At 35.7% G+C, this 262,163-nt stretch overlaps 2 long non-coding RNA genes and 1 pseudogene across 3 annotated transcripts, besides 1 other annotated feature; all 3 read right to left on the reverse strand.

Annotated features, from left to right (window-relative positions):
- Window positions 6,635-7,213: an enhancer, noted in NCBI's record as "OCT4-NANOG hESC enhancer chr3:77844088-77844666 (GRCh37/hg19 assembly coordinates)". NCBI's record gives its function as "activates a minimal SCP1, AML or CMV promoter by ChIP-STARR-seq in naive H9 embryonic stem cells {active_cell/tissue: H9 hESC(naive)}" and the evidence as "EXISTENCE:reporter gene assay evidence [ECO:0000049][PMID:30033119]".
- Window positions 23,439-23,542, reverse strand: RNU6-217P (RNA, U6 small nuclear 217, pseudogene; annotated as a pseudogene).
- Window positions 58,324-241,564, reverse strand: LOC105377171 (uncharacterized). Of its 2 annotated transcripts, XR_940977.4 has the most exons (7): window positions 241,449-241,564; window positions 234,499-234,597; window positions 77,702-77,786; window positions 71,384-71,487; window positions 62,491-62,607; window positions 61,084-61,169; window positions 58,324-59,013 (listed from the first exon to the last, which is right to left on the reverse strand). It is a non-coding gene; the product is annotated as an uncharacterized LOC105377171 (long non-coding RNA). The 2 variants fall into 2 exon arrangements; XR_940978.4 differs by lacking the exon at window positions 71,384-71,487.
- An 8,838-nt stretch (window positions 241,565-250,402) lies between these two features.
- On the reverse strand, window positions 250,403-260,661 carry LINC02077 (long intergenic non-protein coding RNA 2077). Its single transcript, NR_146636.1, has 4 exons — window positions 260,468-260,661; window positions 258,391-258,493; window positions 253,840-253,940; window positions 250,403-250,608 (listed from the first exon to the last, which is right to left on the reverse strand). It is a non-coding gene; the product is annotated as a long intergenic non-protein coding RNA 2077 (long non-coding RNA).
- Window positions 260,662-262,163: the final 1,502 nt, after the last annotated feature.

Consider the following 262,163-nt stretch of genomic DNA (forward strand, 5'->3'; position numbering starts at 1 on the left):
TTTCTTGGACTTCTTGGATCTCATAAATGATAACTCTACTTTTAGTGTTGCCTTCTCCAAAGGAATCTAAATACCAGCATTACCTTCATTATCCTGAAGCATGACTCTCTGCCTTAGAAAACCCCTATAGTTTACATTTACATTTACTTTATACCTCTCTTAATTTTTGAGGAATGCCTCTCTATCTATTCTGCATGGTAAAGTTCTAATTTATTACAACTATGAAACAGATATTTCCTTCTTTTCTTATTTTTTATATATTGAATTACTTTATTATTGCCAATCACAATCTGCTTTGCCAAATTATTCAATATAAGCTTGCCTCTTCAATTAGACTTTGGAATTCCTGAGATAAGAAATTATGTTTCATTCTGAAGGTGTGCTTAAATCAGTGGAAAGATGGTTTGTCCAAACAGGATATAGAGGAATAGAGTTATTCTGTACACAGCCACCTGTAGTTGCAACAGTGGCTAGAAATAGGTGTTATACTACTTTTTTAAAGACATGACCTCATCAGGCAAATTCTAAAAACTCGTCTACCCTTTGTGGTTAAAAAGTGAATTGCCAGTAATTTTATAAAATGTAATATAAAAATACGTTTTTAAAAAACAATTTAATGATTTTGAATACTTTCAGCCAAAATCATAATGTTCCCTAATTCTTGTGAAATAGGGCTAAATACGAAGACTTTGAAGAATATCTCATGCTGTCATCTCTTCTTTGCTGTAGTGTTTAAAATGTCTCTCTGAGAAATGAATGGACAAACCCAAGCCATGCCATCACATACTTTCCTAGAACAGTGGATCAAATCCCATTTTTCTCAATATGAACGAAGTTTCATCACATGGCAATGACCAAAGCTGCTCTTTAAACTGTAAGGCAGCAAAGTTCAAGCATTACCTTGTACAATCAACCATTTATAGTGCCATTCTCTCACTTTTATTATAGAAGTTACTGAAATGAGAGAATCTAAATCTTATAACTGAGATGGGCTAGGGATAAAGGGTGGAGATTAGGTTTGGTCATGGTGGGCACAGGGACGGGAGCAAAGAGGAACCCAAAAACAATTATTCTTTCTTTCTATATTAAATTTAAAATAAGTCGTTTTAATTGTACAATTGAGGTTGGATTTTCACTGAAAATGAAATATTTCAGTTATGAGTTCAATTTATTAAGAAAAAATACTTTTAAAAACCTAGTGGCCATCTTTTTCCATTCTATATCTATCTATCTATCTATCTATCTATCTATCTATCTATCTATCTATCTATCTATCTATCATCTATCTATCTATCTACCTTTGTCTATCATCTATCTATCTATCTATCATCTATCTAGAGGTCATGTCTATTTTTACTTTAAAAAGGAAAAAGAAAATAGGGACACTGATATTCATTCCTTAAACTCTGCTGACTTAGTGGAGACACTGCAATATATAGTCTATGAACTGAGAGCCCTTTCAGAAGCCAACGAGCTTTATAGGCGCTGACATTGACACTCCACTCTGCAATTCTGCACTTCACTATGTGGGCATTCTGTGCTGGTTACATATATACATATACATATATGTATATATAATATATCTTAAATGTATATATATATTCTGTTATTTTTATTTCTAAATGTTCAGTTTCTTTTCTAGAAGAAGATATGTGCTGCCTCAAATTTATTAATTTATGGTCTGAAAATTGTCCCTGACCTTCCTCTGGATGTTCTGAATGCAGTATACATAATGTTTAAAAACACATGGGCTCAAGCATGGCAAATGAAACCATGCAGTAATTTGTTAATTACAGGTGAAACTGGCCACTCACCTCTTTTACTAAAAGAACAAATGATAGTGACTAATTGCACTTCTGAGAACTCTAAAAGAACAAATTGTTACCAAGTTATGGAGTATATATCCACGTTTGTTGGATATGCAGAGTCTCGTGTGGAAAGAAAAGTCACGGTAACATGGATTTTGTATATATCCACATATCCACATATTACCTAGTTCTGCCTGCTGAGAGAAACTGGAAACAGTGACATCCCAATGGAAATGATAGACATGATACCAGGGCTGGGACAGGGAACATACAAGATGAGCCTGGCATAGCCTATTATGCCAGAAAGCAATGACATGCTCAAAGGATTATGGAAACACCAAAACTGTACAACGGCCAACCTGAAGCGTTCTCATTGAAGAAATATGCAACACAGTAGGTATCAAAACAAATAATGTTACTAATAGATTATAGCCCAATGACTATATGAGTAAACTACAAATCCATACTGATACATTAAATAAATGAACTAATTGAAAACTTTGATAAAGAATATGAATATAAGATATTTGCATAGTTTCACAATAACCCTCTCCCAAAACTCTTACCAATGACACAGAAAAAGGATGTGCAGTTTTATAGTGGAGAAGCTGGCAGATGTCATCTTAAACAAGTGAACAAAGTTTATCTTTAGCAACAAGGGGGAAAATTGAAATCAGATGACATCTGATGGAATGTAATGAAAAGAAAATAGCATCATTTCTATGATATTGCTGCACATAACATGATTTTTGAAAATGAAAATTACACTAGACACACCCAAAAGAGGAACATTGTGCAAAATAACTGGTCTGTAAACTTCAAAGGTATCAAAGTAAGAAATTAAATAAAAATAAATAGGTTGTTCCAGGCCGAAGGAAGCAGCATAAGACAACCAAATGCAGTGCCTGACTCTGAAATAGATATGTTGCCTGCAAAGACATTTTTAGGGCCATAGATCAGAAAATAAAGTGATTTTTACTGTACTTTTAGTTTTTCTATAAGTTTGAGATCATATAAGTCTCTTCTCATTTAACTGCCTTCCTTTTCTTTCTTTCTTTCTTCTTTCTTTTTCTTTCTTCTTTCTTTCCTTTCTTCTTTCTTTCTTCTTTCTGTCTTTCCTTTCTTCTTTCTTTCTTTCTCTTTCTTTCTTCTTTTTTTCTTCTTTCTCTTTCTTTTCTTTCTTCTTTCTTTCTCTTTCTTTCTCTCTCTCTCTCTCTGTCTCTCTCTCTCTCTCTTTCTTTCTTTGTTTTTTTCTTTCTTTCTTACAGGATCTTGCTCTGATGCCCAGGCTGGAAGTAGCACAATTATGATTTACTGCATCCTCGACCTCCCTGGGCTCAGGTGAACCTCCCACCTCAGCCTCCTGAGTAGCTGGGACTACAGGAATGCGCTATCATGCCTAGCTAATACACGTATTTTTTATAGAGACAGAGCTTCCTCCTGTTGCCCAAGCTGGTCTTGAACACCTGGGCCCAAGCTATCTGCCCACCTTAGCCTCCCAAAGTGCTGAGATTTCAAGCATGAGCCACCATGCTTAGCTTCTTTCCCTATTTCTTGACATTTAAAATGAGTGAGCAAATGTTAAAGTATTGATTATCTTGTCACTTGAACACATTAAATGTTTTAAGATATAATAAAATAATGCAGTATTATTTTATTTTACTTGAGGAAATGGAAATGTAAGTCTAGTTAGAAGATATAGAGCCTTTTTGGCTTAACTCTTACAATTTTATTTTTCAGTTTTAGAAATGGCATTATTCTAAAATTTAAAAATTATTAGTTTTGACTAAGTCAAGTAAGTAATGCAGTTTTTAATTTATTAAGGCTTTGTTATATTTGCATATAAGCTGAAGATTAATATTTTATTCATTAAAGAAATACTGACTGAGGGCTCGTTTGGTTCCAGGCAATGGGTCATAACATTTAGCAAAACGGATCCAAATATCTAACCTCATGAAGCTCTCACATTCTAGTGGGGAAGAAAGAAAATAAATAAGTTAGTTACATGTTTCAAATATATGCACAATGGAGGAAATTTAAACAAAGAAGGAGAAAGAGAGTGGGAGCCTCTGCACCTTTCAATAAAGTAGTGAGGAAAGATATTGCTGAAAGGGGGACATTCAGCAAAGACCTGTGGAAGGTGGCAAACTGTGCCATACACGTTCTTAAAGCCCAAGAGGAAGTACTGTTCGGTTTTAGTTAACATGATATGGTTTAACATGTTTCTGATTCAGGTGAATTTTCCAATGTGGAAGAGACTGTTGATTGGATTGTTCCATATATATAATAAGGAAACAAATGTCTGCTTCGGGGTTGAGCAACATTTTGAAAAATCACAGACAAAGACTTCATTTGGGTATAATAGATGTAAAAACCCTGCATAGGACAAAAGCATATGCAAAAGTCAGGGGAAAAGTTGGGGAGCAGCTTGTTACCATAGAAAAGGGAAAGCCTGAGAGAAACAACAGGAAGAAATGAAGAAAGAAAGGAAAACAGGGAAAGAGAGAAAGAGAAATTGCAAAAGAGAGAAAAGAAAGAAAGGGCAGGGAAGGAGAGAATCAATAGATCAAAAGAAAGAAAAGCCTAGAGCAGAGTTAGGGAAACTTTTCTCCAAATGACCAGATAGTAAATATTTTATGCTTTATGAACCAAAAGGGAGCTCTGTCAAACTGCTCAGCTCTGCCTTTGTAGTGTGAAAGCAGCCACAAGAAATACATAAATTAGTGTGACAATGTTCCCATAAAACTTTATTCATAAGCATTAACATTTAAGTTTTGTATGTCACAAAACATGTCACAAAATACTTTTTTCTTTTTACTTTTTTTAGCTATTGAAAATGAGAAAAACAAACATCCTCAGATGACAACTCTACAAAACGGGCCATAGTGTGCCACTCCCAGATGTAGGGACACAGAGACAAGTCGCATGAGTCAGTTTGATGCAGTGAGAGGTAGAAAGGAATCAGGTCAAGTATCTTGGCTTGACAATTGGTGGGTTCTTCCACTTCTCAAAGCTTCACTGTTTTAACCAATGAAGTGAGAATGTTACAATAAATGAACATCAAATTCTCTTCTTACATCAAATTCTCTTCTTACAGTCACTTTTATTTACTTTATTACTGTTCACTGTTTTAGTTCAATTATTTGCAATAATCTTAGACAAAATATGTTTCTCCCTGTGGGTGCTGAAGTTACTTATTTTAGGCCCTTTAGGACATTAGTGCCACTGTGATTTCAGTGATACTGTCCCAGAAAGACCCTGAAAAGAGTGAGCTCAAGTGCAATGAGGTAAGGTCGCAATATGGCCTGGCAAGATGCCAGCAGTTTGTTTCTAAGTAAGAGCCATTCCTAAGTGGTGGGTGAAAATTCTCACCCATAACAGTTTATCTCATTCATTCTAGTTTAGACATCTTTAAGGGGCCAGGTGCACTGAGGTCTGGCTTTGAAATGGTGAACACGTGTTCCCTGTTGAAACAGCCCTTGCCGCACTGCTTCAGGGCAATGGGGGTATAGACTCTGACTTCCTATTTAACTATTTTTGGTATGGTTTCAAATTTATATATTTAATAAGGAAATATCTGGGATATTTCCTATGTTTCAGGATTTAATGTTTGTGAGGTCTAATATAATTATTAATGCTAATTCTAGGAAAGATATGGCATCTTCTGGTAGCAAACAAAAAATATATTCAACTTATTTAGATTGTGTTTCTAAAGATGGCCACAATAATATCTCTCATTCCACTCCCACATCAAGCTTTAGGATCTATTATCCCACTCCTCTTGAATCTGGGCTTACTAGTGACTGGCTTTCACCAGTAGAATGCGGCGGAAATGACACTGTGTAACCCCTGAGGCCAAGTCTTATCTGCAGCTTGCAATTCAGTTTTCTTGGAGTTCTCTACCATCTTCTACTGGAGAGGCATAGAGAGTAAGAGGCCCAGCTAGCCCTGAGCTGTTCTAGCCATTCAAGCTGAGAAACCACAGAGGTGGCTGAATTCATTCACCAGTCAGCCCTGTATTCCAACTGAACCTGACGTCCAGCTGGTAACCCAGCCGAATGCAGCCAAATAAGTAAGGAAATACGACAAGGAATGGAGGAAATGCTCAGGCAAGCACACCCACCCCCTAAATTCCTGACCCACAGAATCTTAAGCAAACGAAATGGTTCTGGTTTAAAGCCATCAAATGGTAGGTTAGTCTGTTGAGCCACAATAGATAACAAAAACAAACATGACACTAATTAAATTCAGAATGATCAATTATACCACATGTACTTTAGGTAATCTATGCATGGCTTATCATCAACTAGCTGCGCTATGGTAAACCGTGCTGAAATCTGTAATGTTCACACTATATGCCTTCCTTATTTTTAACATTCATTGTTCTTTAGATCACCTTTCTTGCAGGCTAATCTAATTTATTCAAAGTAAAATGTAATTAATAATGAAGTAGCATATATAAAATTTAAAATTATCTACAATAAATTTAACATGAATTAATTCTGGTATATAATTATTAGAATTAGCCATTTGATCATAATGCCAATAAAAATTCAATTCTGTTGTTCTGTGGAATGTAGTGTTCACTTCTCTAAATAAATATTTTTTAAAATAACTAGTGCATTAGGGAAAGATGAAAAATTAATTCATATGCTGTTAATATTAAAATATTTTTCTTCTTAATGTGGAAGTGAAGTTGCACTACATAAAACTACTTGTAATGGCATGATACATCTGATATTTATTTTAATCATAGGTTATTTGAGGTTGGCCTAATGTTTTCTTGATGCTCCTTTTTTAAGACAAAATGAGAGTGTAACTACTTAAATGGTAACACAAATTGATGTTAATAAATTAGTACATTCATAAAAGAACTCCCAATTTTACTGTGTAAAGCAAAGCAATGTATGCAGCATTATGTAGTTTAAAAGGCACACTGATAAGTGCCTATATTCAAATCCTTTTCGGTGCCCTTTGTGTTCTTATCTTCCCCAGGCCAGCAGACAATCCTGCTTTTCACTAACCTTTGGCACGCCACCATCAGCAGTAACCTGTGTGCTCCTTCAGAGTCCCTGAGCTTCCTTAATTAGCATAACCTGTGGTTTTCCATTTGGAGCAGCCCCATCAGCCGCACACACCTGCTTTAGAGCCTGCAGGTAGAACAAGACTCAGTGTCGCAGGGCTCCCGGGAGTCCATCTGCATACCCTAAAGCAGCAAGTAAATACCTATCATCTCCAACAAGCTTACTGCAGCCCCTAACCCTGGTCATTGTGCCTCTGTAAGGTGGAAGTGAAATGCTACACCAGAAACTAAACAGAGCCACCATATAGTGACCCAAAAAATTAAGCAAAAACGTTTCTTTCATTTTCAAAATAAAAATATTTGATTTTGCTCAACAAATTATCTTTCTACCCTTTCAAGATAAAATATACTTATTTTTATATTGAGGTTTGTACTAAACCTTTTCACAAGCCACAGAAGTGGTAAACATTTTAATTTTTTGTCATAGTATATTTTAAGCACAAATTTTGAAGTACATCTTCAAACTCTACAAGGTGATGTTTTCTCTTAAAATGCTGTAATGGTAAAAAGCATTTCATGTGCAAGTTAGGAGGGTAAAATTGACACACATTTAAAATTAAAAAAATTTATAGCAATGAATCATACAAAGGTATAATGAATGTCTGTTACTGAACGATGGATGAAACATCGGTAGTTAAACCAAAGGAATTTTAAAAAGCTTAATTTGAGTTCTTCTCATGAACTCACACTTTTCTTTTTTATGCCTTTTTTCTTTGCCAAGAAGAATTTAGCTGTGACACATAATGGGTATATTTTGTTAAAGCTAAGTTCTTTCAATGTCAAGCTATTATATCTTCTACATACAGAGAAGAGTTGGTGCCAAGATTTCTAACAAGTAGGTACACATTCGTCTTCAAACAGAAAGGCACTAAAAAGCTTTGTGCTGGTAGATTGATGTGTTGAAAGATATGCAATGAAATTCTGACTCTATTAGACTAACGGCTGTTTTTAATTGGAAAAAAGCCTATAGATTAACACTCATGCTAAAAACAAAAGGCTTTGATCTCCTTGCCCATTTTGTAGTAAGCAGCACGTATATTTAACATATAATAATTTCAAAACAGGGCAAGAACATTGCCTTAATTATTCTAGGTGTCGCCAAACAGACTAATTATATATGTTGTTTATATATTTTAAGTAAAATTTTAGAAAAAAGGAAATAAAATTTTACTGTTAAATGACTTCCATTTGCAATAAGAATGTCTTATATATGTAAGAAAGGACTAGCCACCATAATTTAATTCTTATTAAGTTTCGATTTCCCATTTCATGCTCCAAATGCATGAATCATACACTTTTCATCTTACATATGAGCAACTGAGGACCTGGATGTATCTTTCTTGGGTTGTACTGTTATTAATGATTAAACCTTAGTTCCCTGATTCTCAGTCTAATACTGTTTCCACTACATAGGTCACCTTCCTTCACTGACTTTGAGTCTCTGAATGTAAAATGACAAGATGTATTTTAATAACTAACGGTCTAAATTAAAACTCAAGAACTCCTTATGCTTTTTTTTTTTTGAGATGAAGTTTCGCCCTTGTTACCCAGGCTGGAGTGCAATGGCGCGATCTTGGCTCACTGCATGCTCTGCCCCCCGAATTTAAGTGATTCTCCTGCCTCAGCCTTCCAAATAGCTGGGATTACAGGCGTGTGCCGCCACGCCTGGTTAATGTTGTATTTTTAGTAGAGACAGGGTTTCACCATGTTGGTCAGGCTGGTCTCGAACTCCTGACTTCGAATGATCTACCTGCTTAGGCCTCCCAAAGTGATGAGATGATAGGCGTGAGCCATTGCGCCCGGCCTACTTTTACAATTTGTAATGAGATGCATTTCTTTTAGAAAGTGGTCTGAAAACAACCCAGAGTTCTGGATTACAGAGCGGAGCCTATGCTCTTGTAGTTGTAAGGGAGTCAGAATACATTCGACATACGTCTTAGTCGCCAGGAGTCACCAACCGATTTAGAAGTTTTTCAGATAAAGAAAGGGACAACTCAGACAAAATGCTAATTCTATAAATCAGCAGAAGGGAAAGGACATAAAATATATAAACAGAAGCTTGTTCAGGTCATGGCATTGCATTGTAGCAAAACACTGACAATAATGCTTAAAATATAAGATCAAAGATGCTTAGTTATACGTATGAATGCAACATTAAGGTAGCATTTTTCAAAATACACTATGCAGAATGTAAGTTCCTCATTATATTAAAAGATTTTCAGTGAAAACAAAAGTGCCCAGTTCAAATATACAAAATGATAAGACTGGATTAAAAAAAAAGGTGGTACGTGCACACCCTGGAATGCTATGTCGCCATAAAAAAGAATGAGATCATGTCCTTTGCAGGCACTTGAAAGGAGCTGGAGGTCACCTTTAGCAAACGAATGCAGGAACAAAAACACAAATACCAAATGTTCTCACTTGTAAGTGGCAGCTAAATGATGAGAACACTTTGACACATGAAAGGGAACGACACACACTCAGGGCTATTGGAGGCTGGAGGGTGGGAAGAGGTAGAGAATCAGAAAAAAAAACTAATGGGTTGTAGGCTTAATACCTAGATGATGAAATAGTTGGTGCAACAAATCCCCATGACACAAGTTTATCTATGTTACAAACCTGCACATGTGCTCCTGAAATTAAAGTTAAAAAACAAAAAACAGAAACAAAAACAAACATGAAAAAATGGCAATATCCCTTCTTGATATTTGCAATGCCTGTGATCATATGAAAGGTTCTGTGAAGTTGTACAGTTAAGATATTTAACTCTGTTTCACAAGTGTTTCCCAAACTTGCTTGACAGCAAAACCCCATTTTCAAATATTAGCATTTCATAAAACACAATTGGAAATATTGAGTTAGTGTGTAGCTTGTGTTCTGAGAGCTAAGCGGAGTTCTATTATCCATTCTCAAGCAGAAGTTTCAAATCTCTTCTCCGAGAATAAAAAACGTACAAAGTATCATTTATGATTGCCAGTTCATCTTTAGTTTCATTTTTTTTTTTTACTGAGCCAAAAAATAAAAACAAATAAACAACAGGCAAATGATTTAAAAAATATCGAATGTAGCTACTTCAATATGTGAAAGATGAAACTCACATCTTGGTTTCATTCACTTTTAAAGGTCATCTGTCATGAGAACCAATCACTTTATGTAAGATTATAGATTATCTCCCATCCCTAATACACACACCACACACACACTGATAGTCTGTTGTGTGTCTATACAGTATAAATTAAGTATCAGGGCTGTATGCAGTGCCTGAACTGTATGGGCACCTGGAATGTCATTAGACTACTTTTTATGAGTTTTACTTTATTTTCTGTCTCTGCCTCTGTTAGTACGGAAGAGAAAGAGAAGGTTTCTTGCATAAAAGTTAAAAGAAAAAACCATACCAACTAACCAAACACAAACAAAAAATCCCCAGGGCTCCCTGTAGAACACAAATTTTTCATACAAGACAGATAAAGAAGAACCTGGCAAAAAGGATCTGTCAATTTGTTGTAAGAGCTGGCTGAGAAGTTTTTCTTGCTGGTGGCTAGTAATTCAGAGGAATTGCTAACAACTAGTGTTATCCCTTGCTGCTGCGAGGCCTTAGCTACTAAAGTCCTATTAGGACATAAGTGTTAAACCTTATTCTGTGCAGGGCATATTTCTATTAGACCATGTGCGAAAGTGTAAAGCATGGGTAGTTTGCATTTTTCTCTTCTGTACAAGCTGCAGAGGACAGGGGTGGGAGTGAGTATATAGCCCTGCATAGTCTGGAAATTCCAGGCTTCTTTTGTTAACAGATGGTGGAATGGACAGAAGAGCTAAAATTTGCTAGTTATTTTTTAACATACTAATTTAGTCAGTTCAAATTTAATATTGACTTGTGACAAGATATGTGGTGATCTCAGAAATGTGATTTAAGAAATTATCACCAAACAATTTAGCATTACCTCAGTATCGAATTACAAGCTTCAGAGTAAACCAAATCTCAATGATGAAACCATTAATGGTTTCCCTCTGTCCTCAAATATATATACTTACATTCTCAACAATTCACTGGCCATCGAGCTAGGGCTTTGTTTAATGCAAAATCTGGCCATGTGAGAAATACGGGCACTGAAGTGGAAAATATTTTTGCATTCTTCTGTGCCAGCGTTGCCCTTTTCTGTCAAGTTGCACACGCACGTGTCCACAATGGAAGCAATATTTACAAGCTGCAGTTTACATAATTCCAGGGAATGACTGTCTACTCTTCCACTGAAGAGAATTCCCTTGGCACCCCTGCTTGCCATTCAGTCCTGCTGGTTCGTTGGTTCTATTGTGTATCCTGCAGAGTGATACATTGCAGCATCTTTGCCTGTTGTAGCTGAAGTGGAGTCATCCATCATTGCAATCACAGGAACTGAGGACCTTATGGACTGGGAGTAAATTATGAAGCTATGAGGAAGGTGATCATTTTTGCAGAAACAGCTATTTTATGTTCCTGTTTTCTATACTATCCTTTCTTTCTTGTCTGGGATAATGAAAGAGTAAAAGCCTTAGGACCAGTTTTTTCCTTTGGATTCATGCTGAAGGAAGAAAATACAATCAATAAAAATGCACTTAATGAGCCTAAGATTGACTGGTCTTTTTCTGTTTATTTTGAATTTCAGGTGTAATTCTCTGTTGACCTGCTGTTAATGCTATGTAGCTGCGGATTTCCCAGATTTAAGTGTGTTATAAATGGATAAACTTCACCACGTGGGATGATTTAAAGTAACTGATTTGAGATCCAGGCTGGGCATGACAAAGGAAAAGTTGTCAATTACCTTTAGTGAATTTCAGTCATATAGAGTCAAACTAGATAACTCATTCTTTTCTTACCCTTTCATCTCTCCCCTTCTCCTGCAGTGAAAGCATCAATTAATGCCTGAAAATACAATCTGAATTCATAAGTTACTCCAAAATTTGTAATTTTTGCTTTATGTAATTTACGTAAGTCTTTATTGTATCCTAGTGAATTTAGAATCAGTTTAACATTCATAATATGGTAAAATATGGTTAGGTAATTTAAAGAAAAGTGACTTCCCAATACAATTTTAAAAATTAAAATGAAGATTAAATAATACAATTTATATAATGCCAATACATAACCAAGTGGACTGAATAGTTTTTCTTCCGTCAGTGATTCTACAGTTACACAGTTTGTTCTTGTAAAATCTATCAGTACTGATCTGCTTTGTCATTATTATACACTCAATGGCTATGTTCTAATAGATGAGTGTTACACTGTTACGAACACTTACTACTTCTTTCATACAATTTTTATATCTAAGAAGTGATTATTTGCTTTATTAGAGAAGGCTAAATAGCTTCACTTTGAAGACTGACTTTCTTTAACATAAATAATATGATGACTCTTCCATATAGTTACTTTGACATGGCTCTAATAGCAAAATTATGTCACGTATAAATCAACACCTAGTTAATGGAATCTAAATTAATATTTTAAATTCAGAAGGTACATTGTTTTTTACTGACAGTAAGATTTTAAGGCAACATTCTGATTAAATACTGCACACTGGAAAGAGACTAAACCTAGGTTACATCTGGTTGCTGTATATGAAAGATAAATATTTAATGCAAATGAAACTAGCATTTTTGAAACAAATATTTACCTTTTATTTAGATTGACTGCACACATACGTTTTTTGTAGCATAGCTAATGAATGTTTATACAAAGTGCCAACATACACAGTGGTAATAAACTATAATGAAAATAAATGTTGGAAAAGAAATTAAACTTTCTTTGTATGGGGAAAAGTGTTTTTTATATGAAGCATAGCAAAGCAAGCTAATCCTACCATGTTTAAATGCAAATTTTATTGAGATGAATCAAAGGCAATGAAAGGCAGGCATAGTAGTTTTATTCTATTTTAAACTACTTTATTGTCTACAGCTGCTGTTTTTGAAGGACGCCAGTCTCTTATGCTTCATTGGCAGCAGACTGTATCCAGTCAATCTTTTACTAAGGAACAGAAAGTTCACTACCCTGAAGAATCCTTCCATCACTTTGCTTTAACCACTTAGCAAAATAACAAAAGGGTAACTGTGTTAAAAAATTGTATTTCTATATTTTTAGTTAAAAGCTTAAAATTGGGGTGTTTAGAAATGTAGGACTTACAGGAGCACTAACTAAACAAAGATAGTTCTTGAAACTCTCTTACATGTTGCATTTGTCATTTTCAGTTGTGTGAAGGCGACACATCCAAGAGTAGTCTAGATGGAATACTTTTAAAAATTTCTAGAATGAGCCTAAATCAGACGCTAGATAGACCAAGATTCTAGGATTTCACATGTCCTTGCAATGAAATATTGAGACTCCTATTTCAAAGATAGATTTATAGGCGTGTATGTAACCTAGGTTCCTCAAATTTCACACGAATATCCAAAACCAGATTAAATTCATATGGCTTTCTATATGAGACAGAGAAAAGCTTTGGATGTCCCACCTTTGTATGTCTGCTTTTACTAAAAGCTAAGTCACATAATCCAAAGTTTGTGGCCTCTGATGCTTAGCAAGTGTCTTTACTGTTTTTCTGTAAGATAGTTTCCAGATCTACAGCATAATTTAAAAGCAATTTATGTAATTGACAGAGCGAGAGATTCACATGTCATATCTTAAACAGTCATCTGGCTGACACGCACCCTAACATGACTAAACTCTTCCAGTAGTGCATTAATTTGCTGCATGAAGAATTAATAAAATTCATTGTTGAACTAGTTGCAACTAGGGAGGAATGTTAGTTTAATCCTTGGCATATATACATTTCAAATACGTGGACTACAGAGTACTTCACCTTACTTAAATATAGTATAATTAAGTCACTGTTTTTGAGCCTTATCATTCACTTGGAAAATAATTTCCACATATAAACTAACATAGCTAATCAAAATTTATACAAATTTGAGAGAAAATACACATAATGTCCACATCAGAAGCAAACAAAAAAGTACTCAGCATTGTCTGACTCTACTATTTCCTCTTCAGAATTTGGAAGTTTCACTCGGTATGTTTCTATGCTCAGTATCTTTATATCAAAGCACAACTGTTCTGATATAAATGACAGGACCATGCATTGCTCTTCTTCCATCAACTCACTTGAAATTTTCTCACAAAATAGCCTTTAACTGTTACAAAACTTGATTTTTATGTTCCCAAGAGGAATCCCATTTTCTATTTGACGAACATTGGGATTATTGTTTCATAGGAAGGCAATCATTGTGGTGCCTTTCGCACCTGTGACTGATTTTCTCCATTTACATGTTCCTACATATTGTTAATCCTTCCCTTGTGTACTGAAAAGGCATCTGGCATTAGTCAGTAGTGAAGTAAAGATCTTCTGTTTGCTTCAAAGATATGTTTAAGGCCCCATATCTCTGATGTAGAAAATGCATGGTTATTCATTTTTAAAGCCAGTTGTGTAATTTAAGATTGTTTTCTAAAATCGAAACATTAAAATGCAGAAAACCAAAGCTTGAAAAGGGAAATTAACTTTTAGATAGCTGTATAATAGCAAAGGATTTCCACTTTCTGCAAGTTGAAATGATGCTTAATAAAACATAATTTTTGCAAGAATTGGTGTATTTTATCAGATATATACTCTATCCAGCTTGTTTTTGTATTTTATATAATCACCAAAAATATAATTACAAAACCCTTGTCAGAATGGGATTTTTACTGGGATCCTGGACAACAATGACATAAAAATACAATGTCAGAAGTGTAGGAATATCTCTAGGACATCTACAAATGATAAGGAAATTTCCAAATACCCTGTGTCCAGAGGTATGCCCAGAAAAGTCCTCCTTTTGATCTAAGTAACTGACAGTCTTTAGAATCCCAGGTTAAACTTCCCCCTGAATATTTCTTGGACTTTTCATGTAGTCTACTACCTCTAGTACTTTTTATCTGCTTCAACCCTAGTGAAATATTGAATAAACTTGTCTCAAGAATCAGACAAATGATCACCCAGCACTGCCTTAGTTTTAATTTCTGTGCAGTGATTTTTGCAACTTATGGAATTGGAACCAATGTCAAGACTTGGTCAACTGTGGTCATTTATTTACACCAGACAGGGCTAGAAGGCACAGTGAGAACAGCCAATGGATACCCTGAATTTAAAAGCTCAACTAAGAAAATCAGATCTGCAGCCATGAAGAAATCAAGAGTCTTGTTATGATTCAAGATATGGATGGAGTGTCCACAAAATTTAAGCTCTATGAGGGCGGTTCTATGAGTTCATAGAATTTAAGTTCTATGAGAGCAGGTATTTTTGTCTGCTTTATTCACTGCCGTAATTACAGTAGAACATAGTTGGTGCCCGATAGACATTTGTTCAATGAATGGGTGAATCAATATTATATACAACATGAGAACAAAAAACAGAGCAGATAGTAAAACAGAAGATGATAGCCAAGAAGAAAGATCAGGAACTAGAAGTCAAACTAGTTGGTAAAATATAAATCAAGCAAGCAGTCACACAGACAAGAATAAGAAAACCCCAAAATATGAGAGCAAGACAGTCAATGAAGTACTTGAGCATAATAAAGATGACCTTTTTGGGAGTACTTGCTATGTGTAGGTATTGCTCTAAGTATTTTACACATGCTACTTCTTTTTGCCCCTCACATTATCCTACTATCATCATGTTACAGAGAGGAATGTAAGTCACGAGAAGACTCCATCTTGTTTAAGGTCTCTATTTTAGAAAGTGGTAAAAATTGCATTTGAGTCAGAGCTTCTGCCCCTGCTATACTGCCTCCCTTTGGACTCCCTGAATATAATGAATATTAAATGGAGGCTGGCATAGGAAGCAGAGAAATGGATGCACAACAGTAGGAAAAGAACTTGATTTCTAGCCAAACATTGAGGCCAGCCAGGAAAATTAATAAATCGGATTACTGTTTGGGCAGACACGAAACCTAAGGCTTAATAGACCCAGGAATTCTTATTGGAACAACACATTGGAAGCACATGGTAAGATATGGACAGATTATGATAGCAGGTTGTTTTTGTCTTTTATGTCATACTTCAACCACTTTAATTTTCTTAGTCCAGTAAATTCCATTTTGTGACCATGAAACAATTTGTGGATTACCAAAAATCAGTATTTACATTTTAGTTCCTGATCTGTTGGTTGATTAAATATATAAGATAAAACACTCCTAAAAAGAGAGTAATTGTTTTTCTATTCACTTGCATTTTGTACTTTCTAGGAGAATGTGTATAATTTGAAAAAGTAAAACAAACAAACAAAAAACCCATACATTTAAGACATATTATTTACTTGATTAATTGGTCCACTGTTGTGAATTTGGATTGTTGAACCATTGGATGAAATCAGATGGCCACAGAAATGTAATATAAAGAGTTGACTTTAAGCTGTATTAGGATAACTACCACTCATTAAGTTGTCATTTGTTATCTGCTTGTATATTAATTAGCGCAGGTTTTCTCAACCTTGGCACAGTTGATATTCTGGGTAAGGTAATTCTTTGCTGTGGGGGACTGCATTTTAGGATGTTTAGCAGCATCCTGGTTTCTACTCACTAGATGCCAGTAGCAAGCCCTTATAATTATGAGTGAGGTGCTTAGGGCACAGAATTTAATGTTGTCTCGGATTGTACCTTACCTCACTGTGGTCCCATATGTGACAAAAAATGTCAAATGTTCCTTTAAGGGAAAGAAAAATTCTACTCACTGAACCACTAAGTTAGAGGAATACTAATAGTCTTATCAACTACATTACAAAATGTGTAAATGGGATCTATAATATAAAAGCTTATTTCTCATTCATATAATAGTCCAAATATGTATCACTTGCCATGAGAGACTTTTTCAACGTGAACATTCAGAGACCCCGGTTATTTGCACATTGTGCCTCCAATATATATTCTGAGCCTCTTATTTTCTGCTGGTAGAGGGGGAAAGAGATAAATGAAAGACATGATGTTCTGCTGGTCATTGAAAGGGCAAACACATGACTTGAAAGCTGTATCTCAGATGTATCAGACTTTGACTCAAAGTCATTGGCTACAACACAGTCACATGGCTATTCCAAGGAGATCTGCAAAATGTAGTCTAGCTGTGAGCCCAGTATAAAGAAGAAACACATATTTTAATGAACAGTGTGTTCATACACCCTAGAGAGCATAGAAGCAATGTTTGTGTGAATAAAGAGAGACAGAAGGGGAGCGGGAAGAAATATGCCTCCTAAAACTGGAAATGATTCAAAAGCACATTGATAGACAAATGAATAAATAAGTTGGAATGCATTCACCCAATGGAATATATGCAGCCGTAAAAAAAATGACCTATAGCTAAACATGACATCAGGGATGAACCTTTGGAAGCATCAAGACAAACTAGCAAGTCCTGGAAGATCACACTATTATATCTAACTATAAAATTTAAAAACAATCCCAAAATTCTTCAATATACTCTTTAGGCACATGATAAAACTAGAGCAAGAAATTGGTAAACACAGAATGCAGAATAGCAGTTATCTTTTAAAAAAGACACAAGGTGGGGTGGGATAGGACAATGGCACAATGGGAGATGCAAGTTATTGGAAATGGTCTTGTTTGAAGGCTGAGTGATGGGCTTAATGTTATGCTTCATATTATTTTCTTAGTAACTTAAGTGTATTATTGTTTATGCATAAATAATGCATTACAATAGAAAATATTAATACCAAAAGATCAAAACAGAACACATTAGTATTTATTTAGTATGGAGCATCATATATTTTCTGAGAATTTGCCAATGGCAAATTTAACCCAATTGTTAAAGCATTAGAACTTGTACTGCTAGTTATTGTTAAAACCTTCTTAAGACAGGACAAAGCAGTTAATTTCCAGTATGAATTTCTGGTATTATATTTCAGTTTAGCTTTAATCACTGTTATTTTGTGATTTATTTTGATTATGGCGCATTAGTTTTAATATTAAGATTTGTTATCACACTGTTTTGAATAACATGGAGGAAATTGTTTTTCACTCTGTTATGTGCTTGAAAACGTGATTTTATTATTTCAGAGAAGAGTTTTTACCTCGAATATTTTAAAATTTTAATGCTGTCTAAGGCAAGAGAAAAATACAGAAGTATGCTTTATGTTAAACTCTACTAGTATAATATACTTAACTTGATGAGGAACATAAAAAGAAAAAAAACTTTATTGAGTATGCTGTTGAAAATAGCCGATCTATGCACTGAAGAGTTAATTCATATTGGAATGAAAAACCAAGAAATAATCTTTTGGAACGCAAATATAGAGAAATTGCATCAATTTACCAAGATCAATGTTGTTTGTCTGTGGGCCAATTAGTTGACAAACCCTTATTATATTCAAATACCTTCAATTTAGTTACCAAATTAGAATGTGGGCTTGGATGCTGTCTAAGCTGAGGACTTCCTTTCACCTTCTCAGATCCCAGTTTGATGTATTCTTTCATTTTCAATTTGGAATCTATTGCTGATCATAAGTACTGATCACATTCTAGGGCCTCGTGGAAAGAAAAAAAAAGGTGCAAGAAATTCACTTAATCCTTCTTTTTCCTTTTCTCCTCTAATATCATAGGATACAGAATCAGAGAAATGTCTCATAATTTAATTAGCAATTTTATAAGACTGTATTAATGACGTAATATATGAGAGTATTTTAAAAGAGATTTCACATGAAGTAAAAAATACCCACTACATACCCATAAAAATTTAAAACACAGACTTCTATTCCCAGTAACATTTAGTTATCATTTAGGTTTGAGCATTCAAAGACATGCATATTGTTCAAGCATCCTTTTTTTTTTGGTAAAAGTACACACAAAATCTCAAGCAAATAAATTTGCATAGGGATGGTCATGATATTTTGACAAGTTTAGGATGGATAAATATAAAACTGATGCAGAAACTGTGATGCCTGACAGACGTTGGTGTTTGCTTCATTATTGTCATGGAAATTGTGTATAAAAATAAATTTGACAAGCTTTGTTATGTTTGGTGCAATTGAAAAAGTTGTTTGTGTAATTCCTTTGATGATTAACTGACTAGAGTTTTAATGATGCCATTGAAGAGAAAAACAATGAAGCATCATTCCTAGCAACTGGTACCCAGTAGCATAGAAAATGATCCACATTTGGCAAATTTACCTTGAATACAGCTATTGGATGAACATAAAATTTGAAGAGTTGGAAGAAAAATGAGATATGGAGTCTAGCATTTATAATGAATTATCAAATGTGAGTAATTGCACTCAGTTTAACCAAAACACTTAGATTTTTGAAGCTGACTCATCATTTTAATAATTTCCTTTTAAAAGCTGTTTTACGCCTAAAAAAATCCATATAACATCAAAGTGCTTTGAGACACAATCTCTGCTATTTCTTTCGTTAGATACGGAAAAAGTGAAATTTCAAGTAAAATATTCCCTGAAAAAAAAAATCTATTTTTGCATGATATAGTGATTACCACACTATTTATTCTGACTGTCTGAGTTTATGATCTGGCTCTACCTAGTAGCAATTGTGTATTCATAAAGCAGTTTTTGGAGAAAAATTTGGTTCACAGAAGCAACATTTGCCAAAGAGAAAGAGCATGAGATTATAAGCAGGATGGAGGTTAGACAGAAAAGGAAAAATCTTGATTTCACCCTTGCTAATATGCTAGTTGTTCAGGGCTATGACCCGGAGCCCATGACCTGTGAACTTAAACTCAACTGGCATAATTCTCCCTATCAGGGATAACCATGGTATCTGATTTTATCACTTCTACAGGGGAACAATATTACCAATACACACTATTGCTCTCTCTCAAAGAATAGATGGCATTCATAAAACAATTGCCTTTTCCTAGATTTATAAGAAAAGAGAGTACAATAAGGCACTTGTTTGATGTGACTCTCCTTTTTGATTTGCGTCTTCTAAACTTAATTTTGATTTCCCCTCTATGCCTAGTGTTTATTGGAACAACTATGTTCCATTAGGTAGAAAGAAAGATTTTTATATACTGGGATTTACAAACCCTTATATCTTGTTTTATTTATTTTTATTTGTTTAATTAATTAATTTAATTAACCAGAAACACTAAGAGATAGATAACAGCTGGGCATTAAAAAATAAAGTAATACATAAAAATTTCAACTGCACTGGGTGAATTTAAGACTTGGGCAATAGTAAACCAAGCTGTGAGGCATTTTGAATTTTCAGGATCACATTACGCAGTTGTGTCAGGAGACTATTTACTGGTGAGCAGAGACACCAAAAATGTAGGCCTTTTTAGCCTTCTAAAATTTGTGTTTATCATTCTATAGAATTTCAAAATTTTTACTGCATGTGTTTCTATTCTTAAATGTTTTGTTCAGTTTTGCATGTTTTTGAATGCATATAAATGAAATCATACTATAAATATTCTTCAAATACAGGCTTTTTAAATTAATTGTCTCTAAGATTTGACCATATTGTTCCATTTAGCCATTATTCACTGGTTCTCCTTCTAACTCGTATTCAATTTTCTGGATATAACACAATTTATTTATCATTCTTTGTTTATAGATATTTGAATGTGTTCATTTTTTCTTAATGCAAACAGTGTTACTTAAACATTGTCATAGTTTTCTCCTGGTTATATACAGGTAGCTGTTTCTAGTTATATACAGTTACTATGGTCTAATATTTGACCCCAACGCAAAACAAGAAATTCGTTTTACTTGGCAGTCAAATAAACCAAAATTTTCACAAACATCACAAGTAATCCTCATTCAATGCAGTCTCATATTTTTATTCTATTGTATTATATTTATACTCTATACCACGTTATTTTAGGTCGCTAACTTTCTGGTCACTCTCCAAAGGCCACAACCACAAAGCCAAGAGCGTAAAAGTTCTAGTATATTTAACCTGACAAATGAATTCAGTTGAAGGCTGGTTGACTTTTACACCCATCTATTTGAGAGTCCTCTTTTACTGAACATTACTGGACACTAGATTTCCTGCCAGATGGGCATCTTGTAAGTATGCTGCATATATACAAATGTATAGACACATTTTTACACATACACACACAGGATTACTTGTCAATTTCAGCAGGAGTGTAGTATCTAGTCTGCAGTGTGGCTAGAAATGGAAGTCCTCACTTTTTGGAATCTTAGGCAGTGAGACACACATTGGAATTTTGTATTTCCGGAAGTACTAGATGACCTTGTTTTGGAAAAATTTCCCATTAAAAACAAACAGAAAATAGACAAAATATAAAAACATAAAATTGTAGCTATTGGTAGAGATTAGAGATTTACCAAGGCAGCAAGAAATTAGAACACAATCCCACAGAGTAGCAAAGTCCAAGTTCTCAAGGAGAAACTATCTGTAGACATTTGCTACTACTTCCCCTGCCCCTAGTCATTTGCTTACTTAAAAGCAGCAGCTGAAAGGCTGAGAGCAATTCAAATGTAAACATAGGGGTAAATGGAAATGTTTATTGGATGTATAAGGCAATGATAAAAGAAGCATTTTGGCAATACACACATCACATAGTAATAATAGCACAAAAGATGGGAGGAAAAAATGAAATCAAAGTAATACAGTCCTTATGTTTTCTCAGAAGTGGTAATAGCATTAATAATATTAGATTTTAACAGGGCAAAAAACACATTGAAATCATGGGGACAATCCCAAATGGAGATTTAAAGAATATATAGCTTACACGCTAAGTAGGAGAATGGGATTAAGCAATAAAGGGCAGCTACCAAAAAACTACATCAATTATTACAGTTACTGGGAAAATAATAAATTTTTTTTTCCCTGAGAGCTTGGAAATGAATGAGAATATCTTCTATTACTATTTATTTTCCACATCATATTCAACACTATATTAGAAGTTCTAGCCAGTGCAATAAAGAAACAAAAGGTATAAAAATGAAAAGGAAGTAGAGAGCTCATTATCTGTAAGTGACACAACTGTGTAGGTAAAATATGTAAATGAATCTACATATGAACTTAAAATTAATAAGTATATTTAGCAAGGTCAGCGAACTCAAGATCAATATTAATTATACTTCTATATGCCAGCAATAAATAACTAAAATTATGTTTAAAATTTATACCACTTATAAAAGCATAAAAGTTATACATAATACAAGAAACTTAATGAATATCCACCAAAATGACTAAAATTTAAAATACTGGCCAGGCATGGTGGCACACACCTGCAGTCCCAACTACTTGGGAGCCTGAAGTAGGACTGTCACTTCAGCCTGGGAGGTCGAGGCTGCAGTGAACCATGATCGCACCACTGCACTCCAGCCTGGGTGACAGAGCAAGACCTTGTCTCTAAAAAAATAATAAAATAAAATAGGCTGGGAGGGGTGGCTCACGCTTGTAATCCTAGCACTTTGGGAGGCTGAGGCAGGCAGATCACCTGAGGTCAGGAGTTCGAGACCAGCCTAGCCAACCCCGTCTCTACTAAAAATACAAAAATCAGCCAGGCATGGTGGTGCTTGCCTGTAATCCCAGCTACTTGGGAGGCTGAGGCAGGAGAATTGCTTGAACCAGGAGGCGGAGATTGCAGTGAGCGGAGATCGTGCCACTGCACTCCAGCCTGGGTGACAGAGCAAGACTCCGTCTAAAAGAAAAAAAGTAACTAAAATAAAATAAAATAAAATAAAATAAAATAAATACTAACAATTGTAAGTGTTAGAGAGAATGTGGAGCAATCAGAAGTCTTTTAGCCTGTAGCAAACCCACTGTTAGTATACAGGCAAAAGAGAAGCTTATAGTTGCTTGCCAAGGGTTTGCAGCAGCATTATTTGTAATATCCCCAAATTGAAAATAGCCTAAATATCCATCAATAGTAGATGACTGATAATAAACAAATTGTGGCATATTCTAAAATACAACACCAAATAGCAATGAAAATTAACTTACTAGGGCTACCTATGACAATATGTGTGAATCTCACAAAATGTTATTAAAATAACGAGTCCTAACACAGATATAAATTTTTTGATTCCATTTTATAAAAGTTAGCAAAACTTATCTATGTAGATAGGAGTCAAGATAACTGTTAACATGGAGGAGGAAGGCTAGAGATAATAACTGAGTGAGGACATCAGAGTGACTTCTAAGGTCCTAGTAATATTCTATTTCTTAATCTAGGTGGATATGGGAAAGGCTAGAAATGAATTTTTATTAATAATCCTTATTTTTCACCCCTCTCTCTAACTGAGCCCTTTGTCATATGACTTTAGAGTTTCTCTGATAAAGGCAGAATGTAGCTCCTTATATGATGTGTTTTGGTTAACAGAACGAGGCAGAAATTAAGGTATGTCTGTTCAAAGCCTAGGCTTCAAAGGCCCTCATACACTTTTTAAAAATATTTCATTTTAAATTTTTGTGGGTATATAATAGATGTTTAAATATCTCATGAGGTACGTGAGATACATTGATAGAGGCAGGCAATGTATAATAATCACATCATGGGAAACGGGGTATCCATTTCCTTAAGCATTTATCCTTTGTGTTAGAGAAATCTGCAATGCTTCACGAATTTGTGTGTCATCCTTGCGCAGAGGCTATGCTAATCTCCATATCATTTCAATTTTAGTGTATGTGCTGCTGAAGTCAGCACCCTCATGCATTTCTATTTGCTTTTTAGCATTTCTCCAATCACTATGAGTAGAACATGTCTGTGTTAGCCTCCCAAAAGGAAGATGGATGGGCTGTAGAGGAGAGACGTACCAGATGTCTTACTTTGTGTTGTTATAACAAAATACTTTAGGTAATTTATAGAGAACAGAAATGTACTTTTAGTGGAGGCTGGAACCCATGATCAAGGCACCAGCAGGTTCAGCTCTAGTAAGGGCCTAATCTCTGCTTCCAAGTTTGTGCCTTGTTCCTGCATCCTCTGAAGAAGAGGAATGCTGTATCCTCGGCAAGTAAAAGAGGTAGAAGGCATGGAAGGGCAAAAGAGAGAGGGGCAAACTCCCTCCATTGAGTCCTTTCATAATGACATTAATCCATTCATGAGGACAGAACTCTCATGACCTAAATACCTCCCCAAAGACCCATCCTCCCAACATTTGCATTGGGGATTATGTTTCCAACACACGAAGTTTAGGGAATACATTCAGACCATAATACCAGGTAAGCTGCCCCAGCCAAATGCAGCCTAAAGTGAGTCCCTGTTGGTATTTGCAAATGCACAAGCAGCTAACTGCAAACACAGGAGTAATGCCAGACATGTGGGCTCTGCTGTTGGTTGGATTTGGCAGGTTTCATTTACATGGGAAAGTTCTGTTTCATGTGTTTTTCATTCTCTTCCACAGACTAATAGGCTAGACTAGGTGTGTCTTTCTCATGATGATGGCATCAGCTCATGTAGAACTGCATTTTACACAAAGTCTCTTAGATTCTTGACTTGGAACTAGCTCTCTGTAAGTTCCATTTTATTCCATTGGTCAAAGCAAGTTAGTTAGATGACCAAACCCCAAATCAGGGGACAGAGAAGTGTCCTCTTTTGTGGAAGAAAATGCAAAGTCTCAAGGCAATAGCTTTAATCAGAGTGATTGTGAAGTATTGGAGCCATTAACACAATCTATGACTCCTAGAAAGATGTCACACAGTTAAGTAATTACAGCATAATTCATTCATTAAACTTGTATTAAGTATTATGAAGAAGAAATACTGCATGGTAAGCTCTACATGGAAAACAACAGAGAAAACAAATATATTGTTAAGCATTTCTATTTCAAGATTACAATCCTGGATAATTATAATATTGACTATCACATTTCCATAGTAGGAGCTATTTAATAATGCACATGATATCTAGTCTGCATTTTGTTAAATGCATAAAATTGACATTAAGCAACAAAACTAATATCCTGGTTACGTAAAAATCTCTGATTATTTTTCTATTTAATTTTGAGAGCTAAGCAAGCCAGGCTATTTCCTTCTATCTCCAATGATTTCGCACAAAACTTTTACACCATTTGGGATTACATACTATGTGGTTTTATATCTTTAGGTTTGAGAAACATATATATTGCTTAGAGATTATGAGAGAGTGAGGCAGGGAATTACTAGGGAAAAAAATTGTCCTCAATGTGTTACCTTTGCAGAGAAAGAAAAATGCACCACCATTTATACTTTCTTGGGTATCTTGTTCAGGACCCTTCTCATTATTCTACCGTCCACTCCCTGACTCACTACTCTGCAGGAGGAGGAAGGAGTATCTAATTTGTCCACATAATCAGTTGGTGTTTCAAAGCTCTCTTTTCTCCCTTGACTGCCTTCATGCAGAGTAAATTCTTCTCTTTTTCCTCTTCCATGTAATAAATATTTTCCTCTTCCAAAATAAAATAATTTCCTCTTCCAATGTAATAAATATTTTGGGATCTATCCTCTCTTACAACAGGGTGGAAAAATGAGGAAGAAACTGCTGTTTTGAAATTTTATCTGCATCTAGGTAGGCAAACTCAAATAAGAGTGGGATAAGCAAAATATCCCTGCTGTATTTTCCAATCTAGTTTTACCAATAATGTATACTTAGATTCTGATTTGGCTTCTTCTGTCAGCTGTTAGTTGATTGGATTTAAGATGGCTGCAAATTCTATGACATTCCTTCCGTTGAGAATGGGGTCTATATCCCCTGCTCTATAAATTCAGTGAGGAAGTGATGCTATTTAACTTCCAAGGCTGGGACACAAAATTTCCATGCAGCTTTTACCTTGTTCTCCTAGAACAATCACTTTCTAGGTGCTGCCTCTTGGGTATCTCAGAATCCAGCTGCCATGCTAAGAGAAACCTAAACTACCTAGGGAGGCCCTGTGTGGGTATCCGGCTTGCAGTCCCAGCTGAGGCAGATTAAGTCAGGCACCAGACAAGGAAGTGAAAGAGGCTCCAAAATTATAGACCAGAGACCAGCTATTTTTGTTGGACACTGTCTGAATTCCTGATCCACAGGAGCAATTAACATAATCAAATAGTGGGTTTTTTTTTCAGGCCACCAAATTAGGGCACATTTGTTATATAGCGATAATGACTGGTACATTCGAGAAAAGAGCGTGGATGAGGGACAACCATGCATCCATGCAACAGATGAATCATACAAAAGAAAAGGACAATTCTTGGGAAAGAGAACTCTGAGAAATGTAAATCTGTTTCAGGAGTTCTTCAAGCCTCATCAGGATCTAACTGGCCAGAATTGGTTGCTTCCAATTAAGCCCCTAATATTCAAAGCCAACTATTAGCACAAGTCTGAAATGGCTTTAGGAATGTGATTTTAGAATGACTGAGGCCAGATTGTAATCACTGGAAACACAAGTATCACCCACCTGGTCAGCTCCATGCCAGCACCCTGGAATGATGGGAATATATATGTACGCGACCTTAATTACAGCAAATTTAAAAATACTTGTGTGTGCCTGTGTGTGTGTGTGGGTGGGTGGGTGTACTACCTTAGAGAAAAAGACAAATGACAAGAAAACAAATTTATATCAGAGTTTGAGTTTAGTCATAATACACTCATCTTCAGATATTCTTTAGATACACACACATACACATACACACACATACACATACACATACACACACACATACATATCTCCTGGATTTACAGCAAACCTTCATCACCTCTTCTCTTGTCTTCATTTTTATCTATATTTCTAACTATGAAATTACTATTTATTTGAATTGAAGATCCTAAGATAATTGAATATTTATTTTCTCTACCACATGTCAAGTATGTTAAGAATTTAAAATTTCAATAATAAGGATGAGACAAACAAATAAAAACCTTTAAAATAATTTAATAGCTGAGGTCATCAAAACTGTACTATTCCCAGAATTTAATGATCCAAGTTTTTTTGTCCCTCTTTCAATACTGCAGAATGGTTACAAAATTTATTTTGGAATTTTAGTATAAAACTTATACTATTTTAGTGCCTAATTCACATCCTTGGGAGAAAAAAATTAGCTTACCTTTGTACTGGTTATTTAGACTCAGTTTCAAATTACAGGTACTCACAGGCACTAGCTTAAGCAATATGGAATATTTATTACAATGATGCTAGAATATCTCATAGAATTGAAGGGTAGGCATAAATTTAGTTCTCTGGAATTGCCTGGAGACAGGAACTAGGAGGTTTTATGCCTCTCTTTGTGTCTGTTTCAATTTTCTCATTCTCAAGGATCAGCTGATTCCAATTTTCCTGACCACATAGCAAAACAACAACAACAACAACAAAACATGGCTGCTGATGAATCCCGAGTTGACATGTTGCTCCCTGGAGCAGACTTTTGTTTTTTCAGTCTCAACTTCAAATTCCTAGGGATTGAACCATGAATAGCTTAGGCTAAGTCACTGTCTTTGGGGAGTGGACTCTGATGGCCCTTCCCTGTCAGGCCTGGTGAGGGGACAGGGTTGTGTTGTACAAAACAGCTTCCCAGACAGACTATTGCCCTCCTGTGGTGAAATGGGGAAAGCAGCTCCCCAAAAAGGGTGGTATGAAAAGTGAGTTGAAATCGGTCACCTTAACATTAGAGTCAGTGCAGGTGCAGCAGGTTCTGCAGTAGTAGCTGGACATCAAATAGGTAGAACTATTTCCACAGAGCCCAGGCAATACCTGTTTTAGCAGAAGTGACTAGTAGAGATACTTCTGATTCAGCACATCCAGACCAATAGAGTTGGGGTTGTATGAGGTCCTGTAAGAAATGGACATTTCAGGCCCCAAGTGGCTTCTAAGGCCTGCTCTTGTATTTCCTTATTTACCAATATATTGTTAAAATATGTTCCCATCACCTGAGAAAACTGAATGTGATTCTGTGCTATGCAACTTAAACGAACCTATTTCATACACTTCTCAGGATGCAAACAATTGACACTGTTAGTGAGACTGAAAGGATGCTCAGATTAACAGTTAATAATTTTGAAAAGTGTTTTTTTGAAAAGTGTTAGTTTTATTGGTATTAAAATGAAAAATACTAGTGATAATAAGTGACAACAGTGCTAACTACTTTATATTGAGTGCTTACTGTGTTCCACTGAAAATACTTCACAGGCATTGTCTTAACCTAAACACCACATTGGTCCTATGAGGTTGTTTTAATGTTATCATTCTCGTTTTACAAATGAGGAATCTGAGGCTCAGAAAAGTTAAGTTTTCTGAGGTCCCATAGCCGGGAAATAATGAAGCCAAAAATATGACACAGAACCTCAGCTCTTAACCACTTTGCTGAACTGCTTCCGCGGGACTTTTAAAACATATAGAGTATTGAGAACGGATCGCGATTTCATTTTGAGAAACCAAGTAAAGTGCAATCTAAAGACACATACATAGAGGACTCCCAGTAGCAAATATGTGGTTTACCTTTCCACATATTTTCTGAAATATTTGCCCTTGGATACTAATCCTAAAGTATTTCAACATCTGGTTCAAATTACACATTTTGCTTTATCTATAAAACTGCAAAACGTTGTATCATTAGCACCAAGCAAACATGTGTTCCTCATTATGTTTTATTCTATTCATATTGAAATAATTATTAAATGACATCAGTTTCTCTATTTTCCTTATTTACTTGTACTATTTTAGTAGCAAATAAAGTGTTTTATTGTTAGTATAAAAAGCCATATTGAAATTTTTGGAAATTTTATTATTTTATCTTGTTTTTGCAAGTCATCAGTTGTGATAAAGTTTAAAAAAGTTATAACCCAGTTTATTAAAAATAACTCCCACTCTAATAAACCTACACTTCCAAATGTCACCAGTTATTGTTTAAGAGAAATTGAAAAGCCTTTTAAAAATGGCTTGTCTCTATTCAACATCCTAGGATTCTTAACACTGTGGACCACCTCCTTTTTCTAAACTACCACGAGTTTTAAGAGTGGGAATAGAAATGTGAAATGGGAAGACGAAAATACTATTTGGAACATTGATGTGAAGGAGAACAGTGATGCAGCTGTAGAAGGTTGCAGGTATGTAAAGATTAAATAAAAATTGTTATGTGTCTTCATTTGTTTTCTGAGCTCATAGAAATGTAGAGATGTTTATTTTGGACAGGAAAGACATAGAGTGGGAAATTTGGAGTCCCAGATAAGGTAGTGGATGACCTGTGAAGCAAAATCCATGATAATGAAAGAGATGGCAAAAGATGCCTCCCCATTGTTCCCTGTGAAAGGCTGAATATAAGATTTGGGAAAAATGTGACACATCCCTGAAAATGAAAGAGGGTAGAAGATAAAGATCAATACAAATCCAGATAGATGTACAGATTGAGACTGGGAGAAAGGGAGAAGTGAAGACCTCCCTTCTGATTTACCACTGATAGGACAACTACTATCCTCCTTCTGTCCCTTTATGGCCTTTTTCTTGTTCTTGTTTTTCTTCTCCTTTAATTGTTCTTTTAAACAAGCCTAAAATATTTGGTATTGAAGCACAGTTCATTTCTGAGAACACAAAGTTATAATTGGATTTTGGATTTCCATGAGGCAAAAAAAAATAATTTTTTATTATTTTTGAGATATCAAGAGAGAAAATGTTATAATGAATCAAAGACTAGGCTGAAGAAATCTTTGGCAGAAAGAAATCGAAAGCATGTATTTTCTTGGATATATAATATTTTCTTCAATTATATAAAAGTCAAAAAATAAATTAAAAAGACAGAACCCAATACCTATTGGCTGCATTTGGCCATAGCCGGGTTTATACTATATGGCCTAACTCCCTTCACCTGGGAATCTGACACCTGCACTCTGATTGAAATGATTATCTGTAGCATCCTCATTCTTTATTTTTGGAGGTGATTATGAATATTCATTTTTTTAGTAAAAACTTGCAACTGTCATTTGTTTTAATAATTGAGCAATTATTTCAATCATTTGTTAGAACTTTGCTGTTTTGAGGGTTGATTCTGAAAATAAAATGACCTGGAATGTTTTCATTTTAGTTTGGATAGGAAAAAACAAAGTGAATACCATGGTACATATGTTCACTGAAATTTTAAATTACTTAATTTTCATCCCATGTGTCCTGAGGAGAGTAAAAGTACCAATGAAAAACAATTGTAAGACATTTTACACACCATTAAAAAATAAATAAATTACTTTAGGGCCCATGTAATACTCTTTTGGAATTCAGTTTTATCTGAATAAGTTTCAGACCAAGTCTCTTTAGTTAACTTCATTATCTTTAATCCTGCATTAAAGATAATTACACTGATATTTTTTACATTTGTGGTCTTTGTTATCCACTCTTTGTGAATGCTATTTTTAACTTTTGCTACTTCTACACCCTCAAAGTCCAGAAAGAGCATAACTTTGCATGAAGGCAAACAAACTTTACGCATCTTCTGGGACCCCTCTCCCAGAAGGGTGATTTAGTAAATTCATCCCTTGCACCAAATGTTAAACCGCTATTTAGGCAACTGTTAGCAGAAAAATGAAATGTATTTTATTATTCCATATAATGCTAGATTTTAACAAACTATATTATGTTTGTAAAACTATCTAAAGGCAGCTAATGTATGTATAAAATGTGTTCAATATTACCTAGGGCTACTAAATGATATCATGATTCATCAAATTATTTGGTTATTTTTGCTATTGGAAACTCTTTAAATATGTATTCACACAATTTTTTCAAAGATTTTTCAGGATTAAATAATCACTTCAAATTAGAATGAGATGTTTTGAGAGTACTATAAATTGAGTCAATATTCATTTCAACCACTTTCTAATACAATTTTCTTTAAAAAAATCTGGTAAACTAAAAAGAAATGAACAAATTATTAATAGATACATAGATGAGCACATACATACATACATAGATAATTACCATTTTCAGATTCCTTTGCAGACGGACTCCCACACAGCTGTGGTTCCTCTAAGTAGTTATAACTACATCAAATCAGAGGAAGGAAGCAAGCAATGAATGAGAGGAAGCAACTATATCGAGGGATGTTGGCTTCTTATAAAGCATGTAGCACAGGTTCAGTGGGTTTGATGCCTTGTATTCTGGTCTAGTGGAAGTCCTAGCATGTAACTCTTAAAATCCTTAGTGCCTAGCACAATAAAAAATAGTGTTGGGGCTTTCACTTGAAGGTAATTAAATATGATTGAGCTTTTTCTTAGCTTCTGTTGTTACTGTCCTTGGAGATTCTTTCAGCTCTCTAAGACTCTAATAAATCTCTTTCTATTTAAGCAAATCACACAGATTAATAACGGACACTGATTTAGGTTAAAAACTACACTTGTAAAAATAGAGTATCCCAATTTGGTACCTAGTGATACGGGGGTGAAGCAGAGGAAGGCCAGCTCCTAGAAGGAAAGGAAGAATTAAGTAGGTGGGGAGAGAGAAAGAGAGAGAACCTGAAAGAAAGACTGGGGGCAAGCTGTGGGGAATGAATGTAATAGCAACAGTCCCAGAAATGTCAATGAATCTTTCCAAATACTTAACATTAATGGTGCTGTTCGTAAAAGTAGGCTGCCTTGAAATGCAATTTATCCCATGCTATTAGATCTTACTGTAGCAGCCACAGATACCAGCCAGATCACTTCTTTTGTCCATTACCACCTATGAAGATTAATATTGAGTGTCAATTTGATTGGATTGAAGGATGTGAAGTATTGTTCCTGGGTGTGTCTGTGAGGGTGTTGCTAGAGGAGATTAACATTTTAGTCAGTGGACTGGGGCAGGCAAACACACCCTCAATCTGGGTTGGCACCACCTAATCAGTTGCCAGTGTGGCCAGAATAAAAGCAGACAGAAGAAACTGGAGAGACTAGACTGGCTTAGTTTCTCAGCCTCCATCTTTCTCCCTGTTGGATGCTTCCTGCCCTTGAACATAGGACTCCAAGTTAGTCAGCTTTGGGACTCTTGGACTCTCAACCACAGACTGAAGGCTGCACTGTGGGCTTCCGTACTTTCGAGGTTTTGGGACTCAGATGGGCTTCCTTTCTCCTCAACTTGCAGATGGCCTATTGTGAGACCTCACCTTGTGATTGCATGAGTCAAAACTCCTTAATAAACTCCTCTATCCTATTAGTTCTGTCCCACTAGACAACCCTGACTAATACACCACCTGTTGTGTCAAATGTGTAGGCTACTTACCCAGCTCACTACTATCCTCCCTCAGGGTCCCAGAACTCCCCAAGAATTCGTACTCTTGATTGAAAAACAGCAGTTCCGGTGTAGACACATGTTCATCTAGGATAGTGTATACCTTAAATTGAGCAATTTTGTATTTATTTTCTGGACACAGGCATATTTGAGACTAATACATAGGTCCATATCTTACTATGCTTCTTTTTTTCATGAGTGAAAAATCTTGCCTTCCTGATCTACTTCATCCTATACCAGTGCTATTGTATCTGTTTGGTAGGCCTTTTCCTCTTCTCCTTTAGCTATTTCCTTTAGCTTTAAATGTCTATCCTTCACTGCAGTACCTCTTAAGATTCATCTCCTTCACAAAGACTTTCAAGATTGCTACAGCAGGGAATCTCCACATTTACTGAATAATCCTGTAACACCTATTGCTATATAAAGATAAGCTACTTTTTATTTTTTGACTGTTTTATTTAATTATGCTACTTTTAATTTTTTGACTGTTTTATTTAATTATTTGTTAAATTCCAACTTTTATATTAGACTCAGTGGGTACAAGTGCAGATTTGTTACAGGGGTATATTACATGATGCTGAGGTTTGGGATACACTGATTCCCTTACCCAGGTAGTGAGCATAGTACCTAACAGTTAGCTTTTCAACACGTATCTCCTTCCCTCTCCCCCGACTCTAGTAGTCCCAGTGTCTATTATTACCATCTTTATGTCCATGTGTACCCAATGCTTAGCTCCCACTTAAAAGAGAGAACATGTGGCATTTGGTTTTCTGTTCCTGTGTTAATTTACTTAGGATAATTGCCTCCAGTCACATTATATTGCTGCAGAGGACATTATTTCATTATTTTTATGACCGTACAATATTCCATGGTGGATATATACCACATTTTCTTTATCCATTCCACCGCTGGTAGCATTTTGGTTGATTCCAGGTCTTTGCTATTGTGAATAGTGCTTCAATGAACATACAAGTGCATGTATCTTTTTGGTCAAATGATTTATTTTCTTTGGGATATATACACAGTAATTAAATTCTGGGTTGAATGGCAGTCATGTTTTAAGTTGAGAAGTCTCCAGACTGCTCTCCACAGTGACTGGACTAATTTACATTCTTACCAACAGCATATTTACATTCTTACCAACAGCGTTCTGATTTCTCCTCAGCCTCACCAGCATCTGTTGTTTTTTGATCTTTTAATAGTATCCATTTTGACTGCTGTTAGATGGTATATCATTGTGGTTTTGATTTGCATTCTCTGATGATTAGTAATGTTTATCATTTTCCCAAATGTTTGTTGGCTGCCTGTATGTCATTTGAAAAGTGTCTTTTTATGACTTTTGCCCAGTTTTTAATAAGGTTATTTGATTTTAGCTTCTTGAATTGGTTAAATTATGTATAGATTCCAGTTATTAAACCTTAGATGCATAGCTTGTGAACATTTTCTTTCATTCTGTAGGCTGTTTACTCTGATGATGGTTTCTTTTGCTGTGCAGAAACACTTTAGTATAATTAGATCCCACTTGTATATTTTGTTTTTATTGCAATTGCTTTTGGGGATTTAGCCAAAATTTTTTTGTCAAAGTCAATGTCAAGCAGAAAAATTCCTAGGTTGTCTTCTAGGAGTTTTATAGTTTGAGGTCTTACATTTAAATCTTTCATCCACTTTGAGTTAATTTTTGTATATAGTATGGTGAAAGGTAGGGGTCCAGCTTTGATCTTCTTCATATAGCTAGCCAGTTACCATTTATTGAATAGGGAGTTCTCTTCCCATTGCTTGTTTTTCTTGGTCTTGTTGAAGATCAGATGGTCATAGGTGTGCAGCCTTATTCCTGAGTTTTCTATTCTGTTCCATTGGCTATGTGTCTGTTTTCTATTCTGTTCCATTGGCTATGTGTCTGTTTTTGTACCATTACCATGCTGTTTTGGTTCCTGTAGCTTTATAGTATAATTTAAAGTTAGGTAGTGTGATGCCTCCAGCTTTGTTCTTTTTGCTTAGGATTGCTTTGGCTATTCAGGCTCTTTTCAGTTTCACATGAATTTTAGAATAGTTTTTTCCTAATTCTGTGAAGAATGACACTGGCAATCTGATAAGCGTAGCACTGAATTTGTAAATTGCTTTGGGAAGTATGGGCATTCTAACAATATTGATTCTTTCAATCCATGAACATGGAATGTTTTTCCACTTTTTTGTGTCATGTCTGATTTGTTTCAGCAGTGTTTTGTAGTCTTCCTTTGAGAAATCTTTCACTTCTTTGATTAGCTATATTCCTAGGTATTTCATTTTCCTTTTGGCTACTCTAAGTGGGATTATGTTCTTGATTTCACTCTCAGCCTTGATGTTGTTGGTATAGAAATGCTACTGATTTTTGTACATTGATTTATTTCCTTTATTAAAGTCGTTTGTCAGTTCTAGGAGCCTTTTGGCAGGGTCTTCAGGGTTTTCAAGGTATAAAATCATATTATTTCTTTATTTCGCCTGATTGCTTTGGCTGTGACTTCCAGTCCTATGTTAAGTAGGAGTGGTGAGAGTGGGCATCCTTGTCTTTTTCCAATTTCAAGGGGAATGCTTCCAGCTTTTGCCCATTCAGTATGATGTTGGCCGTAGTTTTGTTGTAGATTATTCCTATTATTTTTAGGTATGTTAATTCAATGCCTAGCCTGTTGTGAGTTTCTATTTTGCAGGGATATTGGATTTTATAGAAATATTTTTGTGCATCTACTGATATTATCATAGGTTTTTTGCTTTAAATTTTGCTTAAGTGGTGAATCACATTTATTGATTTGTGTATTTTGAACCAGCCGTGCATCCCAGAAATAAAGCCTACTCGACTGCGTTGTATTAACTCTTTGACGTGCTGCTGGATGCAGTTTGATACTATTTTGTTGAGGATTTTTCTGTCTATGTTCATCAAAGATATTGGCCTGAAGTTTTCTTTTTTGGTTGTGTCTCTGTCACGAAATATGACAGAACGCATGTTTTCTGGTTGTTGTGTGAAGTGTTCTGTGAATGTCTACTAGATCCATCTGGTCAGGTGTTATGTTTAAGTCCAGAGTTTCTTTGTTAGTTTTCTGCCTCACTAATCTTTAATGCTGTCAGTGGGGTGCTGAAGTCTTCCACTATCATTGTGTGGCTAAGTCTTTTTGTAGATCAAGAAGAAGCTGTTTTATGAAATTGCGTAGTCCAATGTTGGGTGCATGTGTATTTAGGATAGTTAAGTTTTCTTGTTGGATTGTACCCTTTATCATTATGTAATGCCCTTCTTTGTTTTCTTAATTGTTAGAGGTTTAAAGTCTGTTTTATCTAACGTAAGAATAGTGACTCCTGCTCTTTTTGTTTTTTTTTTTTTTAGAGGATAGATCTTTTTTTTCAACATTTACTTTGAGCCTCTGAGATCATTACATGTGAGATGGATCTTTTGAAGATAGCAGATAGTTGGGTCTTGTCTTTTATCCAGCTTGCCACTCTATGTCTTTTACACGAAGCCACTTGTCCATTTAAATTCAAACTTAGTTTTAATAAATGAGATATTGATCCTGTCATCATGTTTTTAGCTGGTTGTTATGCAGACTTGGTTGTGTAGTTTCTCAATAGTGTCTGTGAACTATGTGCTTACGTGAGTATTTGTGGCAGCAGGTTTCAAATTTCTTTTGATTCCATGTTTAACAGTCCCTTGAGGACCTCTAGTAAGCCTGGTCTAGTGGAAACAAATTCCCTTAACATTTGCTTGCCTGGAAGGATTTTATTTCTCTTTCACTTATGAAGCTTAGTTTGGCAGGGTATGAAATTCTTCTTTGGGATTTCTTTTCTTTAAGGATGCTGAAAATAGGTCCCCAGTGTCTTCTGGCTTGTAAAGTTTCTGCTGAAAGGTTCACTGCCAGTCTGATGAGGTTCCCTTTGTACATCACCTGATCCTTCTCTAGCTGCCTTTAAGAGTTTTTCTTTGCATTGATCTCGGTGAATCTGATGACTATGTGTTTTGGGGATGGTCATCTTCTACAGTATCTAGGAGGGGTTCTCTATATTTCTTGAATTTACCCCTCAATCTCTCCTATGAGATTAGGGAGATTTTTTTTTGGGTGGACTGTATCCTAAAATATATTTTCCAAGTTATTCTCTCTCCTTCTTTTTCAGGGATGCTAGTGAGTCACAAAATTGGTATCTTAATATAATCCCATATTTATTGGAGATTTTGTTCATTTTGTAAAAAAAATTTATCTTTGTCTGCTTGAGTTGATTTGAGCTTCTGGTTGGTCTTTGAGCTTTAAGATTCTTTCCTTGGATTGGTCTATTCTGCTGTTAATACTTCTGATTTTATTCTGAAATTCTTGTAGTGAGTATTTCAGCTCAAGAAGTTTAGTTTGGGTCTTTCTTAAAACGACTATTTTGTTTTTCAACTCTTGAATTGTTTTATTGGATTGCTTGCCTTCCTTGGATTGGGTTTCAACTTTCTTCTAGATCTTGTTGAGCTTCCTTGCCATCCAGATTCTGAATTCCATGTCTGCCATTTCAGTAATTTCAGACTAAGAACCCACTGCTGCGGAGCTAGTGGGCTCATTTTTGAGGTAAGGGGATACTCTGGCATTTTGAATTGCCAGAGTTCTTGTGCTGATTTTTTCTCTTCTGTAGGGGGTGGGGGGGATTGTTTCCTTTAACTGTGGCACAAACTGAGTATAGTCAGCTAGTTTCATTCTGGAAGTTTTCAAAGAAATATTGTTTCTTTGCATGCTGTTACATTCTTGCTTTTGGTTTTGCAGGAGAGTGAATTAGCAATTTTTTTTTTATGCCATAGGTTGGGCTGTGATCCACTAGATGATGCCTGAGAGCAATGGACAGTAAATAGGCTCTTACTCAGCCATGTGGCTCCTTTGTGTATCCTCATCTTTGCAGCTGTGCTTTGTGGTGTGAAGTGGAGAGAGGTGACTCCTCCATTACTTCCACTCCTGGGCCTTGGGGGAGCTACCTCTGATCACTAACATTGTGCCCATGTTTTGTTGTTTTTGTTGTTAGGTGTTTTAGGCCATGCGACTCCCTCAGACAGTGGTTCAGCTGGGAGAGATTGGCCACACGCTTACCAGAACAGCCCTGTGGAGAGAGGCATGCCCAGTTCCCACACCAGCCCATGAACCTGTGTGACTCACTCCTCTCAGTTTTCTGAGAATGTGAGTTTCTCCACTCAAGTGCTGGGAACAGATCCTGGTTTGGCACTCCAGAGATATGAGTCACAGCCTTGGGGCACCAGGATCTGCTCATGGCTTCCTCCTCTGAACTCTCAGAGTTGGGTTCCAGGTGCATGGGAGATCTGAGGGGCTTCCAGGCTGCTGGAATGCACTGAGGTGGAGCCAAACACCCAGGCTGGGCAGCAGAGGCTGCACTGTGTACACACACCTGTGAGGCAGCCAGCCAGGAGCACTGGGAGGGGCTGGCAGGCAGGCCTGCAAGACAGATGTGCCCTAGTCCTGTGGGTAATTTGGCCCTGCTTTCTCCTGTTCTGGTGGTGAGCTAGGGCCAGAGCCTCTCAGAGGGAGATGGGCAGCCATGGAGGTTGGGCGTCTATGGCCAGGCTCCATCAGAGCTATCCTGTGCACAAAAGTCCCTGGCTCCATGCCTACTCAAGCCCATCTCCGTGTAATCTCTGGGGAGATCCTCCTTCAAGCTCAAACGTTTTTTGAGGGAGTGGCATCCCCTGTAGCTAAGATCCCAGAGGTTTATATCAAGAGTCAGTTACCTGGTCCCTACACTCATTCTTTCCCCAGGGGCTGTTCAGGGCTGGGAGCAAGCCCTAGTGTTCAGGCACCTCACACAGAGTTACCAGCTTCCTCTCTCTTCAGCTTCAGCATCTGCATCTCCATCCACGTTTGGTGTTTTCTCTCTGAAGATCTGTTCAAATTACATTGGTTTAGTTGAAATCCTGGTTTGTCTAAGTGGGAGTGGCACTTCCCAGCTGTGTCTGGTTGCCTATCTTGAAACTCCCCCATATGAATTTTAGAATAGTTTTATTTAATTCTTTGAAAAATGATGTTGGCAGTTTGACAGAAATAGCATCGAATCTGTCGGTTACATTGGGCAGTATGGCTATTTTAATAATATTGGTTCTTCCAATCCATGAGCATGGAATGTTTTTCCATTTGTTTGTGTCATGTCTTATTTCTTTCAGTAGTGTTTTGCAGTTCTCTTTGGAAAGATCTTTTACCTCTTGGGTTAGATGTATTCCTATGTATTTTACTTTTTTCCTGGTTATTTTAAGTGGGATTGTTTCTTTGATTTGGCTTACAGCCTGAACATTATTGGTGAATAGAAATGCTACAGATTTTGTATATTGATTTTGTATTTGAAACTTTACTGAAGTCTTCTTTATCAGCTCACAGAGCCTTTTGGTGGAGCCTTTAGCGTTTTCTAGGTATAAATCATATTGTCGGCAAACAGAGATAGTTTCAGTTCTTTTTCTATTAGGATGCCTTTTTTTTCCCTTACCTGATTGCTCTGGGTAGGACTCTGTAATTTATTTTTGATGTATTATCTCATCACAGATTGTAATCTTCTAAAGGGCAGGGATAGAAAATATTTTTTCTTTTCTTGATATACCAGCTTCATAAGGAACTGAAGAAATGTAGTAACATTGACAGAAATAACCCATTCACACGGCCTCTTATCATAATGATTAAAAACAAATATACCAGAAACTTCTATGTTTCATGCAACCATATTGTCAAAGAAATCACAATCCTTTGCCTCAACGAGGTATGACACTTAAATTTACAAAGGAATCTCTGGGCCTTTGAAATTGCAATGGTAAGAAGTGAGCCATGCATACAGGACAGCCCCCAAGAAAGTCACACTGTTCAGTGCTCATCTCAGATATGGCAAGAGATCTTAGGCAAGCAGAATTCTCCCAGGATCTCCTGGATCCTGAGAGCCAGGCCCTCTGAGGAAAATGAATAGGGGATTGCCTATCCAAGAAATCACTCAGGGACCCTCAGACTGGCTAATGAAGGAACATATTCCACTGCTGGAGCCAGACCTCAGGCGATTTCTATTAGGTGACATTTGACTACTATGTTTTTCTTATTCTCCTCTGAAAGCATTGAGTCTATAGGTCCCAGAAGCCACACCTAGACATGATATTCACCTACCTGCATGTAATGCAGAGATCCTGGGCCTTGAGCTCTAAGCAGAAACTGTATGAGACCTTGTGATTGCTTCCTTTAAGGGAAGGTTATCTTTCTTCTATATGTAGGTGGGAAAAAATGTGTATATTGTTTTTTGGGTGGGCAAAAAAGACAGTTGTTTGTCTACCCAATATTTATTCTCCTTTTCTTACCAATATAACCCTGTGCATTGTGCACAGATGAAGGTAAAGGCGGAACAAATTGACACTTAAACAGATGTTGTGTGGGTATTCGAGGTAAATATTTCACCCCCCTCCCTGCATTTTCCTTTATACTGTTTAAAGTGTGAATATGGTAGTATGTTGGCAGGCCCCAAACCACCCTCAGATTATTCGATTTGCTAGAACGACTCACAGAATTTAGAAGTTCATATTTTCATGCTTATGATTTATTACAGCAAAATGATACTATGCAAAATCAGCAAAAGGAAAAGGTGTGTGGGACTAAGTCTGAAAACAACCAGTCTCAAGGTTCCAATATTTCTCTCTGGGTGGAGTTGCACAAGATGTGCTTAATTTCTCTAGAAAAAAAAATGTGTAAAGTGTTTTCTATCAGAGAAACTCACCTGTGCCTGAACCTAAGAGTCCAGAGTTTTCATTAGGGGTTGAGCATGTACGCATTCAATGCCTCTAGGACTTCCATAGTCTCTCCAGATCCCCCAAAGAAAAGCAGGTGTTTAGCATAAATTACTTGGTTTGTACAGTTTATCTAGAAAAACTGGTACAGTGTAGTTAAAGGCAAAAAAACCCCAGCAGAAACAGTCATTAGTTAGAACAAGGAGCTCAATTTCCAGGAGAAGCCAATGGGGCCAGTCCAATCATAAAGACAGGTTTAGTATAGGGATGTGCACAGTTTGAGCAACGCAGAACAACCAGGTTAACTCTTCCCTGGAAGATGGCTGATGCATTAGCAGCCACTTTGTGATTTGGGGAATGGAAACTGAGGGTAACTGAGATGTCTTTCTGGATCCACCCATCCAGTCTGAGCCTGGCTAACTTTTCAAATTGTGTGTCTGCATGTGTGTGTCTGTGTGTGTGTGTGTGTGTGTGTGTGTGTGAGATAGGACAGAGAGAGAGAGACAGAGGGAAAGAGAGAGTCCTACCTGTACACCAAAGCTGCTAGTAATACTAGTCTCTGTTACCATTGACTAGATCCAATTATTAACTGACACTGAAGTGAGTGCTTATGCTATCTCATTTCCTCAGTTTAAAAATAACAAGAATAAAATATTATTTGAGTAAGGTTTTAGTCATTGATAATTATGACATAATTACAATTAAAGACATATTTGAATCTTCTAGGAGGCATTCCAGCAGGATGATCTCTAGGGCTCACTACCACTTGCTTTAAGTTGTGATAGTTCAACAAAGAGGTCAGGAGTTATTTTGTAAGGAATCTTGAAGAGCTCTAAATTTCAATTTTCTTTATGGACCAAGGTTAGCTAATGACAATTTCAGGTAAAGAGAAATAAAAAATTATGTTTATATGATTCTGAATGCCAGCTTTGCCAGTGTTCTCTTCTCTTCTCCCTTCTCTTTTCTTTTTTTCCTCTGTCCCGTGTCCTTCTTCATTACATCCCTCAAGTGCTTAGATTTTTCTTTCTTCAGAGAGCTCTGATGACCACAGCAATGACTTGTCTGTACCACTGTCTCTTTAATACTGCTGGAATTTAAGGCAAATATAAAATGCACTGTCCAATGGACCATTCATATCTTACTTCTTGTTTCTTAGACTGTGCTGTAAGAGTTGGATCATTATGAGTATCAACTCAAATGACATCGGGAGTAAATTGAGAGACAAAAGAGTAATGAAGTTAGAACCTCTTTGGGAGCTGTCTTGACAGGATAGTCAGAGGTTGCAAGCTACGTTACACAATTTTTGAAAGGAAGTCTATAAATATATTATTTTAAAAAATAAACTGAATTATTACACATGATAACAGCAATCTACATCATGCATCAATGTAAATATATTATATTCTATTTTAGTGATGCTTCTAATTTTAACTTCCATGAAAATTATTTCTAAGGTTTATGGAGTTTTCCTTTTTGAAAAACTCTTCTGATTTTGATTATTTTTTCTAACTTTTTTTGCTTCAAGTGTGTGTTCTTGAATATCACCAAGTTTGATTTTGGGGGAGAGGGTGGAAAATTTCCTCCTAAATTACGGAAAAGTAAAAAGAATAGCCTTACATTTTCCATTAGTTGAATATTATGTACAAAGTACCGTTACCATACAATATCTTTTATGTTAAAGCTCTACTGTGATATAATGGATAGATTTTCATCTGTAAGTCTCAGAAATATTTCACTATTGCGTCTAATATCTAAAACAACAACAACAACAACAACAAAACCTTCTTGTATCTAAACAATAGATATTCCAAAGATATAAACTAATAGTAATAAAAAAAAAACAGAGCTTAGCAAATGAAGGTACTTAATAAATGTGTTTAAATGAATGAAGAACCAGGTGGTTGAGACACTGTACCTCCAAGCAGAGTGCATTGTAGGTGGGTACTTCCTAGCTAATTAATACCCATGGCTAATATGGTCATTCAGAACATACTTTACTGATCTGCAGACATGCATTCTCAGTTTTCTACATTGCTTCATGACACTGGACATTGAACTTCTAGAAAATTCTACATAAAACCTACCTCAACATCTCTCTGTATTGGTAGCAAATAATTACTTTATGTTTCAGGTACCTTCCTGAATTTTTATTCAACTTACAATAGTTTTTTTCCTTTTCCTCATTTTTTTCTATGAACAAATGTCCTTAGTTTAACCACACTCTAAAAGATACTTTAGCCATGATCAAATAATATAAAGTATGTATTTGAACTACCTGTGTTCAATGACAACATTCAAAGAAAGTTCTATGCAAAATGCATGCCTCACCTTGTGTAGAGCTCAATAAAAGTCAAACATGAATGAGAAAAATGAAGTACAAAATATGGCTTTCAGCCCTGAAATGGCCCAGCTCCTCAGAAGAAAGGTCAAATTGTAAAGGCAAGCCAATATATTTTGCAAAGTATACTGAGGCTACCGCATTTAGAAAGCTAATTTGCCTGACTAAAATTGTGACAAGAACAGAGGTTGGCACAAAAGTCAATACGTTTCATGTGGCAGACACTGCAATAAATAATAGAAATGAAGAAGTGAGTGAATTTAGTCCAATTTTATTATATATTAAAGTCAGACTAATATCCTATGTTATTGACTAAGTGTATCATGCCTATGAAAATGCAGAAAATTACAAGCTGGATGTCAGATAATTTTAGTACTTAATCATTCTCAAAAATAAAAATTGAAAAATGTTTCTGACTTTCACTTTCATATGTGAGATTCGATACCTGTGCATATCTACAAATGGGCTGTTTTTTTCATAACATGAGCATAATTGGGCCGTAATGTGCATAATGAGGATTCACTCAGATGATACTTCATCATGGAAACCTAATGACAGCTCTGCCGCATGGGACGGGCTTTATTTTCACAGTACATTTCACAAATAAGGAAAGTGAGGCATAAAACAACCTATTTGGAGTAGATCACAAGGAAAACCTGTGGTAGCTATCAAATTATGATTCTAGCTACTAGAAGCTGAGAAGGATTCAAAGCCACTCAGTCTTTTCACCTCCTGGATTTTTATTTCTTGGCCATGTCACCATGGATATAAATGGCTGATGTACATAGGCCAAAAGATTTTCTTTCAGGACAATTTAACCAATAACTCAAGAGAATTGAGGCTATGAAAACCTAGCTTCGGTTCTTAGAATAGCATTTCAAAGGCCTGAGGACATGGGTATGTACGCAAATGTACACCTGTGCATTTTTCAAAGCTAAGGGAAGTCAAGTGCGTGAAAGAGAAAGCCCACATAGGGCAGTGGACGTTCCTTAGTGGATATGCAGTCACTTTGGCCTCATCATCAAAATCACCTATTTGTGCGCGTTCCAATATTCACATATTAACTTGCCTTTTAAATGTTCCCTTTGAAATGCTTGCTATTTTGAGAATAAAAACAATTCTACATCCAAAGTGCCTAGCAAAGAGACTAGCAGAGTGTAGGCATTTAATCAATAAGTACATGCTGTAGGGTTTTATTCTTAGACTTTTCCTTGAATATTACTTTTGTTTTTGCCTTTCCCCAAAACACTATATCTGGCTGATAATGTGCTCCCCAGGAATCCCCAGCAACAGAAAGCATTTGCACATTCTTTGCTCACTGCAAGTGGCCAGATGCAGTAATTTCATCCTCTTCCTCAGTTTTTCTTGACAGAATTTGCTTTCTGTCCTTTAATACAGTCATTTACTGAGCTACCCAGACATTCCTCCTCTTTCCTCAGTGATTTCAGCACCTGGTCTACATTTTCACCCTCTGCCTGTCTCCTGCAAAGTTTATGACTATAGGGTATAATTCAATCGCTTCACAGTTTTTGCACCTCCTTGACTCCAGTAACTTAATTTCTACCAGCCACAAGCATAACCATATAAACCCTCCAAGTTCACGAACACTGAAATGTTATATTTTTCTCACATGTAACATGCTCTTACTTTGCATCTAACCATGCCCATCTAAGTATTACTACATTTAGAAAGTAGTTTTGGAGATACCGTTAACATGAAGAGTGTTCAAAAGGGCTTCAATGATCATCTTACAATCAGACAAGCTGCAGTGGGAAGAAGATTTGACTGGAAGGACCTTTACGACAGTTCCAATGCCAGTGAGAGCTTTAAAACTGCCTTCAGATAGTGTTGTTTGACTTGTCATTTAACTCCCATCCTAATCTCTACACCCAGTGACTGCAAACTTATTTCCCTGAAACTTAATTCAATCCCACACATATTTATTGAGCATCTTTTATTCACGAGATACAGTTCTAGGAACTTGGTATAAATCAGGGAGCAAACAGATAAAGCTGCCTGCCATTTTGGCAATTACATCCTTTGCTTGAATTCTCTTGCAGAATGTATCATATATTGTCTTGTATATATTGTTGATAATTTCATGGAGTTTCTGTGTTCAACAGAATCTTAGAACCAGACAATTTATTTTGTTTTCTAGTTTATGCAAAGATTTAAATATCAGTTTCCTGTTTGTGGACTGGTTAAACAAGAAAATGTTTGGAGTGCCTTGGATGATGCCTAACATGTAGTAAGCATCATGTCTGTAATCCCAGCACTTTGGAAGGCTGAGGTGGGAGGACTGCTTGAGGCTAAGAGTTTGAGACCAGCATGGCCAACATAACGAGACTGCGTTTCTACATTAAAAAAAAGAAAAATTTTCCTTACCATGATTAGTGTTGGTATTTTAGAGATCGTAGTAAAAGTACTGCATTTAAAATTGTAAGTGCCCAATAAATTGCAAATGTTTGTTTTACCAATACTTTAGCATGGTACCTCCTTACTGAATAATAAGCTCCCTGAAGTCAGATTGTCTCTCTCATTCAATCTCTCTTTTTTTGCGTGATTTCCTATGTAAATAACACATCACTGACATTCAAAATGTTATTTGCTGCATTAAATTTAGTAAAAATACTATAATTTCATCTTAATTAACTTCCAGGTATTTATTTATTCTCAAAGTTTTCTCAAAATATTTTTAACACCTATCATTTTCAGAAAAAAAAAAAAACCCAAGGAACTAAATGATAAGATATTCTGGATCTAAATACGACTAGGTTTAAAAAATGTCAAATTTCACTCTTCTATTAAGAAAGTTGTATTTGATTTTCTAATTATAATTGAGATTTACTTGGGGGATAGACAAATTATGATACATATGAAAGTTTTAGCTCTGCTTATTGAACTGAAATGTAGAACATCTTATTGTCTAAAACTGGATTTTAATTGAAGGAGAGGCAAATCTGAGAAATGTACACATAAGAGGTCATGATGAGTAGGTTTTTTTAAAAAAGATACAAATAATCTAGTTTGAGGACAGTGAAATTCAGTTTCCAACATTTCCATAGCCCAGGTTTTCTATATTTGGTATGCTAATGACTAATCAAATCACAATCAGTATGCATTTTAAGCCACAATGCAAATACTCAACTTCATTTGGTGATGTAAATACATGATCGTAATTATGGAAATTTTATTGGGTGAAGGGCAGCAAATATTAGTACAACTACTGTGGTCCTTATTTGTGAGGTTCTAACTGCCTCAATCTGCCACAAGCTGCTAAGAAAGCTGCCACACCGTCTCTATTTTTTCATTGTCATTGCTAAAAAACTGGAAAAGAACACTCTTTGTAAATGAGCTAACCTACTTTTACAAAGTCCTTTGCTATGCTTTTCTAGATAACTTTATGATAACTTTATAATGAAGTGGCTCAGTCTATCTTGCTTCTGGGACATCAACATGAATATTTAGAAGTGTCTTACATATGAATAATAAATCATTTCAATAAAAAAGAATCAGATGGCCATTGTTGCATGGGATTATTCTTTAGATTTGCTGCGACATGGTAATTGAGCTTTTCTTTTGAAAGTGTGAGATTTATTTTTCAACACTGACTGATGACAATAGCCTGTCTCTGAAGGAGTTAAACCTAGCTGCTAAGGAAGGCAGTGTTTTATCTCTGTAAGAGCCATTTACTGCACTGTCTTCCACCTTGAATTAGAGGTGTGCAAGATAATCTTATCAATAGTTCAAAGCAAATCCATTTTTGGATTTCGAATTATGAGATAGCACTATATATTACAAAGTGGTCTCTCTTGCATTATTTCAAGTTATTTCCACAATTCTATAAAGTAGATTAGATGTTTGTTAGATGAGAAAACTGAGAGATATATAGTTAAATCACCTTGGTTATTTGCCTTAATAGACAAGCTCTCAAATTATTTTCTTCATTTTTAGTCAGAAGGTTATATTTTTTGCATAGGATGATATTAACATATACTATAACATACAATGTATTACAAAGTTTAAGCATTAGAGAAATACATAATACAGGAAGAGAAAGACCCACATAATAACCTTCTTCCAATAACTGTTTTCAGTTCTCTTTCTTCCTTTTTCTACACATAAGAGCTGTATATATTTTCATTCTTTTTACTATTTACAAAAACTTAACAATAATGGATTCTATTCTCCACATACTACAAAAAATTTGTTAGAAATTTTTTCTCCCCTTAGTAATAAGGGGAAAAATAATATTATTTCTGTGTGATTGTGTTTTTGTATATGTATTTGGATTATTTTAAGTTTTTTACTACTAATAAAAATGTTACAGTAAGAATTCTTGTTTACAGTTTTTTACTCTCAGGTAAACTTTTGTTTAATTTACAAAATGTAGTATGTATCAATAAGTAATATGTAGTTGAATAATTACATATGTATTTCATTCAATGCACTATGTGAAATAAATATATTATTTCATTCAATTCCTGACAATACACAGGAATTATTGACTAAATGTCAGATGATTTAAAAAAATAAGATCACATTTTTCTAAATTTAATCTGTGAAAATACCTTTACAGCTTTTTTGAAGTAAATTGGTCGATTTGTGTGTATTTAACTGTTTAGTAAACCAAGTAAAAACATATTTATCAAGTATTCACAATGGAAAACGTGTAAGCTACTCACTTGTGGAGGAAGGGAAGAAAAGGAGAAATAAGACTTATTTAATCTCTGCTATGCTCCAATCATTGTGTGAGACATTTTTTACTGCCATTCTAAAACCTACAGACCATTATGTACATTATGAATTACTATTAATTTTATTGTAGTATAATTTGATGCTTAAATGGTAAAATAAATGAATAAGCAGATAAATAAAACCCAAGTTTACAAAGTTTGTAAGTGGTAAAGTTGAGATTTGAATCAAATATCTGATCCTAAGATTAAAACTATTCTTATTTCACTATACTGCATGTGATATGAGGCAAAGATATGAAATGTTTTGTGAGTAAACAGTCTATTATCTACTTTGCTTCTAAGTGGCATATCTATACAGAGAGATATAGATATGATATATGGTTTCTTATAACGGTGTGGTTTCATGAATTTAATTATACGTTTTTTTTTTCCTGTAAAAAGAAACTTAATTCAGCTGATTGATTTTTTTCCATGGGGTACATTAGGGTAAAGGTGTCAATGTTGCAAACTTGGACAGAGACATCATTTTAGAATCCAAATATTAAGTTTCTATAAAAAGCTAAAAGTAAAAATGTAATCTCTTTAATAAGTCTAGGTTACTACTAACGTTGTGGAGAATGTTAACATGAACATTAATAAAACACTTTGCAGAGCAAAACAATCAAGAAGGATTTGCCAGGAACTAGAGCAACACGATGAAGCATAACAGACAAAAAAATGCTCGAGTTTATTTATTACAAAGAGCTCAGAGCGGTTAATGAGGACTCCTATCATATTCTGATACATTTTAAATCATCAGTTCAGCTCCTGCATATTCAGTACAACCCCCTCTTTATTGTAAGTGCATCTACCCTTACAATCACCGTGGCTGCTTTTTCTCCCACACTTTGAAATAGCCAGTAAATATTGAGAATTCATATTTACACAGAGAGATCTTCTGTGAAATCTTATATGTATTTATTTTGTCTTAAGAAATAGTGAAACAGTTGATCACATGTTGCATAAACTCCTCCACGACAGTAAACTGCACATTCCTATTAAGTGAAATAAACTATCCCAGATGCCAGAATCCCACTGAGGGAAGTTTTCTGTGAAAGCGTGCATTCGTTGCAAAGACATGGACAGCTTATTCCCCGGGAAATATTCATTTACTATAACCTCATGGTTTTTATTGTACCACCTGCAAATTTATTAGAATAAAATACTGTGTTTAAGGAAAGTTAACCCTAGCGATCATAAGGCAGAAGCAGTTAATGACAGGTGTCTTTTAAAAGAAAAGCATTGAATGTCATTAAACTGAAGCAAATCACATGCCTCTGATTGTGACTAAATGGTGTAACCATCAGTAATCATTTTCTTCCACCGTTTTGGGGAAGGGCTATCATACATTGAAAGCAAAGGGGTCAATGCCTGGGTAAAGTTTGCCTGCATCTTCGTTTCTTAGTCTTGCCTTTTTGAATGGTATAAAACATTAGCCCAGAATGTATACATTTTAGAAATGAGCTCATCCTGGTCACTGGTACGCATCTTGAGTGTTTTGCCAAGCCTATCACCAAAGGGACTCATTCGTATTTCAACAGGAACTGTTCTCACCCACGAAATCCTCTCGATTCTGGAAGATCTCACAATGTGATTGAGATACAGGGACCGTCTAACACAGACCAGCACTTTCCAATTGGTCGTGTAGTAGAAACTGATTGAAGAAGGAGGACACTGTTTGCATGGAAATAATCTTGTTTGCCTTTCTTTCACTCTTCACATTTTTTCAATTGAAAAATATACCAACTATAAAGCTTGACACTTATGTAAGGATGAGAAACAATGGGAAAGGTAAAGAGAAGAGATTTTATAGCAAAATACCTGGGTTCTGCCTCTGACCAGCTGTATAACCTTGAGCAATTCCTTAACCTTTGGAACTATAGTTGAGCACCAGTATGGGAATTAACAAGCTAATGTACAGAAAGTGTCTTGCACACATTTACAGATTCAAGTAGATTCTTAATCTTAAGAGGTTACAAACAGTTTCCAAGGAACTGATTTTTCATTACACTGTAGTGGATGAGGCCACTATGAACTTAGACAGTATAATACTCAAGTATGTGTTGGAAAATATCTTGAATGACAAACTTGTCCTTGGCAAAAAAAAAAAAAAAAAAAAAGAGCCCTGTGTGCTTTCTAGGAGGTCATTTTGTTAGGTCTGGGGATTGTAAAACAAGTTGCTTGAAATTAGGGCATAAATTATGTAGCAGAAAATTTGAATATTTCAGTGCTATTAAATTAATTGATGACACGAGCGCTTCTTCAGTTTATAACTCTCTGTTATTGCTCCTGGAATAACTCTCTGTTATTGCTCTGTTCTGCTCCTGGAAAATAACGTCAGCCAGAAGGATTTTGAATACACGAAGTAGATAGAAAGAGTTGCTAAGGACAGCATTAAAATTAAGGGACAGTGATCAGGTTTCTCTGTAGCTGTTGGTCTGGCATCAGGCCCCCTCTGAGAACATGCAGTTAAAGCCCTCAGGTGTCCACTACGAAGTGCCTAGGTCCAAAACAATTGTTAGGGTCACTTTGATGGCACTTTTGCATTAAGGTTTTGGATCTTTTCCTACTATGCTTTCTCTTTGAGCATACAATGATCACCCAGTGCATGAGATCTCAAGAGGCCAGAACAATCTCGCTAGATAATTTTTTGGCTCTGTGCCAAAAATCTTCATTTCTGGACCTGGGAGTTATGGGTGGTGGGTGGCAGTGAAGCAAGTGCATATGTTTAAAAATTGGCAGAGTTCATTGCACTCAGTACCCTACCATGCCATGGCGTGCAGGAGCAAAGGCAGAGTTGAACAGCCAGAAAACCTCTCTCTTCACTTGTCCCTTGGAAGACTCCCCATATAAGTGTGTAACAATACTATACGGCAAGAAACAAGTGGTCTGAGCTGAAGGAGAATCCTCTGAGGATTCAACATTGAAATACTTCTAACAATTGCTAAATAGAGTGCATCTTTAAACCAAATGTAATATTATGGTTTATGTTTACAAATGCATGTAAGCAACACAAACCTGACCTTCTCTGTGCCCCGCCTTAATGAGGAGAAACTGTATGTTTTTATTCGGTTCTATGCATTTTAAAAAATTGTTTTAAATATTATGTATGCATTACTTTGGTAATATGAAAAATAAAATAATATATAATTTATTATAAATCCACTGGAACTCAATTTGTCTCTAAGAATGTTTCACCCAATCTCCTCAAGTTGTGATTAAAGAAGAGTTTGGTAATATCATCAGCAGCACAGGATAAAATGGATGTTCATTTTAAATATTACTTAGCAATACAAGCAGTTGCTTTCCTGTCTGTCTATCTATCTATCTGTCTATCTACCATCTATCATTTATGGAGTGACTAAGATGAAAATAGGGCTTTTGTTAAAATGTAGCCCATCAAAGAGTGGGCATCACACTGCTGTATGAAAATGGCTGATGGGACAGGTGATGGGGTTCACTGGGTAATATGGTTTGGCTCTGTGTCCCCCACCCAAATCTCACTGAGAATTCTAATCCCCGTATTCTGGGGAAGGGGCCTCCTGGGAGCTGACTAGATCATAGCAAATTTCCCCCTGGTTGTTCTTGTGATAGTGAGTGAGTTCCCACAAGATCTGGTTGTTGGCAAGTGTGTGGCACTTGCCCCCTTGCTCTCTCTCGCCTGCCACATGTAAGATGTGCCTTGCTTCTCCTTTGCCTTCTGCCATGATTGTTAAGTTTCCTGAGTCCTCCTCAGGCATGCAAACTGTGAGTCAACTGTTTTCTGTATAAGTTACCCAGTCTCAGGTAGTATTTTTATAGCACTGTGAGAAAAAAGTAATACACTGGTCATGTCTTTTAGCCAACAGTTGTGCCCATACCCACTAAAATGTATTTGTGTAAGAGCTAAACAGTTCTTTTTTTCCCTTTTTATATTGCAGTAATTTTTTGACATAAGTGTTTGGAAACTAGTGGAGAACATTCTCATATACCATCACCAGGCTTTCCCTAATGTTAAAAACTTATAGAATCATTGTAAAATTATCAAAACTATGAAATTGACATTGGTACAATATTATTACACTACAAGTTATATCTGTTTCACTTTTTTACTACTATTTTTTTTATATTTCTGAAAACAATCCAGTGTTCTACACTGCATTTAGTTGCACATCTCTTTAGTCTCCTCCAAGCTTAGCCTCAGACTTTCCTGTCTTTCAAGACACTTTGAATAAGTACTGCCCAGTTATTCTGTAGATTGTCCCTTAATTTTGGGGTGTCTGATATGTACTCATGATTAGACTGAAGTTATACATTTTTTTAAATTATATTTTAAGTTCTGGTATACATGTGCAGAACACGCAGGTTTGTTAGGTAAGTATACACGTGCCATGGTGGTTTGCTGCACCCATCAACTACATCTACATTAGGTATTTCTCCTAATGCTATCCCACCCCTCACCCCCCCAACCCCCTGACAGACACCAGTGTGTGATGTTCCCCTCCCTGTGTCCATGTGTTCTCATTGTTCAACTCCCAATTATGAGTGAGAACTTACGGTGTTTGGTTTTCTGTTCCTGTGTTAGTTTGCTGAGAAGTTTCCAGCTTCATTCATGTCCCTGCAAAGGACATGAACGCATCCTTTTTTATGGCTGCATAGTATTCCATGGTGTATATGTGCCACATTTTCTTTACCCAGTCTATCATTGATGGGCATTTGGGTTGGTTACAAGTCTTTGCTTTTGTGAATAGTACTGCAATAAACATACATGTGCATGTGTCTTTATAGTATAATGAATTATAATCCTTTGGTATATATCCAGTAATGGGATTGCTGGGTCAAATGATATTTCTGGTTCTAGATCCTTGAGGAATTGCCACACTGTCTTCCACAATGGTTGAACTAATTTACACTCCCACTAACAATGTAAGAGTGTTTCTATTTCTCCACATCCTGTCAGGCATCTGTTGTTTCCTGACTTTTTAATGATCGCCATTCTAATTGGCATGAAATGGTATCTCATTGTGGTTTTGATTTGCATTTCTCCAATTACCAGTGATGATGAGATTTTTCATACGTTTGTTGGCCACATAAATGTCTTCTTTTGAGAAGTGTCTGTTCATATCCTTTGCCCACTTTTTGATGGGCTTGTTTTTTTCTTGTAAACTTAAGTTCTTTGTTGATTCTGGATACTAGCCCTTTGTCAGATGGATAGATTGCAAAAATTTTCTTCCATTCTGTAGGTTGCCTGTTCACTCTGCTGATAGTTTATTTTGCTGTGCAGAAGCTATTTAGTTTCATTAGATCCCATTTGTCAATTTTGGTTTTGTTGCCATTGCTTTTGGTGTTTTAGTCATGAAGTCTTTGCCCATGCCTATGTCCTGAATGCTATTGCCTAGATTTTCTTCTAGAGTTTTTATAGTTTTAGATCTTATGTTTAAGTCTTTAATCCACCTTGAGTTAATATTTGTATAAGGTGAAGGAAGGGGTCGAGTTTCCATTTTCTGCATATGGCTAGCCAGTTTTCCCAACACCATTTATTAAATAGGGATTCCTTTCCCCATTGCTTGTTTTTATCAGGTTTGTCAAAGATCAGAAGGTTGTAGATGTGTGACATTATTTCTGAGGCCTCTGTTGTGTCCCATTGGTCTCTCTATCAGTTTTGGTACAAGTACCATGCTGTTTTGGTTATTATAGCCTTGTAGTATAGTTTGAAGTCTGGTAGCATGATGACTCTAGCTTTGTTCTTTTTGCTTAGGATTGTCTTGGCTATATGAGCTCTTTTTTAGGCTCTATATGAAATTTAAAGTAGTTTTTTCTAATTCTATGAAGAAACTCAATGATAGCTTGATAGGGATAGCATTGAATCTATAAATTACTTTGGGCAGTATGGCCATTTTCATGATATTGATTCTTCCTATCCATGAGCATGGAATGCTTTTCCATTTGTTTGTGTCCTCTCTGATTTCCTTGAGCAGTGGTTTGTAGTTCTCCTTGAAGAGGTCCTTCACATTCCTTGTAAGTTGTATTCCTAGGGTTTTATTCTCTTTGTAGCAATTGTGAATGGGAGTTATTATTGGTGCATAGGAATGCTTGTGATTTTTGCATGTTGATTTTGTATCCTGAGATTTTGCTGAAGTTGCTTATCAGCTTAAGGAGATTTTGGGCTGAGATGATGGGGTTTTCTAAATGTACAATCATGTCATCTGCAAACAGAGACAATTTGACTTCCTCTCTTCCTACTCAAATACCTTTATTCCTTTCTCTTGCCTGATTGCCCTGGTCAGAACTTCCAATACAATGTTAAATAGGAGTAGTGAGAGAGGGCATCTTGTTTTTTGCCAGTTTCCAAAAGGAATACTTCCAGCTTTTGCCCATTCAGTTTGATATTGGCTGTGGGTTTGTCATAAATAGCTCTTATTATTTTGAGATATGTTCCATCAATACATAGTTTATTGAGAGTTTTTAGCATGAAGGGGTGTTGAATTTTATCAAAGGTATTTTCTGCATCTATTGAGATAATCATGTGGTTTTTGTCTTTGGTTCTGTTTATGTGATGGATTACATTGATTGATTTGCATATGTTGAACCAGCCTTGAATCCTGGGGATGAAGCCGACTTGATCATGGCGGATAAGCTTTTTAATGTGCTGCTGGATTCAGTTTGCCAGTATTTTATTGAGGATTTCCACATCAATGTTCATCAGGGATATTGGCCTGAAATTTTCTTTTTTTTGTTGTATCTCTGCCACGTTTTGGTAACAGGATCATACTGGCCTCATAACATGAGTTAGGAAGGAGTCCCTCTTTTTCTATTGTTTGGAATAGTTTTAGAAGGAATGGCACAGCTCCCTTTTGTACCTCTGGTAGAATTCGGCTGTGAATCTGTCTGGTCCTTGGCTTTTTTTTGGTTGGTAGGCTATTAACTACTGTCTCAATTTCAGAACTTGTTATTGGTCTACTCAGAGATTTGATTTCTTCCTGGTTTAGTCTTTGGAGGGTATGTGTCCAGGAATTTATCCATTTCTTCTAGATTTTCTAGTTCATTTGTGTAGAGGTGTTTATAATATTCTCTGGTGGTGGTTTATATTTCTGTGGGATCAGTGGTGATATCCCCTTTATCATTTTTTATTGTGTCAATTTGATTCTTTCTTTTCTTCTTTATTATTCTGGCTAGTGGTCTATTTTGTTAATCTTATCAAAAAACCAGCCCCTGGATTCATTGAGTTTTTGAAGGTTTTTTGTGTCTCTATTTCCTTCAGTTCTGCTCTGATCTTAGTTATTTCTTGTCTTTTGCTAGCTTTTGAATTTGTTTGCTCTTGCTTCTCTAGTTCTTTTAATTTCAATGTTAGTGCATTGATTTTAGATCTTTCCCACTGTCTCCTGTGGGCATTTAATGTGCTATAAATTTCCGTCTAAACACTTATTTAGCTGTGTCCCAGAGATTCTGGTACATTGAGTTTTTGTTCTCATTGGTTTCAAATAACTTATTTATTTCTGCCTTAATTTCGTCACTCAGTAGTCATTCAGGGGCAGGTTGTTCAGTTTCCATGTAGTTGTGTGGTTTTGAGTGAGTTTCTTAAACCCGACTTCTAATTTGATTGCATTGTGGTCTGAGAGACTGTTTGTTATGATTTCCGTTCTTTTGCATTTGCTGAGGAGTGTTTTACTTCCAATTATGTGGTCAATTTTACAATAAGTGTGATGTGGTGCTGAGAAGAATGTATATTCTGTTGATTTGGATTGGAGAGTTCTGTAGCTGTCTATTAGGTCCACTTGGTCCAGAGCTGAGTTCAAGTCCTGAATATCCTTGCTAATTTTCTGTCTTGTTAATCTGTCTAACATTGACAGTGGGGTGTTAAAGTTTCCCACTATTATTGTGTGGGAGTCTAAGTCTCTTTGTAGGTCTCTAAGAACTTGCTTTATGAATCTGGGTGCTCCTGTATTGGGTGCATATATATTTAGGATAGTTAGCTCTTCTTGTTGCATTGATCCCTTTACCATTATAATGCCCTTCTTTGTCTTTTCTGATCTTTGGTGGTTTAAAGACTAGGATTGCAACCCCTGCTTTTTTTTTTCTCTTTCTATTTGCTTGGTACATCCTCCTCCATCCCTTTATTTTGAGCTATTTGTGTCTTTTCACGTGAGATGGGTCTCCTGAATTCAGCACACTGATGGTTCTTGACTCATTATCTAATTTGCCAGTCTGTGTCTTTTAACTGTGGGATTTTGCCCATTTACATTTAACATTAATTTTTTTTATGTGTGAATCTGATTCTGTCATCATGATTCTAGCTGGTTATTTTGCCCATTAGTTCATGTGGTTTTGTCATAGTGTTGATGGTCTTTACAATTTGATATGCTTTTGCAGTGGCTGGTATGGGTTTTTCCTTTCCATGTTTAGTGCTTCCTTCATGAGCTCTTGTAAGTCAGGCCTGGTGGTGACAAAAATCTCTCAGCATTTGCTTGTCTGTAGAGAATTTTATTTCTCCTTCACTTATGAAGCTTAGTTTGGCTGGATATGAAATTCTGGGTTGAAAATTCTTTTCCTTAAGAATGTTGAATATTGACCCCCAATCTCTTCTGGCTTGTAGGGTTTCTGCTGAGAGATCTGCTGTTAGGTTGATGGGCTTCCCTTTGTGGGTAACCCGACCTTTCTCTCTGGCTACCCTTAACATTTTTTCCTTCATTTCAACCTGGGTGAGTCTGACAATTATCTGTTTTGGGGTTGCACTTCTCAAGGAGAATCTTTGTGGTGTTCTCTATATTTCCTGAATTTGAATGTTGGCCTGTCTTCCTAGGTTGGGGAAGTTCTCCTGGGTAACGTCCCTAAGTGTTTTCCAACTTGGTTCCATTTTCCCCATCACTTTCAGGTACACCAATCAAACATAGGTTTGGTCTTTTCATATAGTCCCATATTTCTTGGATGCTTTGTTAGTTCATTTTAATTCTTTTTTCTCTAATCTTGTCTTCATGCTTTATTTCATTAAGTTGATCTTCAATCTCTGATACCTTTCTTCCACATGATCGATTTGGCTATTGATATTTGTCTATGCTTCACGAAATTCTGATGATGTTTTCTTAGCTCTATTAGGTCATTTATGTTCTCCTCTAAACTGGTTATTATAGTTAGCAATCCCTCCAACCTTTTTTCAAGGTTCTTAGGTTCCTTGCATTGAGTTGGAACATGCTCCTTTAGCTTGGAGGAGTTTGTTATTACCCACCTTCTGAAACCTACCTCTGTCAATTTGCCAAACTCATTCTCCAACCAGTTTTGCTCCCTTTCTAGTGAGAAGCTGTGATCCTTTGGAGGAGAACAGGCATTATGGTTTTAGTAATTTTCAGTCTTTCTGTGCTGTTTTTTTTTCTTTCTCATTTTCATGGATTTATCTACCTTTGATTTTGATGGGGGAACCTTCGAATGGGGTTTCTATGTGGACGTCCTTTTTGTTTATGTTGACGCTATTCCTTTCTGTTTGTTAGTTTTCCTTCTAACAGTCAAGCTCATTTGCTGCAGGTCTGTTGGAGTTTGCTGGAGGTCCACTCCAGGCCCTGTTTGCCTGGGTTTCACCAGCGGAGGCTGCGGAACAGCAAAGATTGCTGCCTGTTCCTCCGGAAGCTTCATCCCAGAGGGGCACCTGCCATATGCCATCTGGAGCTCTACTGTATGAGGTGTCTGTTGATTCCTGCTGGAGGTGTCTCTCAGTCAGGAGGCATGGGAGTCAGGGACCCACTTGAGGATGCAGTCTGTCCCTTAGCAGAGCTCGAGCACTGTGCTGGGAGATCTGCTTTTCTCTTCAGACCTGGCAGGCAGGAACGTTTAAGTCTGCTGAAGCTGCACCCACAACCACCCTTTCTCCCAGATGCTCTGTCCAGGGAGATGGGAGTTTTATCTATAAGCCCCTGACTAGGGCTGCTGCCTTTCTTTCAGAGATGCACTGCCCAGAGGGAAGGAATCTAGAGAGGCAGTCTGGCTACAGCAGCTTTGTGGAGCTGTGGTGGGCTCTGCCCAGTTTGAACTTCAGGAGGCTTTTTGAGTTACTGTGAGGGGAAACCACCTACTCAAGCCTCAGTAATGGTGGATGCCCCTCCCCCCACCAAGCTTGAGCATCCCAGGTCAACTGCAGCCTGCTGTGCTGGAAGCATGAATTTCAAGCCACTGTATCTTAGCTTGCTGGACTCCATGGGGGTGGGATCTGCTGAGCTAGACCACTTGGCTCCCTGGCTTCAGCCTTCTTTCCAGGGGAGTGAATGGTTCTGTCTCTCTGGCATTCCAGGCACCACTGGGGTATGAAAAAAAACTCCTGCAGCTAGCTCGGTGTCTGTCCAAATGGCTGCCCAGTTTTGTGCTTGAAACCCAGGGCCCTGGTGGTATAGGCACTTGAGGGAATCTCCTGGTCTGTGGGTTGCAAAGACCATGGGAAAAGTGTAGTATCTGGGCTGGAGTGCACCGTTCCTCACAGCACAGTCCCTCATGGCTTCCCATGGCTAGGGGAGGGAGTCCCCTGACCCCTTGTGCTTCCCAGGTGAGGCAACGCCTCACCTTGCTTCTTCTTGCCCTCCGTGGGCTGCACTCACTGTCTAACCAGTCCCAATCAGATGAGCCTGGTACCTTAGTTGGAAATGCAGAAATCACCAGCCTTCTGCATTGGTCTAGCCGGGAGCTGCAAACCAGGGCTGTTCTTATTCGGCCTCTCTTACCAGCCCTGTCTAATATTCATTTTTTAAATTCCTTTTGTAGTACATTGGATAATGGTCATACACAGATATCTAGTCCTAATCCCTGGAATTTGTAAATGTGACCTAAATGGAAAAAGAGTCATTGCAAATATAATTAAGAATTTTGATGCGATATGAGGTGATTCCCTTGTATTAGCCAGATGGGACCTAAATACAACCAAATGTAATGGCAAAAACCATAATCACTTTTGCAGCAAACTACTAGCTTCCAGGAACTGTGAAAAAATAAATTTTCCTTATTTTAAGGCACTGGGTTTGTGTCAATTTTTTATAGTGGCCTCAGGAAATTAACACATCCTTCCTGGTCTTTCCTGTCTTGCTGGCTATTAATTTGAAATTGGGGATATTTTGAAGGACAGTCTTGTTTGGGAGAGAAGACATGCCTTTTCATGCCAATTCTCAATGTTAACTCACCCCTGGGTAACTAGTAATTAATCTATTAATCTTCAATGTACTTAGAAAAGCTTGGGTTGCCACATCATTTTATAAGGGTGGGTAAATATTTTGGCATGGTGAATTTTTCTTATATTACAGATAATATTTGATGACATGATGAACTAAAGAAATGCTGGGATTTAAAAAAAATACCATAACACACCGAGGAAAAGCAAATATTTGGCAAGGATGCTTTTCTCAGTAACCTGACATGCCTGTTCATCTACAACCCACACCATTTTACTGAATTATTCCTAATAGGTTAAAATATTTCTATTAGATTAAAATATTTCCATTAGGTTTACCAGGAGAATCTAGATAGTGGAATACACATTTTTATTTTTATTATCTAGTTTAATTCAACAACACATAATGAAGCACATAAGTGCACACACACACATGTGTATACATATATACATATATGTATGTATGCATGAGTAGCCAAAGTGGTTGGGATACAGATCAGGGAGATCCAGCACCTAATTTTAAATTGTTTCTATTCAACAGTAAAATAGATTTGAGTTAAATAATTTTTATGGCTAGAGATACATATCAAATAATTTTACACATGAAAAAACAGTATCAAATATGATTAACAATAATACAAATATTTTAAGTGCACTTTAGTATTCCTATTGTGATTTGGATCCAGAATTTTTAAAGAGCTTAAATCTGCTCAAACTTGAAAAACACATTTGTATACACAAGCAAAACACCAAACGCCCCTCACATCTCTTAATGTCTATGTCCCTTCATCACTAGGCTCCTGGAAATTTTATTTGTCATCATGCAATACTCTCATTTCTCTCCCCCCATGCACAAGAGGAAGTTGAAATCAGTCTTCTCACCTCACCATTTCAATGATACTGTCAGGCAAACGTCATCAATGACTGACTTGCCAAATTATTTCAGTTGTCTTTAAAGTTTTCTTTCACTGTTCCTCTGTTGCATCTGACACTGTTGACTCTTTTCGGCTTGAAACATTCTTCCCTTGTCTTCAATGAAACCACTGAGGTTAGAATGATATACTAGTTTATTACTTGCCCAAAATATAAACTCAGTAATGTTTGTATAAAAAATTTGATAAATTACTTGTCTAATTTTATTATCTCATAATTTTGTTATATAATCTGACATGTTTTTAAATGTAAGAGTATAATAAAATTTTTGCACATATTAATATATAGAAGAGGTCAAGTTGTATAATTTCAAGTTGTTTTATGTTACTTCTCTACTAACTAATGCAATATTTTTATAAGCCAATAGTATCTCTATTATTTACAACAAAATATTTCCCACATTTTCTCTTAAGAATATGTTGGAGATGAGGTTTATTAAACTTACATTATAAATTAATACCTTTTTGAGAGATTACTATTAATATGCTAAAGAAATTGGCAACACATCATCTTTAAACACTTATTATTTGTAAAACTATATATTTTTTAAAATCATGGAGTTTTATTCCAGTTGCAATTTTATGGTGTACTTTAGTACTTTTCATTTTATTACATTAGTATAAGGTGGTATTCATATGCTTTTAAATTCAGTTCTACTCTAAATGGTTTACATATTCCAAAAATATTGCTTCAGTTTCCTTTTCATTCTATTTATATTCCCAAACTAAGTTACCTTTAAAATATAAATATTTAGCTCTTTGTAACTCAAAGATAGAAGTATTTTTAAAATCTTGATCTTCATACTGTTTCTTCCATCATTCAATACTTTAATTTTTCAAATCTTAAGTGGAAAAATAATTATATTTTATTTTTAAAACTTGTATGAATACGTAATAGTTATACATACTTAAGGGGTACATATGATATTTTGATACAAGTACACAATGTGTAATGATCAAATTAGGGTAATCAGGAAATCCATCATCTAAAATATTTATCACTTCTTTGTGTTAGGAATATTCCAATTCCACTCCTTTAATTTTAAAAATACAGTAAAGTATTATTAGCTGTAGTCATCCTATTGTGATACCAAACACTAGATCTTATTTTTTCTAATTGTATTTTTCTACCCATTAATCAACCCCTTTTAATTCCCCCAGCCCCACCACTCTTCCCAGGCATTGGTAACCATAATTCTACTCTCTGTCTTCAGGAGATTGATGTTTTAGCATTCACTTATAAGTGTGAACATGTAATATTTGTCTTTCACTTTCCACTGCTTCATCTGACAGTGCTTCTTGGCTTATTTCACTTAACAAAATGGCCTTCAGTTCTATCTGTGTTGTTGCAAATAATGAAATTCCATTCATTTTTTATGAGTAAATAACATTCCATTGTATATATGTGCCACATTTTCTTTATCCATTCGTCTGATGATGGACACTTTGATTGATTCTATATCTCGGCTATTGTGAATAGTGCTGTAATGACCATGGAGTGCGGATATATCTTTGATACACTGATTTCCCTTTTTAAAAATGTATACTCAGTGGTAGAATTGCTGGATCATACAGCAGTTTTGTTTTTGGCTTTCTGAGGAACTTCCATACTGATTTTTAGAGTGGCTGCACTAATTTACATTGCCCCCAACAGTGTATGAATGTTCTGCTTTCTCCATGTCTTCATCAGCATTCATTATTTTTAGTACTTTTGATAAAAGCTATTTTAACTGTGGTGAAATTATATCTTAATGTGATATTTTTAAGGTAAATAACTTTATGTCAAGAATTTTTAAAAATGTAAGACTATCTCCCCAAAGTAGTCTGGGCAAATTTCCAAAATAAATGGGCTCTAAATGCAGGGTCAGGCCTTCAGGATCAATTTCATCTCTTCATTTCTAATTAAAAAAAAAAAAAGATTACCTAAATTCCTATATTTTAAGTTTTCTAGCATAAGCTGGATCAAATTCTTTGGGATTTTTGTTTAAAATTGTGAAATATATTGAACTTTTAAAAGGTGAATTAAATATATGTGTGTGTGTGTGTGTGTGTGTGTGTGTGTGTGTGTGTGTGTGTAATTTAACAATAATTAAAAGATCTTCAAATTTTTACCAATCAGATTAATAGAATATTACTAGCATGTTAAATTGCCACTGTGTGTCCTTCCATTTTTGCACCTACTTTTCTATCTTCCAGACTAAATATCATGCAGAATTTGGATTCCTGGCTCATTTGTTTTTCCATCATACTCCTGTTGGATTTTTCTCCTAAGAAACAGAAAGACATGAGATTGAAGAAGTTAATTGTTCAACCCAGGTTATACATGAATGGTATTCCCAAGAAATTAGAGAAAATATCAACAAACTCCTATAGCATGCCAGGAAATCAACCAATCCAAATTGAGGCAGAAGGCTGGCAATTCAAGGAAAGAGATCTCAAAAAAAAAAAAAAAAAAAGTGGATAGATTCCTTGGGATATATATTGCATGTTAGGGGAGTTTAAACTTCTGACAAAGATTTGAGGATGAATGAAAAGACTAAGTAAATAAGAATTAATTTAGTTACCAACTCCAACATGATAATGATAAAAGAAGGGAAATGTGATGAGGTTACATGTTACAGAGTATCTGTAAATAAAACTTACAAAGATGAAATAACATAAATCTCAATTATTATTTAAAAATAATAATGCAATAAATCTGGTAAGCTGTGGGACTCAGAGGATTTTGTGTGTTTATGTGTATTTGCGTGTTTGTGAATTTATTTTTGTGTACAAAATGTGGAGCATGAATAAGAGCTAAAGATTCTTCCTATATTTAGTAAGTCAACAAATTAGAACTCAGAAAGTAAGGAAAAACAATAAAAACATGACAGTTAATATCTATACAAATATAAAAAAACAGCTAAAGTGTTAAAAATAATTTGCTTCTCTAAGAGAGGCATTAAGGATGAATATTTGACTTTAATCCTTTGTCTAAGGATTCCAGAAAAAAATCAACATCTAAAATGATATACAATAAATATCCTATCCATAAATATTCTCATCTATATTCCATGTGCTTATTCTTGCTTTTTTCTTTTTCTTTTTTTGAGACAGAGTCTCACCCTGCTGCCCAGCCTGGAGTGCAGTGGCACAGTCTTGGATCACTGCAACCTCCACCTCCACCTAGGTTCAAGCGATTCTTGTGTCTCACCCTCACGAGCAGCTAGGCTTACAGGCATGCAACACCATGCCCAGTTAATTTTTGTAGTTTTAGTAAAGACGGGATTTTACCATGCTGCCAGGCTTGTCTCAAACCCCTCTCCTCAAGATTTGCTATCTTGAGTGAGAAATGATTTGTTTGCCTAAACTAGATTCTGTTAATTTATGTAATAATTAAATTGGTGTAATTTGGATCTTTTAACCTGATTTATTTTTTTTGACAGAATGGTCAGTAAAGACAACCATCATATGATATATATTTAGCCTTTACATCATTTTATGAAAATATTTGCATTTACAGTAACCTTACTGGCACTAAACTATAGACATAGAAATATTTGCATTAGTATCTCCCATTTATTTTTATTCTTAATAATCTATCCTTACCTCCCTGTATTCCAGGAACCAAGTATTTGCTGTTGATTCTCCATAAGGTAGAAACAGATGCAGACCTCCAACTCTACCTCCTTTTCATATTAAATTATGCTCTACTGTCTTCCTGGGCTACTTGGGAATTCAAGAAAATGGATGAAAATTACATCAGTTTTTGAGTAATATTTATAGTATTTAAATTATCTTCTTCCAAGTTTTATCACTTCTGGGCAATTGGCTATAGCTTTTATAGCTAGTGAATTTGTTCTCTTTAGAATTAGATTGGTTTGCCCTTTAGAAAAAAAATTGTAGTTTCATCTGTGATTTAAAACGATCTTTATTAGATTCTAAAATATTTCTGTTAGGTCAGTGTTTCTGAAGTTACTAGAGTCATATTTTTTGTTGCACCCACAGTAGATCCAAGATACAACCAAAGATATTTTCCACTAAAATGCTGTTGATATTTTTATAAATTTGATGACCGTATAATCCAATGTAAATAGTAATAGCATTACCTAACTTTCCTATTTTTAAAGGAATATGTTAAATCCTTACTTAAAGAATATTTTAAGCCCCAGAACTTATTATAATTTTGACTTAGCAAATATGTCATTAATTAGATGAATGGGTCTGTGCTCACTATTGATCTCTATAGCTTTGAATAATAAATAGCAATGGCATCTGCTTATATGCACCCAGAGCTTTGTGTGACTTCCAAGTATTGAATTATGTATTTCATATAAATGGATTTTGTATTTTATGGGTTATTTTCTTCCAATATAATTTCCACCTGAATTCAATTTTCATGTGAGGAGTCAGCTATCACAGCCTAACACAGACAACTATATAGGATATAAGGGAAAATTAATGCATATTGGTAATACAGATGACCAAACATCCATCCATATTTGAAGTAATTTGTTGGGAAAAGTATTCACTCATGTAGTTTGTGAATGTGGTAATCAAATGTGACCAAATTGCAATATGCTGTAAGGGACATTCATGCAAATAAAAGCACTTTCTAGTGTAATTTAAATCCATAAATATATAATAGATTAAAAGGGAAGTAAATGATTTTAGTAGGACATTCTTATTTTCTGAGAACAATCTTATTAAGAGAAATCAATTGCACTTACCCTATAAAATGTCTTTTTTTAAATGTAAAATAAAATATGGTATAAATAAACTAAGTCTTATACAGTATGGCATTTAAAGCTATTTTTACATATTTAAAACTCATGTCATACCAATTGTGAGATAAACAAATGAACATAATTTACTAAAAAGATTTTTATTTTTTATACAATTCTTCATGCACTTTTAGTCCCCAGGTATATAGTTTTAATTTCTGACAGGACAATATTCAGTACCTAGTTATGTTTTACCATCATATTTGAAATATTATTACATTGCAATAAAGGAAGTATCAGTTACCTTGTATGACAGGTTAGTAGTGCTAACTTAATCACTGTGTTTACTCCTTTGTCTTTATTAAAAAGTTATGTAACTGTCCCATTACATATAGATTTAATGAACCTTTACAAACATAAACAAAATCAATGTAACATTTAATTTTTTTAATATATACAAATTCTTTTTATCACCCTTTATATTTTAAAATCAGGTAACATACAAGTGAAAATAAATTATTTTTTAATAAAGTTTTACATATTGTATATAATATTTGTAGTGCATCAGTCAGAGAGATAATCCCCAGAGATGTGTATCAAGCATTATTGCTAAGTGAACTACATGATATCACTATATTTGCATGCATAAAGTTTACAGGTTATATCACTATATTTGCATGTGTAAAGTTTACAGGTTATATCACTATATTTGCACACATAAAGTGTACAGGTTAGTGGACACTTTGTTATCCTCAGAGAGAGGACAAAGTTGTTTCATCAGTATTGTGGATGTTTGACTCTGGATATTAAAGAGAAAATTTTGCTCAATTTTGCTATGCTGAAGAGACTATTTAATGAGTAAAATAATGCAGAATGCTTAAAAGATATTTTTTGAGCATATGGAAAACCAGTTTTATGAAACTTGAAGTGTTATATGAGATGCGTCCCCCATATGTGATATGGCATAAGTTGTCTTGGTACAGTGTTGAGTGGTTTCAGGGTACCCTTATGAAGGTTATACAGGAAAAATGAATTGCAATTCACATACAAAGTTTTCATTATAAAAAGAAAGAAAATCACTCTTTGTCGTGTCAGTAAAGGTATTTTTTTTTTTTTGAGACGGAGTCTTACTCTGTCACCCAGGCTGAAGTGGGATGGCTCACTGCAACCTCTACCCTCTGGGTTCAAGTGATTCTCTTGCCTCAGCCTCCTGAGTAGCTGGGATTACAGATGCACACCACCACGCCTGGCTAATTTTTGTATTTTTAAGTAGAGACGGGGTTTTACCATGTTGGCCAGGCTGGTCTCGAATTCCTGACCTCTGGTGATCCTCCCACCTTGGCCTCCCAAAGTGCTGGCAAGCATTTTAAAGGTGGCTAATTAATATGACAATATTAATAATTGACATTGATAGGCATTTACTATGTGCCAAATACTGATAAACACTATAAATTGTTCAATTTAGTTTAATTGATTATGGTGATGTCTACACAACAAATGTGTTAGCAAAATATTTTAATACGGCAAAAAAGTGACTCAGATGTATTTTTAGATATTTGAAAAGTTTGTGTGACTGTAACGTGTGGCTTACTCAATTGATTGTATACACGCAGATGGTTAAGCCTTTGTTTCCTTCCTTGAATCTCCCAACACTTTTTGATTAACAACAACAACAACAACAACAAATCCAAAATTTTAAATACTCTGTTACTGCAAAACCATTAGGAAATGTTTTTCATCAAGACAAAAAGAATGAATAAGACCTGCTATTTAATAGCACAACAGTCAATATTTAATAGACTATTTATTATGACTCAATTGTACATTTAAAAATAACTTAAAGGTGTAAATGGATTGTTTGTAACTTGAAGAAATGCTTGAGGGAAAGGATGCCCCCTTCTCCATAATGTGCTTATTTCCCATTGCACACCTGTATGAAAACATCTCATGCACCTCATAAATATATACACCTAATATGTACATACACAAATTATATAAAATGTAAGAAAAATGACAGTATAGTAAATTCAAGTGTGATACAGCTCTCTTTTCCACAATGATAGAGAAAATACAAGGAGAGAGTGAGACCCAAAATCAAAGAATGGAGATGAGTTACTTAACATATTCATGGCCCAATTAAGGAACAGAAAATCAGTATGAATACCTCTAAGACTAGGGAAAAATTTCATTTGTATATGACCATAGGAGAAACTGAATAATATGATTCTATCATTCTAGCTCAATGCAGTCATCTCGGCTTTCCTTGTGGTATGTGTGTATTGGCAGAGAGGAATAAAGAATCAAATAATAGGCAGCAAGGAAGGAAGAAAAGCACAGTCATGCATTTTTCCAGTTTTCCTGACTATACCACAGTTGCATGAATAGAAAGAGATGTATGATTGTATATGTAAATATTAAGTTAAAATAAAAAAGTACATTGCAGGATCAACATTTATTGGATGCTCAAAGAGAAAAAAGTATCTGAGAGAGCCAACCTGGGGAAGCCTGGAAAATTCAGTGAAAACTGGACATCTGATCCTCACGCTTCTAACCCAATTAACTTTCATCAATTGGACCATAAGCTTTTGTAAACAGTCTTGGAAATAATGGCAACAGAACTAAATAAAAATGGGCTTTTGGATATCATAAATCACACAAAGTTTGTGGGCTGCTAGAATCCCTCTTGGCTTTTACATTGAAGATCTCTGAGGGGCAGCTGATGCTGTCAGAGTAAGAAGAAAAATCACATATGTATGATGCGTTATGGTGGGCCATTCCAGTGGTGAATGTTCTTTCTGCTCTTTCTCGGAGTCTTTCCCTTTGAGATGAAACAAAAATCCTGCCTGGCTGCATATCTCTAAGGAGAAGTTTCTTTCACAGCTGGAGCAGGCCCTTTTCTAAGAGCCAGGGAAAATATCTCTACCCCCAGAAGAAATAAGAAATCACAAGCCTTCCTGAACTTCTTTGTGTCTCTTTGCTGCTCAAGGTCAAATGAAAGGAAACAGACCATCAGCTTTTAAGAGAAGTGTGTACAGGAAATGACTATTTACTTGACATGTGTCTGTACTGAAAATTCAAGTATCAGGAGACATCTAAAGCTGGTACTTTTTAAATTTAGGTTAGCTGTTCTAATTTGTTTATTATCTTGTGAAACACTGACATATTAAATGTGATTCTCTACTGGTTTGTAATGGGTCATATGAGACATGCAAAGCCAAAAAACTGTTACTCTTCATTACATCCCTTCAAGCAAGATGAAATTCTGAATCATAATTAGTTTTGTATATACTAATTAATAATATACCATGAAAACTTGAAAAATAAATAGTCAACAGAGAACCTTTTCTACCGATTTCATTTGTAAGCCAAAAGACTACACCAGCCTCCTAAATATTGGCAATACATTTTTTCTTGTTTTTTAAACAATAAATGTGAAAATACCTTGATTACAGGCTCTATAAACTTGAAGTATATGTTTTCTGGCTATTTCAACATACAATTTTTGTTGTCATGGTTGTGTGGCCCAGCACTAATGTTTATTTAGACCTTCACCTGACCCTTGCTGATGCATATTAGTTAGACAACTTTTGCTTACAAGTGATAGAATAAAATGATGCCTGAGAAGTTGCTGGTTGACTAACAATCAATGACTGGATAAGAATTCAGATGAAATTTGTTTTTACTTGCTATCTCTCTATCTCTATCTCTACCCCTATCTCTATCTCTATCTCTACCTCTATCTCTCCTTCTTCCTTTTCTCATTTCCTTCTACTGTGGATGAAAATTCCAAACAAGAGGGTAAGTTGGAAGCTAGCTGCCACAACTTCTAATTCTCCCACTACTGTAACTTCACCAACTCTAGTAGAAAAGTCCCAGAGAAGACTATGATTGACCTAACTACATCGCACGCCTACCCCCAACCAATCTCTGTAGTATAGGATTGAGAAGGTCTAATTGGTCAACCTGGGTCCTAACTCCACTCCTGTCATGGGGATGGAATACCAGCTTTAATAGCACCACTACCCCCATGATACAGTTAGACTTTGTGTCCCCACCCAAATCTCATCTTGAATTGTAGGTATTCCCAGGTATCAAGGGAAAAACTAGGTGCAGGTAAACTGAATCATGGGGTTGGTTTCCCCCACGCTGTTCTTATGATAGTGAGTTCTCATGAGATCTGATGATTTTATAAGGGACTCTTTCCCCTTTGCTCAGTATTTCTCCTTCTTGCCTCCTTTTGAAGAAGGTGCCTCGCTTGTGCTTCACCTTCTGCCATGATTGTAAGTTTCCTGAGGCTTCCCCAGCCCTGTTAAACTGTGAGTCAATTAAACCTCTTTTCTTTAAAACTTACCCAGTCTCAGTTCTTTATAGCAGTACGACAATGGACTAATATACCCCACTGGGACCAAGGCATTAAAGATGGGGTGTTTCCTCAAAGGAAAAGCTGCTGGACACACTGCTCATGTTCACTGTGGCCAGAACTTAAATTACAAGCCAGAACTAGAAATTACAAAGCAACCCTGAATGTATCAATATTAAAATTGTTATTTATTACTACAGTAACAATTAGGGTCCAGTCAGAAAGTGACACCAGTAATTATTTTAATAGAGAAAATTTAATATAGAGAATTAGTTAAATCAGTACTGAAAGGCTGAAAAAACAAAGGCAACACTGAAGTATCTGAGAGGGGGAACCGCAAGCAGCAGCTACCATCCCTAAGTCTGAGAAAACCCGCTTTAAAAATAAAAAGCTGGGATTCTTAGAAGCTAGAAGAGCCAACAAGTATATGAAAAAATGCTCCACACCATTAATCATCAGGGATACGCAAATTAAAGCCACAGTGAAATATCACCTCACACCTATTAAAACAGCTATGATCAAAAAGTCAAAAGATAAATGTTGGTGAGGAAGTGCTGGGAGGAACCCTTGCTCACTGTTGGTGGGAAGGTAAGTCAGTACAGCCATTATGGAAAAGAGCATGGAGGTTCCTCAAAAAGTTAAAATAGAACCACTGCATTATTCAGCAGTCCTATTACTAGGTATATATCCAAAAACCATAAAATTAGTTTGCCAAAGAGATTTTTGCAGACCCATGTTCATTACAGTATTATTCACAATAGCCAAGATATGTAAACAATCTAAATATCTTTCAATGCAAGAATTAATTTTTTAAAGTGTAATGCCCACACACACACACACACACACACATCATTGAGTACTATTCACCCTTAAAAAAGAAGGAAATTCTGTCATTTCCCATACATGGATAAACCTAAAGGATTTTTATGTTAAATGAAATAAACCAGGCACAAAAAGACAACATACCACATGATCTCACTTACATGTGGAACGTAAAAGAGTCAGACTCATGGAAACAGAGAATAAAATGCTGGTTATCAGAGGCTGGGGAAGGATGGAGGGGTGGGGAGAGGATTGTGGAGGTGTTGGTCAAAGGACAAAAAAATTCAGTTAGAAAGGAGGAATAACTTCAAAAGATCTATTGTACATCGTGATAACTGCAGTTAACAATATATTTTGTATTTCAAAATTACTGAGAGTAGATTTTAAGTGTTTTCATCACCAAAAAATAAGTGATGTAACAGGTATATTAAATAACTTGATTTTGTCATTTCACAAAGTATACATATATCAAAAGATTATGTTGTATATTTTAAATATATACAATTTTTACTTGTCAATTAAAGAAAATAGTTTTAAAAAGGTTAACTTATTCATACAAAAAAAAGTAAAATCTAGAAGATTGGGTCAGATGTAGAACCCAGAACTCAGGGGAGGGAGTATTAACCCACTAGTGCTGGTATCTGTGAGGGGCCACATCTGTTCTTGAGATGGGAAAAACTGACCTGGAAACAGATGTTAAACATTACTGTTGAAGTAACACTGAAAGGAAGAGAATGAAAAACACAGAGTAAGTTTCTTCTTCCTCTTCCAGCCTTCCAGTCCCTTTCTAATTCCCCCCATTGGCAGAGCCTGAGGTGATCTCAGGTGGCAAAGTAGAAACGTGGTTTATAATTCCCCAGACAGCACCACAAAGAAGGGCATAAAAGGGCGGCTTTGAAGCTGCGAGACAACAGCTTGATAACCAGCACATCAATGACGGCAACATCAGTTCTGCATCAACTGGAGAACATTCTGTGCATCCACAGTGGTTTTTATCTGTATCTATAGACACAATAGTAATTAGAGCATATACATCTATGGGCAAATTGCTACCGGCTATCTGTTGCACTCAATCCTTTCTCACCACTAGTTTCTTTAAACTTTGTAGTTGGACACCAAGTTCTTTCTATTCCGGTTGGATATTTCTGGAATCATATTCTACTTAAACTTTGGAGCATCTTCACCATGTTTTCAGAAACTGAAATTTCTGAAGCTTTTCTTTAGATTATAAATTTGGAACTGCCAGCAGTTCCTTCTGAGAGAACAGGTCCAACCAGGTTCATCATTTTCTTTAATAGTATTTTTTCCCTCTGCCTCAATGGTTTAGCTTAAAAAGGAGCTGTACAAGCCTCATCTCTGTACTTTGGCCTGGCAAAGAATACGTTGACAATTGGAGCAAAGGCTTCTTTTGTGGCTATCTTTCTTGGAATTTCTCACTCTAATCTCTCTCATATATCGGAGAATTTATTACAAAAACTGGATATTTGAAGTTCTCTGAGAATAGTGTTAAAATCTAGCATATTTAAACAGCATCAATTTTTTACAGGAATTTTGTGTCCTCTAAGTTCATACTAAACATTTTGTTTTAAAAAATACCAGTTTTTTAATTTTCAAAGAAATTATTGTTTGAATTTAATTCTACTTGTTTTCTTTTCTTCTTTTTTTCAATATACATTTACTTTCTCCATAGGATATTTCAAACAATGTATCAGAAATACTGAAATATTTGGATGATTTTATAGTCAGCCTTAAAATTGATAGATACAAAAAAATAGAAATTAGTATTTTATGACAATAAAGATATTCTGAATTCTATCAGGAGTACTGCAGCAACTTTGATAAGCCTGCATAAATGATTTGTTTTTGAAAATTCACTAAATAGCAGTGGAAAAGTTTAATGTGGAATCTAACCACAGCTAATTATACATATTAGCTATGTTGAGTAGTTTGCTAGCCCAGATAACCTTTAAACTTTGGCTGTAATGGTAATTTACCTAATGGAAAAGCTTAATAGAAATATTATAACAAATGTACCTCCTTAGGTTTATTGAGATTGAATTGGGAAGTCAGAAGACATGAATGTGCTGTGCACACATACTGACAGAAAACCATGTTATTTTAATGATTCATAATTTCTAATTAGCCATGATTATTCTGAGTGGTTGTGGATATACATTTTAATTGTATCACATACTGTAATTTCCAATTTCCGCAGAGACGCTGATGAAGTGAAAGTCGTATTGCAAAGTCATCATTTAAATATTTGAGAAATGGAATGCTTTAAGAGGGATAAATTTCCACTGCTTAATTATAATTTTTATTGATCTCAGAAGTCAATTTTGCCCTGGTAATACAGATGGCTGTCTTTCTTCCCTTCCCTAGCTCAACATCATTCTGGGAATTTGAAAATGTGTTGCCTTTCTCTCAGTGGGTGGATTGAATGCAGTGCTTCTATCATGCATTCAGCATTTTAAAAGACGAATGTTTAGAGAAGCTGAAACAGGGCAAGTGGAGCAATGAAGAAAATATCTTTTTTATAGTTTGATAGTATAGTTTGGGTTGAAATTGAATGCTGGAGTTTCATTAAAAGCCTTACCTTCATACTGATATTATACAAGAGTATTTGATAGAGCCACCTGAAGAATACTTAATCAAATTCAGCTTGTTTGTAGGATTTAAATTTGAAAAGTGTTGGTAGTTCTGCAAACAAAAGACAATTGCTTGAGTGAGACATGTCTCCCAACAGCTTGTGCTGTGAGAAGAGGAAATAAAGCAGGTTATTAAATGTGTATCTCCATGATGATTAGAATTATGTGAAACTTTTGGCTGCATAAATGTCTTCTCACACCAGTTAGAATGGCAATCATTAAAAAGTCAGGAAACAACAGGTGCTGGAGAGGATGTGGAGAAATAGGAACACTTTTACACTGTTGGTGGGACTGTAAACTAGTTCAACCATTGTGGAAGTCAGTGTGGCGATTCCTCAGGGATCTAGAACTAGAAATACCATTTGACCCAGCCATCCCATTACTGGGTATATACCCAAAGGACTAGAAATCATGCTGCTATAAAGACACATGCACACGTATGTTTATTGCAGCACTATTCACAATAGCAAAGACTTAGAACCAACCCAAATGTCCAACAATGATAGACTGGATTAAGAAAATGTGGCACATATACACCATGGAATACTATGCAGCCAGAAAAAATGATGAGTTCATGTCCTTTGTAGGGACATGGATGAAATTGGAAATCATCATTCTCAGCAAACTATCGCAAGGACAAAAAACCAAACACTGCATGTTCTCACTCATAGATGGGAATTGAACAATGAGAACACATGGACACAGGAAGGGGAACATCACACTCTGGGGACTGTTGTGGGGTGGGGTGGGGGAGGGATAGCATTAGGAGATATACCTAATGCTAAATGACAAGTTACTGGGTGCAGCACACCAGCATGGCACATGTATACATATGTAACTAACCGGCACATTGTGCACATGTACCCTAAAACTTAAAGTATAATAATAAAAAAAAAAAGAATTACGTGAAACTATTTGATGGTCTCCTCCAGATGTAAGGACATTTTATGTACTTTGTAGATCTTGGAATATATGGCACATATGAGCTGAAACAAGTCTATTTAAGACAGTCCTCTTGAAAGGGTAAACATCTCTGTTCATTAGAGGCCCAGAAACTCAATATAATAATTAATATCCACTAAGCCAACACAAGGAACAGTTTCTTAACTTGGGATTTTATGAAATCAACCAGGGGATTGGTTATGAACAAATACACCTGCATTTGGGTTGATAAATATGTAAAATTTACAATAGGGTTAACCAAAGCAAAAACTACTTATCTAAAGTATAGATGATATTCAGTGGAGTTTGGGGCGATTTTTCATGTCCTCTTTACCAAGGAAATGATGATAATACTTACCAAGATATAACCAAGAGAACAATCTCTGCCTTAGATTTTTCAGATTTGGATTTCTTTTTTTGTATTGTTTGATTTGATTTATACCTTTCATGTTTGTCTTGTGCAATAGCAATATGTTTAGTTACAGACCTTCCATATATAGAACCTAGTTACTAAATGCAAAAAAGATTGCTTGGAATTTACTTAAATTACTGTCACAATGCTAAGTAAAATTGTTATGAATTCTGAAAAATGCATTAATAGATTTATTTAGTTAACAAATATTCATCCATACATAGATCATGTATATACTATTATACTTACTTCAAATTACCAAAACATTCTCATAGCTATTGCAATTAAAAGAAATATAAGTGGAAATGTACTTAGTACAGTGCCCGAAACACACTTCAAATTCTATTATTTGTATTATCATTATGTATTCCCTAATAAGAACTATAAGTAGGGTAAGGCACTGACATTAAAATAGTGTATGTGATCCTTACCTTCTTGAAATGTACGGTTTAGCAGCAAAATCACACAATTACAAAATAAAATAAGTAAAAGTTAATAAGTACTATAATAGTCCAAGTTTAGGTAGCCTTGAAAATACATAACAAGATCAAGTTATCTAAACTAATGGGTGACTTTCTTTTTGTATGGCTGAAGCTCTTTATGCAAATAGTTTCCGTGCCCAGTAAATTATTTTTAAATGAAAGAATGGCTTAATTCTAGCTTTCTCTGTCCCATTTCCAATTTGTTTCCAATGTTTTCTACATTCCCTCTTTGCACATATATTTTACTTTCTAATCTTTTCATGGGTAAAAGCCCCTTTTATTTGGGTGAGAGTTGAAGGAGCAAGTTATGCTCCTTGCTAACTATTTTTAAAACCTTCTAATTATCTTCTCTACATGCAGCAACTTAGAGATTTAATTGTTTTGCCATTTTGCACCCAGTGCTAATTAAGTTAATTTCTTTTATATGTAGTATTTTATTACTTCACATAGATCCTAGGGTAGAGATATAGACAGCTACAGAGATAGATTAGCTTAACGTTAACCTTCCTGAGAAAAAAGCAAAAATGCCTATATTGAGGGTTTATCACTGGAGACACCAGTGATCAATGACCTTTCTACAAAAGAAGACAAGGTTATCAAAAAAGAACAGGTCTTCAAATTACAATCACAAGTCAAAGGGACATTTCCCAATTCCTCTGAAGTGAAGCCATTTAACTACCAGTTCAAGGACCTCAAAGATTCCATCACTGGACTTGGAGTGGATGAGGGTGATGTTTGTAAACATTGCAGACAGCTTTTGCCCTCTGTGTCCATCTGTGAATCTTTCTGGAGAGAGGATCTATACTTTTTAATCTATTTCTCAAATGGGGCCATGACTCTAAAATGGCAAGAATCCCTGGTCTCAAGGGTGTGACAAGTCAACTGAAATCTATAAGAGGACACCAAATGACCTCAGATGTAGCACCAAGTTGTCTCTTCCAGTTGGAACTAGATGACTAGTGGTGAGCCCCTGTTCTACTTTCTTTCAAAACTCAACAGGATTCATCACAAGTCACTTTTCAGTATGAGCCAAGCACCAAAAATGTCTCTATTATGACAGTTTCCTTAAAGATTAGCTGGTTGATTTGAAACATGAAAATCCTTCTAGCAGGTGGTTTTCTCCAAAGAAGTTAGTAGGAAAATAACATGAGGAGATTGGAAGGAAAATCTTTATGACATTCGATGCAGTCTGTGAGTGCTTTTCATGTTATATAGCGGGGACACATGGGGATATTGCATTACACCTGTTATGCCATGGTATATCATGTGACCTGGTAGCCTGAGGATACCTTGAATTTACAGGACACTCAGCCCTACTGGAGTGTCATCTTTATACATAGGTAGCAGAGATGTGCCGCTAACTTTGTTTGACCCTGTATAATCTCATAAGTGGCAGCATTTTGTAGTTACCAAAAGCTCAGACTTGAAGCCAGTTTTCCTGGGCTCAAATACTGGCCCTGGAATTTAGTTGCTCTCCTATTCTGAGCAAATTTCTTAATTATCTCTGCCTCATTGCAAAATAAGGAAAATAGTTATGTTACCTACTGGATGGGATAGGTTTTAGAATTAAATGTTATTATTTGTTAAGTACTTAGAAGGGTATCTGGCACATAGTAAGCAGTATTATGTTGAAAATAAAATCTGGTTCTCAAAGTCCACATTGCTAGAAAGGTAATATCTACATTCCTGGTGATACGTTTTGGCTCTGTGTCCCCACCCAAATCTCATCTCGAATTGTAATCCCCACGTGTCGAGAGAGGGGCTTGTGATCCCCATGTGCCAAGGGAGGGAGGTGATTGGATCATGGGTGCTGTTTTCCTCATGCCGTTCTCATTAAAGTGAGTGAGGTCTCATGAGATCTGATGCTTTTATAAGCATCTGGCATTTGCCTTACTTGCACTTCTCTCTCTTGCCACCTTCTGAAGAAGGTCCTTTTTTCACCTTCGCCTTTACTATGATTATACGTTTCCTGAGGCTTCCCCAGTCATGTGGAACTGTGAGTCAATTAAACCTCTTTCCTTTGTAAATTACCCAGTCTCAGGTAGTATCTTTATACCACTGTAAGAACAGATTAATAGAGCTAGAATTCTTCGTTTTTATTTATTTGGTTGCCAGATACCGCTGCTCTCCACTGAGTCTTTGAACCTCTCTACTGCCTGCTGCAGCAAAAATTTTTGGGTGAGATAAGAATGAAAAGTGGTCCCAGGGGCTAAACCAGATGTAGTCCTGGCCACTAGAGCAATTGTTATGAAAATATGTTTCAGACACCATTGCTTGTTGGGGTTAGGGGAAGGTTTGCTGTAAGGAGTAAGAAAGTGTCAGAAGAAAGAAAGGACACTCTCAAAAGAAGATGATAGGAATACGGTTTTGGGGAACTTATCAACGTTAGTGATTTTGCCTAGATTTTACAGTTCAAAAAATCTTGGATAATTCAAACATACATTGTCCCAAGGGTATCTTGGTGGTGGGGGTAAACAAGGGGGTCATGATATAATCAGAACCTGACTCAAGAGGCAGTTCCTTAACTTCAGAATGAACACTGTTTCCTAAACCTTGAGATATACAAATAAATGATACCATGCTTCATTCTTTAATCTTAAACCTCTTTATTTAAAAATGAATCACTTCTCAATCTCTTAATCTAATTTGAGCCAAAAGACACTGGGACGTTCTTTAGTAATACTTTTAAATTAATCTCTTTAAATGAAAGTTGTGAAAAATTTTTCTGTATGTTGTCATGCAGTGCTGACCTCAACAGTGAGATGTTGCAGCTGTAATTCCAACTGGAATCCCTCGCTGTACTGAAGATTTCTAGTTACTAAAGATTTTAAATTAGTATGTTCCCAGTGGTTAGTAGAGTAATATCATAAGTTCCATTGAAACTCCTTCTCAATCAAGTTTATCACTGAAGTACATTTTCTGGATAAATCAAGTCCCCTAATGATACTATTGATAAAATAGATTGTGCAAAGACTGATTATGTAAAAATTGTCCTTTAATTTATTTTGTCTCTGTTCACAGAATAAAGAGATGTGTGATGTGATGATTCCCAAATCCGGCTCATCCTGAAAATTATATGGGGAATTAGGCTATGGGGTTTTATTTACTTATTTATTTTTAAAGTAATTTTAGAGTCAGAAAACATATCAATGTAAAGTCAAAATGGTTAAAATTTACTTGAATATTTTGGGGAAGGTAGACAGTTGTGGGGGACTTATAAATATTCTCCTCTGGGCTTTATAATCATTACTTCTATAGATGAAAAAAATAAAATCAGGAAGCATGAATGAAATTAAAGACTGAAGGATGCAAGCTTTACAAACCAATTCTACTCAACAAAGCTGACATGTTTTTACATAATGAAAACAAAAACATAATTGAAAAAAATTATAGCTTTAATTCAAATCCCAAAACAATAATCATTTACCACCTTACTTAAAAATCTTAAAATGTTAGCAGAATTTTGTGAAATTGACAACATGAGAGAAAAAATTATGTATTTGTTTAGTGAAAACTCACAGGAAAAATGGAGACTAATATAGCTTTAAATATCAAGTAGGATTCCTCCACAATAGTCGAACAGTTAAATCAGAAATATCAATTTATTGGCCGAGCACAGTGGCTCACGCGTGTAATCCCAGCACTTTGGGAGGCCGAAGCTGGCAGATCACCTGCGGTCGAGTGTTCGATACCTCCTTGGCCAACATGATGAAACCTCATCTCTACTAAAAATACAAAAATTAACTGGGTTTAGTGGTGCATGCCTGTAATCCCAGCTACTTGGGAGGCTGAGGCAGAGAATCGCTTGAACCTGGGAGGCAGAGGTTGCAGCGAGCTGAGATCACGCCACTTCACTCCAGACTGGGAGACTGAGCGAGACTCCGTCTCAAAAAACAAAACAAAACAAAACAGAAACATCAATTTATTGAAATTAGAAAATGGTAAGGGATGAGGCAAAGAAAATTTATGTTCTTTTTAAATTTAGGTTAATAAGACAGATTATGAAAACACATTAACCCCCAAAGAGTCCAAAGCTTTTTACCTATAATACAAATCAGTGAATCAGAAGTTACTCATACTTGATTCCCAATGTCAAATTCCATCCACGATACTCTCTACTGTCTAAACATAGTCCCATCACTCTGAATTCCAATACTAACATCTTAATTGATATTCTTGTCTTGCCAGATCAATGGCCCATACTTTTCTATAATTCCATCTCTCAGATTTTTAACCTATTTCACTTTTCTAGGTCTCAAACTGGTCTGTAACCTTGTTTTCTCAACACCTTATTTTATTAGACAAGGTACACACACACACACACACACACGTGGAGAGACAGAGAGCGATTATATAGATACTATATAATCTCTGTCTCACTCTGTGTGTGTGTATGTATATATATGATTTATTATGAGCAATTGACTCACATGGTTATAGAAGCTGAGCTAGAAGTCCCAGGATCTTCTTTCTGCAAGGTGGAGAACCAGGAAAGCTGGTGGTATAAATCCCAATCTGAGAGCAGAAGAATATGAGATGAGATGTCTTAGCTCAAATAGCAAGGCAGAAAAAAAGGAGTGAATTTCTTCTTCCTCTGCCTTTTGTTCTATTCAGGTCCTAAACAGATTCAATGATGCCCACTCATATTGGCTCATACTGGGGAAGGCAATCTACTTTACTGAGTCCAATGATTCAATGCTAATCTCAGCTGGAAACACCCTCGCAGACACACCTCCCACAAAATGTTTAGTTTAGGTACCCCGTGGTTGACATAAAATTAATCATCACACTTACCAACCCCCAAAATGTTTTATAAACTTAAAGGCTTTATGCGTGAATGCCAAAGATTATCTTTATAGAGATATTTTTCTTTAATCTCAATTTAGAGACTATTAACCAGAAATACACAACTTTCTTATCTCTCATGCCATAAATCTGCCCCCCACATTTGCATCCATCACCATCATCATCAATATAACTAGGCATTTTGACATGGTTATAAGCCAAACTGCTCTGGAAACATCATCACAGAAATTTTTCTTTCTCATTTCGATTGCAGCCTTTTTTCTCCCAGCATTTATGTCCCTGAAATGGGAGACATCCTCATTAAAGAGAATTTGAGAATGATTTCTAGGCCCTGATCTTTGCATAACGCTATACACTTAGTGACAGATCAGCTCACCATGGAGTAGGTGGTTCCATTTGTGCAAATTCTTGTTTGTTCTGGTTATTTTCACCATTTTTTCATACATGATCATATCATTCTCATTTCGTACTTGAAGACATGGCTAAGAGTCCATACCAGTAATAAAACTTGTTACAACCGTGATATTTTCTTTCTCATTTATGTTTACTTGCATATCTTCCAACCAGGCTGCTCCGCAGGCAACTATTAAACACTTGTCTACTTTTGCCACTATTCAAATATTGAAACACTCATAGCTAAGACTCTTAAGTAATTGTCTTATTTTGACACCGTTTTCGATTCATGCCCTTATTATTTCCTCTTTTGCATACTTAGCATTCCTGGAAATAATCTGGTCATTTAAATATCAATAGGTTAAAGTATACTACAAGCAAATAAGAAAATGTAGAGGCCACTTCCAAACCCTCCTGCCTGTCAATAAAGAACCCAACTCTGACTGATAGACACCATAACCAATGGTCTTTCCTTTACAACAAATTGTGTATCTTAGTTTCTTTGTGCTGCTATAACAAAATATCACAGACCGCATAGTTTATACACAACAAAAATGTATTTCTCATAGTTCTAAAGGCTGGGAAGCCCAAGATCAGGGTGCTAGCATCTGGCGAGGGCTTTTTAATGCATGCTCACATGGTGGAAGCAGAAGGGCAAAAATAGACAAATACTGTTCTTATATGGCAGAAGTGCAAAAGAGAGCGAGCCCACTCCTACACGCCCTATCTATAGAGCTCTAATTTATTCATGAAGAAGGATCCCTCATGGCCTAATCACCTCTTAAAGGCCACACCTCCCAATATTGTTGTTCTGGGGATTAAGTTGCAATATGAATTTTGGAGAGAATAAAAGCATTCAAACCATAAAACTGCCTCTTACTTATGGGGTTGAATTTAATTTTACACCTCATTTCTTTTTTGTTTTAAAAGTAACGGAGTATATAATAAAGATCAAATTCTGATTTGACTTACTGATGTGAAATCCTAGAATAAAAAATAATGCCCTTATTATATGTCATTTACTATAAGTTAAATAATGCCATTGTACATCATTTTAAAATAAGTACTATGGAAACTAGTAACAGAAATGGCACTACAATTTTTATGGAACCAAATCTACATAATCAATTTTGTTGAGTGACAGAAATCTACAGGTCAATCTCCAACATCTTTAAAAAGCTGGGAGTCTTTAACAATAAAAAATGTAATATAGTTTGTATTAGAATACCTTACAGTCTGACTGAAAATTTATCCATGAACAAGTAATGGGAAGAAAAAAACATGTATTTCTCATAAGACATGAGAAATATATCAAACACCTAATCAGAGCTTTTTGGATACACCAATAATTGATTTCATGTTTGTAGTGATATAATAGAAAATTTTTATCTGAATATTATCAAGAAGGGATAAATAGAAAATTAGAACAATGAATATGCTCTGATTATCCTTGAAAATAAATATAAAATTTTTATCCTTAATAAAACTCAGATATCCAAGTAAGCCTCCCACTCTTTCGTTTGAATGTTTTTCAGATAATAATTTGACACTATAAAAACTCAGAGTGAAACTGATTGTAACAGTAGTCAAATTAATAGAACTAATATAAAATCATATTTTCAATTATAATAAAATTCCTAATGCTGGTGATATTTTTTGGGAGCCTATATTATCCCAAGGACATCATGGCAAATTTAGAGCAAATGAGTTTATCAGTCTTCATTTGTGTAATATTCCTTGTTTAGTCTAGAAAGAGAAACACTGATTGTGCATTTATAATTTTAGGTAGAAAGTTGTGTTACAAGATTATTGAGATTAATCCTGTTGTTTTCATTCTTGTTCCTCAGAGCACTAAAACTTTGGCTTTAGCTTTTCCAAACCATCGCATATGACTAAAGGATTTATTCTCTACCCTGATCTTTTATGCTTACCCCTGTTTGGGATCTAATCTGCCTCCAATAATTCTTCCCTAACCTCTGTTCATTACCACATAAACAATTATTTATAATGATATATTCTTCCATTTAAGAGAGCAAGAGTAAAAGATTGGGGAGAGGGGAGATAGGGAGAATAAGAACATCCACACTTGCCTGAACATGACTTTATTAATGAGTTGATTCTACATTTTGAATATTTTGTCAACAGAGAGACTATGATTCATAGCCCTCAGCACTGTTCTGAAGCACTCCTGATTTCCCAAGAAGCATACCCCTGCCAAATTAATTTACAAAAAACAAGTTTCAACCGACTTTCTTAATATAATTCCTAATATAATCTTCACTTACAGTTTTATTCACTCATAACCCAGAGTTCTTTTTCGAATGAATACAGACTATTTTTGCATACTTTAGCTAACTTACAAATTTTTTTGAGAGTTGAAAATCATTCATTAGGCTCTGTCAATAGATCCTTTATTAGGTTGCTGTTAACACACATACATCTCTATGACTAGCCTTTCTTACTCTGATTCTGTCACTATTACTGTATTACTACTATATTACTATTATTATTACAGAACCTGGGCTAAAGCCCATATCAAGATATCACAGAAGTTTTTCTTTCTCATTTCAATTGCGGCCTTTTTTCTCCCAGCATTTATGTCCCTGAAATGGGAGACATCCTCATTAAAGAGAATTTGAGAAAGATTTCTAGGCCCTGATCTTTGCATAACGCTATACACTTAGTGACAGATCCGCTCACCATGGAGGAGGAGGCGGTACCATTTGTGCAAATTCTTGTTTGTTCTGGTTATTTTCGCCATTTTTTTTGTGCACGATCATATCATTTTATGATAAAGTCCATCAAGATATGGGTTTCAGCCCAGGTTCTGTCACTAATCACGTGACTATGGACAAATCCAAGGCATATTACTATGAAACTGAGGAAAGTCAAGTTTGAGCACCCATTACTTGTGCATGCTTCTTTTGTTACTACAAGGGAACTTATCAATATGATACATGATTATATGTCTTTGTAAAATTTATGGGAGTGGTATATTTCGATGATAATTAATAAGATTAAAGCTTCTTTTTGCTCCAAATTCCCCTTTGTTAGACTTTCCCCCTCACTGGGTCGCATTTTAGTGGTCATTAACACTTTTTGGATCTGCCTAGGGAAAGTTGAGTTGAGGAGGTATTTAATGCAGGTGTATGGGATATATTTATGTGGCTTGTAGTAATTTTTGTAAATAGGTAGGTAGCTCAGTGTGGAATGACTTTTAGAAATATGCTTCCTATCACTGTGTTGCTATATCCAAGATGACGATATGAAGGCACAGAGCCAGTGTGTCAGTTAACTGAAAAACAGTTTTTTACTTTCCTGATTTGTGTGGTGCTTGCAGTATTTAAAATTTTCAATTGTGGTAACCTAATAAGGGGAGTCATATCTCATCCTCTTTTTGCATTCTCTTTGTTAGAAGCAAGTGATAAATTCTACCAAATACAAGGACAAGAGATTACACAAAGGTGTGGAAAACAGCAGGCAGGAAATCACTGGGGGGTCATCTGGGGGCATTGACCACCACACACTTTCTTAATTCGTTTTTTTCTCCAACACTAATAGGATGCATTTGGTTGAAACTCAAATTGAGTAAGCTTAAGCAAAAAGTGTGTGTACTATCCTTAACGAATCCGAAGAAGCATAGAAAAATGATTACCTGGAAACATGGATGCTGCTAAACCACAAAAAAATAGGAATCTGGAAATCAGATGCCTCCAAGACCACTTCTTAGCTTTGCTTCCCTTTGCAAGATAACCCAGCTTAGATGGTTGCCCAGCTCTAGAAAATCAACCGTGGTCAAGGGACTGGGTACTCTAATTGGCCTAGATCAGATCAAGTACCCTCTTTGGACTAATAAAATCTGGTTAAGAGATTCCATTTTAAGAATGTATTAATTGAGCCTGGGAAGTCGAATCTGTGGTGAGCCATGATCACACCACTGCACTCCAGCATGGGCAGCAGAGTGAGACACTGGCAAAAAAAAAAAAAAAAAAAAAAAAAAAAAATTCAAACAAAAAAGAAGAATTTATTAAGTCTTAGGCAAGTGGGAGAGGCAATTCCCAAAATATGACTGTTAACTCTAGACCACATACAATTATCCTTTGATACACATGGGGATTGGCTCTAGGACCATTAAGGATACCAAAATTTGCAGATACTCAAGTTCCTTGTATAAAATATCATAGTATTTGAGTATAACCTATGCACATCCTCCCATATTCTTTAAATCAGCTCTAGATCAGTTATAATACCAAATTTAATGCCTACATATCACTTCATTCATACGGATACAACACAGCACTCAGCATATGTAAACTCAAGCTTTACTTTGTGAACTTTGGGGATCTCTCTTTCAGAATATTTCCACCCCCAGTTTGGTAAATCTACGGATGTGGCACCCACAGATACACAGGGCCAACTCTCATTTATACATTACAACAAATCTCTAAGAAGTGTTTTTGTTTGTTTTGTCCCTGGAGTAATCACAGGAATTGTTTATTTGTAGCAATGCCATATTGCACGGGAATTTATCTGCTAATACTTGTATATCTACCTAACATACTACCAGACCAAAAACTTCTTAGTAATGTGTATCCTAATCATCATTATAATTCCAGGATTTAGCAGAGTCTGGTACCTGGTAGGTGCTTAACATATAATTATATGATAAAGCAATCACTTATTGAAAAACTAAATCTAATGTTAATATTTAAAAAACTAAATTTAATGTTTCTCGATAGTACTAGACTGAGCTTATATGGCAGTTCAGGAGCTCACATGGTTTGAACTCTGTTCTTTCACAGTGGTTTCACATTTATTGCTTCTTGAAGCCAAGGTAAACACTGAGGAGGGAATTTCCATAGTTTCTTACTTATTAGCAAAGGCTGCCTGGGGTTAATGGCAGTCCAGTTATGTCAGCCACTTCAAATCTTTTGACAAAGTCAGGCAAATAGAGAAGAGTAGAGGAAAGGTAACTTTTAGTTACCTTAGATTCCAGCAATAATTTAAGATGGAGACAGGGCTGAAAAACAACATCATTGCACATGAAACTATAAACAAGATTTTTCTGTTTTTCTGGATTGGTTGCCCACCACTGGAAGAATCAAGGTGATTCTTGATTAATTCCAATCACAATTTAGCAACTGTTTTTAATTTCTTCTTTCTTCTTTCTCCTTTCTTAATGTCTCTCCACCTTTTCAAAATCTCTCTTTTTTAAAAAAAAATTATTATTATTATACTTTAAGTTTTAGGGTACATGTGTACAATGTGCAGGTTAGTTACATATGTATACATGTGCCATGCTGGTGTGCTGCACCCACTAACTCGTCATCTAGCATTAGGTATATCTCCCAATGCTATCCCTCCCCACTTCCCCCACCCCACAACAGTCCCCAGAGTGTGATGTTCCCCTTCCTGTGTCCATGTGTTTTCATTGTTCAATTCGCATCTATGAGTGAGAATATGCGGTGTTTGGTTTTTTGTTCTTGTGATAGTTTACTGAGAATGATGGTTTCCAGCTTCATCCATGTCCCTAAAAAGGACATGAACTCATCATTTTTTATGGCTGCATAGTATTCCATGGTGTATATGTGCCACATTTTCTTAATCCAGTCTATCATTGTTGGACATTTGGGTTGGTTCCAAGTCTTTGTTATTGTGAATAGTGCCGCAATAAACATACGTGTGCATGTATCTTTATAGCAGCATGATTTCTAGTCCTTTGGGTATATACCCAGTAATGGGATGGCTGGGTCAAATGGTATTTCTAGTTCTAGATCCCTGAGGAATCGCCACACTGACTTCCACAATGGTTGAACTAGTTTACAGTCCCACCAACAGTGTAAAAGTGTTCCTATTTCTCCACATCCTCTCCAGCACTTGTTGTTTCCTGACTTTTTAATGATTGCCATTCTAACTGGTGTGAGATGGTATCTCATTGTGGTTTTGATTTGCATTTCTCTGATGGCCAGTGATGGTGAGCTCAAAATCTCTCTTTAATAGAAATATTAGACCTCAAATTTTCATCTCAGGTTTGGAAAATTATGCAAGCTACAAGCTGTGGCCCTTATTTTTATAAGTTATGTACTAGAGATCTGTCTATTCCTGGCTCTTCCATCTTTTCTATGGCTGTGTCAACCTTTCTGAATGCTTTCTTTATGTAAAATGGGCAGGTGAAACCAGGTGCATAAGGAAACTTCTAACTCTAACATTTTGTGGTTTGATTTCTCTCTTATGTTAATAAAGCAGGTAACACCTGGTCACAGCATATGCCTTCACAATCAATTGTTTGAACTTTCTTTTCAAAATAGGATGAGGAGGGAAGTGTACAGAAGGAAAAACACAGTTCATGTGGCAGGGCATTGTAACCTTTACATTGGGATGCTCCTCGTTTGGTCTGTGAGTTTGTGTGCGTGTGTGCATTTGTGTGTGCGTGTGTGTGTGCGTGCGTGCCTGTGTGTGTGGTGAATTTTGCTTATTTTTAAAGTTGATGTTTTTTGTGTGAAATTTGAGTGACTTTATGGTTGCCAATATGAAGAAAGAAAAATTTAAAAGCAGGTAAAAATTGATTTTCATTATTAAGGTAGTTATCTAACAGGGGTAATTCTCGATCTATATCTGAAAAATGTATAAAAACATCAAAGTAATAATTTAAAGTTTCAAAAATTAAATAATACTGCTGTAGTGATAGTGGGAAAAAATTTCATCAATTTTTATATAGTTTATTATTAAAAGTTTTTTGAAACAGTGGTACAACAATGATTTAACAAGCAATGGTTTATTAAAAATTCTTTAGGATTTAAAGGAAGTATACGAAAACACGACTGACTTACTCTTCACTGTTTATTCAATAGTACTCCATTTCAATTTTTGTTTCTCTTTTTAAATTATCCAAAAGGAGAGTTATTACTCCTAATGTGAAGCAGGGGACATTTAAAGAAAAGACATCCCTCTTTTTTAGCCTAGTCATTTAATTCCCCGCCAAGGAAGCTGGACAGGACTCTATTCATTTGGAGGCAGGAAGACGGCCAACACGGGACACAAGAAGGTTTCAGAGAAATAATTTTCTCAGTTCTCCAGGGGCTGCTGTGTTTCCCATAGTATCTCCAGTGGAAAGAGTGAAGAATCAAACTCACTGGATTTTGATGCTGGTAATATTAAGATTTTGTTGAAATGAACAAATATCGATTGATTTTAACTTGATCTTCACCTCAGCAAAAATCAATGTTTATTATCTTCTCTCTAAACCATATGCATCTCTAGCTAATAGCATATTTTAGGACGGCAATTTATTTTGAGTTCTAAATAAAAGTGAATCAAGCATTAATACATTATCATTAAGGTCTACATGAATATTAGAATTAACTCAAGTAAGTTTTATTTCAAATATTTAATGCAATGTGAAATTACTAAAAATTTGAGTAAATAATAAGCTATTTTAAAAGCCCGTGATATTAACTCTGTCCTTTTGCCCTTCCTCCTCTCATTACTATTTCTCACCTTTGAATATATTTCCAATGTGGCATCAAGTTCTGGATCTATAAAATAGAGGTCATGCTTTTCCCAAAAGAGAACTGTGAAACTTTGACTAACCACAAAAATCACTTTCAGCTTTTTCAACACTGCAATTGTGCCAACTTGCTAATTTTAACTTTTTTTTTTTTCATTTAACTGGGAAATTCAGGAACTTCCTACAAATGCAAAAGCACGTTTCAAAAATGACACAATATTATATAAAGTAAGGTAATGTAAGGAATGATCTTTATGAGTAGTTTCCCTAAAAATGTGGCTATGAGTTTCTGGCAGCCATCGGCTTGATATGCATGTTCACTGAAGCTTCTGACCCGAACATGTAACAAGAGAAAGAGAAGGAGAAATAAGATCCCTAGGCAATTTTGGTATGTTATGCTGTTTGACTATGTTGAAGGGGAAGGGGTCAGGAGAAGTAATAGGTAGGCGTCAAGTGCTGACAAGGTGGGCATTTCTAGTCTAAGGTCAGGCTCAAACTCATCAAGTAGCACCACATAATTGTTTACTTCTGGGAGGACAGAAAAGCAGATGGGTCATGCTGACACAAATCAAATCATAGACAGGGCTGACTTATTTTGAGAAGAAACGTCATAAATGCAAGGAGGCAAAAAGGCTCAGCAGTAAATGAAGATGGGCCTGAAAGTGTTAGTTATTGCCACATCACTATGGAGAGCCTATATTTTATGGCAAGTGTTAGGGAACACGTGTATTATATGTTGAGCTTTCACATCTGTCTACGTCAGCAAGCATAGTTTCTTTAAAAACTGAGAACAGCAATTAATATTCTTTCTTGATTTAGCATTTCTAATAAGCAGTTGCCAATAATAACTTGTCTTATTCTGAGCTATCATTCTTAGCATTTTCCTGTCCTGTAAAACTTGCCCCCACAAAGGACAAAAAAGGCACAGATTTCCTCAAACATGGATCGATTTCATTGCATTTCCTTTTCATCTCCATCTTTTTTCTTTCTCTTATCACCTAGCAGTACTTGATGAGTCCATTTTACCACAACCACAGTTTCCATGTCTACTTGTAAAACACCCTACATTTTCTTTCATTTTCAAAATGTTTCTCGTTCTAATAGGCAAGTGATACTTCATAGAACACTTTTATAATACCTTCCCCACTGGGTTTTCAATTTGCCTAGTTACTTTTAGATGCATGCTCTAAAGTTTTGATGACTTCTGTATTAGTCTGTTTTCATGCTACTGATAAAGACATACTCCAAACTGGGTAATTTATAAAGACATAGGTTTAATGGACTCACATTTCCACGTGGCTGGGGAGGCCTCACAGTCATGGCAGAAGGCAAAAGACACATCTTGCATGGTGACAGACAGGAGTGAATGAGAGCCAAATTAAAGTAGAGAGCCAAATTATAAAACCATCAGATCTTGTAAGGCTTATTCACTACCACAAGAACAGAATGGAGGAAACTGCCCCATGATTCAACTATCTCCCATTAGGTCCCTCCCACAACACATGGGAATTATGGGAGCTACAATTCAAATGAGATTTGGGTGGGGACACAGCCAAACCATTTCAACTTCTATTACATTTAAGCTTCTTAATTTTTGTGAATAACCTCATGTGAAGCACCTCATATTTCTCCATTCATGGCGACTATCATCAAGATCAGTATGAGACACCTTTTATTTTACTCATTTATCACTTTTCCCCCCATTCCAAAGTTCAATCTCCTTTCTGTACCCCATAGTCAACTCACTCAAATGTGTTTGCTATGTATCTTAAAATTTGTTTGCCTCCCTGTATTGTTGTCTGATGTGGATTGTAGACTGCCAACTTTTCATTGTATTCTCACTTGGCAGAGAGCAGAGAGAAGTAAGCTTTCTCTGGACTCTTATAAGGACACTTTTCTCATCTGAGGGCTGTGCTCCCATGACCTCATCTAATTCTAATTACCTCCCAAATACTCCATCTTCTAATTCTATCAAATTGCAAGGTAAAGTTTCAAGATATGAATTTGGGGCATGCAATCATTCAGCCCGCAACACACAATATGTAAATACACGGGAGGAAAATGATAATCTCTGACCATTTATTACATATATATAAATGGTATAGCACATTGATTTGTACAGTTTAGCCTATAATATACATTTCTTTTTCCTACAAGGGGAAATGTACATTTACAGAAACTTTTCTTTCTAAGATCATATATATCAGGCTAATGAGTGTGGGCCAAGGCTGCAGGTATTACTTCTGGCCTGGTATGTTTAATTGCTGTGTTGGGCCTTTCCAAATCTCTATCTTTCCACCCTTCACAATGACTGACAATGATTGAGGTGGGTTATACTCCATGGGTCTCAGAAGAATACAACAAGCAGAGTCAACCTGAGATGGACTGGCAGTGGGAACAAAAATCAGACTTAAGTTGTTTCAAGTGTAAGGGATGTGGAAGTTACAGCAACATCACCTCATTTCTCCTGAGTGATACAATCATCATAAATGTTCCTTCCTTGTCTCGTGGGAGAATATTTTTGGGCTGTATAACCAGGAATAGTAACACTCTGTCATAGGATATATGCAGCTTTAATCTGAATAAGTACTGCCAAAGTGCTCTTCAGCAAGATTAAGCTGCTCTGGTTTTTCCACATCCCCACTAATATTATTATTATTCAACTTTCCAATTTCTGCCAATCAGATGGTTGTAAAGTGGTAAATTATTTTACTGTAATTTGCATTTCTCTGATTATAAATGAGCTTGAGGATCTCTTCATATATTTGATAGCTATTGGTTTCACCGTCTGTTTATCACCTGTTCATATCATTTACCCGTACTAGCTTCTTCTCACAGAATATATGTTGAATATGGTATATATAGCACATTGACTTGTACAATATAGCCTATTTTAATTTTTCTTCCTAAAAGGGAAAATATACATTTACAGAAACTTTTCTTTCTAAGATCACTAATAACTATTTCTTACCAAACTGAAAGGACTTTTTTTTTTATTATACTTTAAGTTTTAGGGTACATGTGCACAACGTGCAGGTTAGTTACATATGTATACATGTGCCATGTTGGTGTGCTGCACCCATTAACTCGTCATTTAACATTAGGTATATCTCCTAATGCTATCCCTCCCCCCTCCCCAAACCCCACAACAGGCCCCGGTGTGTGATGTTCCCCTTCCTGTGTCCATGTGTTCTCATTGTTCAATTCCCACCTATGAGTGAGAACATGCGGTGTTTAGTTTTTTGTCCTTGAGATAGTTTGCTGAGAATGATGGTTTCCAGCTTCATCCATGCCCCTAAAAAGGACATGAACTCATCATTTTTTATGGCTGCATAGTATTCCACGGTGTATATGTGCCACATTTTCTTAATCCAGTCTATCATTGTTGGACATTTGGGTTGGTTCCAAGTCTTTGTTATTGTGAATAGTGCCGCAATAAACATAAGTGGCATGGGCAAGGACTTCATGTCTAAAACACCAAAAGTAATGGCAACAAAAGCCAAAATTGACAAATGGGATCTAATTAAAATGAAAGGACTTTTTTTATACACACTCATCCTTGACATCACTGTAAAATCTGATATGCTGATCTTCCAGCATTGCTTGGAATGTTTTCTTCCTTTGAGTTCTTGGTACGTTCTACATTCTTTATCTATTCTATTCTTATTGCTACCTTTCAACTCCTTTCATAATTCCGTTTAGAGGTTTGTGCTCAGCCTTTTGGTCATATCTCCTTCTGTTCCTTCCCCACAAGGATTCATGAATTCAGCTATTTCCTTTATACTTAATATGAAATCTCCCACCTTAAGTTTTGCTGTTAAGGTTGCAACTCTGACTACTGACATAACGCCTCTACCTGACTGTTTTATTATTATCTCAAACTCAGCAAGTTAAGATGAAAATAAAACTGTCACCTGAAAAAGTATGTTGACTTCATATATACACCATTCATGTCACTTGTAAATCATCACTCCTGTCAAGATGGATACCTTGAAGTAAACTTTGATGTTTAAATTCTCTTTTATCTGCTAGCCTGGGTGATGGATTTGGATTTCTCCATTGCGGATATGCTTTTGCTTTACCCTCTTTTCTCTGACACCACTATTCACTCTCCATTACTGCTTCCCTACCAAAAAGTTTACCACCTCACACTCAGAGCAACGGAAAGCCTGCTGACTAGACACTGTGTCTAGGGTTTTACATGGTTTCACATAGATGTCACATTTATTACACTGTTGTTGCTTTATGTATTTACAGATATTTTTTGCTTTTTCTAATAAAACAATGCATAGCAATATTCTGTTATTAGAAGAATTAAATAATGCAGAATTGTGTAGAATAGCATAGAACATTCCACTTTATATTCACCCACCCCAGATTAGTCTTTCTATCTTTTTGCCCCAGAGGAAATCACTGAAACTGTTGGTGTTTCCAGGTACTTAAAGGGTTCATTTATCCATTTTTATGCATGCATACATAAAGGTTATTTCCGTTGTAAGTATTTATAAGTATTTATAAGTGGGCTGATACCTTTTTTTTACAGAAATGTGTTTTTTTTTCACTTAGCCTTTTTTTTTTTTTTTTTAAGACACTCTTGCTCTGTCACCCAGGCTGGAGTGCAATGGCACAATCTCAGCCCACTGCCACCTCTGCCTCCCGGGTTTAAACAATTCTTCTGCCTCAGCCCCCTGAGTAGCTGGGACTACAGAGGCCCTGTCAGCACCCCTGGCTAATTTTTGTATTTTTAGTGGAGAGGGGGTCTCACCGTATTGGACAGGCTTATCTCAAACTCCTGACCTCATGTTCTGCCTGCCTCGCCACTCAAAGTGCTGGGACTGCAGACGTGAGCCACTATGCCCGGCCCACTTAGCCTTTTATATAGGAGATCTTTCTATGCTAGGAGATATGGTCAAATCAGGTATAATTTCTGTCCAATGTAAATGACAAGAGGAGGAGAGGAGACTGAAGGCAAAAGAACTGTAGGAAGCTTTTACAGTAGTCAAGTTGAGGGTTATAAAAGTTTTCCCTAGGTGAGTACCAAGTAAAATAGGAGAACTGGACATTTCATTTAAGAGTGACTTAGGAGATGTAATTAGAATCATATTTGTGGAATGTGTAGTAGATGATGGTGAAAACTCCCAGCTTTCTAGTGTTACAGATGAGGGTATAAGTGATTAAAATAATTAAGATATGAAACCCAGGGGAAAATAAATCAGAAAGAAGAGGCAAGGGATATCGACTCTTGGGAGTGCAAACAACAGGCACATTGACTTCTTTAGACTTTAACTCATGAGGAATTGTAATTTCAGAATTTATATTCTCCCTGGGAATTTGATAATGAAGAGAGGAGTTTTATACTAAAATTGTGCAGCCTTTTTATTACTGGTAATTTATTATCAAAAGTTTATTTATTCAATGTATTATAGCAATATTTTCATAGTGTCTTTAATTTCATTGCTTATAAAATCTCAGATAGGCTATGTCAGACAGCTTGGCTAGAAACTTTTGGACAGGAAATAGTGTGGGGGCTGAATGTAAAGCTTTGGTCACAGAATACATTTAGAGTTAATTTTATTAATACATTGTTCTGACAAATTTTAAAGCCTTCTAGGTGTAAAACCCATCCTTTGCACCAGTGATCCCAAAAGGAGCCACAGTGGATTAGCTTTTTGTAATCAAGGAAGGTAGGGACAGGACTGTCCATATGATATTGTTTGGCTTTGCCCCCGCCCAAGTCTCACCTTGAATTGTAATGATCTCCACATGTCAAGGGTAGGGCCAAGTGGAGATAATTGAATCATTGAGCCAGTTTCCCCCATACGGTTCTCATGGTAATGAATAAGTTTCATGAGATCTGATGGTTTTATAAATGGGAATTCCCCTGCACAAGCCCTCTTGCCTGCCGCCATGTAAGACATGCCCTTGCTTCTCCTTTGCCTTCCACCATGATTGTGAGGCCTCCCCAGCCATGTGGAACTGTGAATCCTTTAAACCTGTTTGTTTTAGAAATTACCCAGTCTCGGGTATGTCTTTATTATCAGCATGAAAACAGACTAATGCTGTTAGTCTAATTGATGAAACAGACTAGTTAGTTAATGAAACAGACTGTTAGTCTAATTAATGAAACAGTCTAGTTAATGAAACAGACTAATTGATACCAGTAGTGGGGTGCTGCTGTAAAGAGGACACCCATGGCTGTGGTTGGCAATTGACTTATTGTTTAAAGCCAGAGGGTTAAAAAAAAAAAAAGTTGAAGGCTGAAGTGGAGTATTTCTTTCTCAGTCCTTCAATTCTCATGATTAAAAAACAAACAAACAAAAACACTCACATGTTCTTCCTGCTTCTGTGATTACTCCTCCTCTGGAAAGTAGGATTCACTTAGCTGATTGCTAAGTTATCATAAGAAAATGGCATAAAGAGCTATGACCCTTTCATTTCCTCCTCTTCGGGACATAACTTCTTAAAGGAAATATATATCCTACCTTGGTCTGTGACGTGTGGTAAAAGGGGCCTGCTCCCCAGAATGGGAGCTTATATTGCCCAGTACTTCTTTTGACATAATACACAAATATTCCTAAAATGAGATCCATTATTAGGAATTTCCAACAGCCCAAAAAATATAAGATTTACTCTCCAATGTTAGCTTTATTAATTAATAGACCCACATTCTTAGAATATCATTTGCTTTACTTTTTTATTTCTCAACTTGCCTAAAACTTGAGTAAAGGGGGAAAATGATCCTACTTATTGGGAAATACCTGAAGCTACAGCTGCTACATACTCAGGTCTGCTTTGGTAGTGCAACAGCAGCCACGGATAATACGTAATGAATTGTGGCTGTGTTCCAAAAACCTTCATTTATGGACATTGAAATTGATTTTTACATAATTTTCACATCGTCAAATATTGTTTTTCTTTTCTTAACCACTTAAAAATGTACAAAGCATTCTTAGCTTGAGGGGACCACAGCAGACCCACAGACAATAGTTTGTGGACCTCAGTTATAGTGTTAAATACAAGATTGTGGTTATATTATTTCTTCCTTAAGAATTTTCAAAGACTTTATTTTGCATGTTTCAGTCCTTCTTTCTACTACTGGCTTCCAGATACTCCATAACTTGGCCTTTCATATCGTTACAACACCAAAAAGCATATCATCCCATTGTAGTTTCTAGCACCCGATTGCCTCTCAGTAAATATTTTTTTAAAAAGTCACTAATTAATTTTTTAAAAAATGTACTTTCTTTTTGCTATGGTTTGAATGTGTCCCCTAGAAGTTCATGTGTTGGAAACACAATCCCTCTGCCCTCCTAAATAGATTAATGGATTAATGAGCACTCTGCCCTTATGAATGGATTAATGTTGTTACCACAGGAGTGAGTTTGTTACTGAGAAAGTAGCTTTTTTATAAAAAGGAGCTCTCTCTTGCGCTGTTGCCTTCTTGCCATGTGTTGGCCTCCACCATAATATGATTTACCAAGAAGGCCCTGATCAGATGCCAGAACCATGCTCTTACACTTCCCAGCCCCCAGAACAGTAAGTGAAATAAATTTCTTTTCTTTATTAATTACCCAGCCTGTGGTATTCTGTTACAACAACAGAAAGTGGACTAAGGCTCCCCTCTACGAAACTTGTTTCTTCAATATGCTTGTTCACTTTTTCTTTTTTAAATTTAAATATTATCTCTTCTAAGATACCTTATTGAACTACTTTAATTCCATAATATTTCTGATTTATGCTGAGAAATAAATTTTGGTAGAGGTTAAAATTGAGACTGTTTTCTAGTTACTATTTTATATTACGGTTTTGATAAGAAAGAGAAGGAATAAATACAAAATGAACTCCAAATTCAGAAAATGTGGCATTGACATTTAGAGAGTAATTTTTTTGGGGGAAGGGGGGCATTTTACCTTGTTGTGTTTTTATGTAGGAAGATAGTAGCCAATGTATTATTTTAGTATCTTTTTGTGAACAGAACAGAGAAAACATGGGAGATATCATTTATCTAAACTATTGGCTAAGCACACATTTCCATCACAACAATTCAGTCTCAATATGGTGGAGACAAACAACTTCAGAGGAGGCTATGGGACAGTAAAGTTAAAAAGAAAATAGAGCTAAGAAGGAAAAGAGAGGAAGAGGCACACCTGTTCGTTCATTCTTCCTAGTAGCCTGTAGCAAGCTAGTCCTTTATTTAACTCTCTGTCCTATCTGTGAAAGACAAAGTACATTTTTTGTAATGCATAGTTTTCTAGAGTTTTTTTTTTTTTTTTTTAAGGAAAGATGTATTGCAGTAAAAGGGGAAATTTTAAAAGAACTTTTACTCTGTATCCCTCTTGGGCAGCTATGAAGCTCAGTAATATTTTTAATACTCTAGATGAATCACCACTGCAGTTATACTTGTCATCTCAAAGGTGAAAATATTGTTTGGAGAGGAGATTACTTTATGAAAATATTTTCAATGGTTTTCTTTTTTGCATAGTGAGAAATATTCAGTTTCACATCTCTAGATATCTATTGCCAAATAAGGATCCAAAAATTGTACCAATTTATACTCTCATCAATTATGTATCAAAATAACACATAATCTTTATAAAGGGCATTTTAAAATTCCACTTTTATTTGTATTAAAGTCAGGTTTTTCTCACTCACTCCGCAACATTAAGCTGAAGTTGAAATGCTGTGTCTAAAATTATATTATTTCATTTTTCAACTATTAGCTTGATATTCCTTTTCCAAATTTTTGATTTGACATTTAATTGTTATTTCTTAAACCTAGGAAATCTGTCACTAATCCATTGAAAAAATATGACAATCTCATTTGGATTTTTATTTCCTTATGTCTATAAGTATCAATAATTATATAAAATATTTCTTTTCCTGTATCATCTATCTTTCCTACAAATATTGATATGGTTCTCTTCTGAGGTCCAATAATTTGTTCGGTACCTCACCTTGATTTATTTTACTAGTCACATTTTCTTTTGGAATTAAATTTATGGTCCATTTCACCTTCAATGCTTTTCAGGCAATGTTGACTTTTTTTTTCTGTATCTTTGTCAAAAAAATTTTTTTAAGTATTTAGAGAGTTTCTTCTAAGTAACTGCCTTTAATATAGCAAAGCTACTTCTTTTCTAATATTTCAATAGGAAAAAACTAAAATAGAATAATGTCAAATGAAATTCCTTCACTAAAATTCATCATATGTCCTATTCTCTCTATGTAACATCTTTGCTTCTGTCTTGATGCACTGCATGCATTTGCCCTTGTTGACAACACGTATAAACATAGCTGTGAGCTGTGGCCGTGGGCCAAGATGTCCTTGATTTGGTCAAAGCTGCAAAAGATGTTTGAAAAAGACAGCTATTTTATAAAGAAATGAGTTGGTTTACATTTGTTGGCAAAAGTAGCACATTTAATTAAAATATTTATTTTCAAATGGACATTTCTGAGACTAACTTAATGGTTAGTTGTACTGGAGTCTTTGTATTGCATACAAAGCTAATATGATAGCAGTTTGCTTAGATATAAAGACAGGGGTACCCGTTTAACCAAAAACGTGCATCATAAAGCTTCTCTTAGATGACTATGTCTTTACAGTGGAACTATGTCTAGTCCTGCTATATTACATTATTTACTATGCGAACAAAATCTTCATAAGAGTACAAAACTAAAATCAACTATACTATTACAAACGTGTATCTCTCTAATGTCAACATAGGTCTAGCTAAATAGCTATATGCTTGAAAATTAAAGGTATGTCATGTACATGTAGTTATCTTGCTGCTGTAATAGTTTTGCAACAATTATGTCTAAGTAATTTCTTTGTGTGTTTCTGTGATTTAACATTTTCACAGTTACATATTTTAATTATGAAAATCAAATGTAAAATATTTTTTTAAATTCTTGACTTTATAGAGATAGAAGAAAGTCATGATGTAGAGATTCAGAAACTGACAAAAGTCCTATAAGATACAATAATATCTGAATTAAGGCAAACTCATAAAATAGTTTTATTGTCATCTTTTCTGAGTTGCTTTCTAATTTGTTTTTTCTATAAACTCACTTCTCCCTGTCCCTTCTTGCTTTTCTCTGTCATTTTCTGCATAAACAAAAATTAGGACGAGACTTGGAAATAGGAATAAGACTGTATCTTGCTGATCAGTTTTAAATGGCAAAATTATTTTCTTGATGGTTTTATATTGTACTCAGTGAAAGGAGTTTTCATGCCAGGGCTAAGCAGCTAGTTAGCAAAGATGGAAGTAGAATGTAGACAGGAAACATGGAAGTCTAGGAAGGAATCAAGGCACAGATAAAGGCTCGAATTGTGATAAATCCAAGGACTGAAACAAAACAGTACTAAGGATCTGCGAACTATCCCGTTATGAAGAAATATGCATTTAAAATAAAATTCAAACACATAGACACTGAAGATATTTGGTGAAAAAGACTGAGAGGTCTTTGACCTCTTGGAACTCACAGTCAAGTGTGGGGTGTCAAATCAAACACGAGGAAACAAGTGAAAGTGACCATTTTAGATAGTAAGAAAATACGTCAAAAAGAAGTTTATGTGATACAGATTGCCAGGCGAGGGCTAGGTTAGGCCTCCAGCAAAAGTCTCTCTGAGGAATTGGTATTTGGTAGAGTTGAATAATCATGAGATGGAAGGTGGGAACAGGGAGTAGACAGGCACTGAAGAAGAACACAGCTTGTTGTGTCAGAGGAGTGGGAGGAAAAAAAAGTAATAAAGTGTGGCTGGAGTACATTGAGCAAGGAAAAGAGATAGGATGGCAGACAAGCAGGGCAATTTAATAGAGGGCTATAAAAGCCAAAGCAATGGATTTATATCTGATACTAATTGTGATGGAACCGAATGCAGGAAAGCATTAGGCAGAATTAGGAGACTACTGGAATGGACCTGACAAAAATAAGAGAGGCTTGGATTAGGAAAATAGAGGTAGCAAGTGGAAGACAGATTAGTTTAACATGTTTTCTGTGCATACTCTGTCAATAGGTTTTGTTGATGAATGGATGTACAAAGTGAGGAAAAACAAGGACTTAAGGTAACCTCTTAGGCTTGTTTCCAGAGCATTTCCTGGCTGATGTTATTATTTGCTGACTTGGGAAAGCTGAGAGAAGAGCAGGTTTGGTTGGGGGGAAAAAATGAGATTTTGGTTTTGTCTCCATAAAGTGTCTGATGCTTATTAGAAATACACATAGGAAAATAAAATAGATAGTTAAATGTATTAGTCAGGGTTAGTGGAAACGGTGTGGATTAGTCATAAATCTGGGAGCTATTAGCATATCTCGATGTTATATCAAGCTCTGGGATTGTATGAGATCATCTAGTTGGGAGCATGGAAGTAGACAAGGAGTCCCAAAACTGAGGCCAGTGGTCCAGCACTTAGCGATCAAGCAGAGAAGCAGAATCAATTAAGAGAATACTGAGAATGAGTTCCTGGAGGTAAGAGGAAATCTGAGAAGTGTGATGTGACAGAGGCCAAGAGAAGAAAAGTTATAAAAAAGAAAGATAAAATGAGTCAACTGATATTGAGATCTCAATTAAGAAAAAGCAAAAAAGTGACAAGGGGACTTTTCAGCATGGTGCTCTTTAGTTATGTTGATATGGATAGTCTCAACAGAGAGGTGGAATGAAGGCCTATATGGACTTAACTGGAGCAAGTATGTGAAAAGAGGAAGTAAAGGAATTACAGACAACTCTTCAAAATATTTACTGTTAATACAGATTGAAAATATATGTGGAGAGGAGATGGAGGATATTGGATATTTAAAGGCTTATAGGAATGATTGAGTAGAAGGAGAGAAATTTCTGATGCAGGAGAGAGAGAGGATATTTGCCTAGTGGGGTATCAACTTTTGATAGAGGGAAGGGCAATTTATCAGTAATAACAAAATAAAGGAAAGAGAGAGAAAAATGCTACTCGCATTTTATGATGAGAAGATGGAGGAGGTTTTGCTTCTGTTTGTGTTTACTTTCTTGTCAGCAGACAGTAAGAGGCTGGACAAAGTATATAGTGTTCGAGGTAAAAGGGAAAATAATAATTACTTACATAAAGTGTGAAAAATAGGCATTGCTGAGTTCTATTGAAATGTATTGTCTTGATTTTAATTAGATCAATCAGTAAATGTGTTTATTGTTTTGTTCCCCCTGATATTAAGGTTTAGGTACAGACAACGAGTAGGCAGAGAGGTTTAATAGCCTAATCAGTATTATATTTTCAAAATACATATAATAATAAAATAACCAAAGTAAATATTCCCATTCAGACAAGGGGAAAGGATGACATAATACAGACAGTGGAAGTAGCAATTCTGACATCCTGATGAATAGACATTCTGAGGAACCCCATCCTCTGGATGGAGAGTATCTTGAGTAGACCCTGAGCCACTCCCTGAGAGAGCTTTCTTTGTTTAGAGCTCTCTACAGCTCCTCATTTTGCCTTCTAGAAAACTCATCCTTTTCTGTTATTTTTCTGGCCATAACTGAAATAGGCATTGGCAAATATGACCATCTTGGCCCTGAGCTCTTCCTCAGCCCACTTTCTGAACTACATGGTTCACTATAGCTTACAAATAATCAGTCTCTTCTGTGAGGCTGCTAATTCTTTGTCAAATAAATAAATAAATAAATAAATCTCTCTCAAAAATCTTTTTAATAATCTTGTCTAGTATATTCCAGTGACCTCCATGTGTCAAAATCTATGCTCACTGTTCTTTCCCAAATAGTGTTCTTTCTCTAGACATTATTTATAATTTGTGATGTGTGTTTGCTTTCTTAACCCTATCCTCTCTCATTAGACTTAGTAATGAGTGGGTACCTTGAGCATAATGTTTTTCAGAGGGAAAGCCATAGGCTTTGTCAATTTTCCTAGAGCATTTTTTTTCCCAATTCAAAGTATTTGCTTGGGATTATATCCTGGGTCCTTTTTCAGGAATACCATATAACCAAATCTGAAGATGTACTAGTAAGGATATTGGCCATTTCCTTGATCAAATTCAGCTGCAACTCTAAAATTGTGAATAGGCCCTCATAGATCCATGTTCTTCTCATCTTTATGTTCTATCTTTTGGGGTTGAGAAGTAGTTGCCTCTTTCAACCCTGAAAGACCCTGATATTATCCATTCTCCCTATTCCTTTCAATGCCTTCTTGAGCTTACCAAGTCTTTTCTGGGCTTATCCGTTTCTTGAAAACATTGTGAAATCAGATTCTTTGTTTTCTGCCATTTTCTAGAGCTACAGGCTGATCTTCTTTCTAAGTTACAAAAAATAACAGTTTTATCCAATATTTTATTATTTCAAACTCTAATCTTATTTTGTCTACTCTTCAAATTTTTTCTAATTCCTCACCAATATATCACTAAAGACAATCCCACGTATTTTAGAATTTTTTCACATGAGCAACACTCCTCCATGTACAAAGTTTAGTATTTTTAGTAGCAGATAGTTCCGAAGTCTCTTACTCACACTGCAATTTCAAAGCAGGCATTACACGAGGTCCTAGGCAAAATTAGACTCTATCATTGCACACATGCTTTTAAAATCTCTGTGGCAGGAAAGAGGACATTGGGATTTCCTGTTCAGTTCTTAGAGTGTCTTCCTGAAAATAAATAGATTACTTTGTTTATACTTAGTTAGCCAAGGCAAGTCACATGGCCACACTAAACTTCAGATTGTGCAGGAGAATGCAATCCTACCAAACCTAGAAGGAGAGGAATCCCAGAATATTTGTGAAAAGCCATAACAACTAACACATAGACCATTAAAAATATTTGCTAAAAGAATGAGAAGTTGCTGCAAGGAAGTAAGAAAACCAAAATAAAATACATGGATATGTGTTTTTCTTTTTTTTTTTCCCTGTAATAAGAGGCAGTGGCAGGGTGCCTAATGATTTGGTTAGCACAGAGCCGCAAGACTGGAAGGAAATTATTTACCTGGGTAATAATACAAACATAACTTTTGGGTGATCTGTTCAAAAAAAATTGAATTCAAAAGCAGATGTCTAACAGCAACCAACTGGAGCAACAGATGATTAAAAACCTCTTGCTGAGAGTGAGGACATCATATAAAATAGTATAGTTACTTATAGCCTGATTAAAGAAGTATTTGGTTGTACAAAACACCATGTCATAATTGGATATATTAACTTTTCTTTCTCCTTCAAATGAAATATTCTCCTTGTATAGGCAGGGGCCGAAGCAGGTAACGCAATGGAAAGATGTCTGGATGGGAGTCATGAGATCTCTGTACAAGCTTCAGTGTACCATAAAGAAGTGTCTTTCAAACTTGAGTTTCTCACAGTCTCTGTTGTGGTTGTCACTTAGAAACAATACTAAATTCTTCATCCACTGCAGTCTGGCTCTGCCCCCAAGACTCAATTGAAAATGTCTAACTTATTTTTCTCTCTGTCCACATTGTATCTTTAGTATTTTATATGTTCATCACATCTCACCAAGATTATTGCCTACCAATTAGTACCTTTATTTCCAGAGTGCCTCCCTCTTCCCCAACTCCCCAAACTCACTTCCCACATGGCTTCAAGAGTGATCCAGCCTGCAGAAATGCTTGCTGTTTGTTTAATTGAACTATATGTTATTGAATGATGTTCTCTACCAATTTGGAAGGAGGTTGCGTGGGGATTCTAGGAAGAGAACAAATCTTTTTTATTTATTTGTTTTTGGAAGCCACACCTACATCTTCACAAGAAAAAAAAAATATTTTGTGGCGTGTTTCTATCCTTCCCATCAGGACCAGGTTTAACTGTTTTCATAAAGCTAATCTAATAATTAAAATCATACCAAATGATATGCTTCCAGATACCATGCCCTCATATATTGGTTTAATTCAGAAGACCTTCATGTTGAAAGTCTGAAAATATTTGAGAATAGAATGCCCACAACTCTCATTTGCTTCTGGACAAAGTGTGACACATGAGGAGGTATGTTACACTCCAAAAGAACTGCTGAGTTTTCTAATTTATGAAGGCAAATCCAGAAAATATGTGTAGGAATGGCTACTAGGGATAAAGAATAATAGTGGAAGAAACAAAAAGTTGGATAAGGCTGAGTTTATTGATATGGGCTCACTAAGCAGAGACTCTGCATTTAATATTGCAGCTCAGGGAGTTAGAATGGGCTTTAAACCATTTGATTCATTGGCTCAAACATGGACCAAAAAAAGTGGTCCACAGTGAGCAAGTTGGAAATGCCAGTCCTTTCTTAGTTTAATGTAGAGGAAGATTCAAAGGCATGGGGAGATTGGAATATTAGAGTAGATTTGTCATTTAAGATCTACCCCTCCACACTGGGAGGATCCAGAAGGCATACATTTCACTAACACTGTGAGGAATAAATTGGTGAGAGGAGCCCTGGCATCCTTGTAGAGCTCTGTGATCACTATTCTCTGTAGTCAAGATCTTCCAGTGGGAACTGCAGTCACTGAATTGGGAAACCTACATGCAATGGGAGCACTTGGATCCCAAGGCGGCCAAGTGGTACCACGCAGCTGCCAAAGGCAAAGAGGATGTGGTTACCATAGTAGATGGTAGAGTCAAAACAGCAATCAGAAGAGTCTGGCTCGTGTAGAGCTATCATGGCTGGTTGATCATAGTGTTCCTACAAGCAAAATATACAGGATTCTGTCTTAGTCCATTCAGGCTCCTATAACAAAATACTATAAACTGAGTAGCTTATAAACCACAGAAATTTATTTCTTACATTTCTGGAGTCTGGAAAATCCAAAATCAAGACCCTGGGAGATTTGCTGTCTAATGAAGGCCTGTTTCTTTACAGATGACTGTCTTCTCCCTATAACCTCATGTAATGAAAATGAGGAGAAATCTCTGCCAGTCTTTTTCTACAAAATAACTAATTTCATTCATAAAGGAGCTGTACTCTTGACCTAATCACCTCTGAAAGGCCCCACCTCCTAATATCATCACTTTGGGGATTAGAATTTCAATACATAAATTTTGGGGGTATATAACATTCAGTTCATTGCAGAAGCCTTCTAAATTCTTATTTCTTCTATATAAGCAGAAAAGTTCTAGGTCAAGTGAACAAAAATCTGACCTGAATTATACAACCAAGAGTCATAACCCCTCAATCAATTGTCAGACTTCAGTCAGAACTCATTGAATTAAGGTGAAGCCTTAAGAAAGAACCCTGGTACACTGCCAAAAATGCGTATTATTAGTCTTTCTCCCAACCCTCCCTAAGGGAAGCTTTGGTTTTAGGATGGTGTGTCAATTTCTAAGTACTTTAAATATTGAATTAGAAACTGGAATTTCTATAATAAAGAAATTTCTATAATAAAGAAATGTAGATATACTTAAGATGTTTAAATGTAAACACGCTTTCTTATTAATTATACAATTAGTAACACATTTTTTAAAATTCTATCACAATTTTAAAAGACTATGTTGTGTTTTCTATTAGATAGCTATGATAAAAAATAATGTTAATGCTCATATTTATTTAGAGCTCTGTTTTGCTATTTCAACTTTATTTGTGTTCTAGGTTATTTCTCAAATAAATGAGAAACTTAATTTGAGGTATGCATATTTGAATATTGGCATGATTGGACATATTCAAAATTATGATTTTTTCTCAATATAATTCACAATAACTATTATCCTGAATAGGCAATCAGCAACTTTTTTATTACCTCTCAATTTTCTTTAAAATTTTCTGTTCTTAATATAAAAATTAGAGCATAAAAGATTTAAGCATGAACCTATTACAAAAAAAATCCACACTCTTGGCTTTGATTTTTACAATAGTACAGATATGTACATGTATGCTAAGAGCAAAACATCCTAGTCAATTTCACTTCCATGATATGGAAAAGAAATGACGGGGGAAAAGTAATATATCTTTGATTTTGGTTCACTTGTTTTTGATTCAAATATATAGCAGCATATAATTTGAAAATCAATTTAAGGATTTTTCACAGTAAAATCATAATCTCTATTATTCAACTCTTAGGTGACTGAATTAGATAGAATTTCATAATTTGATCCACTTCAGAATTATAATGTGTTGTCAATAATATTTATGGTTAAATTTTAAAATTTAATAGCAGAAACACAGTGAGCCTGACAAAGCTTGCTAATAGTTGCAGAGTTCTGATGGAAGGATAGGGTATTTTGTAGAATCAGCATGCCAAGGAGAAATATCTTCACTTGTAAGCTTTGTCACAGGAAATTAATTAACATAGTAACATCATGTCTTAATAGAACACCTTCATATAATTTTGCAGAGCTGAGAATCAGTGTCACTAATATAAGGTAATTAAAAGTAAGTATATTATCAAAACTGACATATAGTCTGAAATGATCTAGCAAAAAGGCACATATCTTCCTCAAAAAGGGAAAAATATATTTGACTAAGTTTTTGACATAGAATAGAAAACTTTTTTGATAGGGCATGATATACACCTTGTTTTATAAAATTTCACTACTAGGTATTGTAAAGAAGCACTATATATAAGAAAATCTATTATTCTGAACCATCAACACTTGTATACTTGTTATTTTTGTCTGAAAAATGTAGCGAAATAAAACTCAATTTGTGAATTAAATTTTCTATAATATAACTTCTGATAAATTCTGTTAAAGTGTATTCTGCTTGGTAAATTTCCTTAATTTACATTATACAGTTTCAGAGAACTTTGGTCAATATTCTAAATCAGCTAGCACCCAACTATACACCTTTAAAAAGAAGCTTGAATAAGTTTATTTTTCTCAGAAGGAAAAACACGTATTTGTATTCTCAAGTCTTTAATAATTAAAATTATGATTCCATAAGACGACACTAGTATTTTTTTTCATTTAGTGCCCTCACAAGATAACATTTTCAATTTTTAATTGTTGACAGGACATTTTAAGCAATAAGTATCAGAAAACATAAAGAAAAATAGACACCTGTGACATCTATTAAAAAAACACTTTTTTCTTTTTATAAAATTGAGATAATCCAGAAAATGTTTCAATGATATTGTTACAGTTCAACTAGAGGTATCTATTTTTTAACTATTTTGCCTTGATTCCTTCATTAGTTATTAAAGTTTGCTTAGGCTCTGAGCATTATTTCTCTCTTAATATATACTATTTCCTATTATTGATGTATCAATTAACTTGCTACATTAAAAAATAAATCAGGGGAAAAAAACAGTGCTTAGGCAAATAAGCCATATAATTATTTCTATCTAGAAACAAAAAAGGTCACATAAAATGGGAAAATTCATGGGACTGAAATGCATGGACGGGGAAAACTCTAAAACTTTATTTAATATGAACATATAAAATGTAGTAATTTTGTTCTGAAAGGCACCATAAATCTGTAAGGTGAGCCTAATTGTTTTTTTATTGTGAATTTTCTTTTTAAGCAAAAGTGCATGTCCTTTTTTTCCCCTCATTCACTGTAGAATAAGGCACTTTAGAAAAAGCAGAAAGTATCCTGCTCTCATCTCCCATTTCTCTCTACAATTCTGAGTGTGCTCACTTTATTGCACAGGAGCTAGAAGATTCCTGCTTTAAAATATTTATCAATACCATGTGAAATAGCAAGTCTATTGACACCATTTTTCCAATAGTATGTGCTCACTCTGTATGCCTGTGTCATACTTTGGTCATTCTTGCAATCTTTCATTTTTTAAAATTATTTGTATATCTGTTTTGGTGATTTGTGATCAGAGATCTTTGATGTTAGTATTGTAACTGTTTTGGTGTGCCATGAATTGCACCCATGTAAGATGGCTAACTTCACCCATACACGTGTGTGTTCTGACTGCTCCATCGACCCGCTGTTTCCCATCTCTCTCTCTCTCTCTCTCTCTCTCTCCGCCCCCCACTCCCCCCCACGACTTGGGTCTCCATATTCCCTGAGATACAATGTTGAAATTAGGCCAATTAGTGACCCTACAATGACCTGTAAGTGTTCAGATGAAAGAAGGAGCCACAAGTATGACTGTACTTGCTCTTTCTTTTGCTCAGAGTGCTTTTGCTTTGGCTCTAGTTGGCATTCTCTCATCAATCAGCCCAAAGGCTGTCTCATGTAGGTCCTCCTTGGCTACCCAATTTAAAGTAACTCCTATACTCACTCTTTTTCACATTATTCCTCATAATACATTTTTAACATCTAAAATTATCTTGTTCATTTACTGTTTACTTCTACATTGTCTGTCGATCCTCAGTTAAGTTTCATAAAGGCAAAGAGCATGTCCTGTGTTGCACAGCACCGAGAATATGCCTGCCACAAAGTATGTGTCCCACAAATATTCTGTAATAAGTAAATGAATGAATGAAATAATTAATGAAGACTGGTCTTGATACATATTCTCCATGTTTCTAACAATATATAAACTGGATGATGCATTTCTCAATTCTTTAAATCAATTGACATGAAAATGAAAATAGGAGTTTAGTAACAGAAACCAGAATCAAAGCATAAGTTTGGACTTTGTACCTTACTTGGCTATATGATGGCAAATATCTGAAACCACTATTTCATAACAGAAAGAAATACCTTTTAGGATTTATTATGAATCTCAATTTCAATTGGAAATAAACAGTATTGCATGAACCAGCCATTCATTTACATGTAAAATTAAATTGCATGATTGAAATATTTTATATAAGAATTTAAGGGAAAAACACATGATGTCTGGAATGGATTATTAAATGATTTACAGAACTCACTGCAGAATTTAAATTTTTTTGTACTTAATCTGAAAAGGAACTAATTTTTTTATAATTCCTGAGATTATAGTGAAATCAAGAAAAAGTCAGAATGTTTAAGAAGAAAGTGGTACAGCTAGTGGGGTATTTGGCAGCAGAATATAATGAGATTTGTTTTATTGGTTTCAATTTGCAATGCTGTCTGAGTGCAAGTTATCATTGTCTTTTAAAATGCTTATTTATATGGTCAACACTAGCACTGAGCAAATGGGCTTTCGGGCTGGCTTGTTGTTCTACTTAGAGAAAATATAATTCAGGCTACAGCCATAGGAATAATTTATTTGCCAGGGTTAAGAAATTGCTCCAAGATATAGGGCCGTTGTACCAAATATTTAAGAGCAAGAATTCACTGCATTGTCTGCTTTTATAAAAGTTTTGCATTCGGAAAAACAGAGTCTAACTAGAGAAATCAAGTAGAATTAGCAATGGGAGCCAAAATATTTCTTCATTATGTTTTTCCTAAATGTCAAAAGTAGTCTTTAGAGAACTCCTGTGCATAAAGAACAAATTCTGCCATTTCTATAGTCAAGGCAATGAAGATATAAAGTTTGGAATTCATGTTTTAGGGTCTGAACTCTCAAGATATTTCAGAATCTCTTAAAAAGCTTCTCCAAAGCTATTCAACTTAAGGTTAGAGCAAAATTTTAAATTCTTTATAGTGATCTAAATCCATGAAATTATGGAAAAGATATATGAAAGAGTAAGTTAGAATGAGGATAATGATGATGAAGAGGAGTAGGATAAGGACCTTAGAACTGTAGAAGGCGAAGGAAGGTATTATAGCAGTGAAGAAAAACAAGATGGGGTACTATCAGATGGCAGACATTTTGATAAATGACTCCATGTCAAAATATGACAATAATATCATGGTCCTCTGTGACAACCTGAGTTAATTGATTAAAGAAAGAGATTACGAACTACAGAGAAGCCTCTCTTCCTCGCATCACATACGCCCAGCTGCTACAGCAGGAGTTTTGACTGAAGTCAACAGAATGGCTTTCTTAGCAGTGAGATCTTTTAGAGAAATGCCCATTTAAACAATTATTCATTCAATCAGGAAATATTTATTAATCTCTATGACCTAGGTATGGTGCTATGTGTTGCAGATAAAGTTATAAACACAACAGATAAGGACCCCTCCTTACAGATGAGATATGATTAATAGTAAACAAACTGAAAAAATATAAGGAATTATTATAGATCACATCAATGTCTAAAGGATATAAAAAGGTTGACGTAATAAACAGTAATTATTTACTCTGTCTGGAAAGATTCTGTCTGGAAAGACTCTTTTGAGGAGGTGATTGGAGGTTGTTTAAATGTAATACCAATAAAATGAGAATGAGCCTACCATGCAGTGTATGAAAGAGAGAGAAAAAAATTCCTGTATCAAGCAGAAAAAAATAGTATGTTCAATTAAGAGTGACCTGTATCTTTAAGGAACAGAAAAACAACAAAAGGTCCAAGTGGCTGAAATCTGGTCAAGAAAGCACAATAGTATGAAATGAGGTTGAAAAGGAAGCAGATTAGAAAAATCAAATCAATAGTGTTTGGATTTTATTCTACCTTCAGTGAGACTTTCCAATGAAAAGAGTGCTATAATGTGGTTTATACATTTAAAACATCACTCTGGCACCTATATGGAGATAGATGAATGAATATGAAGGCAGGGAGACCAGATAGAAGAGAATTACAGAGAACCAGAAAACATGGCATTGGCTTGCATCAAGAAGGCAGCTGTGGAGATGAAATGACATAAGACACAGAAATACATCAGATATGAGTAGGACTTCCTGATAAATTATACAGAGTTAGAGAAGGGAAATATTCAAGGTTACAGAAAGAAAATGATCAAGGATAAAAAGCAAGCTTGAGTAACAATGTAATTATCTGAGATGGAAAAGATTGAGGTAGGAAAAAATTTCTTATTTTGAAAGGTGTGGAGAAAGAAGACTAAAGCTTTCCATATAGATTCTTTAGGATTTTGAGATTGATAGTTACTGTGGAATAAATGTTTGTGTCTCCCAAAATTTATTTGTTGAAAATCTATTCCACAGTGTGAGGTGTATTAGTCAGTTTCCATGCTGCTGACAAAGACATACTGGAGACAAGGCAATTTACAAAAGAAAGAGGTTTAATGGACTTACAGTTCCACGTGGCTGGGGAGGCCTCACAATCATGGCAGAAGGTGAAAGGCACATCTCACATGGCAGCAGACAAGAGAAGAGAGCCTGTGCAGGGAAACTCCCACTTATAAAACCTTTACATCTTGTAAGACTTATTCACTGTCATAAGAACAGCATGGAATAGACCTGCTCCCATAATTCAATTACCTCCCACATGCTCCCTCTCACAACATATAGGAATTCAAGATGAGATTTGGGTGGGGACAGAGCCAAACCATATCATTCTGCCCCTGGCCCCTACCAAACCTCATGTCCTCACATTTCAAAACCAATCATGCCTTCCCAACAGTCCCCCAAAGTCTTAACTCATTTCAACATTAACTCAAAAGCTCACAGTCCAAAGTCTCATCTGAGAGAAGGCAAGTCCCTTCTGCCTATGAGCCTGTAAAATCAAAAGCAAGTTAGTTACTTCCTAGATACAATGTGGGTACAGGCATTGGGTAAATACACCCATTCCAAATGGGAGAAATTGCCCAAATGAAGGGGCTACAGGCCCATGCAAGTCCCAAATCCAATACGGCAGTCAAATCTTAAAGCTCTAAAATGATCTCCTTTGACTCCATGTCTCACATCCAGGTCATGCTGATGCAAGGGGTGGGTTCCCATGGTCTTGGGCGGCTCTGCCCCTGTGCCTTTGCGGGGTACAGTCCCCTTCCTGGCTGCTTTCTTGGGCTGGCATTGAGTGTCTGCGACTTTTCCAGGTGCACGGTGCAAGCTGTCTGTGGATCTATCATTCTGGGGTCTGGACTAGGCAGTGCCCCAGGAGGGATTTTGTGTGGAGGTCCAATCCCACATTTCCTTTCTGCACTACCCTAGCAGAGGTTCTCCATGAGTGTCCTGCCCCTGCAGCAAACTTTTGCCTGGGCATCCAGGCATTTTTATACATCTTCTGAAATCTAGGCAGAGGTTCCCAAACCCCAGTTCTTGACTTCTGTGCACTCACAAACTCACCACCATGTGTAAGCTGCCAAGCCTTGAGGCTTGCGCCCTCTGAAGTCACAGTCCAAGCTCTACGTTTGCCCCTTTCAGCGATGGCTGGAGTGGCTGGGATGCAGGGCACCAAGTCCCTAGGCTGCACACAGCATGGGTACCCTGGGCCCGACCCATGAAACAATTTTTTCCTCCTAGGCCTCTGGGCCTGTGATGGGAGAGGCTGTCACAAAAGTCTCTGATATGCCCTGGAGATATTTTTCCCCATGTGTCTTGGTTATTAACATTTGTATCCTTGTTACTTTTGCAAATTTCTGCAGCTGGCTTGAATTTCTCCTCAGCAAATGGAATTTTCTTTTCTATCTCATTGTCAGGCTGCAAATTTTCTGAACTTTTGTGTTCTGTTTCCCTTTTAAAATTGAACACCTTTAACAGCACCCAAGTCACCTCTTGAGTGTTTTGCTGCTTAGAAATTTCTTCTTACAGACACCCTAAATCATCTTTCTCAAGTTCAAAGTTCCACAAATCTCTAGGGCAAGGACAAAATGCTGCCAGTCTCTTTGCTAAAACATAACAAGAGCCACCTTTGCTCCAGTTCCCAACAAGTTCCTCATCTCCACCTAAGACCACCTCAGCCTGGATTTCATTGTCCATCAGCATTTTTGTCAAAGCCATTCAACAAGTCTCTAGGGAGTTCCAAATTTTCCCACATTTTTCTGTCTTCTGCGCCCTCCAAACTGTTCCAAACTCTGCCTGTTACCCAGTTCCAAAGTCGCTTCCACATTTTCGGGTGTCTTTTCAGCACTCCACACTCTACTGCTGCCAATTTACTGTATTACTTTGTTTCCACGCTGCTGATAAAGACATACCGGAGACTGAGCTATTTACAAAAGAAAGAGTTCTAATGGACTTACAGTTCCACGTGGCTGGGGAGGCCTCACAAACATGGTGGAAGGTGAAAGGCACATCTCACATGGTGGCAGACAAGAGGGGAGAGCTTGTGCAGGAAAACTCCCCCTTAAAAAACCATCAGATCTCGTGAGACTTATTCACTATCATGAGAACAGCATGGGGAAGACCTGCTCCCGAGGTTCAATTACCTCCTACTGGGTCTCTCTCACAATGTGTGGGAATTCAAGATGAGATTTGGATGGGGACACAGCCAAACCATATCATGAGGGTATTTGGAGGTGGGTCATTTGAAAGGTAATTAGAGTTAGATAGCTTATTAGGGTGAAGCCCACATGATGGTCTTAGTGACCTTAGTAGGAGTTGGAGGGATCAGAGCTTTCCTTCTCCCTCGTGTGAGGACACAGCAAGAAGACAACTACAGTCATTCATTGCTTAATGATGAAGATACAGTCAGATAAATGTGCCTTAGGTAATTTTGTTGTTATGTTAACATCATAGAATGTACTTACACAAACTGAGATGCTACAGCCTACTATACACCTAGGCTATATGGTATAGCCTCTTGCTCCTAGGCTGCAAAGATTTGTACAGCATGTTAGTGTGCTGAATACTGTAGGCAATTGTAACAGAATGGTAAGTATTTGTGTATCTAAACATGTCCAAACATAAAAATGGTAGAGTAAGAATACAGCATAAAAGATATAAAATGGTACACTTGTATATGGCTGTTACCATAAATTGAACTTGCAGAACTGGAACTTGTTCTGGGTGAGTCAGTGAGTGAATGGGGAATGAATGTACCCTACCGTAGACTATAAATACTGTACATACATGCTACACTAAATTTATTTAAATTTTTTTTCTTAATAATAAATTAACAGATTACTGTTTTTACCTTATAAAATTTTTATTTTTTAATGTTCTAGCTTTTTGGTAATAACACAGCTTAAAATACCCACATATTATACAACTTTACAAAAACGTTCTCCTTATTTCCTTATTCTTCCATCAAATTTTTTCCTTTTTTTTTTTTTTTAGTATACTTTTGAAACTTTTTTGTTAAAGCTAAGACACAAACACACACATTAGCCTTAGCCTACATAGGATCAGGATCATCGATATCACTGTCATCCTCGTCCACATCACGTTGTACTGGAGCAATAACACCCATGGAGCTGTCACCCACTCTGATAACAAAGCCTTTCTCTGGAACACTTCCTGAAGGATTTTTATATAAGTAGAAGGAACACATTTTAAAATAACAATACAGAGTATAGTATAGTATAGTAAATACATACATCAATAACAGAATTGTTTATTATCATTATCAAGTATATACTGTACATAATTGTATGTCATATATTTTTACATGACCAGCAGTGCAGTAGGTTTGTTTACACCAGCTTCACTACAAACACATGAGTAAGGCATTGTGATGTTAGGACAGCTACAATTCACTAGATGATAGGAATTTTTTAGCTCCATTATAATTCTTTGGGGCCATCATTGTATATGTGGTTTATCATTGACTGAAATATCATATTGCAGCACATGACTGTATCTGCTAGCCAGGAAACAGGCTCTCACCAGAACCTGACCATATCAGCACCCTGATTTTGGACTTGCCAACCTCCAGAACTCTGAGAAATAAACTTCTGCTATTTAAGCCACTCAGTGTATGATAGCCCAAAATGATTAATATATTAGTTGTTTTCAATTTTTCTTCTTCCATTTTCTTTTTTCTTTCTTTTTTTTTTTTTTTTTTTTTTTTTTGAGATGGTGTCTCACTGTATCACCTGGGCTGGAGTGCAGTGGCATGATCTCAGATCACTGCAACCTTCACCTCCTGGGTTCAAGCGATTCTCCTGCCTCAGCCTCCTGAGTAGCTGGGACTTAAAGCATGTGCCACCATGCCTGGCTAATTTTTTGTATTTTTAGTAGAGACGGGGTTTCACCATGTTAGCCAGGATGGTCTCGATCTCCTGATCTCATGATCCACCTGCCTTGGCCTCCCAAAGGGCTGGAATTACAGGCATGAGCCACCGCGCCTGGCCTATTTTTTCATTTTCTAAACTAATAGAACCTTAATTTTTAGCTATGTATATGGCCACCTGTAGAAAAATTACGTCTCCCCAACTCACTGACAGACATGACCATGTGACTTTGAATGCAAGCATAAATGAAGGAGTCCAACTCTAAGAACTACCTTAAATGGAAGGAATATGCTCCTCTGATTATTTTGTTCCTCTTCTTCTAATTTGGGCCATGATTGACTAATGACTGACAGATTCACTGACAGTTCATCCATCAAGAACAGGGGTCTATTTCCCCTTTTTTTGTATCTGTGCTAAATCTAATGAACTCCTAAAGTGATGCTGGTTATTCTGGCTCTTTGATCACACTTAGAGCAGCAAGGATGTAATGGTCATCATTATCATTCTTGATGACTTTTGAAAGGGGAATTTGGTTAGTGTGACAGGTAGTAATTAATACTGAAATGGACTGCAGAGTGAAATGGAAGGTAAGGAAGTATCAATAAATCATAAATCCTCTCTCTGAGTTTTACAATGAATACTGGGAATGAAATGCTAAGCTACCCAGAAGGAGATATGGGATAATGGAGGTGGTTTTTGATATGAGACATGGTGGAAACTGCTTTTATCTTAAGTCAAATAATTCAATTTAGAACCATGTAGATAGAAAAATCAGAATGAAATGGAAGAAACAAAGTCTTAGAGGAAATTGGCAGTTGAGGGAGGCATGTAGTTCAATATGGCCTGGCACAGAGTATGAATGATGGAATGATAGGAGAAACCTTATCATCTTCAACAACCCCTGTCCTCTGTGCACTCACTTTTCTTTTTGTATACCGTTCTATGTTGTTACTTACCCAGTCCGGAGATGAGATATTTCATTCTTTTAAAACATCATTTTTCTGCCTAAGAATATATTGTTAAATGAAAAAAAAAACAAAGGGCAAAAATGATAGGTGACTGGGTTGGTTGATGGATAGATAGATAGAAAAGAAGGGTAAATAATAGCAACTGCCCCTACGAGAATAATAAAGCAGAAAACTGAAATTATTACTGATAGGGTATGAGGAAGAAGAGGGAAAAAAAAAGGAAAGTGACGCTGTTCCGAAGGTATCTTTTTACATAGTTTTAACTCTTGGAAGCATGTTAACGTTTTACATATTCAAAAATTAAATATAATTCTAAACAATGAGAAGAAACAAGAATTAAATTGGAAACAAACAAACCCAACTTTGTCTCAAAAGGATTATATAGTTACAACAAAAAATAAAAGCAAAGCCAAGGCAAATTAAAGACAGTTGAATCAAAGCAACTTTTGAACATGGTATATATCCTAAGCTCTGGAGTGAGATGTGGGGATTGAGGGAGGAATGCAATGATGAAATCTTTTAGTAGATTTTTTTGTACTGGCACAGATGAAGCAATCCTCAAATTATGATAGGTGATTTGTAGGATTGACCAAGTAAATGTATTGATATTGGTGGAATCCAGGCTTCTTACTATGGTTTAAGCAAAATGTAAATATGGTATGAGGTGAGGGGAGAGAATAAAGAACCATGTTGGCGTGGATTGCAGTTGGAAATATCAATATGTGTTTATGTTGTAAACACTAGTTCTGTCTACTGCCAAGATAAAGAACAAAGGAACTCCAGAGGCAATGAGCATGTCTAGGACCCACATACCTCTACATTTTCCACGACCAAATAACAGCTATCCTCAGGGAATTTCCAATTCATATTCTAGAACAGGGTGTATTAAGATGAGTATGGAATAATTTGTTATACCAGAAACTTGAAATGTGACTAAAAAAAAATTATGGAGCCCTGTTAAAAGGGCACTTCCATCATCTTGAAGGTACACCCATTAGCCAAGACTAGAACAAGATGATGAAGCAGAGAGGGTAATGAACTACAAACCACTGGAGAAAAACTAGAATTGAGTGAGTCCATAAATATAATCAATCAATCAATAAGTAAATAAAGAAAAGAAGGAGAAAGGAGAGCTGTTCCTTAAGGTAGAATGCTAATCAATAAAGGCTGAGAAAATCCAGAAGTTAGAAAATCATTATATGAAAGTCATCAAATTTTTTTTCAGTGAAATATGGAGGGGCATTTTGATGAGAAGAGGATTTTGCACGGCCTTACAGGGTCTCTCCGCAGATCGCTTATAACATGCAAAAAGAAATATGGTAACTCTATAGCAGAGAAACCAGAAATCCCATTATCTGCTGATGCAAATTGACATTGACATTGAGGAATAGAATGATATTGTGAACCTCCTAATGACACCCTGAGGAGGACACAATATCTCCTAGATAGAATTCATATCCAGCATACATGCTCTGAACCTAAACATGAGAAAAGTTCCAATAAACCCACTAAAACACACTACTGAAAAGAGACAGGAGGGTTTGTATGCTTCAAAATTTACTACCAGGCTGAGCACAGTGGCTCATGTCTGTAATCTCAACACTATGAGAAGCTGAGGTGGAAGGATCACTTGTACCCAGGAGTTTGAGACTAGCCTGGGCAACATAGTGAGATGAGAACCCATCTCTACCTGCCCCCAGCAAAAAAAAAAAAAAAAAAAAAAAAAACATAGCCAGATGTAGTGGCAGGTGCCTGTTGTCTGAGCTACTCAGGAGGCTGAGGTGAGAGGAGTGCCTGAGCCAAGGAGATTGAGGCTGCAGTGGGCCATGATCATGCCACTGCACAGCTGTCTGGGTGACAGAGTGACACCCTGTCTCTAGACAAAGAAATGAACAAAAAGAAACTGTCACAAAAGACAAAGTATGTCTGAGATAATGTTCCAGATCAAAGAACATGACAACGAAATGCAATATGTGATTTTGGACTGTATCTTGGACTACAGGAAGGAAAGCTATAAAGAGCATTACTGACAAAGGTGAAGCATACCTGGTAGATTACATAAAGATTATGCCAATTATAAATTTCCAAGTTTTTAACTATACAGTGGTTATGAAAGCATATTCTTGTTCTTAGGAAATACACTGTGAAGCATGTAAGAGTAAAGCATTAAGAAAAAATGTGCAGATATACAGACATATAGATGCACACAATGATAAAGAAAATGAGGCAGAATGTTAACAATTTACAAATTTACAAATCTGGATAAAGGATACACAAGAGCTCTTTGTGCAATATTGCAGCTTCTCTATGGGCTTGGAATTATTTCCAAGAAAACAGTAAGTAATACAGCATCACTTTCTAGAAATAGGGGTTTTGTCACGTACTTCACAATAGACATCCAAACACTTGTGAAGTGGCTATATGAATGAGTTTAAAAAGTGTATACTGCACCCCAATGGCAATGCTTTTTCTCTGTTTCTAAATGTACCATCTTCATATGTTCAAAATGTAACATGATTTCATCAAAGAACAAGAAAGTAGACTGATATGCAAAAATGCAAGACAGAAAATAGAAAATAATACCAACCAAAAGGAAAATATTTTTGAGAAGGCTAGTAGATATGTGCTACAGGTTAGAAAAGCATGTATCAAAATTACTGTGACATTTTTCAATGTTTCTCAAGCATCATGCCTAGCTTAATTATTTAAAAGCTTAAAATATGTAAGTTTAACTCTTCAGAAGCTGTCACTCTCAGTCTCAGCTTGTCTTGACCCTAATATATCAAATTTACCAATGAAAGCAGATTTTATACTGTTTTCTCAAACCAGGAAACCTGCTATAAACTTCAAGAGACATAAAGTTTTGCAACCATACTTGTGTCAAAGATAATAAGAATATTGAAGCATTCTTATTGAGTACTAAATTCAGCTTATGGGTAGTTGAAAATTGATATCCATTACGAAGGGAAATTATAAAGAAATAAACATTCACTGGTATATCATTATTCTTCTATTATTGTAGTTGCATTGCTCATATAAAGAATGTAACAATATTTAAAGGCCCTTATTTTGAAAATTTTCTTTCTTTCTCATATCGTTCTCCCTCTACTCTGAAAATGAGTTCTGGTACATCATCTGCTTTCAAGTGTGAATAAATATATATTTAATTACTTTTTTTTTTTAAAAAAAGCCTACTTTATTGCAATTATGTTCTCAATAATTATGTATTACAAATGAGACAGATTGATCTTCATTGGTATATGATGTTTTTGGAAATTATGCTGAATGTGAATTAGATAGTCAGCACTTTGTAATGTATAGAAGACAAACTCTTCTTAAAAGTTTTGAGATTATTTTCTTGCATTTTGCTATGGTTTTGCTGCTTTTGCCTTATATCTTGAAATGAGAGGTTAGGCCAACAACTAGACAGGTTTTGCATATTTTAAATGATGATGTTTTGCCTCGAGGTTGTTTCACGCTAGCTGTTCATGGAACCTTTGAGGATTTAAACATTAAAAGAAGGGGAAAGTGCCAATTCTAATTTTATGCACTACCTTATTCTGTTAATTTGAAAAATGTTGGGTTGTCTTAGTTGGAAAAGGCTAATCTCAGGGGTCTGGCTCATAAAACCTGTGCAAACATAGATGACTAATTTGGGTAGTGAAGACAAAAAAAAAGCACATAAACAAATATATATGGTTGAAGGAAGTTAAAGAAAATTCTTTGGAATATTAGACATACATATTTAACAAAACAAATTTAAATACACCATAAAAACTTAGCCCAAAGCAGCGCATAATAGAATAATACTGTGACATTGTCAGTTCTATTGATGTTTATGTGGGAGGTGCAGGAACACAATTTATTAAGAGTAGGGAAGAAAAGATACTATCTTTTCCCACCCACTGCAAGGTTCATGGGCTGACAACCCTAGAACAAAAGACAGATTAAAAATAGAAAAATATAACAAATTCATTTAGCTAAGGTTTTAACTGACATGGGAGCCTTCGGAAATGAAGAATAAAAGATACAGGAAAAAAATCATGCTTAGATTCAATGAAGAATGGACAGTCATGTAGTATAATTGGGCAAAAGTAGTATATGCTCTAATGGCAATAAACTCAGGATGAACCCAGTGAGGCATGCCTGTTCAAATTCTTCTTGGTCTCCACATATAGAGCAAGACACCTGTCACATGAGAATCTTTTGACCTATTTTCATGGGAGAGAGGTCACATAATTTCTCTATAGCCAGCTTTCATACAGAAAGTCAGAAAAAGATTGGAGAGTAACCTTTCTGCTTCTGCTGTTTTCTCAATTTCCAAGATGCCATATTTTGGGGTAGTGTGTCTGAGCTCCAACATAAACATCTATGTTATTCTATAACTGATATGGTTGGGTCATGTCCCCACCCAAATCTCATCTTTAATTGTAGCTCCCATAATCCTGACATGTCATGGGAGGGACCTGGTGAGAGGTAATTGAATCATGGGGATGGGTTTTACCCATGCTGTTATTGTGATAATGAATAAGTATCACAATATCTGATGTTTGTCTACAGGGCAGTTCCCCTGCACATGTTCTCTTGCCTGCCTCCACGTAAGACGTGGCTTTGCTCTTCCTTTGCCTTCTACCATGATTTTTTGGTCTCCCCAGCCACGTGGAACTGTGAGTCCATTAAAACTCTTTTTCTTTATAAGTTATCCAATCTTGGGTATTTCTTCATAGCAGTATAAAATTGGACTAATACAGTAACAATGACAAAATTATAGATAGACTGGTTTCTTTATTTCTCACAAGCAAACTATGAGCTATTTTTTTTTCTTATTTTATACATGAAGAAATTTCATTCTAGGAATTGAATTAATGTATGAGCTCACACAGCTCAGAAATGGCAAAACTATGATGTACAATTTTGTTCAATTCCTCAGAAGAGATAAATTATAGAGTTGTATGTGAACAACGTTAATCTTAACTGATTAAGTGGCAATGTTTACTATGGCTGGATGAGAGTCATGGAACTTGCTGTTGTTTTACTTTTGACTTTGGAGTATTGAGAAAACTGAAGCTCGGTTCTATGCATGGTTGTGACTCTCTAAGCCCAGATGAACCACTGAACTCTGTGTCCCAACATCACCGTTTGCAAAACCAGAGTATGAATTAATCTCTATCTACCTTCACATTCCATGCACATTAAGCTGACTTCTTACTCTGTAGCTTATATGGGATTCCCTCTCAGAGACAAAGAGTGGCAGAAGCAATCTAGGAGCTGGAGTCATATGAGGAAATGCGTATCACTTGCTCACAGACTGCTGTGAGTAAAGTTCAGGATGGGTCACCTGGAAGTAGGAAACTTGTTAGCAGCTGAAATAATCATCCCATCTAATGAATCATCTACCTAAAGGGATGAGGCATTCAGAAATAATTCACGTACAAATATAGAAACAGAGATTGGGTGTCATTAAAAACAAAGAGGCTGGGAGCAGAGGGCAGCAAATATTAACCCATACAATTACTTGAGCAAAGTAGTAGGTAGATGGAGCAATGAGATTAATGGAGAAGGAGGCTGAAGAAGGAGGCCCAGACCTGGCTTGTAGTATTCCTTTTGCTGTATGATTATTACTACTACTTGTTGTAGGTTGAATTGTGTCCCCCCAAAAATATATGTTCAGGTTCTAACCTTCAGTACTTGTGAGTGTGATCTTACTTAGAAATAGGGTCCTTGCACATGTCATTAAGTTGAGATCATACTGGATTAGGGCAGAACAAACTAAAAATGGACAGTGGAACAGAACAGAGATCCCAGAAATAAATCCAAATATATAAGTAGTCCCCCTCTTATGTAGAAAGAATATGTTCCCAATCACGAGTGGATGCCTAAAACTGCAAATAGTACCAAATTCTATAATACTGTTTTCTCCTATACAAGTATACCGATTTAAAAAGTTTAATTTATTAATTAAACACAGCAAGAGATTAACAAAAATAACTAATAAGATAGAACAATTATAATAATATACTGTAATAAAAGGTATGTGAATGTAGTTTCTCTCTTTCTCAAAATACTTTATTAAATTGTACTGGCCTATTTTCAGACCACATTTGTCTGCAGATAAATGCAACTGCAGAAAGCAAAATTGCAGATAAGGGTGGACTACCATGCAGTTAACTAATTTTTGTTGATTGTACAGTAGTAAATACAACCACAATGGGAAAAAGATAGTCTCTTCAATAAATGGGTGCTAGGAAAACTAGATGCAAAAGAATTAGGAATCTTATCTTACACCATACACAAAATTCAACTGAAAATGGATAAAAGACCTAAATGTAAGAACTGAAACCGTAAAACTCCTAGAAGAGAAACAGGAGAAAAGCTCCTAGGCATTGGCCTTCACAATATTTTTTTTTTGTATAATACACCAAAAGGTCAGGCTACAAAACTAAAAACAAAGAAGACATAGATATGGCCAATAGGCATATGAATAGATTCTCAACATCATCATCATCAGGGAAATATAAATTAAAACCAATATAAGATATCATTTCAAACCTGTTAGTATGGCTATTATTAAAAAGACAAGAAATAACAAGTATTGACAAGAGTGTGAAGAAAAAAAACACTTGTACACTGTTGGTGGATTATAGATTGGTGTAGCTATTAATGGCAGTCAGTATTAGCGATCCTAAAGAAATTAAAAATAGAACTACTATACAACCTACAAATTCCTCTTCTGGATATATGCACAAAAGAGGTGAAATCACCATCTGTTATGGTTTGACTGTGTCCCCACCCAAATCTCATCTTGAATTGTAGCTCCCACAATTCCTACATAACATAGGAGGGAACCAGTGGGAGGTAACTGAATCATGGGGGCGGGTCTTTCCCATGCAGTTGTCATGACGGTGAGTAAGTCTTATAAGAACTGACGGTTTTATAAAAGTTCCCCTGCACAAGTTTTCTCTCTTTCCTGCCATCATGTAAGATGTGCCTTTGCTCTTCCTTCACTTTCTGCCATGACTATGAGGCCTCCCCAGCCACGTGGAACTGTTGAGTCCATTAAACCTCTTTTTGTTCATACATTACCCAGTCTTGGGTGTGTCTTTATCAACTGCATGAAAATGGACTAATACACTACCTTATATCTGCACTCCATGTTCATTGCAGCATTGTTCACAATAGCTAAGATAGGGAAACAAGCTAAGTGTCCACTGATGAACAAATGGATAAAGAAAATGTTATACATAGGCACAGACACACACACACACACACACACACACACATATTTACACACAAACAATGGAATATTATTCAGCCGTTTAGAAAAAAAACATGTTGCAGCATTTGCCACAAAATGAATGGACCCAGAGGACATTATGCTAAGTAAAATAACCCAGACACAGAAAGAAAATATCATATTATCTCACATATATGCAGAATCTTTAAAAAAAAGTCAAACATACAGAGATACAGAATAAAATAGTGGTTATTCACGGGCAGGAGTCGGGGGAGGAACTGGAAGATGCAATTCAAAGGGTACAAATGAGCAGATATGTAGGATGAATTAGTCTAGAGAGCTTATGTACAACATAAGAACTCCAGTTAATAAAATTTTATTGTATTAGGGATTTTTGTTAAGTAAGTAGGTTTTAGCCACTCCAGTCACAAAAATAACTATGTGAGATGATGAATATGTTGATTTGCTTCATTATAATAATCATTTTACTAATGTCTAGATGTAGCCCATATCATGTTGTAAACTTCAAATACACATGATGAAATTTATTTATTTTTTTTAAAAGTAGACCAGGCATGGTGGCTCACGTCTGTAATCCCAGCACTTTGGGAGGCTGAGGCAGGAGGATTATTTGAGATCAGGAATTCAATATGGGCCTGGCCAACATGGTGAAACCCCAGTTCTACTAAAAATACACACAAAAAATAAACTGGGTGTGGTGGCTCATGCCTGTTATCCCAGCTACTACTGAGACTGAGGCATGAGTATCCCTTGAACCTAGGAGGCAGAGGCTGCAGTGAACCGAGATCACGCTACTGCACTTCAGCCTGGATGACAAACTGTCTCAAAAAAAAAAAAAGTAAGGAATTTACACTCACTGAAGGTTTTAGTATAAAGATAATCAGAGTTCAAAATTCAGATATTATTTTCAAGGTCTGTAAATATCTTTTAAAACATAAATTTCTGCTTGCTTCTGTCCTTATAGTAATAGATAGAGCTAGAAAGCAGAGCAAAGTTTGGGCACACACAGGAAGAATGCCATGTGAAGACAGAGGCAGATATTTGAGTGATGCATCTAGGGGCCAAGGAATGTCAAGGATTGTCAGCAACCACCTGTACCTAGAAAGAGGCAATGAAGAAGGAAGAATGCTTCCTTAGAGACTTCATTTCAGACATCTAGGCCCCAGAATTAAGAGAAAATAAATTTCTGTTGCTTTAAGCAACCTGGTTTGTGGCACATTCTGATGGCAGCCTTAGGGACCTACTACATTACTGCCATCATCGTGGCTGCTTCATACAGCATGAGAAGCTGAGGAGTAGCTTTCTTCCAGTTATGCATGCAGGCACCGGGGTGAGTGTCCTAAAGGGGCTTAATATTTCTTTGGTTCATTGGTATCCCCCAAACCCAAAGTATGACTCCGCTTTGCTTTCCAAATCCACTACTACTATAGGAGCAGAAGCTAGAAGAAATTTTGTGTTTTAAAGAGTATTACAGACTCCTGCAAAAAACATGTGGATTCAGAATTCTGATTATCTCTATGCTAAAACTATACATTGTGACTGTATTTTCTCCCATTTTACTTTTTGTTTGTTTCCCCAGCTACAAACCCCACTTCATTAAGTAAGAATTAAAGACAAGATAAAGAAAGTCTAATAAGTAGACTTAAGAGTGGGGCAAAAGAGGAAAGGAAAATGAGAACAGGATTATCATAGAAGTTCAGAGTGATGGATGGGCCACAACTTTTCTTTCTAACAGCATGCATTAAAAACAACAACAAATTAAGTGTGTAATTTAGGAAGGCCATACAACAAAACCAATTACTAAGCAGTATTTTTTCTGATACTACTACCAAACAGGAATTTCTTTCAGGACTTTGTTATAAAGAATAAAATTCTTGAGCACACTCTACAATAGACTTAATGTCAAACTTTAGAGGGCTATTTTTATAATCATCCTCCATACAGTTTGAGGGTTTCTCTCAAACAACATGGCAGTACCATAATCATAGCTGCAAACTTCTGAGCTCAAGCAGCCCTCTCAACTTCTAGAGTAGATGGGGCTACAGGCATACACCACAATGTCTGGCTAATTTTTTAATTCTTTTTTTGATACAGCCAGGGTTTCACTATATCTCCCAGACTGGTATCAAACTCATGATCTTCCTACCTCCGCCTCCCAAAGCTCTGGGATTATAGGCATGTGCCACTGTGACTGGCCTTTGGCATTGTTTTAAAAGAGCTGTTTCAGCACACAATCTGAGGGTAACTGAATATAACTGACCAGGATTTGATCTATTGGATTGGGGATTCACATCTGACCATTGTCCTAAGAGGTTAATGTCCTAAGGTTTGAGGCTGATGTGCTAATCCACATAACCTCCAAAACATGTCCTCCTTTCTTTCCCCTTTTCTTCCCTTCCTTTCTGTTGCCACCTTGCCTCCTGTAAGAATAGTTCATTCATTCTCTCTGACGTCTTTGAATTTCCAGTGGTTATTTCATTTAGGTCCCGTTGTTGGAACATTCACTGCACTAAGTAAATAAATGTAGAAGGAAATAAATGACTCTATTTCATTTGGAGGAGAGGAGTTGCTCATACTATGTACTCATAAGGGGGGCACTAAAATGATGGCAATTACATGGAGGCATGGATCAAGGGTCCTGAAACCAAAGAAAGCCTCATAGTGGCCAATGAAAGAGAAATGAAGCAGGGGGAACTAACAGTGGCCTAAAATAAAAAGTTCTAAGTTTTGTTCCAATTCTTCCGCCACTGCTGAAGATTATTTGTGTGAATAAATTTAGGAATCTGGAATTTAACATAAGACTTCTTTGTGAATCGGAAGTTCACATTTTAGCTTTGGCTCAATGGCTATCATTTTACTTGTGAACATTTAGCCAAGTATGTAATACGCTTAATTTCTACATTTGTAAAATAGGAAATAATTGCCCATGATTACCTTTGGGGAACTCGGAAAACTTGAGATCGTAAATGTGAAAGTTCTGTGAACATCATGAAAACCAATAAATATGACACAATATTGGAATTTCAGTAATCAAGAATGTTGTAGGACCATAGTCACCATGTTGTGCTTTCATATACTAGAATTTATTCACCCTATCTTACTACATTTCAGTATCCATTAACCATTCCCACTTTCCCCACCCCCACTTCCAAGCCTCTGGTAATTGTCATTCTATTCATTATTGCCATTAGTTCGACTGTTTTCATTTTTAATTTCCACATATGAGGGAGAACATGTGAAGTATGTATTCATCAAAATTAAAAGTTAAAAAAAAAGAAAAATTTTGTAGGAATGTGGTAACAGAGAAAGTCAAATAAAGTGTGGCTGAGATTTCTCTTGCCAGAGTCTGTATTTTATCATGACATTTTAGGCAGAAACGGGCTAACTAAGTCTCCATTGGAAGTACCATATCATCTAAAAATTCAGTATTCTGTGCTGAAAAGTATTCTTCTCCTAAATAGCATTTTCAAATATTGTTTTTTAGGTACCATTTTTATCATTTACAAATACGTAAATCTAGAAAGAAGACACAAAATTACACTATATTTGTCATGGTAGGATTGTGAGTGGTTTATTTTATTTGTAAAAGAAATGGCAATCAATGAATATTACTTAAAAGTTGCCTGCATAGGGAAGAATTTCTGCATCTTGAACTAAGGATAAATAATACAATTTATGTAGAATTTTGCTTTTGGCACCATTCCAAAATGAAAACTTTTGATATTTTATTATTCATGAAATTTCATGAACAATACTTCACTTTTAGTTGGTCATCATCATAACTTATCATCAAATTATCCAATTGCATTCATGTGAAAGGCACTATACAAAATAAAATAATGAAGATGAACCCTGCCACTTTTTTATTCTGTGAAATAATTGTAGGAGAGAGATATATCTCCGGACTTTTGCTCTCCATCTGGGTTTATTCCTAAGGAAGGAGGGCCTTTCCTATTTTGCATCCTGAAAATGCTGTAATGCAGGACAGATTTCAGAGAAGACAGGCCACATTGCAGTGTCAAAGGTGGCCCTCTGAAAATGGGAACCATTTCCCTCATCTTTGCCCTGCAGACACCTAGAGATGCACATGTAAATGCGTCACTCCTTATACACATGAAACACGTTCAGTACGAGCAAACAGGGGGAGGCATCTCTGGCAAAAACAAGCCCTAATTCTCCATGAGTTTCCACCTTTTTTTCCGTTTCTCTTGTTCTTATCCTCCTTGTCACTTTTAGAAATAATATTTTAGAAATACAATTTAGCAATTATATTGCTAACTATAAATATAGAAATTATATGATTATATAATACATATATACAATATAATTACATATTACATAATAAATATAAATGAAATATAGCACTTATATCGCTACTGTTACAATGGATTAAGCACATGGCAATAATAACAATTACTGTTTTCCTCAAAGAGAAAAAAAATTATCTTTACTCATTACAAGTCCAGGGCTAAGAAGCCCTGAGTCTCTTCTTGGTGCTACCATGAAACAAACCCCCTTAACCAAGGTGCTCTGCTCTTGAGGAAACCTCCTCACCATTAAGACTGATACAGAAGAAACAACCATTGGGCGGCTATATAGTCATAATTATTTCTGAAGCATATGTGGGTGGTGTTTTTAAAAACAATAAGGTATGAAATGAAGCTCTTTGCAAGTACTTCACCTGCATTTAAACGTGAACACATATACCTGCGTATATAATTAGATGTAATTGGAATAATATGGGCCCTCCAGGAGAGATGCTATGTTGTTAAAGGGCTTTCAGTTGCTTTCTAAAGAGAATTAATTTCCTGGAAAATAGAAAGCTTTGTGAAATATGTATTACAAAGGATACATTTTTCCCAACCTCTACTTTTACCTAGTTAGCTAATTATCATTTCCAAATATACACATACACATAAATTCATTCATATATATTCTGCTCAAGACTATTTCAGGAAAAGCATTTTTTCAGGTATTTTTAATCATAAACTATATGCGAATCGAGATTTTTTTAAAAGGAAAGCAGATTTTAGTTATATCTAAAAAAAGAGTCTTATCATTTCACTGTCCAAGTAAACATCCATAAAATGTCACTAGATATGCATATTAGACCCACAGTTTACCATAGAGGTGGTGGTGGCATTTTGTTTATTTTGCTTCTGAGGGTAAGGATGGGATCTTTTTGGAGCCCTGACCCAGAGATATTCTTGGACTCATACTCTGTCCTAAATATCTGTACTTCTTTCCATCTGCTTTTGGTTCTTCACACCATTTTCTGTTTCGATTTTTGTTTCTCATCCGTATTAGTCAGGATTCTCTAGAGAAACAGAACCAACAGGATGTGTATATCTGTCTATACAGAGAATTATTTTAAGGAATTGGCTCGTGGAATTGTGGAGACTTGGTAGATCCAAAATCTGCAGGGTAGCCTGGCAGGCTGGAGACACTAGCAAGAGCTGCAGTTTGAGTGCAAAGGCTGTCTGCTGGCACAATTCATTCTTGCTCAAGAGAGGTCAGACTTTGCTCTATTAAGGCCTTTGACTGATGGGATGAGGCCCAACCACATTAGGGAAGGCAATCTGCTTACTCAATCAATATCCATTGATTTATACATTAATCTCATCCAAAAATGGCCATTACAGAAACATCCAAAATACTATTTGACCAAATATCTGGCTACTGTGGCCCAGCCAAGTTGATACACAAAATTAGCCATCACATTATCTACTGAAAATAGTCATCTTGCCATTGTCCTCTGTGATTCTTTAGGAAGTACTTTTCGAAAGACACAGTAGGGAATGTTTCTCTGTGATAAGACATATGAAGTAGGGGGAGAATATGCCTTGCAATTTAAATCCTAGTTGTGCTGTTCTCCGGATGATTTACTTTAGTGAAATTATTTACACAAGGCTTGCTTTTTTATCTGTGAAATGAGGATAGATCTTTCCATTAATTCGCATTTCATTGATTTGCTCCTATTTGAGATATACAGACTGAATTATTAGTTTTCTAATATCTCCAAGATTAAAAATATTTTCTCCAAGCTATGTTTTCTTGTTAAGTTTTTAAAATTTACATTTGCATAGTACCTGAAATTTTCAGTTAGATTATCTCCTTCCAATTCCACTGGATGTGGTGGGTTTTATGGAAAAAATATCTGGAATCCTTTCCTAGCCAAACCTATTTTCCTTCTGTTTATTTCCTTACTACTTAAATTTTAAATAGAGGAGGATATAAAAGAAGAATAAACACCAAGTAGCAATTACCTATAATAGTCTTAATAGTATAAAATTTAAAACTTTAATGAAAATTGGAGATTATCTTTACACTTAAAAAGTAAGTTAAACTTCAACAGTAACGAAGACCTACTACAGAAACAAATTCACTTACAAGGAAGTAACAGGAAGACAAAGTTTCTGATGTTTTTCTCAAATTCCAGTTTGATCATTTGGTGTCTCCTTAGCTCTTATCTCTTTCTAAGGGCAACCAGTTGTATTTTAAGTGAAGTTTTAATTATAGTTGTTTGATTAGTAAGTAGTTCTTGAAACTTTAAGACAGAGTTTAGGTTGCTTTGCTATTTAATTCATTCAAAATAGTCTTACATCTTACACTGTGGCTACCCTTTTAGTGAGAAGTGCAGTGATATGTACATAGGATATTACAAAAAAAAACACCCAAAACATTGTGACATTGTGAATGTGCTAATTACGGTGCTACCACTGTCATTATTTTAAGAAATTATTACTGGGAGAGAACAAAGTAGATTTTTGAATGGTTACTAAATAGAGAATTACTTTTCAAGGAAAATTTTGTTCACCTTCATTCTCCTAGAGGTATTAAAGAGGAACAAATGTATAGCAAGAAAAAAATGGTACATTGCTCAGTATGTTTTTCATAATTAAAAATGCATCTATGATTCAAAATAACTGTACTTAAAATCTTCAACTGATATGTAATATATTCACAAATTAGAAGACTATATAAAGTCCAAGGATAAAAAATGTATAGAATGCTTACTCATGTGTTCATGTATGCATATACACATACATGACATCATATCAAATGATGATGATATATATCAAATACATATCATTTTCCCTCCAGAGAACTATAATTTACTTTCTTTCTTGGTTAAACTTCATCACTATCTTAGGTTTTTCAATCACAAAACTTGTACAGGCAGAAAATAATCAACAGTTTTACTCCAGAGTGTGTGAAAATGTTTTCATATAGCTCTGTTATTAACAATAATGACCTCAGCACAATGGATTTCCAGGGGAATTAATGACGGGGGTTAATGGCCCGAGGCAAAGCCAGCCAGTCATGAATCCCTAAGAAATGCCCTGTGCTTTGATCATTATTGCTTCATTACAACATAAAAATAATCAGAAACAATTACAGTCAGAACTATGGGAACAGTTCAGCCTTGAAAATTAACTCTATCAGGCTTGAAGTTGAAGATTCCATTGCTTCCAGTGGATTTAATATAAACAATCCTGAAACCAAAAGAATTAATACAAATGATACAGAAACACAATGTGATCCTGAGTGGCCAATATTCCAACTGAAATCAGAACCGTGGCTGGGTAAGCAAAGAAAGTGAAATGAGCCTGTACAAATAAAACACCAAGCAAACAGACCTGAACTTAGAATTTTAAAGAGGTATATTTATCTCATGCTCAGAAAACAGGAAAAAATTATTTCTTCAATGGTATCGTATTTTGATGAATTCCAGTAAAATATTAAAAGGGAAGAAAAAAAAGAAAACATAATTCTTTAAAAATTTTTGAAATAAATTCCACTAGTGTGTGTGTGTGTGTGTGTGTGTGTGTGTGTGTGTGTGTATATACATACATACATATATTTAATTTGGGGGCAAAAATAAAAATTATTCTGCATTTGTACATAATGTAAACCTTTTGCAAAGCAATATATTGTTGCATTAAAAGATGTCTGGGTAAATTCTTGAAATTGAACATGCATATTTCATAAAACTAAGGTAACTTTTTTCCGCCATATTTCTCACTAACAATGTCCTCATCAAGAAGACCAGTAACCTTTTCCCGTACTTCCCCCACTCTTATATACTGTGGAATGATTACCACAATCAAACTAATTAACATAGCCACTACCTTCCACAGTTAACATTTTTGTGTGTGGGGGGTGTCTTTGTGTGTAATGTGAACTTTAAGTTCTACTCTCTTAGCAAATTTCAAGACTACAATACAGTATTATTAGCCATAGCTTTCATGCTGTACATTAGATCTTCAGAACTTATACATCCTGTATAACTGAAGTTCTGTACCCTTTACCCATCTCCCCATCGTCTTTCCCTCCTCCCTGCTCCTAGCAATCACCATTCTCCTCTCTGCTTCTATAAGCGTGTGCTTTTTGGATTTCACATATAAGTGAAATCATGCAGTATTTTTTTTTTTTTTTTTTTTTTTTTGAGACGGAGTCTTGCTCTGTCAGCCAGGCTGGAGTACAGTGGAGTGATCTTGGCTCATTGCAAGCTCCCCCTCCTGGGTTCATGCCATTCTCCTGCCTCAGCCTCCTGAGTAGCTGGGACTACAGGCGCCCACCACCATGCCTGGCTAATTTTTTGTATTTTTAGTAGAGAAGGGGTTTCACCGTGTTAGCCAGGATGGTCTCGATCTCCTGACCTCGTGATCTGCCCACCTTGGCCTCCCAAAGTGCTGGGATTACAGGCATGAGCCACCGCGCCCGGCCCTGTTTTTCTTTTTGTACCTAGTTTATTTCACTTAGCATAATGTACTCCAGATTCATCTATGTTGTCATAAATGACACAACTTTTCTCTTTTTTAAAGCTGAAAAATAACTCCATTGTATTATATATACCATATTTTCTTTATCTATTCATCCACTGGTAGACACTTGGGTTGTTCTCATATGTTGGTTATGGTGAATAACACTACAATAAACATGAGAATGCAGGTATCTTTTCCAAATACCGATTTTATGTTTTTAAAAATAAGTAATTCAAAATCTAGGCTGTTGGACCCTTAAAATATTTTGAGCCTTCAGGAAATATAATTATGGAACCTGGGTCCCCTAAGCAGGCAGCTGTAAACTAAGCAGCTGTAACCTTTGTTGCTCTGATTATAGATTAACCTTTTTCTTTACCTATATTGTTTTGTAAATTGTCGTAAAGGACTTAAGAACCCCAAGGAAGATGCATTCCCTCTAAACTGTTGGCCTTTACTGTAGATTAACTTCCCTCTTTTCTTTCTCACACAAAGAATTCACGAGTAGCACATTGTCTAAGACAGAAAGTTGCACACAATCATAAATTGAGAAGGAAATAAAAAAGCTGTAAAGAAAAGAGAACAAGCTGTAACTAATTAAATTCCTGTAACTTATAAACCATCCTCATATAGGAAACGTTATAATCCTACTAAGTTTCCTTGTTTTCTGACTAGTTAAGCAAGACTGTAACTTTTATCTTCAGATTACTGACCCTATTTTCCTGAAGTCTGTTTCCTGGATGACAATCCTCAATTTTTAGCTGAAAGAAAGTCTTTAAAACGGAATTTTGATTATTTCAACTACTTCAGGATGACAACATATAATTAGAAATGGGATTGCCGGGTTATAATGTAGCTCTTTTTAAAATATTTTGACCCCTCTGTAAACTTTCGCATAATGGCTGTACTAATTTATATCCCTACTAATAGTGTACAACAGTTCCATCCTTCCCAATATTTGTTATCTCTTCTTTTTGATAATAGTCATCTTAATAAATGCTATGAGGTGATGTGTTATATAAGATATGAGGTGATGTGTCATTATGGTTTTAATTTGCATTTTCCTGATGGTTAGTGACATAAAGCATCTTTTCATATACCTGTTGGACATTTATATGTCTTCTTTTGAGATGTCTATTATGGCCCTTTTCCTAGTTTTTAATTGTGTCCTTTTTTTCTCACTATTGAGTTGCTAATATATTCTGCCTACTAACCTCTTGATTCCATAGATTGTCTCTTTACTCTGTTGATTGTTTCTTTTGTTGTGGAGAAATTTTTAGTTTGATGCAATCCCATTTGTCTGTTTTTGTTTTGTATCCTATGCTTTGGAGGTCCTATCCAAAAATTCATCACCCAGGTCAATGTCAAGCAGCATTTTCCCTGTTTTCTGCTAGAAGTTTTATAGTTTCGTGTTTTAACTTTCTATCTTTAATCGATTTTCAGTTGATTTTTGTATATGATATAAGGTACAATTTTATTCTTCTATATGTGGATATGCAGTTTTCTTAGCACTATTCATTTATTAAAGAGATTTTCCTTTTCCTGTTGTGTATTCTTAACACTTTTTTCAAAGGTCATTTGACTGTAAATATATGAATTTACTTCTAGGCTCTCTACTCTGTTCCCTTGGACTATATGTCTGTGTTTATGCCAATATCATATTGTTTTGATTACTATAGCTTTATAGTGTATTTCAAATCAGGTAGTGTAATGCCTTTAGCTTTGTTATTATTCAAGATTGCTTTGGCTGTTTGGGTTGTTTTGTGGTTCCACATGAATTTTAGGATTTGTTTTTTAAGTCTGTAAAAAATGCCTTTAGAATTTTGATAGAAATTCCACTGAATCTGTTTAACACTTTGGTTAGAATGAACATTTAAATAATAATAACATTTTCAATCCATGAACACAGAAGATTTCCACTTATCTTTGTCTTCAATTTCTTTCATCAGTGTTTTATAGCTTTCAGTAAAAGATCATTCACCTCCTTGGATTCATTTATTCCTAAGTATTGATAGTGATAGGAGGTGGGCAAATTCTTAGGCAGACAGGAATGGATCCCCAGTGAAACTCAACCTTCGAGCCAAGGACAGTCTAAAGTCTGAAAACCAAGCTACAAGTTCCAGATAAATTTGTGGACCAATTGAGAGCTCCCATTCACATTTGGTGTGCTCTCTCCCAATTGGTCCTTATCCTTCACCTATTTTATATATATCTACCTATACCCTTCCTACACTATTATGCCTATTTCTGAATGGTGCTTTTTCTAGCATAGCCACAGACCAATCAGCATGCACTTACCCATTTCAAGCCCATAAAAACCCTTAGACTCAGCCTTGTGGCATCAACCCACCTTCAGGTTCCCTCTCACTGTTAAGAGCTTTTCTGTCACTCAATAAATTCTACTCTGCCTTACTCACTCTCTGGTGTCTGTGTACCTCATTCTTCTAGGCTGTGGGACAAGAACACAGAGCTCATTAAACTATGGGAGTAAAAGAGCTGCAACATTTCTTGGGGACTCATCTGGGATTGTTGGAAGGCTGAGTAAAAGCAGACTTATGGCTCTTTACTTTCACTTCTGAGGCTTCTCATCCTCAGGAATTTTCACAAACAGATAAAACACCAGGCATCTGTCAGCCAGTTAAGAGTGAATACCATGGCTGCTGGTCTGCAAGACTCAGAGGGTATACTTGTTGGGAAGGGCTTGGTCAATCCCCCTTAACCCTCAGGTGTTAGGAATGTTGGCCTTGTTCCAATCCACTTTCCTTTCATGAAAGTCTAGCCATTGCATGGGATCGGAATAAGGTCCTAGGGCAGGTGGAGGTATCTGGCTGAGGCTACATCTTGACATTACTCAAGGGCCCCTAGACCAGCCCCAGTCCATGGCAGCCCATTTGGGTGTCTGACAAAGACTTTCAATCTTTCCTATCATGTTTTTTTCCTACTGTTCTTCTGGGAAATGTTATGTTATGAGAAATGTTCATGTTTGTTAGTGTCTCTTTAAGAAATTGGTTCTTTTCGGGGCAGGATGCCTGGCTATGCCTGATAACGTTAAATAAGATGCCAGCCAAATTGGAATTAGAGGGAAAGCATATGCAGGGACTCCCTGGATCCACCTTAGTCTTGAGCTTAGACAGTGAAATCAAAGGCAGTTGACAAGGAGGGTCAAGGTTGAGCGCAGGTAAGTGCAACTGCTCCTTCCAGCCTGATCCTCCTCTGGTCATGAATGGCAGTTGCACATGCATCCATGACCAAGGTGAGCCTGAGGGATGTCTCGGACTCTAGGATAGCAGAGGGAAAGACTAAGAGACTCCTTTTTCTCCCTCTCTCTTTCCAGATGGTTAGCACAACACCTTCAGCCTGCACTTTTCTCAAGTACATCTTGAGACATTGGGAGTCATCTGATACTCAGACTCTGAAGAGAAAGTGCTTGGAATTTTTCAGTACCAAGGCTTGACCTGGCTATAATTTGGAAGACAGGGAGGCCTAGCCAACTGGGGGATGCATCAATTATAATACTATCCTACAGCTAGATCTCTTCTGCTGGAGAGAAGGAAAATGGTCTGAAATTCCACATATACTGGCCTTCTTGCCCTGTGGGATAATCCCAAGCTCTGTCAGCAATGTAGAATCGACCCTGCACTTATAACAGTGACATCTATCAAGGCAGATTCAAACCACACACAGGAGAAAAACCAGTCTGCATCTTTAGATAAGGAGTCAAAGGCACCTGCACCAGCCCAGGTCCCAGCTCCTCTTGGATCATCTTGTACCCTTTATGTAGGTCCCCATTTAGACCCTCATCCTATTAGAAGAGATCAATATGGACACGCTCTGGAGTCACTTCCTCCTTTACAGGAAATGCCTAGTGGATATGATTACTTCAGAGTACAAGTCCCCCTTCTTTACAAGATTTGAAGCAAATGAAAGGGATCTAGGAAAATTTTCTGACAGCCCTGAGAGGTATATTGAAACATTTCAGAACCTTACTCAAGTGTTGGAGCTTTCATGGAAGGATATTATGTTACTTCTCATTCAGGCTCTTAACAGCTTCGAGAAGCAGGCAGCCTTACAGGCCACTGAGACATTTGGAGATAAAATGATTGTTTATTATTGTGGCACCTCCGCAGAAGGGGAATAAATTAGGGAGCCCTTTCTGATAAGCAAGCAGGCAGTACCCACTGATGATCCTTGATGGGACTCAGACACTGTTCTAGGAAAGTGGCAAAGAAAACATTTTCATGTATGGATATGGGAAGGTCTGAGGAGAACTGCAGCCAAGCCCCTCAATTACACTGAGTTATCAACCATAAACCAAGGGACTGAAGAGAATCCCTCCATGTTTCTGAAAAAATTGAGAGAGGCTTCAATTAAACACACCTCTCTCTCTTTTCTGACTCTATAGAATGACAATTGCTTTTGAAAGACAGGTTTATAACCCAAGATGTTAGAATAAAGCTGCGAAAGTTATCTATTGAACCAGATAGTCCTCTACAGAGTCTCCTGAAAGTTGCTACCTCATTCTTTTATAATCAGGACCAGGAGGAAGCCCAAGAAAGGGAGAAAAGGAACTAAAAAAAGGTGGAGGCACTAATAGCCACCATACAGGCATATAAACCCCGGGATCCCCAGGGAGCTTCTCCTTCTATTAGCAACTGTTATTGTTGTGGCTTCTTCATTCCCATAGTTTGGTGAGTGGAAGGAAGGATTACCCAGCGGCTTTTTCACTCCCACTGCTTGGCAAATGGGAGGGTTGCAGCTCTTTTATTCCCACTTCCTGCAGCTCAGCAAATGGAAGGGTTACAGCTCTTTTGTCTCTGCTACCCACACCTCAGTGAATGAGGGTTCACTGAGGGTTATAACTCTATCACTCCTGTCACCCAAAGCTTGTCGAGTTTTGGATTCTTGTCCCACAACCAAGAGGAATAAGATATGCCGACACCAGAGAGTGAGTAAGGAAGAGAAGAATTTGATTGAGTGACAGAAATAAAGCTCTCAGTGGCAAGAGGGAACCCTGAAAGCAGGTAGCCATCTGGGAAGCTGATTCTATGATTTTTATAGGCTTAGAGTGGGGCAGTGTGTGCTGATTGGTCCATTGGTGGCCTTGAAAAGACACCATTCAACTGGTTAAAAGGCATCATCCAGAAGGAACCAATCATGGGAGAGTGGGTGAGACAAGGAGAGAGGTTCTCACTCCGGTCATGGAATCTATCCTAAACTGGCAGTTTGTTTTTCAGGTTCAGGCTGTCTTTGGCTTGAAGGTCAGGCTTCACTGGGGACTTGTCCCTGTCTGCCTAGGAATTTGTCTGTTTCCTGCTGCTGTCATGATCAGTGTGACCAAAGGGGCTACTATGAAAAAGACTGCCTTAGAAATCAGAAGAAGCCCCAACACCCTGTCCAAGCTATAAGGGAGACCACTGCAAGGTGGACTGTCTCTGGAGATGTAGGTCCCGAGGTTCAGAGCCAGCTTCTCAAAAGGTCTGAAAGGACTGATAAGTCCCAGAGCTCTCCTCCCCCACTCTGATGGCTCAAACTTCCATTACATAATCCAGGAGCCCCAGGTGACTCCTGAGGTATTAATAGAAGAAAAGAAGGTAGACTTTCTACTCAATACCAGAGCTGCCATTTCTGTTCTCCTCTCTAATCCAGGCCTCCCCTCCTCTCTTGGCATGACCATGAGGGGCATGTCAGGAAAGCCTCTGAACGATATTTTCCTCAATCCCTTCATTTTAGCTGAGGAGACCTTTTGTTTACTCATGACTTTTAAATCATACCTGACTGCCTGACTCCTCTGTAAGGTAGGGATACTTTAGCTTGTATGGGAACCACCATCCTTATAGCTCCAGGGAAGATTCTTTGCCTCCCCCTTGGTGGAGACTGATATTAATCCAGAAATTTGAGCAATTCAGGAAAAAATTGACCAAGCCACAGCAACCATACCAGTCCAAATCAACCTCAAGGGTCCCACTTCCTTCCCTAACCAAAGACAATATCCCCTAAAAACAGCAGCTAGGAAAGGGCTAGAAGTAATCATTAGTAACCTAAGGATTCAGGGCCTTGTTGCACCCTGCAACAGCCCTTGTAATATCCCAATATTGGGGGTACAGAAACCCAGCGGGGAATGGAGACTGGTCCAGAACCTCCACCTTATTAATGCGGCTGTGGTTCCAATTTATCCAGGGGTTTCCAATCCCTATACTTTGTTAATTCAGATACCCAAGGGAACTAAATCATTTACACCCTTAGATTTAAAAGATGCCATTTTCTGTATACTGTTACACCTCAACTCCCAATATTTGTTTGCATTTGAGGATCCCTCCAACCAGACCTTTACTCAGGTAACCTGGGTGGTGTTACCTCAGGGATTCTGAGACAGCCCTGATTTGTTTGGGCAGACATTGTCAAAAGATCTCTCTGAGTTATTTCATGCTCAAAGGTAAAGTCTTATAATATGTAGATGACATTCTCCTCTGTGCCCCAACTAAGGACATTTCTCAGGAAGGCAGTAGGGCTCTTCTCAATTTTCCTAGCTGACAATGCATATAAAATTTTAAAGTCCAAGGCTCAGCTCTGTCAGACTTCAGTGAAGTACCTTGGCCTGGTTTTGTCAAAAGGGACCAGGGTACAGGCAAGGAGAGAATTGAATCCATTTCCTCCTTCCTTCTTCCCAAGATGCTGTGGCAATTAATGGGATTCTTGGGCATTACTGGATTCTGCAGGCTATGGATAGCTGGGTACAGAGAAATAGCTCACCCTTTATACCAATTAATAAAAGAAACTTAGGAGTTAGGAACCCACTCCTTGATCTGGGAACCTGGGGCTTTATCAGCCTTTGACCAATTAAAGCAAGCCCTACTTGAGGCACCAGCCCTAGATATTAGAAGAATATCTGTCTGAAGCTGAGTAGGGTGCAAAACCTTTGGCACCAATCAAGTGAAAAGTTTGCTCAACTTTAATTTTTCAGAGTTGTGTAAGCTGAAGCAGTTGAGATGTCTATGGTGTCAGCTATTGTTTGTGCTATTAATCTTCAGTCCTCTTCAATTACGACACAAGCAAGATTATATTTTTTCTCATAAGTTGATGTGGATGGCCTGTCACTGTGAACTTCATTTTCAAGATTATCTTTTCCCTTCTTAAAATGAATTATCTATTTGTAAACTGATGATTTCATTGTTCCCATAAACTTTTTGTAAAGCATCACTAATTTCACCATTCTTCCACTCAAACTTCACTATACAATTGATGTTTGTCCTTGCTTCAATTTTAGCAGAATTTGTGTTGCTGTCATAGGGGCCTTTTTCAAATTGATGCCTTTTCCTTAGTGCTTCAAACTAGATCCTGTTCAGACATGTCATGACAAATTGTTGTGTATTTATTTTAGTATAAATAATTGAAAACCATGCACAGATTTTTATGATATGCATTTTCCATAAAATTTTGGCTTGTATCTACAAGAAACACACTTTAAATATAAACATATAAATAGGTTAAAAATAAAAGTATGGAAAGGGGTGCATACCATGCAAACACAATTAAAAATAAAGCCAGAGTAACTATATTAATATCAATGGAAGCAGACTTTAGGAAAACTAAAATTAAAGAAAGACAAAGAGGAATATTATGTAATGATAAAGTGGCCAGTCTTCCAATGAAACTTAATAAATCTGAATGTGTATTCACCTTATAGTATAATTTCAAAATACATGAAACAAAACCTGATAAGAACTGAAAATAAAATGTGTCCAATTCACAAAGACAGTTGAAGCCTTTAATAGTCATCTTTCAATAACCGATAGAATAAGTACACATAAAATGTTAGCATATAGAGAGACCTGAGCAGTACTATCAATCACCTTAACATTGATAGAATATTCCAACCAACAATAGTAAAATACACATTTATTTCATGAACTTCAAATATTCATCAAGATCTATGTATTAGGAGCCACAAAACATAACCTAATAAATATTAAGAATATAGATATCATGCAAAGTTATGGTTTTAGGCCATTAAGAAATTTAAAAGACTATAAAAGGATTAAACTAGAAGCCCATTAGAAAAAGATATCTAGAAAATTATCAAATGTTTGCAATTAAAAAAAATCATCTTCTATGGGTCAAAGAGGAGATCTAAAATAAATGTAAAAAATATTATGAAGTAAGTGGAAATAAAATTACAATATATTAGTGTGTGCGGGACGCAGTTAAAGCAGTGCTTTAAGAGAAACTTATGGCATTAAATGCTTACAAGAGAAAGGATGAAAGTTGCAAATCAGAAAGCTAAACATCTTTCATAAGAAACTGGGAAGGCCAGGCAGAGCGGTTCACACCCATAATCCTGGCACTTTGGGAGGCCAAGGTGGGCTGATTGCTTGAGTCCAGAAGTTCAAGACCAGCCTGGGTGACATGACAAAACCCTTTCTCTACCAAAAATGCAAAAATTAGCCAGGCTTGGTGGTGTGCACCTATAGTCCCACCTACTCAGGAGGCTGAGGTGGGAAGATAACTTGAGCCTGGGTGGCGGAGGTTGTGGTGAAATGAGATTGCACCACTTCACTCCAGTCTGGGCAACAGAGGGAGTCCACAGCTCAAAACAAAACAAAAGCTAGGAAAAACAAAATGAAAGCAAATTACACATTAAGCAAATAAGGAAATGAAATAATAAAGATAGATAACAGCAGAATCAAATACATTTAAAACTAAAAATAATAGAAAATTCAACCAAAAGTGACTTCTTTGCAAAGATCAGTTACAATAATAAACATCAAGATTATCCAAAAAAAAAAAAAGAAAGAAAAGAAAAAAGTCACAGTATACCAATATCAGGAATGTAAAAGAAATCATCACTACAAAGTCCATGGACATTGATAACAAGGGAACAGCATGAAAAACAAATAGATGAAATAACTATTTGAAAGAAACTGTAATGAACTGCATATTTGTGTCCCTGCCAAGACTCACGTGTTGAAACCCTAGTTCCAATGTGATAATTGAAAGTGAGACCATAGTTGATGAGAGTGGAGCCCTCATGAGTGGGATTAGTGTCTTTATAAGCAGAATCCAGAGAACTAGCTAGGTCTTTTTTCTGCCATATGTAAAAAAACACATGAAATCAGCAATCTATAATCCAGAAGAGGGTTCTCGCCAGAACATGGACATGCTGGTACCCTGATCTTGAACTTTTAGCCTTCTGAACAATGGGGAATAAATGTATATTCCTTACAAGCCACTCAGTCTATAGTACTTTATTATAGTAGCCTGAACTGATTAAAACAGATATGATCTACAAGACTTCACCCAAGAAGAAATAGATACCCTAAAGATTATTACAATAATTCCAAAATTTGGATTAGTACTTATAAATCTTCCAATGAAAGAAAATTTCATATACACATAGTTTCACTGATGAAGTCTACCAAACATTCAAGAAAGAAATAATTCAATTTCTATATAATCTTTTCTAGAAAATAGAAGAGGAGGGAATGCTTGTAAGTTTATTAAATTATTTTATAAGGCCATAGTTACATCAAAACCAAAGATAATAAAAAATTACAAATCATTATATTCATAAGTATGTATGAAAAATCTTCAAAATTGTTCTAAATCAATTCTAGCAATATACAAGTAAAGTAAAACAACACTTCACAACCAACCATAGTTTATTCTGTGATTGCAAGACTGGTTTAATATTTGAGTATTAACCAATGTATTTTATCATATTATTAGGTTGGTGCAAAAGGTATTGCGGTTTTTGCCATTACTTTCAATGGCAAAAACCGCAATACCTTTTGCACCAGCCTAATAGACTAAATAAGAAGAGACATACAATTATTTCAACAAATGCAGAAAAAAAAACTTGACAAACTCCCGATTTCATTAATGATTTAACACTCTCAGCCAACTGGGAATGAAAAGGATGTCCTCAGCATGGTTAAGAGCATTAACAAAGGACCTGCAGCCAATATCATATGTAAAGAATTATTTTTCTGCTCCTAAGATAGAAAACAAGAGAAGGGTGTCTTATCACTGCTCTTATCACTGGTCTTATCACTGCTATTCACCAACACACTGGAAGTCTTGGCAATAAAGCAATGAAAGAAAATAAAGGTATCCAGATTGAAAAAGAATATTCAAAACGTTCTCCATTCACAGACCATATCATTGTGTATCTATGTAGCCCCAAAGAGTCCACAAAAAAGTCCTAGAATTAAATGAGTTTAGCAAAATTGAAGTGTATAGGTCAATTTATTTAAAAATCTATTGTATTTCTCTATACTCACAAAGAACAATTGGAATTCAAAACATTAAAAAAATACAATCTTCAATAGCACCTTCCGTAACCATTATTCTTACCCCTCTGACACACACATGGAAAAAATACAACTATTGCCCCATCTAGCTATATATTTTATTCAATTTATGCCCAATTACTGCCAGATAATGAATTTCATATTGTCTTCTTCAACACAGCAGCCTAAAATTGAGTTGTGCTTGTAAGAAGATCAACCCACTAGAGACCCTTTTATTATGTATGAGAAAGGCCTGAGGACATAAGAGACCTGAGTTTCCTCTGGAGAGTTGCCCGTTACAATGCAGTCTCCAGCTACCTTATGCACATCTTACCAACAGGCAAGTCATGTTTTAGTTGGTTGTAATGTCTCTGAGTAGACAGACACTGGAGACAAGGACAGACACAGCAAGGCAAGCACAGCAAAACACGATATCATATTTTCCAAAGAAAAAATAATATCACTTAGGGAAATATAAACACAATATACACGCACATACAATATACATGCACAATCTCTCTATACACACAATATATACACACACACACATATATATACACACTATATATGTGTATATATATAATATATATGTATATATAAAACACCTTTTCTGTCTCTTCTTCACTGAGTATTCCTCAAATACCAGAAAAATAAGATAAAATAGAAGTGGAAAAGAATAAAATTGAGGAATGTTACAATGGAAGTCATAAAGGTAGCTAAGAGAAATTAGTATTTGAAAGACATCTACCTTATTATTTTAAGACGTATTACTATGATTTTTATGTTAGAGTGGCATTATCCATTTTACCTTTTTAAAAAAATAGAGAGAGTCATACTTAATTTTGTTATCAAAGAGTGTCACTGAAAAGTTGTATTCTCCAAGTTCATTCCAAGTTTGTGACAGTAGGGAAGGCTGCCACGTTGTGGTAAAACAGGATCCTCTTCCCTCAATAATATCAGTAAAATGTGTGTGTAATAGTATCCCACTAAGACAGATGTTATGCTCTTGACTTCCCTTCTTAACACCAAGATCTTACAAAATATACCAGGTTTTGTTTGTTTTACTCTTAGCTGTGTTCATTTATACCTCAGCAAAAATAAAACAAGTGTTTTCAGTATTATGTTTCTTGATAAAATCATTTACTTTCACAAAAAGATATTCTCTCTATATGACCTTTAAAGTACTTCTCTTTGAAGTGTTTGCAATAACTGTTCTCAAAATTACTATTCTCTGAAAATATTTATTTTTGTTCACATTCAAGATACACATACACACACAAATAAATCCATAGTGTATTTAAATGTAAAATACAAAGAATAGCTGAATTTCTTACACAATTGAGCAACAATTAATTTTTGAGCAAATATTATGTATTTGGCTCTGTGAGGAAAGAAAATAAATTCAGATGGTGGTTTATGCCCACTTCAGGCTTAGTATCTAATTAGAGAGATGTGTTTAATATGTCTTAAGCACTAACAAAGTAAATATGTGTGCCATCTTTCATACTGACCAAGAAATCGATGCATCAAGTTTCTTCCTGGAGGAACTTCACATAAAATGATATCCATAGCTTCTCTCTGACTCCAGAGGAAAAGGAGAAGGCTTGTCTGATTGGGGAATTTAGGAGAAGGAGTTCAGCCTCTTTCTCCTTGTCTTATCCTATCCATTCTGCCTGCTGGCCGACAGCATGCCTAATGATCAGGTCTCTGTCAGACTGTATGTTGTAGTTGTCCAAATTTGTGCTAAAATAATAAGCTAACAAACTCAAAACAAGCTGCAATATCAGTGCATCTTAAACTCTAGGTCAAAACTTCCAACTCAACATTTTCTTGTAATAAAGATGATATTTCAAGTCTTATTCGTCTCATTTGGTTCTAAATTTGTGTGGGAGGAAGAAACATTAACTTTTGTCACTCCAAAACACCACTTTTGACTATTAATGCAAAGAGAAGCAACAGAAACTGCAGAGCCCTAGGAAATGCCAAGAGAAGGTAGAGCCTGGAATGATTTCTACTGGGCCTGACACGGTTTCTACTGGGCCTGGAATGGTTTCTACTGGGCCTGACACGGTTTCTACTGGGCCTGGAATGATTTCTACTGGTCCTGACATGATTTCTACTGGGCCTGACACAGTTTCTACTGGGCCTGAAATGGTTTCTACTGGGCCTGACATGGTTTCTACTGGGCCTGGAATGGTTTCTACTGGGCCTGACATGGTTTCTACTGGGCCTGGAATGGTTTCTACTGGGCCTGACACGGTTTCTACCGGGCCTGAAATGGTTTCTACCGGGCCTGACACGGTTTCTACTGGGCCTGACACGGTTTCTACCGGGCCTGACACGGTTTCTACCGGGCCTGACATGGTTTCTACTGGGCCTGGAATGGTTTCTACTGGGCCTGACAGGGTTTCTACCGGGCCTGACACGGTTTCTACCGGGCCTGACACAGTTTCTACTGGTCCTGACATGGTTTCTACTGGGCCTGACATGGTTTCTACTGGGCTTGAAGGTTGAGCAAAACTCAGTTAAGTGTAAGAGAAAAGGAATTCAAGGCATGTGGATGACACGAAGAGGAAAAATAATCACAGAGGTAGAAATGAAAGTGCTTTATAGGTCGGCCAGGGAAGAAACTGACCCGGCTTTGCTGGATAATTCTCAGGCATTTGTATTGACCATATAAAAACGAAAGCCTTGAAAAAGTAGACCAAAGAATAAAACTTGATTCAACAGGTAACAAGTAAATATTTCATATACTGGAAAGGGGGAATGAAATGATGAAATAGTTTTTTTAAAGATAATTCTGTTCATGATATGAAGGAATTGGATGGGGGAGGGAGGGGAAATGGGCAGGCAGACCAAGAGTAAAAGTATCTGGCAGAAACCGTATGAAGTCTTAGACTTAAACAATCAGAGTGGAATGGAAAGAAAGAAGGACCTTCTTACACAAACTGCCTATGTTTCATGGGAAAATTTGCTCTGTGCACATACCACTTTTAGAAGAGCAGAGAAAATTAGGCCTATGGACTACGGACTTAATCTTTTTTTTTTTAAGACAGAGTCTCACAGTGTTGCCCAGGCTTGAGTGCAATGGCACCATCTGGGCTCACTGCAACCTCTGCCTCCCAGGTTCACACGATCCTCCTGCCTCAGTCTCAAGAGTAGCTGGAATTACAGGCACACACCACCACAGCCGGCTAATTTTTTGTATTTTTAGTAGAGGCGGGGTTTCACTATACTGGCCAGACTGGTCTTAAACTCCTGACCTCAAGATCCACTCACCTCGGCCTCCCAAATTGCTGGGATCACAGGCGTGAGCCACCGCTCCCAGGCGGACTTTGTATTTGAATAGTGTTAGAAATCATTCGGAAAGAGGATTGGATTACAAATGTACTGATCTGCAGCTTTGATTACCAAGGATTAATTTAGAGAAATTGAAATTTAAAAACTTAAATAGGTCTATGGGATAGTTTTGATCTGTCTCTACATATAAGGAAACTAGGTATTAAACAGAATTTGTTCAGGTTGTATAAGTTGTGTACAGCTGTGATGATACCAGGCATATGACTTTCTATGTCTAGTTCTCAGTCCACTAAGCCTTGCTGCTATGGGCTTACTAATGCCAATCACATGTTATGGGGTGAATACCCAAAATAATATACAAAATAATTGTGATAAATACCAGGATAGGTTGCCCCTTAGTAATAAGTAAACATATATGATACAGGAAGAGTTCAGGTTATTCAACGGTAATGCCATTGAGATGTAAAAGATTGATTTCATGTCCCACATAATAATCCTGGATGCCTTGGCTATTTTATATTTGTTCTCTCATTTGAAAAGGCTACATATTTAATCCAGAAAGGAATTTGATCAAGTTGCTTTGGTAGTGATCTGAGGTTTTAGCAGTCTCACCAAATGATACACAGGCTCTGTTATAGCTAATGCATCAGTGGAAATACCCCATATGTAGCTGGGACTAAAGCAGTGTAAACATGTTTGTGTAATGTTTCTAGACCCTCACACAGCAGTACAACTCGATTGCAAACATCATCCAGAAATCTGCAGCTCCTTTTAGTCGCTCTACAAAGAGCTGCTGTGTCTTCGGTTTTAGTGAACAAACAATTTGCTATGTGAACAGCTGAAGCAAGCTGTGTCAACAAGACAGAATTTGAATTATGACATGCTGCTGTGTCTATGAAAGCAGAAGAAGGGAGTACGTGATTACGGCCTAGAGCATGTGGTTAGGAAGGGAGTAATGGTAGCTCTCCAGCATCAGTTGCTGATGGAAAACATCTGCTTCTTCCCTGTCCCCTTGAAAGATTCTCTTGGAAAATAGGCCCCTGATGCTATCACTCAGAACCAGGTCAGTTCCCTCATTAGACTTCTGGGGCAATATTTGAATCTGTTGAGAAATCATTAAAAAATAATATGAATAACGTGTGATGGAATAAAAGGGAACGTGATAAGAAAATGTGAAAGCTTACTGCATTCTCAGCCTTAAAATATCATCTGTGCTTTAGCTCCTAATTTTCACACTTCACAGCTGCTAATGGATCTCAGCGGAACTAAAATAAGACTGTTGAAAGCAAGATAGGTCTTTTTGTCATCTCTGTCATGTTTCTTTTCTTGTTCTCACATAGAAAGTTCTTATTTGACTCCAAGTCCCTTGATATCAGCTTGGTTGCTTTTCTTTTCATTTTCTAACGTGAGGCTCTGTCTTCTTTTTGGAGGAAAAACAGTGTCTTCTGCAGCCACCAAAATGATGGAGATAGTAAAGGATGATGGTTATCGATTGCTTTCCATGTCTGGATTGATTGCTGCGAAAGTCATTGGAAACAAAGCAAAGTAGGGAATTTGGTGAGGTGACCTGATACCAAGAGCTTGAGGCAAATGTTTCAGGTGTTGGAAGACTCCATAGTCCCTCAGATTTGATATGTTTCCAGACAAAACAAACAGCATTCACACAGGCCTCTCAAGATGCTTAACTAGTGCAAGGAACAGAAAATTCTAGCTGATTCACTAATAACACAAGAGATATGAAATTAAAAGGAAAGTGAAGCAGAGTTCATTCTCTTTAAAGGCACTGATGGCTTTGCATAGCATCAACCTTTCTGAAAGAAAGACAGACTCCTGGGGTTTCTCAGACAAATATAGTCTCCAAAAAAGTTTTAAATTCCTTTGTTCATCCTTTGCATTTCCTGTTAGGAGTCTAGAGTTAAATGTCATTTAGATATAGTGACATAATCTCCTTTGAAGATTTTAGACCTTATAACTCCATGGCCACACTATCCTATTGTACAGTTTATCTTTCATATTTTTTTCTGAGGATGTTTCTAACTGCTAGAGTTGAATACTATTTCCCTGACCAGTTTCGTTGTTGTTGTTTTTGCCTGTATTGCTTTTCTTGTTGTTCTGTTAAGTTTCTCATTTGTTTCTTTATGTTAAGGATGAGGAAATAGTTTATTTGCACAAAATACAATAAGAAGTTTTTAATGATTTTCTTTAGCCTATTTCTATTTCCTATTTTTTCACATTTTCTACTAGGTAAACATTATAATGTCTCCTTTCAAAAGACCTTGTTAGTAAAAGGCCAACAACATTCATCTCATCCAAACAATGCTAGCAGGCATTCAAAATATTCTAGTTTTATTATTTCACTGTTTGTCATTATGACAGAAAATTTTTCTAGCAGGCCTTGACAGTGACTTATTATCAATAATTTGAACTTATGGCTTCTGCACCAAATAATACAAACTGTAACTTTGATTATGTGGAGCTTCTCATGTTGCAATGGCACTTTTGAGTAGAACAGGCCAGCAAAGATACTCACTGCCAACAAAAAATATCAGAAGAAAGAAGATTATTTTCAGAATGTAGACGCAAAGTTAGGCAGAAGGTTTATATATAAATACTTCACATCATACTCAACCAACTCAAAGTCTCTTCATTTAAAACAATCACTTCACAAGTATTTGGAATCTTTTAGGTATAATGGAAGGATTATGGGCTTTGTAAGTGAACATAGTTGATTTTGATTAGCTGTATGACTTTTGAGATTTACTTTCTCTGAACCTCAGCTCTCTTTTATTAAATGGATTTAATAACAACAACTGCAGAGTGTGGTGGTGAGGATTAAATGAATTTAGCATAGCATCTGGCAACCGGCAAACACATTGAATATCTATTTCAGGCACTGTAAATGTGCAATTAAAATATAAGTCTACTTCCCTTCTGTCAATAAATATTTTCATTTAATAAAGCATCTGACAGCAGGAATTTTATAATTTAGTTGAAAAAAGTGAATAAAACAACATTTGTGTCCAAATACCCAGTGACGGCACAGAGTAAAATTTACCAGAGAAAGAAAAGATGAGAATAATTGGAGAATCTTTATTTGGTGAATTGGGTCTTGAGTTTGGCCATGAATAATACATAGGATTAATAATGATGAAGACAAGAGGGAAGAAACGTCAAAGTGAAGTAAACCTCATTCAAGAAGGTGTGCTGACAGAAATTGTCACACTGCCTTGGGGCAGTGAAATCTATGTGATGAAAGGACCACATGTGCTGGAGTAAAAATAAGATTGATATATAAATTTAGTCCAATTTATGGAGAATTTTGAAAACTATGAAGAATAATTTAGAATTGATGTGGTATATGGTTGGGAGTGAATTTGATTCACTGGGCAGAAAGTAACCTGGTTGTAGTTTAATTCATATACAGTTGGCAAAGAAGAGTTAGAGAGCAAACAGCAAGTGAGGCAGCATTTGCTTAGAGTAGGCAGCTCTAAATTTTAGCTTCAGTTGATGGGGAATATTTGGTAGTGAGAGATGGGAAACCACAGTGATAAAATTCCTTGGACTTGTGTAATAGCAATTATAAACAGAAATAGCTATGGTATTTATGGGTTCTATGAGTCGATGAGGAACAGGCTTTGTTAATATACACTGAGTTTCTAATAAATTCCAGACAAAGAGTTCCAAATGAATTAGTACTAATATTTCTCTCAGAATAAAACAAAATGAAACGACATTAAAAATAAGACAATGGAAGATGCATATATAGCAGTACTGGGACCCAGATTTAGTAAGAAATAACCTTACCATTACCAACGCACAACAAACATATTGGAAATAATCGGATTACTTGGGTGTTATGGCCAAACATATTGCATAATTTTCTCAATTTCTATTGTCTCACAGATATATATATATATATACACATGCATATAAATATATACACACACATACATGTATGCCATTTTTGTGGGTATATATAGAAAAATATTATGTTAACCACCAGCAAATAAAATATACTTTATTCTACATCTTGAATTAATTTCTTCCTGAATTCTATGTAAGTTCTCATTACAAAAAGAATTTCATTTTTAGTAAAACGTATGTAAACTCGGTGAGCACAACTGCTATGGCTAGCCATTAACCCTCTTAAAAAGAGAAGCCAGATGAAAGAGAAGTAAGCAGAGAAAGTGGAGAAGGCAAATATATTAGTTAAAAGAAAAGTAAGGACAAAATACCACATAAAATGGAATCCAAGTAATGCAGTGGCATAGAAGCCATGTCAAAGATAACATTTTGAAGTAGGGAGTAAGAGTATCCCATACCTTGACAATTCAAAATGGAAGCAAATTGAGAAAAAAAGCAGCATTGATTTTGGTGGCAGGTTCCAGGTGGCCTTCCTGACAGCAGTTACCACAAATGGTGAAACTTAAGTGGTAAAGAAACCAGGAACTGTGAATGTAAACTTGGAGAAATAGAAGTGCTAAGTGCAGACTTGTCTCATAACTCATTAGAAAGAATAGTTTTTTTTGGGGGGGTACCATGGAATATATTGTTTTCAGGAGAAAGGGGTATTTATTTCTGAAGTAGGAGATCTGGGTAATCTTATGGGAAGAGGGAAAGGAGCTAATTCAAAAGATACTGAAAATGCATAGGGATGTGGGTCGGAGGAGTTACTGATAAAACCTAATCTTTTGTAGATGCCAAGATAAAAAGGAATCAAACATTAAAATATTATGCTAGAATACAAGAGAGCCATTGTTTTTCTCAGAAATGAAAGGGGATTAGAACAAAAGTTTGAATAATTTTTTTAAAAAGTCAGAATGGCTACCATGGAGAACAGAGTAAGAATGGAACAAGAGATGAATATAAGGACGATTGAGTTATAGGTAGGGGTCTCTGAGCTTAGTTATAGTAATTATTATATGTAATCAATTATATGTATGAACTTTATGTATCAACTTTCAACAAGGTGGAACAGAACAGAGGAAACCACAGGTATACACATGATTAAGCATTCAGGAATGCAGTGTAGGCCAAGGAGATGAGTGATACTAGGGTGCTTTAAAGGGGACCTTGGGATGACAGATCACAGTGTTCAGCCAAACCAGAGAGGTGAGTGGACTCATTTTGGTTTAACAAACATTTATGTAAGGTCTCCAGTTTCAAGACCTGGTGCTAGGTCCCAACTAAGTGAAGAAAGAAAAAGACCAGGAAAATGAACAGGTGCTGAAGGATCAGAGGTCACAATGAGAGTAAAGAGTCAAAAAAACACAGAGCAGATATGAAAGTGGAAAGTGAAGCGAATTAGAAACTGTAAGTCACAGAAAAATAATTCAAGTTCCAACTCTAGGCAAGGTCTGAGGGCTTTGTCAATTGGCAACTCTTGAAGTCATGGCAGTTAAGAAGGTTAAGAAACTCTGGTGCTAGGATGCCATATAGATATTCAAAGTAATCCATTAAACACTAAGTAGAAAGGTGTAAAATAGTCTGAGAAAGAAAACTTATCGATAAAATCAATAATTTACTTTTGTAAAACAGTCAAGAGTAGTAGGCACAGGAATTGCAGATAAGAAATATGGAGGACATCATGGACTTCAGGAAAGGAAGTTTTGAATAACAGCAATGATTTCAAAAAGTATTCGAAACCAGCAAGAAAAAATAAGATCTATACTGACCACTCCCCCTAGTTTACTCACTCTGAAGGGTCATAGAGTAGATTTGTGTTCAGCTTTGTATGAAATTGCCAGATAGTCTTCAAAAGTAGTTGTACTATTTTATAATATCACAAACATTAGTGAGAGTTGTAGTTGCTCATCAGCTTTATCAAAATTTGGAGTTTTTATTATTTTGAATTTTAATCATTCTAGTGGTTATGTAATGATATCCCATGGTGGCTTTAATTTGCATTTGCCTGATGATTATTGATTTTTAGCACTTTTTCATGTGCTAATTGGCCATTTACGTACCTTTGCTTTACGAAATATTTGTTTAAATAGTTTGCCTACTTATAATGAGTTGTTTGATGTCTCATTATTAAATTGTAAGATTTCATTATATCTCATTTATTATCGTATCTCTCTTCTTTCATTTAGGCATTCTTTAATTTTTGTCAGCAATATTTTGTAGTGTTCAGTGTAAAGCTATTGCACTTGTTTTTTAGGCACCTTATTTTTTATTACAGATTTAGAGGGTATCTGCGCAGGTTCTGCAGGTTTGTTACATGGGTCTGTTGTGTAATGCTGGGGTTTGGGCTTCTAGGGAACCCATCACTCAAATCGTGAAGAGTGAACAGAGTACCCAATAGTTTTCCGATCCTCACCCACCTCTCTCCCTCCCTGCTTTTGGAGTCTCCAGTGTTTATTATTTCCATTTTTATGTCCCTGTGTACCCACTGTTTGTCTCCCCCTTAAATGAGAACATGCAGTATTTGATATTCTCTTTCTGGGTTATTTCACTTGGGATAATGGCTTCCAGCTCCATCCCTGTTGCTGCAAAAGACATTATTTTCTTCTTTTTATGGCTAGGTAGTATTCCATGGTGCATATGTACCACATTTTCTTCATCTATTCTACCACTGATGGGCACCTAGGTTGATTCAATGTCTTTGCTATTGTGAATAGTTCTGTAATAAACATGCAAGTGCAGGTGTCTTTTTGATACAGCTTTTCCTTTGGGTAGATACCCAGTTGTTAAAATTATCCTTAAAATTTAGGTTTGTTTTGATGCTACCATAAATGCATTTTTAAATCCTTCAGCTTTATTTCTTATTTGCTATTATTTATAAATACAATTAATTTTACACCAACCTTGTATCTTGTGACTTTGCTAAATTCACTTGTTAGTTCTATTACTTGTTTTCCAGATACTTTAATATATTTTACATTAAAAAACAATGTCATCTGTGAATAAAGAGTGCTTTACTACCCCCTTTTTATGTCTATTTGCCTCGTATTTCTTTGCCTTGCTTTATTGCATCAGGAAGGACATGCAACACAGTGTTGAATAAAAGTGATGCAGGCAAATATGCTTTCCTCATTACTAATCTTATGGGAAAAGTGGTTAGTCTCTGACCTTTGAATATCATATTAGTCATAGTTATTCTACATATTATCTTCATAAATTGAAGGTCTTCTCTCCTATTCTTATTTACCAAGAGCTATTAGATAAATAATTATTGAATAGTTTCAGAGACTTTTTTCTCCCATCTATTGACTTGATAATATGATTTTCCTCTTCTTTCATAAATATGGAAAGCTATACTCACTTTTTTTTTAAATGTTAAACCAACTTTGCATTCCTTGTATAATTTCCAAGTTGGTCATTATGTGGATCTAACAGGTATTAATGAATTTGATTTGCTAATATTTTGTAGAGAACTTTTGCATGTATGTTCACAAAGGATATTGGTTTGTAGTTTTCTTTCCTTATCTCATTTTGTTATCAGGGAAAGTATCGTTTTATTAGACAAATTGCAAGGTTTTCCTATCTAAATTTCTTTAAAAGTTTGCAAAAGATTTGCATTATATTTCCTTTAAATGTTTGATAGAATTTACCAGTAAACCCATCCTGGATTGCAGATTTCTTTGTGAGAAAGTATTGAAAATTTCATGTGTGTGTGTGTGTGTGTGTGTGTGTGTGTGTGTGTGTGTTTGAATTTTTTCAGAATTTTGTTTTTGTGTATGCATTTAATTTAGTTAACTTTCTTTGCAGTATTTTCTAGTGGTTATTCTAAGGAATTGCAATGGGTATCTTTAACATTTCACCATTTACTCAGTGTTAAAACTGTACTACTTCATGTAAAATTTAAGAAATCCCTGCCATATAGGCCCTCACACCTTTCATCCTCTCTGCTTCAGTATTCTGCCATGTTACAGTTATATAAACCACATAATACATATTTATACTTTTAAATAAAATTACATATATTTTAAAGAAATTAAGAGGGTAAAGCCTTGTATTACATTTACCTTCATATTTACTATTTCCAGTGCTTTTTGTTCTCTTCTGGACATCTGGGCTTCATTTTGTTATCATTTCCCTGTCTTTTAAGGATTTTTTTACAGCCTTCCTTATAGTGCTTTTCTTCTGATGATGAATTAGATTATGTTTATCTGTAAAAGTCTGTATCTCCTTTTTTTTCTTGAAAGTTATTTGCAACAGGTATAGACTTCTGGGTTGACAGATTTTCCTCTCAGCACCTGAAGTGTCTTTCCACAGTCTTATGCACTCCATTACTTCTTATGAGAAGTCTGCAGTAATTTATATTTTGGAGCTCTTCTTTTTAATGTGTCATTTTTTTCCTCTGGCCAATTTCAAATCATTTTCTTTAGGTTTTTGTTCAGCAATTTTACTTTCACTAACTTTGGAGAAACTTTTGCATTATTTCTAAATTTCCCCTGTTTATTTATCTTCTCTCCTTTTGAAACTCCAATTAAATATCTGGTAGACCTACTCTATTCCTCCAAGAATAGATCCCCATTTAATTTCTGCCTTTGCTTGATTTCCAGTGCTTTCAAGTAGTGTTTTTATTTTTTTCCCAGGGCTTATAAGCTTTATTATATTTTAAAGTTTAAGTTAGTGGTAGCATGCATGCATTCTCTGTGGAATATTTTTCTTTTTAAATACTTAGTATATGCTATGAAGTCAAATCCCTACCCTCTAAAAAGATTAGGTGAGTTTATTTAATAATTTTACTAATTACTTTAGCACTATGGTTTCAGAAATTTCAGGGAGACTTCTCTAAGATTACATATATGCAAGATAAGAATAATAATATTACCCATCTCAAAGTATTGTTATTAGAATAAAAGAGGTTATACGTAAAACTTATATAACTGTGTCTTGCATGTGTAAGTTACTATAAACCATACATTAGGATTATACAATATTTACATCATCGTTAATATTCTCAAAAGGCAATGCTAATCTACTACTTAACAAAACATACTTTTTTACAATTATAGTTATACTTTAAAAAGGCCTTTTCCCTAGCAATACTTGAAACTTTTATTGTTTTTATCTCAGTGTGAATGAATTAATCACATTCCTTTCTAGAAGCAAGTTCTGCAGGGGTAGACCACACCAAGAGGACTAGGTAAGTTCTCAGTGTGTGTCAGAGAGACAGGGGTAAAAGCCAGGGAGCAACAGCTGGTTTATTTTTCTTTACTACACAGTTTCGTGTTGCCATATGACTCTGTAAGACACTATTCTTCATATAACAACCTTTCTCCCCTATTCAGATACACACACACACACACACACACACACACACAATCAACAACTGCTATTCAGAACACAGGAAGTGGCTAGAGTTTTATGTACTAGTGGGAAACTTTTATCAGAATGATGAGTTGGAGGAAGGTCATCAAATTTCATGACAAATTGCAAGCCAAGGACAAAGGAAAAAGAATGTGCTTTATACTAAATTTTATCTTATTCAAGTAATCTGGCAGAAAAAGCCACAGTAGACAGAGCCATTAATTTCTTGGTTTAATACTTTGAGGTGAATTGCTTCAAGGAATGTTCTGCTTAGAATCAAAGCTATTGTAGACCTTTTTAGGCAGCATAATTAAAGGCAGAGTGATTACCTCAGTGGTAATGACTGAATTTTGGATGTAACAGTGAACAAGTGATGTTGGGAATTGCTATCATCATATTTAAAAAGATAACTCTTTAGGCTAATGAGTTTATTAATGGTAAAAGGAACCAATGATCTGAAACTGGGTGGGGAGATTTAAAGGAATTAGTATTAAATGATCTAGCAGAGAAATAAAATTAATTTCAGACCCAAACAGCCTTGGGTTGTAGTAACCATGTTGTGAGACATTATAGACTAGAATAAATGTGACAGTTCTGCTCATTAAATAAGCAAACAGTAAACAAAAGTAGAAATTTCTTAGAATTATTCTTAATATTAGAGTCAAACGCATTTATTTACATAGATGGTCATAAAATATACAAAAGCTTCTCAACAACTGGATGTCTTTTGCATGTTTTTACAATACACAGGACATGTATTACATTATAATGTGTGTGTGATTTGTAATTCCAGTAAAAGTTATGATTTTATTTTAGAAACTCTTCTTCAAAATGCATAGATAAATTTTGGGAGGTGTTACTAAATGGAAAATGTAGACAAAATTTCTTTTACTAATTGTATGAAGGCATAAATACTAAGTGAAGAGCATGAAAATATTAGTCAGCACGTGTAGGATTCCAGTAAATAGGTGAAAATATGATTGAACAATGTATTTGCAGTTACAGCTTCTAGCCATTAGCTTCATAAATTCATGCTGAAATTGCTCTCACCTTTATTTAGGATATTTCATATAATGCTGGAAATTGACCAAGAATACAGTTTTAAAAAGTAATAAATGTCTGCTTAAAATAATCCCTCTGTCAACAAGTGATAAAAGGGGCTTGTTCATAAAAATAATAATATTAAAATATAGTAAATATTAAATGGTGATGAGTTAAACTACTACTGATAAGAAAATACCATTCAAAATATGAATGTTTCTGTGGTTCAGAACAGATGTTCTACAAAGCTAAAATTCACTAAATAGTAAATGTTTTTTAAGTTGATATAACCAAGTAATAATAATGGACATCTCTCTGATTTTGAACTTTGACAACATGCAGTCCTCAACAGCCTAGGCTCACAGAAAAAGAAAATTAAATAAAAATCAACTGATAAAATCATTTTAAGTTAAAATGTAATTTACACATGCCAGTGCAATAGGCTAAAAGTTTATGTCCCCCCAAAATTCATATGTTAAAATCCTAACCCCTGATGTGACGGTATTAGGAGGTGGAGCCTTTGAGGGGTGATTAAGTCATGAGAGTGGTGCCCTCATGACTAGATTAGTGTCCTTGTAAAATCAGCCTCAAATAGCTTCTCCTTTTCCCACCAGGAATACTAAAGGGATTAGCATTAAATAATCTAGCAGATAAATAAAATTTATTTTACTAACTGAGGACACACTGAGAAGGCTGCATTTTTAAACAAAAAAGTGAGGCCTCACCAGACACCAGATCTGCTACCACCTTGATCTTGGGCTTCTCAGCCTCAAGAACTATGAGAAATAGACGTCTACTGTTTATAAACTACCCAGTTTATGGCCTTTTGTTACAGCGCTCCAAATGAACTAAGCCGAGGAAAGCACGCTGAATAATTCAGAGAATGAGGCAACTACAAGCATCTTTTTGTTGTTATGAACCTTATCAATTAAGACTAAGTTAAAAATTGTGACTTTTCTCCTACATAATAGTCTCCATATTTGTTCCTTCCCCTTAAATACTAACCATCCCAAAATCCTAAACATATTTTCCTTAGGAGTCTGATATGGTTTGGCTGTGTCCACACCCAAATCTCATCTTGCATCATAGCTCCCACAGTTTTCACATGTCATGGGAGGGACCCAGTGGGAGGTCATTGAATCATGGGGGCAGGTTTTTCCTCTACTGTTCTCGTGATAATAAATAAGTCTCATGAGGTCTAATGGTTTTATAAAGGGGAGTTTTCCCACACAAGCTCTTCTTCTCTTACCTGTCATCATCCATGTACGACGTGACTTTCCTCCTCCTTGCCTTCCACTATGATTGTGACTCCTCTCCAGCCACGTGGAACTGAGTCCATTAAAACTCTTTCCTTTATAAATTACCCGATCTCAGATATGTCTTTATTAGCACCGTGAGAACAGACTAACACAGAGTCCAGAGTGTTGATGCCAACACACATACTGAAGGCATTAATATAAGGGGTGGGCAGACTCCTGTCTTCAAATACCAGGACAAGGAAAACCTTTAACACCTTCAGAAAAATCAGTGAATGTCACTAAAAAGCAAAAGCTGCTTAATGACCAGAAGGAAGAAGCAGGCATCATTTCAGAACAAGAGCCCTTATTTTAAGCAATAGAGATGCTTGTTTCTTTAAATAAACTTTTCAAAAATAATGATCAAACGTACACTAATAACAACCACATGATAAAGAATTTTTTCCAGGTAGAATTCAGATCTTCTTCTATTAGTAATTTAAGAGTATGTTGGTAGAATTTAGCAAACTTTAAGTTCACAATCTTAAAAAGATGCATGAATTATATTTATCTCTCTGTCTTTTCGTAGAAAACAGCATATTTCACTTATAATTTATCAATTTGTTCTTTTTCTCTTAGGCTATATGAATGAGATACTGAAAAATCCCACAAACATGAGAATATTGATGTTAGATAATTCAGGATCAAATTATCTGATGGTTTTCAGGCTTTTTGCCTCATTAGGAGGGTTTGATAGTGACACGTTCTCAATAAAGAACTTTAATTTTGCTGGCATAGACATAGCTTTTGTCATTATATCTTAGGATCTTTTACAACTCTTAAGAAGTTGTATCAAAAATTATTATTATTATTTGTATCATAATAGAGAACAGAAACATTATTACAGAAATACAAAACCAGGTGGCAGATATTTAACAATCATTTATAGAATTAGAGATTTTATCCTGTCTGACCCTAAGTTCATATCTTCTGCTCTCTACATCTAGCTCAGGGTGCCAACACCAAACCAAACACAGGAATGAACAAAGAAACCCGGGAGGGTTTATGCTCTCATTTTCCCAAATATCTGATCATAGTGTAGGTTAACTGGTAGATGATAACACAAAGGTGCTTATACAGGTTAATTGGTGATTAAATAAAACTATTAGAGGGTTTCTTAGTGAATTCCTGTCATTTTCAAAGTATTTTAAACTGGATGGAATCTCGCCAAGGCTTCAAGCTTATGAAACAACGATTCATGGTTATTAAGAGCAAATGCCCTAGAGAGATTAATCTGTGCTATCCCAACAGGCTGACCTTTTCCAAAGACATAGCAATTTAATTATCTACTTTGAAAAGCACAATTATAGTAAAATTCAAAACCTGATTTATAATCTCATCTATAATGCATGTAAATAAGAGACTTTGAGTTCCTTTTTCTAGCACTGCTATACATGTATTTGTAACTAATAAGTACTAAATAGTTCTTGCTTTTTAAAACTATGGCGTTTTTATTAAATATCAATATTTAATAAAAATATTTCAAATTATGAGTGCTTTTCAGTATGTCTTTATTCTAAATTTTGTATATTACTTGCACGCTGATAAATAAGAGGGTGCTTCTAAAATTTGTGAACGTGGATAACTTGACCTGGATAGGATTTCTGCTCAAGCACAAACTGATTAAATGACGTCACCCTTCATTTTCTACTTAATGATTCTGTATTTTATTTCATAGAAGCATAAATTAGAAACCACAGTAAGGTCTTGAAATTTGTGTCTCAGTATAATATGGACTTGTAAAAAACATAAATTGTGCTCTTATTCAGCTAATCAATTTTAAATATTTATTGAAGACCTATCTACTTACCACCATAACATCCCCTCCAATCAGAGGAGGGGACACACTTGAAAGCACACACACACACACACACACACACACACACACATCCCAAAGAACAACTCCTGTGGTACCAGTCTTCACTAAATACCTTAAATACTTCTACAGTGTAGTGTGTTTGAATATTGGAGGAAAAAAATTAAATGTGGTAAAAATAAGCAAAAGGATACAAATCTAAAATTAATTTAATTTTACCTATTTTCAAGTGCTTTATGAAACATTTTAGATACATGTTAAATACTCAAAAAAGGTAGTAATGATAAGTATATATAGTATTTTATATTTCAAAGTATAGGGTAAAATAACGATTCTGAGTTGTTTGGAGAAGGCAGATACAGAATGCTCTGCTCTTACTAATTTCCCAAAAAAAGTTTGTGGTTTTTTTTTGAAAATGCAGCATCATAAAGTACTTAATAGCATACATTTATTTTAAAATGAGATAAAGCATCAAAACAGGATATTTAACATATATCTAGGAGGTCTTCTAGAGGATGGAAGGGCTATGGCGGGGACTGAGAAAATGGAAATGAGAAAATGATTTTACAAATATGAAGAGGATTTTCCAGAGCTGAAAAAGGGATGTTTTAGACTAAAACATCCTACCAAGGGCCAAGCAGAATAAAGTTTTAAATGCCTTACACCATACACATCACTGAAAAATTTCAGAATACTAACACTAAATGAAGGTATAAAAAGCTTTCAGAGAACAAGAACAGGTTACCTCCAAAAGAAGGAAACAATATAATAGACAAGTGATTAGAAACAGTGGATTTGAAAGTCAGTAGAACAGTGCTATCAAAGATTTGATAGAAATGATTTCAAACCCAGAATTCTGCATGTAAGCAAGCACCTCATAATTTATGAAGGGAAAGTAAACATAATTTTAGAAATACAAGAAGTCAAAAAGTTTATATTCTTTGAATTATTTCTTTAAATAATTACTAAAGAATATTGCCTAGAAAAATGCAAAAGGAATACCAAAAGAAAAAAGCATAATATATAAGGAATGGCAGCTTGAAAAGGAAACCTGGAATAGTAGATGTTCTGCAGATAGAAAAGTTAAAAAGCAATTGGTCTAATTATAGTGAAATCCTGAAAATTATAACTGAATGGCTCAGAGAAGTGTGTCTTCAAGAAGGAAGTAAATTCCATTAAACAAACTTTAATGGTTAAGATGATGGAATATCTTAGCAACAAAGAAAAAATCTTTCATAAACTCTGGAAAAAACAACTGCACAAGAAATTGTAGGTCCAAATATGAAGCAAATTAAGTAGGTATTAAAATATGATATAACCTGTATTTCCGGGCTATGCTTTATTCTTATTCTTTTTAAATAAACAATTTGATAGAAGTTTCAAGACATCAAAAAACAGAGACCAGTCAAGTCTAACTTTTTTTTTCTAATAAAACAATGCCATATGAGTCAGGCAAGGCTATCGTATGCCACCTAATAAACCCTGGTTTCTCATGACTTTTAACATAATGCAAGTTTATTTTATTTCTTCGTTTCATCACAGATGAATAAACCCTGGTGTCTCATGACTTTTAACACAATGCAAGTTTATTTCTTGGTTTCATCACAGATGAATGTTGATCTAGTTGCTCTTCTGTGTACTTTCCTGTAAATTGTTACCCAGAAGACTATGCTCCTTCCGTTGTGTGGGTCTGCAATTCAATGTTCTTGATTTCTAGATGCACTGACAAGAGAAATAGTGCAAGATATTTGAGAGGTCTGTCCTAGAAGTGATATCTATCTCTTTCACCCACATTCCACTCAGTTCCATGGCCAACCCAACTTCAGGAGCATATGGATGTGGGTGAACATGACAGTTTCAACTATAATTGCCAAGCAACACTATGGTATTATCTGTATTGGTTGACACCTTTTAGTCTAAGGAGAGAAATCGCCAAGTGGCACAGTTCACTTGGTCTTAAAGAGACATGAGTTGGTCTTCACCTTGACACAGAGCCTTGCAAGATTAGCCAGTCAGCTCTGTGAAAGCAGTGCAATTATTTCAACCTCATCTATTATCCCCTGGAGCATTAATTATGAGCCATGATGGCCCCTAATCACAGCTCTATGACCTCATTTGAGATAGTGTCGCTGGGCAGATCCTTCTCTATTCTTAAACAGAAATCTTAAAAGGCACAAGCATAATATGTGAGAAGAATTAGATGTTTCACATGAATTCCACGTTTTAAAATCTTTCCCCCCTTAATACAAAATGCATAATATTTCTTCTGGAATGCAGAAAAAAGATCTTACTGAGACTCATATTTAAAATGATTGTTTTCAGTCCCAATCTTACTCTCTTCCATGAGAATGAAAAATATTATTAATTATAGAGAGTGCTAAAGAATTTCAATCTTCCAAATCAGGCATGATGTTGAGCAATGGAAAATATAAAATAAATCCATCTGACCTTAAAACGTGCAACAGTTTCCTTTGAATGCCCCAAAGGATAGCATTATTTTTTCTTCAGGTCCAATTACTCTAGTTAGCTGCAGAAATGGTATGTAAATGAACACCAAATTGGCATCAGGGTTTACTGAATTTCAATTTTTAGATCCTATAGGTGAAGCCCAGAATAATTAATTAAAGTGACAGAACAAAATAAAAATGCTATAAACTTAGCTGATGTAAAAGTGAAATGAGGTAAATTAGGTATTTAATTATTCAGGTTAAAACTGAAGAGTAATTTTTTTTAATTTATAGAACAAGGACTAGAGCTTAGAACCAGAGCAAAAAGTAATAAATACAAGTAATAAAATATAACACCTTACATGGAAAGTTGGTAGCAGGAGACAGGTAATCATGGTGAATTGTCTAGTTTTCTTGTTGGAGAAACAAGATAATGTACAAATGTACAAATGTAATAAAGAAAATATATAGATATAGTATGTTATTCAGATTTTGGTTGTTAGCCAAAAACCAAATAGCAATGGTTAAATCTGGCCACCTCTAGGAAATGAGAATGAGGCGATGAGGCAAATAATATTATTTTTTACTGAATAATCTCTTTATTGTTTAACTTTTTTACCATGTTAATATCTTACTTTACAATAAAAAGTAACAACTTTGTATTTATAATAATGTCATAAGGTATATACCACACTGGCCTAGGAACTCTTTCTTGGCATGGATTCAAACATGACCATGAAGTGACTGCATTCATAATTCACGTGAAATATTAAAAGGTAACTTGTTGAAGCCTCTTTGAGATAGATGAATCACTACTAGAAATATATTTCTTAACACTATTTTAACGCCTTTGATAAATGAAAGCTCACTATATTTTAAAGTTGGGATTCCACTTAGTATAACTCTAATCATTTTTATGTTCCTTATTACATATCAAAAGCTACCTTATTTCAATGTTGTCCATCTATTCTTGGGTTAATTACTAGCAAAAAAAATTTGAATTGGGAGGATTAAATATTAGAAATTAGACTTACAGAAATATTTATATTTCAAAAGTGGCAATAAAACACATTTATACAAATTATACCAGTTTGTTAACAATTCACTAAATCCCATTTAACCACTATAAATGAGCACCGAGGGATGCATCAGTTTTGTCATCTGGTGGAATCGCTCTCCCCTGCTAACAATAATAGACATTGTTATTAAAGTGTACTATGATCCGTGAAGAAGCGCCAACAGCATATTTTAATTCAATAGAAAATTACCTCCACTGCTACTTTAAGGACAAACAAAACTAAGAAGGGACTAATCTACATCTCCATGCTGTTGAAGATGTATGGTCATTTAGAGGAGATTTATGCTATTGAATATCTATTTTACAAGCTCTTCCAAGAACAGCATCAATCTTGGATTTTCTCTGTTATTATGAATTTACAATCATCTTTCCTTTGTTGTAGTTGTGGGGGTTTTGTCTCCTATTTAACTGCTCTTTAACTCAAGGACAAAAGAATATGTCAGTGATGTTTTCATTCTAATAATCCATGTTTACAGATTACATATATCCTTTATAATATGTGTTATAATACATCTGCAAGAAGAAATCTAAACATAGAATGAACTATAAACTGATAGCTCAGCAAAAGTCCTTTGTGCTCAAACATTTTACATTCCTTCCAAGGGGAAAGAGAGCAAATAGATTCAAAAGTTGGTAACATACCCTCTTGCTTCAATATTTAGGAGAGACTGTGGCCACAGTTTGTATGTGCCTACACCAGCACAGCAAAACCACTTTTCACTGCAGCTTTTGCCACCTGAGGAAGTGGTACTCACACAGGCCTGCCACCCTCTAGGTCCTGTAGTCCAGTTAGCTGAAGCCTCTTGACTCTTCCCTTTCAAAAGCAGCTGGATAGGACACATGCATGTGTGTGTTTGTTCACATTCACATGTTTATGGATGTGAAACTCTAAATATCATCAAAGCTTTCATATCTGGTGGTTAAACTTTACCTATCACCCCCCGAATTCCTTAAAATAATCAAAATGATATTTTCCTTTAGGCAAGCAAATATATTATAAGAATATTTTATCTTTTTCAAAAATAGACAAGGGGGTTCTGGATAGATTGTAGATGTAAAGAAGTAGTTTATTTTATTCTCTCCAATATCCCTATAAAAACGGATGGATGACATCTACAACAAACTCAGATCATCATTTATCTTCACAAATGAAGAAATGAAAGTAGCTAGAGCCAGGTGTTGAACCCCGGCAGGGCTACTCCAAAGCCCAAGCTCTTGCTGACCATGCTATGCTACAAAATGCGTAGGAGGCTCCCATCACAATGTTGAAAGTTTCGTGGGCTTACTTGATTACTTTTATATAAAGATGGTGGTATGATGACAGCAGAAAACTAGGATCACTTCCTTTTCAGTGTGTTGTAGGCAGGAAGAAAAATAAACTTTTACAAGGTAACTTTCTCTTAAAAATGTCATTGATGTACATGTGTTTGTTTGTTTGTGTTGTTCCCGTTACTTTCAACAGGGACCACTGGAATATGTTCTGTGATCATCTGGGATCAAGGGATTGCTCAGGCAGACGCCAGCACAAAATATCACCAGAAAGTATCCCTCATCTCTACAACTTCATGGTGACAGAAGAAGGAAATGGTTGAAAATGAATGAATCCGAGCATTTAGGGTTCCAATTCTATAATTTGCTGTACAGTGCAAAATTAGAAAATTTTTGTAAAATTTTGCAAAATTATGTAAGCATAATTACATATAAAACCCATAAAAGATGTACTCTCCATTTCTGGTATAAAGCTGTGGTGACCTGTTATCAGAGAGCTAGTGAAGGATTTTAACCAATATGAATGAAGGAATTGCTATGTAATTTTTCTTTGTTCCAGGGACTGTATATTTCTCATTGTTGCTTCAAAACTTCTATTCCTTGACTGGCAAGTCTTCATTTCAGTACCTTTATTACTTGTTCTTAGTCTACATTTCCACATTTCCAGACTTTGAATCTATTTTATTTATTTATTTATTTTTAGACCGAGGCTTGCTCTGTCACCCAGGTTGGAGTACAATGGCACGATCTTGGCTCACTGCAACCCCTGCCTCCCAGGTTTAAGCAATTCTCTCTGCCACAGCCTCCCAAGTAGCTGGGATTACAGGCACCCGCCACTATGCCCAGCGTAAAAATATAAATTTTTGTATATTTAGTAGAGATGGGGTTTCGCCATATTGGCCAGGCTGGTCTCGAACTCCTGACCTCAGGTGATCTGCCCACCTCGGCCTCTCAAAGTGCTGGGATTACAGGCGTGAGTCACCCCGCCCGGCCATCTAGACTTTAAATCTAATTCTGTCGTTATAGATGTACAAAAATAACTGCTGCTGCCTGCCTTCCTTATTACTGCAGAAATGGCATTCTCATTTTAAAATCTGAGCTCTCTTTGTTCATCTGTATTGTTGCAACAACAGCCTTCTCTTTGCTCCTGGGAGTGATGATGTTTTATTCTTGTGTCTTTGGCACAGAGAGACACACTTTTGCATCTAACCTGAACAAAGAATTTCCTTGAGATATTTCCTGTGTTTCTGAACCATTAAACATCCTCCTAGAAACACTACTTCAACAACTTTATTTTCCAGTTAATTCACTTGCGAAGTCATTAAGGTGAAATGAAAACATCAGCATGAGTTTTCATTCGTTCTTCCTTCTCACCAGACATGAAGGGCCTGGCCATACAGCTTGCTCAGGGGGTTGGCCACTATACTGGACATCAAAGCTTAGAGTTAGGGAACACAGAGCTGTTGAGGGCCAAATGCCAATGCACCATGTCAAAGAGTACCAGATTAAAAACAGGTAGATAATCACACTTCAAATCAATAGTGCAAATCAGGCAAGGAAAATAATGGTTCCTGGTTTGAAAAAAATGCAAGATAAATACCATGAGAACTTGGTGAAGAATTTCCAAAGCAGACAGTGGTGAAGAAACAGAAGAACATGAACAAAACAACACACAGCTAGGAGACTTAAGTCATTCAAAAGTGCCTGTACCTGGGAGATTTAGAAGTGTTTTTGAATGAGGACTGAAACAGACATTTTTGTTTCTTTTTTTTTTTTTTTTCCGACTCCTTAAGCAAGAAAACCATTTCAATAGTAAGAAATCAGGGTGAGACCTCTGTTATAAGAATTTAAATTATAATTTGGCAAGCCAATTGGAAAGTACATTTCAGTAATATGGATAGAGTCAATATAAAAATATAATAACTTTTCTGTTCTCTTGTATCAGCTGCTCTTGGTGAATTTAAGATATGTAAGAATTCCATAACCTTTCTGATGCTTTTTCTTCATTTCAAAAATAAATTTGCACATTGATGACTGGAGGAATTTGTGTGTCTTTCAAAATTTCACCTAGAATTTTCAAATATATCTAACATCTCATGAAAGGAAAAGTTGTGTATTATACCTATATAAACACAAAATGGAACATAATAATTACTTTTGTCTTTACACGGCAGAGTTAGTATATTTTTCAGGTATCATATTAACACCAAGAAATTTCAGCCCTTCCCCGAGCCTCCTAAACAGAATCTGTTTTTTTCTACTTGTTTATATTTTTAAGTATATCCCACTTATGAAACATTTGCATTTGACTAATAAAATTTACCCTTCTGCATTTGAGTAAAAAAGGGAGTCATTTAATTCAAAATATTTTTTAAAAATATATAAAACATGTTTCTTTTGGCCTAAAAATGTAGAAAAAATTAACATATGCCTAGTCTTCAAGCCTAGCTGTTCAAGGATAAAAATAATGATTTAATTGAAAATTCAATTCATTTAAAAATGTTATTTAATTTTATTTCTGAGGCAGAAAAAAACATTTATAGTTAGTTCTGAATTATCATTGAAAAGCTTACTCTTCTCTCTAAATTCTCATTAATTTTACCATCACTATAATGTCCTCCGATCCTGCTTCATGCAGGAACATAGAGAGCTACCAAGTCTACCAGATGGGACTCCTTCTTTAATGGTCTGTTGAAGGATGGGAATCACTCTTTTCCCTCTAGGATCTGAGCAGTCTGCTGCTCTGGGAGGCCCACATTCTGACAGCTAAGGAAGTGAGAGGCCAAGATCCAAATTACTTATGAAGTGTAAATCGCATACCTGGCACGATGGCACTACAAATGCCTGCTGAGCTATTGAGTCAGCTGTCGAAAAATAGTGATGTTGGAAAGATGAGTGCTTGACTTTTAATTGTGGCTATCTATACTGCTTTCACCAGAAATAAAGACTGCACTAAAAGCTTAGCCATTTCTCCACTCCCTACCTCCCACAAAAAGACAAGAAAGTGTAAAGGAAAAGTACAGAGCAACATAGCAGTGTAAATCCAGATTTGTAAGTTTACCAGGTAATAAAGCCACCAGAAGACAGAAGTGTAATAGGGAATGCTTTTGTACTATTGTAGACAAAACAATGCTTGAGGGACTAAAATGCTAATAAAAAACTGTGAGTTATGATTATTCCACATGATCATAGTAGCAGAGCTCTCCCAAAGAGATGCATTCATACTCCAATAGTTAGGGAGGAATATTTCTCCTTTCTTGTGAAAGAAGTACATATGACACTGCAAAATCATATTTGAGCCATAAATTCACCCTTCCTTGTCATCTTTTATAAACATTAAATAATTGTTTTGGGTTAGCACATTTAATAATTCATGCAGCCAAAACCTAAGTATGTCCTTCAAAAGACAAGTTCAAATTTGCTCAATTTCTATCTGCATAGATTTTTGTCTCTGTATCCTGTAACAACCAACTTATGTAATTGATGAAATTTCTAGATTGTCTCTGGATAATAACACAGCTACACAGCCCATGATTTTAGTTCTTATCTAGTCATGATTTGGTTATTTGAGTAAATCAAAGCAAAATTACACTTACTGTCTGAGAAGCAGTGGATATCGTGGAAAATATTCAGACTTTGAAATAAGTTAGAAATAGATTTTCAAATCTTTGCTCAATGATTACTTGATGACAGCTTTCTTTACATAAACCTTAATTTTTACATTCATAAATTTGGGATTATTTTGGCAGAGATATGTGAAAAATGAAATAGTAAATTTTAGGTTCCTAGCACATAGCAGATGCATAATATACACTACACAGTATCTTTATTATTTTGTAGTTGTGTTATGGCGGTAAAAGTCATGATAAGAGGGTTATTAATTTTTTATTGCTGCTATGACAATATCAGAAACTTAGCACATAAACCAACAGAAATTCATTCTCTTCCGGTTCTGAATATCAGAAATTCCACAGCAATCTCAGCAGGCTAAGGTCAAGGTATCATTAGCAGGGTGTATTTCTGTCTGGAGCCTCCAGCAGATAATTCATTTTCTTTGCCTTTTACAGGTTCTAGTGGCTGCCCACATTCCTAGGCTCATGGCCCCATCGTCTGTCTTCAAAGCCAGTAACGTCAACTTTGTCCTTTGCTGTTGCTGTCTCTCTGGTTCTCACCTCCACTTTTCTCTTCTCCTTCTAAGGATCTTTGTGATTATATTGGGCCCTGCAAGATCCTCTACCTATTTAAGGTGGGTTGATTAGCAACCTTAATTACATCTGCAACCTTAATTCTCCTTTGCCATATAACATAATATGTTCACAGCTTCCAAAGATTAGGCTGCAAACATCTGTGGGCCATTATTTTGCCTATTGCAGATGGCCACAGATATAAGCAATGTCTAGAATGTGCAAATACAAACAAAGCCAGATATGGGATTCTCATAGTCATACTGATTGTTTATGTTGTCTGAATTATTGTTGAGAAAAACAGTTTGGTCTAGTTATGGCCTGAAGACTTATAAAATTAAATTCCTGTTTTCTTTTTTTCATGACTGAATCATGATTCCATTTTCTAGTGATGCCTCTGTATTTGCTGCCCATCAATAATAGGCCTATTATAAACATATATACCCACCTAAACCAGCTGTCCTTTCTTACTGCAAATCAATATTAATTTCGTTTTGGGGCTTTCACCAGATCAAAAAGACGGGTAGAATATAGCTTTTTCCTTTCTCATTTTTTTGACCTTATCTTAAGGAAGCCTCAGGGAAAAAGAAATCCATTTGATTTATATATTTATGACATATGGTAAAAGATAAAGGGAAAATCAGTCACTATTCTAAGCATAATAAAAAACTAAATTTTAGTTTTCATTCCAGATACATGAGGCCATTCTCTTAATATCCAAATTTTTTTTCATTAACATTGATGTGATTCACAAAAGTAACTGATAGCGAAAAATAATATTTGTCACATATTTTCAAAAGTTAACTGCTTAAAAGATGTTATAGAGATATCCCATTTTAGCTGAGAAATTTCCCCCAGGCAACTTCTGTCTTCAGGCAAAGGACAGAAAGGAACAATTCTTAATTCTACGGCCTACTGCAAATAATACTTGGAGCCTCAGTTTCCATAGCTTTCTGGCAGCTGACCGGTCCTGATAAAGAAATGTCTTTTAGACAGCTTCACCAGATGACTAAACTGAGCAATCATAAGTCAAAAATTGATCAGACTCCAGGAACTGAATCTTGGGGTTCTGTGTAATCTGAAGAACTCTGTAGTCTATGACAACGACTGCCATTTACAGAGAAATTGAAAAAGTCTGGCAAATTTATTAATTTTCTCCCTAGCCATTAAAAAGCTGATAACCTTGGGTAAATTAGATTGGAAATTTTGTCATTCTCCTCTCTGGATTAACATGTGGCTTAGTATAAAACCCAAACAGATAGGGTTGCACCTTTGCTTCCTCAGTTGGGGCCTACACAATTGCTCTAGAATTCTTATAGCACTCTTTGACTAAAGGCTTGAAGTCTTAGTTCAGTGCTCATCAAAAGTAAATGAGCATGAGACTCACCCTGGAATCTTGTTGAACTGCGCATTCAGTAGGTGTGAGGTGGTGCCTGGAGTTCTACATTTCTGACAAACTCCCAGGAGAAGTTACAGCGAGAGCAATACTTAGTCCACTAAATCCACTGAACTATGGATTTCTCTACTTTTCTTTCTGTTAAATGTTCTTAATGCATTTTGTCTTCCTCAGTCTGTCCATAGCCTCTACAGTAATACAAGACATTTTCAATTTTGCTGATGGATTTCATAATTTAGAATAGGTCATAACCTAAATATGTATTAAATATTTGTTATATTTAACATGAAGAAAATACAGCTGGCATATACCCTTTTAAAGAAAGTTTTTCTTAAAATCTACTTTCCAAGAATCTCTGGTTTCAATTTCTAAACTGTTATTTTTCTATGTTTTAGTATCTAAGTCATTATAAGACACATTTGAACATGTATTATATATCCTGAGAATAAAAGATGAGCAAGATAATTTCATTGTTTTTAATGATTATAGATGAGAGGATGGGAAAAGGAACTCTGAATCATTGGAGAGAGCTAAAAAGATCTCCCAGCAAAATATGTTCCTAACATTTCTAGTTAGTGGGTGCAAGTCAACCTTCTACGACAGCCATCAGAAAAAAATAAACATCATGATTCATAATGATTGCCATAAGGACAATCTAGAGGTTCATGGTTCAAAACTGACATGATCAAGCCAGAGGGTACTACCTAAAGAGAACATGTATCCAAAATGGAAAGAGAACATAGCCTCACTAAGACTCTTTTCACCATTTACATTGACTTATGTGGGGACAAGTTCAGTGTTAGAGGGGGCCAAGGATGCATCTCTAAGGAGTTTAAAGACTTGAAGGAGAAAATAGGACTTGCACCCCCTAACTAGACTATGTTGTGGGTGAACCAAACACAAAAGACAGAGCCATATACGAGAAACTATTTCATGGAAGAGACGGAGAGCATGTCACAGAATAAGTAATATTTATATTGTGCCTTTATGAAGGATAAAATTTTGCCATGTGTCATTAAAGTAATTAAAAGTAATACAACTTAATAATAGTTTAATGAAATGTATAGTTAATTGAGATGTAACGTGGGCCAAGATACAATTTTGTGCAGGGACAATGTTAGAAAATGAATTTCTAAACAATGTTAACTACTCAACATGACATCTTTCCTTTTATAGTTAACATTATTATAATGTTGAAGAGAAAAACTTTCTGGGTCTTGCCACCACAATTTCTGATACAGAAACTGTCTCCATATTTACTACTAGATTTTGGATATCTCTAGAAAATTAGAATTGGGATCAAAGAACATGGATATAGTACAGAAAGCTTTTAATACTGTTCAGCATTGCCCAGTATGTAACAGAATTGAGTAGATGCTCAGAGTGTGCTGCTGGTCTTCAATAGGGTGGACCTTCAATAGGGTGGACCCCTTATTCATTGTGCAGGAAGATAAGAGTAGGATGTGTAGGTTCATGGTGCACTGGTTACCAACTTGTCTAAGTCTGGTAAGATAGAACACACTCATACACAACAAATTACAGGAAATGGATTTATTCCTTATAGAAAAGCAGCAAAACAAACAAACAAACAAACAAAAACAGAAGCCTAGAATTTATTAAGAGTCAGCCTCTAAAGCTCAGAAAAATGTCAGGGGCAGATAGAGCCTCAATTGTTTGTACCTCACAGCTGGGGGACCCTGGAAAGTAGCTTTCTCTAGGTTTTATACCACAGGGTCATGTGACTCACTGAGATACATTGTTGAAGGGCATTCTTTTTCTAGGGCAATGATGGAATGGATTCCAAGTTGTTCCTGCTGGTCCCTCTCAATCTCAGGTTGTTATATTCCCAGCACATTCTAGTTATTCTTGAGAACTACAAGTGAAAAAGAGAGGAGAACTGGGCTAGTCAAAAACTGCCCAGAGAACTGTCCTTCAGGTAGGTGTAGAAAAAGAAAGCCTAGTGGTAATCATAGGGACTTCACATCTTCATCAAGATTCATATCCCATGTATTAATCCGTTCTCGCACTGCTAATGAAGACATACCCAAGACTGAATAATTTATAAAGGAAAAAGGTTTAATGGATTCATGATTCCACATGACTAGGAAGGCCTCACAATCATGATGGAAGGCAGAGAAGCAAAGGCATGTCTTACATGGCAGCAGGCAGGAGAACTTGTGCAGAGAAACTCCACTTTATAAAACCATCACATCTTGTGAGACTTATTCACTATTATGAAAACAGTATGGGCAAGACTTCTCCCCATGATTCAACTACCTCCCACTGGGTCCTTCCCATGACACATGGGAATTATGGGACCTACAATTCAAGATGAGATTTGGGTGGGGACACAGGCAAACCATATCATCCCACCTCTGCAACTTATTAAGTATATGACCTCTGGTAAGTTACATTTTCTGTGCAATTGAGAATGATGACAAAAGTTCCCAAGGCATAAAGTGCCTACAGTAATTTTTAAATTCCAGAAAATGCATGTGCCCAGCATGTAGTCTGTGCTTTAAAACAATGCTAGGTATTATCAGGGTCTCCCATTGTAATGAAGGTTTTTCTTTTATTCATCTATACATCCCCTGTATTATCTCTTCATTTTCCTAAAGTGTGACTTTTATAATTCTTGGTTTTCTTTATTTATTTCCATTCTTTGTAAAAACTCTATTTGATGAGATTTGTTGTACAGAAGCAAAGTCTTCCATCTTGTTCTCATGCACAGTGACTAATTTGCATTTAATGCAAACATAGCTCTTTTCAAGTATAAGCATAAAGGCCCATATTAGAATGAACACATCTGTTTATCTGTCCATGAAAAGATTTAACTTTGGCTTAAAATATGGCCTGTTTGGTTTTACTATCTAGCTTCTTAAACCAATCACTTCTCTATAAACTGGCACAATCGATTATCTTTTGGCAGTTGCTTCCAGATTTAAAAATATTTCAAGAGCCATATTCTACATCCACAATTCTAAAGTTAACTGTGTTTCAGAATGAAGCTGAGGCTACGAACAGAATTATGTTATGTGACAGACCAATTGTTATTTACAATTTATTTATTACCATGTTTTTACAAGTTTGCTTAATTCTCTGTGGATTGACAACAGGACAAAGAACATGGAAGGACTTAGGCATAACACCTTTCCTCACCTGTTTTAGCAAGGACAGACTTTGGCCTGATTCATTTTTCAGGTAGTAGGATATATTTTTCATAAGACAGTGATCTCTGTGATTCCTATTCATATACCAAATTAATATCTTAGAAATCTGTTGGAAATTACCAAAGATAACCCATTCTGAAAATAATTACTTGCTATAGCTTTATGTGCAGGTACGTGATTAAAACATAAATCAAATGTAAACTGTTTCTTGATGTTCTTCAATAAAGTTAAAAAACACAAGCAGTCAACTATCTCGAGCTATAATGGAACAAACACAATATAATAATAGTAATACCAATCATAAATATATCAAACATTGAAACAAAAATTTTATCCCGTAGTTTAAAAGTCATTTCATTTCTATTTAAATATATGTTTAATGTCTCATTTTTCTCCTATACATTTCAAGTAAATTTTATTAAGGTTAATTTACCCATAATAAAATGAAACCATTTTAGAGTACAATTGTGTGAGTGTTGACAAATGTATACAGCTGGCTAATCACCACCACAACCTAGAACATTCCCATCATCCCAGAACACTTTCTCATGTTTCTTTTCTGTCAGTCCTTGCTTCCTTCAGGTTCACCCCCAACCAACAACTGATCTACTTAGGTCGCTATAGATCAGATTTATCTTTTCTAGAGGAACCACTTTACATTACATATACTCTCTTTTGTATGGTTTCTTTTCCTCAGACTAATGATTTTGAGATTCATCCGTGTTAAATGTTGTTAGTTTATTCTTTGTTATTAGTGAATAGTATTCCCTTGGGTGAACATGATATAACGTTTATTCATTAATTGATAGTGTTTTGTTTTGTTTTGTTTTGTTTTGTTTTGTTTTGTTTTGTTTTGCTATTAGGTGTAAGACTGTTATAAACATTCAGTACTAGTCTCTGTGTAATCATAGATTTTCATTTACCTTGAGGAAATATCACTAGTGAAATTGCTCAGCCTTCTAATAATTACATGTTTAATTTTGCCTTTTGCTCCACATCTTCACCAACACTTAGATTTTTTAAAAAAATGTTACCCATTCAAGTGAATATTTAATGCTATTGAACCATGGTTGCATTTTCCTGTTGGCTCTTGTGATGTGTTGACGCAAGTCTTTTGCCCATTTTAAAATTAGATACTGTGTCTTTTTCTTTTGAATTGTGCAAGTTCTTTACATGTTATGTACACATCCTTTGTCACATATATTTACTAGAAATAGTTTCTCCCAATCTGTTTTTTACTTCTCATTTCTTAGTGGTGTCTTTGAAGGGCAGAAATCATTAATTCTAATGATGAACAACTTATTTTTTTTCCTTTTGTGATTACTGTTTTTTGTTTGGTGTTTAAAGATTCTTTACTGACCTCAAGTTTAAAAAAATTTTCTCCCACATTTTCTTCTAGATGTTTTTTGGTTTTAGCACTTAACTTTAGGTATATAATCAATTTCTAGCTAATTTTATATTTGAAGTAGGCCAAAAGCTTCTTTTGAGGAAAAGAAGCCAAAAGCAAAAAATCATATTTTGAAGATGGATATCTAATTTTTCCACCATTTGAGGGAAGATAATCCTTTCCTCCACTTGTTATATTTGTTAAAAATCAATTGGCCATATAGATATGGGTCAATTTCTGTACTCTCTATTTAATTCCATTGATATATTTTTCTATATTTATGCTGGTATATCATTGATTTTAATTACTATAATGTCTTAATATCAGCTATTAAAAGTCCTCAAATTTGTTCTTACTTTTCAAAAAATTGTTTTGGCTGTTCTGAGTTCTTTGAATTTCTGTATAAATTTTAGAAGCAATTTGTTCATTTTTACAAAAAAAAACTGTAATTATTTTTTAAAATCTTGATTTGGGTTACAATACACCTATAAATAAATTGGAGAGAATTGACACGTTAACGATGAATTTCCTAATAAATCTTCTTGATATTTTATCTTCATTTATTTAGGTCTTCTTTAAATTATCCTAGCAGTATGATAGTTTTCAGTATACAAGTCTAACATATATCTTGCTAAATTCATACAGAAGTATTTCTTGATTTTAGATGTATTTGTAGATAGTTTTGCATTTTAAATTTTATTTTTCAATTGTTCATTGCTATAATAGACTTTTATATATTAATCTTGTGTCTTTGTGACTTTAATCTCAATATTTTTCAAGTTGCATAAAAGATATTTTGTAGCTATTTTAGAATTTTTCATGTATACAATTACATCATGTGCAAAGGCAATTGTAATTCCCTTTAATATACCTTCTAAACTTACTAGACACTCAAGCATAGTGTTGAATAAAAGAGGTAAAAATGGAATTTTTTTGTCTTCTTCCCAAGAGAGTGAGTGGGTGAAGGGAATCATTTAGTCTCTCATTATTAAGTTTGATGTTAGCTATAGGTTTTCATAAATGGCCTTTATCAAATGGGGGAAATTTCTTTCTATTCATAATAGGGTAAGAAGTTTTGTTTATTACCAATGAATGTTTAATTTTGTCAAATGCTTTTGCCACATCTATTGAGAAAATTATATTTTTTCTCATTATTTTATTAATACCATGTATTATTTTTTAATGCTTTTTTAATGTCAAGCCAATTTTGCATTCCTGGGATAAATCCCACTTGGTCATGATGTGTTAACAATTTTCTGTTTTGCTAGATTCACCTTCTTAATATTTGCTGAAGGGTTTTGAATCTGTTTTATAATTTTCTTTTTATGTGATGACTTTTTTGTTTTCATTATTAGGGTTATGTTAATCACATAAAATAAATCAGAAAGTGCATCATAATCTTATTTCTTGAAAGAACTCTGTACATTGATTTATTCCTTAAATGTTGGCTGGAATTGATCATTGAGGACATCTGGCCCTGAAGCCATCTTTGTGAAAGAGGTTTTTTAGTTATGAATTCAATTTCTCTAATAGATATGCGGTCATCTAAGTTTTGTATTTGTTCTTGTGTTAGTTATAGTAATTTATAAGTTTATTTATTTCTAGGAATTTGTCCATTTCATCTATTTTTTTCAAGTTTATTGATAAAAATTATTAAATTCCTTACTATGTTTTAATGACTTTTGGAACCATGTGATATCTGCTCTTTTACTCTTAATACTGATGACTTTTGTACATTTTTTGTTTCCTAGTCCATCTAGATGTTTATCAGATCTATTGATTACAAAAAACACAAGTTTTTGTAACCTTTTCAATTAAAATATAACATATAGTAAAATACACAAATCTTAAACATATTCCACAGGAATATTTTACAAATGAATATACTTTCATAACCACCACCCTAGTTCAGACACAGAATTTTATCAGCAATCAAGAGCCTTTATCTTATCATCTTCCAGCCCATATTTCCCCCAAAGTTAACCACTCTTTTAACTTCTACTACCTTCAATTACTTTACCTGTTTTAGAATCTCATATAAATAAAATCATATGAACTATACTTTATATACTTGGATTCTTGGTTAATATATTTTTGAGATTCATCCATGTTATTATGCATAGCAGTAGTTAAGTTGCCCATGAAGAAAAAAAAATAAGCAAAAGAATGAAAAATAGACCCTGGGCTTCCTGTGTCCTTGTGGAGTGTTCTTTCCCACCATTCTCACACTTATTTGTGTGTGAATATCCACATTCTAAAACTCTTGAGAATACAGACTATTTTCTATACTTCCCAAACAATACATTCACAGTCCGAATTTTTACTTTTTAATAGAAATGCATTGACCTAGATGGAATGGTCAAGATTTATTAGGATTTTACCAGCAAGTAGAAAAAGAACAAAGCTGGGCATTACAGAGGAGTACTGAGTCTTTTCAAGTTACCATCTTACTGACCTTGGATAAGTCACTTAATTTTTCTGAGCCTTACTTTGCTTCTCCATAAAGGAGGAATAGTATGACTTGCCTTATCCTATTCAAAGAGATACAGTGGGACTCCAGTAAAAACATGCGTAAGTACTTTGTCAAGAGAAAATAAACACAAAATGTTTTGTTAATATAATAAATGAAGCATTGAAGCTTAACACCCAAATCTTAAAAGCTAAAAAAAAAATTCCCAGCAGTCTCTTTCTGCCAAGTCTGTGCCTGTATTAAACTGGGTAGGTAGTGAGGAATGGCTTGGGCTGGGCTGGGTCCATTCCCTGAGACACAAACATGCTACAGGAGTTAAGTGCCAAGATGGGGCAAAGTGGAAAGATAGAAAGAAGTAGAAGTTCCAATATGGGGTTTGTTTTTAATTCATGAAATATATATTTCTATTAAATGCATTATCACAAAACCACTTCTAGCATTCCAAATTTTTATTTATTTTTAAGTTTACATACAGTAAAATTTACTCTTTCTGGTGCTAGCCATTGGTTTCACTAATTTTCTCTATTGTTTATCTAATTTTGAGTTCACTGTGTCCACTCTTATCATCATAGATTTCATCTTTTTATTTACACAGAGGTTGATTTTCTTTTCTTTTTTACTTTTCTTTTTTACCTTTTTTGGAAGGTGGGGTTAAAGCAGAAGCTTAGAACATTAATTTCAGACAATGTCTGTATTCTAATGAAGCATTTAAATATATCAGTTTCTCCCTCAGCACTATATTATTTGCACCTCATAATTTCTGATAGGCTGTTTTCAGTGCTATCTAGGGTAAAATATTTTCTAATTTCTCTTGAGCTATCATTTTACTTATCAGTTTCACAGACTTACAACATTTAATTTGTAAATACTTGAAAATCTTTCATATTTGTTTTATTTATATATGACTTAAATCTTTAATTTTTAGATATTATTACAGTTATTTGAAGTTCATTTTTTCTTTTATTGCTGAAATATAAAAATCTAACTGAATTTTGTATATTGATCTTTCTTTTTTCTTTTTCTTTTTTTTTTTTTTTTTTTGAGACGGAGTCTCGCTCTGTCACCCAGGCTGGAGTGCAGTGGCGCGATCTCAGCTCACTGCAAGCTCCGCCTCCCGGGTTTATGCCATTCTCCTGCCTCAGCCTCCCCAGTAGCTGGGAGTAGCTGGGACTACAGGCACCTGCCACCAAGCCCTAGTTTTTTGTATTTTTAGTAGAGACGGAGTTTCACCATGTTGGCCAGGCTGGTCTCGAACTCGTGACCTCAAGTGATCCTCCCAACTCAGCCTCCCAAATTGCTGGGATTACAGGCATGAACCACTGCTCCCAGCTTGATCTTTCATCCAGGGACTTTGCTAAACTCAAATATTTGTTCTAGTAGTACTTTTTTTTCTAAAAACTTGATTTTTTTTAATGTACACATTATGTTTCCTTCAAATAAAGAAAATTTTACCCATCTTTTCCAATCTGGATTATATTTATGTATATGTCACGTAACAGATTTGGTGTAATTTTCTGTCTTTTACATTTCTTGTAGTTTGTTTTATTGCTGTATATATATATTTTATGGGGAATAGTACTTGTGCTCTTGAAACTGATGTATATTTTATTGCTGTTGAATGAGGTGTTCTTTAAATGTCAATTGGTTCATGTTAAGTAATAATGTTCACATAGTTGAGATTCTTTATATTTTTTTTTACTTGTTTGCTCAATTACAGGGAGAGGAGTGCTATAGTTTCTAACTCTAATTGTAGAAATGTCAGTTTCTCCTTTCAGCTTTGTCAAGTTTTGCTATATGTGGTTTAAAGCTGTTTTCCATGCGTAATGTTTAGAATTCCTAGGTATTCTTGAAGAATTAATCCTTTGATCTTTATAAAATTATCTTTATCCCTGGTTATATTTCTTTTTCTAAGTTTCACTTTGTCTGATATTAATATAGCAAATCAACTCCCTTATGTTTAGTGTTTGCTTGGTATAGTTTTCTCCCATCATTTCACTGTTAACTTATTGCATGTTTGTATGTAAAGTGCATTTTTCCTTCCCTTAGTGGTTAATTTTATGTTGTTTCCCAATGTCTGAAAACAGTTGTTGCATAAATATTGCCCCCTTTGATTTTGTTTACAAAACAAAAATTTGTGTACAGTGGGATAACAAGTTCAGTACCATTATTCCCTCATGGCTGAATGTCTATACGTTTATACATTTTTATCTTCTGATTGCTGTGTCCTGGCATTTTTAGTCTATACACAGTGTTACCATCATGTTAATGACTACTGTACCTCCAGAACATAATACTTGTCTTATCTCTTGGTAATCCTCATTTACATGTTGAATAACAGCTTGCATTCTGCTTTATGATTCCAAGTGAAATGAGTATTGACTATATATAAATGGCATTTATCATCATGATGCATTTGGACAAACCTCAAAGAACGAAAATATACATATCTACACACTTTAAAATATGAGCCACAAAATGGATGATAATCTAAGCTCTTCCAATCATGACATATGGACAAAAAAGACATTCCATGCCTTAAGTGTAATGGTAAATACACTCAAAGGTGAATTACAAGTTGATGATAAAAAATTGCTGGCAACTAATTCCAAATGGAAAACATAATTAATTACTGAAATATTAAAAATTAATTTCTTTTTATTGATGATATTTAGATATACAAAATAAAATCTCAGTTATATTAAGAATTGCATGGAACTTATATTGAAAATCTTGTGATAGCAATTTTATTAGCAGTTGTGGTTTGAAAGGTCTTACACCACTATAATTGAATATGCCAAATTTCATTTTAGCATGTCAATATGGCTTCCATATTTGGGATTCTATTTTTTTTACTTGAGCTAGTGAATTTATTCTGTAAAGCTTACATTTTCAAATTTGACCCTTAAACCTTATGAAATTATATATTCTTAATTCTAATAAAAGTTCTTGGTGAATAATTCCCTAAATGTTCAAAAATTCTACTAATTTGTTTTTCATTCCTTTCATCTTTTTTATGTAATGATATAATACCTTCTTAATTATCTTCTTGGCACACTGTCTATAGCATTTTTTAAGATAAGTTGATTTCTTACTACTCTAAAATTGATTTCCAGGCTGGATGATAGTTATATTTTATATATACACACATATAGTTTTAATGTATGTATATATGCACACATACATGTGTATATTTAAACATATAGACAGCTATAGATATATAGATAGAGGTCATTATTTTAAAATCAACATGTTAAATCACACAAAAATTTTACAGGATGTGATCATTAGTACAAAAGTTATCTGCTATTGTAGGTCATCTATTATTTACTATCTACTATTAATGAACAGATGAACAGAATATGATATACAAAAAATAAGTAATTGCATCTTCTAATTTCACCCACAAAGAGCAGTTTCTGTAATATTTTAAAGTAGTTGACATAGAAATTCAAGTAAAAAAATCAAATTCTATGAGACCGAAAATTTCTTACATGTTCCCCTTTTTCCAGAGAGCCTATAATTTTATGGAACACTGAACTGGAGATGCAGAAATAAAAGTGTTGGGAATGTGGATTTTTAAAAACTAATATTTATTTTGAAATATTTTAAATTAGAGGAATTTTTAAAAATCACTATAATGAATACTACGTACAAATTCTTTTAAATGTTTTTTTCACTTGTCTTAGTCCATCTGAGCTGCTATAACAAAGGGCCATAGACTGGGTTGTTATAAACAGCAGAATTTTATGTCTTACAGTCCTGGAGATTGGGAAATCCTACATCGAAGTGCTAGCAGATTCCATTTGATGAGGGCCCAGTCCCTGATTAATAAACAGCTGTCTTCTCTCTGTGTTCTTAGAAAGCAAAAATTGACAAATGGGATCTAATTAAACTAAAGAGCTTCTGCACAGCAAAAGAAACTACCATCAGAGTGAACAGGCAACCTACAGAATGGGAGAAAATTTTTGCAATCTACTCATCTGACAAAGGGCTAATATCCAGAATCTACAAAGAACCCAAACAAATTTACAAAAAAAAAAAAAAAAAACCATCAAGAAGTGAGTGAAGGATATGAACAGACACTTCTCAAAAGAAGACATTTATGCAGCCAACAGACACGTGAAAAAATGCTCATCATCACTGGCCATCAGAGAAATGCAAATCAAAACCACAATGAGATACCATCTCACACCAGTTAGAATGGCAATCATTAAAAAGCCAGGAAACAACAGGTGCTGGAGAGGATGTGGAGAAATAGGAACACTTTTACACTGTTGGTGGGACTGTAAACTAGTTCAACCATTGTGGAAGTCGGTGTGGCAATTCCTCAGGGATCTAGAACTAGAAATACCATTTGACCCAGCCATCCCATTACTGGGTATATACCCAAAGGACTATAAATCATACTGCTATAAAGACACACACACACGTATGTTTATAGCGGCACTATTCACAATAGCAAAGACTTGGAACCAACCCAAATGTCCATCAATGATAGACTGGATTAAGAAACTGTGGCACACATACACCATGGAATACTATGCAGCCATAAAAAAGGATGAGTTTATGTCCTTTGTAGGAACATGGATGAAGCTGGAAACCATCATTCTCAGCAAACTATCACAAGGATAAAAAACCAAACACCACATGTTCTCACTCATAGGTGGGAATTGAACAATGAGAACACTTGGACACAGGAAGGGGAACATCACACACCGGGGCCTGTCCTGGAGTAGGGGGAAGGGGAAGGGATAGCATGAGGCGATATACCTAATGTAAATGACGAGTTAATGGGTGCAGCACACCAGCATGGCACATGTATACATATGTAACAAACCTGCACGTTGTGCACATGTACCCTAAAACTTAAAGTATAATAATAATAAAAAGAAAGCAGTAGGGACAAGGAGGGGAGCTCTCTGAGATCTCATTTATAAAGGCACTAATCTCATTCATGACCTCATCCCCTAATCATCTTCCAAAGCTTCACATCTACATACCATCACACTGGGCTTAGTAGTGAACATATTTTGGGGAAATAAACATTCAGTCTTTAGCAATATTCATATCATATTTTTAGTGAGTAAATTGTACAGATAAAGGTAAGCCCTTTATGTGCCTCAAACAGACTCCACTGCCTTTCCTTGCTCCCCAAAGGTAAACATTCTAAATTCACTATTTATAATTGAATACGGCACAACATATTCAAGAATCCATACATGTGTATGGATTCTTTGTATTATATTTTTAAATTTCTATAAGTGGTATCACACTATAGTCACAATTGTACAACTTGACTTTTTTTATTTTGCTAAAATATTTATTTGGGATTTGTGTAGTTTTAGTTTTTTACTTTAACTGCTATATACTATTCCAATTATATAAATGTACCCCAATATATGTATCTATTCTCCAGTTGTTAGACATTTAGATGATTTCTAATTTTTCTCTATTACAAAAAAATGTTAAAATGAACATTCTTGTAGGGACATCTTGTGCCATATTTGGGATACTCTCAGACTATATATATAAATATAAAAGTGGAATTGCTGGTCCAGGTTATGTCCATCTAAAATATTTCTAAATACAGACAAGTGATTGTACAAATTTTCATGACCACCAGTAGTAAAGGAGAATAAACAAATGAATCAATATTGTGCAAGACTTTCTTTTTTTTTTTTGGAGTCTCACCTGTCGCCCAGGCTGGAGTACAGTGGTGCGATCTTGGCTCACTGAAATCTCTGCCTCCTGGATTCAAGGGATTCTCCTGCCTCAGCCTCTCAAGTAGCTGGGATTACAAGTGTGCACCACCACGCTCAGCTAATTTTTGTATTTTTATTAGAGATGGGGCTTCACCATATCAGCCAGGCTGGTCACAAACTCCTGACCTCACGTGATCCACCTGCCTCAGCCTCCCAAAGTGCTGGGATTACAGGTGTGAGCCACTGCACCTGGTCATTTACAATATTTTTTATTGGAATATTTTCTTTATTATATGTAGGAATTTAAATACAATAAATATTTTTATGAGTCTTAAAGTATTTCAGAATAAAATTCGAAATTATTTTTTGGTACATGCTGATATAATTAATTAGCAGAATAATTCTTAGCATGTTAGTAATTCTTCATATGTTCAAAATTCTCCCTGATTCAGTAACCTTTATTTATTCAATTAAAGTAGTACAACCCCTTTCTCCAGGCTATATTATGTTTATTTCTTCTATAACAGTGTCAACATAAAAATTTTTTAGTGGCTACTCTCCACAATGAAAATACTCGCAGATCACTTCAATTTTTCATGGAAAGTTCTAAAAGCACTGAGTGGAATGTTTCATACTTCCTGCTGCACACAGCCTTCTGACTTCTCAGTATCATGCTGCATTTTCTTCACACTGGGCTGCCCACTTGATTTGTGTTTCTTTTCATCTCAGGTTACTCCTGTGCTGTCTTTGGTCTCCTGAGATGGATGACATCTCCTCTTTCCACATCAACTTCCTACAGTGTTCTATGTACTACAAAAGTAACATGATCAAAGGGACCTGAGGGCTTTATTCCTGATTATGATGTAATTATTTACTGCAGTGACATCTCATTTACCTGTATAATCCAGGTCCTCCCCAATCTGACTAATCAATCATTCACAAACTTAGATATTCTTAGCTACAAAGGAGATACACATTTGAAAAGTTTTGATCTAGCCCCAAACAACTTTTAAATGTGTTTGCTTGAGTTTTTGTTGCCTTACATTATCTTGGCTAAGAAATTGGATATATTTATATTAACATAATTGCAATTCAATACTTTGCTTCCTAAATATTCCAGCCAACAGAGACTATTGAAGTTTAAAATACCAGCAAGACAACTCACTATATTCTGTTCTATTTATATTTATATTCTATTTTGTATATTTAATTCTCTATGATTCAAAGACTCTATGATTCAATGTGTCTATATTATGCACATTAGTCCACAAATAATTTACTCAAGAAATTGTTATAGGGTGATGGATTATACCATCATCACACACTAAGCAATGAAGCCAGTCATTGTTATATTACTTCAACAATCTCACTGGAAAAAAGTGAACAGACATTTAAAAATATCTTGTATAGCTCTGCTGTTTGATTGTTTCTTATATTTCCAGATAAATAATCTTCTGTATTCAGAAAATCAAACCCTTTGTTCCTACGTATTTTATTTGATGGCTTTGAGCATTGATTCTGGAGCCTGACCTGGAAAGAATTTTGGTGATATGTAACAAAATAAGATACTATGCAATTATCTTTTCATCCAGCAATTCCACTTCAAAGAATCTACCCTAAATGTATGCCTCAAAGAATATGAAACTACATATATGCACATGGTTATTCATATCAACATTGTTTATAATCACAAAATACTGGAAACAATCTAAATACTCAGATATGGAAAAATCATTGGTTATGTTATACACACAAAATGAAAGATTATACAGACACTTTTTGTAAATTGGTATGAGATCATTTCCATGATATATTGTTAAGTAAAAAAAAAAACTAATTGCAAAAGAATAATTGTATCCTATTCTTCTTACAAGAAAGAAAGAAGTATAAGAAAATACATTTGATATGGTTTGGCTGTGTTCCCACCCAAATATCATCTTGAATTGTAGTTCCCATAATCCCCACATGTCGTGGGAAGGATCTGTGAGAGGTAATTGAATCATGGGAATGGTTACCCCCATGCTGTTCTCATGATAGTGAGTTCTCACGAGATCTGATGGTTTTATAAGGGGCTTTTTCCTCTTTGCTCAGCACTTCTCTCTCCTGCTGCCATATGAAGAAGGACATGCTTGCTTACTCTTCCACCATGATTGTAAGTTTCCTGAGGTCTCCCCAGCCATGCAGAATTGTGAGTCAATTAAACCCCTTTTCTTTATAAATTACTCAGTCTCAGGTATTTCTTCATAACAGCATGAGAACGTACTAATACATATTGATCTTCTAATTTATGCAAAATAAATACAGGAAGCACTAACCAGAAGCTCAAGAAATTGTTCCCTATAGAGGGTGGCAGAGAATGGAATAGAAAGCAGGGGGGAAATAGGAATATGGTAGTAGGTATGCAGTAGAAACCACACTTCTATAAGTACACCTCTTTGTTTGTGTTTAACTCTTAGACTTCAGTAATTTTTCACATGCCCATAATAACAAATAATTGAAAGAAACCAGGGTTGGCCAGGTTGCACGATATGAACAGCAAAAAATGGACCTAATTATATTAGAAATGAATAATAATATTTTCACACTGAAGAGGATGGAGAAGAAAATAATTTATCTAAGTAATTTTTGGGGACAATAAACATTTTTATTGAAAAGACGGAAGTCTAAAAAAAAAAAGGAAAAAGAATAACTGTACAAAATACTGTAGTCAGGTTAGTAAACCTTACAGAGATAAGGTTAACAATTATCTAACTGCCTGATGTGTATAATAAGATTGAACTCATAGGTAAATCTACTGTAGAAAATGAAGGCCCAGCAGTACACGGTGGCTCTTGCCTGTAATCCCAGCACTTTGGGAGGCCAGGAGAGGAAGATTGCTTGAGCTCATGAGTTTGAGACCAGGATGGGCAACACGGCAAGACAATTATCCCTACAAAATTTTTAAAAATTAGTCAAGCGTGGTGGTGCCACGCCTGTGGTCCCAGCTGTCTGGAGACTGAGGGGAGGGGATCACTTAAGCTGGGAATGTTGAGGCTGCAGTGAGCCATGTACATGCCACTGCACTACAGCCTGGGTGACAGAGCAGGATCTTGTCTCAAAAACAGGAAAAACGAGAAAAGAAACTGAAAGCCCACTTTATCTCTACAGTGTAGGACTGAAATCAGAGATGTAAATATGAATTCTTGGTTTATTTTAAACAAAAACACACACAGAAAAAATAGATCTATAGCTATGCATGGGTTAGTATACATATATTCTAACTCTGTTGAGAAGTATTAGGGAGTAGTGCTTCCTGATAGTGGTGAGAACACCTAGGTATGGTCTGTCTTCACATTGCCTTCTCTCCTGTGAGTGTGAAATCTCTCTCTTCCTCTCTCTAAGAATGCATGTAATCACACTTAGGATTCACTGAGATTATTCCGGATAACTTATCATCTCAATGTCCTTACTGTAATCACATATTTTGGCCTTGTAAGATATCATTTGCCTCCAGGGTGTGATAGTTGATTTTCACGTGTCAACTTGTCTGAGTCACAGGATTTCCAGAAAGCCGGTTAAACATTATTTCTGGGTTTGTCTATGGGGACGTTTCTGAAAATGATCAGGCATTGAATTGGTAGACTAAGTAAACATATGGCCCTCTCCAGTACAGGTGGGCATCACCAAATTTGTTACTGACCTGACTAGAAAATAAAGGTGGAGGAAGTTCAGATTAACTCTGTCTATCTTGCTGAGATGGGACATCAGTCTTCTCCTGCCCTTGGAGCTCCAGGTTTCAGGCCTTTGAATGATACCTCCAGCTTTCCTGGGTTTCCAACTTGCAGATGGCATATCATGGGACCTTCCAGTGTCCATAATCATTTAAACAAATACCTTATAATATATCATGTGAGTCAAGAAAAGATTCTGTGTGTGTGTGTGTCTGTGTGTGTAATTTCCTATTGGTGCTCTGTCTGTAGAACCATTCATTACTAATGCACAGGCATAAGGACATGGATATCTGTTTTTGGAGAAGAGCAAATTTTCAGCATCCCACCATATTCGCGACTCCATACCAATGTAAATAATTAAAATAAATACATAAATTTTAGAGAAGAAACAGCTCTTCATTAGAGATGAATTCATTTTTTTTTAAATGTAGAAGAAATGAAAGAAATAGAAAATCACCTAGGGAAAACACTATATTAATAAATATAACAGGAAAAATATCCAACTGGTAGATATGACATCAAGGAGAAAAAGTTCAAGGAAGACGTGGATATTTGCATAATCTAAAAGTATTGTAAAGTATTTCTTCAAAGGATATTATCAATTACAAAGTGAAAAATAACTTTATCTGGAGAAACCCAGCAGACACTACATAATGAACATATCAAAGCTAACAACATGAGTGAACTTCCATTCACAATTGCTACAAAGAGAATAAAATACCTAGGAATACAACTTAAAGGGATGTGAAGCACCTCTTCAAGGAGAATTACAAACCACTGCTCAAGGAAATAAGAGAGGACACAAACAAATGGAAAAACATCCCATGCTCATGGATAGGAAGAATCAACATCATGAAAATGGCCACACTGCCCAAAGTAATTTATAGATTCAATGCTATCCCCATTAAGCTACCAATGACTTTCTTCACAGAATTAGAGAACACTAGTTTAAATTTCATATGGAACCAAAAGCAGTGCACGTAGTGAAGACAATCCTAAGCAAAAGAACAAAGCTGGAAGCATCATGCTACCTGACTTCAAACTATACTACAAGGCTACAGTAACCAAAACAGCATGGTACTGGTACAAATATATAGACCAATGGAACAGAACAGAGGCCTCAGAAATAATGTCACACATCTACAACCATCTGATCTTTGACAAACCCGACAAAAACAAGCAATAGGGAAAGGTTTCCCTATTTAATAAATAGTGTTGGGAAAACTGGCTAGCCATATGCAGAAAACTAGACCCCTTCTTACATCTTATACAAAAATTAACTCGAGATGGATTAAAGACTTAAATGTAAGACCTAAAACCATAAAAACCCTAGAAGAAAACCTAGGCAATACCATTCAGGACATAGGCATGGGCAAAGAATTCATGGCTAAAACACCAAAAACAATGGCAACAAAAGCCAAAATTGACAAATGGGATCTAATTAAATGAAAGTGCTTCTGCACAGCAAAAGAAATTATCATCAGAGTAAACAGGCAACCTATAGAATGGGAGAAAATTTTTGCAATCTATCCATCTGACAAAGGGCTAGTATCCAGAGTCTACAAGTAACATAAACAAATTTACAAGAAAAAACCAACAACCCCATCAAATGTGGACAAAGAATATGAACACACACTTCTCAGAAGAAGACATTTATGCAGCCAACAAACATATGAAAAAAACTCATCATCAGTGGTCATTAGATAAATGCAAATCAAAACCAGAATGACATACCATCTCATGCCAGTTAGAATGGCGATCATTAAAAAGTCAGGAAATAACAGATGCTGTAGAGAATGTAGAGAAATAGAAACACTTTTACACTGTTGGTGGGAGTGTAAATTAGTTCACCCACTGTGGAAGACAGTGTGGGGATTCCTCAAGGATCTAGAACCAGAAATACCATTTGATCCAGCAATCCCATTACTTGGCATATACCCAAAGGATTATAAATCATTCTACTATAAAGACACATGCACACATATGTTTATTGCAGCACTATTCACAATAGCAAAGACTTGGAACCAACCCAAATGCCCATCAGTGATAGACTGGATAAAGAAGATGTGGTACATATACACCATGGAATACCATGCAGCCATAAAAAAACGGATGAGTTCATGTCCTTTGCAGGGACATGGATGAACCTGGAAACCATCATTCTCAGCAAACTAACACAGGAACAGAAAACCAAACATTACATGTTCTCACTCATAATTGGGAGTTGAACAACGAGAATACGTGGACACAGGGAGGGGAACATCACACGCAAAGGCCTGTAGGGGGGTGGGGGACTAGGGGAGGGATAGCATTAGGAGAAATACTTTATGTAGATCACGGGTTGATGGGTGCAGCAAACCACCATGACACGTGTATACCTATGTAACGAGCCTGCACGTTCTGCACATGTATCCCAGAACTTAAAGTATAATAAAAAAAAAAATTAAACAATGAGGGTTGTCCAAGGAGATGTGTATATTAATATTAATGTTCATAACAGTTACAGCAAACTGAAAACAGCCCCAATATCCATTATGAATGATAACTGGACATTGGACATTGAATAAACTAATTTGTTATAATCATATAATGAAATACCACTCAGTGATTAAAAAAAAGAGTGAACCACTGATATATCTGGATGAACCTTATAACATCACACTGAGCAAAAGAAGCCTGACACAATATTCATACCATATAAACCCAATTATATGCAATTCAGAAAAAGGAAAAATATACATACCATATATACATGCCATATAATTCCATATATACATGCCATATAATTCCAATTATATGCAATTCAGAAAAAGGAAAAATACATGAATAGATACAGAAATCAGAACAGGAAGCTTGAACAGAAGCAGAAAAGGAGATTGACAGAAAGTAAGTATGAAAAAACATTCTAGAATCATAGAAATGTTTTGTTTTGGATAGGAACATTGATTAAATGGACATATACATTTGTTCAAACTCAAAACTGCACATCTGAAATCAGCACATTTATTTTATGTATTTATACAATAAAGTGAGAGCAAGGACTTAACTGAGAAGTGGATAGAAGAGAAAGAGAACCCACCACCCCAATTCCATTGCAAAATAAATTTCAGGCTTGTGCCTCTGTGGAAATTCCCCATACTCCAGACCCTGGAGTATGCTCGCTGGCATATGATCAAAAACAAGGTCACTCCAATAATCACAAATACATCTGAATTTCTGTCTTACTCAACATTACACTGTTTTGCTTTCTTTAAAAATTACCATATCCCCAAAACATTCAAGAAAATATGTTCTATTGTTTTTACTGCTGGCAGTTTATGATACTACTGGCTAGCCACTACATACCTAGAGCTTATACGATCTGTTTGCAATCATTTTGGCAAAAACGATGACCTTGCTGCCCCATAATACTCTGGTAAATTATGGTTGTCTTATTTCATCCCTCTCCTCATCTTTCCAAACGAATTTACATAAAAATCCTATAGATTTCCAGTTCATAAAATTATGCTTTCAATACTCTGTACACCCATGTATACTTCCACCCCTTCCAGGTCATCTTAGTCCAATGACCCAGAATATGTTTTTTATTTTCTTTCATTTATTTTCATCATACGATTTTCAATTTGAATTTAACATGTTGTCAAGTGACCTTTATTTTTTGTCCCCTGGCACTAGTTAAATCAGATTCCTTTGTGTGTACAGTTACCATTTTTCTTGGTTGGTCTTCCTGAAATTATTATTTTATTTCTATTGAACAAATCAAGGCCTAGATTATTTCTCTTTTTTTAAGAAAAAAAAGTGATAAAAAGACTAGAGCTATACTGTTTTGTAAAGAAAAGAGTTAAGTTTACCTGTAACAAAAATAATAAGAAATGTAAATTATACTGAATTTTAAAGAAACCATATAATTTGAATAAGATTCAAAAATATGTTAGACAACATAATTCGAGAAACCAAAAGAGAATAAAAATTATTCCTTAAATGTAGGGGGAAAAGGATTATTGAAAGTGAATAGCTGACAAAATTTGGATTGAATTCCCTACAATAAATGCTTTATGGAGGATCTGGAGGCCTAACTCCCCAATAATTGTAGCAACATGAAATCTGTGTGAGTTCTGAATTATATACCGAGGAGAATCTATAGGGATTTAAGTTGGGTTAGTAAGTGTCAACTTCCTGGGACTCTGAAATAAGCTGGAAATAATTTGCTAAGAATTTTCCTGAATATGAAGTGCCTTTAATAAGATAGTTTGATGAATAAATGAATCAGAAAATTGAGGACTAAATTTTCCCTACATTTTATACATTTTTGCAATGATAGCAAGGTCAAAACATTTGGATTACAATTTAAGAACCATCAACTCTTTAGGTAAAGACTAGTAAAACCAAGTCATTGTCAGGCACTAAAACAAAATCATGAATCATAGTAATACAAATGCAGTTCATGGTCTTAGATCTCACATTTGCGAAGAAAAAACTGGGCTGCACTGTTGTGCATATTATGAAAATATGAAGATCGGCAGCAACATTCTGACATTAATTGTGAGGTGTGCAGAAAATCACATGTACTAATAATCAAATATGCAAATTATTTTAAAAATAATATCAGGTGAATTAAAGGTTTTTTATTAAACATTATATACTTCCTTTGATTGAATACAATAGAGTTACAGGGACCATTACGCATTTACACATGTTGGAAGCCTCTATTTTTTGTGCCAAAATCCTGTGTGGTTAATGTTTGCTATGATTACAACTTATTGTTATGTTTTACTTTCTTAAACATATTTTGATTAGCAATATAAGCAAATATCCAGAGCAAGGTATTGTCTTTATGAATGCCATCAATAAAGGTGTTACAGCTGAAAAGGACTTCAGATCATCATATATAACACTTTTTCAAATATTAATATTTACTCACATATTCTACATACGGAGTACTTACAACGTTCCATACATTGTTCTAGGTACTGAGCACACAAAGCAAACATGAGAGACAAGGCAATGGCCTTGACTTTTCCACTGGAAACATCTCTGCTCTCTTCTCAATAGACAAAATCTATGAAGTCATGTTTTTCATGAGGATGTTGAAAACATGCACAAACAAATCTTTTTTTCTATTTATCAATGTATTTATTTATATCTGATAATGTTATGGTGACTTAGCCCATAACCAGACTAAACATTTCTGAATCATCTCTGGTTGTTCACTGTACTGCAATACAGAAAGATTTTGTTTGCCCTGTGAAATTATTTATTATTATCTTCCATTTTCCTTCTGGATTACCCTGTGAGTGTGTAAAACCAGTATCTTCATCATTTATGCCCTCTTCATGTTCTAGAAAAGAATGAAACTTAGAGGTTACTCTACTAAAATCCAAGTTTATCAGCAGGTAATCTTAGCAAGTGCCTGATATCTAAATATAATTCTTATGCTAATATATAGCTCTGCCTTTCCTCTGGCCCACTTGCCTTCATTCCTGATGCAAATTTCTGCTGGAGGAGCATCAGGGTGGAACCAAAGGTTATAAAAAGTGAAGTAAATGCCCTAACATTTAATTTTACATAGTTGAAGGTTTTATTTGGCTCTCTGCATGTTTTATCTGCTGCATAAAAACAATTAATCTCTTTCAGACTAAGGCATCTTGCAATTTTGAATTTTATTTTGCAAAACAGAAAACAGTCTTTACTCTGTTGTTCTTTATTGGTGATTCATCAAGTTGATCTCCTCACCAGAATCTTTTATTTTAATATTTTATTGTAAAAATTAACAATAAGGGATATTGAAAACTCTGAGAAATTTTTAATCACCGATTATCATAACTAATTAACATACAAACATGGCCTCTTAAACCTTTAGATCACATAAATCGAAGTGCAGCAACCAGTTAGTTGCACATACATTAAAATAAAATTTTCTACCAAATTAATTGACTATTGAAAAATACACTAGTATATTTCATAGTATTAGAGAATTTCAATTTATCAAGAGTCAATATTATATTAAAGTTTCATTAAGGGCCGAAGAGAGTTGTCTTTCAAGTCTGCTCACATAAACATTTAGGTTATGTTTTATTTTCAAACCATAGCGTTTAATTGGAGGAAAGGGAGAGGAGAAGGAGGTGTCAGTAGGTTTGCAAAGAAGTATTAACTATTAAATCAAAAACAAGTATGTTTGGAAAGAAAACTTTTTCCTTTGCACTAAAAATAATAATGCACCCCAGAAAGTATATATCTACATAGCAGTAAATAAAGGCTTCCAGGTGGAAATGCTGTAAGGATTATCAGAATTTTTTTGTTTAAATTTTAACTGCCATGTCGGTGGGGAGGCTTTTTATAACAAACAGAATCTCCAGCGCAAAATGTATTAAAAATCATTAGCTTCCTTAACAGGAAGTCAAGAAGAAGACAGATGTCATGGATTGTGGATTCACTAGCTTAATGATGTTATCAGGGACTTCAGTTCTCTCCATCCCTTGGCTCTGCTATTCACATTGTTGGCTTCATTTTAAGGCTAGTTACCCTTGGGATCATATAAAGGATCTCAGCAGCAACCAAGAATATGCTTTCTTAGTAACATCCAGTAGAAAGGAATCTCTTCCTTCCTCAGAGAATGTGGCCCTTGCCATAGGTTGAATAGCCAGAATTTTAATAATCTGGAAAATGGCATATGCTTGTTGATTAAAGCAAATCAGGAACCACCCAGCTTCTCCAAAATAAAATGGGCTGATTAGTTTGTCACCAACATCTTAACAAATCGAGGTTCTATTAGGAAGGAGAAAGTGGGGAACAGATTCAGGATATGCAAATAGCTATGCTTTCTACAACTGTGGTTCTGTCCCCTCCATGTGATTCTAAGTACACTCCTGATATCCCTTCATCACGAGACTAGCACCATAGTTCACGTATGGTTGGTGCTCAACAGATGCTTTGTTGTCCTGCCTGATGGGGAATTTAAAGAAGCATTTTCATTATAGATAAGAAATGAGAAAGAAGTGAGTAGTGAAGAGTAAATATTAAAATGCTGAAAAACCTGACTTGCCATCTTGGATTTAGTAATGGCCATGCTGGGCATAATCAAAATGTGTATGAAAAGGTTTAGCAAAAAATGATGTGGTTCTGTCTCATAGAGGCACTGTGGACCATAAAACATAATCCATGCAATCAAAAATAATTTCAACATAAATCAAATCCCTTACTTACATTTGTCAAATACCATGAAGGAATCATAATCCCTAAAAATTCTTTATGTTCCCCTTGTTTTTCTCAGCCAGCCTCAGCCTTTATGTACTTTTCCATTCCTTTGTCTCTCGCATCAGACAAACTGAGCACTCTTTCACTTCCTTCAGTTTGTGGCACTTTAATTCCTTTTCTTCCTATCCAGACTTTCACACATAAAATTTTAGGGTCACTGCTTAGGAGGTGGAAAGGGCTGTTTATACTTGCACATTAATATTTTTGTCCTTATGACAAAAGAAAATTCAAAGGAGAATTGAATCATGGGAATGTGAGTAACCAAAAAAAACTCCCTGTTCACCAAAATTATTTATCCCCAAATAATAAGAACTGATGAAATATTTGAACCAAACTAAGTGCTATTAGATAAATTAGGCAGAATGAGCACGATGTCAAACTTGTGGAAATTATAAAGTTAGCATACACATATACATATTCTTATAACCACAGCTTTTTTTTTTCTTTTCCTTTTTAGTAACACTCAATTCTGGTGATGATACAGAAACAGCAAGCAGTGGGACAGGAATTCTCATACCCCAGCTGCTTACAAGGTATGAGACTATTTCTAGACTAGAGCCTTAAATTGTCAATGTCTTTTGATTCTGCACTTTCACTTCTTTGAGTCTAACTTAAAGAAAAAGAACCACAATGTAAAGAAGACAAGTCCAAATTTATTTTTCTTAATGTCATTGATAAGTACAAATAATTAGAAATAATCTAAATATAGAATACAAAAGTAATGGTTAAATAATTCTAGGTCATTCATGGAATAGAACAGCATTTGGCTATTAACAATGGTATTTACAACGTTGAGCAGGGCACAAGAGATGAAAATGAACTGAGTTCTTAACAATGTTGTTTAGCACTTAACTCACCTAATTTTTAGCAGGTCCTACTTGGACTTCTTGTTTTGTTTGAATCAATTTGTGGCTACTTTCAGCCTGAAGTATTTTAACTAATTCACAAGCCAAATCTAAAAATATATTAGAAAAATTGCACATTATATCCAATAGATTTACGTAGAAATTTGAGTCTTTAAAAATATGTGTTTTAAAATATATACATTTACATATACATTTAAATACACATTTCTCTAGACTTCATAAATAAATATTTATGAATATGCATGTAAGGGAGAAATAATCTCCCTTGTATTTCCAACATGTTCATTTTACGTATTCAATGCCTATTACTGAATAAAAAGTTAACTTAGTAATCTACAAATAGAAAAAGTTTTCCTGAATATGATAAATATACCTATAAAAGTATTAGATATTTCTTAATATTTTAAATATTTTCTAACATTCCCTAATTTATAATATTTAAAAGCTTAGAATAAAACAAGGATGTCTGCTATTACTTCTACTTTTCAACATTGTTTTTTCAACATCACCACTTATATCAATAACTAAAAATAGTCCTGAAACTCGTAAGGATTGAGATAAAACTATGTCTTTTATGTAATGTGATTTCCAACTCAATCAACTAAAAAAAACCAAGACAAATTAGGAAGTAGACATAGGTATCTAGATAAAAATACTAATATGTTTTGGCTTTGTGTCCCCACTCAAATCTCATCTAGAACTGTGGTCCCCATGTGTCTAGGGAGGGAGGTGATTGGATCATGGCGGTGGTTTCCCCTCATGCTGTTCTCATGATAGTGAGTTCTCATGAAATCTGATGGTTTTATAAGGTAGTTTTCCCTGCTCTCTTGCTTTTCTTCTCTCTCCTGCCACCATATAAAGAATGTCCTTGCTTCTCCTCCATTTTCTACCATGATCATAAGTTTCCTGAGGCCTCCTCAGCCATGTGGAACTGTGAGTCATGTCATCTCTTTCCTTTAAGAATTGCCCAGTCTTGGATATGTCTTTATAGCAATGTGAAAACAAACTAATACAAATAGTATAATAACAACACATCCAACAACAAAAAAAATCAATGAATCCACCTAGGAGATGTGTGTGGGCTGTGGAAATTAGGTAGTAAACTTCTAATATCAGTAAAGTAGAATACAATTTTAATCTACAAAAAGGCATGTTTTACTATATAAAAATTGTTATTCTTAATATATGGGTCTATAAAAAGGATCTGAAAAAAGTGGAAAGATACAACCTGTTCTAGAAAGGGAAGAATCAACAGTGTAAGGATATAATTTCTCCTCAAATTAACTTTTAAATTAAATGTCTTCCCAATCAAAATCCCAGTGGGAAATTAAAACACTGGTTCAAAAGTTCATCTACTGAGAAAGTGTAAAAATGTAATTTTTTTAAAAAGTAAAATATTAATTGTTAAATATTAAAAATAGATGAAAAATATGCTCCTATGTTAAAAGTTATAATCAATGAGTAGTAGGAGAATAAATGAATCTCATTTATTTCTTAAATAAATTCAGATTTTCTATAGTAGACACTTTTGAATTTTACTTGAAATATTAACAGAAATCTAAAGCAATAAAATATCTTTATTTCATGAGATAAAAAGATACAGATTCAGCAATTAACAAAAAGCATTTAATTTAATTATAAGACACAATTCATAATGAATGGTTAATGTAAAAGATTGTGAAGCATTCAAATTTGCTGAAATATTCTAGAGAACCTTCTCTGTATAAGACATCTTTATACTGATATGATACTTCTAATAACATTAAAATATTGACAATCTTTTATATGGATGAAAACTACAGATTTTCCTATTAAGAATAATTTCAAGTTCATAAGAAGTTATATCAGAACACATCTACATTAATGAATAATTATTATTCTCTCTGAAGGTGTAGCTTTAAGTAAAAAACTACTCAAAATTTATTCCCATGTTTCTTGATCTCTCAAATATTTCATGTTTGGACAATTTGTATAAATCTAAATAAATCAAGAAATTAATTCAGAATAACATCATATATAACAAGACCACTTATTATATCATTTGAATCCTCTCAAATCCTCTCTCTGCTTTCTATTATAATTAAATCTTCCACTATTTAGTTATACTATACATTTTTGGTATCACATTTTGTGACTAAAGATTTTTAAATTTTAGTATTACGTAAATATAACTAAAATGAGACACTCTTTTTAGTTATCTTTAGTATAAAATTAATATTCTTAGAGAAATGAGCAAAGAAAGAAAAATTGTATTATATGTAAATAGGAAATAAGATATATTTTTAATGAGGCAAAGCTAGAAAGCACAAACAGTGGTATATAACTCTGCAGTTTTTAAACATGTAGTAGGTTAATAGAATAAACATGACTCTAAAACTGAAACAAGCAGAGACAACAGGATATACATAACAGGCAAGGAACACTGAACTCCTCAGATAATTAAGACAAAACTATTTATTCTGTTCTAATTATATCTCTGTCTGACCTTGGGGTCTGGTCATGTTCCCTTGACAAGCTATTAGATTCCTTTTCAGATATTCCAAAGGGCATCCAGGTTTCCAAAGCTGACAGAGAAGAATATCAATATCAAGAACCAATAGAATATATCATAGCTGAATCATGTCACAAGATTTAGGAAACAAGATGCTGACAAGGGTGTTGTATTAGGCAGCAAACTGGATCAGATGCTTGAACTGAATATAAACCTTAGATTTTATTCAAATATCTTAGGAGACGATAAGTGTATCCTGGGCTGTATTAGTTCATTCTCAGGCTGCTAATAAAAACATACCTGAGACTGGGTAATTTATAAAGGAAAAAGGTTTAATTGCCTCACAATTCAACATGGTTAGGGAGACCTCACAATCATGGTGGTAGATGAAGGAAGAGCAAAGGCACATTTTACATGGTGGCAGAATGAGAAGTGAGAGCCAATCAAAGGGCGAAGCCCCTTATAAAAACCATCAGATCTTGTGAGAACTCACTCACTATCACAAGAACAGTATGGGGGAAACTGTCCCCATGATTCAATTATCTCCACCTGGTCCTGCCCTTGACACATAGGAAATATTACTATTCAAGGTGAAATTAGGGTGTGGACACACAGCCAAACCATATTATTCTGCACCTGACCCCTCCCAAATTTCATGTTTTCACATTTCAAAACCAATCATGCCTTCCCAACAGTCCCCCAAAGTCTTAATGCATTTCAACATTAACTGAAAAGTCCACAGTCCCAAGTCTTCTGTGAGACAAGTTTTCAAAACTAATTATGCCTTCCTCGAAATACCCCAAAGTTTTAGCTCATTTCAGCATTAACTCAACAGTTCACAATCCAAAGTCTCATCTGAGACAAGGCAAATCCCTTTCCCCTATAAGCCTGTAAAATCAAAAGCAAGTTTGTTACTTCCTAGATACAATGGGGGTACAGGCATTGGGTAAATACAGCTGTTCCAAATGGGAGAAATTAGCCAAAACAAAGGGACTACAGTCCCGATGCAAGTCAGAAATCCAGCAGAGCAGTCAAATCTTAAAGCTCCAAAATTATCTCCTTTGACTCCATGCCTTACTTATATCCATGTCATGCTAATGCAAGAGGTGGGTTCCCATGATCTTGGGCAGCTCCACCTCTGTGACTTTGCAGGGTATGGCCCCTCCCCCGGCTCCTTTCACAGGCTGGCATTGTCTGTGGCTTTTCCAGGTGCAAGCTGTTGGTGGACCTAACATTCTGGGGTCTAGAGGATGGTGGTCCTCTTCTCACAGCTCCACTAGGCTGTGCCTCAGTGGGGACTCTGTGTGGGGGCTCCCACCCTGCATTTTCCTTCTGCATGAGGTTATCCATGAGGGCTCTGCCCCTGCAGCATGCCTCTGCCTGAACTCCAGGCATTTTCATACATCCTCTGAAATCTAGGCGGAGGTTCCCAAACCTCAATACTTGACTTCTGTAAACTGCAGGCTCAACATCATGTGGAAGCCACCAAGTCTTGGGGCTTGCACCCTCTGAAGCAATGGCCTGAGCTCTACGTTGGCCCCTTTTAGCCATGGCTAAGATGCAGGGCACCAAGTCAAGAGACTGCACAAAGCAACAAGACCCTGGGCCCAGCCCAGGAAACTATTTTTTTCCTCCTAGGCCTACAAGCTTGTGATGGGAGAGGCTGCCATGAAGACCTTTGATATCTCCTAGAGACATTTCCCCCACTGTCTTCACAATTAATGTTTGGCTCCCTGTTACTTATGCAAATTTCTGCATCTGACTTGAATTTCACCTCAGAAAATGGGTTTTTCTTTTCTATTGCATTGTCAGGCTGCAAATTCTCTGAACTTTTATGCTCCTCTTGCCTTTTAAACATAAGTTTCAATTCCAAACCATATCTTTGTGAATACTTACAACTGAATGCTTTTAACAGCACCCAACTCATATCTTGAATGCTTTGCTGCTTGGAAATTTCTTCTGCTAGATACCCTATATCATCTCTGTCAAGTTCAAAGTTCCACAGAGACTGGCAGGGGCAAACTACTGCCAGTCTCTTTGCTAAAGCATAACAAGAGTCACCTTTGCTCCAGTTCCAAACAAGTTTCTAACCTCAGCCTGGACTTTATTGTCCATATTATTATCAGCTTTCTGGTCAAAGCTATTAAACAAGTCTCTAGGAAGTTTCAAACTTTCCCACAACTTCCTTTCTTCTGAGCCCTCCAAACTGTTCAAAACTCTGCCTGTTACGCAGTTCCAAATTCAGTTCCACATTTTCAGCTATCTTTTCAACAATGCCCCCCACTCTACCAGTGCCAATTTACTATACTGGTCCATTCTCATGCTGCTAATAAAGACATACTTGAGATTGGTTAATTTAAAAGGAAAAAGGTTTAATTGACTCATAGTTCAACATGGCTGTGGAGACCTCACAATTATGGTAGTAAGTGAAGGAAGAGCAAAGGCACGTCTTACATGGTGGCAGGCAAGAGAAGTGAGAGCCAAGTGAAGGGTGAAGCCCCTTATAAAACCATCAGATCTTGTGAGAACTCACTCACTATCACAATAACAGTATGGGGGAAACCACCCCCATGATTCAATTATCTCCACCTGGTCCCACACTTGATACATAGGGATTATTACAATTGAAGGTGAAATTTGGGTGGGGACGCAGGGCCAAAACATATCATGTGCAGAATCAGAGGTCTTCTGAAAACTAATCCGAAGCCAAAGTTGGATAAGACAGAAACCTCAAATATATTTATTCCAAGACATAAAACTAAAGAACGGGGATATAAGCCAGGGGCCAGGAAAAATTTTTAAATATATTTTTTAAATTTTTTCTACTATTTATTAAAAATTTTGTGGATACATAGTAGGTACATATATATTTATGGGGTGTATGAGATGTTTTCATCCAGGCAAGCAATGTGAAGTAAGCGATTAATGGATAATGAGGTATTTATCCCCTCAAGCATTTATCCTTTGAGTTACAAAAAATCCAATTACATTACTTTGGTTATTTTAAAATATACAATTAAGGTATTATTTACTGTAGTCACCCTATTGTGCTATCACATAGAAGGTATTTTTCCTTTTTTTCTGATTTTTATTTGTTTGTTTGTTTGTTTGTTTTTGGTAACTCTTAACCATCCCCATCTCCACCACAACCCCCCACTAACTTTCACAGCCTCTGGTAATTATCCTTTTGCTCTTTACGTCCATGAGTTCAGCTGATTTGATTTTTAGATCCTACAAATAAATGAGAATTTGCAATGTTTGTCTTTATGTGCCTGGCTTATTTCACTTAATCTAATGACCTTAATTTCCATCAATGTTGTTGAGAATGACTGGATCTCATTCTCTTATATGGCTGAATAGTACTCTATTGTGTATATGTACCACATTTTCTATATCCATTCATCTGTTGATGGACACTTAGGTTGCTTCCAAATCTTAGCTATTGTAAACAATGCTGCAACAACAGTCGGAGTTCAGATATCTCTTCAATGTACTGATTTCATTTCCTTTGATATATACCCAGCAGTGGGATTGCTGGAGCATACAGTAGCTCAATTTTTAGTTTTTGGAGGAACCACCAAACTGTTTTCCATAGTAATTACACTAATTTACTTTCCCACCAACAGTGTGCAAGTGTTCCCTTGTCTCAACAGCATTTGTTATTTCCTGTATTTTGGATATACGCCATTTTAACTGGGGTGAGATGATATCTCATTGTAGTTTTTTAGTTATTTGTTTTTTATTATTATTATACTTTAAGTTTTAGGGTACATGTGCACAATGTGCAGGTTAGTTACATATGTATACATGTGCCATGCTGGTGTGCTGCACCCACTAATTCGTCATTTAGCATTAGGTATATCTCCTAATGCTATCCCTCCCACCTCCCCCAACCCCACAACAGTCCCCAGAGTGTGATGTTCCCCTTCCTGTGTCCGTATGTTCTCATTGTTCAATTACCATCTATGAGTGAGAACATGCAGTGTTTGGTTTTTTGTCCTTGCAATAGTTTGCTGAGAATAATGATTTCCAATTTCATCCATGTCCCTACAAAGGACATGAACTCATCATTTTTTATGGCTGCATAGTATTCCATGGTGTATATGTGCCACAGTTTCTTAATCCAGTCTATCATTGTTGGACATTTGGGTTGGTTCCAAGTCCTTGCTATTGTGAATAGTGCCGCAATAAACATACGTGTGCATGTGTCTTTATAGCAGCATGATTTATAGTCCTTTGGGTATATACCCAGAAACGGGATGGCTGGGTCAAATGGTATTTCTAGTTCTAGATCCCTGAGGAATCACCACACTGACTTCCACAATGGTTGAACTAGTTTACAGTCCCACCATCAGTGTAAAAGTGTTCCTATTTCTCCACATCCTCTCCAGCACCTGTTGTTTCCTGGCTTTTTAATGATTGCCATTCTAACTGGTGTGAGATGGTATCTCATTGTGGTTTTGATTTGCATTTCACTGATGGCCAGTGATGATGAGCATTTTTTCATGTGTCTTTCGGATGCATAAACGTTTTCTTTTGAGAAGTGTCTGTTCATATCCTTTGCCCACTTTTTGATGGGGTTGTTTTTTTCTTGTAAATTTGTTTGAGTTCATTGTAGATTCTGGATATTAGCCTTTTGTCAGATGAGTAGGTTGCGAAAATTTTCTTCCATTTTGTAGGTTGCCTGTTCACTCTGATGGTAGTTTCTTTTGCTGTGCAGAAGCTCTTTAGTTTAATTAGATCCCATTTGTCAATTTTGGCTTTTGTTGCCATTGCTTTTGGTGTTTTAGACATGAAGTCCTTGCCCAAGCCTATGTCCTGAATGGTAATGCCTAGGTTTTCTTCTAGGGTTTTTATGGTTTTAGGTCTAACGTTTGAGTCTTTAATCCATCTTGAATTGATTTTTGTATAAGGTGTAAGGAAGGGATCCAGTTTCAGCTTTCTACATATGGCTAGCCAGTTTTCCCAGCACCATTTATTAAATAGGTAATCCTTTCCCCATTGCTTGTTTTTCTCAGGTTTGTCAAAGATCAGATAGTTGTAGATATGCGGCATTATTTCTGAGGGCTCTGTTATGTTCCATTGATCTATATCTCTGTTCTGGTACCAGTACCATGCTGTTTTGGTTACTGTAACCTTGTAGTATAGTTTGAAGTCAGGTAGCGTGATGCCTCCAGCTTTGTTCTTTTGGCTTAGGATTGACTTGGCGATGCAGGCTCTTTTTTGGTTCCATATGAACTTTAAAGTAGTTTTTTCCAATTTTGTGAAGAAAGTCATTGGTAGCTTGACAGGGATGGCATTGAATCTATAAATTACCTTGGGCAGTATGGCCATTTTCACGATATTGATTCTTCCTACCCATGAGCATGGAATGTTCTTCCATTTCTTTGTATCCTCTTTTATTTCATTGAGCAGTGGTTTGTAGTTCTCCTTGAAGAGGTCCTTCACATCCCTTGTAAGTTGGATTCCTAGGTATTTTATTCTCTTTGAAGCAATTGTGAATGGGAGTTCACTCATGATTTGGCTGTTTGTCTGTTATTGGTGTATAAGAATGCTTGTGATTTTTGTACATGGATTTTGTATTCTGAGACTCTGATGAAGTTGCTTACGAGCTTAAGGAGATTTTGGGCTGAGACAATGGGGTTACCTAGATATACAATCATGTCGTCTGCAAACAGGGACAATTTGGCTTCCTCTTTTCCTAATTGAATACCCTTTATTTCCTTCTCCTGCCTAATTGCCCTGGCCAGAACTTCCAACACTATGTTGGATAGGAGTGGTGAGAGAGGGCATCCCTGTCTTGTGCCCGTTTTCAAAGGGAATGCTTCCAGTTTTTGCCCATTCAGTATGATATTGGCTGTGGGTTTGTCATAGATAGCTCTTATTATTTTGAGATAGGTCCCATCAATACCTAATTTATTGAGAGTTTTTAGCATGAAGGGTTGTTGAATTTTGTCAAAGGCCTTTTCTGCATCTATTGAGATGATCATGTGGTTTTTGTCTTTGGTTCTGTTTATATGCTGGATTACATTTATTGATTTGCGTATATTGAACCAGCCTTGCATCCCAGGGATGAAGCCCACTTGATCATGGTGGATAAGCTTTTTGATGTGCTGCTGGATTCGGTTTGCCAGTATTTTACTGAGGATTTTTGCATCAATGTTCATCAAGGATATTGGTCTAAAATTGTCTTTTTTGGTTGTGTCTCTGCCCGGCTTTGGTATCAGGATGATGCTGGCTTCATAAAATGAGTTAGGGAGGATTCCCTCTTTTTCTATTGATTGGAATAGTTTCAGAAGGAATGGTACCAGCTCCTCCTTGTACCTCTGGTAGAATTCGGCTGTGAATCCATCTGGTCCTGGACTCTTTTTGGTTGGTAAGCTATTGATTATTGCCACAATTTCAGAGCCTGTTATTGGTCTGTTCAAAGATTCAACTTCTTCCTGGTTTAGTCTTGGGAGAGTGTATGTGTCGAGGAATTTATCCATTTCTTCTAGATTTTCTAGTTTATTTGCATAGAGGTGTTTGTAGTATTCTCTGATGGTAGTTTGTATTTCTGTGGGATCGGTGGTGATATCCCCTTCATCATTTTTTATTGTGTCTATTTGATTCTTCTTTTTTTCTTTATTAGTCTTGCTAGCGGTCTATCAATTTTGTTGATCTTTTCAAAAAACCAGCTCCTGGATTCATTAATTTTTCGAAGGGTTTTTTGTGTTTCTATTTCCTTCAGTTCTGCTCTGATTTTAGTTATTTCTTGCCTTCTGCTAGCTTTTGAATGTGTTTGCTCTTGCTTTTCTAGTTCTTTTAATTGTGATGTTAGGGTGTCAATTTTGGATCTTTCCTGCTTTCTCTTGTGGGCATTTAGTGCTATAAATTTCCCTCTACACACTGCTTTGAATGTGTCCCAGAGATTCTCGTATGTTGTGTCTTTGTTCTCGTTGGTTTCAAAGAACATCTTTATTTCTGCTTTCATTTCATTATGTACCCAGTAGTCATTCAGGAGCAGGTTGTTCAGTTTCCATGTAGTTGAGTGGTTTTGAGTGAGTTTCTTAATCCTGAGTTCTAGTTTGATTGCACTGTGATCTGAGAGACAGTTTGTTATAATTTCTGTTCTTTTACATTTGCTGAGGAGAGCTTTACTTGCAACTATGTGGTCGATTTTGGAATAGATGTGGTGTGGTATTTTGATTTGCATTTTCTGATGTTGAGCACCATTTTGTATGCTTCTTTGCCATTTGTATGTCTTCTTTTGAGAAATGTCTATTCAAATCTTTTGCCAATTTTTTCGATTGAAATATCAGATTTTTTTTCCCTATAGAGTTGTTTGAGCCCCTTATTTATTCTGGTTAGTAATCCCTTTTCAGAGGAATAATTTGCAAATACTTTCACACATTCTGTGAGTTGTCTCTTCACTTTGTTGATTGTATCCTTGGCAGTACAGAAGCTTTTAAATTTGATGTTATTCCATTTGTCTGTGTTTGCTTTGTCTGTGCTTGTGGGAAATTGCTCAAGAAGTCTTTGCCCAGACGAATGTCCTGGAAATTTCCCCCAAAGTTTTCTTATACTAGATTTATAGTTTGAGGTCTTAGATTTAAGTCTTTAAATTATTTTAATTTGATTTTTGAAAATGGTGAGAGATAAGGGTCTAGTTTTATTATTTTGTATATGGCTATCCTGTTTTTTCATTTTCCAGTTTTATTAAAGAGGCTGTCTTTATCCCAGTGTATGTTCCTGATACCTTTGTCAAAAATGTGTTCACTGTAGGTGTGTGGGTTTGTTTCTCGGTTCTCTATTCTGTTCCACTGGTGTATGTGTCTGTTTTTATGAAAATAACATGCTGTTTTGGTTACTATTAGCTCTGCGGTATAATTTCAGGTCAGGTAAGTGTGATTTCTCCAGTTTTGTTCTTTTTGCTTAAGATAACTTTGGCTATTGTGGGTCTTTTGTGGTTCCATATAAAGTTTAGGATTTTTTCTTATGTGAAGAATGTCATTAGTATTCTGATAGAGACTGTACCCAATCTGTAGAGTGCCTTGGGTAGTGTGGACATTTTAACAATATTGATTCTTTCAGTCCATGCACATGGTGCATTTTTTTCATGTTTTGTGTCCTCTTCAATTTCTTTCATCAATGTTTTACAGTTTTAAATATTAGAAATTTCTCACTTCTTTGACTTATTCCTAGGTATTTATGCTTGGCTATTCTTAATGGGATTACTTTTTAAATTTCTTTTTCACATAGTTCGCTGTTGATATGTAGAAATGCTAATGATTTCTGTATGTTTATTTTGTATCCTGCAACTTTACTGAATTTGATTACCAGTTCTAATAGTTCCCTTGTGTAGTTTTCGGTTTTTCCAAATATAAGATTATATCATCAGAAAACAAGGATAATTTGACTTCTTTCATTGTGACTTTTATGCCCTTTATATCTTTCTCTTGTGTGATTGTTCTAGCTAGGACTTCTAGTACCATGTTGCATAACAGTGGTGGTAGTGGACATCCTTGTAATGTTCCAGGTATTAGAGGAAAGGCTTTCAGTTTTTCCCCACTCAGTATGATACTAGCTGTGGGTCTATCATATATGGTTTTTTATTATGTTGATGTATGGTTCTTCTATATCCAGTTATTTGGGGGTTGGTTTTCTTTTTTATCATGAAGGGATGTTGAATTTTATCAAATGCTTTTTTAGCATCAGTTGAAATGGTTATGGTTTTATCCTTCATTCTGTTGATATGATGTATCACATTTATTGATTTGCATATGTTGAATCATCCTTGAATCCCAGGGATAAATCTCACTTGATCATAATGAATAATTTTTCTAATGTACTGTTGAATTCAATCTGATAGTATTTTGTTGATTTTTGCAATAATATTTATCAGAGATATTGGGCTGCAGTTTTTTTGTGTGTCTGTGTCTGGTTTTAGTATCAGGGTAATACTTGGAAGTATACCCACCTTCTCTATTTTTCAGAATAGTTTGAGTAGGATTGGTATTAGTTCTTCTTTAAATGTGTGGTGGAGTTCAGCAGTGAAACCATCAAGTCTCAGGCTTTCTTTACTGGGAGACTTTTTCTTACAGCATTGATCTCATTACTTCTTATTGGTCAGTTCAGGTTTTTTATTTCTTCCTGATTCAGCCTTGGTAGGTTTTATGTATCAAGGAATTTGTCCATCTCTTCTGGCTTTTCCAATTTATTAGCATATAGTTGCTTGTAGTAGCCACTGATTATTCTTTGAATTTCTGTAGTGTCAGTTATAATGTCTCCTTTTTTATTTCTGATTTTATTTATTTGGGTCTTCTTTTTCCTTGATTAGTCTGGCTAAAAGTTTGTCAAATTTTGTTTAACATTTCAAAAAAAACATTTTTTCTTTCATTGATCTTTTGTATTTTTTATTTCAATTTAAATTATTTCTTCTCTGGTCCTTATTATTTCTCTCCATCTACTAATTTTGGCTTTGGTTTGCTCTTCATTTTCTAGATCTTTAAGATACATCGGTAGATTTTCTATTTGAAGTTTCTTCTCTTATTAGATACAGGCACTTATAGCTATAAGTTTCCCTCTGAGGACTGCTTTTGCTGTATCACATAGGTTTTGGTTGTGTTTCCATTAATATTTATTTCAAGATTTTTTAAAATCGTCTTCTTAATTTCTTCATTGATCCACTGATCAGTCAAGAGAATATTGTTTAATTTTGATGTATTTGAATAGTTTTGAAAATTGCTTGTTACTGATTTCTAATTTTATTCCATTATGGTCACAGAGGGTGCCTGATATTATTTCAAAAAGTTTTTGAATGCTTTAAGACTCATTTTTTACCTAATATATGGTCTATCCTTGAGAATGATCCATGTGCTGAGGAAAGAATGTGTATTCTGCAGCTCCTGGATAGAATATTCTGTAAATATCTGTTAGATCCATTTGATCTATAATGTAGATTCAGACTGATTTTTTTTTTAATTGTTGTTGTTGATTTTCTGTTTGGAAGATCCGTCTAATGCTGAAAGTGGGGTGCTGAGGCCTCCAGCTACTATCGTATTGTGGCCTATCTCTCTCATTAGCTCTAATAATGTTTCCTTTATATACCTAGGTGCTCCAGTGTTGGGTTCATATATATTTAAAATTGTTATATCCTCCTGCTGAACTAACCCCTTTATCATTATATAGTGACCTTTTTATCTCTTCTTACAGTTTTTGTCTTGAAATCTATTTGTCTAAGTATAGTGACTCCTGCTCTTATTTGGTTTCCACTGACATGGAACATCTCCTTCCATCCCCTTTTCAGTCTATGTGTTTCTTTATAGATGAAGGGTGTTTCTTGTAGGCAACAGATCAATGGGTCTTTTTTTATTATTATCTATTTAGCCAGTCTTTGTCTTCTGATTGGAGAGTTTGGTCCATTTATATTCAATGTTATTATTGATAACCTTACTCCTGCCATTTTGTTATTTGTTCTCTTGTTGTCTTCTCTTTCTTTCATTCCTGTCTTCCTCTAGTTAATATGTTTTCTCTGGTGATATGATTTAGTGTCTTGATTTTTCATTTTTTGTGTAACCACTGTATGTTTTTTGGTTTGAGGTTACCATGAGGCTTGCAAATACTATCTTAAAACCCATTATTTTAATCCGATAACAACTTTACACTACTTGCATAAACAAACAAGCAAAAAGAAATGTAATAAAAACTCTACCCCTTATCTTCATCCCCCACTTTTTAGCTTTTTGTTATTTCTATTTATATATTATTGTATTGATTATATCTTAAAAAGTTGTTATATTTATTAATTTTGATTGGTTCATTGCTTAGTCTTTCTACTTAGGATAAGAGTAGTTCACACACCACACAGTTACAGTGTTATAATATTCTGTTTTTCTGTGTACTTACTATTACCAGTTAATTTTGTACCTTCAGGTGATTATTTATTGCTCATTAATGACTTTTTCTTTCTGATTGAAGTAATCCCTTTGGCATTTCTTGTTGGAGGGTCTGGTATTGATGAAATCCCACAGATTTTGTTTGTCTGGAAAGGTCTTTATTTCTCCTTCATGTCTGAAATATATTTTCACTGGATATACTATTCTAGCATAAAAGTTATTTTCCTTCAGTGCTTTAAATATGCCATGACACTCTCTCCCGGCCTGTAAGGTTTCCACTGAAAAGTCTGCTGCCGGATGTACTGGAACTCCATTGTATGTTATTTCTTTCTTTTTTTTTTCTTGCTGCTTTTAGAATACTTGATTTATTCTTAACCTTTGGGAGTTTAATTATTAAAGTCCTTGAGGTACTTTTCTTTGGGTTAATCTGCTTGGTGTTTTATAACCTTCTTGTACCTGGATATTGGCATCTTTCTCTTGGGAAGTTCTGTGTTATTATTCCTTGGAATAAACTATCTACTCCTATCTCTTTCTTTACCTCCTCTTTGAGGCCAGTAATTGTTAGATTTGCCCTTTTGAGGCTATTTTCCAGCTCCTGTAGGTGTACTTTATTGCTTTTTATTGTTTTTTCTTTTGTCTCCTCTGACTGTGTACTTTCAAATAGCCTGTCTTCAAGCTCACTAATTCATTCTGCTTGATCAATTCTGCTATTAAAAGACTCTAATGCATTCTTCAGTATGCCAATTGCATTTTTTAGCTCCAGAATTTCTACCTGATTCTTTTTTATTATTGTAATCTTTTTTAAATTTATCTGACAAAATTCTAAATTCCTTCTCTGCATTGTCTTGAATTTCTCTGAGTTTTTTCAAAACCACTAATTTGAATTCTCTGTCTGAAAGTTCACATATCTCTGTTTTTCCAGAATTGGTCCTTGATGCCTTATTTAGTTCAATTGGTGAGGTGAGGTCATGTTTTCCTGGATGGTGTTAGTGCTAGGAGATGTTCTTCAGTGTCTGAGCATTGAAGGTTTACGTGAACAACATCTTGCTTGAAAGGTTGCTGCTGTGGTTTAAAAAGGGTCAATTTTTTAAAAAAATTAAGTTATTCATAGTTTAGAGCACTTGAATAAAGTATGTTTTTGTAAGCAAATTTACTTTTCTCTTTATCTGAGTTCTCCAAAATTTTGATTGTTATTTTATGACAATATGGTTATTTGCGTAAGTTTAGTAAGAGTCTTTTAGAACAGAACATTTGGAGACACTGTTTATTTTATGAAGACTTTGACTAAAATAGCATATTTTAAGGTAAAATTCCAGCAAAGCCAACTTAAGAGGAGCCTATATAAGCATTCAATTATTGCTGTACTGTATATGAATAATCAGGCAAAGTATAATAAGTTCAAAACTTATTTTACACACAAATTGGTCTTACTATAATTTCTCTTTAATAGAAAAGGAATGCTAGAATGAAAGATAGAGATTGTTTCAAAGGAAAAGTGTAACACTTGATACAAGATTTTAGCCCTAGTGTTTTTTTTTTTTTTTGAGTGCAGATTGAATCATAAATTATTTCTTGGCTACAATAACTCTCTAGAGAGTACCAGATTATAATTTTTCTTCATATCTTTTGTTGGTGCCCTAATGGAATAGGTTTCTATTTCCGTTCTGACACACAAATATGCTTATGATTGTCAAAATATTAATGTTATTGATTGAACCTTGTTTTACTTCCAAGGAAACAAAAATCATGGCATTCTGAAGGCCAGAGATGCGACCCTCTCTCATTTGGCATCCCACTGGGCCCAATCTGTTTTTCACTGCAAATGCCCTGCTGCTAAAACTATACAATCACCCTCCCTCTAGGCCCAAGGACTGTCATGGAAGAGGTGGGCACGTGAGATTGTAAGGGCTGGTTTTGAGGGATAGAATTAGATCAAGATCAAAAACTCCAAATCAAGGATGGCTGCAAAGATGCCTAAACAGCTAATAGAACAAGCGACTTTGCCTTCTTAGCTATCGTGCCTGGGTCACCCTTGCATCCAGTCAGTTTCATAACCTTGCCTTAATTTTAAGGGGTAAAAAAATGCTTGTCCACATCCACATCCATTCCTATCTGGCCTAGAACAATTAATGGGCTGTAAGTCATTTTGTTGTGATTATATGGTTCCTAACTGACAAAGTTTTGATTGAATATTGTTGAGGTGAAATAAAATGCTTAAATCTGTGCATTTCTTTAAACATTCGGTCATTCATTTTCTCATTAATTCAACCATTATTTATCAAGCACCAACTGTGCTTGGGTATGGGAATGCAACTGAGAACAAGAAAGTTATATTCTTTTTCACAGAAAACCCAGAAGTGGTTTTCAAGAGTAAGTAAAGCAATTACAATTAAATGGTGATAGTTGAGATGACAGAGAATCACCAGTCCCAGGCATGGTAGATCTTTCTAGAGGAGTGGAAGAATAATGTAAAACATGTGATTCAAAAATTAGCAACCATTAAGTCCAGTAAATCATGTTTTCATGTGTGATGTGGGATGGAGGGGCAGGGAAGGCATGCCATGAGTGGTGTTGGAGGCATAACCACAGCAACCCCTGAAGAACCAGAAATTAAAAAGGGTGTGGCTTGTTTGTGGGACCGAAATTCTTCACTCTGGCTGGATCTCAGAGTTTGATGTGAATCGTGAGAGTGTAAACGGGAAAATAAAACCAGATGCAAAGGGGTTTGTACACGCATTTTGTACACTTTGTAAACCTCAAGATTATGGATTTTTTTTCTTGAGATTGGTGACAAGCTGTAGAAAGGTTTAAAGTAAGGGGGTGCCATGATCTACTTCACCTTTTAGAGCAATCCCTCTGGCTGCAGCAGCACAGGTTACCTACAAGAATGCAAGGATGGAGTCAGGAAGACCAGATATTGGGGGCAGGAGTAACGTATTACTTGTAGTAATGTAGTCCGTGTAGCCATTGTAACATGTAGATGAAGGTTGCTGCTCAGTCACTATTACAGTGGCCAAAATTGATTATGGCCAAAAATACAAAATAATTATTGTACTTTCATATTTCAGAATTTAAAATCTGTATTATTTCTCTGCCTGGTCAATTATCAACTATATAATTGTCTTCTAAAATTTCCCACATTCATCAAATCTGGTCATGCTTTAATCAACACTCAAGAGAGTTACATTTAAAAAATAAAAATAGAATTGCATTACTCCCTCTTACAATTATTCACTGTCATCCCATCACTCTTCGGGTAAAGACATTTTTAACATGTCTTTCCATATTCTGTACTACAGCAAACTCTTCAGCTTCTGGCATTATCGTTTACAATCTGCCCTCAACACTCCAACCACATTTACCTTTCCGTGGCCACTCTTATCCACCAGATTAGATTAGCTCCTTTCTCCTAGACAGTCTCATATCATTTGTCTTTTCCTTCTTATGACCGACTGGTATTATAAGCAATGATTGATAGTTCCAGAAATATAGTGAACTGAGCTGATATGAACCCTCCTTGCTTTTACAAACACACTAAAATGATGTATGAAGTATAACAAGAAAAACGCTTAAATGCATAAACAATCTCAAAGGAAGAAAAGTTAAATCCCTAGGCTTCAGCACTAAAGAAGAAAATATTAAAGCCAGAGAAATGAGCAAAAACTCACACTGCCATAGCCACTGTGATTTTTTTTAAATCCAAGTTTAGGATCTGAGGGCTGGTAGCTAGTCTTTCATGTCCATAAATGAACGCCAGGAGATAACTGTAGATAAAATTTATTTCTGTACATGAAGACTGAAGCTGCAAAAGTTGAAAAGAGAACCAGAAAAAGGTAGAAAAGACAATGAGAATATTTTTTATTTCTTTCTAGACACTAAGGAAGCATTGAAAAAAGTCAGCTATTAAAAATAAAAACCTAAACCTCTTACATGCGTAATTATTCCAACTAAATCTTCATTTTTATTATGATGCTATAATTCTGAGGCACAAAATTAAAATGGAAACTGGTTTAAGACTGCTTCAGCCACAGCAGAAGTCCACACAAAAATCTTTTGAGACACTTGCAGGACCCCTAGCTTGCCACCAATATTAATATAAAGTCCCAGCTCTTGACGTGTACAAGATGAGAGTACAGGACCCTTTGCATCTGGCTTTACTTTCCTCTTTAGATTAAACTCTCTCCACTGATATAAAACTTTGAGATCCAGCCAGAGTGAAGAATTTCAGTCCCACAAACAGCCATATCTTCTTTTTTTTTAATATCCCTGGTATTTTAGATGTGCCTGTGGCTGTGCCCCGAAGGCTTGTGATGACATGTCCCTTTTCACAAGGTGTTTACTTCATGAGACTCCCTTAAAACAAATTGTCTCCTGTACAGATTTAGTTTATGTATACCCCAGATTCAGGCTGGTCTTTCTGCTACCTGGGCCTCAGTTGCGTGTCTTAATTCCTGGGTGAACAACTCTAATGATGACTCATACTCTTCTTATAGTAAAGTATCACTGCCGTTCGCTACAAATATCACGCACTTCTATGTAGACCAAAGATGACAATACTACATCAATTAACAAAGAAAGACCGCCACAGCAGCATATTCGCCAGAATGGATCTGCAAATATACTACCTTTCTCAGCAGCTTCCCAAAGTGCAAAGGGACACCTTCCCCTAGGAGTAGATTTTGATCAGTCAGAGAAAAAGACAGCAAGAAGACAGCAGATAAATTTCTCTCCCTTTATTTCTTTACCAATGGACTCTTCCAAAATGCAGCATCCCATGGAGGCTGCCTGGAGATAGTATGCATGACTGAGTACAAGCTGTGCTTTGTTGGAAAGCTGTGGACATCTCCGTAATGCATTATCTTATATTTGCTCCGATTCTTTCCCTAGCTCACTTTCCTTTTTCTTTCGCCTCTCCTTCCCCAGGTGGTTGCCTTCCAATATAACACAGTCATGTGCTGCATAACAACATTTTGCTAACGATGGCCTGCATGGGTAGTCCTATAAAATTATAATGAAACTGAAAAATTCTCATTGCCTAGTGACATCATAGCCATCTTAACCTTGTACCGCAACGCAATACTCACGTGTTTGTGGTGATGATGGCATAAACAAACCTACTGAGCTCCTGGTCATGTAAAAGTATAGCACATATAATTATGTATAGTACATAAAAGTTGATAATGATAATGAACAACTATGTTACTGGTTTATGTATTTATTATACTATGATTTTTAACATTATTTTAGAATGCATTCATTCTACTTATAAAAAAAAGCTAACTGTAAAACAGCCTCAGGCAGGTCCTTCAGGAAATATTTCAGAAGAAGGCATTGTTATCGTAGGAGATGACAGCTCCATGTGTGTCATTGCTCCTGAAGACCTTCCAGTGGGACAAGACATGGAGACAGAAGACTGATATTGATGATGCTGACCCAGTGTAGGCCTAGGCTAGTGTGTGTGTATTTGTGTCTTAGCTTTTACCAAAATGAAGTTTAAAAATGTTGTATGATTATTTTTTGTTCTGAATACTTACCAAGAAACAACTTACAAAGAGAGGAAGCATCAAGGCACCTCAGTGTGTCTTTTTAAAGCTAACATTATCACTGAGAAAAAAAATTAAAACACAGAAAAAGCTATTCTTCTTAAGAAAAAGTTTGAGTGTTTTTAACAAATCTATGAATTGATTTGCAATTTCATGATATCTTCATTGGTAATGTACCTTCAACTATCCAATCATGTGCACATATTTTACTTAGCAGGCACTTAATACAGGCTGAATTACCTAGATATATTCAACTGATTACCTGTCTCTATTAGAATACACACGTGGTTGCTAACTACCTCTCTTAAACTCTAATGATGCATCAATAAATAGGAAGTTATGAAGCAAATTGAGACAACTATCTAAATCATCCTAGCAAAAATTCCCTTTTTACCTGGAATACTAGGCCAACAAAATATCATTAATTTCTGGAACTTGTGAAGTTTGCCTCTGTTCAGTTAATTAGGAAAATGAGTCTCTAAACAAATTAATAATGTAAACAAGCAGATTGTGGTCTCCACAAGAGTCAAGGGCAAATAACTGCTATTATCTATTTGTAAATTCAGTCAAGGAAGGAGAGTTTTGTCATCATACAGAATATTTTATTATAAAATTTATTATATGATATTAATTATATAAAATAAATTAACATTATCACATTAAATTAATGTTATTAGAGAAAATTAGATTTTGAAATATTTTATTCTCATTGCTCTATCTTTACTATATTTATTTGAATGTTCTAGTAGCATGTAGAATCTAATAAAATATCAACTGTATAGGGATCTGAAAATACATTGTAGCTATTATTCATTTTTGAATTTTCAATGTCAGAAAGTTCATTGTCACAGGTAACCTAGTAAGCATAAATTAATAATTATTTTGAATTTAATTAGTTTAAATGTATCACGTACATTAACCAGTTAATGTAATCAACGTTAAATTTTACATGCCTTCTGCAAGAAGTTCTAAATCCCTAATGTACATCTCTAAAAGACCTGATTTCTTTCCCCAGATTTATCTCATCTTTTTATCCATCCATCTCTTTCTTCCACTAACTAAAAATTATATCTCAATAGCTATAAATCAATTGCATCACTAGTCCCATTCCATCTATGAGAAAACTCCAGTTCAGAGATGTTAAGTGACTTCATTAATGCCACACAGCTAAGCAGTAAGAAAGAGCCAGGAGTGGAGTCTAGAAACATCTAACTCCAGATCTATAGTCTTAACATTGCACTATATTTGCCATGTGCTGTCTGATATACAAGTCATAAAACTATTTCTCAATTCTCTGGGAAATTTCTACATGCCACTCTTGCTCAGCCTGTTCCATATACCCAGAGCCTATCACTTATGTCAGCCTTTTGAATTTTACAAATTCTTTATATCTTATTAAAATAAGATATAATTCCTTATGCCTTTTCCAGTTCTTCCCAATACAGAGTGATTTTTCTTTTTGTACAATTCTTAACCATTGGACCTATTCCCTTATTATGCCATTTGTCATTATTTACCGGCATTGTTTTTACATTTTTATAGGTATTCTCTCCTCCACTAATTTAGGGGCTCTTTGATGATAAGAATTACCTTGCTATACTTTAAATACACCAAAATTTGTTATGATTGCTGAAGAAGTAAAAACAGAAAGTATAATCTACCAATTTTATTCAGTTTAAATAGTGGCATACCTCAGAGATATTGTGGATTCAATTCCAGTCCTCTGCAATAAAGCAAGTCAGACCAAGTGTTTGGTTTCCCAGTGCATATAAAAGTTATGTTTATACTACACTGTAGTCTAGTAAGGGTGCAATAGTATTATGTCCATCTTATCATTTCTGCCTATTCAATATGATAATGGCTATGGGTTTGTCATAAATAGCTCTTATTATTATGAGATATGGTCCATCAATACCTAGTTTATTGAGAGTTAACATAAAGGAATGTTGAATTTTATCAAAGGCCTGTTCTGCATCTATTGAAGTAATCATGTGTTTTTTGTCTTTGGTTTTGTTTATGTGATGGATTGTATTTATTGATTTGCATATGTTTGAACCAGCCTTGCATCCCAGGGATAAAGCTGACTTAATGGTGGTGGGTAAGCTTTTTGATGTACTGCTGGATTCCGTTTGCCAGTATTTTATTGAGGATTTTCACATTGACGTTCATCAGGGATATTGGTCTGAAGTTTTCTTTTTCTGGTGTGTCTCTTCCCAGTTTTGGTATCAGGATGATGCTGGCTTCATAAAATGACTTACGGAGGAATTTCTCCTTTTCCATCGTTTGGAATAGTTTCAGAAGGAATGTTACCAGCTCCTCTTTGTACATGTGGTAGAATTCAGCTGTGAATCCATCTGGTCCTGGGCTTTTTTTGGTCAGTAGGCTATTAATTACTGCCTCAATTTCAGAACTTGTTATTGGTCTATTCAGGAATTCAACTTCTTCCTGATTTAATCTTGGGAAGGTGTATGTGTCCAGGAATTTATTCATTTCTTCTAGATTTTCTAGCTGACTTGCAGAGGTGTTTAGAGTATTCTCTGATGGGAGTTGGTATTTCTGTGGAGTCTATCAATTTTTATTGTATCTATTTGATTCTTCCCTCTGTTATTCTTTATTATTCTAGCTGGCAGTCTATTTATTTTGTTAATTTTTTCAAAACACCAGATCCTGGATTCATTGTTTTTGAAGAGTTTTTATTTCTCTAGCTCCTTCAGTTCTGCTCTGATCTTAGTTATTTCTTGTCTTCTTCTAGCTTTTGAATTCGTTTGCTCTTGCCTTTCTAGCTTTTTTAATTGTGATGTTAGGGTATGAATTTTAGATCTTTCCTGCTTTCTGATGTGGGCATTTAGTGATATAAATTTCCCCCTTAACACTGCTGTAGCTGTGTCCCAGAGATTCTGGTACATTGTCTCTTTGTTCCCATTGGTTTCAAAGAACTTCTTGATTTCTGCCTTAATTTCATTGTTTACCCAGGAGTCATTCAGGAGCAGGTTGTTCAGTCTCCATGTAATTGTGTAGTTTTGAGTGAGTTTCTTAATCCTGAGCTCTAGTTTGGCTGCACTGAGGTCTGAGAGACTGTTTGTTATAATTTCAGTTCTTTCGCATTTGCTGAGGAGTGTTTTACTTTCAATTATGTGGCTTGTTTTAGAATGAGTGCCATGTGGCACTGAGAAGAATGTATATTCTGTTGATTTGGGTTGGAGAGTTCTGTAGATGTCTATTAGATCCACTTGATCCAGAGACGAGTTCAAGTCCTGAATACCTTTGTTAATTTTCTGTCTCCTTGATCTTTCTAATATTGACAGTGGGGTGTTAAAGTCTACCACTATTATTGTGTGGGAGCCTAAGTCTCTTTGTAGGTCTCTAAGAACTCATTTTATGAAACTGGGTGCTACTGTAGTGGGTGCATATACATTTAGAATAGTTAGCTCTTCTTGTTGAATTGTTCCCTTTACCATTATGTAATGCCCTTCTTTGTCTTTATTTTTATCTTTGTTGGTTTAAAGTCTGTTTTGTCAGAGACTAGGATCGCAACTCCTGCTTTTTTTTTTCTTTCCATTTGTTTGGTAAATTTTCCTTCATCTCTTTATTTTGAGCCTGTGTGTGTCACTGCACATAAGATGGGTTTCCTGAATACAGCACACTGATGGGTCTTGACTCCGTATCCAATTTGCCAGTCTGTGTCTCTTAATTTGGGCATTTAGCCCATTTACATTTAAGGTTAATATTGTTATGTATAAATTTGACCCTGTCATCATGATGCTATCTGGTTATTTTGCACACTAGGTGATGCAGGTTCTTTGTAGTGTCATTGGTCTTTATACTTTGGTGTGTTTTTGTAGTGGCTGGTACCAGTTTTTCCTTTCCATATTTAGTGCTTCTTTCAGGAGCTCTTGCAAGGCAGGCCTGGTGGGAATAAAATCCCTCAGCATTTGCTTGTCTGGAAAGAATTTTATTTCTTCCTTACTTATGAAGCTTAGTTTGGCTGGATATGAAATTCTGGGTTGAAAATTATTTTCCTTAACAATGCTGAATATTGGCCCCCAATCTCTGCTGAGAGATCCACTGTTAGTCTGATGGGCCTCCCTTTGTAGGTGACCTGGCCTTTCTTTCTGGCTGCCCTTGAAATGTTTTCCTTCATTTTGACCTCAGAGAATCTGATGATTATGTGTCTTGGGGTTGATCTTCTTGTGGAGTTTCTTAGTGGTGTTTTCTGTATTTCCTGAATTTGCATGTTGACCTGTCTTGCTAGGTCAGGGAAGTTCTCCTGGGCAATATCCTGAAGTGTGTTTTCCAGCTTGTTTCCATTCTCCTCACCTCCTTCTGGTACTCCAATCAATTGTAGGTTGGTCTTTTTACAAAGTCCCATATTTCTTGGAGGCTTTGTTCATTCGTTTGTATTCTTTTTTCTCTAGTCTTCTCTGCATGCCTTATTTCAGCAAGGTGGTCTTTGAACTCTTATATCCTTTCTTCCACTTGATCAATTTGGCTGTTGATACTTGTGTATGCTACATGAAGTTCTTGTGCTGTGTTTTTCAGCTCCATCAGGTCATTTATATTCCTCTCTAAATTGGTTATTCTAGTTAGCAGCTCCTCTAACCTTTTATCAAAGTTCTTAGCTTCTTTGCATTGGGTAGAACATGCTCATTTAGCTCAGCATAGTTTTTTATTACTCATCTCCTGAAGCCTACTTCTGTCAAATCATCCATCTCATCCTCCATCCAGTTCTGCACCCTTGCTGGAGAGATGCTGCAATCACCTAGAGGAGAAGAGGCACTCTGGCCTTTTCGGTTTTCAGTGTTTTTTTTGTTGATTCTTTCTCATCTTCGTGGTTTGTCTAGGTTTGATCTCTGAGGCTGCTGACCCTTGGATGGGGCTTTTGTGGGGGCTTTTTGTTGTTGTTGTTGTTGTTGATACTGTTTATGTTGCTTTCTGTTTGTTTCTTTTTCTTTCAATGGTCAAGTCCCCCCTTCTGTAGGGCTGCTGCAGTTTGCTGGGGATTCACTTCAGGCTCTATTCATCTGGTTCACTCTTGTGCCTGGAGATGTCACTCAAGGAGGCTGGAGAAACAGCAAAGATGGGTGCCTGCTCCTTCTTCTGAGATCTCTGACCTCGATGAGCACCAACTTGATGCCGGTAGGATCACTCCTGTATAGGGTGTCTGACAACCTTTTTTGGAGGGTCTCATTCAGTTGGGTGGCACAGGGAACAGGATCTGCTTAACAAAGCATTTTGTCCCTTGGTGGAGGGGCTCCCTAGGGGCTCAGGCCCAGGGAGATCCAGGTTCTTTCCCTGAGCTCCTGGCTGGAGTTATTGGAGTTGCTGCAGGGAAGCCCCACCCAGTGAGGAAGGATGAGTCAGGCTCAGGCCTGAAGAGGCACTCTGGCCACAGTTGGCCACAGCCAGTGTGCTGGGCTGTGGTGAACATGTCTTGGGACCAAGTTGTCCAGCCTCCCTGGCTCCAGCAAGGGAAAAGCGTGGCCTGGAGCTATAGATATGAATGTCGCCCTTCCCCCACCCAGGGAGATTAGCATGTTAAGCAGTTGTGAGTCCCAGTGCTGGCTGCTGCCCCTCTCCCAAAGAGCTCAAAGGGCTTAGACAGCAGGCAGCTGCAGCTGTGGTGGTGGTCGCCCTTCCCCCCGGGAGCTCAGTAGGCTTCAGCAGATTCCAGCTGAGAGACCACTGAGAATCTGTGAGGCTCCAGGATTGGGACGCTGGGCCCCGGTGGTGTGGGTTCATGCGTGCGATCTTCTGATCAGTGGATTGATCAGAGGATTGCCCAGTTCCGTGGAAAATGCATGGCTTCCCCAGCTGGGTAGCATGCTCACTCACTGCCTCCCTAGGCTGAGGGGTGGGGCTCCCCTACCCTGTGTGGCTCTCAGGTGAGCAGTACACCACTCTGCTCTTCCTCCTTCTCTGTGGATCACACCAGCCTCCTAGTCGGTTCTGATGAGAGAACCTAGATACCTTGGTTGCTGGTGAAGTATTCACATGCTTATGATGGTTCTTTCCGATGGGAGCCTCGATTGCTGCTGTTTCTAGTCAGCCATCTTGCCGCGTCCCGCCTTGACTCCTTTAAGCCAGAGGTTTCTAATTTACCCATATACATCAGAAACATCACTATAGCAGATATAGCATTACAGAATGTATTTCTTAAATAGTAATATTTGAAAGTCAAAAATATTACTTGTACCCTGGGCTACAGAATGGATGTTGTGTTAACAGTCATGAAAATCACATTAATCTCTTTGTGTATTTCCATTAGAGCTCTTTGGTGCCCAGGTACATTGCCAATGAGTAGTAATATTATGAAGGTATCCTTTTCTCTGAGCAGTAGGTCTCAACAGAGTGCTTCAAATACTTAGTAAACCATGCTGTAAACAGATGTGCTGTCATCCAGGCATTCATCTTTCATTTCTAGAGCACAGGAAGAGTAAATTTAGCATTTTCAGAATGAAAAGTGAATGTTGGCTGCAAATAGAGTCACTAGCTACATTAGCCTATAAAAAGAGAGTCTGTTCTTTAAAGCCTTGAAGCCAGGCATTGACTTCTCCTCTCTAGCTATGAAAGCCCTAGATAGCATCTTCTTGCAAGGTTGTTTTATCTACATGGAGAGTCTGTTCTTCAGTGCAGCCACCTTCATCAATGATCTTTCCTAGGTCCTTGCTGCAGCTTCTACATTAGCACTTGCTGCTTCAATTTGCATTGTTACTTTTCGGCAACAGTTTCTTTCCTTAAACCTTAAGAACCAACCTCTGCTAGCTTCAAACATTTCTTTTGTGGCTTTTTCACCTCTCTCAGCCTTCCTATAATTGAAGAGTTAGGGCTCTGCCCTAGATTAGGCTCTGGCTTAAGAGAATGTTGTGGCTGGTTTGATCTTCTATGCAGACCAGTAAAACTTTCTCCATGTCAGCAATAAAAGTGTTTTGCTTTCTTATTTGTATGTTCACTGGAGCAGCACGTTTAATTTCCCTCAAGAACTTTTCCACTTGGCTAACTGGCACAAGAGGCATAGCTTTCGACCTCTCTTAGCTGTTTACATGCTTTCCTCACTAAGCTTAATCATGCCTCACTTTTAATTTCAAGTGAGAGACTTGCAACTACCTTTCATTTGAACACTTAGAGACCATTGTAGGGTTATTAATTGGCATAATTTCAATATTGTTGAAATTAGGTAATAGGGATCCTCAAGGAGAGAAACAGAGCTGGAAAAACAGCCAGTGGATGGAGCATTCAGAACACACACATTTATTAAGCTATTCAACATGTACGGGGACGGTTTGTGATGTTCCAAAACAATTATAATTTTAACATCAAAAATCACTGATCACACATCACCATAGCATGTATAATAATAATCAATCATCATAAAAATAAATGTTTGAAATATTGTGGGAATTTCCAAAATGTGACAGATAGATGTGAAGTAAGCACATGCTTTGGGAAAAAATGGCACTCATAGACTTGTTCAGTGCATGGTTGCCATAAGCCTTCAATTTGCAAAAAAAATACAGTATCTGTAAAGTTCAGTAAAATAAGATATGCCTCTACAAATTTTAACTATATATATTTTTGAAGACTAAAACATTTTTCTTAACAATTTTTAAATTGCAAAAATGTGTTCACACCTATATTACACATATTTTCCTAGTTTAAACTGTAGTTCCTATATTATCTAAAAGTGCAAATAATATTTTTTAACGAACTTAGAATATTTAGTAATATTCTAAGTTTGGAAAGCAGGGATGAAAGAGAATTGGCATACACACTGTGATAACTGGAGGAACAGAGTGGATGTTATATTTGCTAAGAAGTCTGGGGGGTCTTTGGAGAGAAAATAGGAAAGGGATTAGACTTGACCTGCACTGCACTGGACTCAAGACCTTGGACATCACATTTAGACTACCATGAAGGAAGGTGGGTAGAAGCTCTCTTATTGTCTCAGGTAAGAAATGTATTCATTGAAGCAGAAAAGACTTAATGAATGTGAGTTGATTTCAGAATGAGAAGAATAATTTTAGATTGAAACTTGTTGATTTTTTTTTCCTATTCAAGTCTGAGGCAACTGTACACAAGTTTAACAAAAACAGGAGCTTTAAGAAACTGCAAAAAGTCAATAAATATAAATGCTCTTCTGTTTAAAATATTGTTAAAAAATCAGAAACTTCTATCATTATAGTGAGCTCAAGCATGATTCCAACACCTTGGTAGAAATGGAACCATTTATTGTTTTAGTAAAAGAAACACAAGCAGTGATGAAGGTTAGCAGATTACTATCAGTAATAATAAAAAAAGGAGATTCTACAGTTAGAGCAAAATATTTTGGGCCACATAATAAGAAGCTAGAGCAGAGCAACAGAGCTTGGCTGTAACATTACGGGAAAAAGTGATACCCACAGGCAAACATCAAAGGCTGGTAAGTAGAAACAGCCAGCCACCCAAATCCCTTATAGGAAATGGGAGGAACTACGAGAAGTAACTAGAATTTCAACAATTCTTCTTGGAAGAACTTACAGACAAAAAGTGTGTCTGCTATTATTATTGTTGTGATCAACCTTTCCTCATTGCCCCATTGTCTAATGCAAAAGTATGTGTTACACATGTAAAATAAGAAGTGCAACAATGATTAAAATGTCATTGTTATTAATTTTTTAATTTTCTTTCAATTATTAAAAAAATAACAAATTAACAAAAACCTAACTTTTCTGAGCCATAAGTGTGAGTTTAAAAATCAGCAGAAGGGTTCTCTGTTGGGCTTTGACTTTCATAAGAACTTCATGATAAACTCCCTGGCTGACACCGTCTTTGGAAAACATGCTTCTCCCCAGGAATGCCCTAGCATGTGCACAATGTGACATGCTGACATTGACCATGACTATTTCCTGTCCTTTCCGTTTAGGCTTGAGTTCATTATATCATCTATTTTCTTATCCTTTCTGGCCTCTACACATTGAATGTCAACTTCTAAACAGCATTAAGAAAACAAATAGTACCACCTATCTCTGTTCCCAGAAGTAGTCTCATTGGATAGGAAAAGGTCAAAATTAAATTTTCATCCTAGATGAATATTGTGCCCAGATGCTAGCAAGGAAGCCCAAAGTCATTATGAAAAACCTTAAGTGCATATATCAATCTCTAGATGAGCTGATTCATTTCAGATTGTACACTAGCATCCTTCTTTCTCTTGTGTACCTGTTTGGTTAATTATTTCTCCCTGTTATACTACAAATTCCACAAGGTAACCCTGTAGCACCTTTTTTTTTTTTTTTTTGGAAAATAAATCATTATCTTTTGTCAAAGGCATGCATAATTGCAACAAAGTAACAGTTCAAAACTGCTTACAGTTGGCTTTTTACATTTGACAAATACTGAAGAGAATAATTGCCTAAAGACAATGTATAACCTTGATTTAAATGACTTATTATGCATACTTCACACGTATGCAGTGAAAATAATCTTCCTCCCTCAAAACAGTTCCCCCTGCTGACAAATGAATTTGTTAGGTGGAAAACAATGTACATTTATAATTCCCTTGTCTGTTTTATAACTTCATGTATCTTACATCTACTCCCCTTTTACCTCATTGCCCTACTTTTTAAGCCAAGAACTCATTTTTCATCTATGTTAACTTTGTATAATGAACACACAAGTCTAAGGAAAATGAAGTATATAATACAAACAGGGTAAGTAAATGAAAATAAGAGTAGTATTCATGTTCTTTCCCTCCCTGTAAGTGTACATAACATTGATGCTCTTGTGATGTCTAGATAGAGGGTAGGTAATAGCATGAACTACTGCCAAATAGCATTTAAAGTCCTATCAAACCTCACATTACATATATCCCAATTAAGTAAACTATAGTTTTACTTTGTCCCCCCTTTCACGACAGACAAATGATTACTCTCTGAATGTTATGAGGGTTTTGCAAAAACATTTTCAGGATTTACAAATAGTCTGGTGGGTTCGTTTCTTGTGACTTTCAAGCTTTCTATCTTAAATGTTATCATATTGCTAATCAAATGAATTAAAAAGCAAATGGGATATTGGGAGAGGGAGGTTTTATTCCCCTCACTTAGGAACATCATTAAACAGGAAAGGAAAATGCCTATTAGAGGGCAAACCAAAAAGACTTCAAAATAGTTGAGAACACCTGTCATGCTTTTTGGTTTTATTAGCTGCCTTTCCCTTAGTAAAATGTAGACTGCAACCATCATTAAATTGTATTTAAAGTTGTGCAGATGGTGGTCAATATTAATAGATGCTTACTTGTATCAAGCTGTCAAAAAGTCCAAAGTAAAAATTGCTCAATGATGGACTATAACTAGAGAGGAGTGTTCCAATTGGTCTAAGCAGTTTGATATATGAAGATAGAAAGCCAAATAATTAAGGATCAGAGGTAGAGGGCAAAAGTAGCTGTCTCACAAGCAATGCATTTGGACCTTTTATCAAAAAGAAACATTGATACAAATATAATAGGAATCTTGCAGCATAGGAAGGAGGAAAAACACCTCTGCTAACTCAGTGTCTCTCAAATAGGAATCCATAAATGAAAACCCAGCAATCTTTACACGGTTCTACAAATTTGGTATGACAAGTTTTTCAAAATTATATTCATATTTTTAAATAGCACATTTTTACAAGATGTAATTAACCACCATAAAATGTAGTATACTGAGGTACTTCAAAGGTGACGTTTGAATGTCATTGGCTGTAACTGGATCCAAATATCTATTTGGATCCAGATATATAGATAACCATTAGATCAGATAGACAAGATATGCCCACATATGCATATATGCATATGTATGTATATGTGGGTCTATCTATATATCTGTATATACATTTACATATGTATATGTACATAAATATACATGTATATACATGTATATACATGTACATACATATAGCGTCTATGTGCCAAGTAGTAGTCTAAGACTAAGTGTACAACAGCAACAAGACAGACAAAATCTTTGTTCCCGAAGCACTTGCATGTCTTATGAGAATGTATGGGGTAGTAGCAAGTACTATCCGGGGAATCAAACAGGGCAATGTGATGACAGAACATGCCTGAGCATTAACAACAGAAAGGTAGTTCAGCAAACCCTCTACAAAGGGACGATACTTAAACTGAAACATACATGATGAGAAGGAGCAAGGCCAAGAAAATAAAAAAACAGGGTGAAGAGAAATCCAGTCTGAGACTTTTAGTTCAAGGACTGTCAACAGGAACAAGTTTTATGTGTTTTAGAAGAACAGAGAAGTGTGCGGTGGGTGGGACTTGGTGAGCGTCCATATTAGAGAGGTGAATGAAAATCAGGCCATGTGGTCCAGGATAAAAAGTTTTTGAATTATTGGAAAAGCATCCATGTTTTTAAATTTTAATATTGCTATTTAAAAGATCACTCTGGCTCCTAAGAGGGTAATGGATTATTGAACGGGAAGGGAAATGAAGACCCTATTCAGGGGTTGCAGCAATCTATTCAAGAAATAAGCACAGCTTATATTGCAATGCTAACAGTAGATACAGAAAGAAGTAGGTGGATTGATTTGGTGAATGTGGGCGAAAGAGAGTAGGGTTTGGGTGACAAGTCTCTGGTAATCCTCTGCTCATGCGGACAGGCTGTGTTCTCATTTACCGAGTGGCAAAGAATCAGAGTTAATCGGTTTGATCGGAGAAAGGATGCTGAAAATAAGAAATTCAAGTTTAGACATTTCAATTTTGAAATGTCTATCACTGGTCATCTAAATGAAAAAGTCAAGTAGGAAAAAAAATGGTTCTCAAGTTTTATGGTAATGTTTAGGACAAATCAATGATATGAAAAGAAGAATGATAACGCCATTGGATGCTTTAGAATCGTTTAGGAGCCTGTGAGACACTCTTGGAAAAGTAAATGTCCTGATTTATGAACACAGTGCTAAAGTCCTTTGTAAAATGAAGAGCACAGTATCATTCTTTTAAACAACTCACTGGAATTAAAAACTTTTTAAAGCTAAAACCTAAAAAAGCCACACATGAATAACTTTTATTCAATTTAATAATGTGAACATACTGACATTTATAATCTAAATGTTAACAAAATATAATAAAATGTAGTTGATTTTAAATTATCTTCAAGATATTTCCAAATAGTATTTTCTAAATAACATCTTTTGACATTTTAGTATCCATTTATATAGATTCACTTTAAATGTTCAATTTCCACTTACAATTTTTTTTTTTTTTGAGACAGAGTTTCACTCTTGTTCAGGCTGGAGTGCAATGGCATGATCTCAGCTCACCACAACCTCAACCTCCCTGATTCAAGTGATTCTCCTGCCCCAGCCTCCCAAGTAGCTGGGATTACAGGCATGCACCACCATGCCCGGCTAATTTATTTATTTTTATTTATTTATTTTTGTATTTTTAGTAGAGATGGGGTTTCTCCGTGTTAGTCAGGCTGGTCTCAAACTCCCTACCTCAGGTGATCTGCGTGCCTCGGCTTCCCAAAGTGCTGGGATTACAGGTGTGAGCCACTGCGCCTGGCCCAAATTTTTTAATATAATTAAGGACCTTCTGTATTAAAACTTATTTATGTATTCCCCTCTTGTTGGATATTTATGTTGTGTCCTAATTTTGGTAGGAAGTGTTAGATATTTTTGACATTTAAATGAATGTCATGTTTAAATTAAATGATTAGTTTCAGATAAAATGCTATCAGAAAGCTTGTCCTACTTTTATTAAATACCTTTTGCTCCATGATTGCTTTGTGTCAAAATATTATTCATTCTTCACTTTCCTCCCTCTTTCTACAGAAATTGCAGTTAACAAACTTTCACCAGTGATTTTTCAGTTAATCCGTTTATTGCAATTTATAAATGGGTTAGATTTATGTTGATGATCTTATTTAAATAAATTCCTTGTACTTTTTTCTCCTTCAGATTAAAATATGGTTTTATTTAACTTCTTAGCTCTTAAATAAAAATGTTGGAATGCAATTTAGTTTTAAGAGTTCAATGCTTTGAACAAGTCACAGCCCATTATATTTTTGTGGATGGAATACAGGCAAAAGAGGGAAAAGCAGATATCTGCTGTTATTTTTAAAGTGTGACTTTTAAAAAAATCAAATGTACAGCTGAATCTGGGGAAATAAACATTCTTTATGGATTTTCTCTGATGCTAAAAAATGACTTAATGATAGTTTCTAACAGGAAAGAATTCCTTTTATTAAATTACATGTTTCTTTGGTTAACATTAAGCCATGGTTTTTTAATTTAATTTATTTTATTTTTTTTAGATGGAGTTTTGCTCTGTTGCCCAGGCTAGAGTGCAGTGGCATGATCTCAGCTCACTGCAACCTCTGCCTCCTGGGTTCAAGCAGTTCTGCTGCCTCAGCCTCCCGAGTAGCTGGGACTACAGGCGCCCGCCACTGCGCCCAGCTAATTTTTTTTGGTATTTTTAGTAGAGATGGGGTTTCACTGCGTTAGCCAGGATGGTCTCGATCTCCTGAGCTCGTGATCTTCCCACCTCGGCCTTTGTTAATTTTATTTAACAAAAAATCCAACTCTTTACCAGGATCTAGAAGGTCATATACATTTTGTCCCTGCTCCCTTCCCAAATTCATCTCCCACCAGATCTCCCCCTGAAGCTCTGCATACACTGGCCTTTCTCTTATTTGAAAACAAATGGACTGGCTTCTGCCTAAAGCATGCTTTCCTTTCTGCTTAGAATACTTGATCCCCAGTTCTCTGTGTCAGGCTTCTTCTCATCACTTAACTCTCCACTTAACTGTAATCTCCTCAGAGACCTATTTTCCCACCCAATGGAAAGGTACAACAGTACCTGGCACATTGAACAGAGTTGGCCAAAATTTATTAAATCGATTGAAGGTTAGTGATATGGTTTGTGCTCCCATCCAAATCTCATCTTGAATTCCCACTTGTTGTGGGAGGGAGCCAGTGGGAGGTAACTGAATCATGGGGGCAGGTCTTTTCAGTGCTGTTCTCATGATAATCAATCAGTCTAACGAGATCTGATGGTTCTAAAAAATGGAGGACTCCCTGCAAAAGCTCTCTCTTTGCCTGCTGGCATCCATGTAAGACTTGCCTTGCTCCTCCTTGCTTCTGCCATGATTGTGAGGCCTCCCCAGCCATGTGGAACTGTGAGTCCAATTAAACCTCTTTCTTTTGTAAATTACACAGTCTCGGGTACATATTTATCAGCAGTGTGAAAACAGACTAATACAGTTAGCTTGAGAGAAATTTAAAAATGTTTTAATCTAGTAAAATTGGCTTCTATCACCTTTAGCGAAGGCTAATGAAATTCTCACTTTGTACCCTTTTTAAAAACTGTCATTAAAATCCTCACATATTTCTCTGTTGATTTACTGCTATGAGGTAGATGACATCATCTGGTCACTTAGCTAGTTACCAAGAAAATTCTGGAATAATTATAGGAAACGAGAAGAAGAGAACATATATCTAAAAACCCATTATGTTCTGAAATTTTGGATAGTTGAGTTCATTTATTAGACATAGTTCATTAAAACAGATATAACTACTCTGTGGGCAGCACATAGCTCCCCTGGGCCCATCCTATAGGACATCTAGAGATGGCTTGACAAGTGGTTGATGCCTTGAACAAAGAAACTAGTTTTCCTTTTCTCTACTAGAGAGCTTTGTTTGAGAATGAAACGTGTCTGAGGTAGATATTATTATTTCCTTGCACACATAAAGAAACTGAAGCTTAGGAACCAATAACATCTCTAAGGTTAAAGGGTGTGAATGTCAGCACATTAATTCAATCTCTTCAGTCACATTTTCTTCACCTTGCCAGGCTTTGCTACCTCCTGAAATAATTCCTTGATATCTTCTCTGGAATGTTCTACACACGAATAAAAAACAAAGTGTTAAAAACTTGTCATCAGTGCTCCTCTTCATATTATGTCTACTTCAGAGAGTGAAACTGTCGTTTACCTAGTGAATTACTCCCCATCTAAATAGACAGTTATTAAATCCTGTGTGCCCTGATTTCTAAGTATCCCTTGTTTTGGTAACAATTTTGCCAGGGACTTGCCTTCATTTCCTTTACCTCTACCATAGTTTAGTCTTTTATCTCTCAGATTTCAACATAGAACTAGAACTGATCCTTCACTTCTACTTTATTATCCCTTCAAATTCTACTCTCATGACTGAAATGGACCTTGCTAAAGGAAAATGTCCCTATTAATTTTTTTTTCCTTAAAATACTACTGGCAGCTTCCAATAGCCTCCAAGATAAAGTCTAAATGCCTTGGCTTAGTTTATAAAATTCTTCACTTTTAGGAGCCCAGCTTCTGCTCAGTACTACCCAACACTGAACTACTTGAAGTTTGTAGTATATTTTATAGGTTTCTAAGCATCCATTCTTTCATGCCCCACAGTCTAGATATCTCATCTTCCTGACTGATTTCCACTCTTGCAGCTATCAACTCAAATGTCATATCTTCAGGAATGTTCCTGGACTTCTACATTTGAATTAGAGATCTTTTTTCTGTCCCTCTTCACCTCTGAATACCTATTTCTCAGATTTTATATGCTGCATGGAAACAAAACAGTTAACGAGCTCTTGTGGGCAGAATGGTTCTCTTTCAGTTCAGTGCCCCAATACCCAAGCACTTAGCATAATCCCTAGTTTAGAGACTCTTAAAACATGCTAATTAAAATCATTAAAAATGTGTAAATGAAAAAGTACTTTTTCATAATTCGCAATTTTGCCTGGTTATGATCCTTAGTAGACATCTAGGAAAAGTAAACACACTGAATGAGACAATCACTCTATTTCTGCTAAGTCTAGTTATGCTTGTAGTTACCTCCTGGTTAAATTCAACTGGCTTCTAGGTGGTCTACCTGCTGCCTCATTGTTGTTCCTGCAACATTCTTCCTCAGAAATGAAGCTCCTTAAGGCCTCATGTCAGCCTTATCACAGAATCTCAGGAAAGTTGGGATTGAAGGGATAATGAGGTTACCTAGTCCAATCTTCAAAGGAGCCCATATCATCTATTTTGACAGGTGTAGTATTCAATGATAATTTATCTATCTGTAAATGTGCCATGACAAATTTTACGGAAGTAATGAAATTTTAGTAATCCAAGAAGACAGCTCCACTGTGATCTCTGCTATTGCATATGTTTTCTTGGTGATAAGGAACCTAGGGAGAAGAGATTCAAACTGCTATTTTAATAAGATTTTGAGGGGAGAGCTCCAGATTTGTGATATGATAGTAAATTGGCTGCAAGTGAAAAAAAAAGAATATATGAAATTGGTTGTTAAAAAAGAGAACCATAGTGAAAGATTTGCTAATAATTTTATGATTGAGGGTTCTGTATCACAGACTTTCTCTTCATTTAGAGACTTGTTATAATCCAAACAAAGAAAAGCTTGGCTGTTCATGCAGGAGGACGGAGTAAAAGGTAAATAACACATTTAAATAATTGAAAGTTCTCAAGAAAGGTTTTTAAAGGGAAGAAAGTCTGTAATCTTCTCTTAACACATTTCTTTCTTTGGTTCAAGACCCAGAGAGACAAATGTGATCGTTCTAGCCAATTACAGGAATATATCCTAAACTTTCCTTACCTTTACCATTCTTCTTTCTATTTTTAACTTGCCAAGTTTTCCTTCTTTCTGAATCCCATATAAAAACCATTAACTAGGGTTGTTAATACACTTGGGCAATTTCTTTTATTTTCATGAATACGAAGTTAGAAATAAAAATTACCCCCAAAACATTAAAAAGGGCATTGTAAGTTCTATAACTAAAGGACTTAAAAAAACAGTAAAAATATTTTCATCCTGATTGCAAAATATCATCCCAATTTTATTGCCATATAACCTGGAACTTACACTTAAATAAGGGGGAGACTAGAAGAAATTCTGAAAGTCAGTATAAAAAAGATTATTCTAATTACCTAATTTTCTCACAATCTGCCAACTTTACTGCCATTGTTAAAGCGCAGACTCTCATCATGTCTTATCTATCCAAATACAACGTGATAGCTCAAAAGTGCAAAAATATATGTCATGTTAAAACATATTTTGCCATAGGAATATTTTCCCAGTTTCTTGTCTTATTAGCACAATTTATATTAAATGGAAACTAATAAATGCATTTTCCAGAAAGACTCAAAGAGAATCAAGCTTGCAAATGCACACGTTAGCCCAATTCCAGAATGGTTTCCTCTCTGTGATTGCAATTGATAATTTCACTTTATTACAGACTTCAGGCAACTTCTCTCATATATATAATCTTAGATGGATTTGGTGTTTTCAGCATCTTGAAAATAAAGCTATCATGTCTGTTTATTCCTTTCTTTCAAAAGGCTAACATCAATACATGATTTGGGTGTCAAAATAAGTCCTACATGTAAAACAGAGAAAGATGAAGGAAAAGTATTCCTATGGCTAAAGAAAAAACAAATGATAACGAGTTGGTCCTATCATCTCATAAGTGAATGCAAAATGGTAGAGAACTATAAATCAGAGACGAGGGGCTTTCCCTAGAGTGGATGGCACTTTAGGACACTATATCTTATATTGGGTAAACGGTTTCAATTACCTCAATTATTAGGGTCTGTTTTAAACCTTCCCAATAATATAATACTTAAACAGATATTGAAAATATCTCTGGTTTTTATAATAGGATAAATTTCTTTGCTGTCTCTACCGAGCTGTGATCCAAAGGAAAACAATCACTCAATACTATGGAAGAAACACCATTTTTTGTTCATATTTGTTTCTTTCTTCCTGATGTATTTATTTATCAAGTAAATGAAACCAGTGAAAAACGATGTTAGACATTTCTGTGACAATGTCTTAATGCCAATTAAGGACAATGTCCTTAAATGCCAAAGACCTGGACACATACCCATGACTAGGAAAGAAGATTCTAGAAATGCCTAGTCATGCCAAGAGATGATTTAGTTGTTCTTGCTTTTCTCATTAAAACTTTCAAGGTGAATGAACATGTGCTCCTAAAAAAATCACCATTTAAAATCCTGCTTTTTTGAAACATTTTCAAAGTCAGCCCATTGATACCATCTTAACAGACACACAGCTGGAACTTTTCTCCTATAAATCTAATGACTTTTTCTTTAATACTTTACCTCCTTCAGTTCCGCCTTTCTGGACAGCACAACATACTGAGTGGTGATTTATACCAGGATACAGGCTGTTCTTGCCTTTTCTTTGTCCAGATTGTATGAAGGTCACAGTGAGCAACAATTTCTCTCATGTACTTATGTGATATTACAGAAGCCAGGGCTTCTCTCAGCTTGAGTTTATTATTTGGAGATTTGAGTCCAGACTTCTTTAGCTGCTTGATTTATTTTTTGCCTTCCCCTAAATTAAAAATACTGCTGGTGCCTATATTTCACTGTATGTTTTCATCAAGTTTTTAAGTTTTATTTGCTTTTTTAGATTGCTTCTCCTATGACATTAAGGGGAATGGAAATTGCAGTGAGTTTATCATATTAAATAAATATAATCTAAATACTAAACACAACTCCAGTCTTTATCCATTGGCTTTCTTCTATCTTTCTCTTTTAAGAAACGTGGAAGTTTGAGATTGGAAGGAAACTAAAAGTTATCAACCTCAGGTTCTATTTAATGTTGAACATCTGGAGTTCCGCTCAAACATGCCCTGCAATGCGGATCTCATTTCCCCACTAAACAACACATTCCTCTTTCCGAAGTCTCTTATTGTTAAAAGGATTAACTGTGTAGCAAAACTTAAACTGTTACTTTCATCCATTTTTTGGTACCTTTCCAGAAATATAGAACTTCTAAGTCATCTGTCCTAAAACATCCTTGAAGACAGTTCTTATATCTTCTTTCCTCTATCTGCTCCAAATACTTCCTCACCTACACCACAGGTCATTAAGCAACCCACCCAGTGGTAAAACTTTCTCTTACCAATTTGCTCTAGGTTATCAGCCTTCCTGACATATAAGCCACTAAATCCATACAGCTACATGCAGAATAGGACATAATCATATCAACATTTCATATATTCTACGTATTATATTACAATTAGTGTAATCTAAATGTAGAATTACCTTTTTTAAAAACCACATTGTATTGTAATTTCTTGCCAATTAAAATCACTAAAGTCAAATTATGTAACTTCTATCTTATGTAACCTAAGTAGGGTTCTGTACCTAAAATTAGAACAATTGATCACATTTGTTTTGATTACATTTGCTCTTGTTGGGTTTAATCTAATCTTTCTTAGAGAATCCTACCAAAGTACCAGGTCAAGGCACAGTGGGAACTCAGGTCAGGATTATAAATCAGGCTGCTGTAAAGACACATGCACACGTATGTTTACTGCGGCACATTCACAATAGCAAAGACTTGGAACCAACCCAAATGTCCAACAATGATAGACCAGATTAAGAAAATGTGGCACATATACACCATGGAATACTATGCAGTCTTAAAAAATGATGAGTTCATGTCCTTTGTAGGGACATGGATGAAACTGGAAACCATCATTCTCAGCAAACTATCACAAGCACAAAAAAACCAAACACCACGTTTTTACTCATAGGTGGGAAGTGAACAATGAGAACACATGGACACAGAAAGGGGAACATCACACAGTGGAGCCTGTTGTGGGGTGGGGGGAAGGAGAAGGAATAGCATTTGGAGATATACCTAACGTTAAATGACGAGTTACTGGGTGCAGCACACCAACATGGCACATGTATACATATGTAACTAACCTGCACGTTGTGCACATGTACCCTAAAACTTAAAGTATAATAATAAAAAAAAAGAAAACTAAAGCAAGATATAATGAAGACCGAGAAGCCTTTAAAAACAGGCAACTTGTGAATAACCCTACCTTTTACTTGCTGATGGAAAATCTGAAAAAGAAATGAAATAAAAAGAGGAAGAGAATTATTTCCCAGCCTTTAGACTAGAAAATGTGTGTGCTTTTGTGTATAGCAGAAAATAGGAAAATATAGTGTCAGGCACTATAATTTAATCAACTATGTGTTAATTATTGTATGAACCTAGAAAAAGTTAAATCCTTATCCTTATAATACTTGTTTATGAGTCAGCAGTATAATTATTAGATATAAATCCAAAATATTGTGTCACAGAATTTAGTATTTCTATGTGTTGAATATAAGATATCCTAGGAAAAGCAGGTTACGTAATCCATGCACCATTCAGAGAAAAGAGCCCGTATGTAAATTTAGGTCTTTCTGTACATTTAATCAATTTCAAAAAAGTAAAAGAATTAGCATGACTGTGTTGTTGTAAATAAATAAAGCAATGCAAATTTTCTCTTTGTGGAAGAGGTAGGGCAGAGTGGACATGGGCTCAATTATCTTACTAAACATAGAAAGTGGAAATTTTATCCCCAAAAAATTTTTTGAGTACCAATTATAGAATGTACCAGTCAGTATTCTAGTCACTAGGCTAACAAACTAACTCTTCAATGCATGGAGCTTACAATCAGAGAAATAACAGAAAAATTAAACAAATATTTACCAGATTATAAAAATAAGAAAAAGAAGAAAAAATAATGAAATGTGGATAAAGAAATTCAAGTGGATGTGGTATTCCATTTTTAAATAGGATCACACAGTAGTAATGAAATGAAACATTACAGTACTATTTGAAAGAGGAGGTAAAATGAGTCAAACAAATATCTGGATGAAGAACATTCCAGGCAAAATGAACAGCCAATGCAAAGGCTGGAACATCCCTGGGGTATTTAGGAAACTGCAAGAAAGAAATTGTGTACTGAACCTGGTGATCAAGAGGCAAAATAATAATAAGATGAGGTGAGAGAGATAACGGTGGCCCTAACTGTAGGGTCTTATAGACCTCTGAAAGACAGGCTTGTACTTTGAGTGAGGAGCGAAGGCACGGACAGACTGACAGAGAAGTGATAATTTGACTTACATTTTAAGAGGATTATTCTGGCTGCTCTATTGAGCATAGATTGTGGGGTGAGGGCAGGTGAGTGGAATCAGGGAAAGAAATGAGAAAGCAATTGCAATAATCTATGTGAGAGGCAGTGCTGTCATAAAACAGGGTAGTAGCAATAGCGCTGGTGAACAGTTGCCAAAACTCCCAAAAATATTTAGAAGACAGAATATGTATTAATATCAATTACACTGGAAAGTGTTTGAGAAAGTGAATGATGTCCATGTAGATCTTTACTCCTTTAATCTTATCCCCAAGAAAAGTTCAAATAAATCAACTTATGGAATAGTGAGATCTCCAAAAAAATTACAGAGCCAAGAATTCAGCTGTATTTTTTATAATATCAGAGAATCAATCTTTGACTAAGGTAAGAGCAAATAATGCCTCTCTACTTTTGCCCCATGTATTATTTATAATATGCTAAATATTAACCTGGTCTTATAATTATGTGATGGATAAAACTAAATCCAAAAATCTCATATAACATCACAAGTAAACATAAAAAACTTAATGATTATAAAATTGCGTATATGATTCTTAAATAACAAACTTCAGAGACTTTTTCTTCTATGGAAACCACAAGACTGAAACTTTTCCATTTTCTTCAGTTTTTTTTTTTTTCTCCTGCTGTCAGTGTGGTAAAACATATCTATTATTTCAAAATAGGAAAATATTTACTGTTGCTTTTTGGCATTAGAGACTGACACTATATGCTTGTTTTATAGTCTAAAATTAAGGAAGAGATAAGTTACAAACAATGAAATCACATTCTGTTTTCCTGAAAGTTATAAACATGTATCACCTGGTAGGCAACTTTATAAACTGGCTCACGATAATTCCCACCTGCTTAATAGTATTCACATCGTTGTAAAATCTCTTCCCTTTGAGTAAGAACTGGACCTTTGTGACTTGCTTGTAACAAAGAATAGGTCAAAAGTGATAGATATCACTTCTCTGATTAGGTTACAAAATTCTGTGGCTTCCATCTTGCTAGCATTCTCTCTTACTGGTACTCCCTTTTATGCCCTCTCCTCAGCTAGCTGATATGTTGTAAGATGCTCTCTGGAAAAGCTCAAAGAACAGGGAAGTAAGAAAGGCCTCCAGGCAACAGCTCATGAGAGACTGAGTCCTGCCAATGATGGGGATTCTTTACAGAAGAGCCTTGAGATGACTGCAGCCCTGTGAGATTGCCAGAGCCACAGGACCCAGATAAGCCACACCTAGACTCCAGACCCACATGTGAAATAATAAATCTGTATCAACTTAAACTGCTAGATTTTGGGGTAATATGTTATGCAGCGATAGGTAACTAGTACACAGTACATTTAGTCCATAAATTAAAGAATTATGAAAACAAGAGTGAATAAACACTTTTAAGTAGATCACTTAATTACTTTAATATCTTGACTTTTTAATGCCCTTCCTAAGAGAGAATGGTCAACTATAAATGAAGCAACAAAAATAGGCTTTTGAGAACAATAAACTCAAGTATATCCAGTTGAGGGAATGATTCAGTCAGAATGAGAACACAGTAAACAGCTGAAATGGAAGCTATAGCTTTCCATTTTGGTTTAATACCTATAGTTATACGATAAAAGTGTGGCAGCAACTATGAATTCATTATCATTCTACCCTGTTAATGTTTTGTGATTTTAAGACTCCTTCAACTCAGAGGAGTGTGTTAGATGCCTTTAAGAGTTTGACAAATGGATAGAAATCTTCCTATTTGCTATTCCTTCCCCTTTTATCTCTGTTTCCATCCCCCAACCGCTAAAATTTAGTCTTACACTTAAATGATATTGAACAAGAAGACTCATTCCATACTAAGAGGCTATAAAGTACTATAAGGCAGATATAATTATCTTCATATATTATAAAGTTAGGCATGGAATATAAGCAAAGTCTAATATCAATATTGAGTAAAACTATTAATGACACATTCTCTGAGAAGTGTGGTCCATCTCTAGTTACAAACAATGAAAGGATTATAAAGATGGGTTTTTCTTATGGATTTGGTTATTATGACTCAATGTAATATTCTTGCTTTACACTCAGTTACCTTAAACAATAAGTTCTTGTACAAGTTTAAAACAGAATATTATTCTCAATGCAACTAGCAACCACCCATTAACAGTGGGAAATGGGATAACTAGCTAGTTCTCGTGCCTATTTTCAATGTCTTTCACAAGATGTGTGTTAAATTGAGCTTTATTCTCCTATAGTATTTCCTCTGGCTACAATTCTCAAAATACAGAAGACTTCTTTATGCTACAGCTTATAGTTAGCTTATTTAGAAACCCAGTGCTGCTACTTGTTAGCAATGTAATGTTTGGGGAGTTACCTAATACCTTTGAACTTTAATTTTTTTATCTATAAGATGGTAATCATAAACTAGAGCACAAATGGTTTTTCTTAATGTTCATGCAAGATAATAAAAATGGGACTTACTAACTCAAATCTTAATTTAAAAGCATGAGAGTATTAATGTAATATTATGTACTGTGCCACACTACAGTGGAGGAGAAATGAGTACATGAATATTTGCTCTCTCATTTGTGGAAAGAAAAGGGATTATTATAATAAATACGTATTAAACCTAGTAGCAGACTGGTCATTTTAAAATTTGTCTTTCTGCTGATATATTATTAGGATACATCATGGAAATGTACCTTATTCTAATAAAACCAGTAACATCAAGGAAGGTAAGTTAATGTCTCACAAATAAAGAGTTAACAGTAAGTGGTCCAAATACATCGAATTAAAATAGCAGCTTGTGGTCTCTGCATTCATATCTTTAAATTCAATCTCAGAATAAATTACTGGGAGTTTTCTCATGGAGCTCACTAAGTCCTTGGCCCTGGATTACCTCTTGCCATGCACCCTAAGGAGAAGTTTCCTGTGCATTTGACTGCACAGAGATAAAAGACCAGGTAACCTTATTCAAAGTACATTTTTTTTTCCTTTAGTGAACAGGCAGTAAAGACCTCTGAGATCCTTGTATACTGCTTCTTAGATCACCCAGAATAACTATATATAGTCGAAGATGGAATTTGCTTAAGAATGGTAGCTAAGGAAAAATGACTTTAATATGAATGAATCAGGTGTCAGTCGGTGTCTGGCACTGTAGGCTCATTTGGAACATTAAAAACCCATCACTTACTGCACATAGTTTATGATAATTAAGGCCTTCCAGACTGCCCACTTGGTCCTTTAAATAACTTTCTAAACCATACTGTCCTTTATGTCGATAAGAATGCCATAAACATTTAACAAGAAATTTTAGGTAAGATCTGTTTTTCTTCAACAATTTAGTTTTAATTTTTTAAATATATGTAAAAGAATCTTATTGTTAGAGGTGACAGAATAAAGGCATTTCTATGTCACTTTCTTCCCTGAAACCTATAAAACTACAAAATGCATGAAGCTCAAATAAGGATTTTCTATCTTCACTGAAGGCATGAAAAACCAACCTGATTGCAAGCCTCAATCTATAAATAACTGCCCAAAACAGTGATCTTGGGACCAATTTGTGTCATGAGGCCTAAACTAGATCTCTATATATCTGTGTCTGTTTCTGTATGTCTGCATCTGCGCCTGTGTCTGTGTGTCTCTTTGTCTATATCTACATCTACATCTATATGCTAATATGTACCAAACTAGATGGTACACACCGAAATGTCTGTAACGCTAAATAGTTGAGGATGACTCATCATTTATTTGAGATGAGAAGCTTAATGATCTGAATGGGTTATGAAAAACTCCTTGAGCCTTATTCCACACTGCCGGGTGGCAGAAAATGAGGCCAAATGAGTCGTCAACACATATTCACAAGAACATGCTGCACATAGAAGGAGTGAAGGGGACAATCAGTGTCACAACAGCTGAGCCTGAAACACTAAATGCAAAAATCTAAGGTAATTGAAAACAAAAGCTTATGAGAGAATTACTCACTCTAGTCCAAGCTTATTTCCGTTTCACCTGAAATGCTCAAAGCAATGAGTTGATGATGGTGTACATACCTGCTCATATTTGATGGGGTAAGAAAGTATTCAGAGACATAATTCCTTCTCACGTTATTCTTCGGCAAAGAGCTTATCCAAACAGCTCTTTTGGCCCCACTAGAAAATGAGACAAAATCAGAATGGAATCTGCATCAAAACTAGAGATATTTTAACATAAAAGGAGGACAAATGAAGGGTTATCTATTAGAATAAGAGTTTGTAAGAAAAAATTAAAAATATTTTATATAAATGACATTAAGGAAATCTTAAAAAGGTGTTTGTTTAAGACAGAGTCTCACTCTGTCCCCCAGGCTGGAGTGTAGTGGCACAATCTCAGCGCACTGCAACTTCCACCTCCAGGGTTCAGGCGATTCTCATGTCTCAGCCTCCAAGTAGCTGGGATTACAAGTGTGCGCCAACATGGCTGGCTCATTTTTGTATTTTTAGCAGAGATGGGATTTTGCCATGTTGGCTTGTCTGGTCTCAAACTCCTGGCCTCAAGTGATCTGCCCACTTCAACCTCCTAAAGTGCTGGGATTATAGGCGTGAGCCAACGCTCCCGGCCAAAAAGGCCTTTTTAAGACAAAATATCAAAGAAAAGATAAAAATCAAATAAAAATAATAAAAAAGGGAGATAAATAAGCCAAGTAAATGAAAGGTCAGCAGAAAAAAAGAAAAAACAAACATGAAATTAAAAATCATCTTATAAACAGCAGGATTTATAGTAGACAGAACTGAAAACATAGAATTGGACATAGAAAAAGAGTTGAGGTAATAGAAGCAGATCAAAGCATATTCACATACCACTGGCAGCCAAGAACTTTCAAATAACTTGTCCTTGCACACTACTTTGTAACCCTAGGATAGCTCAGGTTCAGGGAGGGACTCATGAATGGCCAAGGATGAAATTACCAACACACACTGAGTTGGACACTCTCAGTCAAAGGTTGATATATCAACCTTTGATAGGATCAAAATACTTATTCACATCACATCAAAAAAGCAAATAAAATGCAACTTAATTTTCCATAGCTGATGCAATTTTCCTCACATGTTTCTCAAGCTCTTGGACAATAGCAAAACTTTATCTTATCCATTTTTCTCACTGTCTCTTCTGGTATATGCAGACTTTAAACAATCCCTTTCAGGTAAATGCTGACTCTTTCACTCTGCTGCTTCTTTCTATGTCCTCTTAAGATGCCATCTTGCTCTGCAAAAGAGCTTACTGAGTCTTTATGAAGGTAAAACAGAGGGCCTCACATTCACATTTAGATCCTTTTGCTGCCCTTTGAGTCTTTGATGTTCTCTTCAATGATGGTAGCCCTTGTCAACTTGTTACATCTTGCCCTAGGGCAGTGACACCACACACAACCCAAGTGTGAGGCCCTCAAAGTTGTGGCTAATACATCTTAGTCCCAGAAAAGTTAAAGTTTCTGCCTTGTGTCCTGCCTATACCTTAAAGAGTTCCACTCTGGACCTATTCTAACTGCATCTCTCTCCTGGGCTGAGGAGTCCATTGAGTGATGGAGGCATGAGCCTGTGTGCTCACCTTCTAAAACATAGTATAAGTATACTGGATCTCAGAATTCCATGACCAAATGGGCCCTGAGACCATTTCCAAGCACAAGTCTCTTCGCCTGGTCCATCCTTCTAGGGGCAGAGTCTGTAGCACTTATGTACAGACCTGGGCCGACAAACTTTAAAGTGGCCACATGATCAATGCTTTCTGGTGTTCACACCTTGTATAATCCCCAACACTCTCCCCTTGACTGTAAGAGGAACCTGTGACTAATTCTAACCAAAAGAGTATGACAAAGGCAATGAGATGTCACTATATGATTACCTTATGCTATATGACAAAAGTGGTGGTATATCACTGTCATGATTTAATTAGGTTAGATTGGAGTGATTGGACATTGCTACCTGACTCATAAGAAAGCCTTATTCTCCTTATTGCCTTCTAGAAAACAAACTATGAATCCTATACCCTCCAGAAAATGAATTCTCTCAACACACTGAGGGGCTTGGAAGCGAATCCTTCCCCATTTATGCCTGAAGATGAAGATGCTGCTGACACCTTAATTGCCATGATGGTAAACTCCTACTCAGGGCACCCGGCTAAACTGTGCCTTGATTACTAACAAGGAAATATTTTGTTGATTTTAGTTGAATTCTTTTTTCATTTGGTTGCTAAAAGAAACTGTGGGTATAGTTTGTGGTATTTTTTTGTGCAACGTAGAAGACTATTACAGCATCCCTAGGCCAAAGAGGTGGCCAGGGAGAGGGTTGTTGGGAGAACCAAATGCAGTTTGGATGTGTAGTACATAGGTAAGACCATTGTTTTTCTATCAAGAAAGTCAGCTGTGAAATACTGAAAAATGATCATTTTGCTGTAGGAGGAACTCTGCGTTACTGGGGCTATAAACCTTATAGCTAAACTTTGAAGGCAAAAGGCTAAAAGGATACATTAAGGGGAACTAAACATACTGATTTACTAGCAACCAAATGAAAAAAGAATTCAACTAAAATCAACAAAATATTTTCTTGTGACTTTAATAGAAAACTTTTTAAAATCTAAGTTTGTATGCTGAGTGTAGTTTGCTAGATGTAATCATAACTCATGATCTTAGCTAGCATTCCACCAACTGGTACAATTTTGAAAGTGCTACATAGATAAATAACTTTGGAAAATGTCACGTTAGATTACCATGAAAGCAAAAATATCCTGAGGCTGTCTGTACAACAATCACTATAAAACATGTCTACCTACTGCAAAAAGGAAATCAAAGTTAGATCAATTGGTCTAAATATAAACATATGTAAACATCTAGCAAAACCAGGAGTTTTAACTGAAGTTGCGAGGTAAAGTGAAGAGGAGAATCCGAAGTTATTGTGGCTTCTTCTCTTATTTCAAATAGTAGTAGACAAGGAAACAGGAGAGGAAAAAGAAAGAGGCGGACATGAAGGTTAGTGCAAGGAGGTCATTTGTGTAAATAGTTGGGAAATTTAGTTTTGAGGATAAGCTGTGTTTATTTCAAGTGTCACAGAAATCTAGACATGGCTGGTGGCCTAGTGAGGTAGAATGCATAAGGAGCTTTTTTATTGAAGGAACAACATGCCTCCTTGGACAGCCCAGAAAGAGAACCTAGCACATAGGTGTTGTCCAACCAAAATGCCCGAGATGTTTGTAAATGTCCAGTTAAAAAAAAGAAACCTCCAAGTGCTGTTGCCAAGTGACAGACTAAATCTGAATAAATCTGGAGGGAAACTGGGTGGTTAGCAAAGAAAGCCTGTGAGAAGCCAAAAGGTGAATCAGCATCTTCTAAGTTTTGCAGAGAACACAGGACACGTGGTTTCACCAGCCATGCCCCAGTAGAGCGGCGAGTAGAACATCTGGTGGCAACACAGGTCTTTACCAGGAGAACAGGGTAAGAAAGTGCAGAGACTAATTTGTGAGCAACAGAAGAAATGTCCAAATTCTTCACCCAGCTTCAATGGGAGTGACTGAAGCGTGCAGACTCTGGGTGGCTGGGGTAAGCTGAGATGTGTTTGTCCACACAGGTGAAACACCACATATGGACTACAAAAGATAAGTGAAATGGACTTAAAGGGAGCTAGAAGCACAGAAATTCAGGCTAGCAAAAAAAAAAAAAAAAAAAAAAAAAAACAGAAAAATAAGGAACATGACTCAGAATATGTCCCTATTTTGTATGCCCAAGATTAATGTGTCCCAGGAGCGGGGTTAAATGGTCAAATGTGAGTCTTATTTAAAATCTGGCTTATAAATCAAAGTTAATTTTTACTTCAAAAATCCAATTACTTTTTCATTTGTTAGAATTTTATATATAGGGCAATGCCATGTGTGTAAAGACATTATGTGTGTGTGTGTGTCTGTGTGTGTGTGTGTGTGTGTGTATTTGTTTATGCATAAAGTATCTCTGGAAAGAAACTTGAGCTGGTAACAATGATTGCTTCTGGGGAAGGAAACTGGGAAGTGGTTTAAGAAGGGAAAGTTGACTTATTTTTAACTTTGTACACAATTATGTCTTTTGAACATTTTTACCATGCACATATTTCCTATTCATAAAATTCATAAAATTTAATTATGAACAAAATAGAGCTGTCAGTGTGTTAATGACTTTTTCACAAACTAAAAATATTTTATATATATATGTCAATAAATGAGAGAGCAGCTAATCCTTGTCTTTTATTTATTTATTTATTTATTTATTTTTAAATAGGAGTAAAGATGAGGTTACATGGGTAAACCTATTGTTTCAGAGTAGACAACAGTGTGATTATAAAGATCCCATCTGGGCACAGTGGCTCATGCCTGTAATCCCAGCATTTTGGGAGGCTGAGACGGGCAGATCATCTGAGTTCAGGAGTTCGAGACCAGCCTGGCCAACGTGGTGAAACCCCGTGTATACTAAAAATACAAAAATTAGCCAGGCATGGTAGCAGGCGCCTGTAATCCCAGCTACTCTGGTGGCTGAGACAGGAGAATCACTAGAACCCAGAAGGCAGAGGCTGCAGTGCGCCAAGATTGTGCCACTGCACTCCAGCCTGGGCGACAAGAGTGAAACTGTCTCAAAAAAAAAACAAAAAGATTCCAAAAGTCTTACCAGCCAAAATCCATTTCTCCCTTTAGCCTTCCTGGATCACCATAAAAATGATTTGATTATGGGATGATAACTTTTTAATGTCTCATTTTTATTTTTCCCTACCTTCTAGGAAACTCAGGTGGGCAATGCTAACTTGCAGTCTCTGGTACAAGTAATTTTCTATTTCTTCTATACAAATTCTTATCTCTTTTTATCTTTCAGTTCAGAGTGGCTATTTTATGTAGTGGTTTTTATTAGTCATCACCTTGAATATGCTCTGGTGGTAGAGACTGCTTAAATTTTAAGAAGTAAAACCAAGTAAAATAATGGATTGGACAACGCATTCCAAGACAATATTTTCAAAAACTTAAATTTTAAGAAGTAAAACCAAGTAAAATAATGGATTGGACAACGCATTCCAAGACAGTATTTTCAAAAACTCTTAGCTAAAATTATATGTATTAAGCTCCCTAGAGTTCATATGGCAATGCGTATAAATTCCCTTTACAAAAATAGTATTTAGTCCTCAGTAATCTGTCTTCAGTTACTAGAGAAAAACATGCCTTGTTGGTCAGTCTTAAAAGAAAGCTAATGACTTCCTGGGCAGGATAAATATAACAGGCACATTTTGAATACATACTGAGAGCTGGCTTACTTTATAAGTTTGCTCACCTGGGAAGTTATAAACCTAAATTGTCCTTCAAGCATTTTCGAGAGACATTGAACCAGGCCTAAGCACTCAGCAGCATAGGCAAAGGGAGTTTGTATTGGGACTTTTCAAGGTTTGATCTACCTTGTCTTACGTGGTTCTCAACTAACGGTGCTTTTGCCACACCACCCCTACTCAAGAGACATTTGGTAATTTCTGGATATATTTGTGGTTGTCACAACGTGGGGTGGAGGGTGAAACTGACATTTATTAGGTAAGGGCCAGGATTACTGCTAAACAACCTACAATGTATAGACTAGCCTCACAACAAAAGATTGTTCATTTCAAAATGTCAGTAAAAGCCAGGTTGAGAAATCCTGGTCTAGATCTATTCTTCTCTTGGGTTTTGCTGCCTCTCTAGGTGTTGTGCAAGACAATAGGGCACACCTTTCTCTCTTTGCTTTGCTTGATAGTAAGGAGAAAGTGGAGAGCCAAGAGTGGAAACACTTCTCACGTTCGGCCTGCTTTGGGCTACAATGCCGATATATCAATGCTCAGGAAAACTTTCACACTCTGAGGCTGAGGTATTGAAATCAACAAAATAGTTCTCTGCATGTTATTCTACCAGATTCCTTCCCTCAGGTAAGAGCTTACAGCATGCCATTTGCTTGAATAGAGGAGAAGAATAGGGCAAAATGCAGGCGGGTAAAATAATGGATTAATATTGTTAACAAAATATTATTTCACCCCTCCAGTATGACAGAAATGTTACAAGGATTCAGGGAGAGAATGTGTGGAGCATCTGGTTTCTTCTGGCATATAAAGAGTCTAAAGAAAAGGTGAGAACAGAATACATGTAAGACAAAGGTGCTACTTTGGATGGCAGAATTAGGTGATTATGAAGTCATTGGATGAAATTTGGAAAGCTCAAAAAATCTAGATAATTAAATTCATGGTTCTACTTCAAACCAATGTTTTGTTTTTGGCATTTTCTACTTACTCAAATATTTCTTTTAATTAGGGGAGGGAGTAGTATTAAGAGTCATCTTTTTTCTTTTTTCTACCTAGTATTTTCCTAGGGCTCCTAATGAATACAAAATTTTTAAGGAATTGAAAAGTAGATATATGGGGTTGGCTAATTTCCATATCTGCTAAAGTATTCTCTGAATGTGTAACACCTTAGAAATATACATCATGTTTCCAAAGACAAGGTTAAAAATAGACACGAAACAGAACACACACAGATGTTGAAATTCTAAAATATTAGCAGTACACTTTCACTAATCTTCACGTACCTCACCTCTGAATTTTTCGTTAAAAATGATAGACAAATATTTAAGAACACTTTGATATTTCTTTTTAAAACAATGCATATCTAATAATTGCATGTAATGATATACAATCAATTTTTTATTGCTATGTGTTGGAAAACGATATTCATTGATATGATAAACATACACTAGATGCTTCCTTATCATTAGATAAGGAAAGGACAAATAAATTTTTTTTATTTTAACACTTTCTTCTTCTAAGGAAGACTGTAGCAAGAAAATATATTCTAGATACAGGTATAAACAGAGATCATTATTCATGTAGAAAGACGAAGAAATACGAAGGATTACGGTACTTACAAAAACTTTATTGTAATGTTCTTTAACTCACACAGACACTAGTAAGCTAGTAGTGTGGTAACCTAGTGGATCTGGCATAATTACCTTTCCAGAAAACTATTGAGAGATGACAACTTGCTAGCAGCCTTCGCTCGCTCTCCGCGCCTCCTCGGCCTCGGCGTCTCGGGTCGCGCTGGAGGAGCCCTTCACCCTGCCGCTGCGCTGTGGCGGCCGCTCTCTGGGGCTGGCCGAGGCGGGAGCCGGCTCCCTCTGCTGGCGGGGAGGTGTGGAGGCGCAGACGGGAACCGGGGTGGCGCGCGGCCCTCGCAGGCCTGCGGAGGTTCCAGGTGGGCGCGGACTCGGCGGGCCCCGCCCTCGGTGCAGCCGGTCGGCGCCTGCAGGGCTTGATCGGGGGACGAGCACCCTCTGGGATGCCAGAGTGCCCGGGATAGGTGCTGCAAAGTCCTGGGGCGAGTGCCAGTGAGAGGTGAAGCAGGCTGGGCTTCTGGGAAGGGTGGGGACTTGAACTTTTCCGTCTAGCTAAAGGATTGTAAACGCACCAATCAGCTCTCTGTCAAAATGGACCAATCAGCTCTCTGTAAAATGGACCAATCTGCTCTCTGTAAAGTGGACCAATCAGCTCTCTGTAAAGTGGACCAATCAGCAGGATGTGGGTGGGGCCAGATAAGGCAATAAAAGCAGGCCACCCAAGGCAGTTTTCAAGTTTTTCCTACTCAATGCCTAAGGAAAAACAAAATAAACAAAATCTGGAAAATAAAACAAAATAGGATTTTCTTTTATTTTAAGAGGGGACTTTTAAGACATGGGTTTTTCCAAAAAAAACTTTTCCCTGGAGGTTTCAAATATTCACTATTTAGTCTGAAATTATGAAGATAAGAAAAGAACTAACAAAGCATACAAAAAATGTCAATTAATAATACTTTGCTCATGTCAAAGTGTGGTAAGGATTTTAAAAGCAGCTATGTGCTTGACTATTTGTAGCAAGGGCATGGCAAGAAGCTAACTACTGAGAGGCTATGTAGGGACAAGTTTCCTATACTTATATATTTTTTTCCTGACCCCATAGTGTAGGGACATAATAAAAATCTAAAGATGCTCAATTTTCATGATCTTTTGGAGCAGTGTTTTCTTCCTGCTTTCTGAAATAGATCCTTCTAGGTACTTTTTAAAATATCCTTTGCAGTAGGTCTTAATTACTGGACTTTCTCAAATGTGAGCTAGATTCTCATCTCTTTGTAAGCAACACTGTTTCTCAAAAAGACCTCAATGATCGTATTTTTTTTAACATCCAAATATACACAACTCCCAAATTCAGATTTGAAGCTCAGATCTCAAGCTTCCCTAGATCTTGTATATCCAACTGTTATGCTTCTGATAATGGTACTTGGGCTTGCAATTCCTCAAGCAAATGCCAGATGATGGTGATAATGTTGTTTGTTTGCATAAACTGTAGGTAAAATACCTTGTTTCCTCTCTATAATGAAATATGTCAGCAATTTAACAAAATCTAGGAAATTTGGTTTTATATTTCAAATAATGAAATCATATTAGTGATGGTGTTCAGGACATACTGTCTCAAAATATGGCACCTTGGCATACGGCATATTGAATTTGAGAAAATGGCAGAAGCAGGAAGGTCTCAGACCTTCCCCGACACTTTCCCTTGAAGCAGGTTATAAAACCTAGAAAGGATTTTCTGACCTTTTCCCAAAGCAAGTCATGAGACCCGCATATGAGAGGTGTCCTTGCTGTACTCAGAAAAAAAAAAGGAGCATCCTTAGCTCCAAAGAACACAGAGGAAACTGAACCAACCGGCCTTGCTAAGTTTCCCCCAGTATACCACATTTAGTTCATACTCTGTCCTATGGTATTTATTCACAACTGTTCACTCTTCATCAAACCTATTGTTTAAAAAATACCCAGGTTTAACTATTTCATTGGGTCTTCATTTTTTTGGAGCTTCCCATATATGTAAAATGTATATTAAATAAACTACGCTTTTCGCTTGTTAGTTTGTCTTTTGTCACAGAGGCCTCAGCCATGAACTTAGAAGGGCAGAAGGAAAAAACATCTTTCCTCCTCTCCATTTGGTTTTTATAAGAGATAATGAAAGGAACACTTATAGGAGAAAGACATGAAAATTCAGCGGCCTAGGCTTACAGCGCCTCCCTCTAAATAACCCAATGACTTACATAACAGCTATTTATCTCTGTCAGTACGTTTAGAGACTTATAGAAACCATCAGATATCAGAATTCAGTGCAAAAGTAGAAGCGTCAGGTTTTTCTGTAACTCCTACGCTTGCAGTTTACTCTCCCCATAGACTTGTAATGTTTATCTTTATAATGATAAGGAAAAAACATCACTTTCTGTTATGGCTTTATGCCTATTTTATGTAGTACAGAATAAACCTAATAAAATGATGTTGGGATTGTTCCATAAGGCATTCTAAAACTTCTTCTTCCTAGTAGTTGAATTAGAGTTTTTAGTCATTAATAAGACACATGGCATCATAAAAACACAAAATCTGAAATAAAAAGAAAGATGTTTTGTCCAGGATTCAGAAAAATATTTTGTCTCCATTTTGCCATATGCTTCATGAGATCTTGTACTAAGCTTTTCTCACTTACTGCTGACTTCTGGGCACCATGGTACCATACCTGGCAGCTAGCACAGTAGCTAAGAATAAGTAGGTGCTTTGTTGACTAAATAATTAGATTTTGGAAATTTTACTTTCTATCAAAATACCACAAATTACTCTTCCATAAAAATGGAAACATTTTCTTAGATCGAATCATTAATATGAAGATCAAAGGAGATATGTATTATTTTCATGGTCTGCAAACCCTTAGTGTCATGCCAAATTCTTTGATGTTATTCTTTTTGTTACTAACTAAAGTAACTGGATTCAACAACAACAACAACAATACAAAATGCTAGAGCTAAAAACTTTGTAACTAACTATGTCTTCTATCTTGTACACCCCCCACTGCCCTCCCTGCTTAGGCGCATAACAGCTTTGAATGATCTGAGCTACCTACGTTCTGCTTTATTTTGCCTCTGCTCCTGAGCATGGACAAAAAGAATCAAACAGCTTATTTAATGAACGTCACTATAAATTCCTGGTTAGTTTGCAATAATACCTCTAAAATCTCTATTGCTTAAAGCAAAGCACATTTCTTCTTCACACTTTAGGTTCATTGGTGTGGGTTCTTTTCCATGTCAAACTCAAGACACAGCAGCCACTGTTTGGAGCATTTGTCAGTTGTTGTGACGGGAGAAGAGAGGTTTGGAGGGTTTTCACTGGACATTTAAATCCTCTTTCTAGAAGTGGCACTCAGACACTCAATAAATTCATTGTCTGGAAACAGTTACATGGGGAATAAGAAGTGAAAGTCTGCCATGGGCTCAGAGGGAGAAGAACTCTGGGGAAATACAGGATGAAGAATGCTAATAGCTACCGCACCCTGGATCTTCAGAGAATCCCTCAAATCCTACTTGTCCTTAATCTTTTCTCTTTGACTTCTGTTTCCCACAAAAGCAATTTCCAACTTTCTCACTTGTTTTCAAACTTCCAGTTTACCAACTATCATCCAGTTTCTTAAGATGTCTGTCCACTAGTTCATGGAAAACTGGAAACTATCAATACCCACAAGGTGGTAAGCTCTGTGAGAACAGGAATCATACCTGTCTCCTTTGCAATTATCCTTTCTGCCTACCATGGTAGCTGTTGTTAAGTAAATATTTATTGAAGGGTTTTTAATTATTACATAAATCTGGACTCTTCTGTCTAGGTTTCAATGATCATTTTTCAATTATTATGTAAATCTCTGGTAGGCTAATCAATGGCCCATCAAGAGATATCCAAGTCTGAATGCTTGCACCTTTTAAATGTTAACTTACTTGAACTAAAGAGGTCTTTGCAGATGTGATTAAGGATCTTGAGATGAGAAAACTTCCCTGAAAAATGTAACCATACACATCTTTATTATATGGAAACAAAGGGATATTGACACACATAAACACAGAAGAGAATGTGAGAAGAAGATGAAGAAGAGAGAGATGTGAAGATGCTGGCCTTGAGGATTGAACTGTTGTGGCACCTTGGTGCCAGCCAAGGAATGCTGGCACCCATCCAAACCTAGAAGAGGCAAGGAATAGACTCTTCCCTGGAGCCTCAGGAAGGAGCTTGGCCCTGCTGACACCTCAATTCCTCCACCAAGTGATAATGATTTTTAACCTCTGACCTTCAAAAGTATAATAGAATGCAATATGTGTTGCTTTAAGCCATGAATTTTGTGATAATTTGTTATAGGAAACTAATATACATTGCATAGATTTAACATTTTTTTTTTCTAGAATTTGTGCACTGAGCAAAGAAAAAAATTCCTATACTTGAAAATGTTTAATACTAACCTGGAAGTAAAAAATGTGTTTTGATTTGTATCCACATATACTTGTTACATTTTGAGGAGTTACAACACTCGCAGCATTTGTTTTACTTCCTTGAAATGAGTAGATTTATAAACTTTAGAATGGAGTCTTCAGAATATCAAAATCAGACTCTGTCTGAATGTATTTGACTGTCTCCCAAATTTCGATGGTTTAAAATATATTCACTATAATTGCTGTGGTTTGTGGAGGTAAAATTGTATATGGTTAAATTTCCATAGTTGTGGTAGCATTGAGGCTTACCAAAATTATGAGTTTGTTTATTGGGTTAACTCCCAGCTCTCTGTTCTTCTCTCTTTACAAATTAATAATATTCTATATGTACTTGTTTTGCTTCTGCATCAGTTCCTAATTTTCTTTTCTTCAAATTACCAAAATATATTGGCATTGCTGCAATAAAACGAAAACCTAATCCTTTGCAAAATATAAAGAATATGTAGAACTCTACAAAAGTCTTTAAGACTTTCTTTAGAAGCCAGGTTACAAGCATGTAATGTTTCTTTTTCAGGTATGAAAGCAAATGCGATAGTCACATTCAAATGACAGTCACAGAGTCTCATAAAAGCCAAAATACTGAATTGCAATTTAGGTAACTGTTGACAATGGGTTATGGGTTATGTGAAGAAATTGAAACTTTCTCTTACACATCTGCTTACTTGCTCAGATACCTTTGCACTAATTTTAAACTCTCAAAGTATGTATACTTACAATTCTCTAGTAGTATATAAAAATATTTACATCCTAGGCAAATTACTTTATATTCTAGTATTTGTCCATTAATGTTTTATTTGTTTCATTACAACAGTATTTTATTTTTATAAAAAAGAAAGGATTTTTATAAATCTACCATGATAGATTTGTAAAATATAGATTTCTAAAAAATCCTTTTTTTTTTTTGACTAATGCAATGCCTTTTTGTAACAATTGGATGCAATTGTAAGTTGCTTCCCAGAGGAATAAAAAAACAATTTGTTATGCGATACTTTGTTGGTTTATAAAAGTCATATTGCTGCTTTTGGAACGGATTTGCTAACAGCCATGAATGCATTGGGAGGTTTCAGCTTACTGTCTTATTTCTGGCTGGTCCCAAAACCAGCAGCACAGAGATAATCCCTTTGTTTCTATTTAGATTGTGAATCCCCTGTGCCTCCCGAATATTAATCAGTGTTTATTTCACTTCTCTTCCGTGCCTGCCCTCTACAGTCTTCACGACAATATAATAAGACACAGCTGATGCTGTTTGTTTATTCCTGTTGAGATTTTTTAACATCCGACTTTTTCTCTGTTACATTCAGCTTCACCCACTCTCACTCTAATGCTAGCTCTATTTCTCTTTCACTGGCCCCTGAGGGAGCCTCATATATGCAAAAAACGCCCTTTGAAGTTGAAGAGAGCTTCCCCTTTCAATAGTCTTCATTATCCAGGACGCCAAAAAAGAATAAGTGCCTCCCAAACAACTGAATATAGGAGCTGTGTCTCCTCTGTGTTGGACAGGACCCTCTTCTCCCCATTTCTTCCAGAACCTAGAGTGGTGCCAGCCCCCTGTGGGTGTTCCTTAAATGTTAAATGAATGGATGAATGAAAGCCAATGTGAGACTATAAGAAGAAAAACACAAAACTAAATGTTAAGCACAAAAGCAGTCACATTTTCCAGTTGAATCAAAAGCAGGCTGTTTCTGATCAAATAGTGAGGCATTTAGCAAAAAGAAGCAATTGCAGAGGGACCAGTAAAGTGATCCCAGAAGAGAACTGACTTCAAACAAAAAGGATCAGTCTCATTCTTACCATGTCTGTATTTCCCAAGAGAGCAAGAAAGACCCCTGGTTTTTTGTTTGTTTATTATTATTTTTTTGAAACACATTTAATTCTTCTGGAATCTTTTAGATGCTATAAATCAGCAAAAAGTTGTATCATGGAAAAGCTACAGTGAACCTAGAAAAATGACAGGTGACAGTGGGTGGCTGGTAAACTAAAATCTGGAAGAACTGTAGAGCACAAATTGGTAACTGCTATGTGGACATCTTTTTCCACATTTTTGTTACCACAGCATGACAGCACTTTTTGAATGTTCATGAAGCAAGTACTAAGAAACGGGTTCCAGACATCATAAATATTTCAAAAGCTATTGAGAAAATGAAAGGCTAAACATATGAGACAGAAATAAAGTGAGAAACAAGGGTTGAATTCAGAAAACAGACACTATATCTAAAGATGTCACCCGAAGATTAGAGTCTTTATTGTTCCAAATCAAAAAGTTCTGAAGGGAGGAAAAGAACCTCATTTATGGCACTCATCTGTACCTCTCAGTGCAGGCAGAGCAAAACCAGAATCATAGAGACAACCAAATACTGGCCACTGTGACGAGGAAGAATGTGATCAGCAAATCAAAATGCTACACATTCACAGTAGCATCAGAAGAAGAATAGACAGAGGTTTCTCAAAACCACAGGGAGCAAACCAGTAAGAAAGGCAGGGTATACAACTTGAAGGAGGTGGTTAATACATAAGACACATGAAAACCAGCATTCAGATACCCAAATTTTCTTTTCTCACCAGCCTTTGTCACAGCAACAGAATGATGTGATCTTGGAAGCCATAGAGGCATCAAAGGGCAGTTGCTCTCATGGTTTATATGAGGAAATCTCAGGTGCTTCTTTCCTAGGGTGAATAATGTGGTAGGATTTGAGCATTACGGGAGAATTGTGAAACGCGCCACCTCTATCCCTGCCTATTTGCACTCTTCCCTTCTTAGGGTGCCCCAGAACGGACTAATGAAAGCAGTAAGACACTTCCTTCCCCCAACAGTTGGACATGGAGATGAAAATACCCACAGCTGAGAAAGGAATCCTTTTAATGATTTCAATTGTACCAAAGCTGCCTATTTCCATATGCAAATCTGAGTCAACTCATTTCAGGTGTACTTTTGTACTTTGCCAGAAAGAGTCTCATTTCTGCAACTCTACCATGTATATGGGTAGAGTTCTCCTAGTGATGACCCCTCTTTCAGGAGTAATCCCTACTTAATGCCATCTTCAAAGAAACTTCCTAATTTGGAATTAGTTTATCTTTACCCATGGATGAAGTTCCTCTTTAATAACTATTCTCTTTCATGGCACCCTCTATATGCCAGGCTTTACTATGCCAGACTAGAAATCCATTCTCTCCCACCTCTGAATATTCTAGTACTACTCATCCTTTAAGACCTAACTAGACTAGTGCTTCCTCCAGGAACCTTTCCCTAGCTAACATCTGACTCCCACCCCCACCCCAGCTTCTTCAGGATTTAGCAACTTTCCCTCTCTTTGTTCATGGCAGTTGCAACCTTTGTTCTGTAGGCCAGAGATATTTACATAGGAGTTACTTTCTCCACTGTATCATAAGCTTCTTGAAAAAGTATCAAACACTTTGTATTATAAACACTGGCTATACCTGTAAGATAATACATTTCAATTTCATAAATTTTGGCTCTTCAAACCTATCTAGGATTGAATTCATGCTCTTTTACTTCTCACCTAGTTAACTTGAAAAATCAGTCAACCACTATGATTCCCAATTAGCCTAACCGGAAAATGAGAATGATAACACCTGCCTCACAAGGTTGATGTGTACGCAAACGTTCCTGACACTAATTGAGTATGGTAGATGTTCAGTAAAAGTCAGTTCCCTTTTTCTTTCCCCAGTGAATTCTGGAGCTTAATTGCTATGGCTTATTTGACTCCATATAATCAATTACCAGGATTGGAAAAGAAGATTTTAAACATATAGACTTCATAGTCAAAAGACTTTGTATTTGTTTGTTTTCATTCATTTAATGGAGAAGTAGCTGTGGCTTTACAGGTGATGAAAATGAACTTTGATTTTATTCTGAGCACAATGGGAAGTAAAGAATTTTCTTAAGAGATGCAAGGAAGTTCTCAACTACTCAATTTAGTTGTACAAACTGAGAATGAAAATGAGATGCATAGCAATTTGCGGCATTAGACTTATGACAGAAACAAAAATAATCTAGAATGTGTTACACTAGTGAAGTATCACTAACCTAAACCTTTGAAAGAATAGGAGAACAGAGCTACAATGGTAAATTGCAGACATGTTCTAAAAGTTTCTCAAACAGTTGGTACTAGACCAGATCAGTGGTACGAACTGTTAAATATGTCCAGTTCCCACAATCCCAAAGCTGGATAGGCCTACAGTTTTTTATGGTGATTTCAAGAGTACCCATTCTTTGCTATCTTCTCTCTTCTCTTTATCTGAAAACCGTGGAACTCCAGAATAGACTTGAAAATGTAGCAGAAATGGCCATTTTAAATATTTAACCCCGAGACACTAATAAGTTAGGCACAGGAGGTCTACATTGTTGGATTTGAGAAATTTTATGGAAATCTATTTGCCTAAATTCTCTCCTCTCAGGTGCCACATTGACTAAAATATTACCAGAAAAGATGCCACCTTTTAGGTAAGAATTTTTTTTCCTTCCCAAGAAAAGAGAAAATAAAGAAAAAAACAAATTACAGCAATCTATGATATAAACTTTTGAATTAATTACCGTTCTGAGTCAATTACACATAAAACAGTACTTAAACATTTACTTTCCAACATATTTTTATTGAGAAATTACTATGTGCTAATTACCATAATCAACAAGATAAAGGCTGTTCTTATGTCTTACATTAACAAGTAAAAAGATATATGTAAAAGACAATTTCAGAAATACATGTGATGATAACCAAGGGTAGCGTGATTAACCTGGATACCTGGTTACCTCAAAAAGAGAAGGGGTAATAAAAGTAGGCCTACGAGAGAGAGAGATAAGGAAAATTATGTCAATAATTAGTCTTCTGGTATGATATAGAAAGAAAAGAAACAGGTATTTTTTACATTATCCTTCTAAAGAAAATCTATCTTTCTAAAATACGAATTTCTCTTATCTTTAACTTCGGTAGAAGCAGTATAAACTATTTGTCTTGTTTTTTCATTTTTTCCTGTTACCTAGTTCTAACACAGAAGAGAAGCATAATTGCATTTTTTTAATTCAATACTTTGAATTAAATGTTTGAGAAACTTACATAAAATGTTAGAAAAATGGAGGAAAACATTATATAAATTCTTTTGTTAAAAGGAAATATTTGGATGCTTTCAAAATAAAGAAGTTTATCAACAATAGTACCAGCTGGGCAGAGAGGCTCATGCCTGTAATTCCAGCACTTTGAGAGGCCAAGGCAGGAGGATCACTTGAGTACAGGAATTCAAGACCAGTCTGAGCAATGTAGTGAGACCCCATCTCTAGAAAAAAATTAAAAATTAGCTGGGCATGGTGGCATATGCCTGTAAACCCAGCTACTTAGGAGGCTGAGGTGGGAGGACGGCTTGAGTCCAGGAGGTTGGAGCTGCAGTAAGTCATGATGGTGCCACTGCACTCCAGCCTGGGAAACAGAGCATGATCTTGTCTCAAGAAACAAACAAGCAAGCAAGCAAAAAACAGTAGTACTAGAAACATACTATAGTAAAAAAAACCAAAAAAAAAAAAAAACAAAAAAAACCTCGTTAATCTTGTGAGATGTAAACATGGTGTTTTTTTGTTTTGTTTTGTTTTGAGACAGAGTCTCACTCTGTCACCCAGGCTGGAGTGCAGTGGCGCAATCTGGGCTCACTGCAAGCTCCGCCTCCCGGGTTCATGCCATTCTCCTGCCTCAGCCTCCCGAGTAGCTGGGACTACAGGCACCCGACACCACACCCGGCTAATTTTTTGTATTTTTAGTAGAGACGGGGTTTCACCGTGTTAGCCAGGATGGTCTCGATCTCCTGACCTTGTGATCTGCCCACCTCGGCCTCCCAAAGTGCTGGGATTACAGGTGTAAGCCACCACGCCAGGCAACACGGTCTTATTTAATACACTTTTCTCATAAAAAGCTCACTTATATTTTAGAAATTATTTCAATAGCCTTCTAAAGTTAGAGAAGTAGCACTATTATTTTTATTAGTCATTTTACAATAGACATAGAGTTTTTGGTGGAATTTAAAATAAAGAAAGTATTCCAAACAATTATAACTAATTCATTTAATTACATATTTTTCATTACTTCCTATAACTGACAGTCTTATTTTATTTCACATGATACATTTACCTTGCCTTTTATAGAAAAAAAAGTTGAGAATGAAACTTCAAAATCTTTTTTTATTTATGCAAAGTGTAAGCTTGCTATAGATTTTTATACCCAAGTTTTCTCTCTGAGATAGTTAGACAAGATTTTATCATATTTATTTACCCTTTTCTAAGAACAGATGTTTTTGTTTATTTGCCTGTTTTTGTGATACAAGTCTAAAATTTTTGAGTACTCACTAAGCCCCGTTCTTATTAGAGAGAATATGTTTATATTACAACATATATAAATGACTGAACTGAATAAAATGTAAGCCAAAAAAATAAATTGTCTGATATCACATATTCCCTACCCCTAAATCTGCCTGAGATGTGAAGACATTGGTTGTTGAAACCAAATATGAGCAAGGAATATATCTGTTACATATATTTTAACCACCTCTGAAGCCAATCGAATGACCCCATTTTTTGCAAATTCTAACTTATTTCCCTTGGCTTATGTTTGGGTAGCATTTAGTTTCCATAACTTCTTGAACTGATAGGTCATATTTAAGCACCTTTCTCACTGAAATAAAAATATAAGACTGATTCACTTATAAATAATATTATAGCTGGCTGGGCTCAGTGGCTCATGCCTGTAATCCTAGCACTTTGGGAGGCTGAGGCAGGCAGATCACTTGAGGCCAGGAGTTCAAGACCAGCCTGGCCAACAAGTTGGAACCCCCATCTCTATTAAAAATACAAAAAATTAGCTGGGCATGATGGCATGCACCTGTAGTCCCAGCTACTCCGGAGGCTGAGGCACGAGAATCGCTTGAACCTGAGAGGCAGAGGTTGCACTGAGCCAAGATCACGGCACTGCACTCCAGCCTGGGTGACAGAGCGAGACTCTGTCTCCAAAGGGAAAAAAAAAATTAAAGCTATTAAATATGTAAAGTAGAGCTAAGCACCAAACAATGTGCAGGATAATGATTGTCTACAAGTATTTAAAGGTGTCAACATCACCAGGAAAGACAAATCATTTAACATAGAACAAGATTTTGGCAACATTAAACGACTAGCATAATATTGACAGGATGTGGACAATGAATAAGAATTCATGAAGCGGAACTACTTTTGGAAATTGAGTTGTAAATTTTCTTCCCCTAGTTAAAAGACATGATATGACACAAAAGTTTGTTCTGCAGGCAGAAGGGCCTGAGACAACTCTGTAAGTATTCACTAATAATTGCCCATGATTTGGCAACATGCCATTTATTTCCTTTATGATCCATGATCCTACTCAGTATTTTCATTCTCAATAGTTTGTAGATCCTCTGTATAGCCTTATGAGGTAGAAGAAGATCATGTCAAACAAAGCAGCCCTAAACCGTACAGTTGTCTAACTGGGAATGCACTTGGATACTAATTTTCCATCATCAATAGAGGAGGTTTAGCCACACCAAAAATGTTTGGCTCTCTCCCAACACCACAGTTTTGTAAAACTATGGTCAGGAATAGGACTTGGAACATCTTCAAATCTGCATACCTAAGGTACAAAACAGCAACTACATTTCTTATGAGTCTACAATGGCAAAATTCTTAGTTACCTTTTTTCTTTTTACTGTATTTTTATAGCAATCATTTTAATTATCTCAGAATTCCTTCTGCTAATAACAAATGAGAAAAACAGTTTGAATTTAAAACAAAATCTCATTATTTCAATAACGTGTAGCTCTATGGAGCAGTGCCTCTTACCATTCATTTTAGAGATGATATGGCGATAAGCTCACTCCCACAAGGTAATATTGATTCAACAATCTAGTAATCCCATAAGGACAAAAGAGCGTCCAAGTATTACTTGTTTTAAATGAGGTCATCCTGCTGGTGCTCTCTGCATCCTTTTCTCAGCTAATTATCTAAGGTGAAATTTATTCATACTTACCATGTATGCAAAGACTGTAGAGATAGGTGCATAAAGTGATTTGTCTTAGAGCTCTTGATTCTTCCCCCAAAAGTTAAAGACATTGTGTGGTTCTCTCCACTCTTGAATAAATATGAAAATAAAAATATATTGCTTAGTAGAGATAGCAAAAGCCCATATTATACACCTGTGCTCTTTAAGACCAACTGGGCAAATACAAATGGTATATAAAACCCGTGTAGAAATGAAGGTGAAATGAAAAGTGGTACCAGTTTCTAGGTTAAGAAACTGCCTCCCTCAACCCCACACCATAGCCCAATACCCACCAGAAAATTCTCTGCAGCTCTGTAATAGTTTTAGTTTAGGTCATTGATGAATAAAGTACAGACACCTAAAAATATTTAGAACAAGTTAGGTTTTTAAAAAGTCTCAAAAGTTGGAGTAAGTGATTTTTTTTTATTTTTAAAGTAATAATGTATAACTGTCTCATTTATCCATTTCACTTGAAACATGCTGATATGGACTTCAAAAAATGTTTTCAACCATGACAAAAATCTCAGTTCTATTACTCATGAATTTTTTATATTGCTTTCAATTGCATAATGCGAGAGGTTTGCAATTTTCTTAAACAAAAATGCAAATTTAAAATCTAAGTTTTTATTTTTTCCCCTTCTCACTCATTTAGGAAATAACTGTAAAATCCATTTCATCAAGATCTTCACAGGTATTCTATAAGAACAAACTGAAAATAAAGCCTATATGTGGCTGTGATGGTTTTGAAGATTTAATGGATATCAGGCCAGGAAAATTGTGATTGTTTGGGAGTACCTATAGCATTTCTCAGGAGCAGTCTCAAAACCAATTTGATAAATACATAAAAACCCATCTGAAAGAACTGACATAAAATCATTTTGGTATTTCATTAGTCAATGTTTATGAAAGGGCCATTGGTTGTGAGATTAGTAATAAATATTTTGCCATTACTTTCAAAGGCAAAAACAGCAGTTACTTTTGCACTGACCTAATACTATTAAGACTTATAAAGATTTAGCAAAAAATTTTGAAGAAAACCGAGATAGCTATCCTACCAATTATTTACAGTATTTTAGCATCTCAATCAGTGATCATTTCTTTTCTGAAAGTCCTTACAAATTCACCTGTATCTAAACACAATCAAGGTTTTAGTTGAAATGTCACTGCCTAGTGTCAAGTATTTTCTCCTGGGACTTTTTGGAGCAATGAGGTATAATCTATAAATTTCCACTGAGCACATGATTTCTGTCAGCTCCATAGAGTGCAGCCACATGACATATAAACTGCAGTGAGCAGAAATTTTTTCCTTGTGTCTTGCCTGACTTGTCTTTCCAGTTATTATTTTGGGAATTTCTGAGCCACCATTATCACTTGATACACTTAGACAACTTTTAAAAAGCAGTTATTTTTCTGAATAATATCATATGTGTCCATTTCATTTCAGTCTGCTTACAAATACCTTCTTGTAAAAAGTCACAGAATTCGAGGGCTTATAGCTCTCATAAGGTTGGGATGCACACACTTCCTCTGTTTGAGAACGTTTCCCCAGCTCCTACAGGCCTGCTGGCTTAGACACTTCTACTTTCCTTTTCTCACCCTAGCACCTGCCTGCTATATTTGAGATTGAAGCAATGTACATATTCTCAGGTCTATGGATATGTATGAATACTTCTTGCTTAGGCATTGACAGCCTTAAAATGGGATAACTTCTTAAATGGATTGCTATGAGTTGTCCGTTTACTCATAGAGCTGCAACTATTAATTTTAATTAACCTGTCTCTATATTTATGACCCCTCTGTAAAAATGTATTGTTTCTAGGGCTTATACTTCATCACATAAAAACAACTTTATGCAAACCAAAAGGAGCAAAATTCAAGATCAGAAATTGACTTAAGAGTAAAAAGAAAAAGGAGTAGAAAGAATATACCACAGATTAGAGAAGGAAAAAGAGCAGTATGTCAAGAGCAAGTGGAATGTGGCTGAAAAAATGGAAACGACAGACACTTCAGGGACAACTGGAAGGAGGAGCGTCATTGCATTTTGAATATAAATGAATCTCAGGTAATTTCTATAACCCAGAAATAAGCATCTGCTCCAAAAGGGGAAACTGGTAGTTTGTGTGAGCTAGCAAAATATTAAAAGGGCAGTTAATCTATTACCAAGAGTCTAGTAGAGCCCAGATCATATTCTATGAGATTTGTTGGCTAAATATGACAATATCCAAATGCGTTGACCATTATTGCAGACTGTAATAAGTCACAGCAGCAAAGGGACCAACTTCTCTCTAGTACCGTTCAACTAGAACTAAAAGAGAAAAGCAGGGTGATTACTCTGAGACTAACGAGGGTCAGATCAAGAAATTATTCATGCATTCTCTTGAGTGGAGGAAGGGAGAATTGGAAACAAAAGACGGCAATACATTCTGTGAATGGGAAAGAAGAATTCAAGATGACTCCTAGGTTTTCGGCTTGAGCTGCTGTGTGGATGCTACTACCATTTGCTGATATAAAGATAAAGTGGTAAAATCATGAGCTCCTTTGTGAACATTCTAAATGTGAAATGTTGAATAGATATTTATTGGAGATGTCAAGTAATATGACATCTACAGCTCTAAGTAGAGGTAAGTGAGACAGAGAGGTTTGCCAGTCATCAACAAATAGATTTAAAGTGGTGGGAATGGATGAGACCATAGAATCATTTAGTGAAAAGAGACATGGGCCCATTTCAGCATTTAAAGACAGGATATTAAACAAAGAGCCATTGAAGAAGAAACAAACATAGATGGAAAGAGAAGACCATGATGATATTATGAGAAGGCAAATGATGAAAATGTTGTTGTTGTTGTTTGTTTTTGACCAGGGGGCATTGATCAACTCTATCCAACAGTACTAAGACGTTGTTTATGATGAAGCATGACATGAAGATTGTTGCTGACCTAGATGCTTCAGTGGAGTTTTGAAGAGAGGAGCCAGATTCAAAAGAGGTAAAAAAATGCATTATAACATGGGATAATAAGGATAAAAATTTCATTTAAGAAATTTTATTGTAACAGTTGCAAAACAATGCAGCAATAGTCAGAGGTGGATATGGAGTAAAGGAATTTTTTTAAAGACAAACATATTAAAACAGAGCAGTAGGAATGTAATGAAAATATGTGGAAATACTATCCCGATATATTTGAGTTTATGAAATAAGTTTCAGCATCAGAAAATGTAAATTCAGCTGTAGCTAAACAAGAAATGGAAACTTCTTTCAACCTAGACCTGTCAGACTGTCATTCCTAAAAACTGGAAGTGGGATACTGAAATATCTAATAGAAATCTTTGTAAGGCCTGACTGTACATTCGACCCTTATGTTACAACCCTTGTAGTTTTTAAAATGTGTCTTTTTTTGTTTTAATGAATTTGAGTGGTTTTCTCTATAAAATGCAAAGATTACTAAGAACACTAAGTTAAACTAAGTTAAACTTTCCCAAAATCCTCAAAATTTATAAGATTTTACTAGATGAACCTGAAATAAAGAGACAAAAATACAACGTTCCCCAACATATTTGACCATAAGACATTGTTTGGAGAATATTTCAGGAAACTAACGATTATATGAAACAATTTGCAATATTATATATTTGTTGCTTCTGTCTCAAGTTACTTAATGTTTCATCTTCATATTTTGCTTCTGGCTTTGTTCCATTCTGGTGTAATGTCTGCATTCATCTTGTCACCTTCTACCTATGTCACCCGAATTCCATCTGTCAAACTTGTACTTTTTTCACTAATTTTTCCCCTGACTCCCTCTGAGACTTTGTGAGCCTTATTAAGATTTGCTATTTGAGATGAGAATGTCATTGTCTTGCATAAATCCTCTCATTTTTATGTTTGGGGAAATGTCTCCTCAAAATATGGTACTTAAACCAATTTTTAAAAATCTAGTTAAGGAAAATACTTATATTTTCTTTAATATATAACAGAAGAGAGATGACATAAAACACAACCTTCTAAATCAATACTGTCATTTTTAATTTTCTTGAAGGAGAGATATCACACATCTCCCTTTATAGAACCCCCACATGCTCAATTTTTTATATCTTTCAGAAGCTTGGAATGCTCAAACATGCAGTACATACAAACACTGATTTCTTTAAACCATGAGGTGGTATTTGCCTTTGTACTGCACAGTGACAAGTTTCCATTTTAATGATGTTTGAATTTAGCATAGGAATTGGATTCCCTTTTGAATCCACTACACATTCAAATTCCACCTGCTTATCTGTATCTCTTACTAAAGATTAAACTGTTAACCCTCACAATGAGGGAAAAACAATTAAGAACTTCCAAAAATGTACTGTTTAGTACTGATATTTATATCAAACACGTGTTGCAATGACTGGTGTTTTGCATTTCAAACCCTGGCTTATATACACTTCCGTGCATTTATAGCCTTATTCAAGGCAGAAACCATTTGCTTTTTACATAGCAATTAAAGCACAGAAAACATTCAGAATTTTGCTAAATGGCTTGCCTAGTTTATTATAGTTTACCTTGTCTTTTTGTGAGGAGAGCTATTATTTCTGCTCCAAGCTCTTGATCTCCGTGGGGAGTGGAAAAGAGCATCTGTTCTGGAACAGAGCTGAAAGTAAATCCCTAGGAATGGGGATGCGGAGTGAAAAAAATGGGAAGAGAACTCTGAGCACATCAGAAAGTCATAAAGAAAGCTCAGCACCATAATCAGCTTGCAGCTATCACAAAAGACTTCGAGAGGAAGCTCAAGCGGTTAGAAGTTAGTACACTCAGTTTTACAAAAACGAAAGAAGGGGTGAAGAAGGCAAAAACAAAAATACAGTAAATAAGAGAATCGAGTATGAGGTAGAAAATGGAGAGCGAAAAAGAAATTGAGAAAAGAGGAGAAAGGAAAGAAGAAATGGATGAGAAAGAACTGTAAGATTTTATAGTTGAGTCTCAGTATGAGACAACTGGGAAAAATGGTTACCCAGTAACAATCTTAATGGACATTTGGATTTTTCATGGCTAATATGACTGTGTGTATCTAGACTGGTTAACTGTCTAGGCCAGACTGAATCATTTTATGAGTATAAAACATCAGTGGTCCATCCAGGTTTGAGTGTTAAAGTGATAATTTACTTATTTTAGGGTAATAAGGAAATATTTTTACTTGTTTTACAGAACTATAAATCAGTGTATTAAAAGAAATATATACATATCTTTTTTTAATTTTATTATTATTATACTTTAAGTTTTAGGGTACATGTTGTGGGGTGGGGGGAGGGGGGAGGTATTGCATTAGGAGATATACCTAATGCTAAATGACGAGTTAATGGGTGCAGCACACCTACATGGCACGTGTATACATATGAAATATATACATATCTTGTAATTACATATAAATATATGCACATGTATATATGTATATACATACACACATGCACACACACACGTCACTGAAAGAGGAGCACCATATGCATGCAAGATTCTTTCCCCTTAAAAAAGGGTTAGCTACATTTAAAAATTGACATATATTTGTATACTTGGATTTTGATTCATACAATTCCTACATGAAATCTTTGAGGTTAATATTTGCTCCCTTCTTATCTAAAACAGACTGTTTTCACAATAGCTATGTAAGCCTTCCTTCACTAATACCCCATTCAGTAAGAAAGGGCTTATTTTGATTTCTATGAAACCATTTTGAAAGTATTGTAAAAGTTTCAAAATTAAAATGATTTCTTAATTTTAAAGATTATGCTTTATGAGGAATATAAAAGATTAGAATCAAAAGATAAGACTGACTTTGATCTTCAAAGCCAAGCTGTCTACTTGCTGCATGAGGCTTGCAGGAAAATATGAGCACGTTCTCAATATTTGCATGGTATGTAACTAGCCCTTAATAACCTTACAGGCTGCTGTTTATAACACAAATCAGGCTTTTGGATAAGTTGATTGATTGGAATTTAAATTCATGGCTTACATGTTTTTGTTTCAGGTAGTTGAATAAATGAACATCAGAAAAATATGGTAAAATCTAAAGTTTAAATTTAGAAAAAGAAACATTGTTTTTACTAGATGTGTTTATACCATTTGTATGATCTGCCCTTACACACAGATGCACACATACAAAATGTAATGACGATATTTCTAACCCATTTTTCTCTGCAAATAATGAGATTCACCTAACATTTATTTCCCAGTAGCTCTGCTCATCTGATCTAATTCCTCATTGACATAACCAGGACTCATTTAATTGCAAGAGCTAGAAACTCAATGCAAGGAATTCGAGCAAAATACAAAAATTTTGGCTCATAAAATTGGTACACAGTGAATTGGTATAAAAGAAATATCTGGTATCATCGACTTAATAAATACCAAGAGTGTGTGTGTGTGTGTGTCCCCATCTCTCTTTCTGTCTGTCTCATAGATGCCCACATCATGGATATTTTTTCTGCACAAAGTTTCATTTTCTTTTGTTGTTGATAGACTTTTCCCATATAAGGTAGATAGCGGCTCCCAGAGGCTGATTATTTGCACATAATTACAAGAATTTTCTCTATCCCTGCTCAGCCCCCTGCAAAAAATTCCTGATTAGTATTTTGATTGCACTACCTGGTTTATGTGCATGTGCCTTTTTCTGGACCAATCTCTGTGGCCATGAGCATGAGGTCCTCTGAGCTACTCATGAGCATGCACCCCTCTATTAGGTGCCTGGACTTGTAGCCGGAGCATTATTTACCTGCAAAAGGATGAGAAGTGAAAGTGAAAGAGAACAGACATGCCTTCCTGACTGCAGTCATCATTTCTCCTTTGAAACTGTATGTTTCCCCAACGTTTACAACCGCCATGTGATCAATTCAGAAAGAAATTATTATTGAAAAACAGCTATGAATCACCACAGACATTACTAACACAATAATAATAATAATAATAGCTATTTCTTATTTCAGGCAATTGCACAAGATATGTTCTTCTATTATCTCGTGTGATTTTCCTCAAAATATTATGAAATAGACTATTTCTGTTTTACATAATAGAAAACTCAAATTGAATGTGAATAGCTCAAACCATTTAACCAAAAGTTATAAAGTGTATTCAATTTTGGATTGTATGTAGAACAATCAAAACCTCAAATAGCAGACATGGTGATAGTATAGCATAAATTTTAGGCTTCTGCGGGCCTTAATCAGTACTGTCAATGTGATGGCATGTAAGACAACACCAAAAACTTAGCAATAATTATAATGTAGTCAACACTACATATAAGAATAAGACGTAGTTTCTGTATTGGTTAGGATTAGGTTCAATTGAATGTGACTGAATCTGTAACAATATCGACTAAGACACAGTCTTATTGTTTTTTCATGAAAATGAAATGTAGGGAGAGGGACACAGTCCTTATTGGAACCGTTACTTTATTATCGTTGGAGATCCATCCCTAGTGTTTTGCTTCATGTTCCAGCATGACTCTTCAATAGGCAGCTGTAACGTTCAAGCTATCAGAAAGACTGACAGTTACAGAGTGCAGAGCGAGGTGTGTCTCCCTCCATCTCAGATACATTCCAGATGTTGTGCATAGCACTTTTAGGCAGCACTTTATCATATTGCCACACCTAACTACAAGGGAAGCTTATAAATAGAGGCTTTGTTCCATTAGGTCATGTGCACAGCTAAAATTTGGGATTCCCTAAGAGAAGAAGAGGGAAATGGAGCAGGCAACTAGGAATCTCTGCCAAGAACTTTCATATACTTTCCTCTGCAAAGTGCCACTGATACCACTCTTGAAGCCCAACTATTATCGCCCTGGTCCTGTTCCTTTATATAGTTAGGGAGCAACATTCTCACCTATTATATTAAACATAAGATTTTACTTTGCAGTTTATAGAGTTACATTATGCTTTTTATTTATGAATTTAAGCAGTGTGTTCTCTCTAACTTCTCGTTAAAACCTGTTTAGCTCTCTACATACTGTCTCTCAAACCTTACTGCAAGAATATGTTCAACCATAGTAAAAAAACCAAAAACTTTACACTGTCGTAAATTGCATCAAAAAAAATGGCTGCAAGAGCATTTCTTGTTTTGTGTATTCTTCCAGAAAAGTGTCACTCCCTGAAGAGGGGATGTCTATTTCCCTTACCTTGAAGTTGGGAGGGTCTTTGTGACTATTTTGATGAACAGAATGAAGTAGAAGCAATGCTGAAGGTTTTCTGAAACTAAGTCACAAATGCTGAAAAAGCTTCCACCTGACTCTCTCTCTTTTGGAATGCTTGACCTTGGAACCTAGTAGCAATGTTGCAAGACAGTCGTG

This window comes from Homo sapiens, chromosome 3, assembly GCF_000001405.40.
Source record: "Homo sapiens chromosome 3, GRCh38.p14 Primary Assembly".
Taxonomy (NCBI): domain Eukaryota; kingdom Metazoa; phylum Chordata; class Mammalia; order Primates; family Hominidae; genus Homo; species Homo sapiens.